General features: G+C 42.1%; 1 protein-coding gene and 1 pseudogene across 1 annotated transcript; both read right to left on the reverse strand.

Annotated features, from left to right (window-relative positions):
- Positions 1-5273: 5273 nt before the first annotated feature.
- On the reverse strand, positions 5274-239893 carry LOC126259747 (synaptic vesicle glycoprotein 2C-like). Its single transcript, XM_049956737.1, has 12 exons — positions 239842-239893; positions 215396-215458; positions 204926-205087; positions 182588-182750; positions 111927-112048; positions 106342-106583; positions 81079-81260; positions 76841-77105; positions 60178-60292; positions 59894-60053; positions 53310-53437; positions 5274-5618 (listed from the first exon to the last, which is right to left on the reverse strand). Exons 1-12 carry the CDS (start codon positions 239870-239872, stop codon positions 5563-5565), a joined length of 1689 nt encoding a protein of 562 aa, XP_049812694.1. The 5' UTR covers positions 239873-239893; the 3' UTR covers positions 5274-5562.
- Positions 51914-52031, reverse strand: LOC126261038 (5S ribosomal RNA; annotated as a pseudogene).
- Positions 239894-267063: the final 27170 nt, after the last annotated feature.

Below are 267063 nucleotides of genomic sequence, written 5' to 3' on the forward strand. Positions count from 1 at the left end.
TAGTAAATAGTAGATATGTAGTCGGGTTGGCCAATACCATGTTAGTCGTAGGAACTGGTAGTTAGAAATGGTGATGGGATCCTGTCCAGATAATCTTGATTCCCTATCCCTTGATTGTGTGTGTGCGTGTGAACGACTGTGAAGCAAGTTGTCTTGTACATTTTTATGTTTATGTATAAGAAAGTTCTGTTACATTTCTATTTTAATTGATCCTGAAGTTGATTTACAAACAAGTAAAATTATTCCTTTTGTAATGAAACAAGTTCATTGTCTTCAATCAAATGTAAGAAAAAAAATGTATGGTACTGATGGTTAAACATAAGCACTTTCCACGCACTAAAATTAATTGTCTTAGTGTGTTAAAGTGGCGTAACTGAGCAAGAGGGAGTTGAAGCTACGACACCTGGCACACCACACACGAGCTGACAAGGAACGAGGACGACAGCAATGAGGGGAGCACACAGCTGACGATGGTGATGGCATGCAGACCACGCCCTGAATCGACGGTGACGGTGGTCAACCCAGCAGCCAAGGAGAGGTGAGATCCAGCACCTATGTGTACGACAAAGAGGTCGGTCCTGGTATCTGTACACCGTACAGATCGGGGCCAGCAATGAAAAGGTCCAAGAAAGTTTCTATATTAGTTGCTCGCCACGTCATGTGGAGCGACAGCCCAGCTGACATTTTGTGCCTAATGACACCAACTTTGAAGGCCTGAGCAAAAAATAGGCTCTTGTCTGATCACGGTCCCTCCCTTGCCCTAAAACGTCTATAGAACGAGCAATGACCTGTGGCTGAGCCGCGAGAGGTCACCGATCATAGATGCACCGATGGGGCCTTGTGCCTGACGGACAAGATTTCAACAACGAGCTCTTAGGTGAGAGCCATCCTGCCTCAAGAAGATGCGGGTGCCTGTGGCGCCATCTTGGTAATCGACGTTGCTCTCTTCTCAGCCGTTAGCCATCCCTCAACTAGCTAGTCAGATCTAATGTCACTTCCGTTCCTGCAAGAAACTTGGCCGTGTGTGTGAGTGTCTCAGTGTGGATCCAAATGAATAACATGCACTTCAACTAATGTAAAGTACTCATTTGTTCTGTTTATGAATTATGTTACAAAAAAATGGTTCAAATGGCTCTGAGCACTATGGGACTCAACTGCTGTGGTCATCAGTCCCCTAGAACTTAGAACTACTTAAACCTAACTAACCTAAGGACATCACACACAGCCATGCCCGAGGCAGGATTCGAACCTGCGACCGTAGCAGTCGCACGGTTCCGGACTGCGCGCCTAGAACCGCGAGACCACCGCGGCCGGCCGAATTATGTTATAAGAAAGTTATGATTTTGTAAATGTGCCATTTGTTAAAACGTCATATATTTGTCATGCCACGTCTGTTTGTGTTAGAATAAGATTTCATACTTATACCTTGTTACAAATACACAACAATGCTTGCTCAATACGCAATGATTCTTATTAATTTGCTTGTGTTTTATACATATGTATATATAAAAAAAGGTACATGTGTGTACATAATCCCAGACACTGGACAGGGCCAGACCTTGTTGAATTGTGTAAATATGACACACCATGCACAATATAAACCTCCAGAGAGTGAGACACAAAAAAACCTTTATTTATAAAATGTCAAACGGGCGTTCACATTTAATTGAATGAGAGCAACCATTATCAACTTCACAAAAGTTACACGAATATTGTTCACGTATGTTTTTAGTAATTTAAGTCGAGTAGGGATGGATAACTGAGAGTGAATGGACGTTAAGTTATAATTGCGGGTCTTGCCACTCAAATGACAAGCACAGAGGTGCTTAAACATGTGTATTTGCCCTTTGCGAAGTGTGTTCTTGTAATATAATTGTAGTTTTCTTTTGAGTACTCTGACCAATAGTTGTCTCAGGAATTGGCAAAGATTAAAGTAAAATTAGACTAAATAATGACCACGTCTTTAACATTAAATCCAGTCATTGAAAGCAGGTACCCTAGGAATGAGTGGGAGTTTGCATCAGATAGGAGGCAGTGGTAATCAATCGCCCGTAACTAATCACGCGAACGGATTAAAAATACCAGTTATAGAGATATTAATTTTGTACCACAGGTGGTAACACCATTAGGAGTCATCACCTGTACTACAAAATTGATTTGAAGAGAGGGGCTATGTAAGATGGCAAGAACTATGCCCCTTACATGAAGTCATTAAAGATCACCTAACTCACGTTGAGCAAACAGTAGGGCTGAACAAAAATGACTGGCAAGGCACAATGCATCTTGTAGAGGGTATAGTATGGACGTATTGGAATAATTAATGTTGGGTGATGGTTTTAAAGTAATTCACACGACATGAAAAACTTTGTGGAAACGCGTCGATTTACTGGAGGCTAATTTATCCCAGGGAAGAATACAGAGTGACCGTGGCCGGCCGGTGGGGGAGCGGCGAAGGGAAGCGACAATAGGCAGCATAGGGCGGCTCAGGCTCTGAGAAAGCGGTAACGGGGCGCGGCCTCTAGCTGCCTTAAGATGAGTGACAGTGAGTCGGTAGTTGAACCCATGCTGGTGTACCGGGAAGCAGGCGGAGAACTTGTATGCCTGTTGATAAATGTCCATCGTCCCGTTTTCGGTGAAACATGCGATAAAGTCGCGCAAAGCTACAGTGGAGCGGTCAACAGAGGTCAAAATATGCGTGTTCGTGACTATAGCAACTTCACGCTGGATTCACGATCCGCAGAGCCTGAAGTAAAGCAGGTGAAGAGCGACAGAATGAAATACGCCGGCCTCCGATGGGAGTCAGAATTCCAGAAAAATTGGTGTTTGTGCAGACGCTAACCTTGATGGGTGGCCTGGGAGGAGCTAAATAGCAGAAGTTGAGAGGAAGGGAAATTTTGTCGGAATTTGTTCACTTCCCAGAGCAGGCATTGGTCGGCGCTGGGAAGCGACGCATAATTAACGCGACTTGCGCTGCAATTGGCGTAAGCTACACTCCTGGAAATTGAAATAAGAACACCGTGAATTCATTGTCCCAGGAAGGGGAAACTTTATTGACACATTCCTGGGGTCAGATACATCACATGATCACACTGACAGAACCACAGGCACATAGACACAGGCAACAGAGCATGCACAATGTCGGCACTAGTACAGTGTATATCCACCTTTCGCAGCAATGCAGGCTGCTATTCTCCCATGGAGACGATCGTAGAGATGCTGGATGTAGTCCTGTGGAACGGCTTGCCATGCCATTTCCACCTGGCGCTTCAGTTGGACCAGCGTTCGTGCCGGACGTGCAGACCGCGTGAGACGACGCTTCATCCAGTCCCAAACATGCTCAATGGGGGACAGATCCGGAGATTTTGCTGGCCAGGGTAGTTGACTTACACTTTCTAGAGCACGTTGGGTGGCACGGGATACATGCGGACGTGCATTGTCCTGTTGGAACAGTAAGTTCCCTTGCCGGTCTAGGAATGGTAGAACGATGGGTTCGATGACGGTTTGGATGTACCGTGCACTATTCAGTGTCCCCTCGACGATCACCAGTGGTGTACGGCCAGTGTAGGAGATCGCTCCCCACACCATGATGCCGGGTGTTGGCCCTGTGTGCCTCGATCGTATGCAGTCCTGATTGTGGCGCTCACCTGCACGGCGCTAAACACGCATACGACCATCATTGGCACCAAGGCAGAAGCGACTCTCATCGCTGAAGACGACACGTCTCCATTCGTCCCTCCATTCACGCCTGTCGCGACACCACTGGAGGCGGGCTGCACGATGTTGGGGCGTGAGCGGAAGACGGCCTAACGGTGTGCGGGACCGTAGCCCAGCTTCATGGAGACGGTTGCGAATGGTCCTCGCCGATACCCCAGGAGCAACAGTGTCCCTAATTTGCTGGGAAGTGGCGGTGCGGTCCCCTACGGCACTGCGTAGGATCCTACGGTCTTGGCGTGCATCCGTGCGTCGCTGCGGTCCGGTCCCAGGTCGACGGGCACGTGCACCTTCCGCCGACCACTGGCGACAACATCGATGTACTGTGGAGACCTCACGCCCCACGTGTTGAGCAATTCGGCGGTACGTCCACCCGGCCTCCCGCATGCCCACTATACGCCCTCGCTCAAAGTCCGTCAACTGCACATACGGTTCACGTCCACGCTGTCACGGCATGCTACCAGTGTTAAAGACTGCGATGGAGCTCCGTATGCCACGGCAAACTGGCTGACACTGACGGCGGCGGTGCACAAATGCTGCGCAGCTAGCGCCATTCGACGGCCAACACCGCGGTTCCTGGTGTGTCCGCTGTGCCGTGCGTGTGATCATTGCTTGTACAGCCCTCTCGCAGTGTCCGGAGCAAGTATGGTGGGTCTGACACACCGGTGTCAATGTGTTCTTTTTTCCAATTCCAGGAGTGTATTTTGCTGGAGGGGAAACCGAGGCGAAGAGCGGACTGTCAGAAATCTCCGTAGTGGTCTTCCGTTCCTAGCTTGCCTAGAGTGCGGACGTGGCGTTCTTTACTCAGCTTGCCTGAGAAGGAGTGAGCATCTCTGCAGTTTAGGACCTACCAAATGGAACGATTGTGCTTGGAGATAGGAAGTTTTGGTTCAGCTATGTAGTGAGCAAGATAGCTAGGAGTGAATAGACGAGCGCAGCCTTGCAGCACCACGAGGTCGGCCGACGTCTGCACAACGATGCTGCTCCGCCACACTGTATTCGGTGATATTGCATCCGCTCCGGCCACTGATTAATTTGTTGGATCACGTCCGCAAAGTTTCCACGACGGTTTCATGGGCCGTGTAGTGTAAAATTCTTCTCGCACTTTGCATTACGCCTGGGTCAGTCGATAGGAATTACTTTCGAGTTACCGCGCTTTACTCCACCCAAACACAATTTATTACCTCTGCCTGTTAGGAGAGTCATGTAATGTGATGATTGAAGGTCGCGAGTTAAAAATAGATCTGTGCTAGTCGACTGCATATGTTTTCAATCAAGTAGTTGAAATCCCAAGTCACTTTTTTAATTATTTTATGTTCAACATTTGCATCTGGTGTTCAATAGTAGAATATAACATCAATGTGTACACCTTTTAATTAAAAGGGATCAATTCTGAATCAATTAATGTCAACACTGCCACCACAGTTCAATCACGAGTCATAGGGCCTTATTACTTTCTTTGCATTATCTTACATTGCGGCAGTTTTTCACTCTCTGTTGATCTGTTAGTCAATTACCTGGGGTGAACACACACCAAAACCAGGTAAGTGACGGGTGGGGTGTTACAAAATAAAATTATTTATTGTCATAAATAAGTTAAACATGTACATGTCAATACCGAGACGATCCTCAATTTGGTGAGGGACCGTTGAGCTGTATGTATCCCAGAGCACGACGTTTAGGAAGTGGTACAGCGCACCCAGCAGCTGAAGTAGGACGTGTCTGCAGGGGGAAGGTTGACACCTCAGCAGGGACGGCGTCGTGTAGTCTGTACTGTGCATATCGTATGGTCGGTGCCGCTATCCGGAACTGCCCGCCTCTTAACATGAGCAGTTAATAACTCCATGTGCTTCACGCTAATGTCCTTCCCTTTGTGACCGGCAGCAACCGGGTGAGAGCTGCGTTGGCTGAAATGTGCAAGAGAACTTTTCAGACATCTGTTTTTATTTTCTATCAATGCTTCAGTTTTTGCAAAAGAGAAATGTATTCAGGCTATCCTCCTTAGATCTAAATATGGGCTATTTAATACCACTTTCCTTACTCACTACTGTGAAACTGAGTACCAGTTAGTATTGCTGTATAAATAAAAAGGTAAATGTTCATTTGTTCAAAATCTCAGATCTCCGAAATTTCTTCACTAAAAGCTTACAGATTTTGACACAACGCTGCATTCGAATACTCGCGAGGTTTTGTATACCTGCCGTAGCACCATGTGTCATGTAATACATATACATGCATATATATACATAATTACTACAGGGGAATCTGTATGAAAACGTAAATTTTCGTTTGTTGAAAATCTTAGTCTTCGAAAGTTCTTCACCGATTGCTCTGAAATTTTGACTAAACATTGCATGCAAATATTTCTTTGTTTTTATATGCACACATTTTTAATATGTGTAAAAAGTAAGTAATGTATAAAGGGGAGACGTTGTTACCAAAAATCTTGAAAAGTTCTTGACCGAATTACTTCAAATTTTTACACAATACTCTGGTGAACATTCGGACGAAAATAGGCTATATATATATATATATATATATATATATATATATATATATATGAAGTACGTAAAGAGGAAACAATGTTACTAAAAGGTTGTTAGCAAAGAGGAAAGATGTATTTGTTTTATCGGCTTATGTTTAGAATACCACTACAAAATCTGAATTTGCAATAACTATGAACAAGGCTCAATGTCAGAGACAAGGAGGAATAAACAGAATGGTACGAGGAAATGGACGTGGACAGCGGAAAGGACGAGACTGGCAGAAAGAGTGGGTAGAAGGAGGTGGATAGCAGAGGTGAAGGACAGAATGAGGGGGAGGAGATGACTGACAGAGGACAAAGGAGGAGAAAATTGATAAAAAGAGGGGGAGGAGGAGAGGGGCAGAGACAATGAGAAGAAGGAGACTAGGACGTATATTCAATTCCAGTGCATATTAGTAACGTGTTCTTTCTCTTTTCTTTCTTTTATATTTTAACCAGACAGCCACAGCAAAGCGTGGCGGGGAACAGCTAGTTTAAAGTAAGTTTCTGTACGAGATACATATGAATTTAGACAAACAGAATTCCTACGTGAACTGTTTTTACACAACGCAGACGTCATTAGAGAATCTACGTCTACATCCACATGTGCATCTAAACTCCTCAAACCACATTTCGGTGTGTGACAGGGGTAAATGCGTGTACCGGTGTCGCTCACCCCTTTTCCTGTTTCAATCGCGCATGGTTCGCGGGAAGAATGATTGCGGTAAGCCTCAGATGTGGGCCCGAAGCACTCTAATTTTATTTACGTCGTCATATCGACAGATATACTTAGAAGCCAGTGACGTGATGGTCGAGTCCTCTAGAAACGTTCGTTTCGGAATTTTAACAGCAGACCACATCTTGTTGCAGAGCGTCTCTTTCGTAGCGTCTGTCACTGGAAATGAATGATCGTCTGCCTCTCGTTTTCACACTTACTACATGAACCTTTAACGAAACGCGCTGTTCTCCTTTGGATGTTCTTTACCTCCTTTATTGATGCCATGTGGTTTGAATCACAGACTGACGAGCAGTATTGAAGTATTGATCAAACAAGTGTTTCGAAAGAAATCCGATCGCTATAGACAACAACGCCAGCTGACGAACAATCCCTGTTGTTGTTGTGGTCTTCAGTCCTGAGACTTGTTTGATGCAGCTCTCCGTCCTACTCTATCATGTGCAACCCTCTTCATCTCCCAGTACGTACTGCAGTCTACATCCTTCTGAATCTGCTTAGTGTATTCATCTCTTGGTCTTCCTCTACGATTTTTACCCCCACGCTGCCCTCCAGTACTAAATTGGTGATCCCTTGATGCCTCAGAACATGCCCTACCAACCGATCCCTTCTTCTAGTCAAGTTGTGCCACAAACTCCTCTTCTCCCCAATTCTGTTCAATACCTCCTCATTAGTTATGTGATCTACCCATCTAATCTTCAGCATTCTTCTGTAGCACAACATTTCGAAAGCTTCTATTCTCTTTTTGTCTAAGCTATTTATCGTCCATGTTTCACTTCCATACATGGCTACACTCCATACAAATACTTTCAGAAACGACTTTCTGACACTTAAATCAATACTGGGTGTTAACAAATTTCTCTTCTTCAGAAACTCTTTCCTTGCCATTGCCAGTCTACATTTTGTATCCTCTCTACTTCGACCATCACCAGTTATTTTGCTCCCCAAATAGCAAAAGGCCTTTACAACTTTAAGTGTCTCATTTCCTAATATAATTCACGCAGCATCACCCGACTTAATTCGACTACATTCCATTATCCTTGTTTTGCTTTTGTTGATGTTCATCTTATACTCTCCTTTCAAGACACTGCGCATTGCATTCAACAACTCTTCCAAGTCCTTTGCTGTCTCTGACAGAATTACAATGTCATCGGCGAACCTCAAAGTTTTTATTTCTTCTCCATGGATTTTAACACATACTCCGAACTTTTCTTTCGTTTCCTTTACTGCTTTCTCAATATACAGATTGAATAGCAACGGGGTACAACCCTGCCTCATTCCATTCCCAACCATTGCTCCCCTTTCATGTCCCTCTACTCTTACAGCTGCCATCTGCTTTCTGTACAAATTGTAAATAGCCTTTCGCTCTCTGTATTTTACCCCTGCCACCTTTAGAATTTGAAAGAGAGTATTCCAGTCAGCATTGTCAAAAGCTTTCTCTAAGTCTACAAATGCTAGAAACGTAGGTTTGCATTTCCTTAATCTATCTTCTAAGATAAGTCGTAGGGTCAGTATTGCCTCACGTGTTCCAACATTTCTACGGAATCCAAACTTATCTTCCCCGAGGTCGGCTTCTGCCAGTTTTTCCATTCGTCTGTAAGGAATTCGCGTTAGTATTTTTCAGCTGTGACTAATTAAACTGATAGTTCGGTCATTTTCACATCTGTCAACACCATCTTTCTTTGGGATTGGAATTATTATATTCTTCTTGAAGTCTGAGGGAATTTCGCCTGTCTCATACATCTTGCTCACCAGATGGTAGAGTTTTGTCAGGACTGGCTCTCCCAAGGCTGTCAGTAGTTCTAATGGAATATTGTCTACTCCCGGGGTCTTGTTTCGACTTAGGTCTTTTAGTGCTCTGTCAAACTCTTCACACAATATCATATCTCCCATTTCATCTTCATCTACTGCCTCTTCCATTTCCATTATATTGTCCTCAAGAACATCGCTCTTGTATAGACCCTCTGTATACTCCTTCCACCTTTCTGCTTTCCCTTCTTTGCTTAGAACTGTGTTTCCATCTGAGGTCTTGATATACATGCAAGTGGTTCTCTTTTCTCCAAAGGCCTCTTTTTAATTTTCCTGTAGGCAATATCTATCTTACCCCTTATGAGATTAGCCTCTACATCCTTACATTTGCACTCTAGCCATCCCTGCTTAGCCATTTTGCACTTTCTGTCGAACTCATTTTTGAGATGTTTGTATTCCTTCTTTGTATGCCTTCTTCACTTGCTGCATTTTTGTATTTTCTCCTGTCATCAATTAAATTCAGTATCTCTTCTGTTACCCAAGGATTTCTACTAGACCTCGTCTTTTTACCGACTTGATCCTCTGCTGCCTTCACTATTTCATTCCTCAGAGCTACCCATTCTTCTTCTACTGATTTTCTTCCCCCCATTCCTGTCAATTGTTCCCTTATCCTCTCCCTGAAACTCTGTACAACCTCTGGTTCTTTCAGTTTATCCAGGTCCCATCTCCACATTTTTGCAGTTTCTTCAGTTTTAATCTACAGTTCATAACCAATAGATTGTGGTCAGAGTCCACATCTGCCCCTGGAAATGTCTTACAATTTCAAATCTGGTTCTTAAATCTCCGTATTACCATTATATAATCTGTCTGAAACCTTTTAGTATCTCCAGGATTCTTCCATGTATACAACCTTCTGTCATGATTCTTGAACCAAGTGTTAGCTATGATTAAGTTATGCTCTGTGCAAAATTCTACCAGGCGGCTTCCTCTTTCATTTCTTAGCCCCAATCCATATTCACCTACTACGTGTCCTTCTCTTCCTTTTCCTACTGTCGAATTCCAGTCACCCATGACTATTAAATTTTCGTCTCCCTTCACTACCTGAATACCTTTCTTTATCTCGTCATACATTTCATCAATTTCTTCATCGTCTGCAGAGCTAGTTGGCATATAAACTTGTACTACTATAGTAAGCGTGGGCTTTGTGTCTATCTTGGCCACAATAATGCGTTCACTATGCTGTTTGTAGTAGCTTACTCGCACTCCTATTTTTTATTCATTATTAAACCTACTCCTGCATTACGCCTATTTGATTTTGTATTTATAACCCTGTATTCACCCGACCAAAAGTCTTGTTCCTCCTGCCACCGAACTTCACTAATTCCCACTATGTCTAACTTTAACCTATCCGTTTCCCTTTTTAAATTTTCTAACCTACCTACCCGATTAAGGGATCTGACATTCCACGCTCCCTACAAATTTAAAAATTGTGGCTGGCATATAAGCAGAGGCGAATGCCGCAGAACTGCGACTTGACTTCTTGTAGGCACCTATGGGATGTGGCGACTCAGACACTATGCGAACATCTCCACAGACTAAATTAGAACAAAGCCCCTGCCTCTAGCACAAGCGTTTGGCAATAGTTGAGTTGGAACCTGGATCATTGTTAACGGGTACTCTTCACGGATGACTCCAGGATTTATCTAACACTTGATGATCGTGGAGAAAAGTAGGGAAATGACAAGATACTAATCGTAACACTCGTGGGCTGTTAGTCTGTTTTCCAAATTGAATCGATCGGCACCGGTCTCACTATTTATGAAGCGTTCGACACGGCTTTAGGTCGTTTGTGCGCTATTAACTGTTTTGCTGGGGAGCTTGTTTTATCATTACAGTGAGCCATTGTTTATCCTTTCTTATACTGATGAGAAGATACATTATGCTTTTTATGCGTGAATATGTGCACTCCAGAAAGCTAATCATTCTGATGTATCTTAACATTGAATTTTAGCAAAAAAATATAATGAAGGCAAATATATTGGAATTTAAAAATAGTCTACTGAAATAAATTATTCCATGAACACAAATTTTTTTGACTATATCGAAAAAATCTGAGAGCATTTGTTTCGATGTAAGTATTCAAATACTTATCTTCTAGTGCTCGCACCATTATGGCGTGTGTGTGTCAGCTGCAGTTTGTTATTGGTGTGGAAGAAGTCAGACATATTTTACTCAGATTGTTCGGACTGGTAAGTTGGAAGTTGATGTGAATGAAGACTGACATTTTGTGCAGGTTTTGGATGTGAGAGAATGGTTAATTTTAAAAGTGTTTCAATGAAGGTCAACGGAGTAAGTTATCAAGTGATCAAAACGAAAACAGTATTTTAAGAAATTCGCACATGAGTTATGAAGTATTAGAAGATGTTACCGCTGCCCCTGAATTACCGATGCCGAAATAAGATAAGCAATAAAACATGTCATTCTACCAGCGCTACCATCGAAATACCTATAGCATTGCTAAAAAAAGTGGTATTTTACTTGAAGTGCAATGCAGATTTTCCTTTCAAGCTTGTCGTAGTTGGTTACTCCAGACAGTACACGTTTCAGGCATGCAGCACTGAAGTTGGTTAATCACGTTTCGGGCTGGTATGATATTTCACACATATTAAAGGCTGTCAGTTCAAGTATGCACGTAGGAACTAAAGTTGCAAATAACTTTTTATTGGAACCATTACCCACTACACAGAAAATTTTCTGAGGTAGGCGAACCAAAGATTGCCTTTCGTTGAGAGAACACTTAGAATAGGCGAAAGATGTGCAAATGAGACTGTCTACATTATGCTTTTCCATTCTTTTCTGGAGTGTTGCTCTCCGCTACGGGTTCTTTACGAGATAATATTGACGAAGGACATCGAAAATGTTTAAAGAATGGCAGCTTGTGTGGTGCTGACGGTGAATATGGAAAACAACGTCATGGATATGGTAAGTAAGTTGGAGCCACAATAATGAAAACAGAGATGTTCCTCGTTGCGGGGAAATCTTTTCGTGAGATTTCAGTCACCAACTCTCTTCTCCGAATGCGAAAATACACTGCCGGAAAGATAGAGTACAGTTGGAAGCTAAATGTAAATAGACGTGCACAAACAAAGTGACAGAAGTTGTGTGGTATGCTCATCCCAGTTGAATTACTTATTAAGCTATAATCCCAACAATTTTGGATGTTATTGTGTGTTTCTTGAATATAATGAATGTCTGAACGAAGGAACCATAACAATAACGAAAGTCAAAAATACTGTCTACTCATTTTTTTAAAAAAATCCGATTAATTGCGTATAAGTCATGTGGCTAGAAACGTGAAATGAGAGAAATTAAAGTGTTTCGTATTTTTATAAAAGCCAATTGATTGTACATAATTCTTCTGGGCAGAAACGTTGAACCGAGAAATTAATATGATTCCAAAGATGATTCTGAATGTTGCTGGAATTTTAATTTTGCCTTCATATTCTAGATCAACGCTGACACTTTTGCTCCTCAGAAATAAATTATTGCTGATAATTATGATATACAGACCTGTTTATAACACACGTCATTATTTTTCTTTATACGTTGTATACTGTGAAAATACAGTGATATGCAAGTCACATTTACCAGCATTTTAAGCAACTGAAAGTAATGAGTGCTGTTACCATTTTCAGCTACTTTTTGTATGACTTTTAGGCAATACGGAAATAGCTACAGTAATAATGCCAAACACCTCCGAAATTTAAACCATATCTATTGAGAGAATAAACAAACACAGTATTCCACCATCGCATATGAAACATCACTTAGCGCTGCTAAAAACAGTGGGCTGTTGAGGTTACTTTGTCAAGTAGCTCACCCATTGTGACAGTCAGTGTTCAACATCATTTGGCAACTACTAGGAAACTTACTTTTTTCATAGTTGATACTGCTTAAATATTAAAATGTGAGTAACAATTATAGACGAAATATTTTTTTCACACTATACAGCGTATAAAGAAAAATAATTGAAACGTCCCCTTTGAACAATTATACATGACTGTGCTTGAACTGATACACAATATTTTTAGCGCAACGCAATCTGACTTTCAAAAATCCCTACAAAAGAATGGCCCTGACAAACATTAACCTATACCTTTCACAAATCACTTACCTCACAAAAATCTTCTTTACTCAAGCTACTGCAATACAGCGAGCGCCACTACTGCCAGCTAAATAAAAGATTCAAACTACTGAAGGCACTAACTACTGATAGGCATAGTTAGCAAATGAAAGATTTTGACAGAGAACAAACAATGTATTTACCTTAATAGTCATAATATATATAGCAGTTCATGACATCCAGTCTTACAAATTTCAAAACTCCGCCATTTCTCTCCCCACATCCACCATTGCTGGCGGCTCACCTCCAACTGCGCAACGCTACGCGCTGTTAACATCCAGCTGCCCAACAATACAATGGCGAGTATTACAACAATGCAAAGCAGCCACAGACTGCACACAGCACAGATAGTGATTTTCATACAGAGCGCTACGTGGCATTACCAATAAGAAAACATAAACAGCCTACTTACATAGCCCCCATGCTCCCCACAAAAAATTTTACAAATTGTTTTGGGCACTGGCCAATACATATTTGTTAAAATTTTTTCAGAATTACTATAACAAAGAAATCAAATGCACACACTTATTGATATAATGTTGGTCAAAAGCTAAAATTTTCTCACAGTCCATAAAGACAGTCGTGATCGTTCATCACAGTAAAATTGCAGTGTTTTTCTCAAAGTCTGAGCAGTAAAAGAAAATGCACACGGAAGTAGTGGATCTCCATGCCGTCTTGAAGAAGTAGTGTTGTCCTTCCAGCAGAAAGACAGTGCTGACTCTTGACATGCAGACAGGTAATGGGCCACAACAGAGCAAACCCACAGCAGAGTCAGTCGAAGTTTTGAAGAATATTGGTAGGTAGGTCATCACAGAGGAAGTGATGTAGTCCTGGTAGAGATTACGGTATTGATGGGCCACCAGAGGTGCAGACCCAGTGCAGTCCTTGTAGAAATAATGGTACTGGTGGGCCATCAAAGATGAAGACCCACTGTAGTCCTTGTAGAGACGGCCAGCAACCATCTGTTGCGACTGTGCGGACACTATAGCAAGTCCATAAACCACCACTTGTGCACTCACAAAAAAATTTTTTGGAATGTCCTTAGAACCAGCAATGCTGTTATCCAGTCCCTTGCTGAATTATCAACACATGTGCAAGCACTAACAGTCCCAACTTCTCACATATTGTGTATTACTATAACCAACAGAAATGTGTGCAGTGAAATGAATGCTTACAAGTTACTTAATTTGATGAACTGGTGTCAACTACAATTTTATAACGTAAGAATACAATAACAAAGGTACAAAATACATCATTAAAGAACATAACAATACAGATAACATTTGTAGTAATACAGGCTTTACAAAAGAATAGAAATATACATATACATCAGTGTTACAGGAGTTACGACATAAATACATACATAAAAGATCAGAATAACTTTCGAAACATCAACTTTACACATGAGCATTAAAACAAAACAGAATAAATAATGTCTAAGCATATTTACAAGGTAAATAACATATTATTAATGCCAATTATATTTGAGGATAACAGTATTCCTCATCATAGTGAATGTAGCTTAGTATTAGAAGAAGAAAAAATTCTATGAAACTTCACGAGACAGGAAGAAAACAAATACACAAGGGTACACAAACACGTAGTGGGGTAACACAAAAGGAAAGGACAGGGCTTGTTTTCAGTGTAACATTTGGTACTGCAGTCCAACTTCATTCCATAGATCGTTCCTCTTATTTCGACATACATTTGCTCTAGCAAAAAAAAAAAAAAAAAAAAAAAAAAAAAAAAAAAAAAACTATCCAAGCTTGCTTTCTCTATTCTGTTCACATCCTTTTTCAAAAATAGTTTTTCTGCACTGTACACTACTTTTTTTGGCCAAACCATTTTCTTATAGCTTCTCAATGCATTTCTTCCAATCCATCATAGTTAGTTTCTTATATAGTCAACACCCTCTTAAGCTAACTTAAATCTACTGAGCTCAGATATATATACCAATGGACGAGGCAATGCAGCAGCACATAACAAATTAACACAAACCGCAAGGTTAAAAAAAAATGCAAATTGGCAAAGCAAGCAGCAATATTACAACTAATATGAGGCAATGAGCAGCAAACAAGAAAAATAAATCAGTAGTAAAACTGGCTTAACAGAGTAATGTAAAGTGAAATTTAGTAGCACTATGCCTGGCAAACAGCAGCAGCAAATGCAATAACTTATATCTAAACATGACAAAGCTAAAGGAGAAAAAATATTACAGTAAAAATGGCCATGTTTAATACCTATGTCACACCTTAACACTAGGGTGATGCATCCCCTTAACTTACACTACTAAATAAGTTACCCAGTCATTGACAAAAATTATGTATGCAATTCCTGTGAAGGGAAATGTCTTTTTGTGCTCCCTCGTTTTTTTGAAGTAGATTATAAAATAGTTATTTACTGGATCTGTAGGCATAAAATATCTATATTAGTACATCTATTAAATTTTATTTTAACCAATGCTGCAGTGCAGCTAGAAACTAGATATTAAACAAAATAGGCAAAGCAAGGCGTGAAACGTCATTCACTAGCCATATGACATTTCATAATGTAGTAAACAATCTTTCAACTAGCAAGGCAATAGATGTGAAATGTTTCTCGTCATTTCATTAGGCATTTTAGTAAACATCATAAATTACGAGCTCCACAGTGCAGTCATGTGTTTTCAAGTTTGAGCGTGTCATATTTGCGATGCTTTCTACAAAGGAATGTCAATTGCGAGGATAATGGCCTCTTTCTTCTTTCCCCACCTGTGCCTCTGAAAGGCACTCACTAATGGCTTTTTTCCAGGTGACAGTCGCGCAGCTGCCCACGTAATGCGTTGTGCCCACGACGCATTACGTGAAGGTCACTTAACTTTCTTACTGAAATATTTACAACACCAGTTTGCACTACAGTGGCAGTCTCATATGAAAATTTCACAGGTCGAAAGTTTACGTTACAAATGTGTAGAAACAAAATCCTGTAAATATAACAGTGTCCAAAAAATTTTCGGCAGAATTGTGATACATTCACGCATGTACACACATTTCATAACTCTTTAAAGTACGATTCTCAGCTTATTGATCACAAACGTACCTCAACAGCATAATACACATCGTCATCGCAATAATAACATCATAACAGATCAATCACATCTCAGAATCGTCGCAGCTTCTTTCAATAATTTCAAAACCTAAAAAAAATTCTCTCCTCATTTCAAAAGTTTCATCTACCTCAAACATACTTTAAAAATCATGATCCTATACCAAATACATAATTCAAAGCTCTCATAGTATCACAATGGTTCCGAAAAAATATGAACATTTCACAAAATACAGACAAAATACAATTTCATAAGTGTGAAGTTACCCAACTGTGTAATTACGTAAACATCTGTCACTGACATAGAAAAAAATGTTTGTTTCTCTGTTAAATAATCAGGTAGCTGTGCATTTTGTGTTGGAGAAATATGGTACCGATGTGTAAAGTTGTATAAGCAAATACCATATTAGCTAGGGCTCCTTGTGCTTGCCAAACACATGGTACACAAAGTAAGCATGTACCCCCCTTGAGGATTAATGTAATTATACCCTCAGGTGTTACAGATTACAGCAATGGAATGAAATGTATCACGGAAAACCTTTGTATCATTGTACTTCAAATATCTTTAAAAATAAATGTTTTAAGTACAAAATTAATCACTCAAATATGTGTACTGTAGCGCTAAACTGTGCGTCTTGTTGTAAGATAATCTCTGTGGAAGCGTCGTAGTTATCGTCCTCTGAAAGCTAAGTTCCGCAAAAGTCAATGTACTTACCTCATGATAAACAAAAGTGAAATGCTTTGCATATAGATACCATAGTTATTACGTACCTTACCATGATCAAGAAAGTACTATAATGTAACGTATTGTTGTGCTACGAAAAAGGCTGTCTCATTGTAGCTATACCACAAAAGTTACTACTAAAACATGTTTTACTTTCCAGAATAATACAGAAAAACTGTGCAGATATAAAACAGAAACACTGCAAAAGCAACATTGTAAATTGTCAATCATTAGTAGCGTCGTGATAAAATCGTGTAGCTGTCACATAAACTAACCACTGTGTCATCTGGTATCTCACTGAAAGTACTTTAAATCCAGAATGTATTTTCAAGTAAACCAAAATGTTGTATTAAAATCTCATTAGCAGTACCAGTATATGTTCTAAGTATGTGAGCCTTATAGACGTTACGTAATCGTGCCACTAACAAGCAAGAATGTACACACACAATAACACTGTGACATCTGTTCACTATAACAATGCATTCGTAATTTCTGTTTAAATAAGTTCTCTTGGTTTTTGACTGGATATTTAACTTCAAACATTGTTGCATGTTAACAGTTTCTTAAGTCTGACAAAGCATACTAGTAATGTAAAGTGAAAAATTTTATAGCAAAGACTAAGTTAAAAAGCAGATTATCTCTCAATAAACGGTTTTACATGTGAAATGTGGTGCAATCTTTTACTCTTCCTAGAACGCAGAGTTTCAGTTTCAACGCAATTATCATGTGGTTACGTCGGTAAGGAACACTGGAATTTTTCTCAAGGTTAGCTTATGTTATTTTTCTCAAGCCCAGCCGGCGCATGTGGCTGCCTGCCGGTGCGAGTCATTGTCTGTTTCTTTGTTGGCGTGCGTCGTTATTAGGATTAGGAGACCTAACTTCTACAAATTCACCTTGTCGAGAGTGCCCTGCTCTGTTTGAATCACGCCAGTTCTTATGCAATTCAAGTCTGTCGTTATGTTATATCGTCTGTCGTCATGTCGGTAGTTCCTGTAGTTTCTTTCTTGTCGGTTACGTAGTGCAGAATTTCTCCCTGAATCGTAACTGTGCGCTGGACCATTGCGTCTGAAGTTATTCTGTCTCCCTTGATAATAATTATTTTGGTTCCCATATTGTCTGTTTCTATGGTTATCTCTATCATATTCGTTACTACGGAAGTGCGATCTTTCTCCGTAATTGTTTTTACTCTGCCAACGGTTGTCATACGGGTGGTGCCTGTTTTGGTCACGATTTACGTTGTAAGAATAGCCTTGTCGTGTCCAGTTATTATTTCTTTCATCGCGGAATTGCGAAGGATGTGACCTGTAATTGTTGTGTTCCTGTTTTCGCGTTCCGCGATGGTCAGTGTCAATTTCTAATTCTTGTAAGAGTCCCTGAAAAGTTTCAATGTCGTCTTTGCAACGTCCTGCCAAAATAATGTGTCGTAAATGTTCAGGCAATTTGATTAAGCAAATGCGAATGAGTTCTGAGGGGCTGTATGGGTTTGACAGGTACTGATTCATGTGCAACATGTCTTCAAAATATTTCACAAGACTGGAGAATTCAGATTGTTCGAAATGTTTCATCATTATGATGCTATGTTTTACTCGGTCTTCTGTAGCTTGAGACCAATATGCTGAGAGGAAGGTATGATAAAATTCTCCTTCGCTGTGACAATCGTGAATGACCGATCGCATTCTTACAGCTGGTTCATTCTCTAAGTAGCCACACATAAATTCTAATCAGTGTTCTAACGACCAGTTGGGAGGAAAACAATGAGAGAATTGATGGAGCCATGCTTTTGGATGAATGTCGTTGTCAGAATTCTTAAATGTTTTGAATTTACGTGTAGTAATGAACAGCCTATAGTCAAAATCATCGTGTCGGCGCGTCGCACATCGCTCATTGTTACTTCGATTCGGCGGTTCCATCTCAAAATTCAATGCGCCTTGCCAAATTCTTTCATAATTTCCGAGTTTCCTGTGTTATTTTTTTGTGGTTGCTCCGTATTTCTATGTCCCTCTTCCCGTACTGGAGTGCGAGTGTCCTCTGATATATGTAATTCTTGTATTACTTGTGCCAACTGATCTTGTACTTCCCGGATTTTTCTTTTGTACTGTGTATTGATTTGATTTTGATTTTGTTTGAATTTTATAATTTGTTCATACTCTTCAGTGTCAGTGAAGGCTACAGGTCTTGTGTCATTCAGATCATCATCTACCTTTGTAGATAAGTTAGTGAACTGATCTGAAAGTTCGGCTACTTTATCCGATAGTGAAATTACACTCCTGGAAATGGAAAAAAGAACACATTGACACCGGTGTGTCAGACCCACCATACTTGCTCCGGACACTGCGAGAGGGCTGTACAAGCAATGATCACACGCACGGCCAGCGGACACACCAGGAACCGCGGTGTTGGCCGTCGAATGGCGCTAGCTGCGCAGCATTTGTGCACCGCCGCCGTCAGTGTCAGCCAGTTTGCCGTGGCATACGGAGCTCCATCGCAGTCTTTAACACTGGTAGCATGCCGCGACAGCGTGGACGTGAACCGTATGTGCAGTTGACGGACTTTGAGCGAGGGCGTATAGTGGGCATGCGGGAGGCCGGGTGGACGTACCGCCGAATTGCTCAACACGTGGGGCGTGAGGTCTCCACAGTACATCGATGTTGTCGCCAGTGGTCGGCGGAAGGTGCACGTGCCCGTCGACCTGGGACCGGACCGCAGCGACGCACGGATGCACGCCAAGACCGTAGGATCCTACGCAGTGCCGTAGGGGACCGCACCGCCACTTCCCAGCAAATTAGGGACACTGTTGCTCCTGGGGTATCGGCGAGGACCATTCGCAACCGTCTCCATGAAGCTGGGCTACGGTCCCGCACACCGTTAGGCCGTCTTCCGCTCACGCCCCAACATCGTGCAGCCCGCCTCCAGTGGTGTCGCGACAGGCGTGAATGGAGGGACGAATGGAGACGTGTCGTCTTCAGCGATGAGAGTCGCTTCTGCCTTGGTGCCAATGATGGTCGTATGCGTGTTTGGCGCCGTGCAGGTGAGCGCCACAATCAGGACTGCATACGACCGAGGCACACAGGGCCAACACCCGGCATCATGGTGTGGGGAGCGATCTCCTACACTGGCCGTACACCACTGGTGATCGTCGAGGGGACACTGAATAGCGCACGGTACATCCAAACCGTCATCGAACCCATCGTTCTACCATTCCTAGACCGGCAAGGGAACTTGCTGTTCCAACAGGACAATGCACGTCCGCATGTATCCCGTGCCACCCAACGTGCTCTAGAAGGTGTAAGTCAACTACCCTGGCCAGCAAGATCTCCGGATCTGTCCCCCATTGAGCATGTTTGGGAGTGGATGAAGCGTCGTCTCACGCGGTCTGCACGTCCAGCACGAACGCTGGTCCAACTGAGGCGCCAGGTGGAAATGGCATGGCAAGCCGTTCCACAGGACTACATCCAGCATCTCTACGATCGTCTCCATGGGAGAATAGCAGCCTGCATTGCTGCGAAAGGTGGATATACACTGTACTAGTGCCGACATTGTGCATGCTCTGTTGCCTGTGTCTATGTGCCTGTGGTTCTGTCAGTGTGATCATGTGATGTATCTGACCCCAGGAATGTGTCAATAAAGTTTCCCCTTCCTGGGACAATGAATTCATGGTGTTCTTATTTCAATTTCCAGGAGTGTATTTCCTCTGTGTGTTTTTCTGAACCAAGTTTCAGAGTGTCCATTTGTGTTGAAATCGTATCTACTGTGTCCTTTAAGTTTTCCTGAGTTTTTGCAAGTTGCGTAACCGTATCGGTAGATGCAACTGAGACAATTTTATCTTGCAAGGTCTCATGATTTTCATGAACAATAATTTGCAGTTCTTTTATGGCTGCTTCGTGATTCTGTAATGCATTTTCATGCCGCGAAAAAATAGGTTGAAAATGCTCACAAATTTGTGTTTTTACATCATTACAGGCATTATGACATTTCGATTCAATGTTATGTAACTCAGTAGTTAAATATTCACGTGTTTGTTAAAGAGTTTGTTCCGATGAGTCTAACTTTTGAAGCTGTTGCTGTGTTTGTCTCTGATTTTGTTCCATCGTGTCAAACTGTTGCTGTATTTGTCTCTGATTTTGTTTCATTTGCTGCATTAATTGCAATAATAATGTATTAGTGTCTGGAATCTGTTCCTCTATGCTTTTCGGCAGTGCATTTGCACCGGCAACATTTACATTTTGACGAGCAGAAAATGTGTCTTGACTTATTTGAGAAAACGGTGAGGCCCCAAAACCTGAGTCTACAGTATTTGCAATATTGTGTTCTGTCATTTCGGATTCCTGAGGCGAGCTGTTGCCGACCAATCGATCGATAATGCTTCCCTGTTCACTACTTGTTTCACTGTCTACACCATTATTTGCCGCCCGCTCCATTTCCCTATGCACTATTACCAAATTACTACTTTGAATGTCTGTTACTTCATTACATAGTGGTGCTGATAAGCTACGCTCGTCGTCACCATTATTTCTCAGTTTACTTTGGAGCCTAGTGTTACGTTTTTCACACGCCATATTTCACACGATAACACAGAAAAGTACAATTTGAAGAGCAAAATAAGAGAACACATTAACATAGCACTGAAAATAATATCTAGTTAATTGCAGCTGCGAAATACTTGGTGCAAATCTACATGCATGCCACAACTGTTTTACTGTACAACAATGAAAGACTGCAACTAGAAAGGAGATTTTCTCTACAATTACGCGCTAGCAATAAACAAAAGCTACACTAATTACACAAACTACATAAAAAAATCAGAAGATTCCAGTGAGGTATCCTCGACTAAGGGTCGACATATGAAACGTCCCCTTTGAACAATTATACATGACTGTGCTTAAACTGATACACAATATTTTTAGCGCAACGCAATCTGACTTTCAAAAATCCCTACAAAAGAATGGCCCTGACAAACATTAACCTATACCTTTCACAAGTCACTTACCTCACAAAAATCTTCGTTACTCAAGCTACTGCAATACAGCGAGCGCCACTACTGCCAGTTAAATAAAAGATTCAAACTACTGAAGGCACTAACTACTGATAGGCATAGTAAGCAAATGAAAGATTTTAATAGAGAACAAACAATGTATTTACCTTAATAGTCATAATATATATAGCAGTTCATGACATCCAGTCTTACAAATTTCAAAACTCCGCCATTTCTCTCCCCATATCCACCACCTCCAACTGCGCAACGCTACGCGCTGTTAACATCCAGCTGCCCAACACTACAATGGCGAGTATTACAACAATGCAAAGCAGCCAAAGACTGCACACAGCACAGCCAGTGATTTTCATACAGAGCGCTACGTGGCATTACCAATAAGAAAACATAAACAGCCTACTTACATAATGAAATGTATTATAAATAGGTTAAATTATAATCATCAGCAATAATTTATTTCTGAAGATCAGAATTTTCTGAATTGATCTGCAACATGAAGGCAAAATTAAAATTCCAGCAACGTTCAGAATTATCTATGGAGCCACATTAATTTCTCGGTTTAACGTTTCTGCCCAGAAGAATTATATACAATCCACTGGCTTTTGTAAAAATACGAAACACTTTAATTTCTCCATATTTCACATTTCTGTTCACATGATTTATGCACAAGCAATCGGACTCTTTTGTAAAAATGACTACTAGCTTTTTTTTACTTTCGTTGTTGTTATGGTTCCTTCGTTAAGATATTCGTTATGTTCATGAAACACACAATAACATCCCACATTCTTGGGGTGATTAGAGCTTAATAATTAATTATTTCATGTTTCTGTCGACACAATAATGCACGATCCATGGACTTTCTTAAAAATAACTACAAGCTTTTTTAGACTTTCGTCATGTTCATAAAAAACCCAATAACATCCCAAATTCTTTGGATTACAGCTTAATAATGAATTATTTCACGTTTCGGTCCATACGATTTATGGACGATTCATTGGATTTAAAAAATGACTGCAAGCGTTTCTTTTTTTCTATCGTTATGGTTCCTACGTTCAGACATTCATTATGCTCAAGAAACACACAATAACATCCGAATTGTTGGGATTCCAGCTTAATAACTAATTCAACTGCGCTGAACATACCACACAACTGCTGTAACTTCGTTCCTACACATGTACTTCCATTTAGCTTTCACGTTACCGTGCAACCTCTATGGTACAACTGCAAAGATCGATATATGTACTCATGAAGTCGATTTAGGTTTATTTACGTCACGATGATGTAGCCTTACGTCACTATGGCGAAGGGCTCTCCTTACCTAGCATGAGATGAATGCTACCCTGCTGGTATCAGTGGCCACGAGAACATTCCCAAACATGTAGATGAGGTTCTCGAAGTCCACACAGGACAGACGACTGCCAGGATCTTCGTATTGTAATTGTAGCTGTGGCACATCGCACAGCTACCACAGCGTAGATAATATGGCTTGTGAGTCCAGAGGTATCAACACGAATTGTTGCAAATCAGTTTTAAGTAATGGGACTATGGTCAAGCACATCTCTAGCCAGTCTACCAACCTCGCCACATCATCGACATGCACTGCTCGACAGGTGCCGTGAGAGGATCACTTGGACGGTGAAATGGCGCGCTGCGGTCACCAGCGAGGAAAGAACACTATTGGCCATTAAAATTGCTACACCACGAAGAAGTGCACATGATAAACGGGTATTCATTGGACAAATATATTATACTAGAACTGACATGTGATTACATTTTCACGCAATTTGGGTGCATAGATCCTGAGAAATCAGTACCCAGAACAACCGCCTCTGGCCGTAATAACCGCCTTAATACGCCTGGGCATTGAGTCAAACACAGCTTGGATGGCGTGTACAGGTACAGCTGCCCATGCAGCTTCAACACGATACCACAGTTCATCAAGAGTAGTGCCTTGCATATTGTGACGAGCCAGTTGCTCGGCTACCATTGACCAGACATTTTCAATTGGTGAGTGACCTGGAGAATGTGCTGGCCAGGGCAGCAGTAGTACATTTTCTGTATCCAGAAAGGCCCGTACAGGACCTGCAACATGCGGTCGTGCACTATCCTGCTGAAATATAGTGTTTCGCAGGGATCGAATGAAGGGTAGAGCCACGGGTCGTAACACATCTGAAATGTAACGTCCACTGTTCAAAGTGCCGTCAATGCGAACAAGAGGTGACCGAGACGTGTAACCAATGGCACCTCATACCATCACGCCGTGTGATATGCCAGTATGGCGATGATGAATACACGATTCCAATGTAAGTTCACCGCGGAATCGCCAAACACGGATGCGACCATAATGATGCTGTAAATAGAACCTGGATTCATCCGAAAAAATCACGTTTTGCCATTCATCACCCAGGTTCGTCATTGAGTACACCATCGCAGGCGCTCCCATCTGTGATGCAGCTTCAGGTGTAACCGCAGCCATTGTCTCGGAGCTGATAGACCTTTATCAAAGTCGGAAACGTGATGGTACTATTTTCTCCTCCTTACACGAGGCATCACAATAACGTTTCACCAGGCAACGCCGGTCAACTACTGTTTGTGTATGAGAAATCGGTTGGAAACTTTCCTCATGTCAGCATGTTGTAGGTGTCGCCACCGGCGCCAACCTTGTGTGAATGGTCTGAAAAGCTAATCATTTGCGTATCACAAATCTTCTTCGAGTCGGTTAAATTTCGCGTCTGTAGCACGTCATCTTCGTGGTGTAGCAGTTTTAATGGCCAGTAGTGTAGTTTCTGAACGCAAGCAAGTGATGGTCGTTTGCACATGCGATGCTGACCTGGTGAGCGCCGACTCGTAGAGTGCATTCGTCCAAGACACGCCGGCCCAACACGAGACCTTATTGTCTGGAGTGCAATAAGCTACAGCTCTCGTTCATCTTTGGTGTTTTTAGGAGGGAATGCTAACCAGTGCACAATTTTCGTAAACTCATTCTTTTGCCGTTCTTGAAACAGTAACGTGCTTTATTGTTCTAACATGATTGTTCTCGCCCGCACACTGCCTATGAAAATCAACATGCTCTGTAAGACGTGCAGCAACTCCCCAGGCCAGCACTGTCTTCGGACTTGTCTCTAATCTAGCGCATGTGGGATGTGATGGGATGAGAAGTGACTCGTGCGACTTGTCAACCACCAACTCTTACAGAACTACATGAACAGGTCGAACAGGTTTAGCGTAACACATCCCAGGACAGTATCCGTCATTTGTATGATCGAGTGGATGACAGGGTTAGGACCTGCACTGCATGGAGGGTACACCACGTCCTAATGTGGGCTTTTCAGCGTGGGTCGATATCTATTACCTCAGAACCTCTTGTGCTATTGATCTGCAAATGTAATACTTTCATGTTCTCTATACGCATTGTTGTTACAATAAATCTTGAGTGAACTGAAAAGCTCCAGAAGAGTGTACTATTTTTTTCCGATAGTGTATTTTGTTGACATCCACCTTCTTGGGGAAAATTGATCATTATCTCGAAGGAAACTGTCTATTGTTACACAGTCAACATGGGTTTAGAAAACATCGTTCCTGTGAAACACAACTAGCTCTTTATTCACATGAAGTGTTGAGTGCTGTTGACAAGGGATTTCAGATCGATTCCGTATTTTTGGATTTCCGGAAAGCTTTTGACACTGTACCAAACAAGTGGCTTGTAGTGAAATTGCGTGCTTGTGGAATATCGTCTCAGTCACGTCACTGGATTTGCAATTTCCTGTCAGAGAGGTCACAGTTCGTAGTACTTGACGGAATGTCATCGGTCATCGAGTAAAACAGAAATGATTTCTGGCGTTCCCCAAGGTAGTGTTATAGGCCCTTTGCTGTTTCTTATCTATACAAACGATTTGGGAGACAATATGAGCAGTCAAAAAAAATGTTCAAATGTGTGTGAAATCTTTTGGGACTTAACTACTAAAGCCATCAGTCCCTAAGCTTACACTCTACTTAACCTAAATTACCCTAAGGACAAACACACACACCCATGCCCGAGGGAGGACTCGAACCTCCGCCGGGACCAGCCGCACAGTCCACGACTGCAGCGCCTTAGACCGCTCGGCTAATCTGAGCAGTCGTCTTAGGTTGTTTGCAGATGACGCTGTCGTCTATCGACTAATAAAGTCATCAGAAGATCAAAACAAATTGCATAACCGTTTAGAAAAGATATCTGAATGGTGCGAAAAGTGGCAGTTGACCCTAAATAACGAGAAGTGTGAGGTCATGCACATGAGTGCTAAAAGGAACTCGTTAAACTTCGGTCGCACGATAAATCAGTGTAATCTAAAAGCCGTAAATTCTACTAAATACCTAGGTATTACAGTTACGAACAACTTAAATTGGAAGGAACACGCAGAAAACGTTGCGGGGAAATCTAACCAAAGACTGCGTTTTATTATCAGGACACTTAAAAAATGTAACAGATCTACTAAGGAGACTGCCTACACTACGCTTGTCCGTCCATTTTTAGAAAACTGCTGCGCAGTGTGGGATCCTTACCAGATAAGACTGACGGAGTTCATCGAAAAAGTTCAAAGAAAGGCAGCGTGTTTTGTATTATCGGGAAACATGGGAGAGAGTGTCACAGAAATGATACAGGATTTGGGATGGACATCATTAAAAGAAAGGCGTTTTTCGTTGCGGCGGAATCTTCTCACGAAATTCCAGTCACCAACTTTCTCCTGCGAATGTTAAAATATTTTGTTGACACCGACCTACATAGGGTAAAACGATCACCACGATAAAATAAGGGCAATCAGAGCTCGTACGGAAATATGTAGGTGTTCGTTCTTTCCGCGCGCTATACGAGATTGGAATAATAGAGAATTGTGAAGGTGGTTAGCTGAATCCTCGCCCAGGCCCTTAAATGTGATTTGCAGAGTATCCAAGTAGATGTAGATGTTATAAAATAAGAGAAATCGGTGTTTTCAGGAACACATTTAAGTGTTCCTTTTCCCAACATGTTATTCGATAGTGGAACATTAGACAAATAGTGTGAATGTTGTTCGATGAAGTTTCTGTGAATTGCAGAGTAGTCATACATAGGTAGATGTACCTGTGTCGGTGTCGGACGCCTCTCATCGGCGTTCGAGGGTTGTGTAGTAGCGGGACAGGTTCCTCGAATGTATTATCGACGACCTTGCTCGAGCATACAAAGCTTAACTCCTGAACAGCTTCTACCCCGAGGGAATAATCGAATGATATGATTTGCTGAGATAAAACAGATTGAACATGGTCGGAACCAATTAAATTTGAAATGCACGTAGGAGGAACGCTCCCCAGACAGTATGTGACCACAGTAGCACCTCTGTAGGATAGTGGGACACATTGGACTACAGGCGTTATGACCAGAGCAGTGCATTCCGCCACATTTACCCGCCCGAGGCCGTCTGCTGTGGAGCGCACTATTCTGTTGCCCCTGCAGGGGAATGGTCGAGCTCAGCTGTACCAGGGGGACCAGAGTGGGCGAACCGCGATGCACCATCGGGGCCCGTCGCTCGTTCGGGTACTTGGCCTTGAGGCAACATGAGTCGATGCAACTGACAGAGCTATTAACGGGGAGTGCAGCCCTAAGCAGACACTTCAGCGCAAGACATGAAGTGATCAGGTGGCAAACAAGTCGCAGTTGTTTTGGTGTCCCTGATAGCGCTTTGGGTTGTACATTATTACTTCTGAAATACATATCAGACGCCAAGCATCTTACCAACTTCCGAGTATCAGAAAGTGTGAGTGAGGGAACAAAGAAGTTTCCATGGAACCGGACGGGGAAACCCATACTCATCTGAAGAAAGCAGGAGATAGCATGGTATGGCAAAAATTTTCCATTCGTTGTAAACAATCAAAATAGATCTGAAGGTTTGACAGAATGTAGTGGCTGTTGTAAGTTATTAGCTTTCTGGGATGGCAGAACTATTACCCTGTTGCGACACCAGAATAAATTCAAAGCGTCTCCTAATAGTTCTGTCAATAGTAGTAGCAACCTTCTGGCGTGAGTGAGCACGGTCCATTGTCCTGGAGGAGTGTGTAGATTGTGTGCAAGAGATTTCCGGCCGTTGAGTGCAGATATAGGAGAAGACTTTCAAGGTCTACCTTGCACAGATACTGCTATAAATAGGAGCACAGTAAAGCATTGTGAGTGCGAGAAGCGTGGTTCCTTACCCTTCAACAATTTCTCGAGACATAAATAAAATTTCAGACAAGTACTGTATGGCTATGGTCCCCCAAGTGTTGCAGAATATGGAGGATGGTGCGTACGCACGCACTACCGACATATGGAGAGACGCGTACACAAAAACTCATTATTTGACTCTTACTACGCATTCAGTTTCGCGAGGGTTGCAGTGAAAGAATCGAGTCCGATTTCTTGCAGTTCCCGTCTGATATGGAGAAAAGTGCAACGAAAATACAGTGGGAAACTGAAACTAACATGAGCAAGTTAGGGACATTTACAAGCCAATTTCCGAGGGTTACATTCTTTACTGACCATGGTGCAAATGCGAAAAAGGCACATGAGAACTAATGCGTCTTCCGTGTAACATACACTCTCTTAGCACTGTTCTACGCCGCGCCGTTGAGGGTCAGTGATTGCAGGAATATTGTCCTAACGTCTAAGCGTCGCTGGAAGCAATGAAATATGCCGTAACGTATTCAAAAATCAGGGGTCTTATGAAAGAGTCACTTTTGCAGTTTACATTAAAGCAGTCCATTGATACTCGTAGAAATACTTTGCGTGTCATGCTAAAATCCGTGTTTATGCAGCATGAACAAACTCCTGAAGTCTTACGTGACCAAGGGAAAATACACATGCTTGAGAACTGATATTACCATGTAGCTGACAAATTGATTCGGTTTCTCAATGTATTTCTGGCTGCTACCAAGACAATGACAGTAGTCCGATACTGTATTTGCTTGAGCCGCGGGTGTACCAATTACAGAAACACTGTGCTGAGAACGTGGCGGACAATAAGGTAACCACTCCCACATACGTAAAACCATGCATATGTTTAAATAAAATTTGAAAGAAACTGATGAATTTTTAGTTAAATGCTTCAAGTACCCAGAACTGGATAAGAAATCATATTTACAGAAGACGATGTTCCTAAATATCGTCAGTCACTAGCAGGAAACAGCATTACTGAAAGCAAGCACTTGGAATTTCAGAAGCGAAAAAATAGAAATACAGGAAGTGTATTTGCTTTTATTATCTTAGTACCACACGAGCGTCATCTGAAGCAGCTCCCGATAGCTGAGAGACGCAGTTTATACTACAGAACGTTCCACACTTGGTACACCTCAAGGTAAATGCAATGTTACGTGGGTTTGCTAATTAAATATTTTATCAGCACGGAGGTCCTCAAAGGTTGATCGTATGAGAGTGAAAAGCTGTATATTCAAGTGAACAATGCACTAATAGCAGGGATGCGATATAGCATATTTACTAGGACTGTTGATATTTTTAAATTCCGATACATCGCTAGTTGAAAAATGTCGTTTTCGGCTCTCGATACATGGAAAAGAGTATCGAAATATCGGCAGAAAAAATATCGACGTACCTACCCATAAAAATAACTGCAGCACATTGTAAATATACTGCCGGTTTTAGAGCTGTAAATTTAAGTATTGATTTACTGCTAGACTTCTGTAAATCAACAACTGATAGGCTGCTTAACCTGCTTAGAACAAGAGTTGAAAGCAAAACGATGCACGTTCACGCTTGGCGATAATCGCTTTGCTAACAATGGTGACTGCATGTAAGTGGCGCAATAAAAAGTGTGATGGATCCATCGTTCACTTTCGTCACATGTCGGATTTGTCTGGAGCACTGCATATCGACTTCCTTTTTTCCCATTTCTGCCAACGCCAGCGAACTAGCAGTTTCTGTTGGTAGTGCCGATTACGCCAGCAGTTCCCCTCACACGCCTCCGCCCACTGCAACGACCACTCTTGTCATTTAGAATTTTGGTCATCGTTTTCAGCACCTGTTTTTGAATAATTTCGATGTGAAGAAATAGCGCACTAGTTGTGTTAAAAGATGTTTTTTAACGCGACTTGCGTGCTGTTTCTTGACATTAGAAATCTTGTTATTCACATCACCACCCTCCAGTACAATCGGTGTTCTTCTTCTGTGCCATATGTACTTGCTTCACATAGTCAAAGAGAACGATTGGATGTGAGGAAAGCTCAAAAAGTAGTAAGACTCCACACAGTGAAAATAAGAGTATGTATTACTACAGGGTTATTACAAATGATTGAAGCGATTTCACAGCTCTACAATAACTTTTTTATTTGACATATTTTCACAATGCTTTGCACACACATACAAAAACTCAAAAAGTTTTTTTAGTCATTCACAAATGTTCGGTATGTGCCCCTTTAGTGATTCGGCAGACATCAAGCCAATAATCAAGTTCCTCCCACACTCGGCGCAGCATGTCCCCATCAATGAGTTCGAAAGCATCATTGATGCGAGCTTGCAGTTCTGGCGCGTTTCTTGGTAGAGGAGGTTTAAACACTGAATCTTTCACATAACCCCACAGAAAGAAATCGCATGGGGTTAAGTCGGGAGAGTGTGGAGGCCATGACATGAATTGCTGATCATGATCTCCACCACGACCGATCCATCGGTTTTCCAATCTCCTGTTTAAGAAATGCGGAACATCATGATGGAAGTGTGGTGGAGCACCATCCTGTTGAAAGATGAAGTCGGCGCTGTCGGTCTCCAGTTGTGGCATGAGCCAATTTTCCAGCATGTCCAGATACACGTGTCCTGTAACGTTTTTTTTCGCAGAAGAAAAAGGGGCCGTAAACTTTAAACCGTGAGATTGCACAAAACACGTTAACTTTTGGTGAATTGCGAATTTGCTGCACGAATGCGTGAGGATTCTATACCGCGCAGATTCGCACATTGTGTCTGTTCACTTCACCATTAAGAAAAAATGTTGCTTCATCACTGAAAACAAGTTTCGCACTGAACGCATCCTCTTCCATGAGCTGTTGCAACCGCGCCGAAAACTCAAAGCGTTTGACTTTGTCATCGGGTGTCAGGGCTTGTAGCAATTGTAAATGGTAAGGCTTCTACTTTAGCCTTTTCCATAAGATTTTCCAAACCGTCGGCTGTGGTACGTTTAGCTCCCTGCTTGCTTTATTCGTCGCCTTCCGCGGGCTACGCGTTCAACCGTTTCTTCGCTCACTGCAGGCCGACCCGTTGATTTCCCCTTACAGAGGCATCCAGAAGCTTTAAACTGCGCATACCATCGCCGAATGGAGTTAGCAGTTGGTGGATCTTTGTTGAACTTCGTCCTGAAGTGTTGTTGCACTGTTATGACTGACTGATGTGAGTGCATTTCAAGCACGACATACGCTTTCTCGGCTCCTGTCGCCATTTTGTCTCACTGCGCTCTCGAGCGCTCTGGCGGCAGAAACCTGAAGTGTGGCTTCAGCCGAACAAAACTTTATGAGTTTTTCTACGTATCTGTAGTGTGTCGTGACCATATGTCAATGAATGGAGCTACAGTGAATTTATGAAATCGCTTCAATCATTTGTAATAGCCCTGTACAATTTCAAAAGAATAATTTCGAAAGAACAACTTCAAATATTTTCGAAAACTGTGAAAAAATGTAATATAAAATAAAAATATCGGAATACGATACTGTCGTTTTTATATCGATGTATCGGAGGAAAGTCATCGCCGATACAAACCGAAAATTTTTGGGAAATGTATCGATATTATGCCAGTAGCCCTAATATTTACTCTGCACGAAGGCATGTCGTATTACTTGCAGATTGTCATACAGAGGAAGAAACCTCAATAACGAAACATGCAAAGAGTGTCTGTTCGTCGTGAATGGAGGAGGGGAAAACAGCCAATGAAGCTGACACGTATTTGTCGATTGGAAACCCAATGAGAGACAGTCATTTCTGCAGTCGTGGAAATCAGGAGCAACAATTTACGCCAGACTGTCGGAAGTGACACGAGAAGTACTATGTACACTTATTTCTAGTGGTATTTCGTAGAGCTTGGCTTGTAAATATAGAAAAACGAAATGTAATACCACTGGAAAATGAGAATGACCTACTTCTAGTGGGCAGCAACATCACTAAGTTTCAGTTTTATTTCCACAACATCTTATTTCATTACCATAAATCTCTAACATCTTAATTGCTTGTAACAAATTCATCCAGAAAGTCATTATAGCTTTACGAAAAGAATAATATGTGATCATTTATTTGAAGCAAGAAAGTTTTCAGTAAAATTTGTATGTCTTTCTTGATGCAGTTTGTGTTCCTTCATTAAATTAGCTATTAATTTTAACATATACATTTGCACCCAACAGATGATTTAGTAGCACTATCGTACTGTGATATCCAGTAGATAACTTTGTAGATACATAACGACAGTGTTTTCTAAACTTCTGCGACCTGTGCCCCCCTTTCACAAAAATCGAATACGTGAATCCCGGCCTTATTAAAAAGACGTATTTACCGCAACATCCAAGTAATTGAATTCCTAGCAAACTGTTTAATACCCCTGTGTTTTTGTATAGTTTTTATTTTAGTTGTATCTTATCAAAATGCCTGATGAAGGCATTTCCACAAGGGGTACTTTAGTATGCTGTGTTAAAGTATTTTACATTTTTCCGTTAAGCTAGAAGTTTTCATTACGGGATTAACTGGGTCAACTCTTTCTTGGAAGGCGGTGAGAAGGATCCGCTGCTTTGTGTGGCACATAGCTGTTAAGCCAGGAACCACAGAAGTTATAGAAGGTCTCAAATTATTCTCGGCAAGAAGCCTGTTTTTGCATTTATTTTTTATATAAGTGTAGGAGTTAAAAGCCTTTTCACACAAATATGTGGACGACAGACGTAATAAAGTTCTTACTGCTGTATTTGACAGCATTTCTAACTCAGACTTTAAGCTTAGCCAGCAACTTATCCTTCACAAAGATTTATAACTTTCCTCTAACTTAAGCTGGCTGGAAGTTTCCAGAAATTGCTCGTTTGAAATCACAGTTCAGGTGAATTCCAAAATTACTGTCTCTTCCAAGATATTGCGCTTCCATTTTTTATTACTAGACAGCACAGGGAAACAGTCTTTGAAAGATTTCCTAAGTCCATCAAATGATGCCCTTGACGTTTTCGTTTGACGAAAGACGAATTTCTTCTTGGAAATTGTTGTTCGTCGGAAGTATCACAAATTTCTACTAGGAAACCGTGAAGGGTATCGAAGCATTCAGTTTTATTGGAATTTAAACAGGGCGGGTCAGACTTTTTAATTTTTTAGCTTATAATATTACATATGAGTATGACGGAGACATAGAAAAGAAATTGTTTACGGTGGAGAATATATGTGGAACAACAAACAGATGTCTAAAAAATGAAGCAAGGAAGGAAACAAGATTGAAATTTTATGAGACAGTGGCAGCTACATTGCTCCTTTACGGAAGTGAATCGTGGCTTATATACAAACGTCAAGAAAGTCGTATACAAGTATCGGCAGTGAGGTTTGTAACAACAATAAATAAATAGATGCCAAGGAACCAACAGATTCAGAAATTCGGAAATTAGTGAAGAGCTGAATGTATATAACATCCTCAATAAAATACAAGAAAATAGAAGAAACCGGAATAAACATCTTGAAAGAATGACTGGAGAAAGATTACCTCTCCAGACAATATGATTTAAGCCAGTTGGGAGTAAAAGTCAAGGATATTGAGGAATCGATGGGTACTATAACAGGAAAAATATAAGAAGTACTAATGCTTGAAGTGAAGTTGATGAGATGAGCTTCGCCTCAGGTAACCTTCAAATTGATACATGTGTCTACCCTTTCGTCACAGAAACCCCTTATGAAGCAAGAAGTATTGTATCCACCTGGCACTCGTTTCTTCCGCACATCAGACAGGCCGTGCGAACAGCCGCCCGCCGGGTGGACGTAGGTAAGCAGTTTTCATGAAAACCTATAAATTTATCTGACAGCAGTCATATAATTGATTCGTCTCGATGGCCACTGAATCCACATTCCTCAGTGCGATTGCACATTTACGTTCGAACTCCAACTGGAATCTAAAATTAGCGAGCACGGAGGACACGGACAAGGACTGCGGATAGGTGGGAGAGACAGTCGACCAGAGCGTGTGCCGAAATAATCCATTCCTTTGCGATAAACGGCATGTCCTGTTGGTACAGTGGTTAACGCAACTGCCCACTAAGCGGGAGATCCCAGGTTCGAGTCCCGATCTGGCATGCATTTTTACGCGTCGCCGCTGATTCCTCACAAAGTCCTGATGCCCCTGACATCATGAATTCGTACGCTTTCCTTTCCTTTATTGTGGTGTCCTGCCCACTCGTCTCTTATAGGGTGCCTAAAACGATGCTGCTTTCTCCGATAGCTAAACAGAAATTCAAGCAAATCACATTAATGGTTTTTATTACAATAAAGTAGACAATACTTAACTTTGTGTCGCAAGCAAATGGCGACATGCAAATAATCCATATCTTTCGCTACATACAATATCCGTACAAGTAATTCACACACGTTCATATGGATCACTAATATTCCATCAGAATTCCTAAAATCATTGGGGGAAGTGGCAACAAAACGACTATTCACGTTGGTGTGTAGAATATACGAGTCTGGCGACATACCATCTGACTTTCGGAAAAGCATCATCCACACAATTCCGAAGACGGCAAGAGCTGACAAGTGCGAGAATTATCGCACAATCAGCTTAACAGCTCATGCATCGAAGCTGCTTACAAGAATAATATACAGAAGAATGGAAAAGAAAATTGAGAATGCGCTAGATGACGATCAGTTTGGATTTAGGAAAAGTAAAGGAACGAGAGAGGCAATTCTGACGTTACGGCTAATAATGGAAGCAAGGCTAAAGAAAAATCAAGACACTTTCATAGGATTTGTCGACCTGGAAAAAGCGTTCGACAATAAAAAATGGTGCAAGCTGTTCGAGATTCTGAAAAAAGTAGGGGTAAGCTATAGGGAGAGACGGGTCATATACAATATGTATAACAACCAAGAGGGAATAATAATAGTGGACGATCAAGAACGAAGTGCTCGTATTAAGAAGGGTGTAAGACAAGGCTGTAGCCTTACGCCCCTACTCTTCACTCTGTACATCGAGGAAGCAATGATGAAAATAAAAGAAAGGTTCAGGAGTGGAATTAAAATACAAGGTGAAAGGATATCAATGATACGATTCGCTGATGACATTGCTATCCTGAGTGAAAGTGAAGAAGAATTAAATGATCTGCTGAACGGAATGAACAGTCTAATGAGTACACAGTATGATTTGAGAGTAAATCGGAGAAAGACGAAGGTAATGAGAAGTAGTAGAAATGAGAACAACGAGAAACTTAACATCAGGATTGATGGTCACGAAGTCAATGAAGTTAAGGAATTCTGCCAACTAGGCAGTAAAATAACCAATGACGGACGGGGCAAGGAGGACATCAAAAGCAGACTCGCTATGGCAAAAAAGGCATTTCTGGCCAAGAGAAGTCTACTAATATCAAATACCGCCCTTAATTTGAGGAAGAAATTTCTGAGGATGTACGTCTGGAGTACAGCATTGTATGGTAGTGAAACATGGACTGTGGGAAAACCGGAACAGAAGAGAATCGAAGCATTTGAATTGTGGTGCTATAGACGAATGTTGAAAATTAGGTGGACTGATAAGGTAAGGAATGAGGAGGTTCTACGCAGAATCGGAGAGGAAAGGAATATGTGGAAAACACTGATAAGGAGAAGGGACAGGATGATAGGACATCTGCTAAGACATGGGGGAATGACTTCCATGGTGCTAGAGGGAGCTGTAGAGGGCAAAAACTGTAGAGGAAGAGAGAGATTGGAATACGTCAAGCAAATAATTGAGGACGTAGGTTGCAAGTGCTACTCTGAGATGAAGAGGTTAGCACAGGAAAGGAATTCGTGGCGGGCCGCATCAAACCAGTCAGTAGACTGATGACAAAAAAAAAAAAAAAAAAAAAAAAGCGGCTCTTCTAGTGCGCTGTTTTTAGTCCAGGTCTGCTAGTGCGCGTCTTCTACAGTGCGGCCGAGGCTGGCAGGGGCGGCACTTGTTTTCTCTTCGGATAGACACCGCTCCTGTCGTGGAGTGGTCCTAGTCAGCGTATTATTAGCTGACGTAGTCTCACACCCTTCTCTGCTCTTACGTTCTTCATCTTCGTGCCGGCGCTCGTCGTTACGCCGGAATATTTATTCCTCTTCCCTCTTCAGTTTACATAAAACAACTCTCTGCCCGAACAGGCAATGAAGGCCCAAGGGTGCCGACCGGCCGCCGTGTCATCCTCAGAACACAAGCGTCGCTGGATGCGGGTACGGAGGGGCACGCGGTCAGCACACCACTCTCCTGCCCGTATGTCAGTTTATGTGACAAAAAGCCGCTACTTCTTAATCAAGTAGCCCTTTCGTTTGCCTCACAAGGGCTGAGTGTACCCCGCTTGCCGACAGCGCTTGGTAAACCGGATGGTACCCTATCAAAATGCTAACCCAGCCCGACAGCGCTAAACTTCGGTGATCTGACGGGAACAGGTGTTAACATTGCGGCAACGCCGTTAGCATCGGTTTATATAACCGAGACATGTCCTTGTATGGCCAGTGTTGTTTACCACGAGTTACGCGTCGCCTCCGACAGTCTGGGGGTGCCAACCTCGCCTACAGGCAGCGCGCCTGCCGCAACAGAGAGCTCTCTCGGCAGGGCACCATTTTGCTATGGCAGGTCACGTGCCCTCGCAGCGCCACATGGGTATCCATCCGCTCCCGTCTATTTGGGCCACCGCCGGACAGTGTGAAATCAGTAATGTCTGAAGCTAAGTCGGCAGCACCAGCAGTTTCATCCCGCCGCATCAACCGTTCAGTTCCAGCGCTACCAGCTGGCTGCACCAACAGTGCCGTCTCAGTGCTCGAGGCCGGCAGATCCTGCCCGGTTCCTCATGGTCTTCATCAGCTTGTGCGTAGGTAGTCATACTCCGGTGGTACCGGCCCAGTTTCGTTCCAGGTCTTCACGACGACGCCAACCACTAGTCAGATCTCGTCGTGTAGGCACATTACAATAAACATATTTCTGTTTTGTATGTATTTGGATGTATGCTCATCAAAGGATATTATTATTGAGTTCAGTTTTGTTAAAAAAGTGTCTTCGATCACTCGCCAGTGTGAGGATACCACATCAAGCCAGGCGTGGTAGCCATGCGGTCTTACGCGTCTTGCCACGGTTGGTGCGGCTCCTTCCGTCGGAAGTTCGAGTCCGCCCTTGGGCATGGGCGTGTGTGTTGTCCTTAGCATACGTTTGTTTAAGTTTGATTAAATAGTGTGTAAGCCTAGCAGTTTGGTTCCATGGAACTTACCACAAATTTCCAAATTTACTGCAGCAAGCCTGTTACATTTGCCTGCACAAAAAATCGCTGTGGCTGAAATTTCAATTACCCGTCATGTTACGCAGTCACGGTGTGGGGTGTACAGATCTGCCAATAAAAATAAAGTACACTTATAATTATGATTACAGCAGCAGAATTAACAGCTCTTTGACACTTAGCATAAGGACGCACCTTCTAAAAACATTAAAAAAAATTGCACGGGGTCATGTTCAGCACTACAGACCTAGTGAAGGCACTTAATTTTGTGCTGTGCAGTCAAGAGCGATATAGGTGTGTAAATATCGGCAGCTGCGGCACTGGTATAGTCGACGGTCTAACATGCAAGGTTTGATTTTTATCTGACTTAGTGTAGTTTTCCTATGGTACTTCGTTAGTTTGTGAAGTCTTGTAGGACGCAGGAAATTAACAGAACGAGAAGTTCACGATTCTTATTAAGATATTTTCGGCCCTCAAAAGGCACAACATGTGGTTTCTTTGTCCATCCAAAGCCCCTCACGGTCAACATTCTGCAAGGAAAGGAGTTTATGAGGTGTGTAACGAATCTCTCATTTCCTGCCACCTCTTCCCACGCAGCTAGGTTGGCGATCCAAAGGTAATTAAGGATTCTTGGCGCTGAGTTATACTGAGAGGTGGCATGAGCCCCCTCTCATATTTCTATCTTACGATTCTCCTCTCTAGTTGCATGCGGTGGAGGTTCCGTTGCTATTCCTTCACACGCGGACTTCCCATGCAGCGTCTCTCGCCACCCAGGTGGTCCAGTGACAGGCGGGCTCTTCTGACTTTGAAAGGGTAGGCCGACAGGTGTGGGGGGTCGAGTGAATACTTTCTGGACGCCGACATTGTCTGGAGACGCGCCTGCGGGAGCCGGAAGTGGCGGCTGGGCTGGAGGTTCCGTTGCTTCGCAGAAGCTTAGCGAAAACACTTTCTGGCGGGCTACCAGCGAGGCGTGGGAATGACTTATGTACCCAGGCAGCTGTGGCGGGAAAATTCCCGCGCTTTCTGCAAAATAGGAACCGTGATTGGCTTGCTCAGGGCATAGCTCCGTGACGGAGCAAAATCAGCACAGAAATTGGCGCCAAGAATCTCCATTGGTGGAATGGTAGTGCTCCGGCAATGGAGTGGAATTTCCGCCGGTTTTCGAGTTGCTGATTGGAACGTAACCACGGCCACTGTCGTGGGGGCGGGAATGTTGTGTGTTCGGCCTGTACGGGTGCTCTGGGAGTCGGCAGTCGCCTTTCAGTCGAGGACGTCGAAGCAACGAGCCCTCGCCTGCGGTACGCCAGATCGTGTTCTGGCAGTCAAGAAGACAGTTTTGGTAATGTATGTCCGCAGCACCGGCAGATAGGGATTTTCCTAGGTGATAATCAGAGCTCAGCAGAGCGTGCCTGTTCGTCTTTTTCTAACTTTGTTCTGTCTTGAGTAGCAGCAATTACTGTTGGGTTAGCGGTGTGTCTCTCTTGAGATTTGAGTGGCAAGGAATTGGCTCCACATACCACTTCGTCTTAAACCTCACGATCTAGTTTAGGGACAACTTCACCTTTACAGTGTTTGTATGAGTCTCCAATTCGAGCCAATTTAATGTATCATAAATTAGAATTCATGTGTTTTTGTTTATTAATTTGTGTTTAGTCTTAATAAATCATATTGTTATTTTGGACAGAACTTTCATTCTGTTAATCGATAGAGCAACCCTATCATTCCTCACTATGCTAATGAAACCTTTGTTTATTTAACTTATTTATCAAATTAAATTATTGCAGGTGCCAAACTCTCTTCTACTCCACTGGCAGGGTTGATTAGAGTCAGTTCGCGTATTTTTTTATCCTTGTGCAACAGCAAAAGTCGGAGTTAGAATAGGGGGGGCTTAGAGCATGATTTACATATGTGGATTCTAGTGGAATTTAGTGATAAATACACTGCTAGCCCCGGCACTTCGCATAATATGGCGACCCTTAGCCTCGGATCTTTCCTGAGAATCACTGATTAACAAACAGTATTCTTAGTACGAACATTCAAATTTTTTTTCTCTAATTTTTTTATTGATTAATACCCAAGTTTTTTTTCTGGTAGTTCCGTGTTTAGTTTTAAGTAGCGGCGCATGATTACAGTTTTTGTTTTCAGTGTATATATTTTTTTGTTCATTGTTTTTTGTGTTTCGTTGATGTGGTGTCCGTACCACATCGCACTTTGTCGGATTTGTGTGCGGTTTCTGTACCACATCAAATTGTGTTTGTGATTACAGCGTTAGAACAGCGTTGTTGAAATTTTACGTCTATGTGTAAAACTACAGTGAGTAGATAATTTTTACTGTATATTTTAGATAAATTTGTTTTTTCGTGAATGATCACGAGAAGTAAGGCACGACTATTAGCGAGCGAAACTAAAACAAAAGAGAATAGCATAATGGATAAGAGGCAGGTTACTGACGAGGATAGGTTCAGAGATGAGATGGGCACATTTTTAGCAGCACAGGACGACAGGGTCATTGATGAGGAAGGTGATTTGGACGCGATCTCAGAGCAGCGTTGCGGCCGCGATTATGATAGTGAGGTAGAGGATGAAACAGAGACAGGCACACAGGTCGAGACGGTAGCAGAAGTTTATAATCAAACGAACGAGAGCAGACAGGGGCCAGCTCGGTCACGTCAGAGCTCTAGCGCCCAGGTGTCCAGAGTTACATCGCCCATGTGTGACGAGGATCAAAATGATGACATTAACCCAATACTAAGCTTCCTACGATCAATGAAAGAAGAAGCTGACGAACAACGTAAGAAGGAGAAGGAAGAAGCTGACGAACAGCGTAAGAAGGACACTCAGGCAATAATTTCGCATATAGGGAAAATTCGTGGGGAATTACTAACAATAAAGAAAGAATGTGGAGAAGCAAAACAGATGTCACTGGTAGCACAAAAAGTAGCAGGCCTAGCCAAAACGGCAGCAATGGGGGCAATGAAAGTTGCAAAAGTAACTTCTCAACTCGCAGGTCGCTTGCGACGTGCGACACAAGCCCACTCAAAATCCCTAGCGTTCTTAAAAAGCCAAGGTAATATTGCGGTTACGAACATCACGAAACAAATGAAAGAAGTAGAGAGTCGGATAGCAAAACTAGAGCGAAACGGGCACACGAGCACTGCGCGTTCGGATACCAATGATGGAGTACACAGAATTGTGTCTCCGAGGAAAAGCCCGCCGTGCTCCAGCCCAGTGACAGAGTGCGGAACTAACAATGCACACGCAGAAACACCTAGTAATAGTTCAAATAATGGTAGTCCACTTAGGAGAGGGAATTCGGAGTGCCACTTCCACTGTGATACAGAGGTAGCAAATCACTGTTATCAGCAAGATAGATCAGGACACTCAACAGACGTGCAAGTATCGGAAACGAGTGACAACACCAGTGCGAGGATCGGACAGGATTTTGATCACAATCACTTCCTGTCGATACTAAAATTCCAAAAGTTCAGAGATAATGGAGGGTCGATGCATCCGAAGAGCTGGGTGACGCAGTTTACTAATTCATTACCGTCATCATGGCCAACCCACGCAAAATTAGAATTCATGTGTGGACACATCGAAGGCCAAGCCGCGGAAAAGATGCGGGGTGTGGCAGCGACGTGTCGGACCTATCAGGAATTTGTTGGTGCATTCCTGCGTACCTACTGGTCAAAGGAAACGCAAGACAGGATTAAAGAGGAAATAATATTTTGTCCTGAACTGGAAGTGTCCGGGCATAGGAACGCAACCAAATTTTTTGATGATTTACTCAAGAAGAATCAGTTTTTAGATAGTCCATATAGCAACGGAGAAATCATTAAATTTTGCTTTTCCAAATTGCCTATTAGGTATCAACAGACACTTGTCGGGAAGTGTGGATCTGACATAGAAGCATTCAAGAGTCTATTGCGCGAACTCGAAGTAGTCTTCGATAAACAAGACGCAAAGGACAGGAAGAAGGCGCAAAATAACAAATACCACGGGCCAGCAAGGGCAGACGACAACAGATCGCATAATCGCGCTCGTCGGTTAGGAAACCAGGGTTACGGAAATCAAGGTTACGCAAGTCAAGATTATGGAAACCAGAGACACGGAAACGAGAACGTTAGGGAACAAGGTCAATCTAGACACGGAATCTGGGACAGGAGGAATGACGAACGGCAAAGCGACCGTAATTGGAGAGAGCGAAATCAAGGACAACAGGAGAACCAGGAGATTGAAATTAGACCTCCGAATCCTAATGCACGTCAGAGGAGGGGGAGTCTAAGAAGGGATTGACGCTAGTCCATAGGACTCCACCACTTCTCTCACACAAAGAAGTTCATGGAATAATAGTAGTTTAAGTGGTGTACATAGTTGAATAGGCAAATATATGAATCTTTTTTCGGGGAACAATAATCGTTGCATTAATAGATTAAGATTGTTAAAGTATTAACACGCTGCGTTGTCTCGCATAAGAATTTACTGCTGCTATCTTTTTTTTGTCTATGCTCGGGATCTCCTCTGTCGTTGCGATAAGAGGCACTACCTTTCCATGAGCAATGTTTTTGTCCTTTCCTATCTGGTGTCCATGTTAAGGGATAAAGATGAGTGACGAGATGTCGCACAAACGGGCGCATACAGGAACGTGCTCTTAGAAGCGTTCTGAGAAGTCGTGATACGCTCAATAGCGGCCACAACCAGTTCGTGAAACGTTCATACCAATGCTTGCAGGCACGCGTCAGTGCACGGCAAGATTGTGGTATATTGCGTGATTTCGAGGATGAATATGGGCAGTATAGTTTTTTTTGCAGAGCTGCGCCAGCATCGTTGTCTTGCAAGTCGGGGTGATCCTGTGAGCGTTTGACTCCAATGGTGCCCTAGACGAGAGAAATGCGAGCATAAAGCCTACCATGCCAAGGTGCTGGTTGGGGATTTAGCGTGCTGCTCGTGACTGTCACAGATGAATAACCAGGGACTTATACTTGGATATTCGTGACATACTGTGTAGCTGGCGTGTGTTGGGCGACTGAATGCTCAACAGGAACCACCCCTGGCTTGGTCATATTACATTGCTTCTGGAAAGGTGTGCTTTGATCCCGAAAACCGCATCAGATAGAGAAGGAAGTTGCAACTATAAATTTATTGTCGTGTATAGCCATGGCTAACCTAGTCTCTGGAGTTTCAGTGAGGCGTAGTGAGAACTCTGAGGCCATGTCGTACGGCGCGCACATCACTGTCGTCAATAGCGGCGAGCAGCGAGACATCTCAACGTAACAGGAATTATGTAAGAGTATTGTATAAGGTAAAAAAAAAAATAAATAAATAAAAAAAGGGGTACGATATACTAGGATAAGTTAAACTCTAGGATTTAACAATAACTAGATTAATATTGTGGGGGTTTTCTACCACAAGTGTTGTGTTTGGACGCGCCTGTTGGGATGTTATTTTTCAGGTCATCAAATCACAGACCCGAGATGGAGGGACGACCGGCGAGCGAAAGTAGCATAGTTGCATGTTCCTTATAGCACAGTAAAACTTAGACCTGCATAACAACATAATTGAATTAAAAGACATAGAATGTAGATCGTTGGCAAATGGTAGTTAATTCTTGAGCATGTCTACTGTCGATCTATATAATTAATAGTAATATTAGTGCGGGCCCGCACATTTAGTTCTTCATCCTATATAGCGTCACACACCATGTACAATAGTGAGATCGGTCTCTACACAAATATCAAGATAAATTATTTCCATGATTTTTGTTATGATAGCTACAGATAAATAACTATAAAATTAAAATTAGAGCGTCTGAAATGACAGACCATCAATGTATCGTTCTGTAAATTTATTACAACATAGAAGGTCATGGGGAAAAGTTAGGAATAAGATTTTTGTAAGAATTGTGCAGATGACGGGGATCGTGGCAATGCAGGGGCCAGCCGGAGGTCATCGGCTACCTGCAAGAAGAAAGCGTCAGCGCGCTACCTGACGTGAAGGGCGGGAGAGCATCCGGTCCTACAAGCTGACAGCACCAGGCCGTGTACCTGAGGGATTAGGCGGCAGACAGCCCTCGCCGGGCCACAAGCAAAAGTGGGGCTGGCCGTTGACACTGACACGCGACCCACACGCGACAGCCTGCTAGCTCTCCGGACGCGGCAGCCGTTTGGAGGGATTCCCTGCGGCAGACCACGTTGTCGTGAGTACACGAAGAAGATCACATATCGTGTCAGAACCTGCGCCTCATGTGCCTCAGGACAGAAAGGGACGCTATATACTCACCTGTTTGGGTTTTTACAACTCACTAGCATTGGCTGATCTGCATACACAAAGCAGTATCGTGCCACACTAACAAATGTATGGTCTCATTTCTTATTTCTCCTCTCTATTGGAGAGCAGTTTTAACAATAGTCGCTCCTAGTTCGATCCTGTATGGATGACCTCACACACTTGTGGAGTCACTCCACGTGCCATCATCCCTCGTCGAACTGCAATATTGGGAAACGTAAAGTACTGTCCAGCGAGAGAAGAGACCTACATTAGTGATGTATCCCAACAAGTAGACCTCAGAGACAATTAATCGACGTGAGGAGAGCCTATCACTGTGTCTTCCTACCATACTGCCGTCATCATATGCGTGGGTCTTGGTCCAATCTCAACAGAGTACTGCAGATGCTCCAGCATACCCTACTGCCGTTTCAACAACATAGCAACAACACCCGACGTTTAGCCCTATGTGATGTCAGTAAGGTGTAATGTGTGAAGTGCTTCGAATATTTCTAGCAATGTGATTTAGTGCCTCATTCTCAGCACAGTCGTGAACATTGTGCAATGTGCACGCACAACTTGATGCCCCATGAACCTTGTTTTTTTTCTTTTCATTCTTAAATTCCTTTCTCTAATGTTGGTTTTGTAATGTATGTTATACCTTGTATGTGTTTGTGTTTTTACACTGTAATTCTTATTACAAATTACTGTATTGTTCTCCACACCATGTTTTTTTTGTATTTTGTATTTATTGTTGTGTGTATGCGAACAGTGTGCCTGAAGTCCCCATAAACTGAAGCAGATACCACCACTGTCATTGTGAATGGACCATCAGTTCAGGGAACATTTTGTAAAGGTTATTCTTGCTGCTGGGAGACAGAATGAATCGGAGGTTGTAATTAGATTCTGAAAGCTCACAAAGAGATTGTTAACTTAAATAGTATCATGTGAGAGTGAGTTCAAGTTAGTTTCATGATTCAAATTGTTGTAAAATCTTGGGCATTCAATTGCGGAGCACTACAACTTTGATTGTAAAGAATAAATTGCTCCATATTTGGCTCACATGCCCGGGCCATATTTAGAGAGTGAATATCTGTGTGAATCGGTGTTTGGAAGGGGCTCCCTGGGTATGGATGTGTGATGTGAGTGTTAGTGTTCCATATTAAGAAGGTGAAGTTGGCTACATCATAAATAATCCTCCCTCTATGAGCTGCATTTTTCAGTTGCAGTGATTTTTTTTATAGAGTGCGGCATGTGGAGTCACTTTGTAAGATTGTTCTTGGGCGATTGACTCACTACCTTGCTCCTAAGTGAGCCAACCGCTCACCAATTACAATCTAAAATGGCGTAGGGGCAATGAGAGGTGGCATGAGCCCCCTCTCATATTTCTATCTTACGATTCTCCTCTCTAGTTGCATGCGGTGGAGGTTCCGTTGCTATTCCTTCACACGCGGACTTCCCATGCAGCGTCTCTCGCCACCCGGGTGGTCCAGTGACAGGCGGGCTCTTCTGACTTTGAAAGGGTAGGCCGACAGGTGTGGGGGGTCGAGTGAATACTTTCCGGACGCCGACATTGTCTGGAGACGCGCCTGCGGGAGCCGGAAGTGGCGGCTGGGCTGGAGGTTCTGTTGCTTCGCAGAAGCTTAGCGAAAACACTTTCTGGTGGGCTACCAGCGAGGCGTGGGAATGACTTACGTACCCAGGCAGCTGTGGCGGGAAAATTCCCGCGCTTTCTGCAAAATAGGAACCGTGATTGGCTTGCTCAGGGCATAGCTCCGTGACGGAGCAAAATCAGCACAGAAATTGGCGCCAAGAATCTTCATTGGTGGAATGGTAGTGCTCCGGCAATGGAGTGGAATTTCCGCCGGTTTTCGAGTTGCTGATTGGAACGTAACCACGGCCACTGTCGTGGGGGCGGGAATGTTGTGTGTTCAGCCTGTACGGGTGCTCTGGGAGTCAGCAGTCGCCTTTCGGTCGAGGACGTCGAAGCAACGAGCCCTCGCCTGCGGTACGCCAGATCGTGTTCTGGCAGTCAAGAAGACAGTTTTGGTAATGTATGTCCGCAGCACCGGCAGATAGGGATTTTCCTAGGTGATAATCAGAGCTCAGCAGAGCGTGCCTGTTCGTCTTTTTCTAACTTTGTTCTGTCTTGAGTAGCAGCAATTACTGTTGGGTTAGCGGTGTGTCTCTCTTGAGATTTGAGTGGCAAGGAATTGGCTCCACATACCACTTCGTCTTAAACCTCACGATCTAGTTTAGGGACAACTTCACCTTTACAGTGTTTGTATGAGTCTCCAATTCGAGCCAATTTAATGTATCATAAATTAGAATTCATGTGTTTTTGTTTATTAATTTGTGTTTAGTCTTAATAAATCATATTGTTATTTTGGACAGAACTTTCATTCTGTTAATCGATAGAGCAACCCTATCATTCCTCACTATGCTAATGAAACCTTTGTTTATTTAACTTATTTATCAAATTAAATTATTGCAGGTGCCAAACTCTCTTCTACTCCACTGGCAGGGTTGATTAGAGTCAGTTCGCGTATTTTTTTATCCTTGTGCAACAGCAAAAGTCGGAGATAGAATAGGGGGGGCTTAGAGCATGATTTACATATGTGGATTCTAGTGGAATTTAGTGATAAATACACTGCTAGCCCCGGCACCTCGCAATACCACTTTCCTCGCTTTGTTCGGTTAGTTTCGTTTCTGCCCATTCGTTTTCAGTAGGATTCAGGTTTGCTGCAGAAGGAGAGCAATGCGTAAGAAAAATATCATTCTATTCTGCAAACCACTCCCGTACCATGGCTGAGATGTGTATAGGAGCCGGCCGCGATGGTCTCGCAATTCTAGGCGCCCAGTCCGGAACCACGCGACTGCTACGGTCGCAGGTTCGAATCCTGCCTCGGGCATGGATGGGTGTGATGTCCTAAGGTTAGTTAGGTTTCAGTAGTTCTAAGTTCTAGGGGACTGATGACCACAGATGTTAAGTCCCATAGTGCTCAGAGCCATTTGAACCATTTGTGTATAGGAGACTGGTCCTGCTGCAACAGGTTACTCACTCTGAATATATTTTTCACCCTGATTGTCACATTGATGGTAGCATAATATTCGTCGTAATTAGGCTATATGGGCTGTATCAAATAGACTACACTCCTGGAAATTGAAATAAGAACACCGTGAATTCATTGTCCCAGGAAGGGGAAACTTTATTGACACATTCCTGGGGTCAGATACATCACATGATCACACTGACAGAACCACAGGCACATAGACACAGGCAACAGAGCATGCACAATGTCGGCACTAGTACAGTGTATATCCACCTTTCGCAGCAATGCAGGCTGCTATTCTCCCATGGAGACGATCGTAGAGATGCTGGATGTAGTCCTGTGGAACGGCTTGCCATGCCATTTCCACCTGGCGCCTCAGTTGGACCAGCGTTCGTGCTGGACGTGCAGACCGCGTGAGACGACGCTTCATCCACTCCCAAACATGCTCAATGGGGGACAGATCCGGAGATCTTGCTGGCCAGGGTAGTTGACTTACACCTTCTAGAGCACGTTGGGTGGCACGGGATACACGCGGACGTACATTGTCCTGTTGGAACAGCAAGTTCCCTTGCCGGTCTAGGAATGGTAGAACAATGGGTTCGATGACGGTTTGGATGTACCGTGCACTATTCAGTGTCCCCTCGACGATCACCAGTGGTGTACGGCCAGTGTAGGAGATCGCTCCCCACACCATGATGCCGGGTGTTGGCCCTGTGTGCCTCGGTCGTATGCAGTCCTGATTGTGGTGCTCACCTGCACGGCGCCAAACACGCATACGACCATCATTGGTACCAAGGCAGAAGCGACTCTCATCGCTGAAGACGACACGTCTCCATTCGTCCCTCCATTCACGCCTGTCGCGACACCACTGGAGGCGGGCTGCACGATGTTGAGGCGTGAGCGGAAGACGGCCTAACGGTGTGCGGGACCGTAGCCCAGCTTCATGGAGACGGTTGCGAATGGTCCTCGCCGATACCCCAGGAGCAACAGTGTCCCTAATTTGCTGGGAAGTGGCGGTGCGGTCCCCTACGGCACTGCGTAGGATCCTACGGTCTTGGCGTGCATCCGTGCGTCGCTGCGGTCCGGTCCCAGGTCGACGGGCACGTGCACCTTCCGCCGACCACTGGCGACAACATCGATGTACTGTGGAGACCTCACGCCCCACGTGTTGAGCAATTCGGCGGTACGTCCACCCGGCCTCCCGCATGCCCACTATACGCCCTCGCTCAAAGTCCGTCAATTGCGCATACGGTTCACGTCCACGCTGTCGCGGCATGCTACCAGTGTTAAAGACTGCGATGGAGCTCCGTATGCCACGGCAAACTGGCTGACACTGACGGCGGCGGTGCACAAATGCTGCGCAGCTAGCGCCATTCGACGGCCAACACCGCGGTTCCTGGTGTGTCCGCTGTGCCGTGCGTGTGATCATTGCTTGTACAGCCCTCTCGCAGTGTCCGGAGCAAGTATGGTGGGTCTGACACACCGGTGTCAATGTGTTCTTTTTTCCATTTCCAGGAGTGTATTTATGCTGTGAAGGATTCCAAGTCGACGGTAACACATCCAGCCGCAAACTCCCACTGTCGAACGGCCATCGCGTTGTGACTCGTGGATGTATTTGGGGTCGAAACGGGGCACTTCGCGGCCTGTATAATCCTACTGAACCATCATTCGCCGAATACAATATCTATTCGTTGGAAACTATCACGTTCCTCCAGTCACGATTAATATTGTCGTCGGCAAACGCAAATCCGTGGAGTCGAAGATCACCACGGGCTTCTCGATAGGCCGCACGATTGCTAAGTAGTCCGGTCTCCCAAGGCCGGCGCCGAACCTCATCCACCGACCGGCGAAACGCAGAAGCATGTTTCAACTGTACCGCGTTTAAAAAATTATTTTGCTTTAAATGCCAACATTTTAGGTTAGGCTTTACCATGACTGTTATTGACATTAAATAAAACAATAAGTTTAATGTTATCAGTCACCGTTTTATTTTTTGTCAGAAGAAATCCAAAACCACGTTCTGAAATAGTGTCTTGTTTCTCCACTAGGCACTGCCACAAGTTCCTCCAAAACATCGTAACACAACACACACACAAATGTCATACTAACTAATGTAAATCCACCCGATGATGGAGGTTTAAACCTTTGAAACGTGTCGTGGAAATAAATAAAACGGTGACTGCTAACAGTAAACTTGTTTCATTTAATAAATTATTGTACTGTGACTTGTTGATAAGTCCATTATCTAAATATTGTATTTACACGGCAAAGTCCAGTTCTCTCACATCTACTAAGTTCTCCAGTATCTCGGTATCTCCCTTACTGTATAGTATTAATGGCACTTGATGAATAATTCTCACATATTATGTCAAACAGAGATAGTAAATTAAAGTTTTCGACTCCAGGGAGTTCGCTCTCCATCAGAAGTGACCGATTTACAGCCAAAATTCAGTCGCATAATCGCATCTTCTGTAAGAAATCAGCTGCACATTATAGAAATAGTACGTTTCCCAGACGGCAAATTGTTCAATCAGAAGAACGTGTCTCCTAGAGTGAAAAAATGAAGGATATTCGTATGGATTCGAACATTAGACACTTCACTTATAAAGCTTGCGCTACGTTTATTCAGCACTTATCTATTCGGTTAATACGCGCAATACCGAAAAATAATACCAGCACAACCCATGTGCAGAAAAATGTTTGCGCCTTCTTGGAACAGATCTGGCTTAGGTGCTACCTGTTGAAGAAATTCTCAGTTCTTTATTTGTCACCTCAGTTTACTGTAATTATTAAGTATTGTATCCTCGTCTGCATGCTTACAAGGTAAACAGAAAAACTGGAAAAATGTAACGTGCTGCGTTTCATTCACGTCAGTGCTGCACCAGACTTTAATACTGGCTGCGATCACCGCTGGCCAATTTTTGTCCTTTCAAGTGTACGTTACTGATCGTAAGCAATAATGTGGATAAATTTACTGATCCAGAGCTGGTTTAAACGTTTATTGTGTATAAGTTCATTGAAAAAAAAAAATGGAACAGCGGTACATCGATGCTATGCTGAGCCGTTTTCGTCGTGTCGGTAACCACATCACACTACTCTAGCGTCTGTAAGTAGGTGTATGGAAAGAACCATTACTTCTGCGTAATGTTGATCCTATATTACAGGTTTTTCACTAACGTGAAGATATTATTACAGAAACAAAGTAAGTGAGGTAACAAACGATAAACCCTTATTACATTTCTGCGTGTAAAAAGTCGCCAGAGCCCAAGGTTCCTTATAACAAATTACTCCAAACATTCCTGAAGGAAATCCGCAATTTTGTCGTTAGAGTTCGGGACAGCGGAATACTAAACACATTAGTCTGCCTCTCCCATCGCAGATGCCAAAACAGTGTCCTGAAATGATAACCAGACAGCTGATTATAAGAAAGACTTGCAATTTCTATTACAAGAAATGAAACAATGCAGCCGTACCCGATCTGCTCTTTTTTCAGTAAGTCCACCCAATTTCAAACACCGACGGTACGCACGTGATTCGTATAGTTAACTGAATAATAGTGAAAAACATAAATACACTAGTATTCCCGCAGTACGTGCTTGAGTATTATCATCCTAGTGCATGTGACAACGGGTAAATACGAGGTTGCATTTCCTTGTTCAGAATTAATAATCACACTTTATTATGTAGACCCAAGAAAACCGCACTGTTCTTCAAGACAGATGGAGTGCCAATTGCCGCAAAGGTAATTCGCGACTCTCACTTTCCATGATTAAATTGTCGTGAGTGATAGTATTGTCGATTTTACAAATAGCGATTCCATGTTAAGCATTTTGTTTGACACCTTTGTTGTTGTGGTCTTCAGTCCTGAGACTGGTTTGATGCAGCTCTCCATGCTACTCTATGCTGTGCAAGCTTCTTCATCTCCCGGTACCTACTGCAACCTACATCCTTCTGAATCTGCCTAGTGTATTCATCTCTTGGTCTCCCTCTACGATTTTTACCCTCCACGCTGCCCTCCAATACTAAATTGGTGATCCCTTGATGCCTCAGAACATGTCCTACCAACCGATCCCGTCTTCTGGTCAAGTTGTGCCACAAACTTCTCTTCTCCCCAATCCTATTCAGTACTTCCTCATTAGTTATGTGATCTACCCATCTAATCTTCAGCATTCTTCTGTAGCACCTTTATAACTCGGCAATCTCTGATTACTACATCCCTTTTTGCTTAAAATTAATTTCGTGCTATTTCATGTTGATGCAGTGCGGTTCAGTTTTTTGTTTCCGCTCTGTTTTGCAACTGCTACAAGGTAGTGACCAAGCACAATAGATTTCAGACGACGTAGGGTCCTGACACTAATGCTGAGGTATATGATGCGTGCGTGGGTTGACCAGTTGTCTACGATTTTACTGCTACGATAGACAGCCCAGTGTTACAGCGTCCCTTACACACTAGTATGGACTGAGCATAAGCCAGTCTGCCAGCTACTCACAAATTACAGACTATCATTCATATTTATTCGTAAGTACAGAATTTAGCTTCAAGAAATACGGAATGTACAAAGGACTAAAACAGTCTCCTGTATTCTTACAGAATACTGTAGAAAAAATATTAAAGAAGTCCAGTGAACGTACGTCCCGAAATTTGAGCTATGGGGCATTTCATTTGTCTCCAGAACGGCCAGACCACTTCCTGTAGACGTACTTAGTCCGCCGAAAACCGTACAATGGCCGTGCATAAGATTCCGAAATTAATTTTATTCCTGCTGCGTAAGCAACGTCAGCACAGTAACTATGGTGCCAGCTTCAACCACAGTCTAACATAACAGTCGCGACACTCCGTCTTGTTTTTATTACCTCCAGCGATAGCAGCTCCCCATGCGGCCACCAAACGACACTTCTGAGTACGATATCGTATGAGTATGAATATTAACGCTTGTACTGATTTGTAGTTTTTACAATGAACGTATGTAGTAACACGAAAATCAACAATAACCAAAAAATTACACCCCTTTTGTGATTATTTAGTTTCCTAAAGACGTTGGGAGATACAAAACGGTACATTACAGGACAGTTTATTTGTGATTCTCTTGTAACCTTCAAAAATTTACTGAATGTTGTCGTTTTCCTTTAATAACGAAAATTTGCTAGTAAACACCAGAAGACCCGACCTTTTATAGAAAGGCATCATACGTCAATAGGTTTGTTCGCTACACTTTCAGCCAAGTCAATTAATGTGGAACGTAGAAACCTGTAAGGAATGTAACACGAAACTCCGTCCAAACAGGCCTTGGAAGGCCCAACGGGGCCGACCGTCATCCTCAGCCACAGGCGTCACTGGATGCGGATATGGAGGGGCATGTGGTCAGCACGCCGCTCTCTCGGCCGAATGTCAGTTTCCGAGACTGGAGCCGCTGCTTCTCAATCAAGCAGCTCCTCAGTTCGCCTGACAAGGGCTGAGTGCAGCCCGCAGGACAACAGCTCTCGGCAGACCGGCTGGTCACCCATCCAAGTGCTAGCCCAGCCTGACAGTGCTTAACTTCGGTGATCCGACGGGAACCGGTGTTACCACTGCAGCAAGGCCGTTGGCAAGGAATGCAATACCTATATTATTTAACGTATCAAACAAGCCACTACAACTGTAGCTTAAGGGAAAAATCACACAGATCTGATAATAAATCTTCAAAATCAACAATACCTTTTTCCAACACAGGAGAAACAAATTCCACACTCGTTGCTACATCTGAGCCACAAACGGCAAGAATCTTCCACACATTTCGTTTTGAAACAAACGTAATTACAATTATAAAAATATTCGTGTATTAGAAAGTTGAGTGATGCGTAGGATAGGGCGAATCATTGGACTCCATAAGATTTATTTAAGTGTCGAGGAAAATACGTTTAACAACAACAACATTCAACAACAGAAATATATGCTTCTCATGCATGAAATGCGTTGATATTCTCTTGCTTTCAGCGGAATAAGCTGCAAATGTAGTTATATTCGGAAGTACTTCTTCAGAAATAACTTTTAGCTTACGTCACTGTATCAGTGTGATTCGGCTGGTTTTACATGTATTTCATTATAATTCATGTCTCTTGTTAACTCACCAACGCGTCGAACACAAAAAATAACCACTTTTCCGTTTATTTAGTAGAAATTAATTAAAGACAAGCATTTTTCTTGCGACGCATTTGGCTGCTTTTTCACATCTTGGAACGCTAGTGTTGCTCCAGCTGTCGGACGATGACAACTTTCGCACCAGAGAACATCGTGACTGTATTTATTAGACTGTGGCTTCAACCAACAACTGGAAACAAAAGGTGTGGAATCGACCAGTCACCCGTGAGCAGTTAGTGTTAAGTAGTGGACGTACGCCCGCAATGTGCGAGAGTTGTAGCATACCCAATCGCAATGGAACGAGGGTTCACATTCTCCAGAATGTTTTGAAGAAGAAAAAAGTGTATGCAAAATTTTTGCAGCGAGCTTTGACTCTGAAACAAAAACATCGGTCTAAGGACGCCAACAGCGACATGACTTATCTGGAAAAAATCATAACCTACTAAAAACGACGAAGTGCAGAACTTCCCATGAAGAGCCAAAGCTTTGACGCCATAAGCGACATTCAACGCAACATGACACGGGAGTTGAAAAATATCCCAAAGACAGGCTTTTCTGACAGTTTCACATTGTCGTATGAAGTCAAATGGCGAGAAGGCATGGGTCAGAGAGGTTGGGAGTAGGGGAGGCGGTAGGAAGCGGTCTGAGGTCTGGACTGACGTGGTATAACCACTCACTATGAAATAAATCTCGTACTTTCCACTCTTTCCCAAAATTCACGATTTGGCTGCTCAGAATACTGCTTACCTATGTTGACACCGCTAACAAGGAAGAAGGGCAGCTGACAGCTTATGTCCAGCAGCACAGGGAAGATGACGTTGCCCGATAGAGCAGCGATTCGGCCGAACATCATGGTCAGGCTGACAGCCGTGGTCCTGTAACAGAGAGACGACCGAGTTCTGAAAAAAGATAAAATCAACTGAAGTAGTTATTCGATAGTAATTCTTCATAGCGGTGTTGGGCATATGGGAATTACTTTAACGGTCCTTGAGGGGTGCTTCCTCAACGAGACAAACAAAAATAAATTCACATTAGTAAAGTATTTTCGATTATAACTGAAAGAACATTGTACAGTGGCAAGACGTAGCTGTACGCGCAGAGGAATTTTTCACGATGTTGTCGACTTACAGAAACTGACACAAACGATCAAAGTGGCCTTATCTTGGTTCGTTATACAAAGGAACTTGCTGTGTCGCGGGGTACGACTCCACCCATGTGGTGAAGTGACATTAGCAAGTTTCCGTGGTGCAGTGACATACCGTTTCTGTATTTGAAATATCCTCTGTGAACGCCTTCTGTATAGCTTAACCACAAATAAGCATTCATAAGACAGAAGTCGTATGAACGTGTGAGGTATTTTGTTGGACTCACTATCTATGCGTCACAACATACATTTCAACTAGTGCATCTGGAACGAAGTGCTGGGGTTCCAGAATTTGAAATTTAACCTGATCACGGCTTTAATAGACTGAAAACATGATATTATAAACTCAGAGTAATTTATAACGTAGAATCGAGCAACTTTTTCCACATAACGAGAAGCCGGAAATACACAATGCACTATTAAAACCGCTAACTAAATGCCATTAAGTTGTTAAGATAAGAAGCATCACAACAAAAATAGAAAGGAAGAAACATAGTCAATATATGATGCTAAAGACGCTGTGCTTTTAATGACATCTAAATATATTTTTAAAGTTCTGTTAATGTACAGAGAGTAGGGATGAATTTTTATTCCAAGAAGTCACTAAGTAGCTGTAAAGTTATTGGTAAATGAGAAAAAAACTAAATTTATGGTTTCTATTAATATAATTTTTGCCGTAAATGACAGAAATATATGCTTTCACGATCACAAAAATGATTACTTATTCGAAGAGATGATTGGTTTGCCGTTTCGAAAATTCCTGAATGATTGTTGCAGCCTGTAACATTCTAACAGTGTTGACATTCGTGTACTCGTTGCTGATTGGCTGTCGTTTTGTGGCTGCAGCTCCAAAATGTGGATTTCTGGCATTTGGTTATGGTGAAAATTTTTTTCGATTTAACACCCTCTATCATGCTCTGATCTTAGTGTTCTGCTCGTTAATCCGAAGGTCGGTTTGCTGCAGCTCTCCTTGCTAGTGTATTCTATGCAAGCCTATACATCTCCACGTAACTATTGGAACATACAACCAATTGTACTAACTTACTACATACAATGTTTGGTTTTCCCTCTATAACTTTAACCCCCCTCACCTTCGTTAAATCAAGTTATCAAATTATGCCGTATCTTTCTCTTCAGTTCGATTAATTACCTCATTATTACTTATCCAATATACATATCTGATATTCAGCCCTCCCCTGTAGCACCACCTTTCAAAAGCTTCTATTCTCTTCTTGCCCACCATACGTCACTTCCTCACCCTCCAAAAACAGTTCTTAACATTTAAATTTGCATTTCTACTGCCAGTCTCTATTTTATTTATTCCCTCCTTCTACCACAGTCAGTAATTTTCCTGCCCAAATAAACATCTTCACCTAATTTTAGGGTCTCGTTTCCAAATCTCATTCCCTCTGCACCGTTGGATTTAATTCGACTTCGTTCATTGCCTTTGTTGTATTTCTGTTGATGTTCCTCTTATAATCCGTTTTAAAGACTATCCATTACGTACAACAGCTGTTCAACATCATCTGCCCTCTCTTCCAGAATTACATTGTCAATGGAAAACATCAAACTTTTTATTTCTTCTCCCTAAACTCTACTTCCATTCACCAATTTCTCCTTGGTTTCCTTCATGATTGCTCACTGTACACATTAAATAACACCAGAGACACGACACAATACTGTAACACTCTCTTCGTAACTACTACTTCTTTTGTATGTACCTCGCACTTAAATGCAGCCTGTATATTGCACATGTTGAAAATACAATACTGCCTGTATTTTATCCCTGCCATTTGCAGAATTTAAAAGAGTATGTTATAATTTAGTATTGGAGGGAATCGTTGAGGGTAAAAGTCGTAGAGGGAGACCAAGAGATAAATACACTAAGCAGATTCAGATTACTCGGAGATGAAGAAGCTTGCACAGGATGGAGTAGCATGGAGAGCTGCATCAAACCAGTCTCTGGACTGAAGACCACAACAACAACATGTTCCAAATTTAAAAGAGTACAGTCCAGTCAAGATGAATACTCAAGACAAACGACGACAAAAAACAATGATAATGGAATGTAAAATTAAATCAAGTGATGTTGAGGAATAAGATTAAGTAATGATACACTTAAAGTTGTAGATGAGTTTTCTATTTGGGCAGCAAAATAACTAATAATGGCCGAAGAAGAGAAGATATAAAATGTAGACGCAATGTCAAGAAAAGCGTTTCTGAACAAGAGACGTTTGTTAACATCGAATCAAGATTAAGGTGTTAGGAAGTTTGTTCTGAAAGGATTTGTACGGAGTGCAGCCATGTACGAAAGTAAAAAATGGATGATAAACTGTTGAAACAAGAAGGAAAAAGGAGTTCTTGAAATGGGGAGCTACAGGCGAATGTTGAAGATTAGATCGATGGGTCGTGTATTTAATAAGGAGTTGCTGAACAGAATTGGGGAGAAGAGAAATTTGTGGCACAACCTGATTAGAAAATGGATCGGTTGATAGGACATACTCTGAGACATCAAGAAATCGCCAGTTTAGTACTGGAAGGAAGTATATTGGGAGGTAAATATCATAGAGGGAGACCAAGAGATGAATACAATAAGCAGATGCAGAAGGATGTTAATTGCAGTAGTTCACAGGAGAAAGGGAGGCTTGCACACGATAGTGCAGTATGGAGGGATGCATCAAACCAGTCTTCATACTAAAGACAACAGAAAAAAAATTCCATTCGAGCTTCCTCTGAATCCAAAGAGGCTATAAACGCAGAGTAGCTATTCTCCAACCTAAGTCGAAGCGTCACTATTGCCCTGCATGTTCTTATATTTCTGGAGAACCGCCATTAATAGTCCCCAAGGTCGATTTCTACAAGCGTTTACAGTGTTTTATATCTAATTCGAATCAGTATTTTACCGCCATCACTTACTAAACTGATAGTTTGGTAATATTCATACCTGTTGGTATCTGCCTTCTTTTAACTGAAACCTTACATTCTTATTGAAGTCTGAGATCATTTCGGCTGTCTTATATATCCTGCATAATAGGTGGTATGGTTTTGTCACGGCTTGTTCTCCCTAGGACCTCAGTAGCTCTGACGGAATATCTTCTACGAATACCGTCTACTCCAAGTTCCTTGTGTGGACTTACGTCCTTCACCACTCTGTCAAAGTCTCTTTGCGATATACCATCTCCCACGTCACCTTCATCCGCTTCCTCTTCCATTTCTACACTATTGTCTTCTTTCTTCCGTTGTATAGCCTTCTACATATTCCTCCCTCCTTTTAGCTGTTCCTCCTTTGCTTTGTAACGGATTACCATTATAGCTCTTAACCCTAGCATTACCAACGGGGGGGCCTCGTAGGCCCACTGACTCAGTTTTTCTATGTTGTATCCACACCCTTTGATATATGAACTTGAAAGCGAAGGTAATTGTTCGTTATTGAATGTACTATTGAGTCATTACAGAATTTCGGAATAAAAATGTAATTAAAATTCATTTACTTGATTTAATTCTCTGTGGGCCTTAGAAGCCCACCCGTTGGTAATAGCAAGGAAAGATTTACGACGTTGAGTCTCTCGTTTCAAATTCTTACCATGAAACGAATTTTGGCATTGTTGCCTTCAGACATATTATTATGAAGCGGACCATTGTTATTTTCAGTGTTTCTGCTGCTGTTGAACCAGCAACATGAGTAGACATCGTTTACGTGATAGTTCCATTGAAAGAGTGCTAGAAGAAGTTTTGAACGAATCAGATTTAGAGGAAAGTGAAGTGGATGATGATGTGGAAGAAATTAGAACTGATTCATCGTCTGAGAATGAAGATGAGGTTGAAGCCAATCCACCAGATGATAATGATACGGAATGTGATAAATTCATTGCAAAAAGTGGACGAGAGTATATTACGAAGCCATCTCGACAATATCGGCGTTCTGTACAAAATATAGTGCGAGAAAGAATGGGGCTAGGACAACAAGGAAGAATTGCGTCTCCGAAAGAGGCTATAGAGCTCTTTTTTACACCTCAAATTATGAATCTAATAAAACTACACTCAAATGAAGAGGCTTCTCGACTAGGTATTCAGCACACAGATGAAGATGAGTTATTTTGTTATATAGGACTCTTGCTAATCATGGGTTCAAATCATGACAATAAGATACCTGTCCAAGATTTATGGTCTTTGCTTCAGGGCCGACAAGTGTACTATGGATCAATGAGTCGGACCCGATTTTTCGAATAGACTAAAATATTGAGGTTTGATGATAAGAACACAAGAGAAATTCGTCGCCAGACTGACAAGTTTGCTCCAATGAGGGAAATTTTTGAAAGCTTCAATTCTTCACTTCCATTGTATTTCATTCCTGGTCTGCATACAACAGTGGATGAGATGTTGTCTTTGTTCCGTGGTCGCTGTCCATTCAAGGTGTTTCTAAAAGAAAAACCTGGAAAATACGGCATTCTAATTCGAATGCTGTCTGATTCTGAGACTAGATATGTGATCAGCATGGACATCTATACAGGCAAGTCAGGAAATACACAGCATTCAAATGGACCGATGGAAATTGTAAAGAGACTAATAAAACCTATTGAAAAATCAGGCCGTAATGTTACCACAGATCGGTACTATACTTCAGTGGAGCTTGCTGAGACTCTATGGAATGATTTTCACCTCACACTTGTTGGCACCCTACAGTCTAACAGACGACACATACCTGAAGAGCTGAAGACTACAACTGGCCGCAATTTACACTCTTCCATCTTTGCTTATACTGACCCTCAGACACAGAGGCCACCAGTTACTCTTGCATCAACGCTAGTCCGCGAGAAGCCAAAACGACTGCTGTTGATGCTTTCAACTTATCACTCAGAAGGTGTGTTGAATGAAGACTCAAAAAAGACTAACATAAATATTTTTTATAATTCTACAAAGGGAGGCGTGGACACCATAGACCAGATGGCAAGACACTACAGCACAAAGAGAGGAACAAGAAGATGGCCTTTGTCCCTCTTCTACACACTCATTGACATAGCAGCAATAAATGCATATTCACTCTTCCTCCTCAACTTTCCGAATTGGAAAAAGAATTTGCTAAACCGCAGAAGAGTTTTTATCACTAACTTAGGTCTCGAACTAATAAGATCTCAAGTAGATAAACGGGCACAAAATTTGTATGGACTTCAGAAGCCAGTAATAATGGCAATGGAAAGCATCACACAACGGAAGCTCAGCTGCTCTGTAGAACCATCATCCTCAACAGCAGAACCAGGAACACGTGGACGGTGCCACCTATGCTGCCAAGAAGCTGCATCTAAAAAGATCAAGTACAACAAGCTGGGAAAGTCAACTGTTACCTGCTCTCAGTGCCACAAACACGTCTGTGGGAAACACTGCAGGAAGACAGTGTTGTGTGAAAAATGCGTTGCAGAATGAGACAGTAAATTTTGTTTGCTTCATGTAGTGTATCGAATTAAAAAAGTCGTTTTTATAAGAAAACACTATTTTGAAACATTATTCCAAAAAATATAGAAACTGAATCTCGTGATTTGTTGATTTTATTCCTATTATAATAACATCTTTTATTATCCAGTATACAAAAACAATGTCTAAGCATTTTGAATTGTTATTAGAGATATCAGAAGTAAATAAACTTGATTTATGATAAAATAAATTGTGGTATTCTTTATGGGCCTTTGAGGCCCCCCCGTTGGTATTACATGTAACAAAAAATACGTTGGTAATGCTAGGGTTAATATTCGTACAGGTGCTTCTCCTTTATCCAACGGTGAATTTTCCTGTACGCGTCGTCTACCTTTCTCATAGTCATTCAGGAATCTACATCTTTGTATTTTCACCTCTACCCATTACTGTTGCGCCATTTTGATAGTTTCTCAGTCTCACTTTTTAGACATCTGTGTTCTTTTGCACGCTTCATTTGACGTATTTTATATTTTCTCTGTTCATTTAAAGGACAGGGAATATTTTTCGACAGTGGCCTCTTCAATGTAAGCATTTCGGCTGTCACCTGTAGCGATTAGAGAAACCATATAAAATCTAAGTTCGGGTTTTAAACCCATTCCTTCCGAATGCCTAAACACCTACGCCACGTCCCACGGCGTTAGTCTAGATTCAGTGTATTGCTACTTGCTTGAACATAGCAAAGTCGTTTTAACAAATTACGCTGTTACCAACGGCGTACCTTAGAGAGGTGGGGAATATGGTGACGACGACGCCCATCATGCAGGTGGAGCAGATGCCGACGAGCGCCAGGTACAGCGACAGCATGGCTAGCGTCAGGTCGGCGTTGGTCGACCACTGGACGCCGATGCCGAAAGCTCCACTCGAGAAGAAGCAAATCACTGCAAGAGACACGCACAGCATCTCAGCTCAGTCTAATCCCACAACATAGAACTGTGGCTAAGGGCTAAAAACCACCGGCTGAGCGAACGTCTGCACGTTCGCGCTGGCCGGTGTCGTACTCACTCATCAGAGTCCGGTAGCCCAGCCAGTTGACGAACTGGCCCGCGCAGCTGTAGCCGAGTGCCGACACCGCGCCCACGATGATGGAGTTGATATACAAGCGGCTGTTGGACACTGTCTGAAAAATTACAGTACCTGATTTACTAGGTGTGGTGAGTCTGAGGTGGTGTACAAAATGACGTGCCTCCTTCCTCGTAATACCAAAGATATCCTGCAGAACCAGCCTCCGTAGCCGAGGTCGCTAACGCGCCCTACGTGGTTGCGTTATTCTCGCAGATAAGCCGATTCGAATCCTGGTGTTAAATGATTTTCCGCTGCCGGTTTGTGACCGGCGAGCTGAGGAGGGGTGGTGGCGTGAAGCTCCTGGTCGCCAGTCTTTGCTAATATCCTGGGTTAAATTCCAAACTTGCCCCCAGTGTCTCTTGAAGTGAAAGTATGTGACACTGTTGGTGGTGATCTGTCTATTGGATGAGGACGCTAAGCTCTGGGGCCCTCTTCGTGCTCTCCGAGAGGATTAGGCTATGTGCCGGCGCCAGGTTTCAAACTCTCCCTGCTCCCATAGTCTCCAGCACGAATATGACTCTACAGATGCACGTCCATTACAGTCACCTACACACAAAAGATACACAGCTCTCATACATCGCAACGGCAAGGTGCATGAAAGAGTGAAGAATAGGAAAAACCTTTCCAATCACCCAGTTAAACCTGTCCTTTGAGTTCTCCCAGCTATTAATGCCATACTACTTTACTTTTTACCTGTACATAAATTCATTCATAGCTCAATTATTCCTCAAGCGCCACTGATGAACCGTAAGTACAAACTGACGTTGGAGCTTCACCGCTAAACTTATATTTTTACCTCAACATTGACTGTAGATGGTTAAATAAACCGAACCAGTGTCATACATAAAATTATTCTTTTTGGATTGTTTCTAATACGAATGAAATTTTACAGTGCCTTAGCTTTTATTATCTCCAGCTGAAAGTAGTGACATGGTACGGAGTAAAGGCATGCCATGCGCATGAGACATTTTTCCCATCCCTTTTTGCTGAAGAAGCTGGTCGTCCAATTTCGTAGCTGTTCTTCAGAATTTACAAATGAATTCGTTGCATGCTGTCATAAATGCTCTACCACGGTACATTCGTGCAAAGAGGGAATATTATCATAGTTACAAACAACAACAAAATGATTCAAAAGGCTCTAAGCATTATGGGACTTAACCTCTGAGGTCATCAGTCCCCTAGAACTTAGAACTACTTAAACCTAACTAACCTAAGGACATCACACACATCCATGCCCGAGGCAGGATTCGAACCTGCGACCGTAGCAGTAGCGCTGTTCCGGACTGAAGCGCCTAGAACCGCTCGGCCACAGCGGCCGGCGGCAAACGACTGGTACGTATTATCGCCAAAGGATGTTACGGTTCAGAATCTCTTTCGAATGACAAATTATCACAGATTCTGAAGATGCTGAATGAAAACTGACAAAGTTAGAAAGAAATAGACCCATCAGTATGGAAGTCCCATTGTGAAAATTTATCTATGGATAAAGAGATATAACGAACAAAACTGAACAAATAGTGCTCCTTACAAAATGTAGAATATTATTAACACATATACGTATGCAAACAGCTAAAGATGTTACAGAAATGGTTGTGACCAGTATGTTCGTTGATATTCGTCGGATATACTATGTACGATTTGAGACTTGTCAGTTTATCGTTTGCTACTCATCGCACTGTCACTCTATTTTATTGATTCTGTAGCAAACGACACTACCGTCGGATTTTTATTTTGGCGTTGGCTTACCAAAGATTTCAGCCTATTTCACTTCTGAAGATGGCAGTTTAAACTACCGAAACCGTTAAAGTGAACCAAATAAAGGTTTTCTTGTGCAGCTTTTCGTCTTTGTTGGAATTTATCATGTAATATATTTCAGATTTTAACGCCTATACTCTGCCAGCATCTTTCCTTTGCGTTTCTTAAAATTCTGCTTTCGTGGGATAAGACGTGTGTCGTAAATGATCTTGTCCTCCTACAAAGTTAAGTGGAACATCACGCAAAAGAAAATAGTACGATATTGTCAATAACGCCCCCCCCCCCTTCTCCTAGTGGCATAGATTACCTTATAACATCTTCCACTGTCAAAGCCAGTTTGGGGCGTGATGTTGCAGTAGAATGACTATAAATGCAAAGATGTTGTCTATCGGCGTAAAGCTTATGTTAGCCGGATTCACTGCTTCATTGTAATGTACATTTCTCTGTTTCATTGTACATTGTATTCTTACGCCACTGATCTGATGATGGGGAACTCAAAACGCGTCAGGAGGGGTTAAAAATAAAATCTGGCGACAAAAGTAAGTTTATTATCATTTCTCTTAAGTTTCTCATCTTTGTTCAAACATAGTACTATAACTCAGTGTTAGCTGAACTACAACTAGCTGTACTATAACTCAGTGTTAGCTATGAGTAACCAGACAGACTTTTGGTTTGAAATATCATCATTCGAGTACGATATGACATCTGATGTGAGCACACATGATCATGCTCCACAGGAAATAACGGACACGCATGCATACTCAACATACAATGATGAGCCAGCACATTGCGACCACTGTTTAATAGCGTGGAGGTTCACCTTTGGATAGCAAGACAACAGCGAATCCGTGTGTCATGGATTACATAACTCCTTGGCAGATGTACCGACATATATGCCACCGCATGTCAATTCTCCTGAATTGTGTGTGTGTGTGTGTGTGTGTGTGTGTGTGTGTGTGTGTGTGTGTGTGTGGGAGGGGGGGGGGTGTGATTTGTGTGTTTGGAGCTGACACATGATGGCAGCAGGTATGTAAAGGGCAATTTGGGACAGTACACAAACTGTGTACAGCAGGCAAACTGCTCCTGCCGCTGATGATTTCCCTTCCGGTAAGAGGCTGGAGCTCTATTCAATGTTCGCTGCTGGCAACTGTCATGGAATCAGTAAATAACCCGATACTAGCGACTTACGCGGCGGAAAACTACACCAAAGAATAAACTCACTCAACACGATCTAAGAAATACGCTAACTCTTATTCCAAAACTAAAGAGCACTACTAGAAACAACTAAATAATCAGCTACTGTTCACTTCTTCTCAGAAGTAATTTAGTATACTACGAAGCCAAATAATGTGCACAAACTATGTACAACAGATAGGCTGCACCTGTTGGTCCCCGCTCTGGTAAGAGGCGGGAGCTCAGTTTGATGAGTGACGGCAATAAGTCAGCCACCTGCATTTTGACAAATTATGGAGATAAATTAAAGGTGGAAGTATTTTTTTCATTTGAATATCCATCACGCTTTGCACCAAATAGGTTCAAATTTCCAAGTATTGCCGACACCAACTGCAGCTTAACCTGTACGTTAGATCAGTAGTCCCAGTAAGCTGATAAATAATACGGACAAAAAAATTGGAAATATTTAATTTTGAGGGTCTATTGTGCCTTGCATCAAGTGGGCTACCTAGATCGAACTTCAGTTGTTACCAAGTGCACCTTAGCCTGCAAGATCAGCAGATTCGACATATGAAACAGCTGTGCTTTGGTAAATGACACGTGCAATCTGAATGTGGAAATAATTGATCTGGGATCCCATCCGTTTTTAGCTGTAGATATATTTAATTGGTTGTCGTTTCTGTCTTGCACCAAAAGGGATAAAAATATCTGAGTTTACAGTTTAGTCAGGTTTGTCATAACCTTTAAATTGGGTCATTAAGTGAGCCACATGTGTTCTGAGAATTTAGATGTGGATAAATTTAATTTGGGGATCATTTGTGCCTTGCACCGAGATGGGTACAAAGATTGAACTTTACTATTTTGTCATGTGCACTATAACCGTCAATACAGAGCAGTAGTGCTAATAATTGAGCCACATATATTTCGATAAATAGTACTGGCAATTTAGGTGGTGACATGTATAATTTGAGGGTCCACTGTTCCTTGCACCAAATGGAGTACATTGGTCGAAGTACTGTTAACGCCAAATGAAGTGGCATGTATATTTTGATAATACAGAATATTCAGACGGGGAAATATTTAATTTTAAGGACCATTGTGCTACACACTTAGTGTGGTACAGACTTAACTAATAACCTCTAAGTAGTAAAGGTAGGAAGATTTTTCTGTTTAGCAAAAGTGACAAAAAGTAGATTACAGAGTACATGACGGCTCAACACAAAAGTTGTATCTCAAGTACAGACAGTGTCGAGGATCAGTGGACAAAGTTCAAAACCATCGTACAATATGCGTTAGATGAGTACGTGCCAAGCAAGATAGTAAGAGGTGGAAAAGAGCCACCGTGGTACAACAACCGAGTTAGAAAACTGCTGTGGAAGCATAGGGAACTTCACAGCAAACATAAACATAGCCAAAGCCTTGCAGACAAACAAAAATTACGCGAAGCGAAATGTAGTGTGAGGAGAGCTATGCGAGAGGCGTTCAATGAATTCGAAAGTAAACTTCTATGTACTGACTTGGCAGAAAACCCTAAGAAATTTTGGTCTTATGTCAAAGCGGTAGGTGGATCAAAACAAAATGTCTAGACATTCTGTGACCAAAATGGTACTGAAACATAGGATGACAGACTAAAGGCGAAATACTAAATGTCTTTTTCCAAAGCTGTTTCACAGAGGAAGACTGCACTGTAGTTCCTTCTCTAGATTGTCGCACAAATGACAAAATGGTAGATATCGAAATAGACGACAGAGGGATAGAGAAACAATTAAAATCGCTCAAAAGAAGAAAGGCCGCTGGACCTGATGGGATACCAGTTCGATTTTACACAGAGTACACGAAGGAACTTGCCCCCCTTCTTGCAGCCGTGTACCGTAGGTCTCTAGAAGAGCGTAGCGTTCCAAAGGATTGGAAAAGGGCACAGGTCATCCCCGTTTTCAAGAAGGGATGTCGAACAGATGTGCAGAACTATAGACCTATATCTCTAACGTCGATCAGTTGTAGAATATTGGAACACGTATTATATTCGAGTATAATGAATTTTCTGGAGACTAGAAATCTACTCTGTAGGAATCAGCATGGGTTTCGAAAAAGACAGTCGTGTAAAACCCAGCTCGCGCTATTCGTCCACGAGACTCAGAGGGCCATAGACACGGGTTCACAGGTAGATGCCGTGTTTCTTGACTTACGCAAGGCGTTCGACACAGTTCCCTACAGTCGTTTAATGAACAAAGTAGGGGCATATGGACTATCAGAGCAATTGTGTGATTGGATTCAAGAGTTCCTAGATAACAGAACGCAGCATGTCATTCTCAATGGAGAGAAGTCTTCCGAAGTAAGAGTGATTTCAGGTATACGGCAGGGGAGTGTCATAGGACCGTTGCTATTCACAATATACATAAATGACCTTGAGAATGACATAGGAAGTTCACTGAGGCTTTTTACAGATGATGCTGTGGTGTATCGAGAGGTTGTCACAATGGAAAATTGTACTTAAATGCAGGAGGATCTGCAGCGAATTGACGCATGGTGCAGGGAATGGCAATTGAATCTCAATGTAGACAAGTGTAACGTGCTGAGAATACATAGAAAGATAGATCCCTTATCATTTAGCTACAAAATAGCAGGTCAGCAACTGGAAGCAGTTAATTCCATAAATTATCTGGGAGTACCCATTAGGAGTGATTTAAAATGGAATGATCATATAAATTTGATCGTCGGAAAAGCAGATGCCAGACTGAGATTCATTGGAAGAATCCTAAGAAAATGGAATCCTAAAACAAAGGAAGTAGGTTACAGTACGCTTGTTCGCCCACTGCTTGAATACTGCTCAGCAGTGTGGGATCCGTACCAGATAGGTTTGACAGAAGAGATAGAGAAGATCCAACGGAGAGCAGCGCGCTTCGTTACAGGATCATTTAGCAATGGCGAAAGCGTTACGGAGATGATAGATAAACTCCAGTGGAAGACTCTGCGGGAGAGACACTCAGTAGCTCGGTACGGGTTTTTGTTAAAGTTTCGAGAACATACCTTCACCGAAGAGTCAATCAGTATATTGCTCCCTCCTACGTATATCTCGCGAAGAGACCAAGAGGATAAAATCAGTGAGATTAGAGCCCACACAGAAGCATACCGACAATCCTTCTTTCCACGAACAATACGAGACTGGAATAGAAGGGAGAACCGATAGAGGTACTCAAGGTACCCTCCGCCACACACCGTCAGGTGGCTTGCGAAGTATGGATGTAGACGTAGATGTAGTGGCAATAGGCAGTGTATGTGTATCTTGATAAACCATACAGAATATGTAGATGTGGAAATAACTGATTTAAGAGTTTTTTGTGCCTTCACCGAGTGGAGTACAAAGATAGAACTATACTTGCTACCAGGTGGGAAATACAGAGAAAAATATAGCCTACTCTGGGGAACATGCTGACAAACCGTTTCGTTTTAATGGCTTGTAAATTTGTAGGCTATGATTGGCTTTTTCATTTTAATGGCTTGTGAAGCAGTGGACTCTGATGGGGAGATACCGCGCGCGCGCGCGTGTGTATGTGTGTGTGTGTGTGTGTGTGTGTGTGCGTTTTCTGTTGACAAAACGTCATGCCACATTCCTTGCCACCATCTGCCACAGATGGAGACGTTGGCACCACCTCTACATGAGAATATCATGACCCACTCGTATCATGACCCACTCATATAAGTGCAGTGTTGTTATAGTTAGGAATAGTCAGAGTTTAAGACGTTCTAAGGTGCTGACTGCTTGGAATGGCTTTGCAGACAGATGTATCTAATTGTACACAAAATATTACTTGCAAAACAGGAAGAGAAAGAAGCTTTTAAACATCAGAAATTTGTCACATCTGCAAGGAAGGCTGCATGTGAACTGATGTGAAACACAGAGGTCATTGTCATTTTTTAGGCAGATTACGTAGAGTTGTACATGATAGCTCTAGTTCAAGCTATAGACCCACTTTTATGGAGTCTGTTGTGTTTCGAAACCTGACGAACTACAATGCTCATTCAACAGTTAAAAACATATGTGAATGACTGGAAGAAACTGACAACAGTGAGTGAAAATAAATGCAGGCCTTGTTTCTATCATTGCGTTAAACATGGGAAAGTGCAAAACATTCATTACATTCATCATATTGGAATAACGACATAAATTTCGATTTATACACTACATTAACTTTAAAATCTGACGACTTGAAAACAACAAGAGTTAGCAGTCTAATTTTATAATTAAAAATGGCGTGTTTCCAGACGGCTATCGAACTGGTGAATCAGCTCTATTGGATGAAAGATGCCGCCAGTTGCAGCATTCTAAAGTTTGTCGACTGGTGAAACAACAGTCAAAGATTTGGAATACTAAAGAGCATCCAAAGCGTGGACATTATTTGAATGCAGAGTATTAGGACATTATTTTGTCTTATATTTGAACACAAATGTCTTGTTTTGCCTGATGAGTTTCAAAATTTCCGTTAACCGAACTGAATCCAGCCCATCCTCTGACTTCTTCTTCATTAGCATGGGATGGGTTGCTGAAATATAATGATGTAAAATTGCAACTTGTTGTAGATATAGAAAATTTATTACAAGTTGTTGAACATCGCTTCAGAGTTGGCAGTTGTAGTACCACCAAGCATCAACAAGCCACACGTTCCAAAGAAGCTGATTTACACATTATGCGATATTCGCTACCAGTCTCTGAACAATAATCTTTTCGCCAAGAAAAATTCGCCTGATATTTTCATTCTACCAAACTCCTTGAAATACACCGTAGATCCATTTTAATGATGAGAAGTGTTTAATTGAAAGAAAAATGTGGAAAATGTACGAAAAATGAGTGATGTGAAGCTAGTAACGTGTTCGGAAGGTAGATACGGAGACACTGCTCTGACTGTGGGACCATATTTCAAGTACAATGTCATATTTAATGAAAATTGGGTTGCTATTGAATTAAGTCGACTTGACATAGTGTTTGATAGACGGAAAGTTACATATATGGCTAATGTAGACATTTCTGGACGCAGCTTGTTGATTTTAATTATGGGCATGTGTTGAAAGTTGAGATATGTTAAAATGTGTTACACAGGCACGGTTAGCATAATATATCAGGTAAGTACATCAGATATTTACGATGTTATTAGAATTGATATGCTTAGGAGTTACCCAGATAACAACATTTATAACATGCCACGTCTCCATAAAAGGTATTCGTAGGACTGAGAGCAAAAATGTACGTCCTAATAATCATCTCTCCTATAAGCAGCTAGACAACCGAGTGAGTCTGTGACAAATGCAAAACTCATAATTGTTAGATAGACAGACCTTCACAGGTCCACTGTCTTGAGGAAAAATTTCCAACTGAACCTATAGTTTCTAAGAGGGTCTAAATCATTATTTCACCACTACGACATCTTTGCTTGACGTACGCAAATGGCATAAACCCCCGATTCCTTAAAAGAATTAGTGGATGGTACGAATAAACTTCTTCTTCTGCAACCCGTAACTTTAATACGGCTGCATCCCAATTGCACAGCTATGTTCGACAACTTCAGGACGCGGTAATATTATTGAGCAAATGATCAGATTCCTCGTCGATAAACTACTGCCCAGAATAACATATGTTTTTGAGCTATCTCTTAGCTCCAGCACCTTCCCAACAGCCTGGAAGTAGGAACTCGTCAAACATTATCCAAGACAATCTGGCAAATAAGCCTCCGATTACAGGCCCTTCCGTTTTACTAGGATTATCTCTAAGTCTTCAGAACGTAGTTGAAGATCAGCTTACTAATTACTTAAACTCTAGTAAACTTTTAGAATAGTACCAGTCAGGTTTCCGGGAAATTCATAAAATAACGACTGTTCTTACTGATACGCCCGTATCGATTTTTTTTTTTTTTTTTTTTTTTTTTTTTTTTTTTTTTTTTTTGCAAATGTATCGTACGTCCAAAGATTATGCGCTCGGTCCAGAGGAGTTACGCGAGCGGCGAGATTTTAAGCAGCCTGTATCGCTGACTTGTGGTCTTTCTTGGAGGTCTCGGAGCGAAAGAGAGAGGGCGCTGATCGGGAACGAAGTGGGCGGACGACACCGTGACAGTTGTAAAGGAGGCACCTATAGAGAGAGAGCGGAGCAGAGTACACTCGACTGACGCGCCAGCCGGTGGAAATGTTGGTGTCTAGAGGAGTACAATGCGAGCTACTGTGACTGAGCTGGTGTTTGAGCTGTTTTGTGGTGAGCGGACATGTCATTCAAGTTGTGGCGTGTTTTGTATGTTGAGCTGTCGGACCATTTGACAGAATTATTTGGTGCCCATGTGCATCTGCTGAGGAGGTGAATCTGCTGAGGAGGCGAAGTTCGTTCTTTAGGGTTTGCGGATTTAGTTGAGACAGTTGGGTCATTATGTGCCACGATGCCGTCTTGAGATTTTCATTTAACCAAACACGTTGTTGACATTTCATCCCTAATTGATACTGTGCACGGTTGCACTCACCTTAGCATGTTTGTATGCCTCTAAGCTGGTCCCGCAGCGTTTGGAGGATCCTTAATATGCATATTTGTAGAAGTTTATACATCAGCGTGGACGTAACACTGGAGAGGCTGTGGAGGAGTGGGCGGCATTCGGGGCCTGCGATGGTGTGCAAACGTACAACCGGTGAGGCTATGGCCATATTGATTCATTTCCAGCGCAGCTCCAGAACACTATTGTATGAGTGGTATGGTCACTAGGATGGAGAAATTAATTTTATTTGTTGACCTCAAGTTGTTCTAACTTAAATGTTCACTCGAGAGAATAATTTGAGGTATAAATGAGTTGATTTCTTGGTTTTTGAATTGTATCATACTTGCAACCTGGAAGTAACTGAAGATGTTCACTTAGAGAAGTTTTTGAATACTGGGGGGTCTACTAGCAAATGGTGCTCACGAAACCTCATTGCCTGAGGTCTAGGTTATTGGTGCTTCCTTCAAGGACAAACTTGTCTGTTAAATTGATTGGCCGTGTTATACCACTTTCAATAAAATTTTGGAAGAGAGATTTCACGGTATTGAGATACCTGCCAATTGCAAATTAAATTTGTGTAAAGTTTTTAAGAAGACTCAAGTTATTTGTGAGAATTTTGAAAGATCGTTGTAAGCTTGTGTAAGCATATCGTGTAAAATAAATGGTATGTTACACAATTAACCGTCTTTTGACACCAGAATCCTGCATTCAAGTGTGACCCGCTCAAACGGTCGCCTCCTACATCCCTTTCTTTTCAAAGGGGGATTCCACTTATAAAAATGACCGACGAACTGAAACAAGCGTTGGGCCAATAGAGGCACGCAACTATTATGTGCTTTATTTATTTATTTTTAGGGTTTCGTCAATGTCGATTCTGACATTCTACTTGCTAAACTCACAAGTCAAATTTTTCTTCACCCTTTCAATGGCTCTGCTCATACATTACATCTCGCTAGCAGTACGTAATGTTCGATAAGAAAAAAAGAAAGGTTAGAATGTAGGGATGTAACAGCAGGGGTCCCTCAAGAATCAGTGCTGGGCCCATTGATTTTCTCATTACATTTTAGTGATTTGGCGACTATTCTCTCCCGTTGCAAATATGATTTCTGTGCTAATAATTTTCAGTTATATCTACGTCCATCTAACATCTGGATGCATAATTACTTATCAGTGTGGACGCTGAATATTTGTTTGAACCTTAAGCCGTTTAAAATGCGATCAATCTTAGCTACTTACGAAAGACTAATTACCCTCAGTACAGGGTGTCTCTTCCACTGTTACTGCTAAAATTCGGAGAAACAACTATTTTTTTCCTGTATCAGTTATATTTGGGTGGAAACACAACTACAATCTGCAAGGTATCAGTGCCTCTTTATTCACTACAGATACTGTAAGTAAAAAAGTACTTTCTCTCTAACTTGAAAAAAATGTAGACTCACTTATATTCCCCATATATGACTGTGGTGATCCTATTCTTAAAGCAATTTCGCATGAGAGCTTACTCCAGCTGGATAAATGCGTGTGTGAGAGACAGTTCTGTTTGTTTGCTATTCGAACAATATCGCTCCTGCTGCCGAACAGTTATGATCGGTATACACACTGAGACTGTCATACTCCCGGTTTGATCTATCGCCTTCTGAAACATTGTGCTCTCTCTTATTTGCGGAGTCCGATTTCGGTGGGAGTGCAGATTGTCTGGGGTTGTGTAAGCGTGGGCTTTTAACCAAGTACTTCCATTTGTGAACAAAAACTTAAATACAAAATGGCATGCACAAAACAAAGAAGGTGAGAACTTCTACACAATATATCAAATTAGTTAACTTCTGATATAATAACATCAATTTGATAAAAGCAATTACTCACTTCACAGTAACAAAATAATTAAAACTTTAAAGGGGCACCCAAAAACATGCAAGAGAAAACCTAAGATATATGTATACATACCATTCGCATGTCATACTACTTCACGCCATTGAAACTAATTATACAAAGAAAACATTAAACTAATTCTCCAACAAAAACACTAGTACAACAGTATCCAATTATAACTTCAAAAATGTTTCAAATGGCTCTGAGCACTATGGGACTCAACTGCTGAGGTCATTAGTCCCCTAGAACTTAGAACTAGTTAAACCTAACTAACCCAAGGACATCACAAACATCCATGCCCGAGGCAGGATTCGAACCTGCAGCGCCTTTAACCGCACGGCCACTTCGGCCGGCAATTATAACTAACACCTTAATCACACACTAAACAGACAACACATACCAGCAACACAATCTACACTGACACAATAAACTAACATACAACCAGTTATGAAGGCAAATGGACTGCCAACAGACTCATTAAAGCGTATCACTAAGACGCCATAGGTTTACACCATGGCCTCAGCATGATTTTCAAATGAATTATAAATATAATACAATCGGAATAAAACTGCCTCTTCAAGTATAATAATGTAAGTTACTGTTTTACCAATGCAGGCACAACAATTGCCCCGCTGTATTTTGAAAAATCGCAGATGTCTGTACAAAAGCTACTATGAACACCATTCAACGGCACAAATCACGCTCATGTTCTGCTCGCCTATCTTCCACAATTCCTTCATAGCTTCCAGCTGTCGTACTTTCTGGAAGAATGGAGGTAAACACAGTCAGCTGTTGCGAACCAATGACGTCCCACGTTAAAGCTGGCCTCACCTCTTGCTGACTGTTCGCAGTCAACTACTCAGCTGCCTCCACGCCGTGTGTCAGATTTCACAGCACCGTTCAGCTTGCCCAGCGTCCGTATACCACCACTCGAATATCCCCACAGTCAACTGGTTGCACCTCACCTCCTATCGCCGACCGGAGTCCTGCCCACAACGCTTTCCGCGCTCTGTTTGTGACCTCTCGCTTGACTTGTCACAGCAGCACAACTCAAATATAGCCCTCAAATGGCGAGAAGTACAAATGTGTAAGAATAGGCGGCACATGTTTACCTTCAATTCTAAGTCTACTATCTGAAGAACAAATCAGATATACTCGTTTTCAAGAAAGTAAAATACTTTCTTTGCCATTAAAAAACACCATCTTCTTAAAATCATTTTCATTATCAGCTAGCCAACTGTTGAACAGTGTTCTTCGAAATATCAAATAAATTAAGATCCGTTCAAATTTCAAAAGACAGCTAGTGATTCACCTTCTGTAACAGTTCCATATACACTCCTGGAAATTGAAATAAGAACACCGTGTATTCATTGTCCCAGGAAGGGGAAACTTTATTGACACATTCCTGGGGTCAGATACATCACATGATCACACTGACAGAACCACAGGCACATAGACACAGGCAACAGAGCATGCACAATGTCGGCACTAGTACAGTGTATATCCACCTTTGGCAGCAATGCAGGCTGCTATTCTCCCATGGAGACGATCGTAGAGATGCTGGATGTAGTCCTGTGGAACGGCTTGCCATGCCATTTCCACCTGGCGCCTCAGTTGGACCAGCGTTCGTGCAGGACGTGCAGACCGCGTGAGACGACGCTTCATCCAGTCCCAAACATGCTCAATGGGGGACAGATCCGGAGATCTTGCTGGCCAGGGTAGTTGACTTACACCTTCTAGAGCACGTTGGGTGGCACGGGATACATGCGGACGTGCATTGTCCTGTTGGAACAGCAAGTTCCCTTGCCGGTCTAGGAATGGTAGAACGATGGGTTCGATGACGGTTTGGATGTACCGTGCACTATTCAGTGTCCCCTCGACGATCACCAGTGGTGTACGGCCAGTGTAGGAGATCGCTCCCCACATCATGATGCCGGGTGTTGGCCCTGTGTGCCTCGGTCGTATGCAGTCCTGATTGTGGCGCTCACCTGCACGGCGCCAAACACGCATACGACCATCATTGGCACCAAGGCAGAAGCGACTCTCATCGCTGAAGACGACACGTCTCCATTCGTCCCTCCATTCACGCCTGTCGCGACACCACTGGAGGCGGGCTGCACGATGTTTGGGCGTGAGCGGAAGACGGCCTAACGGTGTGCGGGACCGTAGCCCAGCTTCATGGAGACGGTTGCGAATGGTCCTCGCCGATACCCCAGGAGCAACAGTGTCCCTAATTTGCTGGGAAGTGGCGGTGCGGTCCCCTACGGCACTGCGTAGGATCCTACGGTCTTGGCGTGCATCCGTGCGTCGCTGCGGTCCGGTCCCAGGTCGACGGGCACGTGCACCTTCCGCCGACCACTGGCGACAACATCGATGTACTTTGGAGATCTCACGCCCCACGTGTTGAGCAATTCGGCGGTACGTCCACCCGGCCTCCCGCATGCCCACTATACGCCCTCGCTCAAAGTCCGTCAACTGCACATACGGTTCACGTCCACGCTGTCGCGGCATGCTACCAGTGTTAAAGACTGCGATGGAGCTCCGTATGCCACGGCAAACTGGCTGACACTGACGGCGGCGGTGCACAAATGCTGCGCAGCTAGCGCCATTCGACGGCCAACACCGCGGTTCCTGGTGTGTCCGCTGTGCCGTGCGTGTGATCATTGCTTGTACAGCCCTCTCGCAGTGTCCGGAGCAAGTATGGTGGGTCTGACACACCGGTGTCAATGTGTTCTTTTTTCCATTTCCAGGAGTGTACTTGTCTACAACTCACGCTAGTCAACCACAACGACGTTTCGCTCCTCTTTATCTACATAAAGGTTGTCCTTTCGTACAGCCTTTGAAATTGTCAGTAGAATCATGTCATCCTTCATACCCCCTTCCGTTTCTGAAGATACTAAACGCGGTTATGTCGATAGTCGATGATCTCGCACCGAGGTCGACCTTCGCAAAGATACTGAACGTCCAAGCAACATCACAGGAGACGCAAATCCGGACGAGGCTAGAACCACCCCTACAGTAGATGTCAGGTTCACCGCACCACACCACTTACGAAATACGGCCGTAAGAGCCAGGAGTGACAATAACGTGTGCGTTCTGACTTCGGTTACCTCTCCTGTAAGTCTCCTGTTTCCGCTTTCATCGCTCCGCCGAGCAGTGAGCTGACTCAGAGAGTGTTAACTTCCCTCCTACACACCAATGGTGTTGTAACTGTATTCATACATTCAAACTTCAAGATTCAGACTGTTCATTTTATGCAGCTCTTTTACTACGGCTGTTTCTTGTGCATCAGGAGCTGGATTTGTGTATACAATTTCAGCTGTGCTCACAGTCACAGCGGTGGAGAGCGATAACGATAATTTTCATTTTCTAATAAATTAATTGTTTTATTATTTCACTCTTGGTGTTACGAAATTACTTTTCTCTGTCTCCACCTTCGTGTAAAACACAAAATACAGCTTCAAATGCGCTAAAACAATCAATATTATTGTTATTCTTAATGTCCTTTTGTTATTATTATTATTATTATTATTATTATTATTATTATTAATGCCTATTTCTATTATTATTTCTTTTGGTAGTCATAGTTGTTCTCACTATAATTTTTCACATTTACATAACTGATCAATAGTCTTCATTCTGGCTGCGCAGTCAGAATGGATTTTTGTGGGAAGTCATTTTCCTGCCTAGGTACACAATCAGACCAGAAGTAGGCGTAGAATCTGAGAGAGTTTTGAAATACTTCTCGGAATGCGTTGTTCGTGGTGGGATGTAAGACAGGGTCTTAAGACCCTAATTTGGTCGGACTAAATAAAAAATAAATCTTCTTTTTCCTGGCCTTACCCTGTATCATCATGGACCTGCATGGTAATCAGATTTTTGGCATTGTTAGTGGTAGAGGATGCCAAATACCCTCCCTGCATCATCGTTCCACCCCCCTCCCCCCACTTCACCTCTCACACCTCCCGAGAACGGAATCTGTGAATTTGCCCTATCAGTTTGCATTTAGTGTAATCCATGTGAAAACGAGAGAATGCTTTCCAAATATTTGAAAATCGTGTAACTGAAGTGTAACGTGCGTCACAGCCCAGTATACATCTAGTAGGATATAGGAAACCGTCTAAAAACCACATACAGGCAGGCTGGCACACCAGTCCTGGCAGATTCAATTCGGGGCCGTCGCGCATCCGTGAGTACTGAGAGCTGTATTCTAACGCGTATGGCTATCCAGGTGGGTTATAATAAATTATTAACGAATAATGTACATAAATAAGTCTGATACTACTTACAGAGCTCATGTACTAGCCGTAAGTGTGATTTCGAAAAGTTTGAGTTCATGCGTTGAGGACGTAAAAAATTGCGTTGCCCATGTGAAGACCTCTGAATGGCCACCTTTTCTTCTTGCATATGCTTAAGAAGTTTTTGCCGGCCGGTGTGGCCGAGCGGTTCTAGGCTCGTCAGTCTGGAACCGCGCGACCGCTACGGTCGCAGGTTCGAATCCTGCCTCTGGAATGGATATGTGTGATGTCCTTAGGTTAGTTAGGTTTAAGTAGTTCTAAGTTCTAGGGGACTGATGACCTCAGATGTTAAGTCCCATTGTGCTCAGAACCAATTATAAAAAAGAACTTTTTACTCTGATTTTTATAGTACTTTATCTTCCAGAACGAGTAATTCGCTCTGCCGAAGACTTGAGAGTGTGGCGAAATTTTCCAGTATATTAAAACGACGGAGGCTCATATCTGGGCCATTCCTTTTTGCGTTCCATAAACTTGAACCCTTCACTTATGTTAGAATGGCTCTCGACCTAGCTCAGAGCTTTGATCTACGAGTATCGCTGTTTTTATTCGACAGTATGATTTTCTGTTAATGTACAAGATGTCTGTAACATTTGCCCTTTTTCCATTGCACGATACTTGAACCATGTATTTCAGCAAGTATAGAATGATCTCGCTGAGATCGGGTGTTCTGCCAGTGGTCCGAGACTTCCCAACACGACATCTCTACCGCAACTCCACGCCTTCATCATGTGTTCCCTGAGTCTCGCTGTCAGTCTCAGGGAACACATGATGCAGACGTCACGGCATCGAGATATCGTATTGAGAAGACGAGGACCACTGGCAGAACACCCGATCTGAACGAGATGGCAATGAGTCGCGAGGAAAGTCTAGGAGATTACAAATGTAGAATGAATCTACCCGAGCCATATGATGAGCACAACTTAGTTACAGAAAATGCAAAACCACTACGAACAAACCCCAGCGTCAGCATGAACCAGTGTTTCGTATTTTTGCGTAACTTACAGGTAGACATGGTATCTCAGAGGCGACGGCCTGCGTAGCATTGAGAATGTCGCCATCGACGAGGTTCACCAGCATGCTGACGAGCGACGAGTTGTCTGCCTTCTGTGAGGACTGGTACGTGAGCATGTCGCACAGGTACACCGAGTTGTCGATGTCGTTGACTGTAAGCGAGCCCATATCTACACCCTCCGCCGTCTGATGGATGTACAGGAACTCTTCCATGGTTGCGAAGATCTGCGGCAGCCACAACCGAATTGTGTTCAGACTGTAAACAAAACGAGTCTGTCACTTCTCACACACTGTCTCCGGTGCAGATTACATGGGGATAACCAATGTGGGTGATGAGAAGAGTCTAACCAGTATCATGAGAACCTCAAAGCTATAGAAAAAAATGTCGTGTGACTAGGGCCTCCCGTCGGGTAGACCGTTCGCCTGGTGCAGGTCTTTCGATTTGACGCCACTTCGGCGACTTGCGCGTCGATGGGGATGAAATCATGATGATCAGGACAACACAACACCCAGTCACTGAGCGGAGAAAAATCTCCGACCCAACCGGCAATCGAACCCGGGCCCTTAGGATTGACATTCTGTCGCGCTGGCCACTTTTTTTTTTAATCTCATTATTTTGTTCGGTTTCGTTCGTTGCATTTGCTCGGGGCGGACGTCGTAAGACATCCGTTTAATTTAGTTGTTTTTTGTTACACAGGGCAGCTAACCTTCTGACCGAACACGCTGAGCTACCTGCCGGCTTAGTCTATTATTCTATGGTTATTTCTTTTATGCAGCGATATGTCAATCATACCAAAGAGTTCAACGAAAATTAATATAAATTTCATGTCAATATTCCAAGTGCATTCCAACCTGTTCGACTTACGTCGTAGTAGGAAAGAAAATCACTCCTTTAGTTTAAAATCTTTTTCAAGGTACACGAAGCTTAATTATATTTTCTCTATTAATTTCTAGCCGTTCTTAGTGAGGCCTTCCTGTTTCTCTTCTTTAAAGAATAGTGTACATGTGTTTCCTAATCTGAAATCTCATAATCTGCAGAAATTTCTTTAGAGGTGTATTATGTAAGTAAGCATGTAGTGAACAATGAGAGTGCACTCTAACAAGAGCTTTGCTACTCGTTTTACCAACCACTTTTTTTTCTTTTTTTATGTCTACTGTACATTCACTCGCTCTTCTATCACGACAGGGTGAGCAGAACAATTACCACTATCCAGCCGGATAGTCTTTGTAAAATAGAATAGTTTAAAATATTAAAATGATCAATTACTTACGTTTTTGTTACTCAAATTACGGTTTTAGTTTGAATGTAATAGAAGACGGTTTAACTGCAGTCTGAGTTAAAACCTTTCCCTAATTAACCGAACGACTGCGTTCTAAGTAGCCCAATCAACGATGGAAACCTTAAAAATAGTTAGAAACTCTATGCGTTTTATCGATGAAAGATTCAGTTGAACTCCGTCACTGCTCCCTTATAGGGTGTAGAATAATAAACGCTCCCAGTCACATTTTGTCATATTATTTAACACATGATCAGTTTCCAGCTTGTGCCATTCTTCAGGTGGTTTATATTCAGGTACATGTTTCCATACTTAGTGTTGCATATCACTGTTTAAATGAAAAACAAATTCTGTGATGACAGCTAAACCGACACAAATGAAAATTTGCAAGTGGCTAAGCAACATGTGTTGCAAAATATTATAGTACTTACATAAAGCTGATGTGTCCATATCGTTTTCAAATTATTTTTATTACATTTTGTATGATGTGAAAACATATGGATACACTAGCTTTATGTAAGATTGTAATATTTTGCAACACATATCGCTTAGCCGTTTCCAAATGTTTCATTTTGTGTTTGCTTCGTCATTACATTATTGTTTTTTTTTTTTTAAGTGATCCCCAACACTGAGTATGTAAACATCTACTTGCGTGTAAAGCACCTGAATTTGGGCACATGCCCGAAAGCGATCGAGTGTCGCATAAAATCATCTCCTATTGTGGCTGAAAGCGGTTATTATCCTACACCCTTGTTAGAAATTCTGTTTGTTGCCTTCTAAAATACAAACATTGTTGCCAATCTTCATCGTGGCAGCGAAGTACTTCACTACAGCCCACTTACGAGCACGGTAGCGCAGTGGTTAGCACACTGGACTCCCATTCGGAAGGACGACGGTTCAGACCCGCGTCCAGCCATCCTGATTTAGGTTTCCCGTGATTCCCTAAATCGCTTAAGGAAAATTTCTGGATGGTTCTTTCGAAAGGGAACGGCCACTTTCCTTCTCCATCCTTCCCTAATCCGAGCCTGTGTTCCGTCTCTGATGACTTCGTTGTGAATCTCCTCCTCCTACTTCTCCGACACTGACAGAGTCGATCAAAAACACTAACTGCACAAACACTAAGAACTTGGACTTCAAACGGGAAGTGGTACATTCCAAGTACCCCGAAGAACAACGAAAATAATTAGGAGTAAGCAGAAATGAGATTAGCGATAAAATTAACATGAAAACAGATGATTACGAAGTACGTGAATTTACGGAATTTGGCACATGAACGAAACAATAAGAACATAATCAGTAGGCTAGCATAATCAGAGAAGACGGTTATGACCAATAGAAGTCTACCAATGTCAAACACAGTTGGAGGATGAAATTTCTGATAATAAACGCTTGGGGTACAGCATTGTAAGTCAGAGAATCATAGACAGTGAGGAAACCGGAAAAGAGGTGAATCGAAGCGTTTGAGATGTGGTGCCCCAGAAGATTGTTGAAAATCACATGGACTTATGAGATGAAATGGAAATTCCGTGTGGTTAGGGCCTCCCGTTGGGTAGACCGTTCGCCTGGTGCAAGTCTTTCGAGTTGACGCCACTTCGGCGACTTCCATGTCGAAGGGGATGAAATGATGATGATAAGGACAACACAACACCCAGTCCCTGAGCGGAGAAAATCTCCGACCCAGGTGGGAATCGAACCAAGGCCGTTAGGGAAGACATTCTGTCGCGCTGACCACTCAGCTACCAGGGGCGGACACTCATAAGATATGGAAAGAGGAGGATCTCCGCGGAATTGGCGAAGTACGGAACATTTGGATAACACTGACAAGAAGAAAGGACAGGACTATGGGGCATGTGTTAAGGCAACAGGGAATAACTTCCATGGTACTAGAGGGAGCTGTAGAGGTAGTAATTGTAGAGGAAATCTGAGATTGAGTACGTCCATTAAATATTGGAGGACGCATGGTGCAGGTGCTTCTATGAAATGAAAAGAAATTCTTGACAGACCACATGAACTAGTCAGACTGATGACCCAAAAGCAAATTGGAGTAGGAGGATTAAATGATACTGTGAATAATGGGTTGGAACGAAGATGGTAGGCAGCTACGTCAAAATTTATAGTCTGGGATTGTGAGTGGCAGCAGATATAGCATTTGTGATAATGGTTAGTAGGATAGAGTCTAGGTTGTGGTTATGGAGAGAAAAGAAACGGGAACACCTTGGTGTGAGAAAGGACTGGGAAGTAAGCGTTATATATTGTAAGGAGGATAAAAGACAGGACGGATTTCTTGTCTATGACAGGGAGCCTTTGGAAGTTGAGTTACGAGACGGTGTTGACGGTGTGTAGGTGTAGGACCGTTGGAATGTGTTGGTATTGATGTGGCAACATATCAGGTTATATAATTATTAGAAAATTATAGAGTAATAGGAATCAAGTATGGGAAATGTTCAGGATATACTATGATGTTCGATACAGATGAGTATGGATGGGAATTTTTGAGTTTGTTATAAATTCGATCAGGAGAGAAAAAGTGGATGTGGAGAGTGAGTCGGAGTGAGTGCAAGACTAGGTGTGACTCGTCTGAAGCAAATATGGATGCTACACTGGCATAAGTGAGGACTGTTTGGATGAGTTTTGTAACTATGAAAAATGTTAGAGGAATGCAGTCTGGAACTTCTGCCAGTTGGTAGTTTTCGTCTGTTGTGAGATTTCTGTTGGACGTTTAATACTTGGGGTTATCATTTAGTTTTCAATCGGAGCTAAGTGTGTCGCATTTTAAAGCAACTACTGGCGTGCCATGAACGTTTAAACAGACTATATGTATCGATCGCGAGAGAGCACCTGATTCCCTCACTGCCAGATCCTTAAAAGCTCGCGCAGCTCGTTCCAGTATTTAATGCTGGCAAAAGTTTTTGAGACAGCAGCAAGATCAAAGCATTGCCTTCTGTTACTAACCTGAACAAGCAGAGGATCTGTATGGAGAAGACGAGCACAGCCTTGGGCAGCTGTGGCATGACGAAGAGTGGCCGCATCTGGCGCCAGGCGTTCTTGAGGCTCTGGATGGCGCTCTGGTGGATGCTCATGGTGCTCGCCACAGACGCTTTGCGCAGTTCCAGCTCATCCACCAGCCGCTGCACCTGCACATGAGAGCATTCCATCCGTTCTGCGCTAGTGGACGACCAAGGCTACCAGCTATTGGACATAATTCGGTAATCAAAGTGTTCTTTGAGCTTAAGGCCCGCCTCGGTAGCTCAGAGGTCACCTTATCTGGCTGCTATGTGGACGATCCCAGTCCGATTCCCCTTACCGCCAGGGATTTATATTTGGCGGTATGACTGGGAAGGTGTGCACTCAACCCTGTTATGCCATCTGAGAAATTACTTGATTGGAAAGCAGCAGCACGAATTTCTATGGAGACGAAAACGGCAGAAAGAGGACTGTGCTGGAACCATTCCCTTCCATACCATATCCAAAAAAAAAAACTTTATTGGTAGAGGGTTACAAGGTGGGCGGTTGGTCCCGACTGGCTCCTCTGGGCCAGAATGCGGAGCCTCCCTTCAACACGCTCATGGATCGAACGAAAACGCTGTGTGATCACAAACTGAGTATTTTGAGGTGATCAACCAATCGTCGAAAGGCTGGAATTGTTCCTGATAAACCAATAAGATCTCTCTTATCGTCCACAGAAGGGAATGGCCACAGCCTAACCTACTGAGTAGCGACCCTCAATGCTGTGAAAGCAGTTACCGTCTGACAGCTGGAATGCCACTAGCACCTTTAGTGGCAAGGAAGCCAGCCGTAGGATTATTGTTTGTTTTTAACTAATTTTCTACTTAATTACTGAAGTAACTATCATATTTTTTCACTGTGAGCGTTAGCAATCTACCAAGATACATGAATGATTGTGAGACAAATGTAAAAGCAGTCGAATATCACTGCCTCAGTGGCACAAGATACCACTTATTTGTGAAGAAATACTTTTAGATTTTTATGCAGGATGTTACAAAAAGGTACGGCCAAACTTTCAAGAAACATTACTCACACACAAATTAAGAAAAGAAGTTATGTGGACATGTGTCCGGAAACGCTTAATTTCCATGTTAGAGCTCATTTTAGTTTCGTCAGTATGTACTGTACATCCTCGATTCACCGCCAGTTGGCCCAATTGAAGGAAGGTAATGTTGACTTCGGTGCTTGTGTTGACATGCGACTCATTGCTCTACAGTAATAGCATCAAGCACATCAATACGTAGCATCAACGGGTTAGTGTTCATCACGAACGTGGTTTTGCAGTCAGTGCAATGTTTACAAATGCGGAGTTGGCAGATGCCCATTTGATGTATGGATAACACGGGGCAATAGCCGTGGCGCGGTACGTTTGTATCGAGACAGATTTCCAGAACGAAGGTGTCCAGACAGGAAGACGTTCGAAGCAATTGATCGGCGTCTTAGGGAGCACGGAACATTCCAGCCTATGACTCGCGACTGGGGAAGACCTAGAACGACGAGGACACCTGCAATGGACGAGGCAATTCTTCGTGCAGTTGACGATAACCCTAATGTCAGCGTCAAAGAAGTTGCTGCTGTACAAGGTAACGTTGACCACGTCACTGTATGGAGAGTACTACGGGAGAACCAGTTGTTTCCGTACCATGTACAGCGTGTGCAGGCACTATCAGCAACTGATTGGCCTCCACAGGTACACTTCTGCGAATGGTTCATCCAACAATGTGTCAATCCTCATTTCAGTGCAAATGTTCTCTTTACGGATGAGGCTTCATTCCAACGTTATCAAATTGTAAATTTTCACAATCAACATGTGTGGGCTGACGAGAATCCGCACGCAATTGTGCAATCACGTCATCAACACAGATTTTCTGTGAACTTTTGGGCAGGCATTGTTGGTGATGTCTTGATTGGGCCCCATGTTCTTCCACCTACGCTCAATGGAGCACGTTATCATGATTTCATACGGGATACTCTACCTGTGCTGCTAGAACACGTGCCTTTACAAGTACGACACAGCATGGGGTTCATGCACGATGGAGCTCCTGCACATTTCTGTCGAAGTGTTCGTACGCTTCACAACAACAGATTCGGTGACCGATGGATTGGTAGAGGCGGACCAATTCCATGGCCTCCACGCTCTCCTGACCTCAACCCTCTTGACTTTCATTTATGGGGACATTTAAAAGCTCTTGTCTACGCAACCGCGGTACCAAATGTAGAGACTCTTCGAGCTCGTATTGTGGACGGCTGTGATACAATACGCCATTCTCTAGGGCTGCATCAGCACATCAGGGATTCCATGCGACGGAGGGTGGATGCATGTATCCTCGCTAACGGAGCACATTTTGAACATTTCCTGTAACAAAGTGTTTGAAGTCACGCTGGTACGTTCTGTTGCTGTGTGTTTCCATTCCATGATTAGTGTGATTTGAAGAGAAGTAATAAAATGAGCTCTAACATGGAAAGTAAGCGTTTCCGGACACATGTCCACATAACAGATTTTCTTTCTATGTGTGTGAGGAATGTTTCCTGAAAGATTGGCCGTACCTTTTTGTAACACCCTGTATAATGGTAATCAAGAAAAAATGAATACAGATTTCATGCATTATAAGCATGTGTTTCTGCTGTTGTTCCTATTTTATAGGCACTTGCCTTGACACGTAATAATTTTGTATGGAATCTAATGATTTGCACACTCTTACACTTCACTCGACTTTCTAATACACAAATATTTTTTTTAAATGAAATTACCTTTGCTTCAACAGCGAATATACTCAATATTCTTGGCCTTTGTTGCTGAGATGTAGGAACAGTGTTGAAATTGGTTTCTTCTGTGTTGGGAAGCAGTTTCATTGCTTTTGATATTTGTATCCCGCCTGTGTGCTTTCCCCTTCAACTGCAGCTGTGGTGGCTTATTTGGTACGTTAAACAAAGGGCAGAGATGTGAATTATGTGAGATACATGTATCTGACATACAAATACAAAATGCAAAATACAGTTTTTATTTTGTGTTTGAAGCACATTTTTCGAAAACAGTTTTCTATCTTATTTGAAAGTTTTAAATTAGTGGTACTTGTATTTGTAAAATTCAAAATGCTTTTCTTGAATTTATTTATTCCATACCTCGTAGTTTCCTTTCACTCAATATGTTTAAAGACAAAATAATTTCACGAGGATAGAGATGGCACAATAAGCGCCAATGGTTTACTTGTGAAGTGAATATGACAATGACCCTAATTATTAGAAAAAGCACTAAGTCTTGCGTACCTTATATGTCTATCATTGTTTGCCTAATAAAATACCTATCCAAATCATCTGATAATTGCAAAGGAAATAAGTGAAGGAGGGAGTGAGATCACACACATCACATTTCACGGCGTCAAAAGATATGTACAATGCCAGATATCAAAGTAATCCATACAAAAAGTTTATGATGCAGCCTTGCCAAAATGTCAAGCACTTTGGAGACGCTTTCAGTAAACTCGTATTAGTTGTTTTTAAAGAAACTGAAATACAAATATTAATGAATACATAAGCTGCTCAAAATCTATTGCTGACTGTATCAGATGTTCAGAAAGGATAAAAATACGTAGTATGTATGTCTTATACCAGAACTAATGAGAATGCAAAGAATGCCAAGCAGCTTGCCAATGGATAAACCTACGTAGTTTAGTATTATGATAGACGTTATTAAAGAAAGTCGTAATAGGTGTTTCGTGCGATTCTGTAAATTAATGGAACCAAACGCAAAGGATAACATATTAGCATCAAAATCTTATCCTTTTTTCAAATTGTAACGGGTACCCAAGGCTAACAGAAGATACGTTAAAGAACTACTTATTTCATAAGTCCATAAGATGAAACCAGGAGAAGGAGATGCGAGGAATTTGCAACATTCTGGTAAAAAAAGAAATTGACTCTTATCATGTGGTTGTTGAGTAATGATTCTTCTATAGCCAGTGACAGTGGCAACACTACAATATTATAAAGATAATGACAATAATCTAGATTTTTTCAAGAGATACCCCACCTTAAAAATGTTTTTCTTTAAATATAATACTTGTTTACTGAGTTCGGTTCCTGTTGGACAACTATTTTCTTCTGGTGGAATAATAATGAAGCTACATAAGTGGAACATGAAAGATGAAGTATTTGAACAATTTTTAGTGTTAAAATCAGTGAAATAACGGTCATGTAAATTGTTCACTAACTAGAGGTATTTTATTTAATTAAAGGTACTTCGATCATATGTATTTTGCATTTTGTATTTAAATACTCTTACTTAAAAGTATTTTGTATTTTCATTTGAAATAGAAGACATATCCAAGTTCTATTTCAAATGAAAATACAAAATACTTTTAAGTAAGAGTATTTAAATACAAAATGCAAAATACATATGATCGAAGTACCTTTAATTAAATAAAATACCTCTAGTTAGTGAACAATTTACATGACCGTTATTTCACTGATTTTAACACTAAAAATTGTTCAAATATTTCATCTTTCATGTTCCACTTATATCCAAGTTATCCTTCCCCCATGAACCATGGACCTTGCCGTTGGTGGGGAGGCTTGCGTGCCTCAGCGATACAGATGGCCGTACCGTAGGTGCAACCACAACGGAGGGGTATCTGTTGAGAGGCCAGGCAAACATGTGGTTCCTGAAGAGGGGCAGCAGCCTTTTCAGTAGTTGCAGGGGCAACAGTCTGGATGATTGACTGATCTGGCCTTGTAACATTAACCAAAACGGCCTTGCTGTGCTGGTACTGCGAACGGCTGAAAGCAAGGGGAAACTACAGCCGTAATTTTTCCCGAGGACATGCAGCTTTACTGTATGATTAAATGATGATGGCGTCCTCTTGGGTAAAATATTCCGAAGGTAAAATAGTCCCCCATTCGGATGTCCGGGCGGGGACTACTCCTGAGGACGTCGTTATCAGGAGAAAGAAAACTGGCATTCTACGGATCGGAGCGTGGAATGTCAGATCCCTTAATCGGGCAGGTAGGTTAGAAAATTTAAAAAGGGAAATGGATAGGTTAAAGTTAGATATAGTGGGAATTAATGAAGTTCGGTGGCAGGAGGAACAAGACTTTTGGTCAGGTGATTACAGGGTTATAAATACAAAATCAAATAGGGGTAATGCAGGAGTAGGTTTAATAATGAATAAAAAAATAGGAGTGCGGGTTAGCTACTACAAACAGCATAGTGAACGCATTATTGTGGCCAAGATAGACACAAAGCCCATGCCTACTACAGTAGTACAAGTTTATATGCCAACTAGCTCTGCAGATGATGAAGAAATTGATGAAATGTATGACGAGATAAAAGAAATTATTCAGGTAGTGAAGGGAGACGAAAATTTAATAGTCATGGGTGACTGGAATTCGTCAGTAGGAAAAGGGAGAGAAGGAAACATAGTAGGTGAATATGGAGTGGGGGGAAGAAATGAAAGAGGAAGCCGCCTTGTAGAATTTTGCACAGAGCATAACTTAATCATAGCTAACACTTGGTTCAAGAATCATAAAAGAAGGTTGTATACCTGGAAGAATCCTGGAGATACTAATAGGTATCAGATAGATTATATAATGGTAAGACAGAGATTTAGGAACCAGGTTTTAAATTGTAAGACATTTCCAGGGGCAGATGTGGATTCTGACCACAATCTATTGGTTATGAACTGCAGATTGAACCTGAAGAAACTGCAAAAAGGTGGGAATTTAAGGAGATGGGACCTGGATAAACTGAAAGAACGAGAGGTTGTAGAGAGTGTCAGGGAGAGCATAAGGGAACAATTGACAGGAATGGGGGAAAGAAATACAGTAGAAGAAGAATGGGTAGCTCTGAGGGATGAAGTAGTGAAGGCAGCAGAGGACCAAGTAGGTAAAAAGACGAGGGCTAATAGAAATCCTTGGGTAACAGAAGAAATATTGAATTTAATTGATGAAAGGAGAAAATATAAAAATGCAGTAAATGAAGCAGGCAAAAGGGAATACAAACGTCTCAAAAATGAGATCGACAGGAAGTGCAAAATGGCTAAGCAGGGATGGCTAGAGGACAAATGTAAGGATGTAGAGGCTGGGAGATGAAGAAGCTTGCACAGGATAGAGTAGCATGGAGAGCTGCATCAAACCAGTCTCAGGACTGAAGACCACAACAACAACAACATCCAAGTTCTTGTGTTTTTAATTTAAAGAATTTTAATGAACTATTTTGCAGTTCTCTGATAATGGTGATATTGCATTACATAAAATTTTCTTACGCTCCACATTCATTGATTTGACTAGAAGTGTAGAGAAGAAAACTTCACGTTACTGAGTAGACATTCTCTCTGCCAAAGGTCAGGTCTTCTGCTGTTTACTTGCCATTATTTCGTTCTTAAAAGAAAGCGACATTCTTCAATAAGTATCTACAGGTTACAATAAGATGGTAAATAAACTGAACTGTAATACACCGTTCCATATCTCCCAGGGTCCTTAGAAAACTAAAGAAAGACAAATGTGGTGGCATTTTCTAGTTAGTACCGCTCCTAATTGTAACAGTTATGTTACAAATCAACATAGACAATGCTGCCTGCACTCATCGGATATCGTATTCAGAAGTGTAGCTTCTGGCCGCTTGGAGCGTTGCTGTCACAGTACATAAAATAAATGAGCAGCCGTGTAGCGACTGTATGTTTTAGACTGTGGTATGGCATCATCACGATGGCGCATCATCCCATTCCGATATTAAGAAGATTTTTCTATATAAGGTGCCACAGCGACAAATTTATTAAAGTAGAATTCCATTTCCTATCCTTGCTGTTTACTATTACAGACATGTTACGTGTTAAACAAATGATGGTGATCGTAATAAGCCAAGGTGAAAAATGGAATTTGTTTTCGATATTAATGTCCGTTTGCACTCGTCAACTGAAACGCTGCGGACGAAAAATTCATTTTTACTTAAGGTAACAAACATTTTGGTCTGAAATCGGACTGAAGTAGTGCGTTAGTATTGGTCATCAGGTTTCACTGGTTAAAGAAACCACCATCTGTTACAAAATTTTTTATAAATTGATATCTGACGGTATTTGAAACCGAACTTTAGAGTACGAGAGACGAGGCTCTTATTAGTTTTTTGAGTGACTGGAACTTCAAAACAAGAATTTTACCATCATGACGTCACCTATCACGTTGTCTATTGTGCAGTAGACGAGTAGACACTCACTTCACGGGACATATGATAGAAGTCAACTACTTCAGAAAACTGCCAGAAAGGAGCCGATATTTCTGTAAGGTTCTATTTGTAGACTCGGTCCCTAAAACGAAACGGAGTACTATCGTTGTTGACCGCATTGGCTGTTGCCGTTCGAAACTGTTCACTTTCACATTCGATTTCTGTGGGGAGTTGGCAGATCTGTTAAACTTAAGCACACATGGCTCATTGTAATTCGTAACTACGTCCCAGTAGAGTTATACCTGCAACCATGGCACCTTTCTCCATCCAGTACAAATTAAAGATCATGTTATCTTACAGAATATTGATTATTATAAACTAAAATACATTCCATCATAATTTAAAATTATCCATAACTACTTCCATTTATAATTAGTAAATTTATCTAGAATTCATTTCCCCCGCGTCTGAGAAACACATAGGAAGTCATAACGAAAGTTCAAGCATTAATCAGTAACTTATTCTAATTATGTTTATCATGTGGCTAATAACAATTACTTCTTCCGTCATTGAATATTCACTTTGTTTTTAACATGTTTCGCGTATTCATGTAAACACCATTAGTGGTTTTCATTTTGCTTTTCTTTTCATGTGTCCACTGATTCCTATGTAGGCACTAGATTCACCCATTTTTCTATTTTGTCCATTAGGTCTTCTGCAGGCACTATATGCGCACATTACAGACATACTACATCTGTGTGCGTCTAGTGTCTCCAGAAAAATCAATGAACACCTGAACCGTTGATGATGCCGCTATGTAGAAGAGAAACATATTTGGTTGAAAGCAAAACTTTCAGTTGTACAAGGCAGAATTGTACTTATCTACATGATAAACATTAGTGAAGAAGCAACTGAGAAAGAATGATGGTAGATATTAACAATGTCATTATAACTTATTCGCTAAACAAAGCACAATGAGGTGAAAACTGAGCATGAATGGCAGTAGATACGGACAATATCGTAATAACTTATTCGCTAAACAAAATACATCTTGACAAAAGTCATGGAAGAGCAATATGCACATATACAGACGGCGGTAGTGTAGTGTATTTAAAAGGGCAGTGCATTGACGGAGCTGTCATTTGCACTCAGATGATGCATGTGTAAAGATTTCCAACGTGATTATGGCCGCACTACGCGAATTAACGGCCTTTGAACGCGGTATGGTAGTTGGAGCTACAAGCATGGGACATTCCTCTCCGGAAATCGTTACGGAATTCAACATTTCGAGATCCAAAATGTCAAGAGTGTGCCAAGAATACCAGATTTCAAGCATTACCTCTCACCACCAACAACGCTGTGGCGGCCTTCACTTAACGACCGAGAGCAGCGGCGTTTGCGTAGATTTGTCAGTGCTAACAGCCAAGCAGCAATGCGTGAAGTAACCGCAGAAATCAATGTGCGACGTACGACGAACGCATGCTTTAGGACAGTGCCGCGAAATTTGGCGCTATGTGTTACGGTCGCAGACAACCGAAGCGAGTGCCTTTGCTAACAGCACGACATGGCCTACAATTCCTCTCCTGGTCTCTTGACCATACCGGTTGGACCGCAGACGACTGGAAAACCGTGGCCTGATCACACGAGTCCCGATTTCAGTTGGTTAGAGCTGATGACGGGATTCGAGTGTGGCGCAGACTCCACGAACCCTTGGACCCAAGTTGTCAACAAGGAAATGTGCAAGCTCGCGGTGGCTGCGTAATGGTGTGAACTGTTTACATGGAAAGGACTGTGTCCCTTGGTCCAATTGAACTGATCATTGAGTCGAAATGGATTAGTTCGGGTACTTGGAGACCATTTGCAGCCGTTCATTGGCTTCATGTTCCCATTTTTCTCTTCAACAGTTCGGCTTTATATTTTCTACTACTTTAAAGAAAAGATTATCGAATACATTTGGTACCTGTGACTCAACATCCCTTCACTTCAATAGTGATGTTATCCTGTTGAGTTGCTGCTTGTCCTGTCTCTCATTTCCCTACATTCCATACAGCCTTAAGTCTTTTGTCGGATTACTGATGACATTATGTGCATTTTAATAACTTTTCTTAGTAATTTTAAGTAGTTTTTGTAGTGTGCAACTAGCACAGGATCTCGATTAGGTCTTACCAACAGACGCATTCCTCTTTTCCTTTCACAAGACATTTTCATTCCTCTTGTGATACATGCATTTAGACTCAGCTGTTTACGTTCCTTCCTAATTAGGTTCTTCGGAGAGCTTTTTGCAATTCATTATACGATTTTTCATGGAATAGACTATATTTTATGTTAGAATTAGATTAATTATAAATTTCATCCCATGTCATCTCTTGTAAACTATTCTTAAAAAGTATTTGTCTTGGAGTCATTAATTGTTCTCATATACACTGCTGTGTACCTGCAGTGACACACTATCTTTTTTTTTTTACCTAAACAACTGTGCATAATGATCAGAGAGAATATATGTTACTGAGTAAACAGTTATTTTCTTGCTTTGAGATTCACCTAAGAAAACATTAGCAGTAAGGGTCCTGCTGTCTTTATAAACCTGTGTTGGAAAAATTTATTTTCAAATCAAATCTATATCATTTTTGCTATCAGAATCCCTTACAAAATCTACATTGAAGTCAACATGGGCTATTAAATGCTAGCTGCTCTGTGATACATAGTACAGTGAGGAATCCAGATTCCTCATAAATATATCAAAATTTCCCAGTGTGGATCTACATATAGATACAGTGAACAATTACTCAGTATTAATTCACAAGGAAATTCTTCTATGTACTGATCAATACAACATTTAATTGTCTCAATGTTTTTGAACTTCTTAATGTATGTAACAACTCTTCCTCCTTTCTCTCATTAATTCTGCATGAGTAAGACACTAGGGTGCAATCTCTGATAAGTAATCTATCGAACAGTGTGGTTACGTAGTGCTCAGTTAGACACTTCATGTCTATTTTTACAGAACTCTCTAAATTTTCCAAACAGACAAAATGTTGTTCTACCATATTACTCAGTCCACCAATAATTTTATGAGGTTCGCTAATCTTACTTTTCTGTGCATTTCGAAGCACTTTGTTGGGTTCTTCTGCTATTTTGACTTCTTTCAAAAGAGGGTGCCTGAATCTGATTATCGCCTTGAAAAGGTACCTCTCTGATACCAGTACCCACAAGGATCTTGCTTTGTGTGATGGTGGTACTCTGTACATTTTCTGCAAGAAACTCAACGAACCTTGTAACAGAGCAACTCAACGAATTAATAAATTTTTCCTTTCAGTTTGCTTGTTACGATGTGTTTTCTTTTCCTGTGAAACAAAAGGTTGTAATTAATTGTACTAATGTTTTCTCATGACATGTTGAAGTGTTATACTGTTTTTCTATTGTAAAATTGAATGAATATTAAATGCAAGCTAGCTGCAGAAACGCTGGCTTAGTTGGGGTTATACATTGTTGTCAAAGGGTATAATGCAACTGCAATAGCATTATCGCTGGACGTGCAAGCGCGCAGGCAGGGTGGTACAGAAATATGATGAGATGGGAACAGTCGAGTCGAGTCGAGTTATGTACAGAGAACGGTGTAGAGAGTGTGTGTTGAGAACATGGTTGTAAGGCAGCGGTGCTACAAAATGTAATGACTCGGCGGAAGTTTGATATGGCCTGGCACAGAATAAGGCATTAAGCAGGCACAGTATAATCACTGTAAGAGGATACCAATTACAATTAAGAGTACTGTGGGTCCAATATTATTTATTCTGGAGTTGCAAGAACAAGATACTGTGCCACACATTGTTAACGAACAATGCCTTACACGTATCCAAGACGTCTCAGCACGAAGTGAGATCTAACCAGTTATTTGTTAGACTTGTACATCGTAGTTCATTTTGTGACTGAATAATAGCAAGATAATTTAGAATGTTGATTACCACTTGTAGCTAAAACTATTTACCGAAGTAGGTTCCACCCCGTCCATTATCACTAAGCCCTAGAAAAGCCTAATGAAAAAGAAGCAACTGTAATGTTTTTCTATAAAAGAATAATGTGAAATAATATAACTAAGAAGTGAGTAACTTTTTGCTATGCTGTAATAACTAATAGTAATGAACGCTTCAGTTGTTTGCAAGACAGAAATTATGCAAAGGGTTTACTCCTAGTAATTTGAACAGTAGTTCCAAAAGCAGTGTTTAACAAAGATTATTTTGTGTATTTTTTTCAGTCAATGACAAGTTTTCATTTTACGCATCATCAATGAGATGTGTTTAAGCCTCAAGGAAGTAATGGTAGTAACTGTACAAATTAATTTTCAGTAGCTGTTAATGATAGTAGTGAGAGTTTAAGTTGTTTGACATCAACAAGTCAGTAAAATCATTTCTCAGATTTGCTGATTACGTAATTGCGAATTACATCAGAATGTTTACTGAACATGGCTCTAATCTTTATGATGTTTTCCCATTTAAACTACAGCATTTGGTAAGTAGTACTTGTAAATGTCTTTTGCGCAAAACTAACGACAGTAAGCTATTTAACTGAGAAGTATTTGACCATTCTGACATACCCGTTTGATGATCTGCTACCGTAATATTTAAAATATTCGTGTTATTTTCGCTTGATAACAAACCAAGTATTCTTATGTAAGTTTATCAGTAATACACTACTGGTCATTAAAATTGCTACACCACGAAGATGACGTGCTACAGGCGCGAAATTTAACCGACAGGAAGAAGATCCTGTGATATACAAATGATTAGCTTTTCAGAGCATTCACAGAAGGTTGGCGCCGGTGGCGACACCTACAACGTGCTGACATGAGGAAAGTTTCCAACCGATTTCTCGTACACAAGCAGCAGTTGACCGGCGTTGCCTCGTGAAACGTTGTTGTGATGCCTCGTGTAAGAAGAAGAAATGCGTACCATCACGTTTCCGATTTTGATAAAGGTCGGATTGCAGACTATCACGATTGCGGTTTATCGTATCGCGCCATTGTTACTCGCGTTGGTCTAGACCCAATGACTGTTAGCAGAATATGAAATCGGTGGGTTCAGAAGGGTAATACGGAACGCCGTGCTGGATTCCAACGGCCTCGTATCACTAGCAGTCGAGATGACAGGCATCTTACCCGCATGGCTGTACCGGATCGTGCAGCCACGTCTCGATCCCTGAGTCAACAGATGGGGACGTTTGCAAGACAACAACCATCTACACGAACAGTTCGACGACGTTTGCAGCAGCATGGACTATCAGCTCGGAGACCATGGCTGCTGTTACCCTAGACGGTGCATCACAGACAGGAGCGCCTGCGATTGTGTACTCAACGACGAACCTGGGTGCACGAATGGCAAAATGTCATGTTTTAGGATGAATCCAGGTCCTGTTTACAGCATCATGATGGTCGCATCCGTGTTTGGCGACATCGCGGTGAACGCACATTGGAAGCGTGAATTAGTCATCTCCGTACTGGCGTATCACCCGGCGTGATGGTACGGGGTGCCATTGGTTACACGTCTCGGTCACCTCTTGTTCGCACTGACGACACTTTGAACAGTGGACGTTACATTTCAGATGTGTTACGACCCGTGGCTCTACCCTTCATTCGAACCCTGCGAAACCCTACATTTCAACAGGATAATGCACGACCGCATGTTGCAGGTCCTGTACGTGCCTTTCTGGATACAGAAAATGTTCCACTGCTGCCCTGGCCAGCACATTCTCCAGATGTCTCACTAATTGAAAACGTCTGGCCGATGGTGGCCGAGCAACTGACTCGTCGCAATACGCCAGTCACGACTCCTGATGAACTGTGGTATCGTGCTGAAGGTGTATGGGCAGCTGTACTTGTACACGCCATCCAAGCTCTGTTTGACTCAATGCCCAGGCGTATCAAGGCCGTTATTACGGCCAGAGACGGTCGTTCTGGGTACTGATTTTTCAGGATCTATTCATCGAAATGGCGTGAAAATGTAATCGCATGTCAGTTCTAGTATGATATATTTGTCCAATGAATCATATGCATTTCTTCTTGGTGTAGCAATTTTAATGGCCAGTAGTGTGCAAATCAATAATTACAGTAATAGTAATTTTATTTACGTAGTGAGCTGGTGACCGTTTTCTTTATACACTAAATGAGTTCATGACATTTTTTCCAAATTTTGCTAACTACTTGATTCCATTTCATTCTTTGTTTTCATTTTACTTTAATCGAAACTCATTTTCTTATCGTTATTGTTAAATGCAATGAGCATTGGCGGTTCGCTTATGGCAGCGCTTACGTTTCACGGCTTTCATTTGTTCTTCAGAGTAGATGCGCTGCCCGCACAACAGCGTATACGGTCCATTTAAATCTTAATTAACCGAAATAGCTGTTATAACCTACAGTTCCCTCTTCTGTTGAGGTGTAGGTCGTGTCTAGTAGGAGGGGCGTTCAACAAGCAATGCAACACACTTTTTTTCTGAAAGCAGGTTGGTGTTACTGAGGATTACAAACATCATGTTATTCCCCCCTCTTTTGACTATAAAAGCCTATTTTTCAACATAATCTCCGTTCAAAGCGACGGCCTAATGCCACGTAACTGGGAGGACAAGTGTGCCCGAATGGAACCACTCTATTCTTCGACGTCGGAGCCAACACCTTGCCGCATCAATAACCTCCCCTGGAATGTGCGAGATCCGGGCTTTTGGGTGGATGGGGAAGAGCAGTCCAATGAAGTTTTGTGAGCTCCTCTCGGGTGCGCAGAATTGTGAAGCCTTACGTTGTCTTGGAGAAGGAGACGTTCGCTTGCATTTTTATGGTGAAAAACCCGCTGAAGTCTTTCCTTTAAGTTCCTTTCGAGCTATTCGTTGTACCATGAGGGAGGACATCAAACTGAATAATCTCCTCAGAGTCCCAGAACACCGTCGCCATTACTTTACCGGCTGAGGGTGCGACTTAAAACTTTTTCTTCGGAGGAAAAGTGGAGTGCTGTCACTTCATGGATTGCCCTTTTGTTTCCGGTTAAAAGTGATGAACCCTTGTTTTATCCCCTGTGATGATGTTCGAAAAAAATTTCTGACGATCGGCCTGGTCACGGATAAGCAGTTGTGCGCAGACGGTCCTTCGTTGCTCTCCGTGGTCTTCTGTTAAGTGGAGGGGAACCCAGCGGGCCCACACCTCCGAGTACTCCAACTGGCGGACGAGTATGTCAACACCACCAACAGACACGTCCAGCTGCGCACCTAAGTATTTGATTCTAACTACAGGGGCTGAGGCGGGAAGATTTCACGATGTCCCACATCAAATTCCACATTTTTACAACCGAAATTGTCCTAGAAAAGAAATGTCTTGGATTACGTATTGAACGTCCCTCGTACATCCTCATTTACCTATTGCAGCGTAAGGTAGTGCTCTCATATGAGATTTCATTTCAATCTGCAGCAGCCAGTGAAAATCGCTGTTCACATGGCTCTAGTAGTGTTAATCCAGCAGCATTCGTGTTTCATCCAGGTCACCCCTAACGCTATAATTAATGTCCTTAGCCAGACTGTTCCCCACTCCACATGCTACAGTAACCTGGCCTTTTATGTCAAAAGAGGTTGATCATGTCCATCCTATGGTAGAATGTTTATTTCCCTCGATGGTGATTCTGTGTTCAAAACGACAGGATGCCAGTTCACACAGCCTGTGTCATCCAAAATTGGTTTTGTAAGCACAAGGATGAATCGTCGCATTTGCCCTTGCCACCACAGTCATCGGATCTCATTATCACTGAGCCTTCATGGTTTGCTTTGGAGAGAAGGGCGAGTGATCGCTATCCACCTCCATCATCAGTATCTGAATTTGCCACTATTTTTCAGGAAGAATGGTATATGATTGAAAACGAAACGGGACGTATATTTACCAATTATGAGACGACTGGAAGCTGGTTTGAATCCTAACACGTTTTATACGCCGTATTAGTCATGGTAATCTGATGTTTCTTCGGTGTTTCTACATTTTTGTGCAACTCCTGTAAAAAGTTGACTAGCAAAGGGGGTATTTCATGGCAAAGATACCCTATTATTATTAGACATAGGTCTTAATTTGGAGATGAAATTTGCGAGGATGTACGTCTCGAGCACTTCATTGTATTGGAAGTGAAATCAAGTACGCTGAGAAAACCAGAAAAGAAGAGAATCAGGTCGTTTGAGGTGAGGTGCTACAACTAAATGTTTAAAATTAAGCGGACTGATAAGAAATAAGGCGTTCCGTGGAATCAGGGGGAACTTGTGGAAAAAGACTAACAACAAGAAACGACAGGATGACAGGACATGGGTTAAGACATCAGGGAATACACTATCTTATTAAATGTATCTGGACACCCATTTCTAAGGTAGAGTTGACCATCAGATGTGAAGAGAGGCAGACTAGCCAGTATAAAAGTGGCGGGGAGTATTGCATTGCCAGTGTTGTCTGTAGAACAGCAGTAACAGCAGAATGGGTCGCTCAGGTGAGCACAGTGATTTCCAGCGTTTATTGAAATGGCTCTGAGCACTATGGGACTCAACTGCTGAGGTCATTAGTCCCCTAGAACTTAGAACTAGTTAAACCTAACTAACCTAAGGACATCACAAACATCCATGCCCGAGGCAGGATTCGAACCTGCGACCGTAGCGGTCTTGCGGTTCCAGACTGCAGCGCCTTTAACCGCACGGCCACTTCGGCCGGCAGCGTTTATTGACCATAGGATGCCACCAGAGTAACAGATCCATTAGAGAAATTGCAATTCTTCTACAGGTGCCGATGTCGACTACTAGGAAGTGTAAATGCGAGGAAACAGTACAGCTAAACCAGCACCGGGCAGGCATCATGTACTGAAGGACAGGCATCGTCGACCTTTGGGAAGGGTGGTTGTACAAAATAGGATTAAGTAAGTGGAGGGTTCGTGAGACATAAAGTGCTACTAGCAATCCAATTAGCACAATGACTGTGGGTCGTAGGTTAAAAAGAAATGGTCGCCTGGCCCTTAATAAGCCACACATTTGTGTAGTCAATACTAAGCGATGTTTGAAGTGCTGTGAAGAGCGAAGTGAATGACTGGAAACAAGTGGATCACGCAATACCATGTGACAGCCTGATGGAAGAGCTTGGGTTGGAGTATGCCGGGAGAATGTTACCTGATATCATTCTTAGTGTCGACAGTGCCATATAGTACAGGGCTTTTACAAATGATTGAAGCGATTTCATAAATTCACTGTAGCTCCATTCATTGACATATGGTCACGACACACTACAGATACGTAGAAAAACTCATAAAGTTTTGTTCGGCTGAAGCCGCACTTCAGGTTTCTGCCGCCAGAGCGCTCGAGAGCGCAGTGAGACAAAATGGCGACAGGAGCCGAGAAAGCGTATGTCGTGCTTGAAATGCACTCAAATCAGTCAGTCATAACAGTGCAACGACACTTCAGGACGAAGTTCAACAAAGATCCACCAACTGCTAACTCCATTCGGCGATGGTATGCGCAGTTTAAAGTTTCTGGATGCCTCTGTAAGTGGAAATCAACGGGTCGGCCTGCAGTGAGCGAAGAAACGGTTGAACGCGTGTGGGCAAGTTTCACGCGTAGCCCGCGGAAGTCGACGAATAAAGTAAACAGGGAGCTAAACGTACCACAGCCGACGGTTTGGAAAATCTTACGGAAAAGGCTAAAGCAGAAGCCTTACCGTTTACAATCGCTACAAGCCCTGACACCCGATGACAAAGTCAAACGCTTTGAATTTTCGGCGCGGTTGCAACAGCTCATGGAAGAGGATGCGTTCAGTGCGAAACTTGTTTTCAGTGATGAAGCAACATTTTTTCTTAATGGTGAAGTGAACAGACACAATGTTCGAATCTGGGCGGTAGAGAATCCTCACGCATTCGTGCAGCAAATTCGCAATTCACCAAAAGTTCACGTGTTTTGTGCAATCTCACGGTTTAAAGTTTACGGCCCCTTTTTCTTCTGCGAAAAAAACGTTACAGGACACGTGTATCTGGACATGCTGGAAAATTGGCTCATGCCACAACTGGAGACCGACAGCGCCGACTTCATCTTTCAACAGGATGGTGCTCCACCGCACTTCCATCACGATGTTCGGCATTTCTTAAACAGGAGATTGGAAAACCGATGGATCGGTCGTGGTGGAGATCATGATCAGCAATTCATGTCATGGCCTCCACGCTCTCCCGACTTAATCCCATGCGATTTATTTCTGTGGGGTTATGTGAAAGATTCAGTGTTTAAACCTCCTCTACCAAGAAACGTGCCAGAACTGCGAGCTCGCACCAACGATGCTTTCGAACTCATTGATGGGGACATGCTGCGCCTAGTGTGGGAGGAACTTGATTATCGGCTTGATGTCTGCCGAATCACTAAAGGGGCACATATCGAACATTTGTGAATGCCTAAAAAAACTTTTTGAGTTTTTGTAAGTGTGTGCAAAGCATTGTGAAAATATCTCAAATAATAAAGTTATTGTAGAGCTGTGAAATCGCTTCAATCATTTGTAATAACCCTGTATATTACTCTGTGCAGGTGTTCCTCGTGGTAACTGCGTGATCCTCTATCACGTTAAGAAAACGCCAAATGCGGAACGATATAAGCACATTTTACAGCATCATGTACTGCATGAAGCAAAGGCAATGCTTGTGAACAACAACATTCCTGAAATGGACTGACCTACTCATAGTTTCGATTTAACCCAAATGGAAAACCTTTCAGATGAATTTATAACGTCGACTACGCTCTAGCTCCCAGCACCCCACATCTCTGTCTTATCTGGTTTCGGCTCTTGAGGAGAATGGACTGATATTCGTCGATAGACGATCAGTCACCTCATTGTATGTCTCACCAACAGATTACAAGCCGTAATAAAGAGGAAGGGTGGATATGCCTTATATTAATGTCCACTTATAGGTGATGGGATACTTGTGTGTGTGTGAGCGCGTGTGTGCGTGCGTGCGTGTGTGTGTGTGTGTGTGTGTGTGTGTGTGTGTGTGTGTGTTCGCGTGCACACTTGTATGCTCTCGCGTCCTTGGAGGGAACGTTGATAGCTCGAAACACTGTGGGACACACGACGCGTCGTCAGGAAATTCCCGCCCAAGGTATAGGGTTTATTTGAATACGTTGACTGAGTTAATTTGTGGTGAACTTCTAAACAGGCCACACACAAGAGGACGGCATACAGTCCTGCACCACATGGGTGCGTCATTGTTAATCGACAGCAATCAACTGAAATGCAATGTAAATGTGTTATGGCATTGTTGGCTGGGATATGCCGCGCTGCGGGTGCAGCCGTCTGTCGTAATGACGTTCTTGCAGCACACACACTTTGCCTGCGGATTCATGAGAGTTGTGTCAAATGTGCAACTGCAGAGTTTAGGTGACTGTAATGGATAAGTGCATAGTGCAATGCTATGTTTGTGTTGTATAATGACGATGATGGTGATGAAAGAAGGGATAGGGTGTAATCCGCTGCTGGTACACAGCTTACTCTTCTCAAACAGCAACATCCTAAAGTCATCATCCATATTGATGTATGACATTTGCAACTCTTACAGTTCACGTTATTTGTTGCGATTATGCTGTGACAAATTTCGTAAGCATACTGAAATACTCTCCGTGTTTGTCTAATCTTCATTTATACCGTCACATGTATGAGGAGCAGTCAAAAACTAGACACATGGGAAAAGTTAAGTACACTATATACTATTTAAAAAGTGATTGCATTGGCTGTCAGTACCTTTATCGCAATGTGACATAAGATGGTCAGTGCCATCTTCGAAAAACGTTTGTGGCTGCCTGCGGGACTATGATTGTACCCAGGCATGCACTTCTTCATCCTAAACGAATCGACTGTCACGGACGTATTTCTTCAGGGGTTCAAAAATATGGAAATCAGAAGTAGAGAGATCAGAACTGTACGGAGGATAGGTAAGGGTTTCCCAGCGAAACTGCTGCAACTTAGTCGAAACAACCTTGACAACACTTAGCCCCACTCAAATGTTGCCAGTCTGCACTCTACAATCTCAGTTTAGATTCAGTGCCGCAAAGAGATGCAACACCCTCAAGCACAAGGTCATTTTACTGACAACTTATGTGACAGATAGTTCATCATTGTAAGACAAAATGGAACACATATGTCGCAGTAAAGTGTGCCCTCATCGAGTAGCAACAAAGGAGTGTTTATCCCTCATACAAGCGATCATTAGGATTCCGAATGGTATTCTGCTACAGATTGTCCCAAGCATCTTACGCCTTTTGTTGCTATTCGGCAATGGTTCTTGCAAGCCTTGGAGAACGAATAATTTCCCTCTTCATCATCTCCTCCACATTTCCAACTGGCGAGAGATCTTGCGTCGCAGCAGCCGCATGTGGACGTGCGCTATCCTGCTGAAAAAGTACATCACCTTCTTTTCGAAGAAATGGCAATAACATGGGGATAACGGTAGTGGCAATGTAGCGCGCACTGGTTACTCTACTCTCAGAAATACCATATGCGACAGAATGTAGTAACTGATGGCACACAACATAATGAAACCTGGGATGGGATCTTTGTCTCGTGGTTGAATGCACTCCCGAATAGGCAGATCACCAGGGCCACGCCACACACCTGTACCTCATTGGTCCCTGACGACACAGCAGGTGCACATGTTCCCTGATTTCATCCCTGGATGATATGATGTTCAGTGGACCACCACTGTCGGCATAGTGCGACGTTCTCGACGTGCGTCTGTACCACGTGGACGTCCAGAACCTAGTCTACATCTGTGGGAATTTTCCAAAACCACTGCACGACTCACCACCGATACGTAGTCCCCAACATGGGCACCAATCCAGCTGTCCAGAGGCACACAGTGCGACCCTGTTCAAATGACTGAAGCTGTTCAGTACGAGAATGTCGTCGTTTGTGGGACTACATCCTAGAATGAATGTTGCACACACACATACTCAGCACAGCTATTACCAGCAGACTCAAAACAGAGGGTGCACAGTTAGGCCTCCAGAACGCCATCTGATCGTTGACAGCCTGCACTTAATACACCTTGGTGTCACTGAACACAGTCTTTGAGGGTGTTACATTTTATATGGCTGTATAGGTAGCGATACCAGTCGGTAAATACGTGTGCTGCTTTAATACGCACCAACAGCTACTAACCACACACCTTTGAAATTCTGTGGCGATCATGTTAGTTTGGATTCCCAATATATCAATCCTTTTAAGTGAAAAATATTCTCAGAGAAAATCTGTAGTTTCATCACGTGATATCACCAAATTTACTGCGCTCCTATGTCCATTACTTCGTTCTCTAGCTGAAGCTGATCACTTTATTTGCGATTTTTAAATGTATTCATGTCGTCTACCTGATAAGGCTATTGCAGCTATAGAATGCGACTACCACTGAAATGCGGACGAAAGTGTTGTAGAACCTGTGTGTTCAAAATACAAGCCACTCAGTCTGTTTAATTCTACACCTTTTTTTTTGTCATCAGTCTACTGACTGGTTTGATGCGGCTCGCCACAAATTCCTTTCCTGTGCTAACCTCTTCATCTCAGAGTAGCACTTGCAACCTACGTCCTCAATTATTTGCTTGACGTATTCCAATCTCTGTCTTCCTCTACAGTTTTTGCCCTCTGCAGCTCCCTCTAGTACCATGGAAGTCATTCCCTCATATCTTAGCAGATGTCCTATCATCCTGTTCCTTCTCCTTATCAGTGTTTTCCACATATTCCTTTCCTCTCCGATTCTGCGTAGAACCTCCTCATTCCTTACCTTATCAGTCCACCTAATTTTCAACATTCGTCTATAACACCACATCTCAAATGCTTCGATTCTCTTCTGTTCCGGTTTTCCCACAGTCCATGTTACTCTACCATACAATGCTGTACTCCAGACGTACATCCTCAGAAATCTCTTCCTCAAATTAAGGCCGGTATTTGATATTAGTAGACTTCTCTTGGCCAGAAATGCCTTTTTTGCCATAGCGAGTCTGCTTTTGATGTCCTCCTTGCTCCGTCCGTCATTGGTTATTTTACTGCCTTGGTAGCAGAATTCCTTAACTTCATTGACTTCGTGACCATCAATCCTGATGTTAAGTTTCTCGCTGTTCTCATTTCTACTACTTCTCATTACCTTCGTCTTTCTCCGATTTACTCTCAAACCATACTGTGTACTCATTAGACTGTTCATTCCATTCAGCAGATCATTTAATTCTTCTTCACTTTCACTCCGGATAGCAATGTCATCAGCGAATCGTATCATTGATATCCTTTCACCTTGTATTTTAATTCCACTCCTGAACCTTTCTTTTATTTCCATCACTGCTTCCTCGATGTACAGATTGAAGAGTAGGGGCGAAAGGCTACAGCCTTGTCTTACACCCTTCTTAATACGAGCACTTCGTTCTTGATCGTCCACTCTTATTATTCCCTCTTGGTTGTTGTACATATTGTATATGGCCCGTCTCTCCCTATAGCTTACCCCTACGTTTTTCAGCATCTCGAACAGCTTGCACCATTTTATATTGTCGAACGCTTTTTCCAGGTCGACAAATCCTATGAAAGTGTCTTGATTTTTCTTTAGCCTTGCTTCCATTATTAGCCGTAACGTCAGAATTACCTCTCTCGTTCCTTTACTTTTCCTAAAGCCAAACTGATCGTCACCTAGCGCATTCTCAATTTTCTTTTTCATTGTTCTGTATATTATTCGTGTAAGCAGCTTCGATGCATGAGCTGTTAAGCTGATTGTGCGATAATTCTCGCACTTGTCAGCTCTTGCCGTCTTCGGAATTGTGTGGATGATGCTTTTCCGAAAGTCAGATGGTATATCGCCAGAATCATATATTCTACACACCAACGTGAATAGTCGTTTTGTGGCCTCTTCCACCAATGATTTTAGAAATTCTGATGGAATGTTATCTATCCCTTCTGCCTTATTTCACCGTAAGTCCTCCAAAGCTCTTTTAAATTCCGATTCTAATACTGGATCCCCTATCTCTCCTAAATCGACTCCTGTTTCTTCTTCTATCACATCAGACAAATCTTCACCCTCATAGAGGCTTTCAATGTATTCTTTCCACCTATCTGATCTCTCCTTCGCATTTAACAGTGGAATTCCCGTTGCACTCTTAATGTTACCACCGTTGCTTTTAATGTCACCAAAGGTTGTTTTGACTTTCCTGTATGCTGAGTCTGTCCTTCCGACAATCATATCTTTTACGATGTCTTCACATTTTTCCTGCAGCCATTTCGTCTAAGCTTCCCTGCACTTCCTATTTATTTCATTCCTCAGCGACTTGTATTTCTGTATTCCCGATTTTCCCGGAACATGTTTGTACTTCCTCCTTTCATCAATCAACTGAAGTATTTCTTCTGTTACCCATGGTTTCTTCGCAGCTACCTTTTTTGTACCTATGTTTTCCTTCCCAACTTCTGTGATGGCCCGTTTTAGAGATGTCCAGTCCTCTTCAACTGTACTGCATACTGCGCTATTCCTTATTGCTGTATCTATAGCGTTAGAGAACTTCAAACGTATCTCGTCATTCCTTAGTACTTCCGTATCCCACTTCTTTGCGTATTGATTCTTCCTGACTAATGTCTTGAACTTCAGCCTACTCTTCATCACTACTATATTGTGATCTGAGTCTATATCTGATCCTGGGTACGCCTTACAATCCAGTATCTGATTTCGGAATCTCTGTCTGACCATTATGTAATCTAATTGAAATCTTCCCGTATCTCCCGGCCTTTTCCAAGTATACATCCTCCTCTTGTGATTCTTGAACAGGGTATTCGCTATTACTAGCTGAAACTTGTTACAGAACTCAATTAGTCTTTCTCCTCTTTCATTCCTTGTCCCAAGCCCATATTCTCCTGTAACCTTTTCTTCTACTCCTTCCCCTACAACTTCATTCCAGTCGCAATGACTATTAGATTTTCGTCCCCCTTTACATACAGCATTACCCATTTAATATCCTCATACACTTTCTCTATCTGTTCACCTTCAGCTTGCGAAGTCGGCATGTATACCTGAACTATCGTTGTCGGTGTTGGTCTGCTGTCGATTCTGATTAGAATAACCCGGTCACTGAACTGTTCACAGTAGCACACCCTCTGCCCTACCTTCCTATTCATAACGAATCCTACACCTGTTATACCATTTTCTGCTGCTGTTGATATTACCCGATACTCATCTGACCAGAAATCCTTGTCTTCCTTCCACTTCACTTCACTGACCCCTACTATATCTAGATTGAGCCTTTGCATTTCCCTTTTCAGATTTTCTAGTTTCCCTACCACGTTCAAGCTTCTGATATTCCACGCCCCACTACTGGCCATTAAAATTGCTACACCATGAATATGACGTGCTACAGACGCGAAATTTAACCGACAGGAAGAAGATGCTGTGATATGCAAATGATTAGCTTTTCAGAGCATTCACTCAAGGTTGGCGCCGGTGGCGACACCTGCAACGTGCTGACGTGAGGAAAGTTTCCAACCGGTTTCTCATACACAAACAGCAGTTGACCCGCGTTGCCTGGTGAAACGTTGTTGTGATGCCTCGTGTAAGGAAGAGAAATGTGTACCATCACGTTTCCGACTTTGATAAAGATCGGATTGTATCCTATCGCGATTGCGGTTTATCGTATCGCGACATTGCTGCTCGCGTTGCTCGACATCCAATGACTGTTAGCAGAATATGGAATCGGTGGGTTCAGGAGGGTAATACGGAACGCCGTGCTGGTTCCCAACGGCCTCGTATCACTAGCAGTCGAGATGAGAGGCATCTTGTCCGCATTGCTGTAACGGATCGTGCAGCCACGTCTCGATCGCTGATTCAACAGATGGGGACGTTTGCAAGATAACAACCATCTGCACGAACAGTTCGACGACGTTTTCAGCAGCATGGACTATCAGCTCGGAGACCACGGCTGCGGTTACCCTTGACGCAGCATCACAGACGGGAGCACCTGCGATGGTGTTACTCAACGACGAACCTGGGTGCACGAATGGCTAAACGGTATTTTTTCGGATGAATCCAGGTTCTGTTTACAGCATCATGATGGTCGCATCCGTGTTTGGTGAAATCGCGGTGAACGCACATTGGAAGCGTGTATTCGTCATTGCCATACTGGCGTATCACCCGGCGTGATGGTATGGGGTGCCATTGGTTACACGTCTCGGTCACCTCTTGTTCGCATTGACGGCACTTTGAACAGTGGACGTTACACTTCAGATGTGTTACGACCCGTTTCTCTACCCTTCATTCGATCCCTGCGAAACCCTACATTTCAGCAGGATAATGCAAGACCGCATGTTGCAGGTCCTGTACGAGCCTTTCTGGATACAGAAAATGTTCGACTGATGCCCTGGCCAGCACATTGTCCAGATGTCTCACCAATTGAAAACTTCTGGTCAATGGTGGCCGAGCAACTGGCTCGTCACAATGCGCCAGTCACTACTCTTGATGAACTGTGGTATCGTGTTGAAGCTGTATGGGCAGCTGTACTTGTACACCAAATCCAAACTCTGACTCAATGCCCAGGCGTATCAAGGCCGTTATTACGGCCAGAGGTGGTTGTTCTGGGTACTGATTTCTCAGGATCTAGGCACCCAAATTGCGTGAAAATGTAATCACATGCCAGTTCTAGTATAATATATTTGTCCAATGAATACTCGTTTATCATCTGCATTTATTCCTGGTGTAGCAATTTTAATGGCCTGTAGTGCAACATCTTGACGTTTGTCTTGGTTCAAGTAACCAGGGGCCTCACCCCTGAGTGGTCGCTGATTGTTGTAATTGAGGAGGGTTACTCAAAATAGCTTGATTTTGGGGAACGAGTGTTCGTTATTAAGTGGCACACATTACACTCACGTAAGTGAAAACTTTCAACCGTTTTGCTAACTATAGGATGGTGGAAGAAGCAGGTGACAGGAACTTACAAATACGGGGAAGTCCAGTTCTGCAAGTCCATAGTTCCCCATTCATGTACTACAGAGGTGACTGACTGCTGGTAAGCCAGAGACTTACCGGGAAGGAGTCCGGGCTGCGTCCAGTATTGAGGGCATAGACCTTGCGGAAGACGGCGAGCGCCTCCCCGTTGCGGCCCTTGGACATGAGGAACTTGGGCGTCTCGGGGAAGAAGGACATGAGGCTGCCGGCTAGCAGAGCGGGCAGCGAGCACGTCATGATGAACACGTTCCACGGCTTGAGCACCAGGCCGCCGCCCACCTCCACCGCCCACTGCTGCGTCAGCAGCCCCAGCGCAAAAGCTGCGAAAACACACTTTCATTTCACATATTTGATAAAAATGCAGGGGAACTAGGGGCTAACGTCTCATCAATCACTATGTCAATACAGACGGTAAACAACAGGGAGTCCGCAGCTCGTGGTCTCGCGGTAGCGTTCTCGCTTCCCGAGCACGGGGTCCCGGGTTCGATTCCCGGCGGGGTCAGGGATTTTCTCTGCCTCGTGATGACTGGGTGTTGTGTGTTGTCCTTAGGTTAGTTAGGTTTAAGTAGTTCTAAGTTCTAGGGGACTGATGACCATAGCTGTTAAGTCCCATAGTGCTCAGAGCCATTTGAACCATTTTGAAACAACAAGGAAAATAGGACCTTGTCGTCTAAACGGGACCAACTATCATTAGCCTTAATCGACTTAAGAAAATGTCTTTAAGGAGAGGAACACGAAGATGTAGGACGTTCAGGAATTATGCTGTGTTTGTAGGTGCTGTCGGAGTGCTGTAAGGCCCACTGAGGTCCCTGGAAACATATAGGAAAAGATGACATTACTCAACATCGTGGTGAATTACTCACACCATAAGGAATGAAATGGATCGTAGAAGGCCACATGATAGAAGATTTTTCCACGATTGGTCTAGTAAGGACGGGACATGAGAGGCAATACTGAGCATATGACTTACCTTACAAGGGGACCGTGCCTACTTGCCATCGCCGATTTCTTCCAAATTAATGTATATGCAGGTCTTGGCAAGAAATGAAAGTGACAGAAATGAGACCTCCATATGGCCAAGTGTTGAGAAAAACTAGCGTTTCTGGGGTCACAAGAGCCATTTGTGATAACATACCTGCCAGGCAGCGGTTGATTGAGCGGGAAGAGTAAGCGACGGTATTGCGAGTGTCGTACAGTAGATTCCTCTTGTGGAAACTTTTTTTATTTTCAATTTTTTCGTTGCTTACATAGCACATAAACTGTAATAATGCTCACTGTATTGTATTTATTAATATTTGTATTTTCATAAAATGCACGAAAATGCGAGGCAAAGAAAATTTAACATTGCGTCCACGAGGCTCTACAATAACTTTCCTTGAAAGGACTTTAATTAAAGCGTATAAAGCTTTGCACTCCTTCGAGCAGTTCTCTTCGGCTAATGCCACCGCGCGACGCCCACTTTTATCATCAGCTAAAGAATTTGATGAAGAGCTGCAGAAACTGATCTTAGTCCGCAGCTCGTGCTCTAGTGGCTAGCGGTGCTGCCTCTAGATCACGGGGTCCTGGGTTTGATTCCCGGCCGGGTTGGGGATTTTCTCTGGCCGCGGACTGGGTGTTTGTGTTGTCCTCATCCTTTCATCATCATCATCATCGTCATCACTCGTGACAGTGGCTACATTCGACTGTGTAAAGAAAAACTGGACTGTGTAAAAATTGTGACTCTGCACGGGCGCTGATGACTACGCACTTGAGCGCCCCACAAACCAAACATCATCATCATCATCATCAAAAACTGATCTTAATTCATCTAGGGAGAAAAAGAAGTCATCCCGAGAAGACTACATCGAAATACATTCCAGTGTACATCACTAGCTATCCTCGCCAATATTTGGCGAAACGATTCGTTAGTGGTGGTTTACTGCCAAACTATAACATGAGAGAGAACCTTTTTTGAATACAAATCAAATTTGTTTCTTGTAGAAACTTTAAAACTACCATATAATTATAAAAATGCGGCGTTTATAACGTGTGCAAGATGCCGAGAAAATTACTGCATCCTCTGTTTTTTCGATTAATATCATCCCAAGACATGTAACTCTTCAATCGTAACATAATAAATATATCTGATTTTACATGCATTTTACAATATTTCCTAAATATTTATTAGCAATCCCGAATTTTCCTTTCGTTTTTATTTCTTATGCATTTTACAAGTATATTAATAAATACACTATTTTGAGCACTAATTCGGTTTATTTGCAGTGCAAGTAACGTAAAAGCTGAAAATAAAAAAATCATTTTCGAACTACGGTCTCGACCACGCTACGCTCTGATTATCGTCCTGAAATCTTTTCTCTGAGCCAACCGCTCCCTGGCATCTAGACTAATGTCCAACTCGACCCGCGCCAAAAATGCTGTTTATTCTAAACAATTGACCATCTGGAGCTCCACTTGCGTCACTTTCCTTTCTGTCCAATTGCTGCATGTGTCATAAATTTTGATGAAATCTCTGATAACGGGTAGGGGTGGTCCCCTTGTTAGAAGATTATGTAAAAAAGAGTCAATCTACATTTATTGTATTTATAGATTTATAAAGGCATTTTACAGTGTTGACTGGAAAGCACTGTTTGAAGTTCTGTAATCAGGGATAAAATACACGGTGCGAAAGTTTATCTACAACTTGTACAGAAACAAAACTGCAGTTAAAACAATGGAATAACACGAAAGAGAGGCCGTAGCTGAGAGGAGAGTAAGGCATCACTGTAGCCCGCCCTCCATATTATTCAATCTGTAAGTCAAGGTAGAGAAGTAAAAGAATGCTAGCGGAATTTGGGGAAGGGAATTAAAGTTCAAAAGCATATAGTCTTATAATAAAACGAATGACACTACCAGTTGCATTCACAGGTTTCATCTTACTTTCAATCAATTTCAGTGCTACGTCACACTATCTTGAGACACCTCTATGATGCTAGATGATTAAGTGTATACTGCAGTAGTAGTAGTAGTAGTAGTAGTAGTAGCTTTATTCATCTGTAAATCTCTTTTTACAGGGATATAGGACATGTCAAAGTATTTACAAGTTTAGACCAATTTAAAATAAGCTAATTCGTATACACATACATTTACAGACTTCTAGCTAGAGACAATCATTAGATTTACTCATGGTATATAGTACTTTTTTACAAATAACTTATTAAATAATGTAACGCCACACTTTTCACTCATATCTCGCTATCAGTCACTGCACACATTACACACATATTGTTTCGTAACACTTCACTCACTATACACACACACACACACACACACACACACACACACACACACACTGGTGATCTCTGGGCCATTTTCTGTACCAAAACTTCCCATTTGCAATCCTGAAAAACTGAATCAGCGTCCCTCTATAATGAGTGAAATGTTGAGCTCAGAAAGGGGAAAGGGTGTTAATATTGTGCTATGCAAAGCTTGGGGGTACGTTTTTCTAGAAAAGGAACAAAAGAAGGTAAGAACATAGTGTGAAGGTGTTATGTGGAATGTTGGATGTTTTATAATCATTATTATTATTTATTTGTACAACATTCTTTTTTACCAAACACCTACTCTGTTTTATGTAAGTAATCACTCAATGTATAAAATGTATCACGTAACAGGGCACATTTTGGCTGTCTTTTTTAAATAGTTGTTTGTTTGTAATTTCTTTAATCTCTTTTGGTAATTTACTGTACAGTTTTATTCCTTGATAGAAAATGCTGTTTTGAGTTTTATGTTTATTTTTTCCTGGTAAATGTAAGTAGAGTCTGTCTCTTGTTTCATGATTGTGTACAGAGCTGTTTGCCAGTAATTACCAATGTTATTTTCGATGTGTACAACTGACTGGTAAATGTATTCACACAGAGCAGATATAATCCCCAGTGTTTTGTAAAGTCTGTCTCTTGTTTCATGATTATGTACAGAGCTGTTTGTGCAGTAATTACCAATGTTATTTTCGATGTGTACAACTGACTGGTAAATGTATTCACACAGAGCAGATATAATCCCCAGTGTTTTGAAAATATCTTTACAATGAGCTCGAATACTATTTTTGGTTATTATTTTCATGTCTCCTTTCTGGAGTTTGAAAATTGTGTTAATATTTTGTGCATTTGTTACCCAAAAAATGAATGCCGTAGCTAAGAATTGAGTGTACATATAAATAGTATGTAACTAAAAGACACTGCATGTTACACATTGATGATACAATTCTAAGGGTATAACATGCTGATGACATTCTGAGCAATCATCGTTATATATCTCACAGAGGGTGTAAGAAATTGATTTGTTCTGTGCCCTGCCGCTGTGCTGTGAACGGCGGCAGCACATAAACAAGACTCGATAGTAGACAAAGAGCTATAAATAATGCTCAAAGTGTCATCCGCGGTACATAGTGATATATTAAGATATTTCGTCCTACAGTCCGTGGTAAGATGAGTGTATGGATATCATAATTCTGTCAGAACCGCCAGAGGAGGTGGAAGAGCATTTGAACGGAATGTATAGCGCGTTATATAGAGGACATAAGACGAAAATCAACAAAAAAGCAAAAAGAGTAATATAGTGTAATCGAACAAAAATAGGCGATGGTGATGGAATTAAAGTAGAAAATGAGGCAGTTAAAGCAAGTACTAAGTTTTTTTTCTCAGAAAAATGACTGGTGATGGTCGAGATAGAGAAGATAAAAACTGTAGACATTAAACAATACAAACAAGAGAAGAGTATGAGCTTTTTAAATGTAGTACTCCAGACGGATGCTGGAGGTAAGGCTTAGATAGGTATGTATGTATTGAACCAGGGACCTAGAAACGACGGAGAGGCTTCGTCCCGCCGTAGCCCTCAGCGGTTCACAACAGGCCACAACAGGCGACAGCAGTCCACCCACCCCACCGCCGCCCCACACCGAACCAAGGGTTATTGTGCGGTTTGGCCCCAGTGGACCCCCCCCCCCTCCCTCCGGGAACGTCTCATACTAGACGAGTGTAGACCCAAATGTTTGCGTGGTAGAGTAATTATGGTGTACGCCTACGTGGAGACGGTGTTTTTGCGCAGCTATCGCCGACATCGTATGACTGAGGCGGAATAAGGGGAACCGGCCAGCATTCTCCGAGGTAGATGGAAAACCGCCTTAAAAACCATCCACAGGATGGCCGACAATCCGGACCTCGACACTAATCCGCCGGGCGGATTCGTGCCGGGGACCGGCACGCTTTCCCGCTCGGAAAGCGGCGCGTTAGATAGATAGTTCCGACAACTAATGAAGAGATACTAAATTGAAAAGAGGAGAAAAGAAACTGATGGCATAACTTGAGAAAATTAAGGGTTGGGTGAGTGGGAGACATGCTTAGGCATCAAGAAATAATTAAATTCGTGTTGGAAGATAAAACAGATTTAAATCTATGTTGGTCGCAGTGTGTGTGTACTGAGATGAAGAGGTTTTCATGGAACAGACTAGCGCTTCGTCTTCGGTCTCAAGCTCCTAAAAACAAATGTGCAATGTACAACAACAAGATTTTTTAATCTGTTGAATTTACCTCTGCTGTAAATACACTTATAAAAATAAAAGTTTTGAGCGTTTCAGAGATGTCAGGTACTTTCTAAAGATTTGAAGAATTGAAGGAGTGTCTACTCACAGGGAATGAGGTAGTTGGCGGTGGAGACTCCGATGCCGGTGAACATGATGCAGCGGGACCGGTACTTGGTGCTGTGGAACTCCGCCAGGTAAGACATCAGCATGGCGTACGCCCCGCAACCACTGTGTCAAAAACAAAATATGCCGTTCGTACTGTCAGTAAAAATTAACGAAAATGCATTGGAAACGCTAAGAAACAGCCTTTCACATCCTTGGAAGAAGCCGCATTGTTGTGGATTGGTTATGAATCCCACAAAACATTAGTATACAAAATACTTCGTTACAGGATCATTTAGTAATCGCGAAAGCGTTACGGAGATGATAGATAAACTCCAGTGGAAGACTCTGCGGGAGAGACGCGCAGTAGCTCGGTACGGGCTTTTGTTAAAATTTCGAGATCATACCTTCACCGAAGAGTCAAGCAGTATATTGCTCCCTCCTACGTATATCTCGCGAAGAGACCATGAGGATAAAATCAGAGAGATTAGAGCCCACACAGAAGCATACCGACAATCCTTCTTTCCACGAACAATATGAGACTGGAATAGAAGGGAGAACCGATAGAGGTACTCAGGGTACCCTCCGCCACACACCGTCAGGTGGCTTGCGGAGGATGGATGTAGATGTAGTTGTAGATGTAGTGTCAGGAAGAAAACATGAGCAGATGAGAAAATGCTTATATCCACTGTGATTTGGAGTTGTTCAGAGAAGTATCTCAAACTTCGAGACGCAGTCAGATTCGAGAGAGATTCAATAAGTACCCATATGACGCAAGAAGGTGTCTCAGTCGAATGCCACAGTTTCTTAGATGACGCAGAAAGAAAGGGATTCACGGTTTCGTATGAATTTTAATTCTACTACCTGGTTACTGCAACGATGTTACTGCAGAGATGGGAAAAGTGCAGTATCATTCAGCGAGTTTCTTGTTGCTTTTGGATGAGAGACATGTGACGAGAGAAAACTGACTATGGACACTGCACGGTTAATGATTATAGATTAGAGATGGTACCACGATCCTAAACGTGGACGGGCATCCATTTCTGATGTTGACGACTCAGAACTACCAGCATACGAGGTTTCCAAACAAATCTTGCAAAAAGTCGACTATATGATTCTCGCTGACCGTCCAACAAAAGTACGTGAAGTAACTTAGGCCATACGTGTGTCGACAGCGACGGTAAATAACGTTTTACGGTATAAGCAACCAATAAAAATATTAGGTTGGTGCATAAGATCGTAATGCTTTTGTTTTGCATGTTGGCATTCCAATTCCTATGGATCTATTTATCGATTGTCATTTTTTATTTGCAGTTTACTGCTGCTATTTGAGTTTACATATCGTCATTTTGTCGTTTAGAGGTAGTAAGTGGAGCTGTGGACGCTAGGAAGTGCAATGCCAAGTAGAGAAATTGCAACATTTCCGACGTTTTCTTCTGTTTCAGAGCGATAGAGGGGTGACAGCAGCGGAGCGAGCCAGAAGCATTTGCGCTGTGAGTTGGTAGAATGTCATTGGACAGAGTACTGCAAGAGAATTATTTTCTATTTTTGAGGATGATCGTTTTGACATTAGTGACTCTCCACGTTCAGGAAGACCTTCGGGCTTTGATGAAGATCGTTTATGCTTTAATCCACAGTGATCCACGTCAGTGTACCCGAGAACTGGTAAATGTGATGAATTGTAATCATTCCATCATCGTGCGACATTTGCATTCATCGGGGAAGGCTCAAAACTAGGGTGTTTGGGTACCGCATGCTCTAAGTCAAAATCACAAAAATCGATTGGTTGTCATATGTGCATCTCCGCTTGCTCGTCATCAATGGGCTCGATCATTCCTATCCAGTATCGTTACTGAAGTAAACTAAACTCCCCCCGAACAGGTCATGAAAGCTCAATGGTACTGACCGGCCGCCATGTCATCCCCAATGAGATTCTGGTCGTACATAAAGCACACCAGTGGCAAGACGCAATCAATACTTTCACTGCGCGATAACAACGGTGAAGTCACTGATGCCAGTGCCAATAAAGCAGAGTTATTAACCACGGTTTTGCGAAACTCCTTCACCAAAGAAGACGAAGTAAATATTCCTGAATTCCAATCGAGAACAACTGCCAAGATGAGAAACATAGAAGTACATATCCTCGGTGTAACAAAGCAGCTTAAATCACTTATTAAAGGCAAGGCCTCCGGTCCAGATAGCTACATATTTAGGAATTATATTCAACCACTCGCTTACAGAAAGATCCGTACCTAAAGACTGGAAAATCGCCCAAGTCACACCCATACACAAAAAAGGAAATAGGAGTAATCCGCTGAATTACAGGCCTATATCACTAACGCCGATTTGCAGTAGGGTTTTGGAACATATACTGTATACGAACATATTGCAGCACCTCGACGTAACCGACTTATTGACACATAGCACGGATTCAGAAAATATCGTTCCTGTGAACTAGCTCTTTATACTCATGAAATATTGAGTGCTACCGACAGGGGATGTCAAATTGATTCCGTATTTTTTGATTTCCAGAAGGCTTTCGACACCGTTCCTCACAAGCGTTGTAAGCAGGCTGTTTAGGTTTTTTTATTGGTAACGCCACCTCAGTATGAAAATCACTGGCTGTGATGTGTGCAGTCTGTGGCTGCTTTGCATTGTTGTAATACTCGCCATTGTAGTGTTGGCAGCTGGCTGTGAACAGCGCGTAGCGTTGCGCAGTTGGAGGTGAGCCGCCAGCAGTAGTGGATGTGGGAAGAGAGATGGCGGAGTTTTGAAATTTGTCATGAACTGCTATATATATTAGTACTATTGAGGTAAATACATTGTTTGTTCTCTATCAAAATCTTTCATTTGCTAACTATGCCTATCAGTAGTTAGTTCCTTCAGTAGTTTGAATCTTTTATTTAGCTGGCAGTAGTGGCGTTCGCTGTATTGCAGTAGCTTGAGTAGCGAAGATTTTTGTGAGGTAAGTGATCTGTGAAACGTATAGGTTAATGTTAGTCAGGGCCATTCTTTTGTATGGATTTTTGAAAGTCAGATTGCGTTGCGCTAAAAATACTGTGTGTCAGTTTAAGCACAGTCTTGTATAAATTTTTCTAAGGGGACGTTTCATATGTCGACCCTTAGCCGAGGATACCTCACTGGAATCTTCTGATTTTTTATTGTAGTTTGTGTAATTAGTGTAGCTTTTGTTTATTGCTAGCGCGTAATTGTAGAGAAAATCTCCTTTGTAGTTGCAGTCTTTCATTGTTGTACAGTAAAACAGTTGTGGCATGCATGTAGATTTGCACAAAGTATTTCGCAGCTGCAATTAACTACATATTATTTTCAGTGCTATGTTAATGTGTTCTCTTATTTTTGCTCTTCAAATTGTGCTTTTCTGTGTTATCGTGTGAAATATTGTGACAATAATGGCGTGTGAAAAACGTAACACTAGGCTCCAAAGTAAACTGAGAAATAATAGTGACGACGAGCGTAGCTTGCCAGCACCACTGTGTAATGAAGTAACAGACGTTCAAAGTAGTAATTTGGTAACTGTGCATAGGGAAATGGAGCGGGCTGCAAACAATGGCGTAGACAATGAAACAGGTAGTGAACAGGGAAGCATTATCGATGGATCGCTCGGCAACAGCTCACCTCAGGAATCCGAAATGACAGGACACAATTTTTCAAATACTGTAGATTCAGGTTTTGCGTCCTCACCGTTTTCTCAAATGAGTCAAGACACATTTTCCGCTTGTCAAAATGTGAATGTTGCCGGTGCAAATACACTGTCGAAAAGCACTGAGGAACATGTTTCAGACACCAGTGCATTGTTATTACAATTAATGCAACAAATGGGACAAAAGCTTGAAAAGTTAGACATAATGGAACAAAATCAGAGACAAACAGAGCAACAGTTAGACACAATGGAACAAAATCAGAGACAAACACAGCAAAAGCTTCAAAAGCTAGACACAGTGGAACAAAATCTTAAAAAGTTAGACACAATGGAACAAAATCTTCAAAAGTTAGACACCACACTTGAACAAACACGTGAAGATTTAACTACTGAGTTACATAACATTGAATCGAAATGTCAAAAAGTCTGTAATGACGTAAAAACACAAATTTGTGAGCATTTTCAACCTATTTTTTCGCGGCATGAAAATGCATTACAAAATCACGAAGCAGCCATAAAAGAACTGCAAACCATTGTTCATGAAAATCATGAGACCTTGTGGGCTAAAATTGACTCAGTTGCATCTACCGATTCGGTTACGCAACTTGCAAAAACTCAGGAAAACTTGAAGGACCAGTAGATTCGATTTCAACACAAATGGACACTGAAACTTGGTTCAGAAAAACACACTGAGGAAATGTGTTCACTATCGGAGAAAGTAGCCGAACTTTCGGATCAGGTCACTAACTTATCTACAAAGGTAGATGATGATCTGAATGACACAAAACTGGTAGTCTTTAATGACACAGAAGAGTGCGAACAAATTAGGAAATTCAATCAAAATCAAATCAATATACAGTACAAAAGAGAAATTCGGGAAGTACAAGATCAGTTGGCACAAGTAATACAAAAATTACAAATTTCAGAGGACACTCGCGCTCCAACACGGGAAGAGGGACTTAGAAATACGGAAAAGCCGCAAAATAATAACACAGGGCATTTCGGAAGTTATGTTCAAATGGTTCAAATGGCTCTGAGCACTATGGGACTCAACTTCGGAGATCATTAGTCCCCTAGAACTTAGAACTAGTTAAACCTAACTAACCTAAGGACATCACAAACATCCATGCCCGAGGCAGGATTCGAACCTACGACCGTAGCGGTCTTGCGGTTCCAGACTGCAGCGCCTTTAACCGCACGGCGGAAGTTATGTAAGAAATTGGCAATGTGCACCGAATTTTGAGATGGAACCGCCGACACGACGTAACAATGACCGATATGCTACTCGCCGACACGATGATTTGACTATAAGCTGTTCATTACTACAAGTAAATTCAAAACGTTTAAGAATTCTGCCAACGACATTCATCCACAAGCGTGGCTCTATCAATTCTCTCATTGTTTTCCTCCCAACTGGTCATTGGAGCACAGGTTAGAATTTATGTGTGGCTACTTGGAGAATGAACCAGCTGTAAGAATGCGATCGGTCATTCACGATTGTCACAGTGAAGGAGAAATTTATCATGCCTTCCTCTCAGCGTATTGGTCTCAAGCTACACATGACCGAGTAAAACATAGCATCATAATGATGAAACGATTCGAACAATCTGAATTTTCCAGTCTTGTGAAATATTTTGAAGACATGTTGCACAAGAATCAGTATCTTTCAAACCCATACAGCCCCTCAGAACTCATCCACATTTGCTTAATGAAATTGCCTGAACATTTAAGAAATATTATTTTGGCAGGACGTTGCAAAGACGACATTGAAGCTTTTCAAGGACTCTTACAAGAATTAGAAATTGACACTGACAATTGCGGAACGCGAAAACATGAAAACAGTAATTACAGGTCACATCCGCCACATTTCCGTGATGACAGAAATAATAAATGGACATGACAAGGCTGTTCTCACAACACAAATCGTGACCAAAACAGACACCACCCTTATGACAACCGCTGGCAGAATAATAGTTACAGAGAAATATCACATTTCCGTAGTAATGAATATGACAGAGATAACCATAGAAACAGACAATATGGTAATCAGAACTATTATTATCAAGGGAGGCAGAATAATTTCAGACGCAGCAGTTCAGCGCGCAGTTACGATTCAGGGAGAAATTCTCCACCACGTGACCGACAAGAAAGAAACTGTGTAAACTACCGACAAAACGACAGACCTGAATTCCATCAGAACTGGCGAGATTCAAACAGGGCAGGGCCTTCTCGTCAAGGTGAATTTGTAGAAGTTCGGTCTCCTAATCCCAATAACGGCGCGTGCCAACAAAGAGACAGACAATGACTCGCACAGCAGGCAGCTGCGTGCGCCCGCTGGCTCCGAGAAAAATAACATAAGACCCTAGCCTTGAGAAAAATTTTAGCATTCTTTACCGACGTATACCGCATGATAATTACATTCAAGTTGAAACTCTGAGTACTGTGAAGAGTAAAGGTTTACACCACATTTCACATGTAAAACCGTTTATTGAAAGATAATCTGCTTTATAACTTAGTCTTTGCTATAAAATTTTTCACTTCACGTTACCAGTATGCTTTGTCAGACTTAGAATCTGTTAATATGCAACAATGTTTGAAGTTAAATATCCATTCAAGAACCAAGACAATTTATTTAAACAGAAATTACGAATGCATTGTTATTGTGAACAGATGAAACAGTGTTATTGTGTGTGTACATTCTTGCTTGTTAGTTGTACAATTACGTAACGACTATAAGGCTCACATACTTAGAACATATACCGGTAATGCTAATGAGATTTTAATGCAACATTTTGGTTTACTTGAAAATACATTCTGGATTTAAAGTACTTTCTGTGAGATACCAGATGACACAGTGGTTAGTTTATGTGACAGCTACACGATTTTATCACGACGCTACTAATGAGCGACAATTTACAATGTTGCTTTTGCAGTGTTTCTGTTTTACATCTGCATAGTTTTTCTATATTATTCTGGAAATTAAAACATGTTTTAGTAGTAACTTTTGTGGTATAGCTACAATGAGACTGCCTTTTCCATAGCACAACAATACGTTACACACAGTACTTTCTTCATCACCCCAATAAGCGCAATAACTAAGATATCTATACGCAAAGCATTTCACTTTTGTTTATCATGAGTTAAGTACATTGTCTTTTGCAGAACTTAGCTTTCGGAGGACGATAAATACGACTCTTCCACAGAGATTATCTTACAACAAGACGCACAGTTTAGCGCTACAGTACACGTATTTGAGTGATTAATTTTGTACTTAAAACATTTATTTTTAAAGATATTTGAAGTACAATGATACAAAGGTTTTCCGTGATACATTTCATTCCATTGCTGTAATCTGTAACACCTGAGGGTATAGTTACGTTAATCCTCAGGGGGGTACATGCTTACTTTGTGTACCATGTGTTTGGCAAGCACAAGGAGCCCTAGCTAATATGCTATTTGCTTATACAACTTTACACATCGGTATCATATTTCTCTAACACATAAAATGCACAGCTATCTGATCATTTAACTGAGAGAGACAACCTTTTTTACTACGGCAGTGACAGATGTTTACGTAATTACACCGTTGTATAACTTCACACTTACAAAATTGTATTTTGTCTGTACTTTGTGAACTGTTCATATTTTTTCAGACCCATTGTGATATTATGAGAACTTTGAATGATGTATTTGGTATGGGATCATGATTTTTAAAGTACGTTTGAGGTGGATGAAACTTTTGACATGAGCAGACAATTTTTTTTAGGTTTTGAAATTATTGGAGGAAGCTACGACGTTTTTGAGATTTGACTGAGGTGTTATGATGTTATTATTACGATGACTATGTGTATTATGCTGTTGCGGTATGTTCATGATCAGTAAGCTGATGCTATATGAGTTATTTGATTATGCTACATATCTGTAATGATGAAATATTGAAGAAGTGTCGACGAATAAGGTAAGGAATAATGAGTAGTGGTTAGGGACTCTGGTTTGTGAAAAAGGTTGTTGGAAACCAAGAAACGTACTTTAAGAGTTATGAAATGTGTGTAAATGCGTGAATGTATTACAATGCCGACGAAAATTTTTTGCACACTGTTATATTCATAGGATTTTGTTTCTACACATTTGCAACGTAAATTCTTGGCCTGTGAAATATTTTTATATGAGACTGTCACTGTAGCGGAAACTGGTGTCGTAAATATTTCGGTAAGAAAGTTAAGTGACCACCTGCACGTAATGCGTCGTGGGCACCCAGCTGGGCGACAGTCGCCTGAAAAAAAGCCATTAGCGTGTGCCCCTTTCAGAGGTACAGGTGGAAAAAAATGGGGAGGCCATTATCCTCGCTATTGACGTTCCTTTGTAGAAAGCATCGCAAAAACGACATGGTCGAACTTGAAAACACATGATTACGCTGTGGAGCTCTTAATTTATGATATTTACTGAAATGCCTAATGAAATGACGAGAAATATTTTTATGTCTATACACCTGATTATGACTACTGTCTCTCTAGTTGAGAGATTTTTCCACTAACTTATGAAATGCCTCATGACTACTGAATGATGTTCTTATGCTTTACATTGTACATTGTTGTTTATTTCATTTGATATCTGGTTTCCAGCTGTGTTGCAGCATTAGTTTTATAAAATAAACTTAGATGCATTTGCTAATGTGAACACTTTCTGTCAACAGATCTACTAAATAATTATTTTATGATCCACATTCTTCGAAAAAGGAGCTCTTGGAATGGAAAGAACAATAAGAAGGGACTGATAACAATAACTGCATATATAATTTTCTTTTCAAGTACTTGGTAATTTTTTGTAGAATTAGTTTTTGTGGTGCACCACTTTAATTACTTAGACATTAAGATGTGATTATACATTTCCCTTTTTCTGCATTGTTGTCTTTAGTGTAATATTCCTTCTGTTTCAGCTATGTCAAGTTTAGGTATTTCATTTTCTGCTGCTGTTTGCCAGGCATAATGTTACTGAATTTGACTTTGTATTACGCTGTTAAGCCAGTTTTACTACTGATTTATTTTTCTTGTTTGCTGCTCATTGCCTTATATTAGTTGTAATTTATGCTGCTTGCTTTGCCTTTTGTATTTTTATTTGTCATTGCTGTTTGGGTTAATTGTTTTGTGCTGCTGCATTGCCTCGTCCCTTAGTTTAGCATCTGAGCTCAGTAGATTTAAGTTAGCTTAAGAGGGGGTAGACTATATAAGAAACTAACTATGATGAATTGGAAGAAATGCATTGAGAAGATGTAAGAAAATGGTTTGGCCAAAAAAAAAGGTAGTGTACAGTGGAGAAAAACTATTTTGAAAGAGGATGTGAACAGAATACAGAAAGCCGGCTTAGATAGTACTTTTGGGAATAATGATGAACAAAGGGAGATCTCCATGCAAAATACTGCAGTAAAACAAACCCTGTCCTTTCCTTTTGTGTCATCCCTCTATATGTTTGTGTACCCTTGTGTATTTATGTTTTTCCTGTCTTTATGTGTTTAGCTGATGAGAGCTATGTTGTAGAATTTTCCTAATACTATGTTATTTACTTTGTAAAGATGTTGAGACATTATTTATTCTGTTTTGTTGCTCATATGTGAAGGTGATGTTTCAAAAGTTACTCTGATCTTTTATGTATTTACTTATGTCATAATTCCTGTAACACTGATGTATATGTTTATTTCTATTCTTTTGTAAAGCCCCTATTACTACAAATGTTATCTGTATTATTATGTTTTTAATGATGTGTTTTGTACCTTTGTTATTGTGTTCTTATGTTATAAAATTGTACTTGACACCAGTTCATCAAATTAAGTAACTTGTAAGTTCCATTTCACTGCACACATTTCTGTTGGTCATAGCATATGGACAATATGTGAGAAGTAGGGACTGTTAGTGTTTGCACGTGTGTTAATAATTCAGCAATGGATAACAGCATTGCTGGTTCTAAGGACGATTCCAAAAACTTTGTGAGTGCACAAGTGGTGGTTTATGGACTTGCTATATTGTCCACAAGACCCTTCAATGGTGATTGTGCACCTGCACAGTCACAACAGATGGCTGCTGGCCATTTCTACAAGGACTACAGTGGGTCTACACCTTTGCTGACTCACCAGTACCATTATTTCTACAAGGACTGCAGTGGGTCTGCACCTCTGGTGGCCCACCAGTACCATAATCTCTACCAGGACTACAGTGGGTCTGCTCTGTGATGACCTACCTACCAATACTCTTCAAAACTTTGACTGACTCTGCTGCGGGTTTGCTCTGTTGTGGCCCATTACCTGTCAGCATGTCAAGAGTCAGCACTGTCTTTCCGTTGGAAGGACAACACTACTTCTTCAAGACTGCATGGAAATCCACTACTTCTGTGTGCAATTTCTTTTACTAATGTGACTTTGTAAAAAAAAACTGTAATTACTATTATGATGAATGATCAGAACTATCTTTATGGACTGTGAGAAAATTTTAGCTTTTGACCAACATTGTATCAATAAGTGTGTGCATTTTATTTCTTTGTTATTGTAATTACGATTATGAAAAATTTTAACAAATATGTATTGCCCAGTGCCCAAAACAATATGTAAAATTTTTTGTGGGGAGCATGGGGGCTATGTAAGTAGGCTGTTTAGGTTTTTTTATTGGTAACGCCACCTCTGTATGGAAATCACTGGCTGTGCTGTGTGCAGTCTGTGGTTGCTTTGTATTGTTGTAATACTCGCCATTGTAGTGTTAGGCAGCTGGCTGTGAACAGCGCGTAGCGTTGCGCAGTTGGAGGTGAGCCGCCAGCAGTGGTGGATGTGGGAAGAGAGATGGCGGAGTTTTGAAATTTGTCATGAACTGCTATATATATTAGTACTATTGAGGTAAATACATTGTTTGTTCTCTATCAAAATCTTTCATTTGCTAACTATGCCTATCAGTAGTTAGTTCCTTCAGTAGTTTGAATCTTTTATTTAGCTGGCAGTAGTGGCGCTCGCTGTATTTCAGTAGCTTGAGTAGCGAAGATTTTTGTGAGGTAAGTGATCTGTGAAACGTATAGGTTAATGTTAGTCAGGGCCATTCTTTTGTATGGATTTTTGAAAGTCAGATTGCGTTGCGCTAAAAATACTGTGTGTCAGTTTAAGCACAGTCTTGTATAAATTTTTCTAAGGGGACGTTTCAGCGTCTTCTAACCAAACTGCGTGCCTAAGAAATTTCGCCTCAGTTATGCGACTGGATTCGTGATTTCCTGTTAGAAAGGTCACATTTCGTGTTAATAGACGGAAAGTCATCGAGTAAAACAGAAGTAATATCCGGCGTCCCCCAAGGAAGTGTTAATAGGCTCTCTATTGTTCCTGATCTATATTAACGACATAGGAGGCAATCTGAGTAGCCGTCTTAGATTGTTTGCAGATGATGCTGTCATTTACCGTCTTTTAAAGTCATCAGATGATCAAAACGACTTGCAAAATGATTGAGATAAGATATCTGTATGGTGCGAAAAGTGAAAATTGACCCTGAATAAAGAAAAGTGTGAAGTTATTCACATGAGTACTCAAAGAAATCAGCTAAATTTCGATTACGCGATAAGTCACACAAATCTGAAGGCTGTAAATTCATCCAAATACTTTGGAATTACAATTACAAATAACCTAAATTGGAACGATCACATAGATAATATTGTGGGTAGAGCAAACCAAAGACTACGATTCACTGGCAGCAGACTTAGAAGGTGCAACAGGTCTACTAAAGAGACTGCTTACACGACGCTTGTCCGCCCTATTCAGGAGTATTGCTGTGCGGTGTGGGATCCGCATCTGGTGGGACTGACGGATGACATCGAAAAAGTACAAAGAAGGGCTACTCGTTTTGTACTATCGCGAAATAGGGGAGATGGTGTCACAGACATGATACGTGAGTTGGAGAGTCAATCATTAAAACAAAGGCGTTTTTCGTTGCGACGGGATCTTCTCATGAGATTTCAATCACCAGTTTTCTCCTCCGATTGTGAAAACATTCTGTTGCCACCCACCTACATAGGGAGAAATGATCATCACGGTAAAATAAGAGAAACCAGGGCCCGCACAGAAAAATTTAATAGCTCGTTTTTCCCGCTTGCGTTCGAGAGTGGAACGGTAGCGAGACAAATTGAAGGTGGTTCATTGAACCCTCTGACAAGCACTTTATTGTGAATAGCAGAGTAATCAAGTAGATGTAGATCAGAGCATTGACGGCACTGGGTGCGGATATGGAGGGGTCAGCACACCGCTCTCCCGGCCGTATGTCAGTTTCCGAGACTGGAGCCGCTACCTCTCAATCAAGTAGCTCCTCTGTTTGCCTCACAAAGGCTGAGTGCACCCCGCTTGCCAACAGCGCTCGGCAGACCGGATGGTTACCCATCCAAGTGTTAGCCCAGCACGACAGAGCCTAACTTCGGTGATCTGACGGGAAATGGTGTTACCACTGCGGCAAGGCCGTTGGCCCAGTATCGTTACTGGTGACGACAAATTATGTGTTTGTGCGAACATAAGGAACAACATGGAATAATGGAGCCCAAGCAAAACAGCAACTCCCCCTTAAAAGACCTGTGCGCAATCCACAAAACATAATGTATAGCATGGTGTTATATACTACGAATAGCTTACATGAGGTGCAAACATCACTGCTGACATGTATTGTCAGCAACTGAGATCAACGAACCACGAAGCCCGCGTGAAATGATGCTACGTACGATAACGCCCGCCCGCACTCTGCTACACTATACAGATGGATTGGAAAGTCATTCCGCACCCACCTGATTCACATGATCTAGCACCTTCAGATGTTCACCTTTTCCACTCTGTATCAAACATCCGTCAAGGAACCTCCTTTCCGGACAAACTGCACTCCGAGTACCCCTCAACGAGTTCTTCGCCTCAAAAGCACGTTATTTCTACAGTCACTGAATCTAAAAAGTTACCCCAGTATTGCCAGATTGTTATAAATAGTGAAGGAGAGTACATTATTGATGACTGAAGTCTCTGTTATATGTGTCGTATTTATTAAACTTACGCAAAAGCGGTACGACCTTATGCACCAACCCAATAAATGTCAGAGCAGTTAGTGGCGCGCTTGCTCACTGCGAGTAATAAACGTGAGTGGCTTTCAATTTGGAATCTGTATTTGGAGCGATTTAAGCCGATCCGAAGGAGACTTCGTGTCGAGCTATCAGCGTCCATGAAATCTGGATTCATTTTAATGCCCGTAACCCAAGTAACAACAAAAACAGTGGATTACTTCCGGTGAATTTGCTCGAAAGATAGCGAAGACGGTTCCATGGTTCGGAAAATTTCTGGGGACAAGTTTGATTCGAAGAGCGTTACGAATACAGTGGACAATATTACACTCGAATATAGGACAGCTTTGACAAGAAACTGAAGGAAACGTGACCCTGTTTGGCGAAGAAGAAAGAAATGTTTCGCCACGATAACGTGCCAGCTCAGTCATCTCGAGTTGTCTCTGAAAAACTTCATAAACTGCTATCCCTCTCCCTCCCAGACCCCTTACTCACTCCTCGTGGCTCCATGAACATTCTTTTTATTTCTAAACATGAAAACATGTCTCGCAGGTATATAATTTTCCTCAAAATAGATCATAATCAAATCAGGAGAGTATTTTAGAGAACTTGAAAATTGCTTTCTTTTAGAGATAAAAAACTTGGAACTTGACAAAACCGTTTATTCAAAAAAATTGACGTAGCTTGAAAGTATTATTAAACTGTTTTTTAAACTGTCTATACATTCCTAACACGAGTGCTTAATGAACCGCACTCGCAATGCCGCTGCTTGTATGTGCTACACAAGTTCACATTTTCTTGGATTCTTTACTTTGATACTAACGAATTTGCACACAGAATATTACAGAATCCCTTTGAATAGCTGTAACCAAACAGAAATATTACTACGATATCACTTTTGTGCGGATAACATTTTATTTAGATAGCCAAAAGCCATTAGCCTCACACAGTTGCGCGGCAAGCTCATTTTTAAAGAACGTAGGTGTGATTTTCCAGGTCGACCTTTGACTCTACGGTGAAATATTTCTGTTGTGAAGCACCGTGATTCTGACTAAATTCCAGCTCTTTCTTCTTCGTCTTATTATTATTATTATTATTATTGTTATTATTCAAAAAAATGGCTCTGAGCACTATGGGACCCAACTGCTAAGGTCATTAGTCCCCTAGAACTTAGAACTAGTTAAACCTAACTAACCTAAGGACATCACAAACATCCATGCCCGAGGCAGGATTCGAACCTGCGACCGTAGCGGTCTTGCGGTTCCAGACTGCAGCGCCTTTAACCGCACGGCCACTTCGGCCGGCTGTTATTATTATTATTATTGATACTGTTATTATAGGATTCAGAAAACGACCGCACTTTCACAAGTTTTATGCAGTTAAGCAGTAGGTTTCAGCACAAACATTTTACAAAGAGCCTTCTGAAGTATATGATGCAGAAAACGACTGCACTTTCACAAGTTTTATGCAGTTAAGCAGTAGGTTTCAGCACAAACATTTTACAAAGAGCCTTCTGAAGTTGCCAGTTTCTCGAGTTTTACCGTATAGTCTCAGGCACAGTCACAAGCAATTTTCTCCTACAAATTTTGTTTCTTCCTCTTGGCCTTGTTGCCATAACCCTTCAGTTCATCTGTCACTTGCCTTGCTATATACTTCATGAAATAATTAGGCTTTCTGCCACCATCACAATGACCAAGAATTAATTTCTCATCATTGCTTATCCAGTAAATCCAAACGGAACGACATTGTTCGAGGCATCCATTTTCCACGTTCTCTCTATCCAGCTTTTCATGGCTCTCCATATACTAACGCCCATTTCACGCAAAGGGACATAAAAGGTTTTTTTAGAATTTGATTTAACAGTGCACCAGCAATTTTACAAGTCCCTCGTCGTCTTCTAAGTGTTCTATCACGTCACTGTATAAAATACCTTCAGTAAGAACTTAAAACCAACGTTTCGATTGTATTACAACGGCCTTCCTCAGGGCAAGACTGGTTTTCCTGGAAGAAACAGCTGATTTGCGGACTGTTGCCAATGACTGACAAACCGGCTGGCCCATAAATAGCTTCTTTCCTATCCTCCCCCTTCTGTCAAGACTAGTCTATTATATTCTAGGAATAATAAGTTTCAAAAACAAGACGTATTGACACCGATCGTATGCAATAAATAGAGCCACTTTCCCTTCACCAAAACCAGTTTTACCCTGAGGAAGGCCGTTGTAATACGGTCGAAACCTAGGTTTTAATTTTGAGGTAAATATGTTATGCAATGACGCGGTACAACACCCAGAATTGTAGTCATCATGACACTGGCTGCAGAAGTCTGTGTAGCTATAGCAATTACGAAATATGTAGTTGTTTTAAGGTAGTCTTCGTTAATAATAAAAACTTAATGATTGATTTGTGGGAAAATTACACTATGAATACTTGTCCGAATTTTCAGAGCCAAAAGAAAAGAGTGGAAAATGGACAAATGGGGTTTCAAATTGAACGGCACGAGATTTAGTTCTGCAAAAACAAATTTACTTTCCTTGAAAGAAATCAGTGTAACTAAGAAAAAATGAGTGATTTGAGGGATAACTGAAATATTTAACGAACAGCTCCTGCGACTGTGCAAATGAAAGGTTAAAAACTTCATCTCTTCACGACCTAGTCAGTTTGCATATAAAGAGTCCCATTCCTATGGCATTTAACTGTAAAAAAAGGCTTCCTTCAACTCAGCACTACAATTAAGTCATTTCGAGAACAGAAGACAGAAGGAGAGCAATTTGGAAACGTCTTTATCGTAGCTCCTCAGTGTAGCCGTGGCTCCATAGCAGACTTCTGCTTCTACAGAAGCCATTAGCGCTTCACAGCTAAAAGCTACCAGAGTGGTGCTCACGCCGACTCTATTATAGTGTGTTCAAGCATTACCTGAGCTCCGCAAATATAGCCGAACACCAGAGGTGCCCAGTAAACGTGGAATGTCTTACAGCAACACTGAAGGTACGTCTGTGAGAAGCACCGAGAGCGGAGATCGTCCAAAAACAGATATTACCTGAAAGAATAGTGAGAACATTTTTTGCAGTTATTGACATTTACCGACCTAGTCTTGCAGCGTTTGCGATAGCCAAATTCTTCTCCATCTTTTCGTATGGCGTGCACATAACAGTACGATTCGTAAGCTGCTGGTTGATAACAATATGTTTGTCGATGATGACGGAAGATTATGCGCAATATACTATCAATAATTGATAAGTCATCGTATTCCTTCTACAGCGGATTGTAACAAAATGAAAATGAAAGAAGTGCCGTCTGTCTTCACTGACTTATCATTCTCGGAAAAGCGTTTCTTTGCGTTATTCCACACACTCATCAATATCCAAAAGCATCATGGAGTAAATCAAATTCGATTCCCGGCGGGGTCAGGGATTTTCTCTGCCTCGTGATGACTGGGTGTTGTGTGATGTCCTTGTGTTAGTTAGGTTTAAGTAGTTCTAAGTTCTAGGGGACTGATGACCATAGATGTTAAGTCCCATAGTGCTCAGAGCCATTTAGTAAATCAAACAAAACAAAAGCGGGTCATCTGTCACTTTTCACAAATAGTGGAAGAAGTATTCGAGCAGGTGCCAATTAATTCTATGGGTATTGGTGTCATCGTGATCACGGAAGAGTTGCCGCAGGTTCACACTTGTTATACCAAGGGTGGGGGGTATTTTATGCACACCTTTCGTCAACAGTCATCTCATTGGTTACTTTATATTTCAAAATTCTGACAAAAGTATTTGTTGTTTGTAATGAAGTCGCCTAGTAGATTCCACAATTATTTTGAATTTTCCAGTTAAACTTAACCCTTAGTAAATCAAACAAAACAAAAGCGGGTCATCTGTCACTTTTCACAAATAGTGGAAGAAGTATTCGAGCAGGTGCCAATTAATTCTATGGGTATTGGTGTCATCGTGATCACGGAAGAGTTGCCGTAGGTTCACACTCGTTATACCAAGGGTGGGGGGTATTTTATGCACACCTTTCGTCTACAGTCATCTCATTGGTTACTTTATATTTTAAAATTCTGACAAAAGTATTTGTTGTTTGTAATGAAGTCGCCTAGCAGATTCCACAATTCTTTTGAATTTTCCAGTTAAACCTAACCCAAAATTTTAAGTTTTAGTAGTAGATGTCACTTTCCTTAATTAACGACATATTCAATATCTTCAGGTTCAGAACCTTATTTACACATCAGTATCTCCCCTACCACCCCCACCCCCCTCCCGACAACCGAACTTAGTAGTACCCGTTATTTAAAGTGCTTTGATATTGCTTAGAGTGCGATAAAAGATATTATAATGTTCTGGACCTTCTAACACATCAGTGCCTCTTTAAAAAGTTTGTTCCTAATATAAGTCAACAACCATTAGCGAATTTATTTTTTTAATTTTTTGTAGGCTGGGCATAAAGTACCTCGCCTCCCTCTATCTTGGTAATGCGCGCTATGAAAAATGCGTTGGTATTGCTAGTGTGTATATCAAGCAGAAGTTAGACATTGGACTGTATACACAATGTGATTAAAAGTATCCAGGCACCCTCAAAAACATACGTTTTTCACATTAGGTGCATTGTGCTGTCACCTACTGCCAGGTACTCCATATCAGCGACCTCAGTAGTCATTAGACATCGTGAGAGCAGAATGAGGCGCTCCGCGGGACTCACGGACTTCGACCGTGGTCAGGAGTTTGGGTGTCACTTGTGTCATACGTCTGAACGCGAGATTTCCACACTCCTAAACATCCCTAGGTCCACTGTTTCCGATGTGATAGAGAAGTGGAAACGTGAAGTGACACGTACAGCACAAAAGCGTGCAGGCCGACCTCGTGTGTTGACTGACAGAGAGACCGCCGACAGTCGAGGAGGGTCGTAATGTGTAATAGGCACACATCTATCCAGACCATCACATAGGAATTCCAAACAGCATCAGAATCCACTGCAAGTACAGTTATGCGGGATGTGAGAAAACTTCGATTTCATGGTAGAGCGGCTGCTCATAAGCCACACGTCTCGCCGGTAAATGCCATACGACGCCTCACTTGCTGTAAGGAGCGTAAACATTGAACGATTGAACAGGGGAGAAACGTTGTGTGGAGTGACAAATCACGGTACACAGTGTGTCGATGCAATGGCAGGGCGTGGATTTGGTGAATACCCTGTGAATGTCATCTGCCAGCTTGTGTAGAGCCAACAGTAAATTTCGGAGGCGTCGGTGTTATGGTGTGTTCGTATTTTTCCAGCACATGCCTACAGTGATGTTTTAAGCACCTTCTTGCTTTCCCCTTTTGAAGAGCAATTCAGGGACTGAGACTGCATCTTTCATCACGGAATGTGGCGGAATTGTTACACGAGAACTACATCCCTCTAGTGGGCGGCCTGCACGGAGTCCTGACCTGAATCCTATAGAACACCTTTGGGATGTTCTGTAACGCCGACTTCGTGTCAGGCCTCACAGACCGATATTGATACCTCTCCTCAGTGCAGCACTCTGTGAAGAATGGTCTGCTATTCCCCAGGAAACCTTCCAGCACCTGACTGAAAGTATGCCCGTGAGAGTGGAAGCTCTTATCAAGGCTAAGGGTTGCCCAACACCATATTGAATTCCAGCATTACCGATTGAGGCTTCCACGAACTTGTAAGTCATTTTCAGCCAGTCAGTTTCGAATAATTGGCTAGCCGCGCTAATGATTCGCGTGTCCAAACAATGTTGCCCTGAAAGCCATTGACAAATACAATGAGAATCCCAGATCATATCTTCCAGCTTCCACAAAGCTTGAGGCATTAACTTGAGTATGGTAACACGTTATTGGAAGCTGAAGATGTTGCTTTTTGCGCAGTAGGCTTGAAGCCGATCATCTCATGGCTAAAGCTTGATTCCGATGAGATTCTGCAGAACACACAAGCCATTTAGAGAAACTAGCGACCGCACTCGTATCACTATGTGCTTGTGACAAATGATATGATTGGTGAAATCAACATCACGACAAGGGGTCAAGCTATTCTCTGCTTTCCTGATTTCTGTGGAGAAGAAATCTAAATCAACAGCAGTGAAGTACCAGAGATTGATCATCGCTGCTTGCTCTGAAAACCGATATACGAGGAATGGTCGTGAACATTTTAGTTACTCTCTAATAACCACTGGTTAAAACATGACTGTGGCTTTGCATCGCAGCCACAACATTGACTCGCGTGCTCGAACTCCTGATGCTTACCATTCGACATTTCTTCAGCAACTGCACTCGTCATTTGTGCCTGGCTGTAAATCGAACTCGGGCGTCTCGAAAAGGACTTAGTGAAGTTCACAGCTGAAAATCACATGATTTTTAGCGCATTCGAGCATGTCGCTCCTGTCATAATTCTGGGAGCTACTGCTTCAGACTCTGCTGACACTGGAACAGCTTCTGAGACGTCTGATACGGACGAAGATGGAACCGCGATGCGAAAACATATCCTGCTGGTGAGTAAAGGATTTCAGCCACTAGTCATTCAAGACGAAAAGAATAGGGAAAATGCAGACTGTTTTTCAGACAACGTAAAAAAGGAAAACCTTGCTACCCATGACACCAAGAATTTTTCGGAGACTATGCTTTCTGCTATCTTTAAGCAAGCAGTAGACGTGGATTCGCAGAAGAACGCGAAATATCCACGACGACCTATGAACATTTCCAGCAGCGTTTTACAGGTAGTGATAAAAGATTTCGTTTCAACGAAACTACAGAAGAATTGTGAAAGAGCTTATCAATACCAACAGGGATGTCTTAAGAAAAAGCGGCACTCGAGGATCTGGACCATCAAACATGCTGAAACTAACAGATCTGAGCTTGCATATCATGAATAAGCGTTCTTATTCAGGTTACTGGAGAAGCCTTCCACGTGGTCTCATTGCAGTGGTCAGTCTGTTAGGACGTCCTCTCTGGTTCCTCACTCACATCTCTAATGACAATTTCTGACATCAAATGAGGAACAGTCTGTTGGTTCTAGATGGCGCTGCCAGCGAGAAAACACATCAGGATCTGACATTAGATGACAGGATGGCATTATTAGACACATTTCCTGTTAATGTGACGCTTTTCCAAGCGCTTATACGAAGTAATTTTGAAGACAAATGTATTGACATGACGTGTCATTGACTAATTCATCCGTTTTGAAATTCGACTGAGAAGTCTTGTGCACTCTCTCGTTCTGCTCTGCACTGAACACGCTCATGTTGTGTATTAGATGCTGGAATCATATACATTGAGCGGGTACTCACTGCAGTTCCGCGAAGCATGACGAGCAACTGCGCTAATTGGTACACAAGTATCAGATACACAGTCATCGCAAACATGCAGGAAAGGAAATAAACTCTTCGGGTTCAATTTTCCTCATGAACCTGAGAGAATAAAGCAGTATCAAAAATAGAGGAAATAAAAAAAAAAAGAACACTCGGTTTTTTAGTCGCAAGTAGAAGCAGACGAGATAATGGTCCATTACTATAATCCTGTTACTCCCAAGCTATGGGAAGCCAGTTTTGACAATCAGCCAGTTGGTTCTGAGATTTGTATTGTCATATATGTTTCAAAACAACTTGGCAAAGCTAAAAAGACATAATTAGCAAAACTATTAGACTGGCTGTAGAAACAGAACTGCGAAAAAATGAGGCAAAAAGGCAGCCAATTGTCCTATGCGTCCATTATTATCTTCAGTCGAGGGATGTCAAAACAAGATGCAGTTTTGACGATCTGCAATCTCAAGGTAAGTGTCTCAAGAAGACACTGTGTATACCTGAACACTGCTCTCAAAGAAGAAAGGCCCAGGCTGCTTCGTTAAGGACAAGTCTTGGATGCAAGCCCTTTGGGTTCAAACATTTTCGAAAATATGAAAAGAGACCAGAAAACTTTGAGAACAATTGCCTCGCTGGGTTTACAGCAAGTTATGGATCAGTCAATAAATCCAATGAAAACTAGCCTAATGCTGGTGAATTTTAAGTTGCGGGTGACACTGAAATCGCGAAAATCATACTTTTCTATACTGAAACGAAGATATGGAAATGTCGGGTCTCAGCACTGCTTAAAACGCCGCATTCAAGCGTTGCAAATTATGCTGAGGACGATGCCTATCAACTGCTACTTTTGTACTGTCGTTTTCTAAAGGAAGAAGATCATAAACGTAGTGACAGTGACACATTTTGGAGAGCTCAGAAAAAACTCAGTTCAAAAAGAGGTTCCTTACAGTCAAAATTGGATGCAGGCGTAGAAGACCTTGCTAACAGGCTTCGTGAGCTATTGAATTCCGTTGAAACTCATAGTATATTGCGAGACGAATATAGTGACTTCAGGTCTGAAACGAGCCAAATTACGATCGCCGCATGGCCTAAATTTAATGTGGTCTTCGACTGTCACATTGTATCCGAATTCATACTGCCAGCTAAAGGGCACAAAGGGGGCCGCAATGTACTCACAGTCGACCAGAGAGAAGACTATGGTCTTCTCTACGGTCAAATCAATACAGACATCAGTCGTGCAGACGTTCTACCTCTACGTTTATTCATTTCTGCAGGCGCTGACAGGAGCTTCTGCTCAGAGCGGTGCGCGAATTGATGGCAAGGCTGATGTTCCTGTCTCTGCGCCAACTAGTGTTGCAGTTATCGACGGAAACGGAATGATGGTCATCGTGCTTTTAGCCTTCGAAATGACCAGAAGCATCATATCACTTACGTGCCATTGGCTGGAGGACGACTAGGGTAAGGAGTCGCAAAATTCCATGACGTCCGTTGAACCATAATTGATGAACGCTCGATGGTTTCACATCATCTGATCGACAGAAGACTCAGAGAAATCAAACGGCGACCTGATGGTGAATACAGAAATTTAAGTGTTGTTATCACTGAAGTCTGTTGTCGGCTCATGGATTTTCGAACAGCCAAAGTCTTAATAGGATATTTAGATCTACATCTACATCTACACCTACACAGATACTCCGCAAGCCAGGTGCTTGGCGAAGGATACCCTGTACCACTACTAGTCAGTTCAAGTAGAGCGAGGGAAAAGTTATTGTCTATATGCCTCCAAATGAGTCCCAATTTCTCGTATCTTATTTCCGTGGTCCTTATGAGTAATGTATGTTGCCGCCAGTACAATCGTGTGGCCGTCAGCTTCAAATGCCGGTTCTCTTAATTTTGTCAATAGTGTTTCTCGTAAAGAACGTCGCCTTCCCTCCAGGTATTCCCACTTGTGTTCCAGAAGCATCTTCATGACAATTACGTGTTGTTCCAACATACTAGTAACAAATCTAACAGCCCGCTTCTCAATTTCTTCGATATCTTCCTTCAGTCCGACCTGGTACGGATCCTAAAAACTAAAGTACTACTCAAGGTGAACCACTTTTTCCTAAACTTCTGCCAATAAACCGAAGTCGACCTTTCTCCTTCCACACCACAGTTCTCACATGCTCGTTCGATTTCATATCGCTTTGTAGTGTTGCGCCCATATATTTAAACGACTTGACTGTGTGAACCAGGACACAAGTAAAACTGTGCCCTTCCTAATCATCAGGATTAAATTACATTTTGCCACATTTAGGGCTATCTTCCATTCATCACACCAACTGGAAATTTTGTCTAAGATATCTTGCATCTTCCCCCAGTCACTCAACCTCGTCACCTTACCATATGTCACAGCATCATCAACAAACAACAGCAGATTGCTGTCCACCCTGTCAGCTAAATCTCGTGTATGTAGAGAACAACAGAGGTCCTATCACACTTCTTTGGGGCGCTCCTGACGATACCCTTGTCCCTCACGAGCCGTCGCCATCGAGGACAACATGTTGGGTTCTGTTATGTAATAAGTCTTCGAGCCACTCACATATCTGCGAATTTATTCCGTATGCTCGTACCTCCGTTAACAACCTGTAATGAGGCACCGCGTGAAATCTAGAAATATGGAATCTGCTTGTTGCCTTTCATCCATAGTTCGCAGCATATCACGCGAGAAAAGGGCAAGTTTAGTTTCGCAGGTGCAATGCTTTCTGAAGCCATGGTGATTCGCGGACATAAGCCTCTCAGTTTCAAGAAAGTCTAAGATATTCGAACTGAGAATATGTTCAAGGATTCCGCAGAAAACAGAAGTTGGAGATATTGGTGTGTAATATTGCGGGTTCATTATTTCACCCTTCTTATATACCGGCGTCACCTGCCCATTTTTCCAGACACTTGAGACTTTGTGCTGGACGAGAGATTCACAATAAATGCAGGCTAGGTAATAGTTCAAAGCCTTCTCGTACTATTTATAAAACAGAATTGGGATTCCATCCGGACCTGGTGAGTTATTTGCTTACAAATCTGTCAGTTGTTTCTCTATGTCAGGGATGCTTATTACTATGAAGTCCATACTGGACTCTTTCTGATGGTGAAATGACAGTATGTCTGCACGATTCTCCTGTGTGAACGATTTCTTGAACGTGAAATTTAAAACTTCGGCTTTCGTTTTGCTATCTTCCATTGCTACACCATACTGGTCAACAAGGAACTAAAGGGAAGCCTTAGCTCCGCTTAGCGGTTTTACATAGGACCAGAATTTTCTCTGGTTCTCTACAGATCTTTTGCTAAGGTATGACGGTGATACTTGTATGCTCACGCATAGATCTCTTCACGGACGAACGAATCTCTATCAACAACCACTTGCCTGTGGATCTGTGACACCTCATCGCTTTCGACAAACTTCATCAGTACATGCATCAGCAAAATAATCTCTTCATTGAACTGCTTAGTCGACTTGCGAAGGCAGCTTCACTTCTGATGAAATGGATGTCCTTTACGGCAGAGTTATGACTGAAGTTGATTTAGGATGGGAGAGAGTGAACTGTAGCGTCGGCAAAAATAAAATTCATACCGTATAATACTACTAAACATGTAATGATACAGATAGTTATTTCAATGCATAAGCAATGGCGATGTAAGACTTTGCATCTACTATCGTATATTCACAGGTCATTTGATTACCATGAAATGGTATATTGATATGGATATATTTGCACACTAACTTCTTACTTTCTTTCAGTAGCTTAGCGTCATGCTCTCGCCGTACGCCACATTATAAATACATCTTTTGTGCATAACACTTGAACACATAAAAGTGATTAATGTCAACGAGTGAACAATGATATTCTTCTATAAACGAATGTTCGACACAGTGGTAAATTACCTTCTTTACTCAACTTCTCAGGAGTCACAATGATACATGAGAGTCAATACCTCACCACAAAATATTTCCGTTTGCAACTTAAGATCTGCTGTTACGGAAGCAATCGAATTTTGCGTCATGCTCGTACCAAGACTCAACCCAGAAAAGTGAATACTAAATGCGATGCAATCTCGATTCGGTAAAAAAACAAACGCTAAATGACTGACTCGCGTCAGGGGATACATTATTTACAGTATTTGCTTCGGATCATCAGCGATTAGTTAGTGAGCAAAATTTACAAAGACTCGCATTAAAAACAGTAATGGTGAGTACATCACCCCTAATGACAACATGACTCATACAAAGTACTATTAATACAGTCATTAAATAGTTCATTACTCTTTTAATCACAAAGCCAGTCTGTCAGTTTCTAAATATTCGTAGCAATGTTGAAAAGAACCGTAAATAACGTTCTTGGCTTCTTTACTGTTTTGCATTTGCCATCGCAATTGAGGAAGAGCGAAAAAAAAAAAACAACGAAAAGCTAATAACATTCACACTTAATAGTTGCGTTCATTTCACATCATTTGTGCTACAGGAAAAGTCATGGTTCTAAACAGAAAAATAAGCAACGACGTGGCAAGTTCGTGTTCCTTTAGCGTACCTACCTGAATAACTAAATGACAGAATATTCGTTATCTTCAGATAACATACTTTTAACATACGTATACATATAACATTAAAGCTTCGTTAACAATATTTTCTGATACAAGCATCTTTTTCATTTTTGCGATCTGTGTGCCGAGTACCGTTACATCACACAGAGAACATAGACAAATTTTGTTTTATAATTCTTTTTATTTTTCCATTAGTGAAGTGGAAATTACATTCAAAATTACTTACGTCGCACTCCTCGGACAGGCATAATTGGCATTGCCTAGAACCAACAGAGGGTTGCAGAACTGACTGAAAAAGTTTATGATATTTGCGCCTTCAATGTATTCCGAAATTTCAGTGGATGTAGGCAAGCTAGAGCTGAAAAAGCGTCGTAAACAAAACTCTTACGCCTGTGGTGGACTTGCTGATGAAAGTATTGCTGTCTGCGTTCGAGTTATGTGGACAGCAAACATTTCAGTTAGTGCTGGTATCATCATTTATGTAGTGAGTGAAATCGTAGAGATTCGTTGGGCGCATCGAAATCAGCTTCACAAAGATGAAAGTTATCGTTCGCTTCGACAGTCCTATGAACATTTCAACTAATGGCAAATATCTTTATGCTATTCAGCCGATAACTGTCGCTTGGGATATCAAATCCAACACAAAATCCAGTGACTTGGGCTGCCTTTGACAGTGCGATGGGTGACAGCTCCTCGTAAGTCGGAAGGGCTTACATTGCCTTCAGGTGTGGGCTACCTAGGCAGATGAATATTCGCTACTGCTCAAGTCTAATATGGTGTTGACTAGATTAAGATTTGTGGGATTTTATTTTTATTTTTGGATGATACTGAAGAAGTCGAATGTTCAATGGGTGCGCCTCGCCACAACTTGTCGAAGAGTACGCTAGCTTGAAAGGCCTTCCACCGTTTGACACAGAACTTTAGTGCGGGAAGACTTTCTACAACTGTAATCTAACCTCTGTTTGACGGTGGCAACAGTGAGCATGAGGATGACCTTAAGAGCTGAAGAAGTTAGTGGAATTCCATTTCTCATCATATTAGAAATTGTGGATTTCTTACTTTCTAGCTGGAAAATAAAATAAATGTGAAATTACAGAAGAAATTGAAACTTCTCTGATATCCTTTATCTGTATACTTTCGATAAAAATGCAATACCGACCGATATTTAAATATTTTGCATTTCATGCTTTCTAAACAAAACGTGAAAACCAAGCTGAGTAAGAAAACCAGTCAGATAATTTGTGCAATCCTTTATCTAACAGTAATAAATAACAGTTTACACAGACATTTGATATGCCTATCAAACAATGCTCTGAATCATGTATGGTAAATCAGATGCCTACTGGGAATTTCAATTTCATCGTTTAACTTACAGTGTTATAATTTCAAAGAGTAGTAGAGGAAATTGGTATAGTGGATTATGTAGGCCGTACAAAGAGATGTCGTGTGGCCATGACGCATTTCTGTCATTTAAGCCAGAAGACGTAAAAGAGTTTCAACAATTTCTCAGTCTCAAAAACAGTTCAATAGAAAATCCTTCAAATATCAGAAAAGAGAATGGGTTTGGTGCAAGAAATAATGTCTCCCCTACAAGCGCTGTAGTAATCATTGTTCTTGCTTACTTTCTTGTCCTGACAAATAAATTGATATGATTTAAAGCATCATTCAAAGGTGCGTCAGATGTTTCTCTACTTTACATTATTCCTTATTTTTAGACATATGATTTCAGAAAACATTTGAAGCATTTTTAAACTTTTTTTAATATATCCGTAAAACTGGGCAGTTGGGCGCCCGCAGCAATAGGTGTCATGTACGCGGGGATAGCAGTGGCCCAACCAAGGCAGGTGCTCGAACGCATTGTGAGCGGCTGTCCACCAGCGTGCTCGGGTCTACCAAGAAGAAGTAATTCCTAGGGGAAAACGATGCCCTCAAAGGGACAAATGTCTAAACGAAACTGTTAGCCTTTTACAATTTTTTGCGTGTTGATTAAGTGTATTTCCTTCTTTTTTTTCTAGTTGTATTTCCACTCTCACACTCTAGCACCTGCGACTCCACATTTATGTTACTCGATTAAGAAATCTAATTTTTTTGTCGAACATGCGTGTCAGTTCGTTCTTTAGATAGAGTATGCATCAAGTGTGTTAAATTATATGTTTTTGTATAAGTGAATTTATTTAAGCAGGAGTTGAGTAGAAGAAAACGTGGGAAAACTCTAATAAAAGAAGACACTTTCTTCGGAGTGTCCGTCTCATAAAATAAGAAAAAAAAAACACCAACATTTCCCTTAATACTACGTATCAAACGAATAAAGAGGGCGATACAGCACAAAAATTCCATTGAACGATGAAATGATCTCCTATATAATGAAGTACTACGCAGTATTGGGCAGAATCCACTTTATCGACGAGATAAAAATTGAATAAAAAAATTAAAAAACACCCTTTTTCTACAGTCATCCAAGACTTGTCAGTCACTCACATAAATGGAATCTTTTGACATTTAGTAATGCGCCGACCGAAAATTAAAGGCTGTGAAGTACTATAAACAATATTTGAATGTTAAAGGCTACCATTATAACAATCAAGAAATATGAGATGCTATTGCTCGTCACAAATCTTCTAAAACTGCAGTTGAAGACAGACTGTTTCATCTCCTTACAACGCAAGTCATATCGTTTCATTACACACGTGTCTCTCTCGGCTTCTGAGGCCATCTTCAGGTGACAGCTGAATGTCTCAAACAATGGTAAATATGATGAGCGGCTTACACGAATATTATTTGTACAGAAGATACAAAAAAAGACAGTGTTTACCATGGAGGTAAAAAAATAAGGGAATAGTCATTACGCCACAAACTTGAAGCCGACATCCGCCACCTTATGTAGCCCAAAACATTTGGTTCACCGCATTTACACTTCCATGGTTCACTGCGCTGATACTTCGCTGTGATGTCACTCTGACGTGCCCGTGTCCAGCTTCGACCGTTGGGGTACCTAACGGCTTTCGTGGTCGTGTCCTAAACATTAGCTGGTACTTTTATTGTGTGGAGAAGTAGTTATTTTATCAAAAATGTCAGCTTGCGTCATTTACGGGTATGCTAATCGATCCGATCGTAAACTTTAAAAGAATTAAGTTTCTTTCGTAAGTGGAGCCGTTCAAACATTTTTTTTTTATATATAAATTATGGTTGCGCCGCTTACTTTTATTCTTTCCTGCATTTTTTCATTGCTTTCCAAACCGCAAATGCTTCTGCATCTGAGCCACACAGTATCAACAATCTTGTCACCGCACAACACACGACTACGTCACCGCGCTAATTGTTGATAAAGCACGTCATGCCTTAAGTTCCTTGCGCCGATAATTGTTAATTGTACACGTTTCGTCCCTCTTTGAAAAAGATTCAGGAAAGAACAGCCTGGGAAAACTGCCATGTGTGTTTGAGCTCTGTCTGTATTATTGTATCACTGTGTGTGGATGCTTTACCTCCTTTCTGAAGAACACTTTGGCCGAAAACACTTGTGAACACACTTTTCATCATGCTTGCCTGCTGCTCGGTGTGCGAGTACCAGTTATCACCTTAACAGTATAGTTATTCTCTCATAAAGTTTGTTGTAAGTAATGCACTGCACTTCAGTTGGAACAGTGATGTAGGGAATTACAGTACCACTAGAAAAAATGAAATTAATTACGCCACATTAAGATTGTCTGATGTTCAAACAGGGGTTCACAATGCCGCAACAAAAGTTCTTATCACTTATCCAGTGGTATGAAATGCCTGAAAAACAACAAAGTAAAATTTGCAAGTAAACTGGAAACGTTTCTCTTTGACAACTCCTTCCATTCCACAGAAGACTATCTATTACTGCAATGTGTAAATTGTGACGGACTGGGAGTACTGCCTAACATAGGCATGTCTTTAATAAAAAAATAAAAAACTAATAAATGATCAGCATGGTGGCGTATTTACGAGTAAAAAAATTATGCTAATGTAAAATGACTCGTTCTACATTATTACTATTTCTCATGCAAATGATACGTGGAACATGAAACTAATAAATTAGTGGAATTTGACGAAGCACAGTGTAGACTTAGTTACTTTGAAAATCTAAAAATGAAATTCAAATGTAAAATGAAGAAGATGATCAAAGTAGACGTACATACCAATCGTGATATGTTTGGTGATTCCTGAAAAGTTGACATTTACTGGCGAAAAATATTCCGGGAACGGAAGACAGTAGCTACTGTTGGAGAGGTAGGCCCGTTTGTTACACAGGTTAGACTATCATTACTAAAAAATGATTTACCCATACATTAAAGCAAAATATCCATTTTACGGGCTCTAACCGTTTGAGATCATTTCCTTAATCATATGTATAGTATTGTTCAGTGCTGGAACATGTCAAAAAATTATATCATTTTCTACCCTATAAACTGCTGTCATTGGTCACATACTGGACGAGGTAAGATTTCGAAGTGTGAAGATATGTTAACTACAGTGAAACTAATGCACGGACAATCTAATAGAACAAGAACTCTATTCAGCATGTGAGTTACCTCTACGTAGTTCTGTTTCTTTGTCATTTCGATAGTCGTTCACTTTAATACTAGATATGATAGCACGCTTTGCTTCTTTCCTCATTGCACACGTTTATGGTTTGCCTTGCTTTTTCCCTCATTGCAGACGCTTATGAGCTAGCAAAGAACACGGAGGTAAGTTTTTTTTTTTAAATGTGAAGATTAAAAATATTGTATATTCGAGTTGAAAACTGAAAATGTAACGAACAAGAAGCAATACCAGTAATCAAACAAGCATTCGTTTCGAACTTCCAGCTTCATTTGCTGCCGATACAAACGCAGAATAGTGGAACTAAATAGATTACAAGAGCATACTTTTCACATAGCTTCCTTCTCGGTTATTCGAAAAATATCAACAAAAAACAAGTTACATTACGAGACCACATGTGTCGTATTACTAGAGCAAATAGACATTCAAGAAGAGAACACGATCGAAACTGCCTTCCTGACTCTATGTTAGTCACGTAAGCACCATAATTTTTAATATTTAAAACAGTTGTTGCGTGAACACAGTGGTGATAATGAACAACACGCAATCGTAAATAGTAGTCTGCTAATGTTTTCGGCCATTTAAGGTGGCGGCAGGCCACGCCCACTCTGGATTCAAAATATCGTACAGCCACAGTCTAATAAATGTGTTTGTTACTTTCCAGTGTTTCCAGTAGTGTCATCTTTCTTCTATTCTTAACATTCTTCATCATATGAAAGGTTTTGTGTTAAAAGACGATCAGTAAAGGTTGAATCTTTCTTCCGTACGGAATATCCAGCTTCTCTCATGTTCACGTATCCTAATTGGTACAGCTGCAAGTGACTATATGTACATTACTCTGTGCCAAGGGTTGCAATTTGTCTTTGATATTATAAAATGCAGGTCTATAATTGCTAGACCTTTTCGCAAGGTTGACCGAACTATTGGCAGTGTAGGGCTTTTACACCAGCTTTTGTAACTACTTAGTTATTGTTGTTGGCCAGCGTACAGAAGTGCTGTAATTTCATACATTTTCTTTTTCCTCAGCATATTATCAATCAGGTCAGAGCTATGGGCACTGCTGGAAGCGATAAGTTTAATGGTCTGTAATTCTGTTCGAAAAGCGGGTTCAGATAATGTACCATTGAATTAAGAGTTGCACATTAGTGGCTTTGTGGCTGGGAGCTTGCAGGGATTACCGTCTCAGCAGTCACATTCCTCATGTAAATGCTGAGTAAATGTCTTCTTGTACTTCTACCAGCCCCGTTGTAAACTGAAATTTCTTATGTTGTGAGTTGAAATGCGGTTTTAAAACTAAGTCTGGTATCAAAAATTCTATGGATATTGTTGACAAAATTAAAGATATATAGATCCCACCAAGGTCCCAATTAGTATCGTCTTATGTCACTAGCTTATTTGTATATATTCCTACGGATCAATGTATAAACATTTTAAGAGCGCTTTTGCACAATTCCAAAGTAAGTTTTGTGCAATTACATGACACAATCGATGGTACTCACATGTGTGCAAAACAGAATTATTTCCAGTTTCAAAACAAGCATTACAGTCAGTTTTATGGACTGGTTATGAGTTCACTTTTTAGTCCCACACTATCTGAAATATCCATAAACAATTTCGAACAAATTTTCTTAGAAACAGGCACTGAAGTACAGAATTATGTTCTGGTTCAGATACGTCGATGATGTTCTGTGTTTGTCGACCGGTACCACTACACAATTAGATACATTATTACAGAACTGAAACCCACAACATAAGAAAATTCAGTTTACAGTGGAGCTGCCATGACCGTAGTGCAGCGCAACTTCCGCCTGAGGCGACAACCAGTATTCCAGAAACGATGAGCAAGAATATCACACAGTTCCTAACTTAAAAATAAACGCAAAGGCAGTACATATCAATTATAGTCAACGGGAAATCGGACTACAGAATATACTGAGAACTGTGCAGTTCTCCTACCGAAATCCATAAAGAATGACAAAATAACGTGGGAACGGGCAGCTGAGTGTCGTTTTGCAATGCGCAGTAAGAATAACAAAAGAAGAATAGCTCATCCAGAAACTGAGACTGTGGCTCCGAAAACGAAAGATAAATTACGTCCTCAACTTCAATGAGAAAAAAGGAAGTCACGACGTATCGCCTACACTCCCAACAGCAGTCAGGACAAGGAAGACAACAGAAGCAAACACTCTCTCATAGCAAGAAAAAGAAAAATCATAGTAGAATGTCTGGAAACCAATGGTCTCGCTCCAAGAACAAGCAAATCGAAAGAAACAAATGCAGATGAAACCTTAGGTACGGTGGACTAGGTGACTGGAAGGGAAGCTGGAATAGATCACCTGAAAAGTTAATTTATCCTGGAAATGATGACGACGACCTTCACGGACCCAATCGTAAGGCATCCCGCTAAAGAGCTAAAATTGACGGTATTGCTGTATTACTGGTTGAAATGATCCTGGTTATTTACCACGCATTAATAAACAATTTATGTAACTGTCGGTAATTTTATCAGCATGTGGAAAACAAGAAGAAATAGGATCTGGCTCAAATTGAACAATAAAAATATTATACTTTATTTGAATTTTGTGAAGGTCATGAGTAAATTTTTGGCTCTATGTTGTAACCTCCCCACAGAAATTTTAAAAAAAAAGAATAATATTTATTAGAAATGAAGCCACAGCTAAGTATAAACTCCCCACAAGAATATTAATGGCAAAGACAATTAAATGAAAGCTCGCTATCTGACTCAAGTACAAGTTCCCATTAAATAATGAACGCTAATCCCATGATAATGAAACTGTAATGATAACCTAAACTCAATTCAACCGAAAAGTCGGTGTTTGCCCTGTGCGAAACGAGAATAAATTTCTTACCTTAGTGAAACTGCATGTCAAAATTCTGCTCTTATTGTTCTCTGGCGCTTGCATGAAAAGCATTGGAAGTACCTTTTGAAAATCTTTGTTAAAAGGAAATGGAAGGAAATTTGAATGATTGTCTCTAAAATTGCTTTTAAATCAAAATTATTATTGGGGGCGATTTTGAAAGTTAAATTACAATGAGTGTTCGTTACATTATCTGATGAGCGCAAAGCTGCATGATTATTTATTTAAATAAATTATACCTCGTCCTGAATCTCGACCATTGCGATGCCGACGCCCGCCGACTGCTCTCCGCTACTGCTAGCAACCGACTCCAAGCACTACTGAGGACTGACTACTGCAGACTGACTGACTGCTCGCTACTGCGAGTCGAGCGCAACTGCTCTGGTCAGAGATTCTACAATGTCTCAGCATCGCTGCCGCACAACATACGTGTTTCATAACCCTCCACTGGGGGGGCAAAAATTTGGCAGCGATGGTGAGTCATTTGGACTTGCCATCGTAACAAATTTTTCCTTTAATTAATTAACATTTACAAAATATTTGGATGTAATACATGAATTAAATGTTGTGCGCATGCACCAATTACAAAACATTACAGACAAGACAAAATATAAGTACAAAACAAATCAGGAAAAATGTATATACAAATTATTTGACAGATAATAAAATGCACACACACTGAAAAATTCTTTAGCAGTTTCATAACAGGCAAAAAAAAAATCATGTTGACAAGTGTCATGAGTGCACATGCACTGCAGTGGAGAACATATCAGTAAAAAACGAAATGTATATACAATGAGTAACAAGTGACATAAATCATAAAAGGTATACAGAATGAACACAAATCATATCGTAAATTGGGAAGAGTGCAGAGGCACTGGAGTTCAGTTGAAAACATATTCACATAAGTGCACATGCACTGAAAAGCTTTTGAACATTTTCATAACAAATAAACACAAGGGTAAATAATCATCAAATCACAAAAAGTATATACAATAGAGATGACAAGAGTGCACACATACTGCACTTCAAAACAAATCGAAAATGTCTTTAGTATTTTGACAACAAATGGCAAAAATCATGTCGACAAGTGACACAAGTGTACTCGCACTGGAGTTCAATAAATCGAAAAAAAAAATGTATAGGCCATGAACATAAATGATGTTAGCTAAAAATGTTTTTCACTATTAGGATAGGAAAGGAAAGGATTGCATCATGGTTATAGCACTTTAGTTTGCACATAGCTGCACTGAAAGTCCATATCTTTCCACAGGATCACAACTAAGTGATACAATCTGCAGTTCCGTTCCCAGAAGTATTTATCAGCGTATCAAGACAGTGAAACGTCGTAGTATTATTCCATGCTATTATTTGGCAGTACATCAGGTACACCAAACAGTGGGACCATAATAACGTCTTCATCGGTTACAGTGGTGGACAGCATGTCGTGTCAACACCACGCTCTTAAGAGGCACACCAACGTAGAATTAGTGCAAAAACCAAATATAGTGCTCCATGATAATGAGGATGGACAAGACAAATGGATGTTACAATAATTTCAGGTAGTTAGGTCAGAAGGTGAAGGACATTAACTAACACACAAGTCTTGATTAGTGATTACATAAGTAGTTTGCGGTATCCATACTCTAGTCATTGAACATTTCTGTACCATGAATGTAGTATTACAGAAAAATGTTCATTAATTAATTTAAAGACAAGAGTGGTAATCAATCGCCATCAAGTATTGAGTATTACAAAACATTTTTCCTCATTCAAATGACATATTTACAAGTAACTATTAACATTCAGTGGCCTAGCAACTTTCGATTAGTACAAAATATTTATCATCATTCAGTATTAATATGGGAAGTCATCATTGAAAACACTAACAAAACGTTAAGTTACATTAATTATTGGCACTCAGTGGCCAGCAAGTATCTTCATATCATTAAGAAATCATTATTAGAAAAATCAGTTAATTACAGTCATAGCATTAATAATCATGGGCATAATAAGTAATTACATTAATTATGGGCACTCAGTGGCCAGCAAGTATTGAATAGTATAAAACATTATTCATCATTCAGTATTATTCATATCATTAAGAAATCATTATTAGAAAAATCAGTTAATTACAGTCATAGCATTAATAAGCATGGGCATTATAAGTTACATTAATTATGGGCACTCAGTGGCCAGCAAGTACTGAATACTACAAAACATTAGTAGCATTAATAAGCATGGGCATAATAAGTACTCTCATTACAATAGATAGTGGCAATTATGTTTTGGTATCATTAAGAAGTCATTATTCAAGTGACATACTATTCAGAGCTGATCAGTGTTATTCAGAATTATCATAAACTAGTGATATTATCTGGGACTGTTAATACATTTTGTTTTTTCTGCTAGCAATGCATTGCTTTGGGTAATTATAAGGGAAAGCAAGAAGAAATAAGAGAAAAAATTGCTTCTAGGTTGTTCCTATAAATGAAAAGATTGTGTAACGTCATTCGTCATGAGTCAGCTGTAGCAAGGTTATCACATTTATAAATGATAGACACAAGTGGGTAAGAAAAATGCAAGTACTAGAACAGGTATAATAAGTAACAAGTTTAGTAACTATCATAAAAAGTTTCTCCTGAAAGAAAAATACAAAATGGATTATTGAACTGAAAGAAGAAACGCAGACTATGCTGAAAAGTAGTGAACTTCGAATTAACAGGTAGTGAAATGTGTATAAAAAATGTGTTCCATAGCTGTCCTTTCCAAAACCTTCAGTCATCCTACTACGCAATATAACACCTGCTGTCAAAGTAAACTGCAACAAATACTTAAATAACTACATAGCATAAATACATAACTTCAACATTATCCTCATCTGTAAAGAAAAACTTCATTATTCATATCATCATAACTCCATCATTATCATCACCTGTAAACAAAAACTTCATTATTCATAGTACCATATTCTTCATCATTGTTCATTATCAGCATTCATTATCATCTGCAAAAATCATTTCATTATTCATCACACAACTATTCCTAATCCCTAGCATATTTCATCACTTAAAACTAAAATGTGTAGTTCTGTCTGACAGCTTGCATCAATCGCTTTGTATTCTGAAAGAAAAAATTAGTTAAGACTGCTATTCTGCGATGTGTATAATATATTCTGGTTAATGCTTGTTAATTCTGATCCATTTACTCGTCCTCATTAGCTTATTGCATCTTCTTTCGTTTATTCCATAGGTGAAATTCCCACTTCTGTTTAATTCATTTCCTGTACGCATCATTTATTTCTGAAATTGATGAACAAAGATTAATGTCTTGCATTTAAATCATATACCCATTAAATAGTGACTGGTTAATGGTGACTCAATTAAGCATACAACATAACATGACAGAAAACGTAACATCTCAAGGCACAGACAGTGTTTAAAGGCAAAAAGTGTACAGAGAATATCGTAATGCAGCAGCAAAAAAGGAAAATGTAAAACAGTCACGATGTTGAGATATCACAAGGCAAAATGTCAAAGTCAAATGGTGTGTGTTATACCTTAACTAGTTCACAGTGCATACAAACAAAACATGAAAACAATCGTACATACATAAGAAAGACAAAATGTGACATTCGTTGTGTTCAGCTTATATGTAGTGTAGTTAATAGATGCGATAATTAAAGACTTCAATGGAGAGAGAATTTGATAAAATTAATGCGTCATTATAGAGAATTGCATAATTATTCATAAAATGCGTAAGTTCATCTGAAAAAATGCACGGTCTAGTGTGTAACGACAAGAAGAGCGACCTGCTAACCTTACCTTGCCGGGCACTTGCCAAGAAAAAATACGATAATCATCAATAGGTAGTCACATAAATGTAATTGCATAAGTGGTCACAAAATGTGTAAGTTCATCTGGAAAATATGCACGGTCTGATGTGTAACGACAAGAAAAGCGACCTGCTAACCTTACCTTGCCGGGCACATGCCAAGAAAAAATACGATAATCATCAGTAATTAGTAATGTCAATATAATTGCATAAGTGGTCATAAAATGTGTAAACGGCCTCATAGCATGTTACATCGTAAAGTGGTTTCATTCGATAAAGGGTTTAATGTTTGACACATGATGGTTGCCTTTCGATTTTCTGGTTCTCAGAGTTTCGACGTGTACAACATTGGGGTGAGGAATGCTGCGAATCCGATATGGACCTGCGTATAGAAGTTCAAATTTACTGCACTTACCTTTTAATTTGCTGGATAAATAGTGTGTACGTACTAATATCTTCTGTCCAACGTGAAAGTCTCGGCGTCTACAAACCTGTTTTTGCTGTCTTTTCCGGCGGTCTGCGGCACGTTTGATGTTGTTCAGCGCAATGTCAATTATTTCGTGGTGTCTTAGTCGACGTGATCTAGGAAAATTTACTAACTCTTTGATTTTGTTTGGTGGTTCAACGTTTTTCAGTATAACAGACGGAGATAGCATAGTGGATTCATTTGGAATGGAATTAATTACATCTTGGAATGAGTGTATGTGTGTGTCCCAATTAACATGTCTTTTGTGGCAGTATATCCTACACAGTTTACCAATTTCTTTCATTATTCGTTCACAAGGGTTCGAAGAGGCGTGGTACTTGGATATATAAATCGGAGAAATGTTTCTAGCTCGTAACATGCGTGTCCATATAGTAGAACGAAATTGTGATCCATTGTCAGAAATTACTTTCATCACATGCCCTACATGAAATAAGAAATGCTTTACAAATGCTTTCGAAACAGTTTTAGCAGTAGCTTTGCGTAACGGAGTGAAGGTAACAAATTTTGAAGTGAGTTCAACAGCGACAAAGATGTAGCAAAAACCTCTATTAGTTCTCGGAATTGGACCAAAAATGTCTACTGCGGCCATATGTCTTAATTTAACAGGTACAATGGGATATAATGGAGGAATATGTGAAGTTGTGTCAGACTTAGCTTTCTGGCAAATTTTACATGACGCTAAAACTCGTCGTATACGTTTTTCCATGTTGGCAAAATAACAGTTCTGTCTCAGTATAAGAAAACATTTTCTAGCTCCATAATGTGCATAGCTTAAATGAGTGTACCAGATTAATTTGTTAACCAGTTCGTCAGGAATGCATAATAACCAATTGTTGCTGTCTGGATGAGAACGGCGAAACAGAATGTCATTGCGTACAGTGTAGTGGTTCCTAATCGTAACATTATTCTTATCTTGCCAAAGGTGTTTAATTTCTTTCCACACATTGTCTTTGCTTTGCTCTCGTGCTATGTCCTGTAATGACGATGAAATAAAATTTTCAAATGCAACTTGCTGAATGTACATGACACTGAAATTCGCTTTGCAGAAGTTGGTTGCTACTTCTTGCTGATTGTTGCTGAGAGAACGAGAAAGTGCGTCTGCTATTACATTTTGTGTGCCGGGAATGTGAACAATCGTAAAATTAAATTCCTGTAAATACAGTTTCCATCTGCTTAACCTGTCGTGAGTGAATTTAGCTGAAAGTAAAAATTGTATAGCTCTGTGGTCTGTGTAAACGGTCGTGTGTCTGCCATAAAGAAAGTGCCGAAATCTCGTAAAAGCCCATACAACACATAATGTTTCTAGTTCAGTAACGGAATAATTTCGTTCAGCAGGTGACAAAATGCGGCTTGCAAATGCGATGTTTTTAATTACTGTTGAGCCATCTTCTTCAATTTCCTGAAAAATATGTACGCCTAAAGCTGTGTTGGAACTGTCGGTGGCAATAGAAAAATTTCGAGTAAGATCTGGGTGCGATAAAAGTGGTGCATTCAACAAAGCATATTTCAAATAACATTCTCGTGAACAAAATTCTGCGTGTCAATAAGTATTGCTTACGTTACTGGAATAGGCTACCTGTACTGTGTCTGGTCAAATTCTGTCGTACGTGCTGTTATTTACGGGACGATGCTGTGGTATTTTGACTATTTGAACTGTACTATTATTTCTTCCTGACATCTTACGCTATGGATGACACCTATTGCCTGTTTCATTCGTTATAATATGTTGTTGCTGATGTTCTTGCTGCTGAAAGGATCGACTGTTATTAAATGTACGCTGAAAATTGAGCTCATTATTTTACGTTTGTCATGATAGTCACTTCTATACGGTGCATTTGCGATAGGAATTGAAATAGTGTGTTTCTATACGTAGTTGTTTCTTTGCTGCCGTGCGTTACTATTTGTTGGATCTGGGACTATACGTGCACGCGGCGAAACATTAAAGTTTGGTTGACCTTGTAGACTGCATTGTTGGTTAGGTATGTTAAGCGGCTGACTTTCATGCTGTTGTGGTGAAAAACGTCTATTGTTACCAAAATGTGCTTCCTATTGCTAAAAATTTTACGATTGCTGTAAATGCTATACATACTGATGATTACAATTTTATCTGATATTATAATTACGGCGGTAGTTGTCATTACGGGAGTGCCTACTGAAAATTGTCACATTCGGTAAAAGGATTTGTCATATCCAGTGTTCAGTACATATTCTTAATTCTAGGTAGAGCAAAAGTTAAAGAGCTGTTTTGATAGATATAAAGGATAGTAGAAGAGAAGGCAGCAGTGCAGAAAACTAAAGATGAAACAGCACTACTACAGCTCGGGGCCCTATGCTCGCTACGGCACATATTCATTAAAGCGTAATGAATCCCCTGAGGTCTATTGCGCTCTGCAAATAAATTTTAGTTTTTGCGTTCCAGGCAATGTCGGTATAAATTCAGAAATAAATTGCTGTATCCATGCTAATTGTCGTTTCTGTAGTACACTCAATGCTGATAAAAATACAAAAGCAAATTGTCGTATCAGGTTCAAAGTTTGTTTCACTGTTACAGACCAAGCTGGTGAAAGTACAAAAATAAATCGACATAACCAGTTCAAATCGTGTATCTGTACTCTGTCATTATTATGTTCCTTAGATTTTCTTACAAATAAAAATTGCTCGTAATGTACGTTCTCGTCACTGAATTTAACAAAACGTTCAGGTTTGTGTGAGAATCTGTTTCTCTGTGTCATTTCTGAATCTAAGTCCCGCACTCTCTGTTGATTACCCAAATTACACGCGCTGCGTGAGTCTGGCAAATGTTCGAAAAGTGGCGTCTGCTGTGATGTGTTATTAACTGAAATGTTTTTCATCTCTGTTACCTCCTGCTGTAAACTTGACAGTTTTCGACGCAATGTGTTATTAGACGAATCGATCTCATTAATTGTCTGCTGTAAATTTTGAAATTCAGGTGTTTGGTTAAATGAAACCGGTGAAGTATCGTCTGATTTGCTGTCATTATTACTTTCAATAGCATCAATACGACTGGCCAATTCATCATATTTTTCAGTCAGTATTTTTGCCTGATCATCTGTTTTAGAATCGGTGGCGTTAATCTGTTTTTCCAACTTGCGTGTAGTTTCGTTCAGTTTTCTAACGTCAGCTTTGACGACATCGGAATTCTGTGTTAGTTCTAATTGTTCGAGTCTGTCGGTCACTGTTTGAAAATCTGTTGTGTATGTGTCTGTTTTCGATTTAAGATCCGAAATCTCATCACGTAATTCTGTGTTCGACTGTTTGATGGAATTAATTTCATCGGACACTGTGGCAATATTATTGTCTACATATGTCTTTGCCTTCGCAAACATTTTACGTTTGTCTTCCTGTCTCTGAGCAGTGATTGTTTCCATTACTTGACGTTTTACTTTGTTTTGATCATCAATAAATTTGCGGAAACGCGTATCACTGTTCTGTATGTGAAGACTAAGACGTTCGTTAATTTGTGTGTTCTGTTGGTCAAATTTCGCGTCAATCTTTTCATCCATTGTGCGCGAAAGTTCTGCTGTCATTGCTTTAAACTCGTCGCGTAATTGTGTAGCTTTTTCAGAGCATTGTTTAGCGACTGCACTGATTTCCGCTCTAAGTGTTTCTGTTGCAGCTGTTTGCAATTCCCTTAATTCCTGAGCAACAGACTTAATTTCTTCGCTACTTTTTCGCGAACAAGCCTCGATTTCCTCGCGTAACTGTTCCTTAGTGTCATGGCACTGCGCGGCAACGGCACTAATTTGTTCACTTAACTGTCTATTCTGTTCACTAAGTTGTTGTTTGAGATCTTCTTTAAGATTGTCTTGTTTTTCGCTCTGTTGTTTGACCTGTTCACTAAGTTGTTTGAGATTTACATCATTGTTGTCTAATTTTTTATTCTGTTTGTCTTGTTTTTCATTAAGTTGTTTGAATTCTTCCCTAAATTGTAGCAGCATTGCCATAATTGGATTCGACCCAAAGTCAGCATTCCTATTCTCTGTGCTAATTAATGCTGGATCTGGAATTGTCTGGTTTTGTGTGACCATTTGGTCATTCTGTAATTTACAAAAAGGATTATCAGTCGGACGTACACTGTCACTCACTATTTCGGAATTAAATAAATCCGTCGTACTTTGTGTATCCTGTTCATTTTCATTAGACAAATTTGTGTGTTCATCACGTAAATTTAGTAAACCGGTTGTGTTAGGCTGGGCAGCGCTCATTACAATAGAGCTCCCCGCGTCATCAATTGTCGTCAAATTAACAGAGGAGACAATTGAGTTCGATTGTTCATCATTAAGGTAAAAGTCGTCATTAGCGGTTGAAATGCACTGACTGTTAGTGAACACAGCATTGTCATCATTACACTGCGTGTCACTAGTATTATTGGTAAAATTGTTTGAGTCGGTAACTTCATTCACAATACCTCGCGATACACTATTCATAGTCTTTCGCGGCATTTTCACAATAGTCACAATTAATCACAAAACAAATAAGCACAATGCAAAATCAACACACAAATACAACAGAGCAACGAATTGCCGTTGACCTGTAGAAAGAAAGTCACAAGATTAGTAAAAGCGTTGCGCCAAATCCTAATTATATCTAAGAAATAAGAGCAGATATCTGACTGTTTTTCAAAAGATTCTCTACGAAATACGATCCTGGACTGGGTGTCGCCAAGTGTAACCTCCCCACAGAAATTTTAAAAAAAAAGAATAATATTTATTAGAAATGAAGCCACAGCTAAGTATAAACTCCCCACAAGAATATTAATGGCAAAGACAATTAAATGAAAGCTCGCTATCTGACTCAAGTACAAGTTCCCATTAAATAATGAACGCTAATCCCATGATAATGAAACTGTAATGATAACCTAAACTCAATTCAACCGAAAAGTCGGTGTTTGCCCTGTGCGAAACGAGAATAAATTTCTTACCTTAGTGAAACTGCATGTCAAAATTCTGCTCTTATTGTTCTCTGGCGCTTGCATGAAAAGCATTGGAAGTACCTTTTGAAAATCTTTGTTAAAAGGAAATGGAAGGAAATTTGAATGATTGTCTCTAAAATTGCTTTTAAATCAAAATTATTATTGGGGGCGATTTTGAAAGTTAAATTACAATGAGTGTTCGTTACATTATCTGATGAGCGCAAAGCTGCATGATTATTTATTTAAATAAATTATACCTCGTCCTGAATCTCGACCATTGCGATGCCGACGCCCGCCGACTGCTCTCCGCTACTGCTAGCAACCGACTCCAAGCACTACTGAGGACTGACTACTGCAGACTGACTGACTGCTCGCTACTGCGAGTCGAGCGCAACTGCTCTGGTCAGAGATTCTACAATGTCTCAGCATCGCTGCCGCACAACATACGTGTTTCAATGTTCAATATGTTGAAAATAATATTTCATAGGCAAGAAATAGGTTAATATAGTAAGAAAATTGGAGCAGAACATAAATTCTGCTAATAAAAATATTGAACAAGGATGAACAACACGTACTAACTACTTCAGTGTGTATCTGTGCGAGCAATGTTAAGAAAATCTTTGAACTATATGTTCTGCACATTTTTCATTTGCTTTGAGCTTCGTTCAAACTGTTATAAGGAGGTGAATTGATGATTATTTGATTCACGTCAGTTCAGCAGCACATATTAAGGAGGAACCTAAATAGAGGCGATTTATTTCTTTATATGAAAAAAAGGAGCTTGCATCGCTACCTCCTGTGCGGAATGACCCTGGTTCGATTATCGTTGACTTTTTTTTCGGAGGTAGGGAGGTCTGGAATGGCTCGCATCCAGCCTCACGAAGGCAAATGAGGAGCTCACTGGCAATGTTGCTTTTTGAATAATAAATAAAATATGCCCCTAATGTTTAATTAATGCTGGAAGAAAGTCCGAAAAACTTTTCTCTTTGTAAATAAATTTGTAAATTAAGGAGAAAATGTCCTAATTTAATATAAAAAATGTACTTTTTACTGTTCAAATAAAGAATGTTCCAGAGAAGAGTTTATACATCGAAACTGTCGTAAAAGATACCCTGTAAAGCAAGTTGAAGGCAGTCGCCGTAATTTGCTTTGACTACAAATGTAGGAGCTGCCCTCCTGTTCCCTCTCTCTCTCTCTCTCTCTCTCTCTCTCTCTCTCTCTCTCTCTCTCTGTCGTTTGTTATTGATTGCTGTCTCATAAAATGTAAGTGCCGCTCTCTCATCTGTAACTTTTAGTTAAATAATTACATTAATTTATTGGTAAGAGCCGTATCTGAATAAAGAAACCTACTGCCGGCCGAAGTGGCCGAGCGGTTCTAGGCGCTACAGTCTGGAACCGCGCGACCGCTACGGTCTGCAGGTTCGAATCCTGCCCCGGGCATGGATGTACGTGATGTCCTTAGGTTAGTTAAGTTTAAGTAGTTCTAAGTTCTAGGGGACTGATGACGTCAGAAGTTAAGTCACATAGTGCTCAGAGCCATTTGAACCAAAGAAACCTACTTTCCTCTTCTATAAATGCCACATTTTAGAACTTTTTCAGACTGCACCGAAGGAGAGTTGCCGAAGAATCCGACGAATTGTTTGGTGGCCACAGCCGACTGAACATTAGTAGCGTTCGGCTGTGGCCACCAAGCAATTCGCCAGTAACTAGTCGCTACTAGGGTTCAATCGGAATTTATTTTATCAAACTTTTATTTCAGCGTCCCTGAGATCTCACTTGCCGATCTTTGCTTTCAATATACGGGCAATGTTATTAGGCAAACTGCGTAATTTTGAGATCGGTAACTGGCCTCTGAACAACGCCGTCGGTCAACGTTCTCGTCGGTCTGATGGGAATGCGATGCCGGATGGCTGAATGCAAATCAGTTATTAAGCAAGTACAAAATTTTCTATGCGCCGTTTTACCATTTCAGAAGCTTTGCCACCTGCAGACGTGATTAAAAGTTTTATAATATTACTTCCTAACTGTTTAAAAATCAGTAAACGTCTTTTGGAGAGTTAAATTGATTTCCAAATACCAGAATTTAATTTCCACGGTTAATTTTAAACTCTATATTTCAAATTAACTCACCACCTCCAAAAATCGTAATGTAATATTAGTAATATTACAGGCACTATCAGCATTCATTTGCTGGCAATAACAACTGGAGGATGTCCCACGACCACATATCTCTTCTCGTACTGCCTTGTAGGCGATAGTTGGCTAGAAGGAATAGGTCTTAATCAGTAACCGTGAGTGGTGATTTATGTAATTCTCTTCTTTTCTTGTGTAACGCAGCAGAGCCACGCTGTTGCAACGTTATCTTCGCCCCACGTTTCCTGCGTTGGCGCTGTGCAACATGAATAATTGGGATGAAAGGTATGGAAAGAAACCGGGATGGGAAAGAGATAAAAAGGAAATACTTCCCGCCGCACATGGTAGAATGGTAATGCAACGGCGAAAGTTGTAAATTTGTGCCATAACCGGACTCGAAAGCGGATGCTTCGTTTCTCTGGAAGGATTGCCTTAACCACCTCATCCATCCTGACACGCATTGTCACAGCCCCAGCAGATTTGTGATACCTGTAGGAGCTCGGACGTTGGTTGTACATCCGCACTTAAGGTTTTCATTAAGCCGTCGCGCCCATAGAATTATAGATATGAGCGCCGTTTGTGCTATCGGACTTTTCGAATGGGCCGGGATCATCGCGGTGCGACGAGCGGGATGTTGGGAATTTGGGTCTGAAGAAAAGTGTGGCCTTAAGGCAACCCTTCTAGACAAGTGGTGTATCCGGTTACGAGTCTCGTTCCGGCACAAAATTTCGTCTCTCGCCGCTGTATTTCCGCAATGCCCTGTGCGACTTGAAGTCATTAAAAATTTTCTTCCTGTCTCTTTCCCATCCCGTTTCCTTTCCATACCTTTCATCCCAGTTACTCTTGTATAGATCCCAGCTGCTCCATCGTCTATCTGTGTAAGTAGGCTGTTTAGGTTTTTTTGGTAACGCCACCTCTGTATGAAAATCACTGGCTGTGCTGTGTGCAGTCTGTGGCTGCCTTGCATTGTTGTAATACTCGCCATTGTAGTGTTAGGCAGCTGGCTGTGAACAGCGCGTAGCGTTGCGCAGTTGGAGGTGAGCCGCCAGCAGTGGTGGATGTGGGGAGAGAGATGGCGGAGTTTTGAAATTTGTCATGTATATATATATATATATATATATATATATATATATATATATATATATATATATATATATATATATGATGATATCAAGGTAAATACATTGTTTGTTCTCTATTAATATCTTTCATTTGCTAACTATCCCTATCAGTAGTTAGTGCCTTCCATAGTTTGAATCTTTTATTTAGCTGGCAGTAGTGGCGCTCGCTGTATTGCAGTAGCTTGAGCAGCGAAGATTTTTGTGAGGTAAGTGATTTGTGAAAGGTATAGTTTAATGTTAGTCAGGGCCATTCTTTTGTAGGGAATTTTGAAAGTCAGATTGCGTTGCGCTAAAAATACTGTGTGTCAGTATAACCACAGTCGTATGTATAAATTGATAAAAGGGGATGTTTCATATGTCGACCCTTAGCCTAGGATACCTCACTGGAATCTTCTGATTTTTCTTGTAGTTTGTGTAATTAGTGTAGATTTTGTTTATTGCTAGCGCGTAATTATAGAGAGAATTTCCATTGTAGTTGTAGTTTTTCATTGTTGTACTGTAAAACAGTTGTGGCATGCATGTAGATTTGCACCAAGTATTTCGCAGCTGCAATTAACTAGATATTATTTTCAGTGTTATGTTAATGTGTTCTCTTGTTTTTGCTCTTCAAATTGTGCTTTTCTGTGTTATCGTGTGAAATATTGTGACAATAATGGCGTGTGAAAAACGTAACACTAGGCTACAAAGTAAACTGAGAAATAATAGTGACGACGAGCGTAGCTTATCAGCACCACTGTGTAATGAATTAACAGACATTCAAAGTAGTAATTTGGTAACTGTGCATAGGGAAATGGAGCGGGCGTCAAATAATGGCGTAGACAATGAAACAAGTAGTGAACAGGGAAGCATTATCGATCGATCGGTCGGCAATAGCTCGCCTCAGGAAGCCGAAATGACACGACACGATCTCGCAAATACTGTAGATTCAGGTTTTGGATCCTCACCGTTTTCTCAAATAAGTCAAGACACATTTTCTGCTTGTCAAAATGTGAATGTTTCCGGTGCAAATTCACTGCCGAAAAGCACTGAGGAACATGTTTCAGACACCAATGCATTGTTATTACAATTAATACAACAAATGGGACAAACACAGCAAAAGCTTCAAAAGTTAGACACAATGGAACAAAATCAGAGACAAACACAGCAAAAGCTTCAAAAGTTAGACACAATGGAACAAAATCAGAGACAAACACAGCAAAAGCTTCAAAAGTTAGACACAATGGAACAAAATCTTAAAAAGTTAGACTCATTGGAGCAAACTCTTGAACAAACACGTGAGGATTTAACTACTGAGTTACATCACATTGAATCGAAATGTCAAGAAGTCTGTAATGACGTAAAAACACAAATTTGTGAGCATTTCCAACCTATTTTTTCGCGTCATGAAAATGCACTACAGAATCACGAAGCAGCCATAAAAGAACTGCAAACTACTGTTCATGAAAGTCATGAGACCTTGCAAGCTAAATTTGACTCAGTTGCATCTACCGATTCGGTTACGCAACTTGCAAAAACTCAGGAAAACTTAAAGGACACAGCAGATACTCTGAAACTTGGTTCAGAAAAACACACTGAGGAAATGTGTTCACTATCGGAGAAAGTAGCCGAACTTTCGGATCAGTTCACTAACTTATCTACGAAGGTAGATGATAATCTGAATGACACAAAACCGGTAGTCTTTAATGACACAGAAGAGAGCGAACAAATTAGGAAACTGAAACAAAATCTGAATCAAATTAATATGCAACACCAAAGAGAAATCCGCGAAGTACAAGATCAGCTGACACAGGTAATACAAGAATTACGTATTTCAGAGGACACTCGCGCCCCAATACGGGAAGAGGGACATAGAAATACGGAACAGCCACAAAATAATAACACAGGACATTTCGGAAATTATGAAAGAAATTGGCAAGGTACACGGAATTTTGAGATGGAACCGCCGAAACAACGTAACAATGACCGACATGCGACTTGCCGACATGATGATTTTGACTATAAGCTGTTCATTACTACACGTAAATTCAAAACATTTAAGAATTCTGGCAACGACATTCATCCACAAGCATGGCTCCATCAATTCTCTCATTGTTTTCCTCCCAACTGGTCGTTAGAACACAGATTAGAATTTATGTGTGGCTACTTAGAGAATGAACCAGCTGTAAGAATGCGATCGGTCATTCACGATTGCCACAGTGAAGGAGAATTTTACCATGCCTTCCTCTCAGCATATTGGTCTCAAGCCACACAAGACCGAGTAAAACATAGCATCATAATGATGAAACGTTTCGAACAATCTGAATTTTCCAGTATTATGAAATATTTTGAAGACATGTTGCATAAGAATCAGTATCTTTCAAACCCAAACAGCCCCTCAGAACTCATCCGAATTTGCTTAATCAAACTGCCTGAACATTTACGACATATTATTTTGGCAGGACGTTGCAAAGACGACATTGAAGCTTTTCAGGTACTGTTACAAGAACTGGAAATTGACACTGACAATCGCGGAACGCGAGTACAGGAACACAACAATTACAGGTCACATCTGTCACAATTCCGCGATGACAGAAATAATACACGACAAGGCTATTCTTATAACGTAAATCGTGACCAAAACAGACACCACCTGTATGACAACCATTGGCAGAGTAGTAATAATTACAGGGAAAGATCACCTCTCCGCGGTAATGACTATTACAGAGACAATCATAGAAACAGACAATATGGTAACCAGAACTATTATTATCAAGGGAGACAGAATAACTTCAGACGCAACAGTTCAGAGCGCAGGTACGATTCAGGAAGAAATTCTCCACCACATGACCGACAAGAAAGAAACTATGTAAACTACCGACATAACGACAGACCTGAATTTCATCAGAACTGGCGGGATTCTAACAGAGCTGGGCCCTCTCGGCAAGGCGAATTTGTAGAAGTTAGGTCTCCTAATCCCAATAACGGCGCACGCCAACAAAGAGACAGACAATGACTCGCACAAGCAGGCAGCCGCGTGCGCCCGCTGGCTCCGAGAAAAATAACATAAGACGCTAGCCTTGAGAAAAATTTTAGCATTCTTTACCGATGTATACAACATGATAATTGCTTTGAAGTTGAAACTCTGTGCACTAGGAAGAGTAAAGGTTTACACCACATTTCACATGTAAAACCGTTTATTGGAAGATAATCTGTTTTTTAACTTTGTCTTTGCCATATAACTTTTCACTTTACATTACTAGTATGCTTTGTAATACTTAAGAAACTGTTAACATGCAACAATGTTTGAAGTTAAATATCCAGTCAAGAACCTAGAGAACTTATTTAAACAGAAATTACGAATGCATTGTTATTGTGAACAGACGACACAGTGTTATTGTGTGTGTGCATTCTTGCTTGTTTGTTGCACGATTACGTAACGACTATAAGGCTCACATACTTAGAACATTTACCAGTACTGCTAATGAGATTTTAATGCAACATTTTGGTTTACTTGAAAATACATTCTGGATTTAAAGTACGTTTGAGGCAGATGACATAGCGGTTAGTTTATGTGACAGCTACACGATTTTATCACGACGCTACTAATGAGTGACAATTTACAATGTTGCTTTTGCGGTGTATCTGTTTTATATCTGCACAGTTTTTCTGAATTCTTCTGTAAAGTAAAACATGTTTTAGTAGTAACTTTTGTGGTATAGCAACAATGAGACAGCCTTTTTCGTGGCACAACAATACGTTACAGTACAGTACTTTCTTCATCACAACAATAAGCGTAATAACTACGATATCTATACACAAAGCATTTCATTTTTGTTTATCATGAGGTAAGTACATTGACTTCTGCAGAACTTAGCTTTCGGAGGACGATAAATACGAGACTTCCACAGAGATTATCTTACAACATGACGCACAGTTTAGCGCTACAGGACACGTATTTGAATGATTAATCTTATACTTAAAACATTTATTTTTAAAGATTTTTGAATTGCAAAGAAGGCTTTCCGTGATACATTTCATTCCATTGCTGTAATCTGTAACACCTGAGGGTATAATTACATTAATCCTCAGGGGGGTACACTTCTACTTTGTGTACCATGTGTTTGGCAAGCACAAGGAGCCCTAGCTAATATGGTATTTGCTTATACAACTTTACACATCGGTACCATATTTCTCTAACACACAAATTGCACAGCTATCTGATCATTTAACTGAGAGAGACAAACGTTTTTACTACGGCAGTGACAGATGTTTACGTAATTACACCGTTGGATAACTTCACACTTATGAAACTGTATTTTGTCTGTACTTTGTAAACTGTTCATATTTTTTCGGACCCATTGTGATATTATGAGAGCTTTGAATGATGTATTTGGTATGGGATCATGAATTTTTAAAGTACGTTTGAGGCAGATGACACTTTTGACACGAGCAGAGAATTTTTTTTAGGTTTTGAAATTATTGGAGGAAGTTACGACGATTTTGAGATTTGACTGAGGTGTTATGATATTATTTTTACGACGACGATGTGTATTATGCTGTTGAGGTATGTTTATGATCAATAAGATGATGCTACCGTATATGAGGAATAAGAAGTATGTTGGAAACCAAGAATCGTACTTTAAGAGTTATGAAATGTATGTAAATGTGCGAATGTATTACAATGCCGACGAAAATTTTTTGGATACTGTTATATTTATAGGATTTTGTTTCTACACATTTGTAACGCAAATTCTCGACCTTTGAAATTTTTATATGAGACTGTCGCTGTAGCGAAAACTGCTGTCGTAAATATTTCGTTAAGAAAGGTAAGTGACTGTGAAGTAATTCGTTGTGAGCGGCCAGGTGTGTCAGACGCCTGGAGAAAAAGCCATTATTGCGAGCCCTTTTCAGCGGCACAGGTAGAAAAAAAAAGGGATGCCATTATCCTCGCTATTGACGTTCCTTTGTAGAGAGCATCGCAAAAACGACACGGTCGAACTTGAAAACATATGTTGACACCGTGGAGCTCTTAAGTTATGATATTTACAGAAATGCCTAATGAAATGACGAGAAATATTTTTACATCTGCACACCTGATTATGACAAGCGTCTTTCTACGAGAGTTGAGAGAATGTCTACTAACTTATGAAATGTCACATGACTATTGAATGATATTTTTATGCTTTGGTTTGCGTAACTGCTTATTTCATTTGATATCTAGTTTCTAGCTGCACTGCAGCATTGGTTAAAATAAAATTTTATAGATGTACTAATATAAATATTTTCTGTCTACAGATCGAGTAAATAATAATTTTTACAAAAAAATGAGGGAGCACAAAAAGACATTTACCTACACAGGAACTGCAATCATAGTTTTCTTTTCAAGTACTTGTTATTTTCTTTTGTGGAATAAATTGTGATGCATCACTCTAGTGTTAAGATGTGACATAGGTATTAGACATGGCCATTTTTAGTGTAATACTTTCTCTGCTTGAACTTTGTCATGTTAAGGTATAAGTTATGCTGTTTGCCAGGCATAGTGCTACTAAATTTTAATTTGTGTTACTCTGCTAAGCCAGATTTATTTTTCTTGTTTGCTGCACATTGCCTTATATTAGTCGTAATATTGCAATTGCTTCGCTAATTTCTAAAATGCTGCTTCCTTTGCAAATCTGCACTTTTTTGTCATTGCTGTTTGCGTTAATTGTTTTATGTGCTGCTGCATTGCCTCGTCCCTTAGTTTAGCATCTGAGCTCAGTAGATTTAAGTTAGCTTAAGAGGGGGTAGACTATATAAGAAACTAGATGTGATGAATGGAAAGAAATGCATTGAAGGTATATGAAAACGTTTTGGGCCAAAATGAGTATTGTACAATGATCCGTAATTATTTTGAAAGAAATATGAACAGAGTAGAGAAAGCAGGTATTGATAGGACTTTTTGGAAATAATGAGGAACGAAGGGAGATCTCCGAGAAGTAAAGAAAGTTTTGTTTGCAAAATACTGCAGTAAAAGAAACCCTGTCCTTTCCTTGTGTTATCCCACTATGTGTTTGTGTACCCATGTGTATTTGTTTTCTTCCTGTCTCTGTGTACTGTTTCATAGAATTTTTTTTCTCTTCTAATACTAAGCTACATTCACTATGATGAGGAATACTGTTATCCTCAAATATAATTTGCATTAATAATATGTTATTTTCTTTGTAAAGATGTTTAGACATTATTTATTCTGTTTTGTTTTAATGCTCATGTGTGAAGATGATGTTTCAAAATTTATTCTGATCTTTATGTATGTACTTATGTCATTATTTTTGTAACACTGATGTATATGTTTATTTCTATTCTATTGTAAAACCTGTACTACAAATGTTATCTGTATTGTTATGATCTTTAATGATGTATTTTGTACCTTTGTAATTGTATTCTTCTGTTATAAAATTGTAATTGACACCAGGTCATCAAATTAAGTAACTTGTAAGTTACATTTCACTGCACACGTTTCTATTGGTCATAGTATATGGACAATATGTGAGAAGTTGGAACTGTTAGTGTTTGCACGTGTGTTAATAATTCAGCAAGGGACTGGATAACAGCATTGCTGGTTCTAAGGACATTCCAAAAAAATTGTGAGTGCACAAGTGGTGGTTTATGGACTTGCTATACTATCTACAAGACTCTTCAATGGTGATTGTGCACCTGCACAGTCACAATAGATGGCTGCTGGCCATCTCTACCAGGACTACAGTGGGTCTGCATCTTTGATGGCCCACCAATTTCTACAAGGACTGCAGTGGGTCTGAACCTCTGGTGGCCCACCAGTACCGTAATCTCTACCAGGACTACAGTGGGTCTGCATATTTGATGGCCCACCAATTTCTACAAGGACTGCAGTGGGTCTGCACCTCTGGTGGCCCACCAATACCTTAATCTCTACCAGGACTACAGTGGGTCTGCTCTGTGATGACCTACCCACCAATACTCTTCAAAACTTCGACTGACTCCGCTGTGGGTTTGCTCTGTTGTGGCCCATTACCTGTCAGCATGTCAAGAGTCAGCACTGTCTTTCCATTGGAAGGACAACGCTACTTCTTCAAGACTGCATGGAAATCCACTACTTCCGTGTGCATTTTCTTTTACTGCTCAGACTTTGAGAAAAACACTGCAATGTGATGAATGATCAGGACTGTCTTTATGGACTGTGAGAAAATTTTAGCTTTTGACCAACATTGTATCAATAAGTGTGTGCATTTGATTTCTTTGTTATTGTAATTACGATTATGAAAAATTTTAACAAATATGTATTGCCCAGTGCCCAAACCAATTTGTAAAATTTTTTGTGGGGAGCATGGGGGCTATGTAAGTAGGCTGTTTAGGTTTTTTTGGTAACGCCACCTCTGTATGAAAATCACTGGCTGTGCTGTGTGCAGTCTGTGGCTGCCTTGCATTGTTGTAATACTCGCCATTGTAGTGTTAGGCAGCTGGCTGTGAACAGCGCGTAGCGTTGCGCAGTTGGAGGTGAGCCGCCAGCAGTGGTGGATGTGGGGAGAGAGATGGCGGAGTTTTGAAATTTGTCATGAACTGCTCTATATATATATGTATATGATGATATCAAGGTAAATACATTGTTTGTTCTCTATTAATATCTTTCATTTGCTAACTATCCCTATCAGTAGTTAGTACCTTCCATAGTTTGAAACTTTTATTTAGCTGGCAGTAGTGGCGCTCGCTGTATTGCAGTAGCTTGAGTAGCGAAGATTTTTGTGAGGTAAGTCATTTGTGAAAGGTATAGTTTAATGTTAGTCAGGGCCATTCTTTTGTAGGGATTATTGAAAGTCAGATTGCGTTGCGCTAACAAAATATTGTGTGTCAGTTTAAGCACAGTCCTGTATAATTGTTCAAAAAGGGGAAGTTTCATCTGTAATTCAGTGAAATACGCCGTCGGCAGGGTACTGAGTTCTGACTGCTGGTCCGAGACATCGGATGGTGTGCAGAGTCATGCCGTCCATAGCGTTAGCAAGTATCACGCAGAATTCTAATGCACCCTGCTTGATTACTCAATGTCGTTTCCCAGAATTTGTTCGTTCAAATGTACTAGAATTTAAGATCAGCAAAATTGATAACTATCTGTTTCGTCTTATATGAAAGAGATAGTGAATTTGCTAACCATCAATTTTTCTAAGTAAAAGTTACGTCTTACTCTTCTCCCGCTTTCTTAAAATCATCACTTTTATGCTCTAATTCTGCTAGTAGCCTGCCAGTACACACGCAATTCTCTAGGCCCGTTTCTTATTACTTTTTGTTTCGATCGCGTGACCCAGTGATAAGTCAAGATACATAATAACGCAGTAGCTATAAACTAAATGACATCAGAAGTATTAACTACTGTGTTTTCCAACCATTTCTCAGTGCCTCCAGCTATCTATTAGCTTTCTTTTTAAGGTTAGTTGGTTGTACGTACGGGGCGCTCATCAGCCATGCATCAACGCACTCACGAAAGTATTTTGGGACCAATGTGGTTAAAATAGTGAAAATTACTTCTAAAACGGTAAAATATGAAACAAAAATCTAGTGCAGTCTTCTCCACTATCAGTCACTTTCACCAACGTTTCCACACAGAGGCACATAAAAACTCAGTCTAAAGGTACTATGTCAAATATGTAAAAAAACAATACTATCGTTGCACAACATCTAAAATTTGTGACAGGGAATTGTGATTAACTCATCACGGTGAAAAATATCTTCTATTAACCTAGATATAACGGCAGATCAGCTGGTAATCGGGCTGCAGCCCTAATAACTTGATATAAAACAGATTCTGTTAAAATTTGATAAAATGGTATTAGTGCACCACAAGCAATGGGAGGACTTCTCCAATGGCGTGATAGAAGAAGAAACAGTTGTCGATTGGGAAGGGATAGGGGATGCGGTATTATAATTAGAAATTAAAAGAACTTTGGAAGACTCAATATCAGACAAGGTAGAAGGGTTCGATAATATTCCATTGGAATTTTCAATATCATTACGGGAAGTAGCAACAAAACGACATTAACGTTGGTGGACAGAATGTATGAGACTGGAGATATACCACCAGACTTTCGAAGAAACCTCATCCACACAACTCCGAAGATTGTAAGAGCCAACAAGTGCGAGAATTATCCCACAATCGGATTAACAGTTCATAAATAAAAATTGCTGACGACAATAATACACAAAATAATTGAAAATACAATTGAGCACCTGTCAGATAACCATCAGTTTGGCTTCAGGGAAAGTGGAGACACTTGAGAAGCAGTTCTCACGCTGTGATTGATGGTTGAAGCAAGGCTGAAGAAAAATTAAGACACGATGATAGGGGAAGACAGGAAATATACAATATGAACAACAAAGAAGACAGAACAACATGACTGGAAGTGGAAGAATTAAGTTCTCGGATTAAAAAGGGTGTAACGCAGGAATGTGGGCTTTCGCACCTGCTGTTCACTCTATACTTCGAAGAAGCAGCGACGCAAATAAAAGAAACGTTCAAGAGTGGAATTAAAATTCAAGGAAAAAGAATATCAATGATAAGATTCGCTGATGACATTGTTATGACGAGTGAAAGTGAACAAGAATTACACGTGGTGTTGAATGGATTGAATAGTCTAATGGGTAAGAATACAGACTGAGAGTAAGTCAGAGAAAGGCGAAAGCAATGAGAAGCAGAAATGAGAACAAAAGTTGCTCATCACGAAGTAGGTGAAGTTATGCAATTCTGCTATCTAGGCAACAATACAACCTATGACGGATGGAGCAAGGAGGACATAAAGAAACACACAGGCAGAAAGGGCCTTCTGGCCAAGAGAACTCTACTAATGTCAAACAATAGGCCTTCTGATTAGAGCACAGGAATGTATGACAGCGAGACATGGACTGTACGAAAACCGAAAGATAAGAGAATCGAAGCATTTGGATGTAGTGCTACAGAAGAATATCGAAATTTAGGTGAACTGGTAAGATAAGGAATGAGGAGGTTCTCCGTAGAATTGGCGGTGGGGGGGGGGGGGGGGGAAGGAATATCTGGAAAACACTGAACACTGAAGAGACGAAGGGATAGGATGAGAGGATATGTGTTGGGAATAACTTCCATGGTACAAGAGGGAGCAGTGGAGAGTAAGAACTGTAGAGAAAGACATTGGAATTGTTCCAGCATGTAGTTGCGGCAAGCGCTACTCTGAGATGAAACGGCTTGCAGAGGATAAGTATTCATGGTTGGTCGCATTAAACAGGTCAGAAGCCTGATGACTCAAAAAAAGACAAAAAAAGTCATACTGTACCGAAGCAGTAAGCACCTGCGTAGCGTGAGTAGTGCGCGCGGATGAAGCACAGGCTGTTCCCCCTCCCGACTCTCCCACAATACCCGCACCAGCCAATTGTAATACCACGGGCCACAGGGACAGCCCTGTGTGGTAATTAGAGCGTTAGCCGCCACCAACAGCTGCAGACAGTACTAACTGATGCAGCAACCATCACTGCTGAGACATTTCTATGCTATTCTCTTTCAGTAACGCAACGCAACTCCCAGGTCCCTGATCATCCCATCTGGGAAACTTCCGTACGAGCCAGTGGATCCACTGACAAGGAAGACGGAAGACGTGCAACTTCCGTTTGGTTAGTGCGAGACAGCTGTAGTTAACATTGGGCCAGCGAAGGAGATCTGGCAAGGGTTATGTTATGATTTCCGCCTTCTGTCACTCGCCCCTGCTAATTAGAGTGTGTTCTACTGATGTGATCATAATCGGTACAGCAGGACAATGGTGTTCCAGACGACACCAAACGTACGACGGAGCCGAACTGACGTTCGTAGGAATAGGTCACAATGGTCAGCAGACAAAGATGTGGAGTGGGAGAGTTAGCCGAGCAACAGCAGCATCAAGCACAGCTTGCATGATGACAATTTATTTGTACAAGCTTAACCGGTGAGTGCACGGACACAATTAAGCAAATTTCTTCCGATATGAAGTACTCGAATTAAATGCTGCCTGCCGGCCACTGTGGCCGAGCGGTTCTAGGCGCTTCAGTCCTGAACTTCGCGGCTGCTACGGTCGCAGGTTCGAATCCTGCCTCGGGCATGGATGTGTGTGATGTCCTTAGGATAGTTAGATTTAAGTAGTTCTAGGTCTAGGGGACTGAGGACCTCAGATGTTAAGTCCCATAGTGCTTAGAGCCATTTGAACCATTTTAAATGCTGATTACACAGTAAAAAAATTTTAGTTAAGAAACAAAACGTCACAATACTCAGAAATGCAGATATCCATAAGAATTTCAATCACAACACTCAGAAAGGCTGACATCCATAAGAATTTCAATAAATTTAAGATTTAAGAAAACATGTGCCTAGCGCTTACTAAACTATCCATCAATAACAATTTATCGTTTCAAAAGAATTTGAATAATATTCGCAATTTTGGAAAAATGCTTGCCTGGCAGTTACCAAACTCTGTTAATCACTTTCAATTAACAGTTGTAATTAAGAAACATGCGCCACGGCACTCACTAAGTCTTTAACTGATAGAAATTCGGGTTACTAGTTATTTTAAGATCAAAACGCACCACGACGCTCAACAAATCGTTACTTAAATATTAACAGGCCAGTACGAAGTAGTCTCCGAACTTGAATGTTAACAGTCATCAGAATAAAGCCAGATGTGTTTAAAATGTATGTTATTATTGTTAAAAATGTAAGTTATTATTGTTGTTCAGCTCCGTCTTCGAACAGTCAACAGACCGAAAGGGGATGGCTCGGCCTTTTCTAACGCCGTCACGCCGGTCGGTCGTTAATGAGAGCAGCCTCAGACCCGTGGCCGACAAGGCAACGGAAACCTGCCCTAAGCTCCAATCCGTTAACTGGGGAGATAAGACAGGTCCACGGATGGACTGAACTAAAACAGACTAAAATTCTAAATCAGCAAGGAAAAACAATCAAAAATGGAGAACAAACCATTCCTCTTAATGGAAGTGAGAGTGACGTTTCCCCATTTGTCCGCACAAACAGTGTCTGTACACATGAGCAAGGGATTCGAATTTAAGCCAGAAGTGAAACAATTAGTATTGTTCCAACGACATCAATAAATGGTCACCAAACTCTGGGTAGAATATAAGGCTTATGAGGGCACAGTGATCTAACAGACACGAATATATAATATTTCGACCGTCACATATTGTATACTGCTTAAGAACACTGACCGGCTTGTTATGCCTCAAGAAATGGTAGGATTCCTGCCCACAAGTTCCAATAGAGCTTCAAAGTAGTGCAGGATGTTGTCCTTTACTTGTGAACATACACTTATAGACGAAATGTCTCACCAGATACAGACACTGGAATTGGCCACATGGATGGTCGAGAAGTCCTGGAACGAAATCGGCACGTGAAGGTTGTCGCTCCTCCCAGCAGTTATTTCGGCGTCCATCACGAAGGTAGCAACCCCACCGGCCAGGGCACGGCCCCTCTCCTTGGCTCCGCACACACCACTCGCCGCATCCACTCCGAGTTCGTAACTACCTCTGCTTCTCACAGTGCAGCACCCCCTTTATATCCTGCGGCCTCACTCAATGCCGACATACCACTCGCGACCTATCTCGGGCTTTCCTCATACCACCAGCAAACCAAGTCTGCAGCGAGTATCGCGAAGCCACTCGCTAGCGATATACAGAATCAAGAGCCACGGCTCAGGAGCCAATACTACACCGACGATTCTTTGTGAAGACCCACCGAGCAAACGGCTGTCGCCTCATGATCCAAGGCATGACCGGACGACCGTCCGGCTCTGTACCGCTGGGGTCTGCAAGCTGCCCATCGCTGTTCACCAGCCGGAGGTCCAGGGTTTGTCTCCCTCATAGATTGCTGGCTGCCGCTCACCTGTTGCAACGTCGTGTGATCTGGTCCGTCTCATCCTCGTCATGTCAGCAATACCGTGTTGGCATTTATTGAGTGAGCAGCCCGCCTCTCGGCTGTGTGCGTATGCCACAGGCCGTTCGCTAAGCCTACCTCCGTAGCTGAATGGCAGTCTCCCTTTGCTGGGTAAGTGGTGCGGAATGGGCTGTTTACATCCTCGCCACAGCATGCGCTTTCGGTATGTGTACGTGCTACAACGGCTTTCGTGCGAGTAAGTGTCTTTTGAATTAAATGGCCGCTCTTATCGGAAACCGACGCTGACATTCAGTTTCTCTAATGAATGTGCACCCCCAAGGCGCTGGATGTAGAGCAATTTCGTCCAGTGAAAATCCCTTGTACTGATCTTATTGGAATCCACCTCTCAATTTTGAGCACCGTGGTTTACGTTCAATTAGCAACTGATAATGCGTGCGACGTAATTTTAGATGGGCAACGGGCTCAGGTTCCTAGATTCGGACGGCAACGCTGGTCCAGTGACTGCGGATCATGCAGATCTCGGACACAGGACGATCCGTATTTACGAACTCCCATTCGAAACGCTGGTGGACGATGTGCTGGCTACACTCAGGTCCTATGAAATGAATCACAGCCACGTCGCGGACAAGCGTGCACAATTCAACACCTACCATGTACTGAACGTAGTGACAGGTTATGACGGTACGTCACATAAATATTGACATTTTTATCGGTTGTAAACCGCATTTAAAGTATCTTATGAATATAATTAGTGTAAAAGATATAGTTAATGTTCTTGAAACAACTGATATGTAGCGATAATTTAAGAGTAGCATCTTTATTTAATGTCTATGAAAATAAAAAAGGATCGAAAGAGACGCGATTGTACGGCCGAGGAGGAAGGACGTATTTTATGACACACACTGTTTTGTTTCGCCATACGGAAGGCAGCCATTGAGCGGCTACACATATTTTATGTAAGTTATTCGTATTTCATACAATAAACTTGTTATTGTTATCACAAATTGAATTTTTGTAATAGTTGTCACCTCAAATGTTCGCAGTGGCTAACTATTTTTAATAAGCATTTCTTCAGTAATTTGCGCTGCTAGAGCTCATCTTCCGCTGCAGCCTCTGGTCGGCCACTACGCGCCGAAGTATTAATTTATTTTTGAAAGTGTTAACAGTAACCGTAAATGCGAGAGATTTCGTCATAAGAACCTTTTTAAATTGCAACAGATAATTAATTTACGTTAAAGTTCATGTTTTTAAATTATACTGATTCCATGAGTTCAGTAAGTTTTATCTTGGCCGCTCCATGGCAACAATCGAAATTCTCTGGAGCCTTTCTTTGCAATCAATAAATAGAAATTAACAAAATTATATTCAATACAGTTGACGGCAACTATATTTTAGTCATCACATTGAAAATCTAAAGTTGGTACATGAATAACTGAGGCCCTTCAAGAACCCGTTTCATATTTACTTATGCACGTAAGTAAAAGTCATAAGAGAAGACAATATCCCTGATAGAAAGTATCATGCTGATAAATTAAAAATAAAAATATATAAAATATATATGTAATTTCTTTTGTATATGACGTAACAAATTCCACAGACGTCACAAGGTGCGTTTTGAACTCAGTATGCGTGTTCCGTCCTACCTCTACATCGGGGGATGCAGAGCCATCATTATATACGATGGCCAGCCAAAGAACAGCGGTCCCCAAAGAGGCATAAGGAGCGAAAGATGACACAGTCAAGAGTCGCTACGATCGCTCAACACTACGATGAAATTCCGATGGACGCCTCTACGCCAGATTCTGACACGTGTCTTTCCACAGAGATGTTCACCGATTGTCCGCCCCTGGTAGCTGAGTGGTCAGCGCGACGGAATGTCATACCTAACGGCCGAGGTTCGGTTCCTGGCTGGGTCGGAGATTTTCTCCGCTCAGGGACTGGGTGTTGTGTTGTCCTTATCATCATTTCATCCCCACCGACAAGCAAGTCGCCGACGTGGCGCCAATTCGAAAGACTTGCACGGTCTACCCGACGGGAGGCCCTAGCCACACGTGATGTCCCATTGGGGAGACCTCTGTAGTCTCACCAGTTATCTGTTGGCATCGGAGGATGGTACTGTCACCGAATCTTCGGCCGAGGATGCACAGACGACCGTTGCCTCGGCGGCGCGATAGAATGTGTTGTGGAGTTAAGGGGTGGCTCGACGTGGTTGATCTGCTGCTGCGATTACTTCGCCTCCACATGTTATCAATACGGCACTGTCTGTAGATCAGATGCAAGTGTACAAGATTGCCTCAAACTTCAACTGCTGTGCGATATGTTCAGGGCGGCGGACGTGGATATTGCTTCATGGCAGGAAATTCGACTGAAGACATAACCATGCTTCTACAGGTTTGCTGCTTACGTCACGCCTGCTGCTACAGAGGCCGTGGAATTGCTGCCCTAGTGCAGATAAGATAACCAATGTGCTGTATTTTCCGTCGGCACAGGGACTGGCGTTAGATACGCAGGGGACTCTGGTTTTAGTGTTTACGTTTCTTCTAGGACATATGAAAGGCAGGGCTGGTCATGTTTTTGTGTGAAATAGATTACGTCTCTCTTCTTGGGCCGCTATAACCACATCATTATTGACAGAGACTTAATAGTGTGCTGCCTCAAAAAGACCAAAATCCAAACTACACTCCGTGCCCTGAACTGTGTCTCTTGGCACCACATTGCATCTTGCTGATACTTGGGAGGTTTTTTCTTGGTAATCGCCCTCGATTTACTTATGTGACCAGTCATTTCCCCAGCACACTCGATCTCCTCTGATCTTGCGACGGGGGTTCTAGCAACAGACCAGTGGTCCACAACTTTCTCAGGCATAGTACATACATGTGCACTGTCAACTTCTAGCTGCAGACGGTTTGGAAAAGTCGGGGATTATGGAAACCTAATGTTGCGGGCCTAAGGGATCAGGCATGTAGGCAACTCACATCAAGAACATGGGCCTCATGTAATCGTTGATTGCTGCGGTATCTAATACGGCTTCAGTGGTGACTCGAATGTGTCAAACCGGCTTTAGAAGTGTCAAGGAAGGACATCTGCTAAGTGTTTCTCTGAGAAACCATTCCGCTCTCACCATCCTAGGGTCGCAAAATGGAGATCGTTCGTGACGACGGGAAGGTCCTCACCATTACTCGCCATAGGCTTGAAGGTGTTGTGGTGCAAACTAGATGCCAGGATACTATCGGTGAAGCACCTCCCTCCATGCACCACATTATCTCTGAAAGACGACAAAGGCAACGAAAATTGGTACACACTCTTGAACTCCGAGATGGTAGCAGGGTGACAACCCAGACGGATATCACTCGTACGTTTGTCGGTCACTATAACTGACTATATCAGGTTGGTGCACCATGATGATGCACCTTGGCAGCAGTGCCCCAGACCCTTACTGGCACACTTGATGATACAGCTTTGTCATCCGTTTCGGTGGACATCACAATTGATGATGTTGCGGATACCCTTGCCAAGGGACAGTTAATAAACCGTCACGTCCAGATGGCTTACTGTTGAAATTCTACCGGACACTGCGGTGGAAAGAGATGTACCAAGAAAATTGTTCAAATGGCGCTGAGTACTATGGGACTTAACTTCTAAGGTCATTAGTCCCCTAGAACTTCGAACTACTTAAACTCAACTAACCTAAGGACATCACACACATCCATGCCCAAGGCAGGATTCGAACCTGCGACCGTAGCGGTCTCGCGGTTCCAGACTGTAGCGCCCAGAACCGCTCGGCCACTCCGGCCGACTGATGTACCAAGAAGTGTTCTTATTAGTAGTCCCCATTCCGCTGGCTTTCGTGAAGGGACTTTTTATTCCGGTTCTAAAACCAGCTGGAGGCACACGGATTGAACATCACTGAACAGTCACCCTCCTCAACTTTAATTTCAAGAGTTTAACCAGAATTTTGACGATGCTTGTTAAGAAAATAATGCACCAATTTATTTCGTATGAACAAACATCTTTGAGGGGGGGGGGGGGGGGGGGGGAGGGGGTACAGAATATCCAGACATCCGTTACTGACTGTCTAGATATGGTCACCCTTGCATCGGCTGTAGGTTGCGCATTGCCCTGGTCTCCGTGGAGTTTGATAAAGTGAACCTCTTTTCTGGCTGCTGTGATGGATCGGATGGCCTTTCCAGGTTCCTTTATCCGTGTGACCATGCCCATTCTCCATGGTGCCTCGTCGAGAGTGACGATTAATTGTAGGGTGGAAGGACACATTACCTTTGATCCGACAGAACTGCCCTTTCTCAATGATTTCCATGCAACAACGTCAGAGCCGCTTCTGTGTGATCACACTAAGAGGACACAAATTATAAAATCACACTTATGCGGCTGATCTAGTCTTTTTCGACCGTTCTAAGGAGGAGATGTGGAGGGCACAAAGATGGCTCGACCAGTTCAAAATGACACTGAGCACTGTGGGACTTAACATCTGAGGTCATCAGTTCCCTAGGACTTAGAACTACTTAAACCTAACTAACCTAAAGACATCACACACATCCATGCCCGAGGCAGGATTCGAACCTGCGACCGTAGCTGTCGCGCGGTTCCAGACTGAAGCGCCTAGAACCGCTCGGCCACTGGGCCGACATCGAGCAGTATTGGTATGCAGCAGGCAACAATGAGAACATGACCATGTGACATGGAAATCAGCAGAGGGCTCTGGGTGAGGAGAGTGGTCCCCTTGCGGACGATTTATGCATTTCGGTGTTGTTTGTGCGTCGTATTTACGAAAAGTGTCCGTCCATAAGACGGCGCTGAACTACAGACGTTCGCACAAGTGTCCGAGGTCACCTATGTGATTCAGATATGGTCGAAAGGATGCCATGGCGCAATGGATACGTCATTTGGCGCTAATCCTACCGATGACTCCAGTGATGGCACAGCATATCCAGGCGATCTTTGGTTACTTTGTTAGTAACAGACTTCTCTTCAAGATACAATACGATGTCCCCCCCCCTCCCCCCCCCCCCCCCCCAAGCCTCACTGTGGAGAACTGGGACATCAAAATTTGAGTGCATGCAGCGATATTTTACATCATGTTCAAGGTGCAGGACCCATCGTCGACTCAGTTTCATTGGTCTCCTCTTTGATGAATAGGCGCCTCCAACTTGTCTGCCTCATGTTGCTTTCGCTCACATCGCTCCTGCTCTCTACCACATCAAAAATTCTTCTTAGACCATAGCTAAGTGCACTCGAATCTTCCCTGCACCAGGGTACCTTCTGAGCGTGATATGTATGGCCAGCTGATGACGAATCATCCTCGGCATCCGGTTGAAACACGCTACCCAGAAGTGGTGTGGCCTGGGGTGTTGAACTATCCATCAAAGACATTTTACGACGGATATTCGCGCCACCTAATACCTCGTAGTCAACTAAAAGTTTCCAAAAAGACATGGATGAACATTGCCTGTAATGTGGACCTTCCGGGGATATGTGGCTTCTAATTCAGAAGATGGTTGCTTTCTATCTCCGAGTGCCGCCCCACTCCATCGAGTCAGGAATGCTCCTTCGTCCGGTTAAGACCTACTTTCCCCTATCAAAGGAACATGCGATTAATAGGACCAAAGGTCTTTCTGCGTACTCCCTGCCGCCGTTGGATAAGCAGCTGCAGCAGCAAGTCGTATACTCCTAGCTCACTCATTTCTTACATAGTTTAATTCTTAATTTCTTTGCGTGTTTTTGGTACTTGCATTGTTTGATACATAAATTTCGGGCGTATTATAGTATTTGAGAGTTGTAGCATCGCGTTTTAGTACCTGAATAGTGTAAATTCGCGTAGTCGTTTGTCTTTTGTTTTTGTTTTGAACGGCCAGTGTCGGTTGGTCACAGTCAGTGTGCTCCCTGCCGCCGTTGGATAAGCAGCTGCAGCAGCAAGTCGTATACTCCTAGCTCACTCATTTCTTACATAGTTTAATTCTTAATTTCTTTGCGTGTTTTTGGTACTTGCATTGTTTGATACATAAATTTCGGGCGTATTATAGTATTTGAGAGTTGTAGCATCGCGTTTTAGTACCTGAATAGTGTAAATTCGCGTAGTCGTTTGTCTTTTGTTTTTGTTTTGAACGGCCAGTGTCGGTTGGTCACAGTCAGTGTGCTCCCTGCCACCGTTGAATAAGCAGCTGCAGCAGCAAGTCGTATACTCCTAGCTCACTCATTTCTTACATAGTTTAATTCTTAATTTCTTTGCGTGTTTTTGGTACTTGCATTGTTTGATACATAAATTTCGGGCGTATTATAGTATTTGAGAGTTGTAGCATCGCGTTTTAGTACCTGAATAGTGTAAATTCGCATAGTCGTTTGTCTTTTGTTTTTGTTTTGAACGGCCAGTGTCGGTTGGTCACAGTCAGTGTGCTCCCTGCCGCCGTTGGATAAGCAGCTGCAGCAGCAAGTCGTATACTCCTAGCTCACTCATTTCTTACATAGTTTAATTCTTAATTTCTTTGAGTGTTTTTGGTACTTGCATTGTTTGATACATAAATTTCGGGCGTATTATAGTATTTGCGAGTTGTAGCATCGCGTTTTAGTACCTGAATAGTGCAAAATCGCGTAGTCTCCTTCCGCTGCCGAGCAGTGTGTCAGCAGTGCGTTAGTAGCAGCATTACTGCATTTACTAGGCAATCTTGTATTTTAATAACCGTTTAAATTTTGTCGATTTGTTTGCGCTCTCTGTAGATTAGTTCAGACGTTCTTTGCAAAACAGTTTTTAGCATGGATAGGGACTGCAACTGCTGTGTTCGGATGCAGGCTGAGTTGGCATCCCTTCGCTCCCAGCTTCAGGCAGTGTTGGCTTCGGTCACACAGCTTGAGGCTGTTGCCAATGGGCATCACTGTGGGGGTCCGGATGGGGGTTTGTCGGGGACGGCCAGCTCGACCCACGCATCCCCCGATCGGACTAGGACTGTGGTTGCCCGGGATACTGCCCGCATTGAGGCTGATCCCTCACCTGTGGTAGAGTGGGAGGTAGTCTCAAGGTGTGGCAGGGGGCGAAAGACATTCCGGAGGGCTGAACGGAAGGCCTCTCCAGTTTGTCTGACGAACCGGTTTCAGGTTCTGTCTCAGGCTGATACTGATCTTCGGCCTGACATGGCTGCTTGTCCTGTTCCAGAGGTTGCCCCTCAGTCTGCAAGATCCGGGCGGTCGCAGAGGGTGGGCTTACTGGTAGTTGGGAGCTCCAACGTCAGGCGCGTAATGGGGCCCCTTAGAGAAATGGCAGCAAGAGAGGGGAAGAAAACCAATGTGCACTCCGTGTGCATACCGGGGGGAGTCATTCCAGATGTGGAAAGGGTCCTTCCGGATGCCATGAAGGGTACAGGGTGCACCCATCTGCAGGTGGTCGCTCATGTCGGCACCAATGATGTGTGTCGCTATGGATCGGAGGAAATCCTCTCTGGCTTCCGACGGCTATCTGATTTGGTGAAGACTGCCAGTCTCGCTAGCGGGATGAAAGCAGAGCTCACCATCTGCAGCATCGTCGACAGGACTGACTGCGGACCTTTGGTACAGAGCCGAGTGGAGGGTCTGAATCAGAGGCTGAGACGGTTCTGCGACCATGTGGGCTGCAGATTCCTCGACTTACGCCATAGGGTGGTGGGGTTTCGGGTTCCGCTGGATAGGTCAGGAGTCCACTACACGCAGCAAGCGGCTACACGGGTAGCAGGGGTTGTGTGGCGTGGACTGGGCGGTTTTTTAGGTTAGATGGCCTCGGGCAAGTACAGAAAGGGCAACAGCCTCAAAGGGTGCGGAGCAAAGTCAGGACATGCGGGGACCAAGCAGCAATCGGTATTGTAATTGTAAACTGTCGAAGCTGCGTTGGTAAAGTACCGGAACTTCAAGCGCTGATAGAAAGCACCGAAGCTGAAATCGTTATAGGTACAGAGAGCTGGCTTAAGCCAGAGATAAATTCTGCCGAAATTTTTACAGAGGTACAGACGGTGTTTAGGAAGGATAGATTGCATGCAACCGGTGGTGGAGTGTTTGTCGCTGTTAGTAGTAGTTTATCCTGTAGTGAAGTAGAAGTGGATAGTTCCTGTGAATTATTATGGGTGGAGGTTACACTCAACAACCGAGCTGGGTTAATAATTGGCTCCTTTTACCGACCTCCCGACTCAGCAGCGTTAGTGGCAGAACAACTGAGAGAAAATTTGGAATACATTTCGCATAAATTTCCTCAGCATGTTATAGTCTTAGGTGGAGATTTCAATTTACCAGATATAGACTGGGACACTCAGATGTTTAGGACGGGTGGTAGGGACAGAGCATCGAGTGACATTATACTGAGTGCACTATCCGAAAATTACCTCGAGCAATTAAACAGAGAACCGACTCGTGGAGATAACATCTTGGACCTACTGATAACAAACAGACCCGAACTTTTCGACTCTGTAAGTGCAGAACAGAGAATCAGTGATCATAAGGCCGTTGTAGCATCCCTGAATATGGAAGTTAATAGGAATATAAAAAAAGGGAGGAAGGTTTATCTGTTTAGCAAGAGTAATAGAAGGCAGATTTCAGACCACCTAACAGATCAAAACGAAAATTTCTGTTCCGACACTGACAATGTTGAGTGTTTATGGAAAAAGTTCAAGGCAATCGTAAAATGCGTTTTAGACAGGTACGTGCCGAGTAAAACTGTGAGGGACGGGAAAAACCCACCGTGGTACAACAACAAAGTTAGGAAACTACTGCGAAAGCAAAGAGAGCTTCACTCCAAGTTTAAATGCAGCCAAAACCTCTCAGACAAACAGAAGCTAAGCGATGTCAAAGTTAGCGTAAGGAGGGCTATGCGAGAAGCGTTCAGTGAATTCGAAAGTAAAATTCTATGTACAGACTTGACAGAAAATCCTAGGAAGTTCTGGTCTTACGTTAAATCAGTAAGTGGCTCGAAAAAGCATATCCAGACACTCCGGGATGATGATGGCATTGAAACAGAGGATGACACGCGTAAAGCTGAAATACTAAACACCTTTTTCCAAAGCTGTTTCACAGAGGAAGACCGCACTGCAGTTCCTTCTCTAAATCCTCGCACAAACGAAAAAATGGCTGACATCGAAATAAGTGTCCAAGGAATAGAAAAGCAACTGGAATCACTCAACAGAGGAAAGTCCACTGGACCTGACGGGATACCAATTCGATTCTACACAGAGTACGCAAAAGAACTTGCCCCCCTTCTAACAGCCGTGTACCGCAAGTCTCTAGAGGAACGGAGGGTTCCAAATGAATGGAAAAGAGCACAGGTAGTCCCAGTCTTCAAGAAGGGTCGTCGAGCAGATGCGCAAAACTATAGACCTATATCTCTGACGTCGATCTGTTGTAGAATTTTAGAACATGTGTTTTGCTCAAGTATCATGTCGTTTTTGGAAACCCAGAATCTGCTATGTAGGAATCAACATGGATTCCGGAAACAGCGATCGTGTGAGACCCAACTCGCGTTATTTGTTCATGAGACCCAGAAAATATTAGATACAGGCTCCCAGGTAGATGCTATTTTTCTTGACTTCCGGAAGGCGTTCGATACAGTTCCGCACTGTCGCCTGATAAACAAAGTAAGAGCCTACGGAATATCAGACCAGCTGTGTGGCTGGATTGAAGAGTTTTTAGCAAACAGAACACAGCTTGTTGTTATCAATGGAGAGACGTCTACAGACGTTAAAGTAACCTCTGGCGTGCCACAGGGGAGTGTTATGGGACCATTGCTTTTCACAATATATATAAATGACCTAGTAGATAGTGTCGGAAGTTCCATGCGGCTTTTCACGGATGATGCTGTAGTATACAGAGAAGTTGCAGCATTAGAAAATTGTAGCGAAATGCAGGAAGATCTGCAGCGGATAGGCACTTGGTGCAGGGAGTGGCAACTGTCCCTTAACATAGACAAATGTAATGTATTGCAAATACATAGAAAGAAGGATCCTTTATTGTATGAGTATATGATAGCGGAACAAACACTGGTAGCAGTTACTTCTGTAAAATATCTGGGAGTATGCGTGCGGAACGATTTGAAGTGGAATGATCATATAAAATTAATTGTTGGTAAGGCGGGTACCAGGTTGAGATTCATTGGGAGAGTGCTTAGAAAATGTAGTCCAGCAACAAAGGAGGTGGCTTACAAAACACTCGTTCGACCTATACTTGAGTATTGCTCATCAGTGTGGGATCCGTACCAAATCGGGTTGACGGAGGAGATAGAGAAGATCCAAAGAAGAGCGGCGCGTTTCGTCACAGGGTTATTTGGTAACCGTGATAGCGTTACGGAGATGTTTAATAAACTCAAGTGGCAGACTCTGCAAGAGAGGCGCTCTGCATCGCGGTGTGGCTTGCTCGCCAGGTTTCGAGAGGGGACGTTTCTGGATGAGGTATCGAGTATATTGCTTCCCCCTACTTATACCTCCCGAGGAGATCACGAATGTAAAATTAGAGAGATTAGAGCGCGCACGGAGGCTTTCAGACAGTCGTTCTTCCCGCGAACCATACGCGACTGGAACAGGAAAGGGAGGTAATGACAGTGGCACGTAAAGTGCCCTCCGCCACACACCGTTGGGTGGCTTGCGGAGTATGAATGTAGATGTAGATGTAGATCGTCTCAAAGATGTGCTTGACTTTTGGACGTTCTTACACGAACAACACGATCAGTTGCAGTAGATTTCCAGATGTCATCAGACTTTTGCTAATCACTCAGACAGTGTGTTCAAGAATCCCTCTTGCTGTTGGGTAGTATAGGTCGAGAAAATTTGGTTCTTAAGGATATTAATTTGAATCTAGAAATGGACAACTGAACAAGACTGTATCCTGGGAAGCTGTACCCGAGTCCCCCGTGTGGAGCCTTTATTTATTGTTGTTTTCCAGTGGTTGCTGTTCTTATACTGTACTAACGGAAGGTTATCCTCAGTTTGGCTGTATTCTGTTTTGTATTGTTTGCTAATAAAATACAACGACGTCACACCAGCTTGTATTTTGTTTTGTAATTTGCTTATGTACGCTAATGTTAGATCCAAGTGTGTCCACTTACTAACTCAAAATGAATAAAATAATATCAAATTAATAAAAAGATTAATTAAAAAAAGATTTAGTGTGTCAAGAGGAAAAATTAGTGACATTTATCTTGTTCAGATTGCACAATACATTCTCCAATATGTCGTTATACTAAAATTTTTGTAATTATGATGGGTAAAAAAAGTAATGGTAAGGCGAACGCTCGAGATAAGGGGTCCAGGTTCGATTCCCGGTCGGTTCGAAGGTTTTATCCGCTCAGAATCTGGATGTTGCGATGTCATCATCGTCATTTAATCATTCATACGCAAGTCGCCGAAGTGGCGTCAAGTAAACAGACTTGCACTCGACGAGCGAGCAATCCCAGATGGGGCTCGAGGCCAATAAATAATGCTATAGCATCATTTCATTTCTGACTCCTTCCTAAGCCGCCACATTCTGTCCCGATCATCTTCACATGAACCCATGACCCCACAGGTGGGAGTCGAACACCTCCTGACATACACGATGGCTACCAAAGCTCAATAGCGGCCATTTCACAGCCCGTGCGAAACACAATTTGTTTGACATTCGGTGGAACCCGCTTCCTCCGTTCCCCGAAACCTGCTGTGTTTTCTGTCAGATCGTCGTACACAAATACGCTACTGGCCGTTAAATTGCTACACCACGAAGGTAAAGTGCTAAAGATGCGAAATTTGACCGATAAGAAGAAGATGCTGTGATATGCAAATGATTAGCTTTTCAGAGCATTCACACAAGGTTGGCGCCGGTGGCGACACCTAAAACGTGCTGACATGAGGAAAGTTTCCAACCGATTTCTCATACGCAAACAGCAGGTGACCGGCGTTGCCTGGTGAAACGTTGTTGTGATGCCTCGTGTAAAGAGGAGAAATGCGTACCACCACGTTTCCGACTTTGATAAAGGTCGGATTCTAGCCTATCGCGATTGTGGTTTATCGTATCGCGACATTGCTGCTCGCGTTGGTCGAGATCCGATGACTGTTAGCAGAATATGGAATCGGTGGGTAATACGGAACGCCGTGCTGGCTGTAACGGATCGTGCAGCCACGTCTCGATCCCTGAGTCAACAGATGCTGACGTTTGCAAGACAACAACCATCTGCACGAACAGTTCGACGACGTTTGCAGCAGCATGGACTATCAGCTCCGAGAGCATGGCACCGGTTACCCTTGACGCTGCATCACAGACAGGAGCGTCTGCGATGGTGTACTCAACGACGAACCTGGGTGCACGAATGGCAAAACGTCATTTTTTCGGATGAATCCGGGTCCTGTTTACGGCATCGTGATGGTCACATCCGTGTTTGGTGACATCGCGGTGAACGCACATTGGAAGCGTGTATTCGTCATCGCCATACCGGCGTATCACCCGGCGTGATGGTATGGGGTGCCATTGGTTACACGTCTCGGTCACCTCTTGTTCGCATTGACGGCACTTTGAACAGTGGACGTTACATTTCAGATGTGTTACAACCCGTGCCTGTACCCTTCATTCGATCCCTGCGAAACCCTAGATTTCAGCAGGATAATGCACGACCACATGTTGCAGGTCCTGTACTGGCCTTCCTAGATACAGAAAATCTTCGACTGCTGCCCTGGCCAGCACATTCTCCAGATCTCTCACCAATTGAAAACGTCTGGTCAATGGTGGCCGAGCAACTGGCTCGTCACAATACGCCTGTCACTACTCTTGATGAACTGTGGTATCGTGTTGAAGTTGCATGGGCAGGTGTACCTGTACACGCCATCCAAGCTCTGTTTGACTCAATGCCCAGACGTATCAAGGCCGTTATTTCGGCCAGAGGTGGTTGTTCGAGTAGTGATTTCTCAGGATCTATGCACCCAAATTGCGTGAAAATGTAATCACATGTCAGTTCTAGTATAATATACTCGTCCAACGAAAACCAGTTTATCATCTGCATTTCTTCTTGGTATAGCAATTTTAATGGCCAGTAGTGTAGAGAGGCAGCGCATTATGAAATTGTATTTTTCAAACTGACGTGCGCCGTTCCTTCATTTTGCAATGTAGATCAAGCACAACGTAAGCAAATAAGCGTCTCATTGCAGATTAAATTAGCAGAAGTCCACAAAAAGGTTAGACGCAAAAGAAACTCGACATTCGCGTTTCGCCGTATTTCGGTATAGCTGACTTGAAGTTCGACTGCATCCAGAGGTAAGGTAAGTGACAGGTACTCACATGAAACCGACGAAGTACCGCAGCAGGAACATGGCCCACAGCTGGACGGCGAAGGCAGAGGCGACCGCCAACACGCCATCCAATATGAGGCTGATCATCAGCAGGCGCTGCCTGCCCAGCGTGTCTGAGAGACCGCCCCACATGAACGCACTAGTGATCATGCCTGCAACAAGCATACAGGACCCGTTTAAGAGCGAAGGGGCACAGCCCCTGCTTGAGGCGGCAAGCTGAGGGGACGCCAGAAGCCAGACAGTTATAAGATTTCTATACCGGACGTATCCCAATTAGTAGCGGCCGCTTGGTGTGGAAAGCTGAGAATGGCGCAAGGAGCGGGCCAGTGCATAATTTGTATACGGTATGGATCACAATCAGTAGCGAAAACTGACACGACGGAAAGTGTACGAGGAAGAGTGGGGAGACGGTGGCTAAGGCCGTCCTAAATGATAAGTCACTTTTGTGGAAAAGTGTTCGCGAACCGGCCCTGTAAATAAACTGACACAAAAAAAAAGATCCCACCACCAAGAATGTAACTTCCACAGTGTTGAATGTAAGCTAACGTGTATACTTTGTATCGCACAGATGCAGGATGTCAGTTTGTGGGTTAGAGTTTCATGACTGTTGCCTTTGTTCGGTCAATACAGTGACAGTAAATGCTTGTTGTGGATGACGGTGGAATAGTCACTTGATGATGTCCCATACGTGCTCCAATTGAAACAGGTTTGATGGTCAACAAGCCAAGGCAAGATGTCGACACTCTGTAGAGCATGTTGAGTTACGACAGCGGCATGTGGTCGAGCGTTATCCTGTTGGAAAATATTGCATCTACATCTACGTGGCTACTCTGCAATTCACACTTAAGTGCCTGGCAGAGGGTTCATCGAACCGTTTTCGTACTGCTTCTCTACCATTCCACTCTCGAATGGCGCCTGGGAAAAAGGAACACTTAAATATTTCCGTTCGGGCTCTGATTTCTCTTATTTTATTATGATGATCATTTCTCCTTACGTAGGTGGGTGTCAACAAAATATTTACCCATTCGGAAGAGAAAGTTGGTGATTGAAATTTCGTAAATAGATCTCACCGCAAAGAAAACCACCTTTGTTTCAGTGACTGCCACCCCAACTCGCGTATCATATCAGTGACACTCTCACCCCTATTGCGCGATAACAAGAAACGAGCTGCACTTCTTGGCACTTTTTCGATGTCCTCCGTCAATCCTACCTGGTAAGGATCCCATACTGCGCATCAATATTCCAGCAGAGGACGGACAAGTGTAGGCTGTCTCTTTAGTGGGTTTGTCGCAACTTCTAAGTGTTCTGCCAACAAAGCGCAGTCTTTGTTTCACCTTCCCCACAACATTATCCCTGTGGTCTTTCCAATTTAAGTTGCTTGTCATTGTAATTCCTAGGTATTTAGTCGAATTGACAGCCCTTATATTTGTGCGATTTATGGTATACCCAAAATTTATCGGATTTCTTTTTGTGCCCATGTGGTTGACTTCGCAGTTTTCTTTGTTTAGTGCTAACTGCCACTTTTCGCACCATACAGAAATTCTCTCTAGATCATTTTGTAATTGGAGTTGATCGTCTGATGATTTTACTAGACGGTAAATTACAGCGTCATCTGCAAACAATCCAAGGGCCCTGCTCAGATTATCACCTACATCATTTATATAAATCAGGAACAGCACAGGGCCTATGACTCTACCTTGCGGAACGCCAGATATCACTTCTGTTGTACTCGATGATTTATCGCCTATCACTACGAACTGTGACCTTTCTGAGAGGAAATCACGAATACAGTCACACAACTGAGACGATACTCCATATGCACGCAATTTGATTAATAGTCGCTTGTGAGGAACGGTATCAAAAGCCTCCTGGAAATCTAAAAATATGGAATCGATCTGAGATCCCTTGTCGACAGCACTCATTACTTCATGGGAATAAAGAGCTAGCTGTCTTGCACAAGAACGATATTTTCTGAATCCATGTTGGTTACGTATCAATAAGTCATTTTCTTCAAAGTGATTCACAATGTTCGAGTACAGTATATGCTTCAAAATCCTACTGCAAATTGAGGCCAGTGATATGGGACTGTAATTTAATGGGTTACTCTTATTTCCTTTCTTGAATATAGTTGTGACCTGTGCTACTTTCCAGTCTTTAGCAATAGACCTTTCGTCTAGTGATAGGTTGTATATGATTACTAAGAAAGACGCTATTGTGTCTGCATACTCTGGAAGGAACCTGACTGGTATACCATCTGGACCGGAAGACTTGCCTTTCTTAAGTGATTTGTTTCGCAACTCCTAAGATACCTACTTTTATGTCACTCATGCTAACAGCTGTTCTGGTTTTGAATTCTGGAATATTTACTTCGTCTTCTTTCGTCAAGGACTTACGGAAAATTGTATTTAGTAACTCCGCTTTAGTGGCACCATCATCGGTAACATTTCCATCTCTATCGCGCAGTGACGGTATGACTGTTTTCTGCCACTGGTGTACTTTACGTACGACCAGAATCTCTTTGGACTTTCTACCATATTTTGTTATCAGGAGAAAGAAAACTGGCATTCTACGGATCGGAGCGTGGAATGTCAGATCCCTTAAACGGGCCGGTAGGTTAGAAAACTTAAAAAGGGAAATGGATAGGTTAAAGTTAGATATAGTGGGAGTTAGTGAAGTTCGGTGGCAGGATGAACAAGACTTTTGCTCAGGCGAATACAGGGTTATAAATACAAAGTCAAATAGGGGTAATGCAGGAGTGGGTTTAATAATGAATAAAAAAATAGGAATGCGGGTAAGCTACTACAAACAGCATAGTGAACGCATTATTGTGGCCAAGATAGACACGAAGCCCACGCCTACTACAGTAGTACAAGTTTATATGCCAACTAGCTCTGCAGAAGACGAAGAAATTGAATAAATGTATGATGAAATAAAAGAAATTATTCAGATAGTGAAGGGAGACGAAAATTTAATAGTCATGGGTGACTGGAATTCGGTAGTAGGAAAAGGGAGGGAAGGAAACGTAGTAGGTGAATATGGATTGGGGCTAAGAAATGAAAGAGGAAGCCGAATTTTGCACGGAGCACAACTTAATCATAGCTAACACTTGGTTCAAGAATCACAAAAGAAGGTTGTATACATGGAAGAAGCCTGGAGATACCGACAGATTTCAGATAGATTATATAATGGCAAGACAGAGGTTTAGGAACCAGGTTTTAAATTGTAAGACATTCCCAGTGGCAGATGTGGACTCTGACCACAATCTATTGGTTATGAACTGTAGATTAAAACTGAAGAAACTGCAAAAAGGTGGGAATTTAAGGAGATGGAACCTGGATAAACTGAAAGAACCAGAGGTTGTACAGAGTTTCAGGGAGAGCGTAAGGGAACAATTAACAGGAATGGAGGAAAGAAATACAGTGGAAGAAGAATGGGTAGCTTTGAGGGATGAAGTAGTGAAGGCAGCAGACGATCAAGTAGGTAAAAAGATGAGGGCTAGTAGAAATCCTTGGGTAACAGAAGAAATATTGAATTTAATTGATGAAAGGAGAAAATATAAAAATGCAGTAAATGAAGCAGGCAAAACGGAATACAAACGTCTCAAAAATGAGATCGACAGGAAGTGCAAAACGGCTAAGCAGGGATGGCTAGAGGATAAATGTAAGGGTGTAGAGGCTTATCTCACTACGGGTAAGATAGATACTTCCTACAGGAAAATTAGAGAGGCCTTTGGAGAAAAGAGAACCACTTGTATGAATGGCCAGAGCTCAGATAGAAACCCAGTTCTAAGCAACGAAGGGAAAGCAGAAAGGTGGAAGGAGTATATAGAGGGTCTATACAAGGGCGATGTACTTGAGGACAATATTATGGAAATGGAAGAGGGTGTAGATGAAGATGAAATGGGAGATATGATACTGCGTGAAGAGTTTGACAGAGCACTGAAAGACCTGAGTCGAAAGAAGGCCCTGGGAGTAGACAACATTCCATTAGAACTACTGACGGCCTTGGGAGAGCCAGTCCTGACAAAACTCTACCATCTGGTGAGCAAGATGAAAGAGACAGGTGAAATACCCTCAGACTTCAAGAAGAATATAATAATTCCAATCCCAAAGAAAGCAGGTGTTGACAGATGTGAAAATTACCGAACTATCAGTTTAATAAGTCACGGCTGCAAAATACTAACACGAATTCTTTAGAGACGAATGGAAAAACTAGTAGAAGCCGACCTAGGGGAAGATCAGTTTGGATTCCGTAGAAATATTGGAACACGTGAGGCAATACTGACCCTACGACTTATCTTAAAAGCTAGGTTAAGGAAAGGCAAACCTACGTTTCTAGCATTTGTAGATTTAGAGAAAGCTTTTGACAATGTTGACTGGAATACTCTCTTTCAAATTCTGAAGGTGGCAGGTGTAAAATATAGGGAGCGAAAGGCTATTTACAATTTGTATAGAAACCAAATGGCAGTTATAAGAGTTGAGGGGCATGAAAGGGAAGCAGTGGTTGGGAAGAGAGTGAGACAGGATTGTAGCCTCTCCCCGATGTTATTCAATCTGTATATTGAGCAAACAGTAAAGGAAACAAAAGAAAAATTCGGAGTAGGTATTAAAATCCATGGAGAAGAAATAAAAACTTTGAGGTTCGCCGATGACATTGTAATTCTATCAGAGACAGCAAAGGACTTGGAAGAGCAGTTGAATGGAATGGACAGTGTCTTGAAAGGAGGATATAAGATGAACATCAACAAAAGCAAACCAAGGATAATGGAATGTAGTCGAATTAAGTCGGGTGATGCTGAGGGAATTAGATTAGGAAATGAGACACTTAAAGTAGTAAAGGAGTTTTGCTATTTGGGGAGCAAAATAATTGATGATGGTCGAAGTAGAGAGGATATAAAATGTAGACTGGCAATGGCAAGGAAAGCATTTCTTAAGAAGAGAAATTTGTTAACATCGAGTATAGATTTAAGTGTCAGGAAGTCGTTTCTGAAAGTATCTGTATGGAGTGAAGCCATGTATGGAAGTGAAACATAGACGATAAATAGTTTAGACAAGAAGAGAATAGAAGCTTTCGAAATGTGGTGCTACAGAAAAATTATGAAGATTAGATGGGTAGATCACATAACTAATGAGGAGGTATTGAATAGAATTGGGGAGAAGAGTAGTTTGTGGCACAACTTGACCAGAAGAAGGTATCGGTTGGTAGGACATGTTTTGAGGCATCAAGGGATCACCAATTTAGTATTGGAGGGCATCGTGGAGGGTAAAAATCGTAGAGGGAGACCAAGAGATGAATACACCAAGCAGATTCAGAAGGATGTAGGTTGCAGTAGGTACTGGGAGATGAAGAAGCTTGCACAGGATAGAGTAGCATGGAGAGCTGCATCAAACCAGTCTCAGGACTGAAGACCACAACAACAACAACAACCATATTCTGAGACAATATTTCATTGTGGAAACTATTAAAAGCATCTCGCATTGACGTCCGCACTAAATTTCGAGCTTGCGTGAAACAGCCAATCTTGGGGATTTTGCTTCTTCTGAATTTGGCATGCATACACCTGGTATACGTTCCACGAATGGCAACACAACAGGTCGAATCACAAGATTGACCTACAACGTTGCAATCAGGATGAGCGTGATAGTCGCAACGCAGGCCATAACTCCAGGTGTACGTCCAGTGTGTCTAGGGCGCAAACAGTTAGGTTTCAGACGCTCACCAGGCATCCTTCTAATCGACACATGGCCATCACTAGTACCAAGACAGAAACGGCTATCATCAGAACGTCCACTCAGCCATCCAATGAGCTCTCGCTTGACACCAGTGACTTCGCAAACAGCGGTGGTTCTTCTACCATGGAGCTGTCTTTGTAGTAACCGATTTGTACCAGTTTGTTGTGTCACTGTGGTGCCATATGCTGCTCGAATCCTGCTGCAGACGCTGTTGATGCGTCACAGCCATACGCAGAATACGACGGTCTTCCCTGTCGGTAGTGCCACATGCCCTTCCGCAGTCCGGTCTTCGCGCGACCGAACCTTCCCGTAACCATAGCTGCCTGCAGTCATGCTCAGTGGCTACATTCCTCTTTTTAAATATGGACAAACGAGGGTTGGAACTTTAATAGTGGCAACCATTTATTTACAGCTCGTATAAAATAGATACGTGTTTCAAAGTTTTACTGACCTTCAAAGTAGTCACCAGCATTGTCTACAACCCGTTGCCAGCGATGTGGAAGTCGTACGATACTCTTAGAAGTGCCAGATGTGTTGACACTTCGATCGGTGCGGTCTATGGCCCGACTAATTTGTAGCAGTTCTGAAGCGAATGTTGTGAAGTGTTTCCTTCGGTTTATAAGTCGAGTTGATCTCACGAAGGCTTAAGTCATGGCAGTGTAGTAGGTGGTATAGCACTTAGTAGCCCCATCCGTCAAACAAATCAGTAACAGTTTGCATTGTACGTGCTTGAGCATTGTCCTGCAAAATGATGGTCAGGTCCTGCAGGAAGTGTCATCACTTCTGTCTCTATGCTGTTCATTTTTGGAATACAACCTACGACCAGCTGCTACAAATTCGTCGGGCAATAGACCGCGCCGCTCGAACTGTCAACACAACTGGCATTGCTAAGAGTATTCTACGACTTCCACGTTGCTGGCAACGGGTTATACACAATGCTTGTGACTACTTTGAAGGTCAGTAAAACTTTGAAACACGTATCTATTTTGTACGATCTGTAAATAAATAGTTGCCACTATTAAAGTTCCAACCCTCGTATATAGGTGGACTGGAGATGTGCTGATAGTTTCCGCATGAGTGGAAATTTCGTGTTACGAGAGTGAAGCAGTCTCGTATGACATCTGTGGAACAGTCGACTAACGGCAGTGACTGTAGTATCTCTGAACTTGTGAATCTTTGGCAGTCTTGTAGGCAGTCGTGTGTTTGACATGGAGTGAGCTAGGTAAGCTGGCAGGGCTTCTAGCGTGGTGCATATTGGAGGAGGATTTAGCTGAAGAAAATTGTTATGCATTATTAATCTGATGGAAGAACTTAAAAGTGCAGCGTTTATGGAACAGAGAGAATAGATCTGCATTATGGATATGTTTCTTAAGTTAATAATGTTTGCTGGCGCGTACTGATAATGTTAGAGATTTTTGCAATAGAACAGTCCACCTCCCTGCCTCACTTTATGGCATTTCTGTTTAATTCATTTCAGTTTGCCTAATCGTAAATCCATTGCCTTGTAAGAATTCTGTAAAGAAAGTAGAGGTTTTGGTTTTCTGCGAGTTTAATGTTCTTCTGAAGTAAGAGTTTAAAATTCGGCATTGTCATTATAATGAAAGGATTAGTATTTTCATTTGAAATAAGAAGTTTTTTTGTATTAGAAAATCATCCCATTCGTTCTCCCAGTACTTTAGTTTTGCTTTAGCGTGTTGTAGCTGGCGCGATTACTTCACGCTGTGCTGTTGCTGCTGATTATGCTATAATTTTTCAGGCCAAATTCTTTCCATATTTTGTTGCTTGTTTCGTTTCTCATCTCACGTCTCCATTGCGCGAATTCTAAGCATTTTCTTTGTAATTCAGACTTCTAATGGGCCAGTAAGCACTGTGTGTTTCATAGTGTTGCTAAGTAACTTCAATGTTTCAGTTCTTTTTAGGCAGTGCACAATTTGAGTTTGTTAGCGGCTTCTGAGTAACAGTTTTGATTTAATCTCCCGCACAGTGAACACCAGTTAGCTTTTTCTTTATGTAAATATGTGCATTGTGACACACTATTTGCCATGGTAATTCCAGTTCAACCTTTTTATAACAGAGAACAGTACATTCAGTTTTGAGTAAAAAGCAGGCAAACATTTTAAAGCGCACGAACGATCGAGTCAGAGTAAGTAACTTCGACTTTCTGGAATGTTGCTGAAGGAACATCAGCCTCTCTTAGCCTATTACACGTCCTCGTTCAAAGTCGGTGAGATGTTGATAATTGCATCTTCGCCGTCTCAAAGGCATTCTTGATTAACGTCAATCCGCCACTTCCAATCTGAAAGGTAAATAACGCTCACGGCCGTTACAAAGCGTATTAAAAGTAAATATAATTTGCATCATCGTAGTGACGCTACTGGTGTCACTTTTATATCTAATAACTTTCCTACATTTCGCATGGCTCCGTCTTGGTGCTGAGATTTTTTTTTAATTTTTTTTGTCGGTGTAAACTGTTCAGTATCAGTTTCATCCGAAATATTAAACATTACTGGACATGAATAACACCTCATTGGGCTTCCACCCATGTCAAGTAGTTATACAGGGAGTAGGCAAAGTTCTAAATATCACCTCTAAACAGTGAAGTTAAGCAATTAATGTTTTGCTTGTTTGCAGGCCTGGTAAACATTAAATGCCCACGACAAAGTATCGTAGCAGGGCACCGGGAGAACCAAAACGGAATGGTGGAGCCTAATGATAAAACCGAGTATCGTTCAGTAATTTATTTTCAGCATCAGCGGAAGTATTGCAGTTGTGATGGCACAGCGGCCGGCGTTAGAAGTGTGTCGCGATACTACGGCGCTTGTATTTCAGTGTGTACTGAGACTACACACATATGACAATATACAATCAAAAACATTATTACATAACTTTACTTTTCTTAGATATTAGTTGCATCTTTTCGACAGTGCTTCGCTCTTCAAGTGTGGAGTAGTACTCCATAACTCGTCACACTAGCGTTTCACATTTGGTTTCCTTCTCAGAAGCACTATACTCCCCAGAACCCTACCAGCAAGTTTTGTCTTCCGTTCGCCTTCACCACTGCAGAATTTAAGTCCCATTTCATATTTGATACAGTTCTCCATGCTACCCTATCCTGTGCAAGCTTCTTCATCTCCGAGTAACGACTACAACCTGCAGCCTTCTGCATCTGCTCAGTGCACTCATCTCTTGGTCTCCCTGTACGATTTTTGCCCTTCACGCTTCCCTCCTATACTAAATTGGTGATCCCTTGACGCCGCAGAATGTTTCCTACCAACCGATTCCTTCTTCTAGTCAAGTTGTGCCACAAATTCCGTTTCTCTCCAGTTCTATTCACTACCTCCTCATTAGTTACGTGATACCTATCTAGTCTTCAGCATTTTTCTGCAGCACCACATTTCGAAATCTTCTATTCTCTTCTTGTCTAATGTTTCACTTCCACACATGGCTTCACCCCATACAAATACTTTCAGAAAAGACTTCCTCACACTTAAATCTGCACACATTGCTAACAAATTTCTCTTCCTCAGAAACGCTTTCCTTGCCATTGCCAGTCTACATTTTATATCCTCTCTACCTCGACCATCATCAGTTATTTTGCTCCCCAAATAGCAAATCTCATCTAGTATTTTAAGGGTCTCATTTCCTAATCTAATGCCCTCAGCATCATCTGATTTACTTCTACTACATTCCATTCTCCTCATTTTGCTTTTATTGAAGCTCATCTTATATCCTCCAGCCAAGACATTATCCATTCCGTTCAACAGCTCTTCCACGTCCTTTGCTGTCTCTGACAGAATCACAATGTCTTCGGCATACCTCCAAGTTTTTATTTCTTCTCCATGGATTTCAATTCCTACTCCAAATTTTTTCTTTTCTTTACTGCTTGCTTAATATCAGACTGAATAACATCAGGGATAAGCTACAGCCCTTTCTATGGACAATAACAGCGAGTATCTGAAGGGGCTGCTGATCTTATGTGACTAATAGCTTAGGTATAGTAAGAACGGTATAGGTCCTATTACACATGCTTGCTGCACTTCCCGTTTGCTTAGGATGGCTTATCGACAACGAAAACTTAATAAATGTTGCATAGAGAGTTCCCAGTTTTCAAAACTTAAGAAATGGGTGGGTGAATTCAAATGTGACCGGACTTGCCTAGTTGATCATTCAGTAGAAGGACGCGTCATAAATGCTGCTAAATTTGAAGTAACCTGTATTTGACGATTTATAGGTACACGCCTGAAGTCGTGTTCCTACACAGTGATATCGCTCCACAGTACTCTAGCACGCCGACAGAGGAGCCAAAGCATCAGTTTTCTAATAGCAGCTCCTTTGCGTCTCCATTCCCCGTGATCCATTGCTTTCTTCTTATTAATGCTGCTAATGAGCTGCCTCCCGTCACACCTCCAGGATCTGAAATCTCTTCTTTCCTCGCCTCCTCTTCCCATCTATACAACCGTTTAAGACGGTCTGTATAATCCCCTCCTTTTTCTTAATATATGCACAATACTCTGTCGTTGCCTTCGATTTATTACGCCTAGTAATTTTCTTTGTTCTACTCTTCTCAGTACCTCTTCGTTTTTCACTCTGTCCACACAAGTTATTCTTTCCATCCTCCGCTATGTTCATACCTCAAAAGCCTCTAGCCTTGCTGTATCTTTCTCCTTCAATGCCCACGTTACAGAACCATGCAGGACTTCATTTCATACAAAACATTTTATTAGTCCTTAGCTCAAATCTTTGTCCATATTGCTGTAGAAAATTTTCCTTTTCTTGTAAAATACCTCTTTCACCAATTATCCTTTGTTTTGCTCCTAGCGCCATTACTTTTACTTTATTTGTGTTGATTTTCATTCCATAAATCTTTCCTTTAGCTTCAGTTCTATCCACTATATCGTGAAATTCCTTTCCATCAGTAGCTAGAAGGACCATGTCACCCGCAAATCTCAAGCACCATATTCTTCTTTCACCAGTTTTTACCGGCGCCGCCCGAGGTAGCCAGTCGGTCTCAGGAGTCTTGTCACGGTCCGCGCTGCTCCCTTCGTCGGAGGTTCGAGTCCTCCCTCGGGCATGGTTATGTGTGTTGTCCTTAGCATAAATTAGTTTAAGTTAGTTTAAGTAGTGTGTAAGCTTAGGGGCTGATGACCTCAGCAGTTTGGTCCCACAATATCTTACCATTTACCAGGTTTTACCTCTTGTTATCTAGTGGGCAGTAGATCAACGTGTGCTAATTCGTTTCCTGCAGTTGAAGGGGATGAAACGACAAGAACCATCATATGGCACAACAACTAGGTGACGCAGACGCTTCCACTCTGCTCAAACAAATCGTAAAGACGAAGAACGGAGTGGATGATTATTACATTCTGTGAATCCCAAGAGAAGTTCAGGCCGTGCTGTTCCTAGGATTTCTGTATCGCAATCGAGACGACAGTCGAAGGAATGGTTTACAACATGTTGCACGACTTTTGAAATGTCGCAAATGCCGGCTGCTGAGTTCCGCGACTGCTCACACGCTTTCAAAATGACCGCGGAACCGAGGGAGCAGAGAAATATTGTAGCTGTGTCATGCCAATCCAGGTGGCTTCTTTAGACACCTAATCACGGTAAATGAGTGCTGTTTGTATCACTAAGGCGTTGACACAAAGGAGCAAAGTAACCTTGGAAATATTTGAGTTCATCACATGCAAAAATCACACAACCCTGAGGATGCTGTGTGTCTTATGTGACTGGCATGGTGTGGTGTAGTCGCAAGGGGCAAACAGTTATAGGAGGATGCCGATGAAATATTCTGACGAAGTTGCAAAGAGGCTATCAAGACCGAAAGTTACGGGGAGCTGTCCGAGGGGTTGTTCTTGTTCCACTACAGCGCTACAGTTCGTTCTACACAGCACACAGTCACACAAGCTGTTTCTTCGCCATATCAAATCTATCCTCAGCCCTGTATTCTCCTCAAATGACACCCAGTGACTTCTTCCTCTTTCTTCTACTGTACAAAACATTGCGCGGCAAGACTTTACAGAATGACGACGAGATGTTTTAAGAGTAGGAAAAATGTGCCTCATTGAAGGATTAATAAGAAATGGTTCAAATGGCTCTGAGCACTATGGGACTTAACATCTGAGGTTATCAGCCCCCTAGAGCTTAGAATTACTCAAACCTAACTAACCTAAGGGCATCACATACATCCATGCCCAAGGCAGGATTCGAACCTGCGACCGTAGCTGTCGCGCGGTTCTAGACTGAAGCGCCTAGAATCGCTCGGCCACATCGGCCGGTGACGAACACGAGTGCATGGAGTAGCAACATCTCTGTTTTCGCAGACTGATCTTTTTTCAGGTGATTATTAAAGTTTGTGAGTCTCCCTAGAAAATCAGCAATCTTTTGTCCAAATGCTCCTTAGTTACTGTCAAGTAAATCCCCATATGTTTTGTTCCCTCACGAGAGAACGGGCTGGCAGTTGGCAACATTCACCCTCTTACCAAAGATCTCACGTGATTAACAAAATTTCTGACTATACAAAACTCATGATATAAATTCTGTCACTTTAGACTACTGATACGCTCCAGGGGGTAATTACACTTTGAGGATTAAAATGAAATGTTCTGAGGGGTAAAAACCGAAAGGCTTTCAGTCCATCAAACTAAAGTAATGACTGACACTATGTGGTAGAGGTTAAAGCTTCCTCACATAGTTCATCTGCTACATACATTCCTCGTTATCTTGTACGATGCATCGATTACGGTAGAAGTGAGATATGTACATAACAAACACTGAGTATCTCATGAAAATGTCTTCTCCTGATTGTAGAGAATACAAGCAATAGTCCAGGAATAGCTTCCTTGCCGGCCGCGGTGGTCTAGCGGTTCTGGCGCTGCAGTCCGGAACCGTGGGACTGCTACGGTCGCAGGTTCGAATCCTGCCTCGGGCATGGGTGTGTGTGATGTCCTTAGGTTAGTTAGGTTTAAGTAGTTCTAAGTTCTAGGGGACTTGTGACCTAAGATGTTGAGTCCCATAGTGCTCAGAGCCATTTGAACCATTTTTTGAATAGCTTCCTCACTCACTTCGAAACAAATATGCTGATGAGCCAAAACATTATGAACATCTGCTTCACCGTTTGTTTACCTGTCTTTGGCACGGAATACATCACAAATACTCCGTATCAGAGATCCGACAGTTCGTTGGTAGGTTTGTGGAGGTGTGTGGCATTAGATGTCAACTCACAGGTCCTGTAATATCCGTAAGTAACGGGCAGCTAATTTGTGTACGCGGTGATGGTGCCCGATAGCCAGCCAGGTGGGTTCAATAGAGTTCACATAAGGCGAATTTAGTCCCCAAGACACCTACTGAGTTTACTATAATGCTCAGAGACAAGGACAATTATACTGCTGAGAGATGACATCGTCGTCGGTAAACACATCAAGCATGAAGGGATGCAGGTGATTCGCAGCTGTCAATATGTGTTAGATTTCTACCACAGGTTACATGTAAGCGTTGTAGAATGTCTCCCATAGCTAATACTAGATATGTGCACGTGTGGTGTAGGAGGAGCGTTTGATTAGTAATGAACCGTCTTCGGTCCTAGGATCGAACCCCGCCACCGCTTAGATGTTGAATAAAATACATCAGCAATGACGGCTGAAGACTTACAGCATAAGGAGTCATCCCTCTTTCGGTCAATGGCCTTGTGAAAGAGGGTGGAGGAACGGGCAGCTTGCTCTTGGGTAGGAAACTACCCATAAAGGGTGCAAGAATTAGCAATAATCGACGGCATGAGGATGCAGAAAGCAATGGAAACAACACCATTAAAGATATACAGTATAATGTGTTTCAACAGTACGTGTGGCCTGTAATTGAACAAATGTCACGATGATATCTCCGTCCCCAAAAGATTACGGAATAATCCCCCGTGCGCACCTCCGAGAGGGGACTGCCAAGGGGAGGTGACCGTGAGAAAAAGATTGAATAATAACGTTCTATCAATTGGGAAGTGAAATGTCAGAAGCTTGAACGTGATAGGGAACCTAGAAGATATGAAAACGGAAATGCAAAGGCTCAATCTAGATATAGTCTGAGTCAGTGAAGTGAAATGGAGAAAAAACAAGGATTTGTGTCAGATGAGTATAGGGTAAATCAACAGCGCCAGAAAAAAAAATGGGAGTAGGATTCGTTATGAATACGAAGGTAGGGCAGAGAGTGTGTTACTGTGAACAGTTCGGCGACAGAGTTATCTCATCAAAATCGACAACAAAGCAACGCCGACAGCGATAGTTCAGGTATACATGCTGACCTTGCAAGCCGAAGATGGTGAGATAGAGTGAGTATATGAGGATATTTAACAGGTAATTCAGTACGTAAGGGAAGATGAAAATTTAATAGTCACGGGGTATTGGAATGCGATTGCAGGAGAAGGATTAGAATAAAGGGTTACGGGAGGATATGGGGTTGGTATCAGGAGAGAGACGAGAAACTTTAGTTGAATTCTGCAGTAAATTTCGGATGCTAATAGCGAATACTCTCAAGAGGAGTAGGTACACATGGGAAAGGCCGAGATATACGGGAAGATTTCAGCTAGATTACATCATGGTAGAGATTCCAAAATCAGATACTGGATTCTGAGGCATACTGAGGAGCAGATACAGAATGAGATGACAATTTAATAATGATGAAGAATAGGCGCGAGTTTAAGAGACCAGTTAGGAAGAATCAATGCGCAAAGAAGTGGGATGAGGAAGTACTACGGAGTGAAGAGTTACGCTTGAAGTTCGGTGTTTCTATCGATACTGCGATAAGGAGTAGCTCAATAGGCAGTTCAGTTGGAGAAGGATGGACATCTCCAAAAAGGTCGGTCACAGAAGTTCGAAAGAAAAACAAGACATAAATAAGGTAGCTGCGAGGTAACCATGGGTAACAAAAGAAATACTTCAGTTGGTCGATGAAAGAAGGAGGTGTAAGATGTTCAGGGAAATTCAGGAATACAAAATACAAAGCACTTGGGAATGGAATAAACAGGAGGTGCAGGAAACCCAAGGACAAATGGTTACATGAAAAACGTGAAGAAATCGCAAACGAAATGATTGTCGGAAGAATTGATTTGCATATAGGAGAGTCAACCTTCCCGAAACTAAAAGCAAGGGCGTTAACATTAAGAGTGTAATGGGAATACCACTGTTAAATTCGGGCCGGCCAGTGTGGCCGAGCCGTTCTAGGCGCTTTAGTCTGGAACGGCGCGACCGCTACGGTCGCAGGTTCGAATCGTGCCTCGGGCATGGATGTGTGTGATGCCCTTAGGTTAGTTAGGTTTAAGTAGTTCTAAGTTCTAGGGGACTGATGACCTCAGACGTTAAGTCCCATAGTGCTCAGAGCCATTAGAACATTTTTTTTTTTTTTTTGAGCAATAAGAGTGGAAGACCAAGTACAAAGTGCTCGGATTAAACAGGGTTTCAGACAAGGATGTAGCCTTTCGCCCCTACTGTTCAATCTATACATCGAGGAAGCAATGATGAAAGTAAAAGATCGACTAGAGTGGAATTAAAATACAAGGTGAAAGGTTATCAATGATCAAATTCGCTGATGACATTGCTGTCCTCAGAAAAAGTGAAGTACATGATGTGCTGAATGGAATCAAGAATCTAATGTGTACAAAATATAGATTGAGAGTAAATCGAAGAAATACAAAAGTAATAAGGAGCAGAAATGAGAACAATGAGAAACTAAAAATCAGAATGGGTGATCACGAAGTAGATAAACTTAATGTATTCTGATGCCTAGGCAGCAAAGTAATCCATGACGGCCGGCCATTGTGGCCGAGCGGTTCTAGGCGCTTCAGTCCGGAACCGCGCTGCTGCTAGGGTCGCAGGTTCGAATCCTGTCTCGGGCATGTATGTGTGTGATGTCCTTAGGTTAGTTAGGTTTGAGTAGTTCTAAGTTCTAGGGGACTGATGACCTCATGACGGGGGACACAAACAGCAGACTAGCACTGCCGGAAAGGGTATTGCTGGCCAAGAGTGTCTACTAGTGCGACCCATAGATCGTAATTCGAAGAAGAAATTTCTACGAATGTACGTTTGGAGCACAGCATTGTATAGTAGTGAAACGTAGACTATGGGAAAACCGATAAAGAAGAGAGTCGAAGCATTTAGATGTGGTGCTACATGAGACTGTTGGAAACCAAGTGGACTGATAAGGTAAGGCATGAGCAGGTACTCCGCAGCATCGGCGACGAAAGAAATATATAAAAATACTGACACGAAGAAGGAACATCGCTAACTTCCTTGCTAGTGAGGGAGGTTCAAATGGCTCTGAGCACTATGGGACTTAACTTCTGAGGTCATCAGTCCCCTAGAACTTAGAACTGCTTAAACCTAACTAACCTAAGGACATCACACACGTCCATGCCCGAGGCAGGATTCGAACCTGCAACCGTAGCGGTCGCGCGGTTCCAGACTGTAGCGCCTAGAACCGCTCGGCTACTTCGGCCGGCTGTGAGGGAGGTGTAGAGGGTAAAAATTGTAGGGGAAGAGAGGGATTGGAATACATCCAGCAAATAATTGATTATGAAAATTGCAGGTGCTACTCAGAGATGAATTCGTGGCTGGCCGCATAAAACCGATCAGAAGACTGACTCACAGCGCTGTTCTGGCTTCGAGACACGGCAATTATACTGTTGAAAGATGACATGACCGTCGGGGAAGACATCAAGTATGAAGGGACGCAGGTGGCTCGAAGTTTTCAGCGAGTCCTCGATTACAACCACAGGTCCCATACAAGCGCAGGAGAATCTGTCCCATAGCATAATAGTGTTCCCACTACCCTGCATTTGTGGCGCGCTGCATGTTTAGAGCTGCTGTTCACTTCGGTGACGGCGTTTGTGGAGACGACCAGCGACCTAGTGTAGCGAAAATGTGGTTCACCCGAAGAGCCAACATATTTCCATTGATTGAAGGTCGAATCCCGATGGTCCTGTGCCCACTGCAGTCGTAACTGACGATGTCGTTGGGTCAACATGGTGAACACGTAGTGGTGGTCTGCTGCAGAGCTCCGTGTTCAACAATGTACGATGAACGGTGTGCTCCGAAACACTTGTGCGGGCACCAGCATTGTGCTCTTTCGGTGGAGGTGCCGCAGATCACCATCCATCCTGCGTTACAGAGCAGTTAAGCCTCTGAACCCCACGTTCTGTGAAGAGTCGTGGACGTCCAACCATTTAGTGCCTAATGGTAGTTTCACTGTCCTATCTCTTTTCGTAAACACTCACGTCAAATGGTTCAAATGGCTCTGAGCGCTATGGGACTCAACTGCTGTGGTCATAAGTGCCCTAGAACTTAGAACTACTTAAACTTAACTAACCTAAGGACAGCACACAACACCCAGCCATCACGAGACAGAGAAAATCCCTGACCCCGCCGGGAATCGAACCCGGGAACCCGGGCGTGGGAAGCGGGAACGCTACCGCACGACCACGAGATGCGGGCACACTCACGTCAGTTGCACGTGATGATGGGAACAGCTTCGCCGTTTTTGAGATACTCGTTCACTGGATCTGCGTAATAATAATCTACACTTTGTCAAATTCGCTTATCTCACTGGATTTCCACACTTGTAGCCCATATCTTTGTTAGGGTAATCCCCCGTTCGTGTCTGCTCCACTTACGTACTTTAGTTACTGCATCATGTGCCCGCAACGCCACCGGACGGCATCCAACGTCGCGGTGGGCAGAGGTCATAATTGTTTGACTTATCAGTGTAAATGAGCTAATTGACTTCAGTAATCATATACACAAGGGCTACTATACATTATTATTATTATTATTATTATTATTGGAGAGGTCAGACTCAACGCATTAACAACCTGAAATCTTCCTATTTCTGCCAATTGAGAAGCAATGAGTCCTTCAGTAACTATAGTGCTCAAATTTTAAATTGTTTGAGTTTAAATGGGAGTGCAGGGTGAAGATCAAGTAAGAGCCGCTAGGGAAAAGTGTGCCTCAGGGGAAGCATTTCATATAACTATTGTCTAACATTACTCTCGACCGTTCGCTTTCTTATCTGAGAATGAGTTGTACGCAGCAATTGCGATGTACTGGGCTTCAACATTCATTTTAACACACACACACACACACACACACACACACACACACAGAGCCGGCCGAAGTGGCCGTGCGGTTAAGGGCGCTGCAGTCTGGAACCGCAAGACCGCTACGGTCGCAGGTTCGAATCCTGCCTCGGGCATGGATGTTTGTGATGTCCTTAGGTTAGTTAGGTTTAACTAGTTCTAAGTTCTAGGGGACTAATGACCTCAGCAGTTTAGTCCCATAGTGCTCAGAGCCATTTGAACCATTTGAACACACACACAACCGTATTTACTGAACGAACACAACACAGGGAAAACAAGTGTGGCATTCTAGATTTATAAACGTGAAAGAGATTTTCGTCTATGATAACAATAAAAATAATAAAAACCCTCACAAACTGAATATCAAAATTATTCAAATGGCTCTAAGCACTATGGGACTTAACATCAGAGGTCATCAGTCACCTAGACTTAGAACTAATTAAACCTAACTAACCTAAGGACATCACACACATCCATTCCCTAGGAAGGATTCGAACCTGCGACCGTAGCAGCCGCGTGTTTCCGGACTGAAGCGCCTAGAACCGCTCGGCCACCGCTGCCGGCAACTGAATATTGTTCATATCACTCAGCGTTCTTCATATTACATATAAAGATGTTAAGAAAAACCTTTTTTGATTCTAAACCTTAGTAGGCGTTACAATTGGCAATGGTGGTGAGGGTACTAGCAAATATCTGACTGCACTCAGGGGTAATTACCTAAGAAAGATTGGCAACCACTGTTTTAGACAAATAGCATCCCAGAAGACCTGCGACCATATTGGTACTAAATGGTAATACACTTGTCTTGGAGCCAAAAGTATTTCATTTCCCACCTCCTGACGCGCTTCGGTAGAGTCTCATCACCTGATGCGTGGCATGAAGCCCACAATATAAGAAACATGTTAAAAGTCACACATTCCAAAAATGCAGTGAAATTCAGAACGTACCTGTTAAAATCAACAGAAAGTGTGTCGTCGTTTCATACTCCAGTCCGTAACACAATCAGTGCCCAAAATGATGTAGGCATTTCCACATGGCACAACGTCAACAAATTTTTAAGGCGACAGTTAAGAGCACAAATATAAACCTTCCTGGCAGATTAAAACTGTGTGTCATACCGACAGGCGAAATCTGGCGGAAGTAGAGCTGTGAAGGACGGGTCGTGAGTTGTGCTTGGGTAGCTGAGTTGATACGTCACGCGGCTGGCGCCAGTACCCCTTTCTTGTAGTGTCAGCCTTGCCATTGACTTTGCTCCTTTCCGGCTGCAAGTCGGTCGTTCATCACGGGTTCGGCTATTTAAGTCCGCAGCGTCGAGGCAGAAGCTCCGTCTGTGTGGTCTGTCGGTTGCGGTTACAACACGGACAGGATGTTGGCCCTTACTTGTTGCGCATGCACATTGCGCGTAGTATTACTGGAGTGCTGCGGCCGGAGACGGCGGAAAGGTTTCGGATTCCTTCATATGGAGTGGTGTTTGGCTTTTCTCGTCACGCAGTACATGTTGAGAAGAAGAGCTTGCCGGAGCGTCGCCGGGCATTAACCGTTCGTCCGGGCATATGGTGTGTGTTTGATTTAAACAGGTGCAATTGTGTGATTATATAAATTTGTTAATGGTTAACTAATGTTGTCTTCAGTGACGAGTCTGATGTGTCAAGTTATGTCACACGCGACATGATAACGGGGCTTGGGTTTCTATCTTAGTTTCCTACCACTTGATGAGAGATCTGTAGCTGTATGTAAGGAAACCCGGTGAACTCCTCATTATTGATTGATGGCATATCTGAAACTGTTGTAACTTTGGTGATTAAGTACCAAAATTGCACCTTAATTAATGAGTAACGAAATTCTATGTTGTCTTGTAAAACTACATCAGGTCCCCTGAAAGTGTAGTTCTGGTGGCCCATTTAAGGTAATACTAAGCTGTTGCTATTACGTTTCAAGGAACAATCTTATTTGCGCGTATACTACAGTGTTAAATGAATTTTTGAGAGTTGAGTTCAAATTTTTTTTTTGGTGAGCTCCTGTTTCAATTTTATCTTTTACTCTTTTATGTAATATGAATGTGCAATCGAAAGTGTGCCGTTGTAGTTCAAGATTTTTGTATTTCAGTTGGGTGGAGCGCATTGTATTTCCTCCGGCACAGTGGGACGTGGCATCGAGGCTTGACGACTTGGCCATTGCCAGTGGAACCGAGTTTCGTTAGACCGGAGTCCATGTTCTGGCCTTCTGTCTCGATCTCGTCCATATGTTGAGTATTGCTGTTCTCTTTGTTCCTGGCTCTGTCGGGTTGTTAAGCTTTGTAGCCCGTTCCTCGACCGCCTTGGCGGATGCACCTTTCTATCGAAATATGAATTTAAACTTGTAAAACTGGATTAGATTGCTGGAGGCTCTGCCTTCTTAATTCTGTGTTCCCTTATCAGCTATTTGTACCATATTTGTACCTAGTATGCTGACTGTGAAGTTTAATTGTTATAAAGGAGGGTTTCATGTGCGTATGTTCTCAGGGAATGTTTATATGCTGAGGCGCTGTTTTTTATTATTGTTTGTTATTTAATTTGTGCATACCTGTACTGGCATCAACTGGATTTTTCCTTAGCCAGAAGTTCGTGTACTCGGTGTCTTCATTGCCTAGCGTTCAAGTTTTAGAAATTGTCTTATTGTTAATTGTGTACATTATGTTATGTCTTAATGTTATACCTTGGTATGAATTTATGTTGCAAAAGAGAGGTCATTGTACAGGATAGTCTCGTGGGTTCTACTAAGTATTTACACCAACAGTTATGTTCTTAATGTTTTATGGATTTGTTATGCAGATTTCAACAGGGGATTAAGGAAAATTTTTTGTTGTGCATGTTGAATTATCGACTTTATTGTCTTTAAATTGTGCAAGCTAATTAACATTGTTTAACACAAGCTGTGTATGTTTCGTAATTATGGCCCTGCTGCTTCCTGTCGTATTATTGAACGCACGTGCCCACTGTAGGCAAAGGTCCGGAGTTCGAGTCTCGGTCTGGCGCACAGTTTTAATCTGCCAGGAAGTTTCGTAACAGCACACACTCCGCTGCAGAGTGAAAATTTCATCCTGGAAGCACATACATCGTTGGAAAAACACATGACACAATGCTACCTTGTAACACTTGTTTATTACGTTTGGTTCCTCACGGTAAGAAAGATTGGAATTGCATGTGATGCTGTGATTGTAATCTTTCTTATCGCGAGACTAGTCGGTGGCTGAAGCCATTCGTAACAAGCAAATATTACAGAACAGCATTTCGTCATGAATTTTTTCAAATAAACATTCCTTCCGGTGGGTAGCGTTAGTGACAGTAATGCCTCTGACAGCAGACATATATGTCATATGACAACTCTTACTAAAAAAGTACATGTATTGTTTAAATTACACACAAATAAGACACAGATAATATAGAAATCAATTTATACTAACAAGGTCGTAGCTGCTACATTCCTAGTCAGCCAGAATTTCCACAGAGGAAATGACATAAACCGAAATATCTCAGTACATAAAGTTCAATCGAAACGTTAAACTCAATATTACACATCAAAATCAAAATTACAAAGAGCCAAAAAATTATGGAACTTAAAATTGTGGAAGAAAGTAGCAAAGACACATTACAATTACACAGTACCACTGCCATTTGTGGTCTAGTATAAGGCAATGTTTGTAACATCGAGACATACATTCGTGGCATCCCAGAGGAGATGTTGCTGAAGGGGTGGGTAACTGTAACGACGCACTGATTGAATGCGTACATAGAAAGAAGACGTGGTGTACAAACATGTAGAATTGAACTGTTAAGTTACACAAGAAAGAAAAATTTTAAAATATTACCACATGAAATGCTGAAACTGTATGAGTAAAAGGAAACTAAATTAAAAGTATGTTGCATGTGGAGGATATTTCTCAGAATATATTCTCGAAATGAATGATGGAAGTTACTCCCTCTTTAAATGAAAATCGTAACGCTCCTGTTTCTGATAACGGAATGCCGTGGTCGATTATTTCTTCTTCTGTTTGGCTTTCTAAGACCTTCATTTAATTTCATATCATATTATACTTAAAGTCATATACGACATAGAAAGGACGACACTCTATGGGGGAGGAGGGGGCGGCTTTCGGTATAGTGTGTAGCCTAGTGCATTTACGAGGAAAAATACTTATTTTGCTTCACCCGAACAAGTCATCGAGCCTGGACTGAAAAAGCTTCGTGACAACTACGCATATGTGAATCCTCCACATAGATTCACACAGAAGAAGCCAAAAATGTAATTGTCAGTTGGAAAATAAAACAACTGAACTTTCATCGTCAATTTACCGAAACATGTGGAAGACTAATTTTCCCCTGTCATCTCCAAGTGGTATCATCTCCTCCTATTTGGAATAACAATATACATAAATAATTATTAGTACTAGTGACAGTATTTTTGACACCAATACAATTGCCAGGAAGACCAGAGTCATACTCACCGGCGTAGGTGATGGCATTGAGACCACCCTTGTCGAGGTTGGTCAGGCCCAGGTCACACTGTGCCACAGGCAGAATGTATGCCATTGCAGTGGTGTCGAAGACGTTGATCATGGCTGCGGGGAACGCCACCAACAGCAGTATGTAGTTGAACTTGCCGAAGCCTAGAACACACCGCCGTATGAGGAACACACGATTACATGAGCGCAATCAACAGCAACTGAAGTGCACAGTACCGCTTTCGGCAACTATAAGATAGCATCCAGATGCGGCTGTATGCCATAAGTTTTTAAAGCACGCATTGTACTTGAGAGCCGGTGGTGCTAGGCTGAACTCACAAGGCAGCAGGTAAACTCCTAATGTGGCACGTGGTCTGGGAAAACCCTGCAGGCTCGACCATTGGGGACGAATACGGTGAGGTAAGCCGCTGTCGTGGAAACGAAACACTACTTTAATTACTAAGCGGACCTAAATTACGATAAATCCTTTAAAATTTGATATATCTTCTATATCTCTGACGATTCTAATGAACTATCTGGTAACCAATAGAGATTCAGGAGGTGTATCAGAAAATACTTATATAATTTTTTGCGTATTATATTCCAATTTGATCTACATCCCAGAAATGTATCCCGAGGTATAAATACGTCATTGGGCTTCATCACAGATATATATTCCAACTTATAATAAAATCGGTTTTACACATAATAAATAATAAATTTATAAAATTAGCAGCAGCCTAGGAAATCAGGCTACGGTATGTATCTGTAAATGTATTTATTTTTAAATGTTTAAAATTTTTAAGTAACAAAATACAGTGGATCAGTTATTGCACTGAAAAAACTGTATGTTTTAAGAAGACTAAAAGACTAATCGAGAAACTAAAAGTTTTATTGGAAATCTCATAAAATTTTGGTCCTGTTTCATGTGTTGTACATGGGTTTAATATAAGATACGCGTTTGACAAGATGTACGAAAAGTATTGTCTGAGAATTTCCGTTACACAGACCGCGTGCTGAAACAGTCAGTGGCCATCTTCCCCTGTTTTTGGAAAAGTCGGGTAAAAAATTGTTTAAATGTGGGTAGAATTAGATGTTTTAATTTATTGGGTTTCAGGACGTGCCCGTACGGCCATCTCAACAATGGAATGTCACTTATGACGAAAGGAACATTAGGACAACACAAAACCAAGTCCTCTTCGGTTAGCAATCCGCGTTGACGGCACACCTGCCACCGCAGACGAATCGGATGTTAGTGTTGGTTTGTTTAGTAGTGTTCTGATTTTTTGGAGGTGTTTTATTCCATGGGGGTCGATTAATTTTCAGTGTCATTTCAAAATTTTCAATTTGTTGCATTAAACTTGTGATTCTTCAAGCAAGTTGTGAGAAAATATTTTCTGGTTTTAAAGAGAATTAGTTTATTTTTTGCTGATGTTTGTTCAAGACGCTTAAATACGTATATCTACAATTTCTGAGCATTATTTACGCCGCATCTTGACTGCATTTTTGTTAGAGAAGCTTTGTCTTTATGATTCACAGTTGTCACGGCTTGGGCTTACCTGTATGTGAATGACATGAATCAGCAGTGAATGTATTCATGAGTGTGGAGACGATCAGTTTTCATTTAGCTATCCTTATTTAGGTTTTTAGTGGCTTCATAACTAACTACATGCAAATTAGGGGATGATTCTCACTATGGCCGACTACCTGTGCCATCCTTGTCATCCTAGACTTGTAAGTATCTGTGTATGTGCCCTCCCAGTTAGCTGTGCAGTTTAACGCACAGGTTTTTACGGACTGGGAAGGCGCGCCTGGTCCCTGGCACGAATCCGCCCGGCGGACTTGTGTCGAGATCCGGTGAGCCGGCCAGTCTGTGGATGGAATTTAGGCGGTTTTCCATCTGCTTCAGCGAATGCGGGCTTGTTCCCCTTATTCCGCCTCAGCTACATTATGTCGGCGATTGCTCCGCAAACAAGTTCTCCATGTACGCGTACACCACCATTACTCTACCACGCAAATATATGGGTTACATTCGTCTGGTGTGAGATGTTCCCTGGTAGGGGGGAGTCCACCGAGGGCCGAACCGCACAATAACCCTACAAGAGTAGTTCGGTGTGGGGCGGCGGAGGGGTGAAGTGGACTGCAGTAGTCGTCGCGGAGTTGCGGACCACTGTGGCGGGGACAAAGCCTCTCCATCGTTTCTATGCCCTTGGTTAACATACAGTACAATACAATACAATCTGTGTATGCGAATTATTTTATTGTTCTTAAATCATAATACTGAAACATGATCCACATACCTGTGAAAGATACCTACAGATGAATAAATCCTACCACTAGTTCAATATCACTACCACCACTGGTAAGAGGGTCACTCCAAAAGAAATGCACACTATTTTCTTCAAAATCCATCTTTTATTCGACATGTCTGAAAGTTTTACAGTGTGTAAATACATCCCATAGGAGCAATATTTTCATTTCTCCACATAATTTCCATCCCTCTCAACTTTCTTCTGCCATCTTGGAACCAGCGCCTGTATACCCACACGGTAAAATTCTGGACCAACCTGTTGGAGCCACTGTTTGGCAGCGTGCACAAGGGAGTCATCATCTTCAAACCTTGTTACACGAAGAGAGTCTTCCCAAAGAGATGATAGTCACATGGAGCCAGGTCAGAACTGTAAGGCGGATGTTTCAGCGTTATCCATCCGAGTTTTGTGATCGCTTCCATGGTTTTTTGACTGACATGTGGCCGTGCATTGTCGTGCAACAGCAAAACATCCTGCTTTTGCCGATGTGGTCGAACACGAGTCGAGCTTGAAGTTTCTTCAGTGTCGCCACATATGCATCACAATTTATGGTGGTTCTACTTGGCATGATGTCCACAAGCAAGGGTCCTTCGGAATCGAAAAACACCGTAGCCATAACTTTTCCAGCAGAAAATTCTTGGGCGAATTTGCATGATGCCACTCCATTGATTGCCTCTTCGTCTCTGGTGAAAAATGATGGTCATGATTCATCACCTGTCACAATTCTTCCAAGAAATTCATCTCCACCATTCTCATACTGTTCCAAAAGTTCACTGCATACCGTTTTTCTTGTTTCTTTGTGAGCCAATGTCAACATACTGGGAACCCAACTGGAACAAACCTTTTTTAACGCCAACACTTTCAGTATTGTGCAAACACTTCCTTTCCCTATCCCAGCGTAGCGTGACAATTCGTTCACTGTGATGCATCTGTCAGCAGTCACCAATTCGTTAATTCTCTGCACATTGTCCGGAGTGTGTGCAGTAAGAGGCCTGCCGCTACGAGGACAATCCTCAATATTGCCGCGCCCGCTTTCATCACGTAACCTGCTTGCCCTCCGACTAACTGTGTTGCAATCGACAGCAGCATCTCCATACAACTTTTTCAACCTCTTGTGGATGTTGCCCACAGTCTCGTTTTCACAGGACAGGAATTCTATAACAGCACGTTGCTTCTGACGAACGTCAAGTGTAGCAGCCATCTTGAAGACATGCTGTGACGGCGCCACTCACGGGAACAGGTTGAACTAAGTTTGCAAACAAGCGGGAAGGATGTATCTACACACTGTAAAACTTTCACACATGCAGAATGAAAACTGTATTTTTACAAAAATAATGTGCATTTCTTTTGGAGTGACCCTCGTATTACTAAATTGCTACCGAAACGATATGTCTGTACTTGGCATGCATTCGCTGGCAACACTACTATACAAGGTAACCACAAAACTGCAGAAATGGAAAGTGTTGTTAATGTGCTATTTTCACAGAATGGATTGGTACGGCGGGGCTAGAATTGTTAGCCAATCAACAGAGTTTAATGATACTTAGGAAGTGTAACTAACAGTATCACACCTGTACACCCATGCACACTGAGTAGTACAACGGTACTGGTCATTACACACTGAAGTTTGAATAGTATCGCTCGAGCCCCCACGTGCTATGGCACAAATATATATATATATGTATATATATATATATATATATATATATATATATATATATATATATATATATATATATATTACAAAAATGGTTCAAATGGCTCTGAGCACTATGGGACTTAACATCTATGGTCATCAGTCCCCTAGAACTTAGAATTACTTAAACTTAACTAACCTAAGGACATCACACAACACCCAGTTATCACGAGGCAGAGAAAATCCCTGACCCCACCGGGAATCGAACCCGGGCGTGGGAAGCGAGAACGCTACCGCACTATATGTTACACTCAGCTTAATTGAGCGGCCCAGAGATGTGGTTGGTCTCAGTGTTTGGCTACGTTTTTTGTTCTAGGGTGCCAGCTCACACCTGCTGTAAACACCATTTTTAAGCTGAAATAAAATATATCAAAACAATGTAGGCAGGTATTGCAGTGAAATTTAAAATATTGAGTCACTAACGTTTATTTATAATTTGAAAAAGTAGTTTATTTTTCTTTGATATATTCACTAAACACTTAAAATGCAGTCTGAGGGGCTCTTACGTAAGTGCAGCCATTAATAAATGATGCTACAACACTTCACTATAAAATTCATATGACGCGATCACGGCACTAGACAGTCTGTTCACAATTCACAAAAATAACTCTTGTCTGTTGTCTTAAACCATTATATTGCTCTTCACTTGATCGCTTTCAAACGTCGCTACATACTGGCTCTTACAGTCACTCAAACTCAACTGCCCTGTCATCAAAGACGGCTGCTCCATGCACCGTCGAAATGTCTGCCTAACTCAAAACAATGTTTGACAAAAATTACGAATATTATAAAACTAAACACAAAAACATATATTATATATTAGATATATTAAAAATAATGACATTTTCCGGGCAGTAACTATTTAAAGTCCAATTTTTTGTATGTGACACAGTTTTTTCACAAATAATGTTTTTGAGGCATTATTTTGCTTTTACCTAGTTTTTGATAATAAAGATAAATAAACGAATAAAAATACGTACTTAATTACTCATATGCCTCTTTAAACTTTAGAATGCTGCCGTTAGTTTCGTCTTTTTAAATTTATTTGTTACCGAAAATAGTTTCTCTCAGTCGAGTCCCATATTCCGACCTCTCACTCAAAAATGGTACACACTGTACTCAATCGGCTATGATAGCTCGATGCAGCCTTACTAGCCACATCCGTAGACACTTTGTTTATATTGATCGGCCAAAGCATTTCCGAGATATTATGTTTTGAACTTCCATAAATTACAATTTTAATACAAAAATATTTTTAAACTATTATATATATTTTTGGCGCGTCTAGATAATTTAGCTTTAAATGGTTCAAATCGCTCTGAGCACTATGGGAGTCGACTTCTGAGGTCATCAGTCCCCTAGAACTTAGAACTACTTAAACCTAACTAACCTAAGGACATCACACATATCCATGCCCGAGGCAGGATTCAAACCTGCGATCGTAGCGGTCGTGCGGTTCTAGACTGTAGCGCGTAGAACCCCAGCCGGCACTTAGCTTTACATTTTTTATGTCCATGAGTGCCAACTCGCACCTCCGTCTCACTCTTAGTTTTGTTTTTATCAACTTTTCTCTGACATACAAATTTCTCCAAGCTCACAAACATGGCCATACGCGCCCCTGCCAAGCGTCCACTAGGGTTTTTCGAACGCTGCGTACACGCTAGCCGCCCGCCACCGCCCGGTAGCAACCGCCAGACTCGTGCTCTGCGGCGGGAAACTGCTGCTCTAATCTCCACTTACAGCTTGTACGGTCACAATAGTACAATTTTTGAACGTTAAACGTACACCTTAGGTATTATTGTATGAATCGTTTGTCATTTTTAGTCGACCACTATTCAATTATGATGTTTACAGCGCCATCTATTGCTACAATTTGTAACTATTTATTTTTCTTCTGCCATACGTTTTCCCCCTTCTCCGATAATATTCCGTTGCAATTTGAAGTCATTCTGACCAGTGGTGTTATTCCTACAGCGGTTTGAAAGTTTAATTATAATCGCCCTGTATATTGTGAAACGTCCCCTTAGAAAATTATTGAACTACTGTGCTGGTAAACCCCTTACGTTATTTGATTTTCAAACTGCTGAGCAGAACTGAACGTACTCAGACATTTGGCTCTTTACTTATTCTGATAAACACTAAACTGACACACAATATGTTGTGTCTAGACCATACAGCCTAGACACAATGCTGTAGCCGATAGGGCACGCAATGCTAACGCAGACGGGCGTGAAGTCTGGAACATGAGACTTATAAATGAATAAGAAGAAAAGTACGTAGATGCTTGTTACTTAACTTTTAATTAGTCCTTGGAATACATCTCTCTTGAATATTAGTAAGCTATAGGCACTGATACAAATGGCGCCTTGCTAGGTGGTCGCCATTTAACTTAGCAGAGGGCTATTCTACTGTCTATCTCTCGGCAAATGAGAGCAAGGCTTAGCACGTCCAATCGCTAGCTATGTTGTCCGTACAACTGGGGGCGAGGACTCCTCAGTCTCTCGAGACCTGCCTTGTGGTGGCGCTAGGTTTGCGATCCCACAGTGGCGACACGCGGGTCCGACATGTACTACAGGACCGCGGCCGATTTAAGTTACCACCTAGTAAGTGTGGTGTCTAGCGGTGACACCACACAATATTTTTAGCGCAATGCAATCTGACTTTCAATAATCCCTACAAAAGAATGGCCCTGACTACCATTAAACTATACCTTTCACAAATCACTTTCCTCACAAAAATCTTCGTTACTCGAACTACTGCAATACAGCGAGCGCCACTACTGCCAGCTTAATAGTGTTCAAAAGTCATAATATATAGCAGTTCATGACATCCAGTATTACTAATTTACTGTCTCTGATGGACACACGTCCAGATCATCCACTCTCAAAACTCCGCGATCTCTCTCCCGACATCCACCACTGCTGGCGGCTCACCAACTGCGCAACGCTACGCGCTGTTAACAGCCAACTGCCCAACACTACAATAGCATATATTCCAACAATGCAAACCAACCACAGCCTTCACACAGCACAGTCAGTGATTTTCATATAGAGCGCTACGTGGCGTTACCAACATAAAAACCTAAATAGCCTACTTTCAATTGATTCAAGCGTCGCGTCGGGGAGAAGTTAACAGTAGCTACCCTTTCGAGAACGGCATAGTTTCATTACTTCTGTATACAAGCCTATCATGTTTGGCGTCATCTCTTCTAGTACTGCACGTCTAGCACCAACACCTCAAAACAGCTGCTGAAGTTATAATTACTTATTATTTGAAATACAAAATCTAATCCGACTTTAATATTCTGTTTCTTTTATATAATGTTTTTACATAATATCATATATACTTAGTTTCACGCATTAATCTGTCTTACGAGTCATACGTCCTGCAGTGGTTTGATGGTAGCGTACTTAACGTATCATTATACCGCGTGCGCGAGTCGGGTGATACGCGGTATGTGGCATGGTGGACGTGAGCAAGTGCGGCCACCCGAACGGGCAGATGCGTGAGGGCAGGCGTGGCTGACGATTGTGTCTACAGTGCGAATTCTTCCGAGTAAGTTAAGATATAGACTGAATGAGTTGATATTGTTGTTTTCATATTAATCCGCGTTGCCTAGGTAACTTACTCGTATTTAAATTTCGTACTTTAACGAATGTATTCCGTTTTGTTTAATTTACTTTGCGCTCCCCCAACGGTACGACGCTTCGATTAAAATATTATGACTTGTATTAAATTTCAAGCAGCTATACATATTATTTCTTTACTTTTTAGAGGTTTTTTTTGTGAAGTTCCATTTTAATTTAAGTTCACTGTTCTTAAACTTGATGTTGTACTAGCAGACATGGGGGATCGACACGCTATCCGTACGTTCACACAAATACTTTCCGGCACGAAACACGGATTTCCAATGCGAGATCTTTTTCACTTATGCTATTTATGTGTTTCTTTTTCCAATTCATATATTCATTGACTGCGTTTTAGAACATATTTAGTTACTCTAGGTAACATAAACAATAAACATTGAAGAAAGTGCACTACCAGTGCGTTCTCTTGCAGTGGGCTGCCTAAACTATTGGAGCAAAATAGTTTGATTTAGTACTGAATTGTAGACCTCAAAAAGAACTACAGAATATCTGCGAGAGTATATGTTTCTTTTACAGTTGAGTTACAGTTACTCTTTTTCTGGTTTGTAGGTGCTGAAACGGGCGACTTCAAAAAACAGAGATCAGTATTGTTGGCCAACCGTAAAAGATAAACATATGTTCTATCTGACAGTTCTTTAGATATTTTTGAGCCCTACAGCCTGGTACTACGTAATTTGACGTTCCTCTTATGTATTACATACTGTGCATCAAGAGAGAACACTGGCGGAAAACAGTTTTACTTAATTTAGCTGATGAAATTTAAACTACTGAATAGACTTTCACGTAGTATAGCTAAGAACCGTCCCAATTACACCAGGTTTCAAACAAACAATAATTGCATTAAAATCGAACCTTTCGATTGGGAGTTACGATGCCGCAGACAGATACACACGTAAAATTTGTAACACTCCTCTGCACGCGTCTGCGGGTTGAAATATGCCATTGTCTAAGTTATCAGAACTAGAGTCTGACAAGTTTTCAAATTATAAATGTGTTTGTTTTAATGTATGAATGTTTGGTGGGATTGTGGGATGTAGAATGCTGCAGTTGATACTATGATTTGTGCTGCTTGGAGAGCATGCACTACATGAGTGGAGTAGTAATTACGCAAGAAGTTTTAAAGACAGACACGACTGTTTGAGCGATGTATTTGACTGCAGACGGGAAGTATTGGCCGTGCTAGGACGTGTCCAGACGAGGTTTGCGCCTATGCGTCAACACAGAATTCGTCCAAATTTGTGCTGTATGCGGTACTTGATCAGAAATGAAATTGACAGAAAAGGGAGCTACAGATGGCCAAGCGTTTACAGAAAGTAGCATATATGGGCTAGGTATAAGCCAATTATTTTAGCGTGGTTTTGAGGCAGCGTTGGGCAAGCGAAAAGAGTACAGAATGGTAATTCGGGGAACGTGGGGTCCAGTCCCTTTGCGAAAACCTGTTTTATTTTCAATTTTTACGTTACACTGGAAGTAAGCCGAAATATGCATAAAGTAACCCACTCGTACACAGCGCAATATCATACAGCCCTTTCTGTAAAATTATTGCCAACACTTTGCGTATGCCTACAAGAGAGTACTGGTTCTTTTGGACTGAGGATTCAGAAAACGGCGGAGGAGCTTCGGAAAAATTTAGGAATGTCATTAATACTTGGTCAAAATATGGAAAACTTTCAACAGCTACTAGTAATGCAGAAATTTTACAAGTTAGCATGAAGTTTTCCCCAAAGACCGAAGTCTTTGCCACTGACTTGTGAGGTATTTTACAATTCCAAGAACTCGAACTTAGAAAAATTTCGCCACTCATCGATACGTACATCTGCTTTGTTCCTGGTCTCCAGATTGACTCCCTACGATAACGTATACGCTATTTACGCCCTCATCTGTCGTTCTCTCATATATTATTTTCCGTACATCTTAACAAACATTTATCACACATAAAACACATTAGAATTTTGCCGAGTCGTTTAGATTTCTAAAAAATTACAGATTTGTCAGTGCAAGTAGTTAATCTTCGATTATGTGGTATTTAAAAATTATCAGCATATGAAGTAAGTTAAAGATAAATACCTTAGCCTAATTTACGATGCTGCAGCTACTTTTATCAGTTCATTACTTATATGATGCGGAAACGACTTTTTATACCACGGAATAAATATTCTTGTATATAGTTCAAAGTACATAATACACACAAAATTTCTGTAATTGTATTCCGATGCAACTCCTCTACTTATATTCCTTGACACATAGGATACCAAAATCGAAGAGATACTAAACTTCATTTTATTTTCAAAACTTTGGTAATAACTCAAATACTACTAACATGATTGAGGGCGCATTGTCATGCATATGCTTCTATTATTTTTCGCTTTCTATAGATATACTTCACTATTTAGTAGAGGTCTTCGATCTGTTTTTAAAAGACTTTTTGTGTGTTTAGTAAGCATATTTGTCTAAAATTAATTTCGCCACAAATAATTTGTTGGCAAAATGGAATGATATACTTTGTGAAGTGCTTGCAAAACTGTGAAACAAAATATTTGATTGTAAAGTGTGGCATTTTGGTCTCAAACAACATACATAAGGCCCAGAGCCTAAATTTCGCATTGACCATCACTATCACACGTTGCATTGCGTAATTCAGAGACATATGGTTTTCTACAGAAACAAAGAGAACATGTTATGAAGTATCATTTGACAGTTTTGCTTTAGTATTTACTTTAACCACCAATTTAGTGCACAATACTGGTACACTGTAATATGTATTGAATGCTGCTCGTCGGCATTCGTGTCATATTATCACAACTTAACTGCGACAACCTACCTGTTAGCGAAATCGCAGTTTCGAAGTCCACAGGCTCATCTATTGGCTTCCCTTCCTCCGGCTCTGAAATCAGGAACAACACATTATCTTCCATGTGTCGAAAGATTGATCTTTATGAAAAGCAACCAACAACTTAATTTCGTTGCTAATATATACGTACAGTATTTTCGATTTAAAACATTTGATGCATACTATTCCTTTTAGTTTGGAACTGCCACCCTTACACATATAGCTGTAGAGATGTGTTGAAGTTGTCACATGCTTGGGACACACCGATAGTTCTGATTAAATGCATGTTTGCTCTTTCCAGAAACTTACTTTTATATTTTACGAAAAATACTTGGCATCAAGCTCTTCGCGTCTGTACAGTCTCCTTGTAGAACCACATACTGAAGCATTCACAAAATTCGTCATTGAAACAATAGTTTGGCACTCAAAACGATATGCATGGTTGAACGATACTCTCAGATCCATGCCATTTTGTCACTTAGAATATTTCGAGTGTGTTACTAATAAGTGAAAAACTAAATCTCACTTCCTTTGCGGTGAGTCTCTGGAAGAAATGTGAGCTGGAAAATGTGTTTTTTATGTTATGGTACTCTGTTAATCCGCATTCCTTGGAGTATACGTTTTCTGAGTGACTGAAAGAACGAATTAGTATATTTTGAAAGTTCGAAGAGGGACCAGACATTAACCCCTGTATCCTTAACTGTACTCCTACATTCTGGTAGTTGAGGTTAACGGTAAACACAGGAAGGGCCAAAGAAGTAGACTTTAGTTTCCCTTAATCGCTGCTGGAGTGTGGTTGGCAGAGACTAACGACTCCCCACCACTTTACAGAAAACACAACCCGTCGACATTTGCGAACAGTACGACACATTGCTTCCTGGATGCGTGGATATAACGCGGCTCCTTTCCTGAGCTTAGTGGTGTAGTTTGGTATTATAAGGGGCAGTCAAATGAAAATCGAACACCCGTCACAACGGGACCATGGAATGGTTCCATTCAAAAGTAACCAACACACGCGTTGAGACATTTACCTCACTGGTGGATGAGACTCTCATTTCCTTTTTCGTAGTACGCAATCGGGCGCTGACGGACCCACAACAGCACCCACTCTTGCACGTCCACGTCTGACTGAAACCGACGTCCACGTGTGCTTCTCTTCAGGTCGCCAAAGATGAGAGAATCTCACGGTGGAAGACCCGAATTGTACGAATGATGTTCCAGTTTTTCCGAACCAAGCGTTGAACCGTAACCTTCGTCAAATTGGCGGTGTGGGGGCGTGCGTTATCATGCAACAAGATGATTCCGTCCAACAACTCTCCCGGGGATTTTAGCATTATGGGTCGTGGCAGTTTCTACAAAGTGCTGCACATTGACTGTGGCTCCACGCACGAGGCACTGGATGAGCAGAGGGCCCCTGCAGTCGAAGAAGAGGGTCATCATGACCTTACCGGAGCTTGTATGAACAGCATTACATTTCTTTGGTGGGCGAGATGGGGGATACTTCCTCTGTTGGCTCTGGCGTTTGTCCTCGTGCGGTCGGAATGCTGTCGGTTAGATCACCCTGTTGCACGGTAACATTCGCCACAATACTGCCAATCGGACAATACCTACCGTTGTGGATCCGTTAGCAGCTGCCCGCATTCTGCGAAACAAGAATTGATAGTCTCGTCTCCCACTGGGTTAAACGCCTTAATACATGTTGTTATTACTTTTGAATTTAACCATTCCATGGTCTCGTTGTCGTGGATGTTCAGTGCGATTTGATCAATTTCTGCATGTAACGAATTTCAATCAGAACGTAAATATTTCAATGTCTGTTTGTGTGTCTTTCTTATAAGAGAGACTGTTTCGACTGCCGAAACTGAACAATTTAGTGGTTGTATCGGTGACGATGAGGCAGTGGTCTTTGACGTAAAGACATGACTTTTTGTTTAGTTTTCGTGCGTGAAGACGTGGATAAAGGTTGGAAGTCATATGTACACTGTATCAGCGTGACTGAAGAAAGACAGAGATCATTGCTGAGTAAACTGTGAACTGCGTGTTGTGATTTAATTTCTGAATGAGTTAAGACCGTTTGTACGTGTGCAAACGAAACTTATGTTGGGCCGCGTGTATCTGAATATTACGAGGACTGTGCTTTCATGTGAATAATCTTCAAATTTTATCGTGTTAGCCAATGCACTGAAAACTTTTCAAACGTGCTTCGTAGGGGGACACCATATAGACAAATAAGCTCCTAAATAGTCAGTGCCTCGTGTTTCAGATTATGAAGACTGCATCTGCAGTCCCATGGCATCTAGTTCCCGAGAATATGGGAACCGTATCACTACCTGAAACAGATTTATAACGTATTTGAAAAATTATTTCCAACACAGATTCGTTGAATACCAGTACTGCGCCTCATCGCCGCCATGCTGTCTCTGTATCCAGCAACGAGATGAGGTGCATTCAAGTCTGGCAGCTAGTGTACACCTGTTTTGGTTTGTTTACAATATTATGCGACTTGTATGGGTGGGGTGCGTCAGTGTCATTCGAGCGAATGCGTTTTGGGTGCAGGCATGACTATTGTTCAACAACCTTGGTACTGTACTTAGAGGAACTACATTCGTGTTCAGAAAAAAACAGCATGCCTTGAACGACCAGACATAGGACGTTCATATTCACAGGATATGTACAATAGTATGTTCTTCGGAAGCATTTGAGCCATGTCGGCCCACGGGATCAAGGTCAACATCGATGTCGCTGAGCAACACCACCTACCGGTAAGGTGTGTCCGCATCTCTCATGAGCGCTATAAACTGAAGATAATGGATCAGTGTGACTTGATCAGACGCGCAGGATGCCTCGCAGACGTATGTGCAAACCGTACCGTCTAATCAGTGAGTTTGAAAGATGTCCCATTATTGGCATGAGAGAATGTGATGCAACCTCCTGGGAAATTGTTGTTCGTTTGGGGCGAACTGTTTCGACAGTGCAACGGGTGTGTGCCGAATGGTTCACGGAGGGCTGTAGAATACGATGAGATGGTTCAGGTCGCACCACACATTCCACTCCCCGAAAAAATCGACATTTCATCCGAGAGGCGTTGTAGGACAGATCTGCATCCTGCTCAGTGTAACACATGGTATACTATCAGGGGGTGGACTCCGTCGCCATTTATTATGGCATTGGTTACATGCGCGTCGTCTGCTTCTCGGCCTGCCTTTGACGAATATGCAGAAGCATGCTGGACGGCAGTGGTGTATGGGTGAACACGAATGGCTTCAGATATTGTTTTCAGACGAATCCATGTTCTGTTTCTTTGAAAATGATGGCTGCATTTGGGTTAGTCACAGACAGGGGGAGTAGCGTCACAATGACTGCTTTCGCACAAGACATACAGCGCCAACACGAGGCCTTATGGTGTTGGGTGCTGTTGGATACAACCACGAGTCACAGTTGGTGCGTGTCCAGGGCACTGTGACCAGTGTGATCTACGTGAATGACATCCTCCGACCTGTAATCATACACATTCTGCACAACAACCAGACGACATTTTTCAGCAAGACACTGCACAACCATATCTTGTTGCAGGAACACCTGCCGTCTTGGTATCACAGGATGCCAGCCTTTTGCTCTCGCCTGCCAGGTCACCAGACTTGTCGCCAACTGAAAATGTGTGGAATATGGTGAAACAACGAGCGCAGTAGTGTGATCCACTGCCAAACACCACAGCTGAACTTTGGAACAAGGTGAGAGCAGCATGGACGGCTATACCAGAATAGGCCATTCGCGCCTTATACATGTCGATGCCATCGCACACGGAACAAGTTATCACGGCCGATGGCGGACCAGCGCATATTAGGCAACAGGACGCATGCTGAACAGAGGTGGCTGAAATGCTAATCATTTCTGCAGAACATACTAGAATACATGTTCTGTGAATATGAACAACCTATCCCTAGTCGTTCAAGGCGCTCTGTTTTTTCTGAACATGAGTGTATATTTAGTTTCAGAAAACAATATTTATCTAATTTTCTTTACCCTGATTTTTGTTTACTTGTGTGAAGGTCAAGCTCAAGTGTGTGAGCACATCTTCATTGATTCTGAGGCGCATAGTAGACTTCATTATTTTTACCTCAGAACGCCACAAGTGGAATTAATCACTCTTGACTAACCCATAACACCTTTTACTCCGAGAAGTACAGACGAAATTCAACGTGCAGAATTGTCTCAGTCGTTTTATACGGTCGTTAATACTTTAAACATTTGATATGGCGGTAACTATAATGAACACATAAACCGTTCCTGAGTCACTATTTGCTGACATATGGCACAATAGGAGAGAGGTTTGTGGTACACTATCCGATGACGGCGAGATAGTATTGTGGAGTTTTGTTAATTTGTTATTGTTTGATCAAGTTCCACATACGTCCTCTTCGAACGCTCTATCCAGTGTCATTGAATAAAGTATGTAGAAACATTCTACATAAAGAAAGTGATAAACCGTCAGCTTCAGAGATTAAAAATTACTTGTGTACTTCAGAAGTTTTACCACATTGTCCGCAGTGACTTAGTGACAACGGAATATCAATATGTTTTCTCATTTTGGATGTGTCTGGGCGACTTACTTAGCTGCCTCACCTTGTATTGATTGATAACCCTCCCGTTTTGTGAGCGGATGCATTTTCGTGGCAGAATAAAATTCCCCTGTGTCCATTCTTCTCTAATTTTTGTATGATTAAAAAAGTTACGGAAAGTAGATTCCATCACATAATCTTGAATACACTGTGTGACTACAGTTATCTCTTGCAGAGTAAGATAGGGCACACCGTTCATCTGACAGAATTATGCACTATCTTTTTTTTTTTCATTAGCCGTACATTATACGAGGATTTCTAGATGTATGTCGTTTCTTTTCTGTTATGGCCAACGAGGCCATCGATGTGGCAGTTACATATCACTTCCCGACTGTAACACTGGAGCAGTACCCCATGTCCAGTCTACATCTCCGTCCCGCAGTACAGATGTACAGGAGCTGTTCCCCTGGAAGACGACCGATTCGCGCCCTCCCTTCGGCATTATGAAGAACGTATCTGGTTTCATCAGACCGTGCAAAGCTTTGCCACTGTGCCAGCATCAGGTGCTGACGGTCACGTGCCCATTTCAGCCGTATTTGCCGACGTCATGGTGTTATCATTGGCACGTGCACGGGTCGTCGGCTGAGGAGGCTTCTCATTAGGAGTGTTCCGCACAGTGTGTCATCAGACACTCTTGTACTCTGACCAGCATTAACGACTGGTGTTAGTTCCACCACTCGCCGCCTGCAGTTCGCAGCGTAGGACATCTGTAATGGAGGGTGACCGCCCAACCCCACGACGTGTGGACGTCGTATGATCTTGGTTTCGCCACGTGTTGAAGACACTTACCATAGCATTCCCCAAACACTGACAAGTCGTGCAGTTCACAAAATACTCATGTCAAGCCTCCGGGCCATCACAATCTACCCTCGCTCAAACGCGCGCCCTCCCCTTCCTACACACGGACAGCACGCTCACTGATACTACAGGAACCGTGCGTGTGTCTGACTAGCTTTCATTTCTCGACAGGTGATGCTGCTACCGCCCGGACGAGTCTGTATCGATAGCAGGTGGTACTTGGTAAAGCCGCACCTGACTAATAATAACACAATTAAGGTTAACAACCAATCTAATGAGTTCTAATACACTCCTGGAAATGGAAAAAAGAACACATTGACACCGGTGTGTCAGACCCACCATACTTGCTCCGGACACTGCGAAAGGGCTGTACAAGCAATGATCACACGCACGGCACAGCGGACACACCTGGAACCGCGGTGTTGGCCGTCGAATGGCGCTAGCTGCGCAGCATTTGTGCACCGCCACCGTCAGTGTCAGCCAGTTTGCCGTGGCATACGGAGCTCCATCGCAGTCTTTAACACTGGTAGCATGCCGCGACAGCGTGGACGTGAACCGTATGTGCAGTTGACTGACTTTGAGCGAGGGCGTATAGTGGGCATGCGGGAGGCCGGGTGGACGTACCGCCGAATTGCTCAACACGTGGGGCGTGAGGTCTCCACAGTACATCGATGTTGTCGCCAGTGGTCGGCGGAAGGTGCACGTGCCCGTCGACCTGGGACCGGACCGCAGCGACGCACGGATGCACGCCAAGACCGTAGGATCCTACGCAGTGCCGTAGGGGACCGTACCGCCACTTCCCAGCAAATTAGGGACACTGTTGCTCCTGGGGTATCGGCGAGGACCATTCGCAACCGTCTCCATGAAGCTGGGCTACGGTCCCGCACACCGTTAGGCCGTCTTCCGCTCACGCCCCAACATCGTGCAGCCCGCCTCCAGTGGTGTCGCGACAGGCGTGAATGGAGGGACGAATGGAGACGTGTCGTCTTCAGCGATGAGAGTCGCTTCTGCCTTGGTGCCAATGATGGTCGTATGCGTGTTTGGCGCCGTGCAGGTGAGCGCCACAATCAGGACTGCATACGACCGAGGCACACAGGGCCAACACCCGGCATCATGGTGTGGGGAGCGATCTCCTACACTGGCCGTACACCACTGGTGATCGTCGAGGGGACACTGAATAGTGCACGGTACATCCAAACCGTCATCGAACCCATCGTTCTACCATTCCTAGACCGGCAAGGGGCCTTGTTGTTCCAACAGTACAATGCACGTCCGCATGTATCCCGTGCCACCCAACGTGCTCTAGAAGGTGTAAGTCAACTACCCTGGCCAGCAAGATCTCCGGATCTGTCCCCCATTGAGCATGTTTGGGACTGGATGAAGCGTCGTCTCACGCGGTCTGCACGTCCAGCACGAACGCTGGTCCAGCTGAGGCGCCAGGTGGAAATGGCATGGCAAGCCGTTCCACAGGACTACATCCAGCATCTCTACGATCGTCTCCATGGGAGAATAGCAGCCTGCATTGCTGCGAAAGGTGAATATACACTGTACTAGTGCCGACATTGGGCATGCTCTGTTGCCTGTGTCTATGTGCCTGTGGTTCTGTCAGTGTGATCATGTGATGTATCTGACCCCAGGAATGTGTCAATAAAGTTTCCCCTTCCTGGGACAATGAATTCACGGTGTTCTTATTTCAATTTCCAGGAGTGTAGATTGCTGTCTCTGCCACCTAGTAAATCAGTCAGTTTTAACAAAAAGTAACTCAGCAGAGATTCGGTGTGTAACTGCCCCTATCAATATGGTTTGCTGTTACGACGGCACCTGTTTATGTGCGTCGTCGGCCTTGACTGTTGCAGGTAATAGACTGAGACGGGAGATGGGCGAACGCCACGTCCTGAAATGTCATTAGACGGGACTGGGTCCGGAACTCTCTGACATTGTTGGAATTGTTACTGTGGCCGAACTGGATGGAGGCTTATGGAGCCTTCTCCTTCATCCGAGACTGGCAAAAGAATCGCCCGCTGCACTCATCGCTTTCTGTGGCGGCTGGCAACACTATCGTTGAATGTATATAATAGTTGACGGGCTCGTGGTGGAAGTAGAGTTTGGTTCCGTAATGTGAGGGCCATCTGAAGGCGACTACCCGTACCTGGAAGGAGCCTGGCTTGAACTGTGCCTGGAAGCTGTCGTCCTCTCGTGGTAGTACTGTGTACAACCTTGCTGTGTACAGAGCAGTAAGCGGATTGAGATGGATGTGGGTGAAAAAAATGGTTCAAATGGCTCTGAGCACTATGCGACTTAAATTCTGAGGTCATCAGTCGCCTAGAACTTATAACTAATTAAACCTAACTAACCTAAGGACATCACACACATCCATGCCCAGGGCAGGAATCGAATCTGCGACCGGATCGGTCGATGTGGGTGACAGTTGTTAAACAGAGATGAAGAGGCTTGCAGAGGATAGACTAGAAACGTGCATCAAACCAATCTTCAGAGTAGACATCACAAAATCAACAACAAAGTTTAATACAATGTTACCTGCAGGACTGTAAACTTTTCGTAAAAAGAATCTAAAATTTATGGTCCCGTCACAGCTCTATTATATATGGAAAATGTGTGACTCATTTAGGTTACTATTTGTAGTAATTTGAAGTCCAAAAATTTAGGCAATATCCATTCAAGATCTTAGTGCTTGAAGTCCAAAAAGTTAGGCAATATCCATTCAGGTCTTAGTGCTTTCGTCAACCAGTCCTTGAATTTACTGACAGCACAGTCATGAGCGTTTGTGTCCATGAGCAATTTCGAATGTCGCCATGTTCCACACTCACTGCGGCAATGATAGCGATACTAGAGTTTCTTAAACATGGTCGACACTCTTCACTCGTGAACCTACAATCAGGGTGTTTGACTTTTTTGCTTTTTTTTTTAACTTCCAATCGGTCGTGATTTTAAGACAACAAGGAAACCCGATGAATCTTTGCGCAAATGTTTTGGTCAGTGCCTCTAGTACTCCCGTCGACTACGTCACGTCACACTTTTCAGCTCTGAATGCACAGTTGACAAGTAAAGACGCTTAGAACGTTAGAATCCCCCCCCAGTATTAAGTGCCATGTCTGATGTTCGGCCTGACTTAACTCAGCCCACACAACGTAACGTCATGAGTCTCCTTCATCGCGACATTACTCGGTCGCACAGCACGTCAACAAGTACGCTCCTGCAGCATGTGCTATGGCAAGTGTTTGATCACCCGCTATACAGCCCGGACATGGCTCCCTCTGATTTTTATATCTTAGCTCGTAAGAACGGCTCGCTATGAGGACAGCGTGTCGGCACAGACACCGGTCTGCAGGCGACCTTTGGGAACTGGCGGAAAGCACAGGCGGCTACCTTCTATGATGAGGGTATTGAAAAGTTGCTACAACGTTGCTAAAAATGTGTAAATCGGAGCGACGACTATGAAGAGAAATAGCTGGAAGCTGCAGCCATCTGTTGAAAATAAAACATTTTTGATTTTCGCCGTGATTTTCATTTCGCGTCCGATCGGAGACTGAAAAAAAAAAATTGCCCTCGCGCAATTAATTGAAAACTCAGAGCACGCTACTCTAATGAACTACCAGTTTCGACCATATTATCAGTTATTGAAGCTGGACAATTAACACATGGACCCTACCACATACTTATTTTTTATTTGCTTCAGATCTTGCGATGGTTTCTGAAATTATTAAGAAGTAAGAAAAGCTAACTAATTTAAGCATTCGTTGCGTGACTTTAAAATTGTTGCGAATATCCAATAATAGATGTTATTTGGCAGCATTTATTCTTCTGCAAAACTGTTGGCTGTGTGATTAAGTAATGTCAACCAGGGAAAAGTGCGCATTACATGGGTTTCAAGAAAAGCTTCACAGGAAAACGAACAATTACACAAATGTTGCACCTGTTGGGTTGTCTACAGTTAGTGCAACAGTGGAATAGAGAAAACTCTGTGTAGTTATTACTTAATTGCTAGTCAAGCTAGCTGTGTTTTAAATATACACTATGTTATCAAAAGTACCCGAACACCTGGCTGAAAATTACTTACAAGTTCGTGGCGACCTCCATCGGTAATGCTGGAATTCAGTATGGTGTTAGCCCACCCTTAGCCTTGATGACAGCTTCCACTCTGGCAGGCATACGTTCAGTCAGGTGCTGGCAGGTTTCTTCGGCAATGGCAGCCCATTCTTCACGCAGTGCTGCACTGAGGAGAGGTACCGATGTCGGTCGGTGAGGCCTGACACGATGTCGGCGTTCCAAAACATCCCAAAGGTATTCTATATGATTCGGGTCAGAACTCTGTGCAGACCAGTCCATTACAGGCATGTTATCCTCGTGTAACCACTCCACCACAGGTCGTGCATTATGAACAGGAGCTCGATCGTGTTTAAAGATGCAATCGCCATCCCTGAATTTCTCTTCATCAGTGAGAAGCAAGAACATGCTTAATACATCAATTTAGCCCTGTGCTGCGATAAGCCACGCGAAACAACGAGGGGTGCAAGTCCCCTCCATGAAAAACCCGACCACACCATAATACCACCGCCTCCGAATTTTGCTGTTCGCACTAGTCACGCTGGCAGATGGCGTTCACCGGGCATTCGCCATATCCACATCCTGCAATCGGATCGCCACATTGTGTGCCGTGATTCGTCACTGCACACAGCGTTTTTCCACTGTTCAGTCGATTCCCGGCGGGGTCAGGGATTTTCTCTGCCTCGTGATGGCTGGGTGTTGTGTGTGATGTCCTTAGGTTAGTTAGGTTTAAGTAGTTCTAAGTTCTAGGGGACTGATGACCATAGATGTTAAGTCCCATAGTGCTCAGAGCAATTTGAACTATTCGAACCACTGTTCAGTCGTCCAATGTCTACGGTCCTTACAACAAGCGAGGCGTCGTTTGGCATTTACCAGCGTGATGTGTGATTTATGAGCAGCTGCTCTACCATGAAATCCAAGTTTTCTCAACTCCCGCCTAACTGTCATAGTACTTGCAGTGGATTCTGATGCAGTTCGGAATTCCTGTGTGATGGTCTGGCTACATGTCTGTCTATTACAATTTACGACCCTCTTCAACTGTCGGCGGTCTCTGTCAGACAACAGACGAGGTCGGCCTGTACAGTTTCACTATTACATCGGAAACAGTGGACCTAGAGATGTTTAGGAGTGAGGAAATCTCGCGTACAGACGTATGACACAAGTGCTACACAATCACCTGATCGCGTCCGAAGTCAGTGAGTTCCGCAGAGGGCCCCATTCTGCTCTCTCACAATGTCTAATGACTACTGAGGTCGCTGACATGGAGTACCTGGCAGTAGGTGGAAGCAAAATGCACCTAATATGAAAAACGTATGTTTTTGGGGGTGTCCGAATACTTTTGATCACATTGTGTATTTATTTACATCTCTTTCTGTATCGGTAAGAACGGTTTGTAAACATATCTGAAGATGGCCAGAAGACGGCACCAAGATATCGTGGAAGCGACTTATCCTTAATCGGAGGGCGTAGAAGGGGTTGCGGGTCTGCAAGAACCTAGACCTTCGTCACGGGTTCGGTCAGTACAGATATATTTTTAAAATTCTGAGTTAAGGTGGGTGGGGACAACCGTGGGTTTGGCCGAATTAGGGGAGGGGTAGGACAGAGTCTTAAAGGGAGCCTTTCCCTTTTTATTCAAGCGTGTGTCATTGTCGCACCCCCGTGTCATCAGGGCACGAGAGGACACAAATTAGGAATGCTGGAAAAGCTGCGTTGGATCACGTTAAGATTTCGTCAAATGGTCTTGAACGATCCATAGTAGTTCCAACATGTACACGAGAGGAAAAATTGTGGTCGTGCTGCGCTCCATCATGTTGAGATCGATAGAGATGCAATCCCACAAAGGGCTTAGAGGAGGGTTGAAAGCCCCGATGGGTTTATCAGTGCCAAAAGTTGTGAAATATGTGTTTCTGTTGCTCATCGTATTGCGAAGTGTATGGGAATCAACACCCCGGGGAAACGAGTGGCTTCATTGACGCCTTTGTGCCACCGGCTGTTCATGGAATGTTTTCCTAGGTCACTAATAAAAAACCGCGTGATTTCAAAGTTGGGTGTTGCGGCTCTGCCCTCCATTGGAAAGGCGTTAGAGGAAGGAGTGAAATGTGGGTAAGACATTAAGTGACAGCCTTCCGATCGTGTGACACGTCCACTGCTGAATAAGTCAGAATGTTGGTGAAATTTGGTGCCAATGTGACATACTTAACCCGCTTTACATGTCAGATAAACTTCTGAGCTGTAGCCTGTGTTTCGCAAGCGTCAGCAGCTTGCTGGTTCAAGCGTTGTCGAACACGTGAATGACGTTCCAAGATTCCGCACATTTACACCGTTGCAGAGGTGGGCCGTACGTTCTTTCGAGCTAAATTTCGAACTTAAGCGTCGCAATGGATGGAATTGCAGACTTCGAAGAAGCAATCCCTTAATTCTGTTGCGCAGTGTATATACCATGTCGAGAGGAAAAGTTAACACTTTAGTAGTGAACTGTTTTTAGGTAATGACTTTACAACATCGTAACTATGATATATGGGTTGATTATAAGCATAGAAGATACATTCCTCGACAACTGTAAATATTTTGGAAGCATTAGAAAATTCTCGTTCAATTCAAAAGTCACTCACGCACTTCAAAGAGTGATACAAATTAAACTATATCAATGAAAGTCAAAAATCTATTTGATTTCAATAATCATGGTACAATTAAAATAACTAACGTCCAGTTATCATCATTTGATTTGAAAATTTGAAGGTAGATGCTGAGCCATGCGTGGTTCGTGTTCCCGCCATCACGTATTTTATACCCTGTTTTTAACGTACTTCCACCTCACTACGTTAATTTAAATTACTACTGTCACTGAGCTGCTGCTTTGCCTGACCGTGACCGGCGCTAGCAGCGCGTATCGATATATTCCCTCTCGTAGTATCTTTGCTCGACTGCTATTACTTCTCGCTCGTTATCTGTCGTAGGGGAGTTCAGGTCGCGAGTTCGGGCTGCCAGTCAGTTGGAACGCGTCTGGAGCGCACTCCAGACCTGCCAGTCGGGGAGTTGCAATGCGGCACTAGTGCAGTCGGATGACGCGTTTTGGCTCGCCGATCGTGTGTGTGTGTGTGTGTGTGCGTGCATCGACTCCCGATTTGTCTTCGTGTGTGCTTAGTTACTGTTGGGTATCGTTAAGGTCTTTGTGCAAGTGTTTGTCAGGTTGTGTGTGTAGTTGGCGTTCTATCAACTGATGACTATGTTAGATGTTGTCGGCATTCTGAGGGAGTCGGTCGGTTGGTGCTGACCAGGGAAGTTATCTCCGCGCGGTGCAGTCGGATGGGTCTACTGGCGGTCCCTGCGCAGAGTCGGTGCATGTGTAGAGCTGTCCGATCGCTACGAGCTTCGTGGCCCACCGACCCAGGACGTCAAAGTTGAGTGGTGTCTTAAGTACCCAAGCCACGTCCGTTCATGTTGTGTCGTTCGTTTCCGTGGTTAGCTATTGGGGAGCTTTTCCTGTGAGCAACACCGAGTGTTTGTAGTGGTGAAATAGAGCTGCCGTGCAGTGGAATTAACTATATTGATCCACTACAATTCAAGTGCACCAGCGGAATTTTCTTCCTTGTGGCCGTTAGTGTTCCGGTTACCTGCCCTGTCCACTAACGTAATTTCAGGCAGTGTCCTTTCCTCACCTGTTGTCGCTGTCCAACACAGTGTGTAGTTTTGGGAGCTTTATACATATTCATATTTGATTGTGGATAATCACGCCCGTACCATTTTGTGTTTGAGTTCTCGTGTACCAATTGGTGGAAAGCAAGTCGTTTGTCAGTTGGTCCGTGGCTGTCTCTTGGGTGGGCTACCGACAGATCAATTGTAGTTGGGCTCACCGCCTGTCTCACCTAAGTGAAAGAGGACAGACCGACCCCCTGGAGTCTTCTGAGAGATGTTGTCTTTATTGTCTTTCTCGTCAGTGTTCAATTGTCTGTTTATAATCTATCATAGCCGATGATAAAAGAAAAATTCTTGGTTTTACTGTGTTTTATGAAAGTAAGTTTGCATTCCGGCAAGCGGATATTTGTTGAAAGGTTATTGCCATTGTGTTGTCTTTTCTTTTAGTCCGGTTTCAGGTACTTAAAACTTAAGACTTGTGGTTATGTTTCTTTAAAATTTTGGAAAATCGATTGTGGGCTTTCAGCCTTGCCACCTTATTCTTAAAATTACCTTTCAAGCTTAAACATTGCGGCCTTCTGCCTTTGAAAGGTTATGGTAATTTATTTTAAAATATTGAAAATTTTGACTGTGGGCCTTCAGACGATTGTATTGCATCTTGTTTATGTTTGTCTATCCACTTTTGCCTTGCGGCTTTCGGCATAGCTATGATATAAAAATATATTTTAATAATTTTATTTGCTATTTTAACTTCATTTTTATGTTGTTGATTTTTAAGATTTCTTGTTTGAAGGTCTTCAGCCGTGAAAGAATTGCATTTTGAAACTCGTGGTCTTCAAAGTTCGGCTATGTGCCGCTTTGGTTGTAAATGTGTTAAAAATTACAATAAATTACAATTTAAGGTGAAACTGTCACTAACCTTATTTGGCCCTTTCCACAATCCTAATCACCTGTTCTGCCCAGCGGGTTTAGCGGGCGTTTCATATGCACTCAAAAAGAATTTATGACTATTGCTGTTGCTGGTGAGAGTCGTTATTTCAAACAGTTCAGCTTCATGATGTTGAATGTTTGCGCCTAACTCCAGCTGACATCAAGAAATACAGCGCTTATAATTTCTTTTGTAGTTTATATGGAGTGTACTCTAAATACTCATACTGCAACATCTATTTCAAACGGAAGTAAGACGATAGTCTACTTTTTCTTATGAGAAAATCAACCTGAGTTCTTTACCGATTTCGTTTTTCTACAGGTACAAGTTTGACTGAAGTTTTGCTATCGGTGTAGTCCGCTAAGAAAGAGAAAAATATTTGCAATTGAGACTACACATATTTTTGGTAATCATGAGTCGAAGTGAAAAATATGTCATTAAAAATAGCTAGGGTATCAAGAGTGTGTTACCGGCTTATGTAGTAGGTCTATCTGTCTCTGTAACATAACACTTAGTTTCCCAAACGAATTATCAGAAAGTCTGAATGACTGCGATGTAAGGTAATTTCAGGTTAGATAAATTTTTATTTGTAGTACATCCATAACTGTTCTGCAACATGTTCATGGCAAACAAATCCGCCACAGTAGTAAAATACTTTTACTGATCAAAGTCTTACAAGACAAAAGTCGCTATACATTACCACGGTTTCGGGGTTTTAGCCCCACCATTAGGTGTATCTGAAATTTAATAGTAACAGGACATCTTGCCCATGACCAAACAACGAGTAGGCAAACATCTACCGTAGGTTGGCCGTCAAATAACATCCCATATTATAGCTGCCGACATCTGAAGGCTGTATCAGTAACCCAGAAACGTCATTAACTTCGTTTCAACTGATATCAGTTCCCATACCTATGTCAGTAAACCACAAGCGTCATTAGATTTTTTCAGTTTGTAAGTGTAGTATTTTCGGAAGTAGCCTTATCTTTGAGCATTTGAAGTTTCGCTGTCGCATCGCTTGTCTTAGGTGCCATGTATCATTTTAATATGGCGTTGATCGTACAAAAAGATGTGACTTCTTATACACAAACGTGCTCTAATAAGATTGGTGATTGTTTGTAGGGAAATTGTTATCTCAGACGAACAATAGCATGAACTCTAATACACTACTGGCCATTAAAATTGCTACACCATGAAAATGACGGGCTACAGACGCAAAATGTAACCAACAGGAAGAAGATGCTGTGATACGCAAATGATTAGCTTTTCAGAGCATTCACTCAAGGTTGGCGCCGGTGGCGACACCTACAACGTGCAGACATGAGGAAAGTTTCCAACCGATTTCTCATACACAAACAGCAGTTGACCAGCGTTGCCTGGTGAAACGTTGTTGTGATGCCTCGTGTAAGGAGGAGAAACGCGTACCATCACGTTTCCGACTTCGATAAAAGTCGGATTAAAACATATCGCGATTGCCGTTTACCGTATCGCGACATTGCTGCTCGCGTTGGTCGAGATCCAATGACTGTTAGCAGAATATTGAATCGGTGGGTTCAGGAGGGTAGTACGAAACGCCGTGCTGGATCCCAACGGCCTCGTATCATTAGCAGTCGAGATGACAGGCATCTTATCCGCATGGCTGTAACGGATGGTTCAGCCACGTGTCGATCCCTGAGTCAACAGATGGAGACGTTTGCAAGACAACAACCATCTGCACTAACAGTTCGACGACGTTTGCAGCAGCATGGACTATCAGCTTGGAGATCATGGCTGCGGTTACCCTTGACGCTGCATCACAGACAGAAGCGCCTGCGATGGTGTACTCAACGACGAACCTGGGTGCACGAATGGCAAAACGTCATTTTTTCGGATGAATCCAAGTTCTGTTTACAGCATCATGATGGTCGCAGCCGTATTTGGCGACATCGCGGTGAACGCACATTGGAAGCGTGTATTCGTCATCGCCATACTGGCGTGTCACCCGGCGTGATGGTATGGTGCCATTGGTTACACGTCTCGGTCACCTCTTGTTCGCATTGACGGCACTTTGAACAGTGGACGTTACATTTCAGATGTGTTACGACCCGTGGCTCTACCCTTCATTCGATCCCTGCGAAACCCTACATTTCAGCAGGATAATGCACGACCGCATGTTGTAGGTCCTGTACTGGCCTTTCTGGATGCAGAAAATGTTCGACTGCTGCCCTGGCCAGCACATTCTCCAGATCTCTCACCAATTTAAAACGTCTGGCCAATGGTTACCGAGCAACTGGCTCGTCACAATACGCCAGTCAGTACTCTTGAAGAACTGTGGTATCGTGTTGAAGCTGCATAGGCAGCTGTACCTGTACACGCCATCCAAGATCTGGTTGACTCAATGCCCAGGCGTATCAAGTTCGTTATTACGGCCAGAGGTGGTTGTTCTGGGTACTGATTTCTCAAGATCTATGCACCTAAACTTCGTGAAAATGTAATCACATGTTAGTTCTTGTATAATATATTTGTCCAGTGAATACCCGTTTGTCATCTGCATTTCTTCTTGGTGTAGTAATTTTAATGACCAGTAGTGTATATTCATAATGTGATTGGATTGAAAAAATATGTATTCAACAGCTTGAGGACTAAATTAAAGAAGCATGAATTCGGCAGTCACAACTATAGTACCTCGCGCAACTACCACGAAACTTATTAACAGCAAAGACGGTCTGCCAACAGTCTGTCGTGTCCGCTAGTGAATCAGCGTATACGGAACTATGTAAATTGTAATTGAGAAATTTGGATGAAGCGCCTTCGAAATATACGCATGTGTGTTCGTAACTTGTGGAACGTTATTTAGCACATCTCCTCCTTTGCGGTGTAGCGAAATTGCTGGTGTTGCACGGCAGCGGCTTGTATCGCTCTGTACAGATAACTTGTGGAAAGTTATTTAGCACGTCATCCGCCAGTGCGGTGTGGTGAAATTGCGAGTGTTGCACGGAAGCGGCATATTTCGCTCTGTACGGACCGCGAAAGCAAGTTTAGGCTAATTACAGTGTTCTCATATGCATTCTAGCAGTTGTTCTTCCTGCATTCCACATGTGAGTGGGCAGAAACCATAATATGTGGTACGGCCAGGCACTTCACGGCGGTTTACAGAATATGAATACAGATGCAAACGGAATTGTGAAAGCCCAAGCGCCGCGCTCGAGGTTCAGGCGCTAGGTTCACGGTGTACTATCGCACCAGCCAGGGGTGATAACGATGAGGATGATGATGCGCTGATCAGGATAACGTGTTCGATTAATTATGCAACTCAGTCACTGCAGGTTGGGCATTGTCCTGCCTCCCGGATTCCCGCCGCCCTCTTTACATGTGATTATGCTGCAATGCCTTGATGTAGTCCGTTACCTGTTATCATCTTCTCCCTCTGGTTCTCCTCTGTCTTCCAACATCAGTCTTTTGCCACTCATCATGTGTAACACATCCTCATTCTTATTCTGTCCGTCTAAAAAATTGTTTCAAATGGCTCTGAGCACTATGGGACTTAACATCTGAGGTCATCAGTCCCCTAGAACTTAGAACTACTTAAACCTAACAAACCTAAGTACATCACACACAACCATGCCCGAGGCAGGATTCGAACCTGCGACCGTAGCAGTCGCGCAGTTCCGGAGTGAAGCGCCTAGAACCGCTCGGCCGCCGCAGCCGGCTCTGTCCGTCTGTTACACACTTTCTGTTCCATTAGGACACAACCAGATGATTACAGCTAACTGCTGACTGCGTAGAGAGTGGGTTGAACGGCACTACGCTCGGACATAATTAGCTTCCCGGATGAGGCGGCTTAAGGAGACACTAGGTAGAGTCAGTAATTTATCTTGAAACATTTCCATTGGTCAAAGATTGCATACAAAATCAACAATATGGGATTGTGGGTTTGCCTTGATGCAAAACACTTCCGATATTTATGTATTTATGCCTAAACTAGTTTCATCGACAACTATCGACATCTTCAGTGGGTTCTTTGATTCTAAAATATGGAGGAATCTCAAACTTATAAAACATTACAAAGTATTATTACAAGTGTAGTGTTTACTTCTGTGAATAATTTCATAATACCTTATTTATTATACGTCAAGGCATGGTTTTACGAATTTTGTCACTGTTTCCGACATATTTTGTACATCAAAAACACAGCAGACATAATAGAGAAAATTAAGAACATCAGCATCCCCGACAGTAAAACTAGTATCTTTTGAAATTACATCCATGTACACCCATATACCTACAGAAGAAACTATTATCATTGTAGAACAACAGCTAAAAAGCAGGGAACTTCCAGACGTCCAAATAAATGAAATCTCATCCATTGTTAGCCTAATACAGATCAAAATTAGTTCATTTTCAACAAAAACTTTTATTTCCAACAAGTTGGGCTACTTATGGGGTCCCCTATCAGAGGAACTTTAGCCAACATTTTCTTGATTTTCTTGTATTATATAGAGAGCAGAATATTCAACAACATGGTAAAATAAGAAGGGCACAAAATAATTTATTGGTACCGTTATGTGGATGGCATAATCTGTCTCGTAGATGAAACACAAAACAGGATAGAAGAGCTATATAGTAACAGCAACACATAACCACCTTAAATCCACTTTAAAATATTGCAAGAAACAGCAACCAACACGAATTTTACATGTACAGAGAACCCTCATCCATAGCTCACCCAAGCATCCGAAAGTGCATAAATACTCCACTTTCACACATATGCTCCATAGGATAAACAGAACAGCTCTTAAACCATAAACTACACACAGGAATTAAATACGATCTAACAAATTGTCGTTCAAAACGACTACAAAACAGATACTATAAACAAGCTCAACGACAAAGTAAGACAGAATCATAAAAATAGCGGCCAAACACTCAGGAGCACAACCAAAGGATCTACAAACCCAGACACAAAACACACAGACAAAACAGAAGACCACACCATATCAGGGAAAAGAAACAGTTGGTATATACTAATCTTCAAGAATAAAATGGGGCATAGAAATGGAAACATATTGAAAGAGCAAGGAATCCCAGTAACATTCAGAACAAGCAATACAGTTTAGCGAAGGCTAAGCAAGACCAGACAGAAGAACCTCAGACAAATTCAGCAATGCTAGAATATACCAACTCACCTGTAACTCTTGTCAGGCCCAATACATAGGACAAACGAATAGAAATTTCCAAACAAGGTACAGAAAGCAAGTGAGAGCTCTAAAGAGTGACAGCACACATTCCACTTTCGCAGAACACCTAATCAACAAATAACACAACCCTACTAATATCGAAAGTGATCCACACATCCTGAAACACAGCTACAGTTTATACAGAAAACTAACAACAGAAGAAAATTATTACATAGAAAAGACTGTAGTGGAAGGAAAACACGTAATAAACGAAACTACACTTTGCAACAACACACCGTTTATCGCTCTAAGAGAACTGACACGGACACAGAACAGGAAAACACACACACACACACACACACACACACACACACACACACACACACACACACACACACAAAGCACTCCTCCGTCAGACACAGAGACGTAAAAAAGGAACAGAAGTCATCACAACTCCCGCTACAATATTCATAACTTTGCCGGCCGCTGGTGGCCGAGCGGTTCTGGCGCTACAGTCTGGAACCGCGCGACCGCTACGGTCGCAGGTTCGAATCCTGCCTCGGGCATGGATGTGTGTGTTGTCCTTAGGTTAGTTAGGTTTAAGTAGTTCTAAGTTCTAGGGGACTTATGACCTCAGCAGTTAAGTCCCATAGTGCTCAGAGCCGTTTTTTATTCATAACTTTCTCTCAATATGCCACACATTTCTCGCGACGCATGCGAACAGAAAAAAGACATAGTGTTTGGATTACGACCAAGGTGCGCAAGTTTTGTTTTTCTGTGTCTAAAAGTAGCTGCAAGCCGTCCATGGAACGCGAGTACATGACAGATTACGTAACAACCTAGTACACATCAAAACTGTATTCACAACTCTACTGAAACCCCAGTTGTATAACGCCGACATAAGTTCACGTTTTTGCATTTGTTTACTAAGAGCCACACATGCAGTTGCAGATGACATGATGTAAGCCGAGGGAAACTGCAACAACAAAAAATCGAAATTATGTCGGAAATAGCGGCAAAGGTCGTAAAACCATGCTGTGACGCATAGTAAATAAGGTATTATTAAATTATTGCCAGAACACGATATTAGGAACTAAACAGTACACATGTAATAATGTTTTACAATGGTTTATAAGTTTGCTATTTCTACAGGTCTTAGAATCAAAGAACCCACTGACATCTGTACGCAAGCGCCGCTGCTCTCGGCCGGCCACTGCGTTGTTCATCGTGAGGGGCAATGCCTGAAATTCGGTGCCTCGGACTATTGACTTCCCTAAAGATTTACGACATTTTCAACAACCGGTTGCACGTAAAAGGTAGGTATATTGACCTAGGTTTCGACACCTACTAGGGGTGCCTTCATCGGATCTAAATGTTGCTAAATCGTAAAATTATATTGCTAAAAAGCAATAGTCAAAATCTGGAGCAGCTATGCTCAAGTCAAAAGTAAAATTAAACGTTTTAGCCTTTGCCACGTGTACCCAGCTGGGAACATCATCAGACTGATATATATACCGGTTGGCTTTTTAATACTATACTGAAAGTTTCGTAAATCGCTAGGGAAGTCAACATTACGAGATACCTAATTTCAGGCATTACGTCTCACAATCACAACGGACAACGCAGTGGATGACGGCCTTCACTTAACGATTTCGGTTGATAAGAGCTGACGGTAGGGTTAGAGTGTGGCGCAGACCCCTCGAAGTCATGGAAGCAGGTTGCCAACAAGGTACTCTGCAAGCTGGTGGTGTCTTACCAATAGTGTAGGCTTTGTTTACAAGAAATGCACTGAGTCCTTTGGTACAATAAACTGAACATTCGCTGGAAGTGCTTATGTTCGGCTGCTTGGCGACCAGCCATTCATGGGCCTCTTGAATGAGACTTTCACTCTGCAGCGCAGTGTGCGCTGATATGAAACTTCCTGGCAGATTAAAACTGTGTGCCGGACCGAGACTCGATCTCGGGACCTTTGCCTTTCGCGGCCACGTGCTCTACCACCTGAGCTACCCAAGCACGACTCACGCCCAGTCCTCACAGCTTTACTTCTGCCAGTACCTCGTCTCCTACCTTCCAAACTTAACAGAAGCTCTCCTGCTGGTAGAGCACTTGCCCGCGAAAGGCAAAGGTCCCGAGTTCGAGTCTCGGTCCGGCACACAGTTTTAATCTGCCAAGAAGTTTCATGGGCCTCTTGTGTCCAAACAACTATGGAATTTTTACTGATGACAAAGCGCCATGTCACTGGGCCACAATGCTCTGGACGATCCGAACGAATTATTTGGCCACCCATATCGCCTCCACATAAATCCCATTGAACAGTTATGGTACATGATAGAGAGGACATTTTATGCACAAAATCGTGCACTGGCAATACTTTCACAATTATGGATGGATAAAGACGTAGCATAGCTGAGTATTTCTGTAGCGAACTTCAAACGACTTACTGCACCCATGCGAATACAAGTTGCTTCACTGTACCGGACAAAAGGAGGTTCGTACGGTTCTAGGAGGTACAAGACTTTTTCATCTCACTATATTTCGCTATCTCTTGCTCTCTCTTTTCCTCTTTCTTTCTCATCTCGCTCAAGCCCCCTCTACTCCCTCTCTCTCTCTCTCTCTCTCTCTCTCTCTCTCTCTCTCTCTCTCTCTCACTCTCTCTCTCTCTCTCTCTCACACACACGCACGCACGCACGCACGCACGCACGACCACGCACACGCACACACACATGCACGCATGCACGCACGCACGCGCACACGCACACGCACGTACACGGGACACCCCCCCTCCCCACATACACACACAAACACAGAACGAGCGAGCGCGCACACACACACACACACACATACACGTTTACGCACTAGTTCGTGAATGTTTTGGTTGTGTGGAGTGGACAGATTAAGTTTATATTAGAACAAAATTCATTTAATTCCTATTATGTCCATAGAGATCTCGTGGTTATGGGATTAACAGACAAAATTTCTCCCATTCGAGATACCATAAATATTGTTTAGTACACATTATGTAGGACGGAGAAATGGAAGAAGGTGCAGGGCACCCTCTTGCCCTTGGTGTGGGAAACTGCCCCTAAAGGCGGAACAATCAACAGTAATGAAAGGGGTGAGGAAACAGAAGGCAGTGGAAACCGCTTCGTTAAACGCCCATAATGTGTATCCACAGGACACGTGGCCTGTAATTGGAAAAGTGTAATGGTGATCTCCCCACCGGTGTAAGATTCCGCGGACTAGTCTCCATTCGGATCTCCGGAAGGGGACTGCCTAGGGGGGAGGGGGTGAATATGAGTAAAAGATTGAATATTGAGTAACCAACGAAAGGATAACGTTCTACAGATCGGGGCGTGGAATGTCAGAAGTTTGAACGTTGTGGGGAAGCTAGAAACCCTGAAAAGGGAAATGCTAAGGCTCAATCTAGATATAGCGCGGGTCACTGAAGTGAATGGAACGAACAGAAGGATTTATCGTCATATTAGTATAGTTTAACGAGTCTCCTAGAACTTATAACTACTTAAACCTAACTAACCTAAGGACATTACACACATCCATGCCCGAGGCAGGATTCGAACCTGCGACCGTAGAGGACGCGCGGTTCCAGACTGAAGCACCTAGAACCGCTCGGCCGTTCCGGCCGGCTTCATGAAGATCTGGAGTACGGAAATATTATGGAAAGAAGAGATAAACTTGAAGTTCTCTGAGGCTACAGATATTGCGACAAGGAAAAGCTCAGTAAGCTGCTCAGTTGAAGAGGAATGGACATCTCTAAAAAGGACAGTCACAGAAGTTGGGAGCAAAAACATAGGTACAAGTGTGTAACACAAGAAATACTTCAGTTGACCGATGTAAGAAAGTAGTACAAACATGGTCGGAGAGATTCAGGGATACAGAAATATAAATCGCTTAGGGATGAAATAAATAGGAAATGGAAGGAAGCTAAGGCGAAATGGCTGCATGAAAACTGCGATGAAGCTGAAAAAGAAAGTTTGGCGGGAGGACTGACTCAGCACATAGAAAAGTCAAAACAACCTTCGCAGAAACTAAAAGTAAGGGCGGTAACATTAAGAGTACAGTGGGAATACCACTATTAAATTCAGAGGAGTGGTGGGTAGATGGAAAGAGTACATTGAGGGCCTCTATGAGGGGAAGACTTGTCTGATGACGTGACAGAAAAAGAAACAAGAAGAGATCGGAGTCCAGTATTATAATCAGAATTTAAAAGGGGTTTGAGAGACTTAAGGTCGAATAAGGCAGAAGGGACAGACAACATTCCATCAGAATTTCTGTAATCATTGGGAGACGTGGCAATATAACGACTATTCAAGTTGGTTTGTAGAATGTATGAATCTCGCGACATACTGTCTGACTTCGGAAAAACGTCATCCACGCGATTCCGAAGACTGCAAGAGTCGACAAGTGCGAAAATTATCACACTATCATTTTGACAGCTCATGCATCCAAATTGCTGACAGGAATGGTAGACAGAAGAATGGAAAAGATAATTGAGGATCTGTTAGATGAAGTTCTGTTTGTCTTTAGGAAAGATAAAGGCACCAGAGAGGCAGTTCTCACGTTGCGGATGATAATGGAAGCAACGTTCAAGAAAAATCAAGACACGTTCATGGGATTTGCCATCCTAGAAAAAGCGTTAGACAATTTTTGCAAGTGGTAGAGGAAAGGAGCGACAATCAAAAAGAAAGTGCGGCGTGCTTTTAATTTGCCACTCCTTGTATACTGTTGACACAAATATTGCTTTACCTTCTACATTTGGTCTCGCTCGTGTAGCAGAACGCGGAGTACAGTAGCTTATTAGATAAGAAGGTGAGTCAGACCCGAATCCAATCCGTGAGGAGATTAACGACAACGGCCTGGTACACTGGACAGCCAGTTGCTTTTCATTCAGTTTGCCATTCCAGTTTAGGCAAACATTGGCTGTTTCCCTAAATCCGTCTCAGAGAGTACTGCGCACAAATAGTTAAAATACGATTACACACAGAACGAAGTATGCACGACTAGGCGGGCAGGCGTGCACACGACCTGCCTCCCACAGGTCACCTTGACTACTGTGGCGTCAGCAATGGCGGCCGGCCAAAAAATTAAATAATAGTACAAAATTTGCCAAATCCTGGAAACGTGGAGCCCGGTCTAGAGCGTATAGATGCCAAGGAAAAGAAAAAATACCTGTGTATTCTCTATATAGCTGACAGACTGAACACATGGCTTATTTACCTTGCGCAGTAACGTTGATAGTCTTCCTCATGTTGTGATTTCGATGCCGACTGCTGGCCTACTAGAATGCAAGCCATGGCGCGCTGCTACACACACAGTTACGTCAGTCGCCTTGATACCACTTGATCCGTTCGTGCCCGAGGGCAAGCTCTGCAATACGTAACAAGTCTCGTGTAACGTTCTGGGCTCAACATACGGCTACATGTGCGGGTATCGCGTGCTCAGTCAAGACGTGAAAAGTGTTAGTTTGTCGTGTTAAGTTGACGTAACAAGTAGGTAGTCAACATCATGGCAGCATAACCGCTCGAACTACAGTGCAGTTGCCTGTTCGGGATGTTCCATGTCAATAAATTGTGTCCATATGTGAAAGAGGAACACTATTTGAAAATAAAGTGAGACAATGCTGTAGCCTGCCCCCTACATTATTCATTCAGTACACTCAAGGACAAATCTGGGAAAGGAATTAAAGTTTAGGAGAAAGAAATAAAAATCTTCAAGCTTTTCTGATGACATTGTAATTCTGTCAGAACCGGCAACCAACCTGTAAGGTCATTTGAATAGAAAGAATAAAAAAGTTATAAGATTAATAGCAACAGAAGTATAGCAACGGTAATAGAATATAGTCGAATAATTCATGCAACGCGATAAAATTACATTAGAAAATGATATACTTAAAGTAGTGGATGAGTTTTGTTATTTGGGCAGCAAAATAATTTACGATGCTTGAAGTACAGAGGGTATAAAATGCAGTCTGGCAACATCAAGAAATCCATCAAAAAAAAGTGTGTGTGTGTGTGGGGGGGGGGGGGGGGGTAGAGAGAGAAAAATTTATCAATAACGAATAAAATTTACGTGTCGGAAAGTTTTTTCTGGAAGTAATTCTTTGTAGTCTTGGATGGAAGTAAATCGTGGCCTACTCATAGCTCAGACAAGAAGAAAACTGCTGAAGCTCTTCAAATGTGTTTCTACAGAATAATGCTGTAGATTAGGTGGGCAGACCGAATAACTAATGGAGAGGTACTGAATCTAACTGGGAATAAAAGAAATCTGTGGCACAACTGGACTAAAAGAAGGTATCCTGAAGTATCAAGTAATCCTCGATTTGATAATGAAGGAAACTGTGCAGCTTAAGAATTCTAGAGAAAAATTAAGGCCTTATTAAAGTACTGGACGCAGGTTGTAGAGGTTGTATAGAAATGATGAGTCACACTGGATAGAATAGAGAGCTGCATCAAACTGAAGACCATAACTACAATAACAACAACAACAACAATAATAATATCCTTAGATTTCTGCGGCAGGAGTCTCTTTCGATAAAATTTTCAACCATACCTTGTTGTAACAGGAACAGGAACTTTATTGGTTGCGAATGCAAAAAACTTTCGTGTGACGTTCAGTCACACTAGCATGTGGTGTTAGATTTTCCGTAGCAGAGGTGTGTTCAAAATACCAGGTGGAATTGTTTGGTAAATCGCCGGTGTGCAGTGGTGTAGAAGCGAGCTACTAGTTGCTTGCGATGCCACTGCCAATATTGCCAGCGGTACATCGCTCGCGTATAGCACTTTTAAAATATCGTGGCTGTCATAAATAGGTGTCATTTATAAACCACCGAGGTGAAATGAGTTGCACGTACACGATAGCTAATTGTTCTTTTATCCGTGTTTCACTATTGTATGCCACTGTCTCCACTCAACACATCCCAAATAAACAAAATAAAATATTTTGCGAAACGGGGCGGGGGGAGGAATGATACTTAATATACAACAGTAATATATCTAAATTCCAACTCGAACATTCAAAAAATGCCACAACCGTTTTTAGCCTTTCTTCTTCGAAACTTAAATCATTTGCTCAAACTTATAGTTGACATCTTTTATGTTACACACAAAAATAAACAAATAAAGTTGACATGAACGTAATTTGTTTTATTTGTTTTCCTTTACCATGCTGTATTTCCTTAGGTAACTATAAATCACGTTGAAGATTTCAGGTATCATGGTACAAAATGATTGTGGGGATACAACTGCACTGTATTTGACATCCTTGAAATTCTTCCAGTGGCTGGAAATAGTAATGCACCTAACAGCCTATCCTTGCAACTTACAGCCTCTCTCACGACAGTGCTGTTTCTAATTATGGTTGGTTGCATGGGGTTCAGCAACTCTGAAAACAATTTTTAGGTAACTGCGGGAAATCATAGATTCCGGTGGGAATTTAAGGACATGGGTAAACTGAAAAAAAGAGAGGTTGTAGAGAGTTTCAGGGAGAGCATTATGGAACGATTGGCAAGAACAGGGGAATGAGCTACAGTAGAAGAAGAATGGGTAGCTTTGAGGGATGAAATAGTGACGGCAGCAGAGGATCAAGTAGGTAAAAATTGGAGGGCTAGTAGAAACCCTTGGGTAACAGAAGAAATATTGAATTTAATTGATGAAAGGAGAAAATATAAAAATGCAGTAAATGATGCAGGCAAAAAGGAATACAAACGTCTCAAAAATGAGATCGATAGGAAGTGCAAAGTGGCTAAGCACGGATGGCTAGAGGACAAATGTGAGGATGCAGAGGCTTATCTCACTAGGGATACAGGAAAATTAAAGAGACCTTTGGAGAAAAGAGAACCGCTTGTAAGAATATCACGAGCTCAGATGGAAACCCAGTTCTAAGCAAAGAAGGGAAAGCAGAAAGGTGGATGGAGTATATAGAAGCTCTATACAAGGGCGATGTACTTGAGGACAATATTATGGAAATGGAAGAGGATGTAGGTGAAGATGAAATGGGAGATATGATATTGCGTGAAGAGTTTGACAGAGCACTGAAAGACCTAAGTCGAAACAAGGCCCCGGAAGTAGACAACATTCCATTAGAACTACTGATAGCTTTGGGAGGGTCAGCCCTGACAAAACCCTACCATCTGGTGAGCAAGATGTATGAGACAGGCGAAATACACTCAGTCTTCAAGAAGAATATAATAATTCCAATCCCAAAGAAAACAGGTGTTGACAGATGTGAAAATTACCGAACAATCAGTTCAATAATTCAGGGCTGCAAAACACTAACACGAATTCTTTACAGGTGAAAGGGAAAAACTGGTAGAAGCCGACCTCGGGGAAGGTCTGTTTGGATTCCGTAGAAGGGCTGGAACACACAAGGGAATACTGACTCTACGACGTATCTTAGAAGATAGATTAAGGAAAGGCAAATCTACGTTTCCAGAATTTGTAGACTTAGAGAAAGGTTTTGACTTTGTTGTCTAGAATACTCTCTTTAATTTTGTGAAGGTGGCAGGGTAAAACACAGGGAGCGAAAGGATAGTTTCAATTTGTACAGAAACCAGATGGCAGTTTTGAGAGCTACGAAAGGGAAGCAGTGGTTGAGAAGGGAGTGAGACAGGGTTGTAGCCTATCCCCGACATTATTCAATCTGTATATAGAGCAAGCAGAAAAGGAAACAAAAGAAAAATTTGGAGTAGCAGTTAAAATCAATGGAGAAGAAATAAAAACTCTGAGGTTCGCCGATGACATTGTAATTCTGTCAGAGACAGCAAAGGACTTGGAAGAGCAGTTGTACGAAGTGGACGGTGTCTTGAAAGGAGGATATGAGATGAACACCAACAAAAGCAAAATGAGAATAATGGAATTTAGTCGACTTTAAATGCGAACATTTTTAGGTTAGGCTTTACCGTGACTGTTACTGACATTAAATGAAACAACAAGTTCACTGTTACCAGTCACCGTTTTATTTATTTCCACGACGCGTTTCGAAGGTTTAAACCTCCATCATCGGGTGGATTTACATTAGTAAGTATTACATTTGTGTGTGTGTTGTGTTACGATTTTTGGAGGAACTTGTGGCACTGCCTAGTGGAGAAACGAGACGCTATTTCAGAATATGGTTTAGGATTACTTTTGACGAAAAATTAAACTGATATCTAATGGTAAACATTAAATAAGTAAACTACAGTACCTTCAGTGATCACAGGTTCCCTGTGTTACGACAGCAAAAGGAACCTGTGATCACTGAAGGTACTGTAGTATACTTATTTAATGTTTACCATTAGATATCAGTTTAATTTTTCGTCAAAAGTAATCCTAAACCATATTCTGAAATAGCGTCTCGTTTCTCCACTAGGCAGTGCCACAAGTTCCTCCAAAAATCGTAACACAACACACACACAAATGTAATACTTACTAATGTAAATCCACCCGATGATGGAGGTTTAAACCTTCGAAACGCGTCATGGAAATAAATAAAACGGTGACTGGTAACAGTGAATTTAGTCGAATTAAGTCGGGTGATGCTGACGGACTTAGATTAGGAAATGAGACACTTAAAGTAGTAGATAAGTTTTACTATTTGGGGAGCAAAATAGACAATATCGCAAATCCACTTCTTGTGACTCATCTATAATGATCAATTCTTCCGCAGAAAAGGCAGTTGAACTAGTTGTGATGATCACTATCTATGTGCGAATGTGGAGACTCTAGTCATTTTAAAAATAAACTCTTATTATCACAGCGTTAAACAATTGATAACCATTTATTATTCAGCCCTAAGTAACTGGCTTGAGACTGAAAGCATTTCATTCGAAGTTCTGGATGTTTTAAGACACATGATAAATAAACTATTGAAAAAACTTACGTGCATGTCTGACAGAACACATACTACGACACTGTATCAAAATTGTGGCTGTTCTTTCGGACATGTCTGAAAGAACAAACACCACATATATAGAACAGATGCTGTTGACGATCACATTTGTACAAAATACTTAGAAATTAATTCACTGACTGGGAATTTTTTGATATCAGCTTTATTAGATATGGATTGACGGCCCAATATTGCCACACGAAAATTTATGGCTGAGCGGGACTCGTACCCGCATTTCCTGCTTATTGCGAGCAGCCGCCTCAACCACTTGAAGAAAACTTTCGCATCTCTGCATATCTGTGAACATGAGTGACCGAGGGAATGAAAGATTAATTCTTATGAAATTAATAAATAACTTTACTGTGAAATCAAAACAAAAAATATCCAAAATACAAGAGGTTCGAGAGTGTTCACTTCTGCACAACTGTGAAATCAGAAACTACTTCTGGGTAGCACTGAGATTGGTGTTGGTCCAAGACATGCGTCCGCAGCTCGCAGTCTAGTGGCTAGAATTGCTGCCTCTGGATTACGAAGTACCGGGTTCGAGTCCCGGCTGGGCTGGGGATTTTCTCTGCCCATGGACTGAGTGGTTGTGTTGTTCTCATCATTTCATTATCATTATCATCATCATCATCATTCGTGACAGTGGCTCGACTGGACTATGTAACAAAATTGGACTATGTAAAAATTGGGACTTTGTATGAGTGCTGATGACCGCGCAGTTGAGCGCCCCACAAACCAAACATCATCATCATCCACGTCATGCTCTGTAACATGTTTGACTCTTCTCTGTATGCTGTCCACAAGGTAGAGTTGTTGCTGCTGAAGCTTGCCACACTCTTCTAGGTGTGGCTACCCTGGTTTCATCCACTTGGCGAGGAGAATTTTCGCAATGATGCAGTGCACGTTTCAGCTGGTCCAAAACATGCTCAGTTAGGTGCATGTCAGCAGATACCGTAGGCCACTCTATTCAGTTCATTCAAGCCAGTAACGAAGTGTTCACTGGGCGGCCGTGGTTAGGAGGTGCACTGTCGTCTTGAAAGACGCATCCACTGCCGAAAAATTAACTGTACAACTTCACTGCAGTTCGACTAAAATAATGTCAAATTAAACCTAATCCACATTAATTCGTAGATGTATTACCACCAGAAGGCAAACCCATAATCTGAGATTTTAATATGACTCATCTGACCAAGACGTGTTCAGTCGTGCACTGTTGCTTTAAGACTGTACCAGCATGGATTATTTATGAAGCATCATAATTAACAATGTGAAACAGTGATATAACTAAACAAATCAATATGGATTGCAATCATTAAACGGAAAAGGCTAAGGCGAGATAGAAACAAGGATAATAATGTGGCTACAACAGATGGATTAATATTTTACTCTTTGTTCATCTAAATAACACACAAATTTGTTGGAACAATGGCATCATATACGTTGTTTCGGGACACAATAGAGATTCAAGAGAGCATGAAATTATTAATTTCTCATTGAAAGCCGATCATTCTCATGTGAAGGCTTGGAGTCGAACAGCAAAATCGTTAAAACCACAGACAAATTTCAGAGTTCGACAGCTGCATACAAGTCTTTATACGGTAACAAATTTACCACGGTCGAAATAGTCACTGATAACCTGAATGTGAATTTAAGAGACTACAGATTTAAGTTCACCTCAGTTAAGCAAGAGGCTCTTAATAGCGATTTACTATGGAGAAAAGTATCTTGAGAAAGACATTCGCAACAAAACTGGCAGATAATCTATCGAGTCAGAGGAATGGTGCAATACTTTTGATACCAGTAAACGTAGGTAGTTTCAAACGAAAAGCAGAAGGAGATTACACCTGTTGTAATCGAAGGCCTTTTCGACATTAAGGTCATCACAGGTGTTACACAATACAGTCGTAGGATGATATAAGGAAGGTGCTACGGCATCTTGAGGGGGCTGTTCCGACATCCAGCTGCAATCAGCACACTAAAGCTTGGAAAGCCTCGCAGGTGTAGGAAATTCATGTGAAGATAGGAGTGCAACAGTAGGTGACTGCTGATTGCCAGTTGCCTCCGTTCGTAAATAACTTCACTTGTGGTAGCAACAGCATTACATGGATCATTCCACGAAACTTCCATTGGCGTATTTTGAATACCATTCTCTGGAAACGCCCAGCATCAATGACATGGGATGACAATCGCTTATTTTCCTTAGTTGATATGCAAAGTCCTCTTATGGGGTACACACATCAGGAAACACAGTGCGTAAATCGAATACTTCCAGATGCAGGATAGGCTACATGGGCCATGTTTGTAGACCAACAAATTCGCTAGATTTCATTCCATCATATTTTTGTTTGCAATAATGGGTGGAAAATTAAGTCTGCAAAGGAAACGTGAACACCAGAGATGATGTGCTAACCGCAAATTTATCTAATAATATTATTTGCTGTGTTTTCGAATAAATCACGTAACTGGTAACAAGTAGTTCTATATATACCGCTACGAAGTGCAGTATACTAAATAAATTGTTTCCTGTGATTGTACTTACATTGTACTTACTTCCTCTGATTGTACTTTAACCTACCACTGTATATAACATGCAACAACTGAAAACTGCCTCTTGCGGATTAGCCCTTCCTTCCGCTAATCCCTTCACATAATGGTTTCGTTAATACCGTTGTTAAAAAAAATTGTTCAGATGGCTCTGAGCACTATGGGACTTAACGTCTGAGGTCATCAGTCCCCTAGAACTTAGAACTACTTAAACCTAACTAACCTAAGGACATCACACACATCCATGCCCGAGGCAGGATTCGAACCTGCGACCGTAGCGGCCGCGCAGTTCCAGACTGAAGCGCCTAGAACCGTTCGGCCACCAACTTACCGTTGTTATCCTCACGAACGAATACCTAGACGTTCTCGGAAGAGTGAGACATAACACGAAGAGATTTTGAAGCATACTGAAGACGGAGGCGGAATATTTCAAAATTTAACTTGAACCCTCGCATATTGATGATGTATCTGGCACTATACATTATTTCAATGAGTTATCAGTTTGCAAGTAATTAATTTCTTTTCCGCATAATCCTTGAAAATGTGGAGCTTTATACTCACTGCAGACTGAACATACACTTAAACTTTTTAACTGCGATGTCAGCTCCAGAAGTATATACCGTCCCCATCCAAACACTTTTTTCACGTCGCATTCACTCTATTAACTGCAGCTCTCGGACCAATTTTCGTCTTGATTTTCTGATGAAACGGGCCTACAGTATAAACGACGTGCAATATTCTAATCTTTGATAAATAATAGCATTACGCGACCATTTTTTTCGGACTGGGAATGTCACAGCTGACTTCCCCGGAAAAAGAATGGAGAAGAAAGACAACTGACTACAAACAACTAACTTGGAAGCCTCTTTCCTTCCAATTACGTAAGACTGTTCTTTGTTGCTCCGTAAATTTTCCCGGCATAGTAGCTGATGATACTCATATCGGGTCCCCAACCGGAAGTTAACGTCATCTTGACAACATATTGCGGCGGTCCACCTGGTCGCCATCTTCAGGTGAGTAAATCATAGTACTAACTCGTCGGAACAATTGGTTGCCCCTGTGTTGCGTTATGGGGAGTGTGTAGTGAAAGAAACTATTGAAAATCGTCTACCTGACAATATTATATACATAGATAAGGGGTAAGAGTTGGAACCCTGTTCTGTTCGATATTAAAAACACAACGGTCTTAGTTTCGCTCGTCCAAAACTGTCAACAGTGTTTGATATCGATCTATCGTTGCCGCCAGTTTTCACCACCGGTGCGCTGTCGTACTTTGCGCTACAGGGCATTTACGTTCGTATATGCGCTTTGGACCTTTAGACGGTGTATAAAGGAGCCGCCGCTGCGGTCTGATTTCAGTTCCGGCGAGTTAGTGCGAAGGCTTACTCACCAGAAGATAGCGGTCCGCCGAAATATTGTGTCAAGCTGACGTTATGTTCGCCGGGCGCTGTGGCCGAGCGGTTCTAGGCGCTTCATGGTGGTGGTGGTTAGTGTTTAACGTCCCGTCGACAACGAGGTCATTAGAGACGGAGCGCAAGCTCGGGTTAGGGAAGGATTGGGAAGGAAATCGGCCGTGCCCTTTCAAATGAACCATCCCGGCATTTGCCGGAAACGATTTAGGGAAATCACGGAAAACCGAAATCAGGATGGCCGGAGACGGGATTGAACCGTCGTCCTCCCGAATGCGTAGGCGCTTCAGTCCAGATTCGCGCGCCTGCTACGATCGCAGGTTCGAATCCTGCCTCGGACATGGATGTGTGTGACGTCCTTTGTTTATTTAGGTTTAAGTAGTTCTAAGTCTAGGGGACTGATGACCTCAGATGTGAAGTCCCATAGTGCTTAGAGCACGCGATATGAATATCATCAACATTGTACCTTCTTATCCACACACCGAAAAAAGTTTTTCATCGCCCCATTATTTCGAAATTCATGGCACAGGAAATAAGAGCTGGCTCTGAGGCATGCGTATATATTCAGCTGCTATGTGTGTAGATCACCAAATCAAAAAAATAAACTTTTATCTAACGACAAAATTGTCTGTTTCTTATGGGGGTTTTTCACAGCAGTTCTGAGCAACGTCAGTATATAGTGAACGTCTCATTGCTCGATGCAGGTTTGAATCAGTCGTGGCATACCGTCGATTAGTTCATCAAGCCAGTCCTGGTCAAAATTGTCTCTCTCTTAAATGACGACCCTGCGTAAGTCATCCAGAGCAAATAGCCATTGTCTACCTCCAAAAGAGCTCGTTTTAATCGAACCCACACATGTTCGACCGAGTTCAGGTCCAGGAAACAGGCGGCCACTGCATTACGATGACCCTAACGTGCTGAAGGATGTTCTCTGCACAACTTACGCAAACCAGATGTCAATATTATTGAGCCTTATAGTGCGTTTAAAATTAGTTGCGACTTTTGACGTTTGGCTCACTAGAGGGGACGTGACACCGTTGCCTAGGTATCACCTATAGCGAGCTGGCTTCCCGTACCACACAACCTGCGATTCAGTCGGCAAAGCGCCCCTGTTGCCACGCTGTGGATAAACAGTAGCTACCACGTGTTGTCGCGCATTATACAGGGTGATTCAAAAAGAATACCACAAATTTAAAAATGTGTATTTAATGAAAGAAACATAATATAACCTTCGGTTACACATCATTACAAAGAGTATTTAAAAAGGTTTTTTTCACCCAAAAACAAGTTCAGAGATGTTCAATATGGCCCCCTCCAGATACACGAGCAATATCAACCCGATACTCCAACTCGTTCCACACTCTCTGTAGCATATCAGGCGTAACAGTTTGGATAGCTGCTGTTATTTCTCGTTTCAAATCATCAATGGTGGCTGGGAGAGGTGGCCGAAACACCATATTCTTAACATACCCCCATAAGAAAAAATCGCAGGGGGTAAGATCAGGGCTTCTTGGAGGCCAGTGATGAAGTGCTCTGTCACGGGCTGCCTGGCGGCCGATCCATCGCCTCGGGTAGTTGACGTTCAGGTTTCATAACTAACCTTTTTCGTAGGACTCTCCATACAGTTGATTGTGGAATTTTCAGCTCTCTGCTAGCTCTGCGAGTCGATTTTCCTGGGCTGCGAACAAATGCTTGCTGGATGCGTGCTACATTTTCATCACTCGTTCTCGGCCGTCCAGAACTTTTCCCTTTGCACAAACACCCATTCTCTGTAAACTGTTTATACCAACGTTTAATACACCACCTATCAGGAGGTTTAACACCATACTTCGTTCGAAATGCACGCTGAACAACTGTCGTCGATTCACTTCTGCCGTACTCAATAACACAAAAAGCTTTCTGTTGAGCGGTCGCCATCTTAGCATCAACTGACGCTGACGCCTAGTCAACAGCGCCTCAAGCGAACAAATGTACAACTAAATGAAACTTTATAGCTCCCTTAATTCGCCGACAGATAGTGCTTAGCTCTGCCTTTTGTCGTTGCAGAGTTTTAAATTCCTAAAGTTGTGGTATTCTTTTTGAATCACCCTGTATTAACCTACGTTCATCATCTCTCGTTATAAAGCTGTATTTTCTGACGCTAAAGTGTCCTGCTGAGTCTGCATAAGTCGTGCAGAGTACATAGTCGTTGTCGACCTCCAAAAAAAAACTCGCTTTAATCGATCGAACACATGTTCGACCGAGTTCACGTCCAGGAAACAGGCAGGCCACTACATTATGATGACCTTACCGTGCTGAAGGAATGTGTTCAAGAGAACAGACGATCAGCATGCGCGTTAACATTTATCAAGAAGTAACTACGCCAAAATGTTAAGTTACAGAATTTCATCCTTGCGCCGTAGAACAGTGAGATTGTCCTCAACAGCTACTGGAGCTGTACGGTGGCCCCATGTAACGCCACTACAGTACCTCCACCCTCGCCTTGTTGCACATGTGAGATACAGTGTCGCAGGCTTCGACATTATCAGATTGTCTCCAAACATGCTGTCTGCAATTGTCAGAGTAAAAACAGATCCGAGTTTCGTCCGTAAACAACACACGACCCCTATACCGGGTCGTCCATCCTACCTGGTTTCTTGCCCATCTGTAACGGAGCCCGTGGTGTCGTGGGATACGACGTGGTGCACGCCATGGTCGTCGGGAATGGAGATTCGCCTCATGCAATTAATTCGTGTCTGATGTAATACTTGGCGTCCTGAGCTCTCTTAGAACGCCGAATTCAGTCCTGGGCCCCTGCGTCAATCAAACGTCGTAGATGTCGATCATATTGTACACTTGCAGCACGTGGACGGCCATCCATACATGTATTTTTTAATCATTACTGCCTTTACGACAGGAGCGGGTATACAATGTAAAGGGCATATTACTACATACTTAACTAGGTCTAGATTGGGACTTAGCATCTACTCCACAATGCCAGGTCTTGTAGGCGATGACATCACGGTCGATGAATGATTCCAATCCAGGGAGAGAGGCATTCTCACATCGGTCAATAGCTAGAGTAAACCATCCACTTCCAGCACTCCCTGTGCCAGCATCAAGACTGAAATTTACTCGACATCCACGGAAAAAAATCGGACTATTTAATATAACACTTTGTGCAGTTCCATTGGTCCCAAGTTTATTCTCCAGGCTTATTATGTGTTTGTAGACTGGCATGCGATGGCGACGTTGACGATATACACGTCGACGAGGCATAGTGCCTCAACGCTACCTGGCATCTAAAAGCGACTTCATGTCCGCAACATGCCACTTTTATGCCCTTCGTGGCATAATGGGTGTTCAGATTCTACTACACCGCAGAGGTCTCTGTTGTGTCCCTACAGGTGCTTTACTTTCAACTGAAACGCTGCAGTCCATTCCAGTGCGGCGCTATATCCGTAGGTAGAGCTCATAGTAAGCCTGTATATGTTTACAAACAACGTCAGGAGTGACTTTCTGATCAGTACAGGAACAGTCACAATAGCAACGTAGCAGCACGACGTATCGGGGTAATGTAGAAATTTTGTTGATGTGTTTATGTGTCGAAATCTGAACCTAACGTTATGTACGATATAATTATAGCCAACAGAGAGCTTTCAAGGACATCGTGCGAACAATACATGCAATAACGTACTGAACTACTCTTCTTCGCCCGTTCATGCGTTAAAAATAAATCTGTGGCAACGATGCTCACCCGACGACCAGCTAATCGGTCAAGGTTTGACATACGATCGCCGCTCTTCATACTGACGTTAACTCTAGAAGTCAGGAGTAACTGGACAGACGTACTCAAAAATACATTAACTGGAGTTCTGCTTGCGGTTGGGGTCTCTCTTCGTGTTTTCTGCATCTGGGACCAATGACCATTCCCTTGTGCAAATACCGCTCTTTTATCCCTCTGTTTTTCCAGTTTTTAGTTTTGACTTACCCTTTTATCCTTTCTACTGTGCATGTTTTTAGCTTCCTCGCTTTATAGCTTGGCCCCCTCCAACTGGATTCGCCCAATTTTCTCGGACACAGTGGATGACCACTACCTATGGATTATGGCTCGGAGGAACCCTGACAGTAACGCCACCATGTTGAATAATGCTTTTCGTACAGCCACAGGACGTCGTGTTACGACTCAAACTGTGCGCAACAGGCTGCATGATGTGCAACTTCACTCCCGTCACCCATGGCGAGGTCCAGTTTTGCAACCACGACACCGTGCAGCGCGGTACTGATGGGCCCAACAACAACCGAATGGACCGCTCAGGATTGTCATCACGTTCTCTTCACCGATGAGTGTCGCATATGCCTTCAACTAGACAGTCGTCGGAGACGTGTTTGGGGGCAAGCTGGTCAGGCTGAACGCCTTAGACACACTGTCCAGTGAGTGCAGCAAGGTGGAGGTTCCCTGCTGTTTTGGGGTGGCATTATGTGGGGCCGACGTACGCCGCTAGTGGTCATGGAAGGCACCGTAACGGCTGTACGATACGTGAATGCCATCCTCCGACCGACAGTGCACCATATCGGCAGCATATTGACGAGACATTCGTCTTTACGGACGACAATTCGCGCCCCCATCGTGCACATCTTGTGAATGACTTCCTTCAAAATAACGACATCCCTCGACTAGAGTGGCCAGCATGTTCTCCAGACATGAACCCTGTCGAACATGCGTGGGATAGATTGAAAATGGCTGTATATGGACGACGTGACCCGCCAAACACTCTGAGGGATTTATGCTGAATCGCCGTTGAGCAGTGGAACAATCTGGACCAACAATGCCATGATGAACTTGTGGATAGTATGTCATGACGAATACAGGCACGCATCAATGCAAGAGGACGTGCTACTGGGTATTAGAGGTACCTGTGTGTACAGCAATTTGGACCATCACCCCTGAAGGTCTCGCTGTATGGTGGCACAATATGCAATGTGTGGTTTTCATGAGCAATGAAAAGGGCAGAAATGATGTTTATGTTGACCTCTATTCCAATTTTCTGTACAAGTCCCGGAACTCTCGGAACCGAAATGATGGAAAACTTTTTGATGTTTATATAAGAAACTCCCCAGTATTCTTCCTGTAAACACGTACTATATGTGGCCTCTGCTATTTTGTAATTTCGAAGTTAAACTGCTTCATCAAAAGATCGAAACAGCATGGTGTTTCAGGGAGTTAGAAACAGTAAGTGAATCAACGCATGTCATAGATTTTTGCAACGAGCAAAACTTTGTGAATGTACTACTGTGACCCTATAAGACAAATATAGCTACCTAAAATTTTTCCCATTACGTTTATTTTAAATATCATGTTCTTGTTTCATTCCGTAAATCTTTAGACACAATTGTGTCGTCAATAACGTGTGTCAGCATTCTGTTGCCACACGTACAACGAAACCGTTACGTATTCATTCCTGTTCTCATTATTGATCAGATATTGGACAGACAGTGTCCAATTGGGCTGTCGACCGTATTAATTAAGTTCTGTATTATTTCAGTCAGTTTTTTTGTGAGCACTTTGAATCATGTTGTACCTACTTTCGTTTCATATTTTGTGTGAGTGATGGCACTGTTTCAATACCCAAACAAATAAAAAGTGCAGGAGTAGAAGAGGTTCTCCTTTAGAACGACTCATTGTTCTCTTCTGTCCACTAACATGTCAAATTTTCTTCTGAAACTCTATCTTCATCCAAAATCGACTTCATTAGGCATACGTGATCACGGTCTATTATCGCATTAACAGCTTAGTAATGGGGTGGATGTACGTGACGACGCTCGTGACAGAACGATATCAGTTTTGCTATTGTCTATTCGTCGAAATTTTGCATTTAGTGTAATTCGTATCCGAATAAAATCCTTTCGATACGGAGAAAAAGTAGCTCGCGTAACGCGGCAGTAGGTGGAGAAAAGAGACCACAACAAAATTTTTCTTTACTAATAAAGAAAACAAATGATAGAGAATAATGAAGAAGGAGGTAATTTAGTTGAATTTTACGGTGAACAGGCGATCGAACAAAGAATACCGCTTGCACCGGAATTTACTGTCGAGGACCCGGCGGCAAGCATTACAGGCGTTGTCCCAGCAACACAAGCACTTGCAGAAGCGAGTTTCTACACTTGCAAATGCTACGGAATACGGAATATGTATAAAGATCGAATCAGTTGATGATGGAGACGGTGACGAGATTAATATGGAACCGGCGTTAGTCGCAACCAGACCCTTCTGGCTCTGAGCACTATGGGACTCAACTGCTGTGGTCATAAGTCCCCTAGAACTTAGAACTACTTAAACCTAACTAACCTAAGGACAGCACACAACACCCAGCCATCACGAGGCAGAGAAAATCCCTGACCCCGCCGGGAATCGAACCCGGGAACCCGGGCGTGGGAAGCGAGAACGCTACCGCACGACCACGAGATGCGGGCAGACCCTTCTGGAAATATGAATGAGTTATTACAAACTGTGATTAAAAAAATGTATGTGCAGGCTGAATCGATCAAAAGTAAAATGGATGTCCAGTCGAGTAAATGTCCCATGTGTCTAGTTCCACGTTCAAAGTCTGCTAATTCCTGTCGTGCGGCCGTAATCATGTCGGACACATTTTCAGATGAATCACCTGAGAACAAATGGCGGCTCCGCCAGGACACTAGTGCACTCCTCTTTTATACCCTGTGTACACAACTCTACCGCCATCTCAATATGTGCGTATAGCTGTCCAACAGCTTTTTGTCACCTCATTTGATGTTGACGACTTGCTATTGGCAACTACAAGTTGGCAATAACATTGTGAACTATTAGATGAAGTGTTCAGTACATTACGCAAGGGCGGAATAACACTGAAGCTCAAGAAACGTTATCTAGATAGTAGTTCAACTATCTTCGTCATACAATTACGACGCCAGGAATTGGTGGAGATCCTCGTAAACTGGAAACAATTAAAAATTGTCCACCATGAAAGACGCGAGAACAATTTAAAAGTTACTTAGGGTTAACCAGATTCAACCGCAATTCACGCAAGGGCAAGCGTTTAACGCCTCGAACTTGAACAAGTTGTTAAGGAGGAAGATAGTCTCTAAATGGACTGACAGATGTCAGATGGCATTTGAAAAACTGTCGAGTCATTTGTACCATCCTGACTTTGCGCTATCATTTCACATGGGAAGGGATTCGTTATGTTTTGGTTCAGGAGTACAATTGTTTCAACAAGTAGGAGAAGGAGAAGAAAAAGATCACTCAACGGTTGTGTTCCTTGTGTTCGCGAGTAGGATATTAAAGAAGTATGAAAGGAGCTTCTGACAATACTTCGGTATTTCAGGAAATTTAAAATTTACCGATGGGAACTAAAAGTGATAGTTCATATAGACTGTAAGTGGATTACTAATCTCAAGGGCTGGTCGTTTGTAGCATGAAGGACAAGCTACACTGTTTTGTGAATGTAGACTCGTCGGAAAATATTACCTCGGCAAAGAACATGGGAGTCTTTCGCATTTGTAATGAGCCCATTTACAAAACACTACCCGGTAATGGAAACTGACACCATGAAGTTCTTGATGAGTGACAAGTGGTATGGATAATATTTACGACGATGTAATATTGTGACACTACTACCTACGGATATACTGGAATCGCGGTGTAATAGCCGGGCGCTTGTAAGTGGGTTGTGGTGCATTGCTGCTAACACAGCTATATCATTAGCTTATCCCGTAACACGTGTGCTTCGTTGCCTTTTGGCCGTCTGTACGCTGCCATCAGACATAAAAGCGCTCACGACCTTGTAAAAGAATGAACGAGAGCGAACTTTATCTGGAAAACGCTCTGCATACAAGGCGACAGCAGCCTCAACATTTCTCCGGCATTCTCCGTAAATAAGGGTCATTACAATTTTTTCGTCTGTGATTGCAACATTGATCGTCCACTTGCAGGTCTCTTCTCCAAGTGATAGATAGATGTGCAGGCAATAAACACTGCACAAGTACTGTAATGTTTAGAACAGCTATCTATTCTGCATGAGCAAGATACGTGAGGTCCGGACGCTGTGTACTGCCTGTTACGATACTTGTAGTTCGCTACACGGCCACGGTGGCGCGTCGATCAGTCCCCTGTTCGGTACGTCGGAGGAATACAACGTTGCGAATAGGGTTTCCAATTAGAAGTTCTGAAATACTGGTCTGTCCTACCCTCGCAGCATGGAGGCGGGGTCCCACGTGCCATTGGGCATTCAAGAGCCATTGAGTAGCAAATTACGACTGTGTACTGATTTATGTTCCTCCGATTACAGCGCCATCTGTGGCGAAATAAAGAAAATACTTCAGACAAAACGTATGTAGATGCTGCCCTAGAAGTGTAATCTACAATAAAAAACTGGGGTTCCCACTGAAGATTTCAAAGTTGCCCCCCGCCATCCAAGCACGGAGTATGGTGAGTGGGGTCGAGTGTGGTATCATTGGATGTCCACTTTCGAGACAAACAAATTCGAATCATAACTTCTTTTGATCTGATATGTCGTCTTCGAGATATTTCAATGTCTTCAATTAAAATGAAGAACCTGTATATCTCTCCTCATCAGAGTCTTATTGTACAATTTTTTTTAGTGACATCGTTGTTTGTTATATCAATAATTTCATCAAATGTAAATATGAACTAAGCATTTCGCATTTTGGTTTTACGGAATGTTCTACATCTTTTAAGATACCTTCGCTATGAACCTATTGAATGAAAAATATATCTAAACAATGAATTTAGTTTCCTGGTGTGATCAAGATGCATACAAGCTATCTATGAAAATGTTAAACGTTTAAGATTTTTTTAAAATGTAAAACCTTTTAATAGTACAGATCCCAATATCTTAAGTCACTGATGACTAGTTTCGGATGAACAACCAACAATCTTCGGATCAGAAGTACCACAGAAAATTGCACATAAAGGGGAAATACACTGACAGAATTTAACACGAGGTGAATGAAGGCAAATAAACACCAGTTAATAAAATGAGTGTGGTGTCTAATCAGTGTAACATATGACTGTGCACTAAAATGACCTCAGAAAAAGCTTTGCGAGTTGCAAATCCATGAAACATTATGTAACAATACCTAAAAATGTAGGTAAACAAAGTAATATTTAACATGATATAAGGCGTTATTACACCAGTGTTAAGTTCATAAAGACAAGTGTTTCATATTCAAACACGTTAAGAACATCATACACACCGTGCTGTAACATTGTAGTACTTAATACCAACAAGTTTATGTACCCAATACAGAGCAGTTAACAAAGGTGCGGCCGTAGTGTAGCACTAGTAAACAACAGAGATGTTTGCCCAATTCAGAGCAACGAGCAAATTGGCTGATAAGCGCGCGGCCACACAGGAAACTACATGTCGATAGGTGACACTGTAGTAAACATATCTGAATAAAGCATAAATATTTGGAATATAAATATTAAGTGAACTTAAACACAATACGTTAAAAACTAGGAAGCGGATGACTTCTTAAATAAGACAGTGAATGAACTTAAGGACAGTAAAACTCGTATGGAGATCACGATGCCAGTGGGTTGCACATAAGTATACACAGTTGGGAGTCTGAAGTTTACGACAATAAGATTATTTACAGAAAATTTTCTCGTTGAGCATAAAATTTAAAAAATAAATGATCTCTTAATACCTAAAATTGCAAAACGTAGCCGGCCGAAGTGGCCGTGCGGTTCTAGGCGCTGCAGTCTGGAACCGCGAGACCGCTACGGTCGCATGTTCGAATCCTGCCTCGGGAATGGATGTGTGTGATGTCCTTAGGTTAGTTAGGTTTAACTAGTTCTAAGTTCTAGGGGACTTATGACCTCAGAAGTTGAGTCCCATAGTGCTCAGAGCCATTTGAACCATTTTTTTGCAAAACGTAAAGTCGACTTAGAGTGATGAGCAATCGTAAGATCGGTGCTGTATGATGTTACGCAATGACGAATGAAACAGACACGGGAGATAGTTAAAAATACACATAAAACAATTATAAATATCCATATAACGAACAATATTCAATGAACGGACAGTTCGCATTACAGACTCTTGGTATTTCTTACACACTGCTTTCACCAGACGATCCACAGTAGTCTAGGTATGTCGTATGTACAAATACCCAGTACTTGACCTCGTTGATTCAGTAAGGTGACCTTCTGAATACAGGTCATCACATAGCTTTGAAAATCAGCGAACGCTAGAATACAAGTCATTGCATCCGTTAGAGAGCTATATAGATAAAATATCATTAGAAATAAGACCTCTTCTGTGTAATAACATACGCCCAGAAGTTACGTGACGTTATATGAGACACACAGTTTATACTTAAATTGCTTTGGAAGAACATTTCCTGACGTAAAGCAAAAATTAAGGGTAGAATGGCAAGGATATACACTGGCAGAAAAAAGTCGTAGCACCAAGAAGGAGTTGCGTTACATAAGCAAAAGTTCGTAGGCGTGTTTGTACAGCTGAAAGACGGATATTCAGATTTCCCGAAAGTTGCATAAGAATGGCGCTTGTAATACCACCTTGAGAATGCCAAAGCCGGCCGCGGTGGCCGTGCGGTTCTAGCGCTGTAGTCCGGAACCGCGGGGCTGCTACGGTCGCAGGTTCGAATCCTGCCTCGGGCATGGATGTGTGTGGTGTCCTTAGGTTAGTTAGGTTTAAGTGGTTCTAAGTTCTAGGGGACTGATGACCTAAGATGTTAAGTCCCATAGTGCTCAGAGCCATTTTTGAGAATGCCAATCGGGGTTACTTTAAACACGCTGTAACGGTCGTGCCCGTTACTTACCTTGGAGACTGGACGTGGTGAATTGATGTCAATCAAGAATGCCTTTAAGGCGACAAGAACGCCATTATTAACACATCACTGATTTTGATTGAGGTTGTCATACGACTACCAGAACCTGGATGCTCCTTCTGCGCTTTGGGGAAAGAATTGGCAGAAATGTGGCCACTGTTGATGGCTGCTGTCAGCGGTGGTCACTAAAATGTACGGTCGCAAGAAGACCAGCCTCCCAACGGCCACGTGGCAGCAACGTGAGTGAAGACCATCGTGTTCTGCGTTTGGCTTTGGCCATCGTACTGAGTTTGCAGCAGCAATTTGGGCAGCAGTTGGCAGAAAAGCGACACAACGGACTGTTACAAATCGGTTATTTCAAGGACAGTTCCGAGCCAGACGCCCTACAGCGTGAATTCCACTGCGACTTCAGTGGTCTCTTGCGACAAGTCATTGGAGGGCAGTGATGGCGATGTCTTGGTTAGAAGGACGCCAGTGGAGCGCCTGCGACTAACCTGTCTGTGTGCTACACACGCTGGACCTACACATGGAGTTATTGTTTGTGGTGCGATTTAGTTTGATAGCAGAAGCACTCGCTTCATTATCCCACGCATCCTGACTCCAAATCTGTTCATCAGTCTTGTGGTTCGAACGGTTGTGCTGCCATTTATGAACACTATTCCAGGGTGTGTTTTCCAGCAGGATACGGCTCGCCCACTTACCGCTGTTACAACCCAACATGCTCTGCAGAGTGTCGACATATTGCCTCGGCTTTCTCCATCACCAGATGTCGCCAATCGAGCACATATGGGCCATCGTTGGACGAAAACTCGATTGTCAGTCACAAACAACGCTAAGCGTCCCTGTATTAACAAGTGCAACATGCATAGAACTCCATCCCATAAACTGACATCCGACACCTGTGCAGCACAACCCAAGGACGTTTCCATGCTTGCATTCAGCATTCTCGCAGTTACACCAGTTATTACTGTACCAGCATTTCACATTCGCCATGGCTTACTTCGCATTTACATTAACCTGTGAACTTGCAACGTTAATGACTTTAATACGACCATATTATCTAGATAAATGTACTCCCGAAATTTCGTAACTGTACATCATTTTTTGGTGTTGCCTTTTTTCCGTCAGTGCATTACACAGTTTTTATATCCATAATTAAGTGAATGTAAGACAGATCCATCTAGACCGTCTGGTACCGCGCGCCGCAGAATTTGAATCCCCACGAGACGTCATGGACGTCGAAGACCCCTAGAGGTCTCTGAACCATCGCGCCGTAAGCTGTGGCGGCGCAGCCGGCCGTGGTGGCCGAGAGGTTCTAGGCGCTTCAGTCTGGAACCTCGCTGCTGCTACGGTCGCAGGTTCGAACCCTGCCTCGGGCATGGATGTGTGTGATGTCCTTAGGTTAGCTAGGTTTAAGTAGTTCTAAATTCTAAGGGGCTGATGACTTCAGATGTTAAGTCCCATAGTGGTCAGAGCCATTTGAACCATTTTTTTGTGGCGGCGCACGCCTCAATAGCGACGTCCCCGATAGCGTAATTAAGCGCCTGCCTATCACTCAGCCTGCCAGTCTAATCTTGCGTACGTCTCAGGACATATCGCCTCGCCTTAGACAGCCTATTTACTTTCGCGTTTTATTTAAGAGTGGAAGTGGTTGTCTAGGTAGGTTTTCTTGACTCTGTTGTTTCGTCCTTGTTGTTGTTCGTTCTGTCCTTCGTTGGTCGTGTCCGTCCTCTCCCGTTGTGTTGTTGTTCGCTGGCCGCTCCGCGGGTCCCGCCACGTTTTCCGTCACTTCAATCCCGCGACTGTCCGGTCGCCGTTACAACAGACCGAGTGTTCGTATTTCATTGACATTAACCACTAGGATTTACGAGGTGTATGAGAAAAGTAATGAGGCTCTCAACGTTGAGAGCGATCGGACAACACTGTGTTGTTTTTCTAATGTAAACCAGCGTGTTCATTGCTTCCAGATACTTGGTCCGACTTTCAGCTCCGTAGAGGCGTTACTTGATTTTTGAGAGAACCGTTAGTGAGGTTGTGTTTTTGTTGTATGTTACGAAAATGGTACATCAGAATTTACACCAACTATATGCCGTCACGTCTTGTGTTCGGAACTTACACCGACGTTATGCCATCAAGTTCTGTGCTGAACTTGGGGAATCGGTGAGTGCGATTTTTGATAAGTTGAAACAGTAGCCCGCATCTCGTGGTCGTGCGGTAGCGTTCTCGCTTCCCACGCCCGGGTTCCCGGGTTCGATTCCCGGCGGGGTCAGGGATTTTCTCTGCCTCGTGATGGCTGGGTGTTGTGTGCTGTCCTTAGGTTAGTTAGGTTTAAGTAGTTCTAAGTTCTAGGGGACTTATGACCACAGCAGTTGAGTCCCATAGTGCTCAGAGCCATTTTTTGAAACAGTAGTATGGGGAACAGTCTGTAGCAAGACTACAACTTTTTCGCTGGCACAGATCATTGTGGAAGGCCGAGAGCTACGGTGAAGATGAAACTTGCTCAGGGAGACCTTCAAAAACCGACGACAACGTCTAATGTGTGCGTGCTCTTGTGAGATCAGACCGACGGTTAACAGTAAGCATGATGAGTGACCTGTTAAACATTTTCACATTACATCAAATTTTGACAGAAGTTTTGCAAATGAGAAAGGTTTGTGCCAAAATGGTGCCGGAAAACATCACAGCTGAGTAGAAGGACGATTGAAGAAATGTGTGCGTTGGTCTTCTTCAGAGGACTGCCAGTGACTACGAATGGTTCAGCCGCGTGATCACTAGAGATGAATACTGGATTTTTTATTACGATCCTGTTACAAAGCGGCAAAGTGAGGAATTGCACACTGAGACATCTCCTTGACCGATAAAAGCTCAAATCAAAGATCAAAACAATGCTGATTTCCGACTCTGGAAAACATTCAAAGATATGTGGCCAACATATTGAAGGCCCTACCTGTTTCAGAGCCCTTGCCAGGACTTGGAACGACTCAGCCGGTGTATAGCTGCCGAAGGAAATTAACTTCAAGGGGACAGTACTGTAGTTTGAAAAAAAAAAAAAAGGAAAAGAAATACTTTGGTAGATAAAAATCAGTCTCATTACTTTTCTCATACATTTCGTGTAACGTAAAGTGCATGTAACTTATAAGTCAAAATAATAACAACCAGATAGCAGAGCTGCAGTGAGGTGCAGTTCTGCTATCTGGGAGTACCAGCTCGCTTCTCCCCGGGCTACAATGGAGGCACGTATTGCAACCTGCTCGTTCTGGCATCGGTGCAGCTGTTCCACTGTAATCTACGCGTTCCTATCTGGTGTAACTAGCGGAATCTCCTTTGTTCTAATATATGCAGGATGGTTATAATTAATCCTTCGCTACTTGAGCCAGTGTCGTTGGAAAGCTACTTACTGTAGGGGTGTCCAATTTATGGGAATGATGTTCAGACTATGCTCCGCAGGATTTTTATTGTTAGCAGTGTTAGTGTCAAGACTTGCTGTTTCGTGCCGGTACTATTACGGCGATGTAGCGTTGAAGCACAAACATCGGTGTGCGAAACCGGTCACCTATGTTATTGAGACATAAGTGTTGTGATCAAGACTGAACTTTAGTTAAAATATAATACTCTATTGATTATTGTTTACAAAAATGTTTACCAAAATTGGTGTGCATTACTGTTGCGGATAGTATGTGTCCGGACGAAGGTGAGCAGACATGACTCGTAAAACTGTTTTATCAGAACAACAGCAGCAGTGTTGCTGCTGTTCGTGTCTATCGACACATTAAAGGAATACGAGGTCCTCTTACCGCAATATGTTTGAAGAATCCGATTCGGAAGTTTGTATTAAGTGAAGATTTGCAATTGCTCCTTGGAGAGACTGACGGCAAACTGCGCCAAAAATTGTTGAAGAAATAACTGTAGCCACGGCTTAGAATGCTGGACGCAATGTGCGATCTTCAAGTTGTGTACGAGCTGTGTCACGACAGCTGAACATTGCGTGATCCACATCCCACCTGAAACGATTTAGGCAGCAGTAGAGCAATCTCTGGTGCCTTTCCAGGCTGTCGTTGAAGCCGATAGTCGTCACCTTGGGCATCGTCTGTAACCTGGAACGTAAGCGTAGTGTGCAATTAAAAAGTGCTACCTTCACATGTAGAAATTGGAAAGGAATTTCTTTCAATAGTTTATTCGTTATTACTCTTCAGCATGTCTTTAAAATGTATCCACAACCTTTCAATGTCCTAGTACCACTCGTTTTTTCTTGAAGAACTGAACCGTGAATTTACATTCAAAACCTTTTCTTAAGAATTTACTTTATTTACTAGCGATTCATCAAGAAAATTAACACATTTAATCACACTATGTGAGCGTGGAAGTAGTTGCCAGTGGGTAACTGATGAAAACCAATCAAATTTGTTTCAACAAATGGAAATTTTATTCCTAAAAGCCCTTTTCTTTTAAACAGATTTAAAACTATAATCAGAAATCACCCTCTAAATATCAAGTTACAATTTATTCAGAAGCAGAACGAACAATTTTTGACTGTATGAGCTTTCGATCTGAGAACCTTGCCGCTCCCTTTTGACACGGCCGTAGTCACGACCGCTCAGAACAACCTCTGAAAGACTACACTGGTGCAAATTGGCAACACACCAGATTACGTTAAACTAAAATATTTTGACAACTCACACAAGCACATGAACTATGCACCCCGTAGGAGGGACGGAAATGGTACAAAACACTAACATTAAAAGATTAACTTTCACCGAAGGTGCAACTTGATTTAAGAAAAACAAAAACTCTTACGGTGGAAGGGTGGCAACTTTATATACTAAAATGACCATTTAAATAAAACTCCATGAAAAGCAGTCTTATATAAAATACACAAGGTTGGCAAAACATGCTCTACATTACACATATACCACCTCCCAAGATGATAGGCAAGATAAAAACATGTTTCAGGAATTCGGCCGTTACACTTCAAGCAATAAATTCGTTAACACCGAATCCGACAAACATGACAAAGGCAGCTATTAACGTATGGCAGATTGACAGGGAGATTACCGAACAACCCGAACCGCAGGTTGCTCTAACCCGCCCCTACTGCCAGCCGCTTCAACGGACGCACGAAGGCGTGCCGATCTCCCGTCTCACGGCGCCGCAGCTCGCACCGGCCAGACCGATGTCGTGGGTTGACTCCTGTTGCTCCCGTGTCGACCGCGAAGCCACTACCCCTCGCTATACGGCGTGACCCACTAGACTGACGTGGCGACCTCACATGCGCCGACGCTCAAGACGGACAAGTCATCTTGTGTCCCAGTGCGCGTCCGACCAACCAATTGATCCAACCGCCAATGACCATTGCCTGAACAAACTCGAGCAGACTGGCGGCCTAACACATACCAGCACTCCGGACGACAGACAGACACTGACTGCCCCACACTGACCCGGCTGGCCAACTGACCCCTGGCGAGCTCATAGCGCCCCTTAAATGCACGTGAAGAGGCAACCTTTCCCACCAGAGGGATACACCAAAGCTGCGATTGCCACAGCAGCGCCACGGCCAGAAACGGAGGGCGACTGCTTCACACTACGCGCTGCGGCGTGCTCTTCAAAACAGCAATTTTTACCACGGCTCAGAACCTCTCAAACAAACGAAGTTTAATTATAACTACACTGTACAAATTTTCCTAAGATAACCCACTTTACTGCGTCTGGATGTAGCGTATAACATTCGTGTCTACCGTTAGTATCTGCTAAGGGTAATAGTACATGGAGATGGGCGCAGTTGGTGCTTACCTCCACTGTTGCGAGATTGTAGCGCAGCAACAAGGTGTTTTCCTCTGGAGGCACAGTTAGTTCCAGAATGGCTGTTAGCTCAGCCTGTGCCGGGCGTAGATCTGCCAGAAATTGTTGCGGCCTTAGTAGGTAGGAGGTAGATGCTCTTGTACTGCATGGTGTACAGCTTCCTGTAATTCCGCTATATTTACTCCAGCATCTCCTACACTGTCGGCAAGGACGTGCAGAAAGCTTTTCAAGTGTAATCATGTACCTAACACATGTAACCGAACCCCGCAGTACATCCAATTCACGATTCACCACATCTGTCACCTTCTAAATCGATTTACTCTGAATGAGTACTTGAGTACTGAATGAATACTTGAACTTACCATCCAGTCGTCCAATAGGGATGACTAGACATTTTGTGTCCAAACTTATTGCATGCAAAAACAATTCATTTCTACTCTCCACGTTGAAGAGATGATGCATATCATTGTTACACGATGTTACTCGTAATTAATGGCTGTTCTGACATCTATTTGTAATGGCGTAGTTGCGCGGAAGTCAACATAAACACCAGTGTCAGCCAGGAAGATCTTTTCTGTCCCAGAATGGTATTGCGGGATCTGTGGGTGGGGATCCTCCAATACCACGGCGAAGATGGAGTCAAGTTGCTCACTGAATAACAGCCCTCTTTGTTCGTCATGTCTTCCATACATGAGATCGATTTGAGAGCCGAGAAACTGCGTGTTCTTGCTGATACAGGGCAGCAGTCTGCTTGGTAGGCCATGACCTTATATCTGGCAACTCCAGGCAGCTGGCAAGACAGACAAAATGTGCTGCATTGAACCTAGGATCCTTGTAGATGGCCGGATGTCAGGAGATTACAACCAGAGAGAGAGAGAAAGAGAGAGAGAGACCTCCACTCGACGGTACATTTCGAGACTCGACACCATTAGGTCTAGCTTATCTAATAAACCAGCAGCTTCAGCGAGCATACAATGCTGCTCAGTGAAGTTATAAAGGCTTGGACACACATTGGACCGACGACTGCTGTGTAGATTGTCATGGCACAGGTGGAAGTGAGAACTGCTGCTATTGGGTGACTGGGGGCACTTGTCAAGTGCAAAAATGTTGCGACTGTCACATAGATGGGTGCGGAGGCACAGTATTGTGCCACTGCAGGGAACAACCCATCCCACTGCCATGGTAGACTGCTGCATTGAAATTTGCTGTACTTTTACCTAATGCCCTCCAGTTTAAGGAATATGGATGTATCACATACCCACTAGTTTGTACTTATGGTAATCATACAAGCACGTGGAGGTTGGTGCAGCTGGTACTTACCTCCATTCTTGAGAGATTGTAGTGTATCAGTTTGAGTAATTTCATATATATATATAACAACATTGTACTTCCTAGATCTAAGTTTTCCGTCGAAAATGTGAATCAAAAAATTTCATAATGTGATCAAGAAACGTCGCAGACCATAATAGCTTTTTTTAAATTTCTATATATGCAACACGATTGCACTTCCTGTAGCTAAGTTCCTTGACCAGAACCTACAAGTTTCTGTATGAGCAACATCTTTACATCTGCTACATCTATGTTCTTTGACCACAGCCCAAATGTTTGTATGTAAACATAGTGTATTTCACGAGCGCACATCATAATAGTGTAATATGGAGCTACACTTAGCAAAACTGATACTGGACGTGAAAATGACCATAACTGTGTAACTAAGTGGCAAAACTATCACCACAGCATAACTGTAATAATGGTGCTTCATCTTTTTGCAAGTACAGATATATTTTCGTCAAATGCGGCCTTTCCACTTACAATTGTCCCACTTGTATCTGTGTAGTCACCAAGAAATAATTTTTTTGTGTTTATACAGTTATCTCCAACGCGTGACAAATAAACAACCTTTTATTGTGACTGGTAGCGGATATTTTTCTACAACCTCATAAAGGAACAGTCACGGAGTTCGACAGCATCCACTATGGATAAAATT

The sequence above is a fragment of the Schistocerca nitens genome, chromosome 5 (genome assembly GCF_023898315.1).
Source record: "Schistocerca nitens isolate TAMUIC-IGC-003100 chromosome 5, iqSchNite1.1, whole genome shotgun sequence".
Lineage (NCBI taxonomy): Eukaryota > Metazoa > Arthropoda > Insecta > Orthoptera > Acrididae > Schistocerca > Schistocerca nitens.

What these genes read in the sequence shown, in the direction of transcription:
- LOC126259747 (XM_049956737.1), bottom strand. Translation starts at nt 239,872, where the DNA reads ATGAGGAAGACTATCAACGTTACTGCGCAAG. An exon ending in CAATGCCATCACCTACGCCG is followed by an intron (nt 182,751 to 204,925) that starts GTGAGTATGACT and finishes TGCTTGTTGCAG; the next exon opens with GCATGATCACTAGTGCGTTC. An exon ending in GCAGCCCGGACTCCTTCCCG is followed by an intron (nt 81,261 to 106,341) that starts GTAAGTCTCTGG and finishes TCTCATGTGCAG; the next exon opens with GTGCAGCGGCTGGTGGATGA.